General features: G+C 40.6%; 2 protein-coding genes across 3 annotated transcripts; one reads left to right on the forward strand and one right to left on the reverse strand.

Moving 5' to 3' along the window:
• Positions 1-77332: 77332 nt before the first annotated feature.
• LOC126475106 (caspase-2) lies at positions 77333-147584 on the reverse strand. The gene is made up of 9 exons (XM_050102685.1): positions 147477-147584; positions 136774-136927; positions 126869-127080; positions 119867-120047; positions 97819-97992; positions 92937-93169; positions 92627-92757; positions 92424-92533; positions 77333-78121 (listed from the first exon to the last, which is right to left on the reverse strand). The coding sequence occupies exons 2-9, from the start codon at positions 136903-136905 to the stop codon at positions 77972-77974; spliced, it is 1323 nt and encodes a 440-aa protein (XP_049958642.1). The 5' UTR covers positions 136906-136927; positions 147477-147584; the 3' UTR covers positions 77333-77971.
• Positions 147585-148066: 482 nt separating this feature from the next.
• LOC126475104 (ATP-dependent RNA helicase DDX42) lies at positions 148067-226787 on the forward strand. 2 transcript variants are annotated; one of them, XM_050102683.1, is made up of 12 exons: positions 148067-148178; positions 148440-148661; positions 150283-150534; positions 162073-162316; positions 172438-173094; positions 176502-176642; positions 192088-192238; positions 203400-203492; positions 217393-217526; positions 219043-219156; positions 224919-225026; positions 226134-226787. In XM_050102683.1, the coding sequence occupies exons 2-12, from the start codon at positions 148456-148458 to the stop codon at positions 226299-226301; spliced, it is 2268 nt and encodes a 755-aa protein (XP_049958640.1). In that variant the 5' UTR covers positions 148067-148178; positions 148440-148455; the 3' UTR covers positions 226302-226787. The 2 variants fall into 2 exon arrangements, with proteins under 2 accessions (XP_049958640.1, XP_049958639.1); XM_050102682.1 differs by having other exon boundaries at positions 148126-148342.
• The last annotated feature ends 541 nt before the right edge of the window (positions 226788-227328 follow it).

Consider the following 227328-nt stretch of genomic DNA (forward strand, 5'->3'; position numbering starts at 1 on the left):
TATCCCCGATGTTATTCAATCTGTATATTGAGCAAGCAGTAAAGGAAACAAAAGAAAAATTCGGAGTAGGTATTAAAATCCATGGGGAAGAAATAAAACCTTGAGGTTCGCCGATGACATTGTAATTCTGTCAGAGACAGCAAAGGACTTGGAAGAGCAGTTGAACGGAATGGATTGTGTCTTGAATGGAGGATATAAGACGAACATCAACAAAAGCAAAACGAGGATAATAGAATGTAGTCGTATTAAGTCGGGAGATGCTGAGGGTATTAGATTAGGAAATGAGACACTTAAAGTAGTAAAGGAGTTCTGCTATTTGGTGAGCAAAATTACTGATGATGGTCGAAGTAGAGAGGATATAAAATGTAGACTGGCAATGGCAAGGAAAGCGTTTCTGAAGAAGAGAAATTTGTTAACATCGAGTATAGATTTAAGTGTCAGGAAGTCGTTTCTGAAAGTATTTGTATGGAGTGTAGCCATGTATGGAAGTGAAACATGGACGATAAATAGTTTGGACAAGAAGAGAATAGAAGCTTTCGAAATGTGGTGCTATACGAGAATGCTGAAGATTAGATGGGTAGATCACATAACTAATGAGGAGGTATTGAATAGGATTTGGGAGAAGAGAAGTTTGTGGCACGACTTGACTAGAAGAAGGGTTCAATTGGTAGGACATGTTCTGAGGCATCAAGGAATCACCAATTTAGTACTGGAGGGCAGCGTGGAGGGTAAAAATCGTAGAGGGAGACCAAGAGATGAATACACCAAGCAGATTCAGAAGGATGTAGGTTGCAGTAGGTACTGGGAAATGAAGAAGCTTGCACAGGATAGAGTAGCATGGAGAGCTGCATCAAACCAGTCTCAGGACTGAAGACCACAACAACAACAACATTATGACATTTGCAATTGGTAATGGTTGTTGCAAGTGAAAAATAGCAAGTTCCACTATGGTTTGTATCCATATTAAAATGTAGGTAACTATATCAGAATGCAAGTTATCTTGACAAATTTTGGACATGGAAGTCTTCTCAGGTTATCAGCTGAGTCAAATCGTCATTCTGTGACAGTGTTTTGACAAGTTTCCCCACTCATCATCTTCAGGTGAAGTGTTGGGTTCATGTCCAGTTTGTATCTTTATACATGCTACACTGCAGGCCCCTCTGCCTCATCTGCAATGGCGGGCCATTTACACACCTCAAGGAAGGATGTCGCAGATGTTCGTTGTGGGACTCCTGCCGTATTTCAGTGTCCTGGCGTCTTATCCTGGTGCTGCCTGGCTATTCCATCCACTGCCTTTGCCACTTTCACATCGGAGCACTCTTGATATATTCCTGCTAACACTACATCCCATGCAGAACTCGGTTGGAAACTGCTATCCCAGTTGACAAGATCATGAACCTGTATCTCCACTGCCTCTTTGATGATCCAGTCCTAGAACCCGTTTGTCTGCCACTACACCTCTGCCTGTTCAAAATCAAACATATTACCTTCATTGAGGCTGTGCTGTGCCACCACAGATTTGTCCATTTGGCCGAGGTGAGTGCTTCTCCCATGTTCTGAGTGGTGCATCTGGCCGAATATATTGCCTGTCGTGTTCGCAAATGATGCTGTAGACTCCAGGTGCCCATAGTCTTAGTTTGTCTTTCATTGAGCCAAACATGTTTTTGAATTTAGCTAATTAGCGGAAAGTGATTTTAATGTTGTTCAATATCCTGGCAATCTTGGCCATGGGCAGCACAGCATATGGAAGGAATACCAGACACTTTGGCTTCTTTCAGATCGTCGTCATTCTTCTTCTTCCTTGGCTTATCTGGATCTCCGAGTAGCCTTTCTTGCAAAGTATTTCTCTCACATGCTCGAAACCCGTGGGTAGACTTGCATTGCGCTGGATGGTGGCAGCTGTTGGTACAGGTCTGCGTCACAGAACAATGCCTTGCCTCAGCTTATAGCATGAGAAGACTTGATCATCAGTGTAGGTAAATGGTTAGGTAAATATAGTCTCAGGCCAGAGGAAGAAATAGAGCAGAGCCTGTGAACACTTAACCTTATTTTAGGCAGCAGTGTAAATATATGTGTGTGTGTGTGTGTGTGTGTGTGTGTGTGTGTGTGTGTGTGTGTGTGTGTGTGTTTTAATTACCTCCAAAGTCGAATTTCTACAGGAGTCAGAGACCACTTCATCACCAAAATTCTTTATTAATTCTTATTATTCTTTATTAATCAGTCAGGATACATTACTTGTTCAGGGCAGCACCATCATCAGGCCTGTGGGAAGACAACAGCAACAAGACAAGTAAAATAACATGAAAAACAGACCAGACTATATCAGTGAGATGTATCGTGATACATCACATGTACAAGACTAATATGATGTGGGAAGCATATTACGAAAAAAACCGTGGAAGTGACACTTGGCATCAGAGCAAACTACAAATCTAAACATGAAATCATTGTGTAGAAAGTAACCTCCAACAGACATGACAACTGAAATCTCCATTTTAAACAAACTGCTATGTCGGTGCCCAAGAATATATACCATGTAAAAGCAAAAGACTAAAAATCAACTTCAGAATGCAGTGCCGCATTGTGCCAGAACAGGAAATGTGGAAGGGTGAGGAATGAAGAATTTGGTCAAAGTCTATGCATCTATCAATATATGTAAGCGTATTGGTTGGGACAGAAAAATATCGTTCTATTTTAGGCCCAAGTTCGGTGTTATTTTTTGTCAAAATCGATGTTACTTGTGCCATAGTCAGCATTATTGTTAGCTGGGTACAATGCTACTTTTTCACACTAAGCACCATTCTGTTGCTAAATTCTCAGTTATTTTATTTTGTCTACTGTGGTGTTATTTTTCTTTAATTTCAGTGCTTTTTTTTGCCAATTTAGTCAATTTCTTTTTTTTTTTTTTTTTTTTTTTTTCAAAATTCAGTTTTTTTTGTGAAATTTTGTATATTTTTTGCCAAATTTGGCACTATTTTTTGCCAACTTCAGTGTTACTTCTTGCCAGATTCATTGTGTTTATTGCCTATTGCCAAATTCAATTGTTTTTACCAATTTCACTGTTCAGGGATCATGCCTTTTGTTACTGACGCCCCCTGTACATTTTCTGCAAGAATCTCAGATTCCCTCCCCCCCTCTTATTCAGGTGTGGTCCGTCGGCAGCAGCCTGATCAATCAATCAGCTGTCAATCAGACAAGGATTGACCATTGTATTAGGATGTTTTTATAGACCACCAGCACCCGCAACAAATGTCGTAGAATGTTTAAGGGAAAGTCATGAGTACATAGGAAATAAATATCCAAATTATCCATTAGTTGTAGGTGGAGGCTTTAATCTGGCATCCATTGACTGGGAAAATTACACCTTTATCACAGGGGGCAGAAGCAAAGACTCATGTGAAGTTATTCTAGGAGCACTCTCAACATACAGCCTTGAGCAGTTGGTTAGAAAACCAACTCGAGATGGGAACATATTAGATATCTAGGTGACAAACAGACCTGATCTTTTTGAGGAAGTTAATCTAGCAGAAGGTATTAGCGACCATAATGTCGCTGTGGCTTCTATGTCAGTGGAAGTTGCAGCATAGAGTTTTCTTGTTTGGGAAAGCAAATAAAAGTGTCATTAATGAATATCTTCATAGTTAGCTCCAAGCATTCACCACGGGACACAAAGATATTGAGCATCTTTGGTCAGAATTTAAAGGTATTGCCCACCACGTGCTAAAAAGTTGGTGCCTAGCAAAAATATAGCGGAGTGAAAAGATCCACCTTGGTACAACAAACATATTAGGAAGTTACTGAGAAAGCAGAGAATTTTACACAGTCGTTGTCGACATTGTTACCCTGTCCCTCCGACAAACAGAAATTATGCAAAATGAATGCAACTGCCAAAAGGTGAATGAGAGATTCTTTTAATGAATTTGAAAGCAATATTTTATCTGCAGATTCTAAAAATAACCCCGAAAAATTTTAGTCGTACATATACTCTATGAACGCAACAAATAATTCAATACCTTCTCTTGCTGACAGTACAGGTAAAGTAACGGATGATGATAAACAGAAGGCCGAAATTCTAAACCTAGCTTTCAAAAGCTCGTTTATGGTAGAGGACTGCAGCACCATTCCCCCTTTCAATTATCGAACAAACGCAAGGATGGCTGACATAGTGGCTATTGTATCTGGGATTGTAAAACAGTTAAGATCCTTAGATGCCAGGAAGACATCTGGCCCAGATGGTATCCCCGTAAGATTATATGTTGACTATACTACAAATATAGCACCATTCTTATCCATCATCTATCAGAGATCACTGGAACAGCGGAATGTTCCACGGGACTGGAAGAAGGCACAGGTCATAGCAATCTATAAAAAGGGGTAGAAAATCGGATGCACATAATTACCGGCCAATTTCATTGACGTCGATTTGTTGTAGAATAATGGAACATATTTTGTGTTCAGACATAATGACCTTTGTAGACTCTGAGAAGCTCATCTGCAGAAACCAGCACGGTTTCAGGAAACAGCGGTCATGCGAGACACAGCTGGCCTTCTTTGTGCATGATATACAACAGGTTCTAGATACCGGCTCCCAGGTTGATGCCATATTTCTCAGCTTGCGAAATGCATTCAACTCAGTTCCGCACTATTGCTTGCTACAAAAAGTGTGCGCTTAGGGTCTATCCGATGACATATGCGGTTGGATAGAAAGTTTTCTAACAGACAGATCTCGTCCTGAATGGGGGGACTTCAACAGAAACAAGTGTAACTTCAGGTGTGCCCCAGGACAGTGTAATAGGTCCGCTGCTTTTTATGATTTACATAAATGATCTGGTTGACAGTATTGACAGCGGCATTAGACTGTTTGCTGATGATGCAGTACCGGTAGTCTACAGGAAAGTAGTATCACATGAAAGTTGTGAACAAATCGATGAGGATTTGCAGTAAATAAATACATGGTGTAATGACTGGCAGTTATCTCTCAATATTAGTAAGTGTAACCTACTGCATATAACAAGGCAAAAATCTCCATTAATGTATTGAGTACAAAATAAATTCCCAGTCTTTGTAAGTGGCAACATCCGTTAAGTATCAGGGTGTGACTGAAATGATCTCAAATAGAATGATCAGATTACACAAGTAAGAAGTAGGGCGAACTCTAGATTGTGGTTTATTGGTGGAATCCTGAAGTGATGCAGCCCTTCAACAAAGGAAATTGCTTACAATACGTTAGTTCATCCAGTGTTAGAGTAGTGTTCGTCTGTATGGGACCCTCACCAGTTGGGTCTAATTCAAGAGATTGAGAAGGTCCAAAGAAGAGTGGCAAGATTCATGACTGTTACATTTAGCCATCACGAGAATGTTACAAATCTCATTGAAAGTTTGAAGTGGGACACACTTGCAGATAGACAACGCACTAAGAGAAGGGGCTCCTCACTAAATTCCGAAATCTGATCTTCACCGAGGATGTAGAGCATATATTATTACCACCAACTTTCAAATTGCACAATGATCACCATTCAAAGATAGGGAAATTAGAGCTCGTACTGAGGCGTTCAGACAGTCGTTTTTCCCTCGCGCGATCCGCGAGTGGAACAGAGGGAGGGGGGATATGACTTTGGCGGGAATTGTGCCCTCCGCTGCACACCGCTTGGTGGCTAGTGGAGTATATATGTAGATGTAGATCAAGGTCAATTCAGTCTTCACCCGGCTAACAGAAGGGCTGGTCATGGTGCTATAGGACCCCCACAAAACTCATACGTACGTGCATAGTTGCTACTCCTCTTTCATCTAGGTCACTCAAGTACTGTAATATCTGCTGTAGTCAGGCTGTTCCCCGCTTCACCTACTGTGACAAACTGATCATCTTTGTCAAAATTCTTACACAAATCCCCTTTGCCTTCAATCATGTGGCTTCACAGTACTTGTGACATGGTACCCCATTCCTAATTTGTCCTATACCATGTGGCCTACACCCCTTCCAAGGCTATTACCTAGCAGCAAGACTCTTTTCTTCCAACTTTCTTTTGGTACCAATCTACACTTAATTTCTTTGGTAGAAATCTGTGCACTCTACGGTTACCTAGGCCTGGGTGAGGCGTTTCCACTTGTACTTCAGGCAATAAGTCAAATTTATTACATACTGTAAAGTCAAATGCAGGTGAAGAGCTGTTCCTCTTTCACCCATTGCTTGTTACCCTCACCCAGTTCCCGTGATCTTTTCCCCACTTTAACCTGTCTAGTTCAAATTTTGCATAATCTAATTCACCTGAAGGGCATAAATCTTTGCCTCCTGTTCAAAGATTCTCTTGTCTTTTTTGCAGAGCCTACAGTTCTGTGGGAGTGCCTTGTTAATTCCCCATTCCATTCCCCACTACAGTTGTCTCAGTGAAATTCCAACCCACAGTCTACACAGACCGCTCTCTGTCTGACTACCCTATGGTGACATCTGTGCTTATCACACATGCAAAACAGGTTACATGTTCAAAAATAGAATTAAATTACTTGATTTTCTTTATTTATGAGCGAAAAAAATTTGGCTTACAGGCTAGTGATTCTAGCATACAATGTAAAAAGTTAATTATTTTCACTTATAAAAGAACTCGGCAGTCATTTGACTGCAGTATCTGTTAATTAACAAATTCACAGTAGAATGTACCTTTTAACCACTACTTATCATGAATATTACTTGAGATTAGACGGTGTTTATTATCAGCAGAATGCAGCCTACTATGTGTGATGCAATTTTATGTGATCGCTTAAATACAAAACCTCATACAACAAAAGCTTTAGTTTTTTCAGATGAAAGATTCTTAGAGGAAGAAAGTTACGTACAAAATATGCTTCACACAATCACTTTACCCTATGATAATTGGCTGTTTGTTACTAACAACACAAACACAGCTACAGAAGGGCACCAGTGCTGCCAACATTCTCCTTCAAGATTGTCTCCCCTTGTTCTTAGAATATGTGTCTCTTCCAGCTTGGGTTATGAATGTCTTTCCTCAGCCTATCCCACTCTGCTCTCTGAGAAATGAACTATTGTTACTTACAAAAGCTAGTCTAGTGTGTGCACTTTTGTGTGTGTCTTTTGGCAGTATTGAAATTTTGCCATCTGAAAGTAAGTCCTTGCCAGCAATTCTATTTCCTAATTTATATGACAGTGTAATAACTACAAATAGCATAAACTGAACCAGATCAGTAATTTAGAAAACCACTGATAAGTAAAAATAGTGTAAAAAAAGGGGGAAAATAGGACAGGACCAAAAATATTCCCACATGTGGATCTGAGGTTAGAATAGGCCCGAGGTATTCCTGCCTGTTGTAAGAGGCGACTAAAAGGAGTCTCGCATGTTTTGGCGTTTTTGTGATGGTTCCCTGTAGGGTTTGATCCCCATTTTTCAAAATTTTCCTGAAGAGCGAGCCAGTTGGGGAAGGGCGCCTTACATGGTGCATAGTGTCGCATCCTTCGTTGGCGTGGATCTGCTCTTCCGCTCATTCTCCAGCTGTTGGGCGAGGTCACCCTCGTGGGTGTGTTTTCCTCCATGCTCTGTGTAGTATCGCTTTCTCCACTATCGACCATAATGGACTTCCTTAGCTTGTTTGCACCTGATATCCAGCATGGTAGCCAGTCCGTTGTGGTGGGGTCGCCATGTAGCCTGTTTGTTGTAGCCCCCTGACCACACAGGGATTGCTCTGCTGATGCCTGCGCTGTTAGCTGCTCACATATGCCAGGGAGCAGATGTTCGTCACCCTGGGGCATCGGGACTCCCGACAATGACCATCCTGCCAGGTGGCCTTTGCTGCAGCTGGGTGGCTCCCGTGGGAAGGGCCCCTGTTCGGAGTGGGTGGCATCAGGGCAGATGACAGGCCATTTAACGTTGTACATCATTTCTTGCTGCTGGTCAAACACTTGCAGTCTCTAAGCGGTAACTTCAATGCTAAGAAATATGACCCCAAATTGTCCCCCCCCCCTCCCAATCCCCCCTCCTGCCCCCCCCCCCCCCCCCCCTTGTCAATGAACCTCAATTTTTTGTGGAGCATTTAGAGGACAAGTTTGGGGACGTGGAGGGCTTGTCCAAAATGTGGTCAGGGTCGGTCTTGATCAAAACAGCATCCTCTGCCCCGTCATGGGCACTACTCGCGTGTGACAAGCTGGGGGATGTCTCTGTTTCCATCATGCCCCATAAGAGCTTAAATATATTCCAGGGTATCATGTTTCACAGCACCTCCTTTTGCAGTCTGATGATGATGAGCTGCGTGCCAATTTAGAGCGACGAGGTGTCCATTTCGCCCGGCACGTCCACTTGGGTCCGAGGGATAATCAGGTTGCCACCGGTGCCTTCATCTTGGCCTTCGAGGGTGACACATTGCCCGAGAAGGTCGAGGTGATAGTCTACTGCTGTGATGTAAAGCCATACATCCCTTCCCTGATGCGGTGCTTTAAGTGCCGGAAGTTCAGCTATATGTCTTCCCACTGTACTTCCAGCATCACCTGTCGGGATTGTGAATGTCCTTTACATCCCAATACTCGCTGTACCACGCCCTCCCTCCATGTCAACTGTGGAGAGCATCATTCACCTTGCTCGCCAGACTGCAGGATTTTACAGGAAGAGAGGAAAATAATGGAATACAAGACCCTGGACTGACTGACCTACACTGAGGCTAAGAGAAAATATGAGAGGCTACATCCTGCGTCCTGTATGATGTCAGCCTATGCCGCCGCTACAACAACGGTTCTACCATCTTCCGTTCCGCCTCGTACAGTTGTCTCTCAGAGCCGTCAGACTCCACCTGCCCCCTTGATGGTAGGGTGCACTTCCCTTCCTGTTGCTCCGGCACGACCTACTTCAGGAGCAACACCCTCCCCCAACCATCAGGGACTTCAGTCCCCACTTCTGAGCCAGAGAAGCATAAATCTTCTTTGGCTCCTCTCACCACGAAGGGATCCCTTGGGTCACACCCTTCTCAGGTTCCTACCAGTGGCAAAGCTGACACCTGCCAGTGGCTGAAGCAACCACAAGTAGCTGGTCATAGGGCTTCACGGTCCTCCTCAGTCCCTGAGACTGAATCAGTGAAGCCCTCCCAGCCGGACAAACCTAAGGACCAGCAAGAGAAACCTAAAACGAAAAAGTCCCCCAAGAACCAAGCCACTTGGTGGCACCCACACCACCACCACCACCTACAAGCTCTGTGTCTGAGGATGAGGTGGAGATTCTGACGTCCACTGAGGACCTAGATCTCACTGGGCCCTCAGATACAATGGATGTTGATAGCATAGGTACTCATCTGGTGGCAGCAGGTGACCCTGAGGCGTAGACTGCCTCATTGAGTGTTTCATGCCTTCCCAGTCTCACAATCATGTAATCCTCCAGTGGAATTGTGGCAGTTTTTTCCAACACCTGGCTGAGCTACGACAACTGTTAAGCTTTACACCTGCTCGCTGCATTGCCCTCCAGGAAACCAGGTTCCCGTTAATGCGGACCCCTGCCCTGTGTGGCTATAAGGGATATTACAGGAGCCATAGCGACTATAATAGTGTGTCACATGGAGTTTGCATCTATGTCCTGAACTCAGTATGTAGTGAACCTGTGCCTCTTCAAACCCCTGTTGAAGCTGTGGCTGTCAGGATAAGGACAACACAGAAGATAACTGTCTGAGATGCATATCTTCCTCCAGATGGTGCAGTACCCCTGAACATATTGGCTGCACTGATTGATCAACTCCCTAAATCTTTCCTACGTTTGGGAGATTTTGATGCGCATAACCCCTTGAGGGGTGGTGCCATGCTTACTGGCCGAGGTAGGGAGGTCGAAAATTTACTGTCCCAACTCGACCTCTGCCTCTTTAATGCAGGTGCCCTGACACATTTTAGTGTGGCACATGGCACATATTCAGCCATTGATATCTTGGTTTGCAGCACTGGCATCTCCCATCTATCCACTGGAGAGCACATGATGACCTAAGTGGTAGTGACCACTTCTCCATCTTCCTGTCACTCCCCCGGCATCATGTCTACAGATGCGTACCCAGATAGCCTATAAACAAGGCAGACTGGGAAGCCTTCACCTCTGCTGTCACTGCTGAATCTCCCCCACATGGTGCCATTGATGTTGTCGTTGAGCAGGTCACTGCAACAATCGTCTGTGCAGCGGAAAACGCGATCCCTTGTTCTTTAGGGTGCCCCCGGCGAAAGACGGTCTCTTGGTGGTCACCAGAAGTGACTGAGGCAATTATAGAGCGTCAGCAAGCACTACGGAGCACCTAATAGCCTTTAAGTGTTGCTTGCTCACATTTACCATCTTATAAAACGACTGAAACAGGAGTGTTGGCAGAGGTACGTGTCTACCATTGGGTGCCATACGTCACCTTCCCAAGTCTGGATGAAAATCGAACATCTTTTTGGGTGCCAGACAGCAACAGGTGTCCCTGGCATTAACTTCAATGTCGTGTTATCTACTGACGCAACTGCGATTGATGAGCGCTTTGCTGAGCACTATTCTCGAGCCTCTGTGACGGAGAACTACCCCCCAGCCTTGCACACCCTCAAACGGCGGATGGAAAGGAAAATCCTCTCGTTCACTACACGCCGCATTGAACCCCATAACGCCCCATTTACAGAGTGGGAGCTTCTCAGCGCCCTTGCACTTTGCACCGACACAGCTCCTGGCCTGGATCGGATCCACAGTCAGATGATGAAACATCTCTCGTCTGACTACAAGCATACAACACGACTTGGCGACATAATGTCCTTGCCACATTGTATGAGTGGGGTCTCCGGGGTCTGCTCCCAATTTTTATCCAAATCTTCCTGTTGCTCCGTACTTCCGTGTCCAAGTCAGTGCCTCTCATGGTTCCCCCCATATTCAGGAGAATGGCACTCCACAAGGCTCCATATTGAGTGTATCTCTATTTTTAGTGGCTATTAACGGTCTAGGAACAGCTGTAGGGCCATCAGCCTCACCTTCTCTGTATGCGGATGACTTCTCCATTTCATACTGTTCCTCCAGTACTGGTGTTGCTGAGAGGTGCCTACAGGGAGCCTTTCACAAGGCACAGTCATGGGTTCGATCCCAAGGCTTCTGGTTTTCAGCTGCGAAGTCGTGTGTCTTGCATTTCTGTCGCCGTCATACCATTAATCCAGAACCAGAACTTGACCTTAATGACGATCCACTCACTCTAGTGCAGACATATCAATTCTTAGGACTGGTTTTCTGTGTGCGATTGACTTGGCTACCTCACCTTTGTCAGCTTAAGTAGAAGTGCTGGCAGCACCTCAATTCCCTCCGCTGCCTGGGCAACACCAACTGGGATGCAGACCGCTTTACGCTGCTGCAGCTCTACAGAGCCCTTGTTCAATCCCGCCATGACTATGAGGGTGTGGTTTATGGTTTGGCGGCACCCCCGGCATTGTGTTTACTCGACCCAGTGCACCATTGTGGTGTTCGCCTAGCGATGGGAGCTTTTAGAACGAGTCCGGTGACCAGTGTCCTGGTGGAGGCCTGAGTCCCTCCATTGAAAGTTAGGCGTGCACAACTGCTCGCCATTTATGTTGCACATGTTCGTAGTTCTCCTGTGCATCCAAATTACTGTTTCTTTTCTCCAACCACCGCAGTTCATCTCCCGCATCGTCAGCCTAGGTCAGGGCTTAAGATTGCAGTTCGCGTCCGGTCCCTTCTGTCTGAACTGGAGTCTTTCCCATTACCACCTCTCCTCGAGGTCCATTCATGTTCACCTCCATGGAGTACACCTAGGCACCAGATTCTTCTGGGCCTTTAGCATGGCCCTAAGGGTTCCATTAACCCTGTGGCTCTCAGCTATCGCTTCCTCTCAATTCTTGACATGTACTGGGGCCATGAAGTGGTTTACACCTATGACTCATGGTCACCTAGGCTTTTCGTATGTTCATGGAGGACATATTGAAAATCACTCCTTGCCAGATGGCTGCAGTATTTTCACTGCAGAGCTGGGAGCCATATCTCGTGCTCTTGAGCTCATCTGCTCATGCCCTGGTGAGTCATTTCTCCTGTGTACCGACTCCTTGAGCAGCCTACAAGCTATCAACCAGTGCTTCCCTCGCCATCCTTTGGTAGCATCCACTCAGGAGTCCATTTATGCCCTGGAATGGTCCCGTCATTCAGTGGCGTTTGCATGGATCCCAGGACACGCCTGAATCCCAGGCAACGAACTTGCCGACAAGCTGGCCAAACAGGCTACGCAGAAACAGCATCTCCGAAAGTGCCCTGTGTTTCGTCTTACGCTGCAGGGTTGTTCGGCTTTGGGAGATGGAATGGCATAACAGTACGCACAACAAACTGTATGTCATTAAGGCAACTATGAATGTATAGAAGTCTTCCATGTGGTTCTCTTGCAGGGAATCAGTTGTCATCTGCCAGCTCCACATTGGCTATACAGGGCTAACGCATGGTTACCTCCTCCGTCGCGAGGGCCCACCTTAGTGTCGCTGTGGCTGACAAATGATGGTTGTCCACCTTTTGCTGGACTGCCCACTTTTAGCCACTCTGCAGTGAACTTTTAACTTTCCCAGCACCCTATCTTCGGTATTGGGCAATAATGCCTCAACAGCAACTTCAGTTTTATGTTTTATTTATGAGGGTGGGTTTTATCATTTGATCTGAGTTTTAGCACATGGGTCATTCCACGTCAAAGGGACCAATATTAAAAAGTGTCCCTACTCGACCACCTCCAAATCTAATGAAATTAGGTGTGAAGGTTCTACATGGTCTTTGATGGTTATATACCAAATTTCAGTTCAGTATCTTCAGTGGTTGTATTCTTAGGGGCTTTTAAAGAGAGGCTACTCACCTCCGCATCATGTACGAAGGCACAAATGTGCCAACTTTGCTACGCTTTTTTAAAAGTTCTAGCAAACATTTGGTCATTTGCTTTAATATACGTAGACAACTTCTTATGCTGAATCACACCATGGCAAAAATTAGGGATTTAGCCATACCTAAATATGGATACAAGCCTCTAAAGTGGCTAAAAATTTGTCGCACTATTCTGAGAGCCAGGGTTTGACCGACCCCTACTACTTTTTGTGCAAGCCAATCATGCCAAAACTTCAGATGGCTACTCCTACCTATGATGTCTATAAATCAATCAAATTTAATTAGCACTGTATGCCCACATGAAAAGATATGCGTCTGCAAAGTTGGCCAAAATTTTCTACTTGCAAATTTTAGGGTTTTTTTTGGGGGGGGGGGGGGAGCCAATATCTCAACTGTGTCTTCTTCAATCCTTGTTTTCTTTCCACAGCTGGATAGAGCAATAGAGTATCTTTTAAGCTTTCAGAGCTATATTGTTTAATTTCTGGATCTTTCATATTGATGACTAAGAATACCTATCAAAAGTAGGGAAAATGGATTACTTATAAATAGAAAAATTAATACAATTTGAAGTGTAAATCAAAAAAATGTGTGATTGAAGTGTCTTTTAATACAATAAGATTTTCCTGTGTTTTAGGGAAAGTAACTACATGAATAAGAAGTGTTTTTACATTATTTTACACTGAAGAATGTAAATATAATAAAACCTAAGAAAGTGCCATGAAGATTATAAAATCTAGAAGATAATAATGGAATGCTATGTTACTGTAGAAGGTTTTAACTCTACAATGCATTGTCACTTGGCTGCCATTGGTATTTTAAAGCACCAGTAGTTTTTTTAAGGCTCTATCCTCATAGCAGTGATATACATTGCTGAATCACCACTTTCAGTTGCTGCTTTCATTATTGGCAATTTTCACAGTGTCAATCTTTTGTGTGGTGTAATCTTTGATGTTGACACTGTACAATCTTAGTGTTGAGTACTGAGTGTTTGAATCAGTGATTATTGTTGTAGCTGAAGGTAAGCACTAAAACAATATGGTTTGATAGCCTAATTTCTACATTTTATATAAAAGCAACACTGAATATTGTCTGAAGACATCACCATTTTATCATTGCAAAAGGGAACTACAGTTAGTTAAGGAAATGTCACCAATTGACAAGGAGCTGCTTCAGTGCAAGTCCGGGCTTGATTTTACTGAAGATGCCCAAATTTGTACCAGAATGCCTTGTTGACGACAAAATTTCAATTCCACAGAATTTCTGCAACCCATTTGGCAAAGAAAAAATAACCAAGAAGGCCTGACACCAGTAAACACTGCAATGGCTGATAGGTTGCAGTTACTGACTAATAAAGTTTTTAAACCTGGTCTGAAAATTTGTACCAAATGTTGACACGAAATGCCCAAAAAGAATCATCCCGCAAGGATAAGCAAGAATCACCATCCACTGAAGCCATGGGTGTTGTTGATGCTTGCTTTACTGCTAACACTGCATTATCATCGCTTGGAGAATCACTACTAAAGCTTCAGGATCAGCAAAAGGGATTCAATGGATACATAATGTGCAAGTGCCCAAGGCAAAATTACTAAGGTAATTGCTATAGCTACTGGTGTGAGCCAAGTAGTTATTGCTCAGATACAAATGGAAGGGTGCCATAAATGTAAAGGTATGGACATCTTAATTGAACAACTTAAGATTAAGCTTCAGATTTCAAGCAGTAGCTGGAAAGTTCAAATTTTGACCCTGGCCCCAAATAGCTGCACTGCTGAAAAAATGGCTATAGAATTTGCTGCTTCAACCAAGATGGTGAAGAAGGCTAGGAAACTAAAGATGGGATATTGGCAACACCTGCAAATCGAAAAGAGGAAAAAGCTCATTGATGAAATAAAGCAAAATGTCCTCGCTTTCTTTGAAGATGATGATGTTTTCTCATTTATGCCCAGACAAAAAGGATTGTGTTGCAGTCAGAATAAATGGGGAAAGATTCACAAGGAGAAATGCGTGCTCCTTTGTAGCCTTAAAGAAATGTTCATTGCTTATTGTAAGCAATATGGAAATGAACTAAGCTTCTCAAAATTTTGTGAGCTCAGGCCAAAATGGTGTAGTAGAGCTGATGCTTCTGGATCACATTCAGTATGAGTATGTGCAATTAGTCAAAATCTCAAATTAATGTTGGCTTCAGCAACATCCATTCATGATGATTACAAAGATTTGATGAAAAAAAGTGGTTGCAGCTTGGAATCAAAAAATTCCATGCTCCAACATTGTGAGGAACGTCCATGAGAAATGTGATTAGACGATTTTCTTGAAGACTCTTTTAAAGACTATAACCCTGAAGAAACAATGGAATACAAGCAATGGGTCCATGCTGTCAGAGACACATTGGAGACTTGCCGGAGAACTGTTGAAGATTTCATGGAGGCATTGATTTTGAAAATTACAAGTTTAAAAAGCCATCACTTTGTGTCAGAACACCAAAGTTTATAACTTAAGCAGCTAAAGAGAAATCTTGCAGAAAATGAATTAGTTATATTGATAGATTTTGCTGAGAATTATTCATTTGTTGTTCAGGATACTGTGCAAGGATTCCATTGGGATAAATTGAAAAAATCCACCCAGATCAAGAAAAAAGGTTTACTATGCGACATACAGTATGTGGAACAAGAGAAAATCAATTAATTGTAATCAGCTCAGAGTAAGCAGAATTTCCAATGATGCTACAGCATTCACAGTTAACGCCTTCAAAGCAGATGAAGAAATTCCAGCAGTCTCACTTCCAAGTTTACAACCAGGACAGTATGTTACCTGTATGGATGGCAATTTTTGGTGGGTTGGAAACGTGAAGTTTCACATGCAGTCATGTTCGTTCCTTCCACTGTCCGACTGCTAAAGATACCTTCTAGATTCCTGAGCAACATATCTTCATGACTTTAGAAGCCCCATCAACATCATCACCAGGAAGAAAACACAGTTATCTGCAATCTGTTATTGACAAAATTGTAGAAGCGCTTAACGAAAAATGGAACTGACTCTTTAGTATTTTTGATCTGCAAATTTGCTGTGTTTTGTACTACACTTGTCTTTATGTCATGTGTTAAATTAATGTTTGAAATTGACTTATACACTCAAATAAAAATAATTAATTATGGGACTTAATGAGCAAAAATTTGACTTTTCAATCTTCTCGAAGATTGAAACGTATTCTTACTCGTAAAACTGAGAGATACACAAATTAAACAAGCTTATTTGAAAGCTTAAAGCATGCTTTTTCCAGCTGTGGCAAGAAAAAGAGGATTGAAAAAGACACAGTTGAGATATTGCTCCCCCCCCCCCCCCCCCCCCCAACCCAAAAATACCCTAAAATTTGCAAGTAGAAAATTTTGGCCAACTTTGCAGATGCATATCTTTTCATATGGGCATCCAATGCTAATTAAATTTGATTGATATATAGACATCATAGGAAGAAGTAGCCATCTGAAGTTTTGGCGTGATTGGCTTACACAAAAAGTAGTAGTGGTCAGTCAAATCCTGGCTCTCAGAATAATGTGACGAATTTTTAGCACTTTAGAGGTTTGTATTCATATTTAGGTATGGCTAAATCCCTAATTTTTGCCATGGTGTGATTCAGCATAAAAAGTTGTCTATGTATATTAAAGCAAATGACCAAATGTTTGCTACAACCTTTAAAAAAGCCTAGCAAAGTTGGCACATTTGTGGCTTCGTACATGAAGCGGAGGTGAGTAACCTCTCTTCAAAAGCCTCTAAGAATTCAACCACTGAAGATACTGCACTGAAATTTGGTATATAACCATCACAGACCATGTAGAAACTTCACACCAAATTTCATTAGATTTGGAGATGGTCGAGTGGGGAGCCCTGGTGCCCTTGATGTGGAATGACCCACATGTCCTTTGTCCCTCTGTGTCTTCCACCCTAGGGCTTTTAGTGTGGAGGTTTTAATGTGTTGCAGTTTGGCTGGCTTCTCCTTTTTATTCTCATGGTCAGCCAGCCATGGTAATCTGCTCTCTTGTTTTGATCTCTTCTACATGTTTCTCACGTCTCTCTGTGGTTTTCTTGTCTGATTTTTTCCATTTTTAGTGTTTGTTGCCCTTCTGTCATTCATGTGGTTTGTATGTCTCGATTATTTTACTCGCACCCTTGTAGAATTATTTTACTCAGAACGAGGGACCGATGACCTAGCTGTTTGGTCCCTCCCCCCTCTTTTAAACCAACCAAAAATATTTTTTAATTTTATTTATAATGATATAAAGAGACAGGAGCATTGTATGCTCATTAAAAAAGTCATTGCTTATAACAATGAGAAAGTACAAATTGGAATGTCAAGTGCCTGAATAAAGCAGGAAAATCAGTAAAACAAATGGAATGTGTATATATGTAATAGGTGCTCAGATCATGCAGTGAAAGGCTGAACTTCAAAGTCATAGTATGCATCTTGAACTGTGCTACAAAACACAACTAAAAAAGGAGGGGATGTAGTCTTACACCAATGCTAAAAAGACCCACAATAAAATGCATTAACATGCTAAAAACAAATGTATTGTTGCCAAATGCAAATTTTTTTTTTCTTATGGCAAAAAATCGAGAAGGCTGTCATTAAAGGGTGGGAAGAGAAAATAATAATAATAATAATAAATAAACACAGAATACCCCAGAAGACATGACAATGTAGCAAAAATAATACATCAACAGCTTGCCTTACAACATAAACTTATAAAACAACATGTTCCCACATACAAGTATGCACCACAAAATGTACTGGAGAACGATGAATACAAATTATACTGGAACAGAACCATTATAACAGATAAAACAACACCACATAACAAACCTGACATCATACTCACCAATAAAAAGAAGAAATTAACACAACTAATCGAAATATCCATACCCAATACAACAAATATACAAAAGAAAACAGGAGAAAAAATTGAAAAATACATCCATCTAGCTGAGGAAGTCAAGGACATGTGGCATCAGGATAAAGTTGACATTATACCAATTATACTATCAACTACAGGAGTCATACCACACAATATCCACCAGTACATCAATGCAATACAGCTACATCCAAACTTATATATACAACTACAGAAATCTGTAATTATTGACACTTGTTCAATTACCCAGACAAGAAAGAAATAATAATAATAATAATTATTATTATTATTATTATTTCTGCTAAAATCACTTTCACATTTATAATGAGATCGATTCTTTATTGTGATGCAAATAAATTTAAATTTTCTCAAGGACATCTATTGGTAGAATGTAGTAGATGATTATTGTCTCTAAGGTAGTGAACAAACAGACACAAATTACTAGTATACAGGTGTTGACTAGAATGTATTAATGTTGCAACCTATCTGCCCAATGTAGTAATCTTTGTAAAACCCACATATTAACTAGGAGAGACCAGCTTTATTATGTTACATTTATTTACTTCCCTACCTGGATTGACATAGACAGACTGTTATAACGTCAAGTTGAACAAATATATTTCTAGGACGACACAATACATGTAAGTCACAGATCAAGTAAACAAAGTAAGACGTGTGTACACTGTAACAGTCAAATCAGCACTGAGTCCAAGTCTAGCGGCCGCTGGCTGGCTGGCCGCTTAGGTGGCGTGGCTGCTGCATGGCTGGCAGACAGCGCCACATGTAGAGGATGGGCGTAACTGCGCGGCGGCACTTTGAAAGATCGGCGAGTCGCAACACTTTTCCCCCCTTTTGAAATTTTTGCACTGGTCTTGATGGAGGTGGCCTGTAGATTGCTAACGTCCATAGGTGTTGTTTGCCTGGCCGTAAAGTCTCGAGGAGGAGGCTTCCCGTATGGACGTATGGGTCGAGATGACAGGAGACATGGGGGTTGAATCTGCTGGGGCCCCGTGCCTCAATCTGCCCATTGCGGCAAGTCCGGTTGTTGTAACAGGAGACATGGGCGATGTGTCGGTGTCCGTAGGAGAAGGAGGCGAGTAGAGTTGCTCCGACAGATGATGGTCATCTGGTTCCTGCATGGGCATGTCTCCTGGTGGCGTCAGTTCTTGTGCTGGCATCGAGATGATGGTGAGAGGACTGCGTTGTGAGTAATGAGAGATTCCAAGATCCCAAGCATCAGGTAGAGCCGAAGGTGGTGTAGCGGCATTCGGAACAGGCGTTGCCGGCACATGAGGCCGAAGCTGGTCCGAATGACGCATTGCAACACCCGTGTCCATCTGGATTTCATACAGACGTCGGCCATGGTGTCGTAAGATGCAGCCAGGACTCCATTTTGGCTGCCTGCCATATCCCCATACCCATACAAGGTCGCCAGCGGTGAACCGGCCAAGCGAAGGCACCTGCGGCCATGAGGTGGAAGGCTGCAGAAGATGAAGTAGCGTGCAGGGCTGTCGGCCATGTAAGAGCTCAGACAGGCTGTGGTCGCCCATGGGGGTGAAACGGTAAGAAGCCAGAAATTGGAGAATCGCATCATCATCAGCAGCAGAAGAAGTCAGGAGTTTCCTCATCTGAGCCTTAAATGGGCGGACCAGTCATTCAGCCTCACTGTTTGACTGTGGATGGAACGAAGGGGCCGTGACATGCATGACGCCATGACGGGCACAAAAATCCGCAAAATCGGAAGAGGCAAATTGCGGACCATTATCAGTAACAAGGGTAGAGGGAAGGCCTTCCGAAGAGAAAATGCGAGCTAGAGCATTGGTGGTTGCCGCGGTGGTAGGTGATGTGCAACGGACAATGAAAGGAAAGTTAGAGTAGGCGTCAATAACGAGAAGCCAATAAGTACCTAAAAAAGGTCCCACGAAGTCAGCATGAATACGCTCCCAGGCTTCTCAGGCGAAGGCCACAGTGACAAAGATGACTTCGGGGCGGCGGCCTGTGACGCACAAGGGCCGCAGGCAGCGACCATGTGTGCGATTTCAGAGTCAATGCTGGGCCAGTACACATGACGGCGCGCCAGAGATTTTGTGCGAGAGACACCCCTGTGCCCTTGGTGAAGGAGGTGCAAAACCGAAGCACACAAAGACGCAGGTACCACAACACGCGACGAAGCATTGTCGGTGGAAAGGAGGATACCACCATCCCTAGCCGTGAGGCGGTAACGCAAAGCATAGTAGTTCCGCACTGGATCAGAAGTCTTAGTGGACGGACAATCTGGCCAACCCTTCTGAATACTGCGGAAAAACCCGGGCGAGGGTAGGGTCAGAACCCGTAGCAGCCGCCAGCCGGTCCCCGGTGATGGGGAACCCGTCCACAACCCGCTGCTCGGCAACATCCAGGTGGAAACACAAACGTTCGTCCCTATCAAATGCCGGATCAGGACTCATGGGAAGGCGAGACAGTGCATTAGCATTCGCATGTTGAGCCGTCAGCCGAAAATGAATCTCATAATTGAAATGAGACAAATAAGGAGCCCAACACTGGAGGCGGTGTGCAGCCTTTTTGGGAAGCGACGTTGATGGATGAAACAAGGAAACAAGTGGTTTGTGGTCCGTAACAAGATGAAATTTGGATCCATAGAGAAAAACACCAAACTTTTGAAGATCATAAATAATGGCCAAAGCTTCTGTTTCAATTTGAGAATATTTTCGTTGGGCATCCATGAGTGTTTTGGAGGCATAAGCAGTGGGTTGTTCAGAACTGTCAGAAAAATGGTGCGCAAGGGCAGCACCGACCCCATATCGAGAGGCGTCCGTGGCAAGAACAAGATGTTGGCCATGTTGATAAGTAGCCAAGCACGGGGCCTGTTTCAGCATAGTCTTCAATTTCTGGAAAGCCGCATCGCATGACGCGGACCAGTGAAAGGGCACGTTTTTATGCAACAGGCGATGCAACGGCTGAGCCACCGAAGCTGCAGACGGTAAAAACCTGTGATAGTATGCTATTTTCCCCAAGAAGGCCTGCAGTTCGTTAACAGATGTAGGGCGAGGAAGGGCATCAATCACAGCGACAGTTTGCTGAAGCGGTCGAATACCATCCCGAGAGAGTTAAAACCCCAAGTACGTGATAGATGCCTGAAAAAATTTTGATTTCTGGAGATTACACTTAAGACCGACCGTCTGTAAGACATGAAAAAGTGTGCGGAGATTTTGAAGATGTTCGTCAGTGGTGGAGCCAGTGACAACAATGTCGTCCATGTAATTTATACATCCAGGGACAGTGAGCAATAATTGTTCCAAGAATCGCTGAAAGAGAGCAGGGGCCCTGGCAACCCCGAATGGCAATCTTTGGTACTGATAGAGGCCAAAAGGCATGTTAAGGACCAGAAACTGCCGGGAAGCAGCGTCGAGAGGAAGTTAATGATAAGCTTCTGACAGGTTAAGTGTAGAAAAATACTGGCCTCCAGCAAGTTTAGTGAACAATTCTTCAGGTCGAGGCATAGGGTAAGTGTCGATGAGGCACTGAGCATTTACAGTGGCTTTGAAATCGCCACAGAGATGAATATCACCATTGGGCTTAGCAACGACAATGACAGGAGAGGACCACTCACTGGAAGTGACAGGAAGTAAGACCCCTGAAGCAGTGAGACGATCCAGCTCCTGTTTGACCTGATCACGAAGGGCCACAGGAATGGGCCGAGCCCGAAAAACTTAGGCCAAGCAGTGGGTTTGAGCACGGTATGAGCTTCAAAGTCGTTTGTACGGCCTAACCCAGGAGAAAAAAGGGATGAAAATGTCATCCACAAGGAATCCAATTGAACATAAGGAATAGCATCAGAAACGATATTGACAGAGCCATCTATGGAGAACCCAAAAACGCAAAAGGCATCGAAATCAAAAAGATCCTCCGTGTTACTATGGTTGACCACAAATATGGGAACAGTGCAAACGACAGATTTGTAAGATACCTCAGCATTAAATTGTTCCAAGGGAGAAATCTTCTGTTTATTGTATGTCCGTAATTGCCTAGTGACAGGTGATAGGATTGGAGAACCCAACTGAAGATACGTCTGAGAACTGATGATAGTGGTAGCAGAACCAGTATCCACCTGCATGCGAACATCCCGACCAAGGATCCCTGAAAGGGAAGAAGTACCATTGACAGACAACACAGAAGCAGCATTAGTGTCACGTTCATGAACGTCAGGTATGCGGTCGGATTTGCAAATGGATGACACATGACCCTTCTTTTTGCATTTGTAACACACGACCCAACATTGGGGACAATCCTCCCGTGAATGTTTCGTAAAACACTGTGGACATGAAGGAAGTTGCCGTGGGTTTTGCTACAGGGTCTTAGAGGTTTGTTTACGATTAGGCCGAGGCTGCGCTTGGGAGTGCACTGCGGCCACGTCGGCCGGCTGGGACACGCCGCACGCTTCGTCAACAGCGCACAGAGGTTGTACTTCCCCGATGTCACCCCATCCCTCTATTTGTGCTCCAGCGGCGCGAGAAATTTCAAAAGACTGAGTGATGGATAGGACTTCATCTAGAGTCGGATTTGCCAACTCAAGGGAACGTTGCCTAACTTCTTTGTCGGGCGCCAACCAGATAATAGCATCCCATACCATGGAATCGGCATAGGATTCTTTGTGAACATCAGTAACAAATTGACACTTTCGACTGAGGCCGTGAAGTTCAGCAGCCCAAGCACGATAGGATTGATCGGTTGTTTTTGACAATGATAAAAGGCAACACGAGAGACTACCACATGCGTATGCTTTTGAGAATATGCGGACAGAAGTGAGCACATCACAGCAAAGGACAAAGACGCAGGATCTTTCAAAGGAGCCAATTGCAACAATAACCGATACCATGATAGGAACAGAGACTTACATGTTTGGTTGTCCGCGACATGAAATGCCAAGAAGTGCTGTCGAAGACGTTTTTCATAATCAGACCATTCTTCCGCCGTCTCGTCGTAAGGAGGAAAATGAGGTAGAGGCAACGACAAGAGACGCCCCGCATTGGATGCCGCGACGAAATCACGAATCGCAGATGTGAGAAGCGTTTGCTGTTCGATGAGACCGTGCAATAGTTGCTCTAAAGTAGCCATGGAAACCTGTGGGTCAACGATGAAAAAGAAAAATTCACTACCTCTTCGCCAATTGTTATAACGTCAAGTTGAACAAATACATTTCTAGGATGACACAATACATGTAAGTCACAGATCAAGTAAACAAAGTAAGACATGTGTACACTGTAACAGTCAAATCAGCACTGAGTCCAAGTCTAGTGACCGCTGGCTGGCTGGCCGCTTAGGTGGTGCGGCTGCTGCATGGCTGGCAGACAGCGCCGCATGTAGAGGACGCGCGTAACTGCGCGGCGGCACTTTGAAAGATCGGCGAGTCACAACACAGATCTGGCTTTTTCTTTGTACAAAACTTGAACATTTGCCTTCTTAAATGTCTTTAGAAGATTATCATGGAATGTACCATAATAAGTAAGAGATACCTTTTTTTGAACCATGTGCTGCCCATTCATGGTTTCTGCTGCACAAATAGAATGGAACAGTTTCCATGTATATCTGGCTCTAGAGGCATTGACTTGACCAACCTGAATAATGATATCAATTTCACACTGGTCATGCCTTAGATTTAATTTTGATAACATGTCTAATATAGCACAAAAATGGTATCTTGTGTGCATCATATTATAATAGGAGATACAACTGCAATGTTAAAAAAACAGTGGCAAGGCTCCCTTATTTTGGTTTTAATATTCTGCTATTCCAAAACAAACTTTGTTTATGAAAATAACCTTCAAACTGAAGTTGTACATTATTTTTACTTTAATTATCATTACAGGTTAACAATCCAATAGAAACTAAAATAGTGTTTTCTTATAATCTCAAACACACACACACACACACACACACACACACACACACCGCAGTTTCTGGTTGCTGAGTCCATACTGCGAGCAGCTTCGCATGATGGGAACAGCAGTCAGGTGGTGGAGGTAAGGAGGAGGCTGTGGCGGGGTGGGGAGGACAGTAAAGTGCTGCTTGTGGGAGCATACAGGGATGAGATGGAGAGAGAGTAGGGGTTAGTGGAGAAGGAGACTGTGCATGAATTAGTGGAGCAGAGGGCTGTGTAGTGCTGCAATGGGAACAGGGAAGGAGCTACATGGGTAAGGACAATGACTAACAGATGTTGAAAACAGGAGGGTTATGGGAAGTAGGATATATTGCAGGGAGAGTTCCCACTTGCACAATTCACAAAAGCTGGCGTTGGTGGGAAGGATCACAATGGCACAGGTACTGAAGCAGTCATCGAAATAAAGAACATGATGTTGGGGACGTGCTCAGCAACTTGATGGTTAAGCTGTTCCTTGACCACAGTTTGTCAGTGGACATTCATGTGGACAGACAGCTTGTTGGCTGTCATGCCTACATCGAATGCAGAACAATGGTTGCAGCTTAGCTTGTAGATCACTTGACTGGTTTCACAGGTAGCCCTACATTTGATGCGATAGGTGACATTCATGACTGTACTGGAGTAGGTGGTTGTGGGAGGGTGTGTGGGACAGGTCTTGCATCTAGGTCTATTAAAGGGATATGAGACATGGGGCAAGGGGGTTGGGAGCAGGGGTTGTTATGTATGGACAAAGATATTGTGTAAATTGGGTGGGCAGCAGAATACCTCTGTGTGAGGGGTGGGAAATATAGTGAGTAGGACATTCCTCATTTGAGGGCACAATGCGAGGTAGTCCAAACCCAGGTGGAGAATGTGATTCTATTGCTCCAGTCGTGGGTTGTACTGAGTCACGAAGGGAATGCATCCTTGTGGTCTGATGTTGGGACTTTGAGAGGTGGTGGGCGAGTGGAGACAGAAGGCACGAGAGATCAGTTTTTGTAAAAGTTTGGGGAGGGGGGGGGGGGGGGGGGGAATTACAGTCTGTGAATGCCTCAGTGAGACGCCTGGTATATTTCAAGATGGACCAAACGTGGCTAGGCTGTATGGAAGGTACATCTTGGTATGGAATGGGTGGCAGATTTCTAAGTTCAGGTATTGTTGGTGGTTGGTAGGTATGATATGGACAGAGGCACTGATCTAGTGATCTTTGAACTTGAGGTCAATTCGAAGAAGGTGGAATGTTTGGTTACTTAAGACCAAAATGAAGTGAATGGAGGAGAAGGTATTGAGGTTCTGGAGGAACGTGAATAGGCAGTCCTCACCTTCTATCCAGATCACAAAGGTGTCATCAATGGATCTCAACCAGATGAGGGATTTGGGATTCTGGGTGTGTAGGAAGGATTCCTCTAGATGGCCATTGAAGAGGATGGCACAGGATGGTGCCATGTGGGTGCCCACAGCAGTACCCCAGATATTTTCGTAGGTGATGCCTTCAGTGGAGAAGTAATTGTGAATGAGGATATAGTTGGTTATGGCGACCAGGAAGGAATTTGTAGGTGTGTAATCAATTGGACTGTGGGGAAGGTAGTGTTCAATAGCAGTGTAAAGAAAGGTGGCATCGATAGAGTCAAATAGGACACCATGTGGTAAAGGAACAGGAACTGTGGAGACTTGGTGGTGGAAATGGTTGGTTTCTTTTATATACATTATATGATCAAAAGTATCCAGACACCCACAAAAACATATGTTTTCCATATTAGGTGCATTGTGCTGCCACCTACAGCCAGGTACTCCATATCAGCGACCTCAGTAGTCATTAGAAATCATGAGAGAGCAGAATGGGTGCTCCGTTGAACTGACAGACTTCGAACGTGGTCAGGTGATTGGGTGTCACTTGTGTCGTACGTCTGTCTGCGAGATTTCCACACTCCTAAACATCCCTAGGTCCACTATTTATGATATGATAGTAAAGTGGAAACGTGAAGGGACACATACAGCACAAAAGCATACAAGTCGACCTTGTCTATTGACAGACAGAGACTGCAGACAGTTGAAGAGGGTCATATTGTGTAATAGGCAGACATCTATCAAAAGGTTCAAATGGCTCTGAGCACTATGGGACTCAACTGCTGTGGTCATAAGTCCCCTAGAACTTAGAACTACTTAAACCTAACTAACCTAAGGACATCACACACATCCATGCCCGAGGCAGGATTCGAACCTACGACCGTAGCGGTCGTGCGGTTCCAGACTGTAGCCCCTTTAACCGCTCGGCCACTCCGGCCGGCACAGACATCTATCCAGTCCTTCACACAGGAATTTCAAACTGCATCAGGATCCACTGCAAGTACTATGACAATTAAGCAGGAGGGGAGAAAACTTGGATTTCATGGTCGAGCGGCTGCTCATAAGCCACACATCACGCTGGTAAATGCCAAACGACCGCTTGCTTGTTGTAAGGAGCATAAACATTGGACGACTGAACAGTGGAAAACCGTTGTGTGGAGTGATGAATCACTGTACACAATGTGGTGATCTGATGGCAGGGTGTGGGTGTGGCGAATGCCCGGTGAACATCATCTGCCAGCGTGTGTAGTGCAAACAGTAAAATTTGGAGACAGTGGTGTTATGGTGTGGTCATGTTTTTCATGGAAGGGGCTTGCACCCCTTGTTGTTTTGCATGGCACTATCACAGCACAGGCCTACATTGATGTTTTAAGCACCTTGTTGCTTCCCACTGGTGAAGAGCAACTTGGGGATGGTGATTGCATCTTTCAACTCAATCGAGCACCTGTTCATAATGCATGGCCTGTGGCAGAGCGGTTACATGACAATAATATTCCTGTAGTGAACTGGCTTGCACATAGTCCTGACCTGAATCCTATAGAACACCTTTGGGATGTTTTGGAACGTCAACTTCATGCCAGGCCTCATCGACCGACATCAATACCTCTCCTCAGTGTAGCACTATGTGAAGAATGGCCTGACATTCCCCAAGGAACCTTCCAGCAAGTGATTGAACGTATGCCTGCGAGAGTGTAAACTGTCCTCAAGGCTAAGGGTGGACCAACACCATACTGAATTCCAGCATAACCAATGGAGGGTGCCACGAACTTGTAAGTCATTTTCAGCCAGGTGTCCGGATACTTTTGATCACATAGTGTAGAAGGGTAGGTTGTGAGTAACAGGCTGAAGGTATGGGTCTACAAGAGCAGAGATTGTCTCAGTGGGGCACAGTAACCAGCCACAATGGGGCATTATGGGTGGTTGGGTTTATGGACTGTAGGAAGTATATGAAAGACAGGAGTGTGGGGAGTGGTAGGGGTGAGGAGAGAGATGGACCCCAGGGAGAGGTTCTGGGGTAGGGCAAAGGATTAGAGGAGAGATTAGAGATCTGCTGGATTTCTAGAATGGGGTCACTGTGGCAGCCTTTGTCAGCAGGTAGGATTATAAGATCAGGACCAGTTTTTAGGTGATTGATTGTGGTTCTTTCTGTGGATGTAAGGTTGGGTTGCAAGTTGAGGGATTTGGGGAATGATGGTGAGGCAAGGTTCGAGGTTAAGAAAATTGGGAAAATTAACAGGGGCTGTTTTGAGGGTAGTGGGGGTAGATCATGATTGGATGGACAAGTGAACAGAGTCAGGTGGAGTTCAGCATTGGTCTTTGGTTGAGTCTGATTGGTAGGGTTGGTGGTGAAAACGTGTTTCCACAGTAGGACAAGGAGAAGGATATATGTCTTTAACAAGTCCCGCATGATTAAATTTGGGAGTGGGGAATAAGGTGAGGCCTTTGGAAAGGACTTATACTTCTGAGGCTTTTGGAGGAAAGTTTCATGACTGTGTTTTGGGTCCATATAGATTTTGTATGGTGGTGGGAGGGAGTTTTTGAGGGAGGGTAAATGTAAGTCTGTGAGGGAGGGTTTGTCAGCTATGAGGGGACGTGGGGGAGGTTTGGAGGTTGTTGTAGAGGTGGTGGGTAGTGGTAGTCGAAGGCAGGAGTAGGAAGTGAACAGGGCGGACAGTTTTTTGAAGTGGCATTGTGCATGTTGCTTTGTGGAGAGCAAGAGCTTCAATGTGTGTTATGGGATCCACAAATTTGCGGCTGCATAGCAGTAATTTTATGGATGGAGAGGAGGTATTGCAAGGATGTTTGTTCCTTATTGATATGGTTTTGTAGGGCTGTGTTGGTGAGGGTTAAGGATTGGCAGAATCTGAATAGATGGAGGTGACTGTGGAAGGAGGGGTGGCTGCCAGAGATGGGTAATTTGATGGTAATACTAATTGAGCAGATTCCACTAGCCAAGCAACAATGTAGGAACAGTATGTGGGACTGGGTTCTGCCTAGGGATAGGGAAACTTTTCTGTATTGATACAGATGAAGGGACCAAGGATCCGTGGTGAAGGATAAAAACTCACATAAATATGTAAATAACGTAGAAACACATCCGAAAAGATGCGCAAAAATACACCCACACATGGAACAAATCACAAAAAGGATAAAACAGTTGAAGCATGAGGAAAGATGATGAAATCAGAGGGAATAGGCCGATAGTGAAAGACGAAAACCAACTGAAACAGGTGTGAAAACAAAATGAGATCAAAGATAAAATAAATAAAAAGATAATGTGGGTTGCAGGACTGTGGGTGGAAGAAGGGGGATGGTGAATGTGACTAGATTAGGTGAAGTTAGTAGGTATGTACTGGAAGAGAGAGGAGAAGGAGTGGGGGAGGTTCTGATAGGATGAGATACATGTTCGTGTTGTACAGTAAGGTACGGGAAATAACACACGAATGTGCGAGGCTGACATGGAAAGAGTGAACAATTGAAGGTCTAGGATTAATGATATCATCGGTGGGAGTAATGTGGGAAGTGGGATGCTGCACCAACAATCAGTGCAGTATTATAGCCGTCTGTTGTGCGCAGCCAACGCAGTTCATACAATGTGGCTTGTAAGTAGAACATGCAGTGCAGTTCGTAAGGCAACAAGTGAAACACAGAAAAGAAGAGTCTGTGTGTCAGCACACTAACTAAATAAACCCACGACAAAAGTTCACACTTTCTTAATGAAAATATGGCAACATGCCGACCATTTGCTTGACTAGTTTTTATATTGATTTTTGGATACCTTTCTTTAATTCCTCCCGCAAAACAACAGATGTGCATTTGACCAGTTGGTCGTAAGCAGACAGTATTAGTGGACATACATTCATAGTGTGTCAGTGTTGCCCTGTCACAAATCACAGAGGAGCAGCATCTCTAAATAAAGTGTTCAAGACATGCTCTACAATGTTCTGAAGTACAGAAAAGTGTGCGCAAGGTTTGCCTCGCACTCCTTGGCTGCAGAATGAAAACAATTACATGTGGACATCTGCCACAACTTGAATTGAAATGCAAAATGCGGACAATTCTCTTCTGGAAAAAATTGTCGTGAGTGCTGAGACTAGGTGCTATCAATTCAAACCTCCCACAAAGCAATAAAGTGCAGAAGTTCACATGAAGGTTCAATGCTTTGATGACACAACTGATGTCAAAGCCATTGTGACACACAAGTTGAATAATGTCCGCAAGAAGGACTTTTCTGACAGTTTCACATGCCTATATGAACATTCTGTGCATTGTACTCAAGTGGAGGGAGATGTGTAAAAGATCTGAAGCATTAAAACCACCATCTGAACTATTTTATAATTTTTTTTTATTAATTTTTGTATTGACAGTGTATGATTTCAGTTTGTGTTTGAAACTGATTTTATTTTCTGTTAAATTCTTTGCAAAGTGATTGAAGATTTTTATGGCTGAATACCTCACTCCTTTTTGTGCCACACTGAGGCTGATTGATGGACAGTGTGAACTTGTATTAACTTTATGAAGGTTGCCCTTTTTTTAACTCTGGTTGATTATTGAGAACAAACTTCATAAGACAGTGCACAGGCTTCTGTGCAACGATCGATTTCTTCCTCAATTAATATTTGCCCCAGAATATGATGTCATAAGACATTAATGATTGAAAATAGAAGATATTAGTCAGTGTTTTGATATTTTCATTTCCATTGTGTGGTTCTATCTGTAATACAAACTTTATGGAGATTAGACATTTAAGATCTGTAATCAAGCATCAGTTGAATGAGAGTTTGGAAAGTAACTTCTTTCATTGATGTATTACACTTTCTTATATTCTTTCAGTGAACTTCAGTTTTGTATCTGGATTACCTTAAATTATATTTATGTTAACATTTCACTTCAAATTGCTCCAGATGGATATCCTGAAGTGACGAATAGTTGTGACTGATTCCAGTGAGTAACTGATGTGGCATAATCAAATGATGTGAGGTTATTTTACATTTTTATGTACGTTTGTTTGTACTGAGGGTCAGGTGTCAGGCTTCTGGTATTTCTCTGTGTACAACTATACTGTCAGCAAAACGTCTCTGAAAGCTACTGACATTTACTGTTAATCAGTAACAGTCTTTTAAAAAAACACTCAACATCATGCTTACCATCAACTATATGTTTATTACAGTTTCCATGATTGCAACTTTGAGCATGGGTCACTTTCAACAAAGCAGTTGTCAGCATTAATAAAATGGATAAAAAGGATGTGAGCCTTTTGACTTATGTTAGCATTTGTTGCTTACACCTCCTTTCCATCCATTTCATTAATGTTGACAACTGCCATATTTTCAGCACCTCTAAATGACACAAGATTGAAAATGCAATCATGGAAATTGTGCAATATATGGTTGGTGGTGAATATGATGTCATTTAAAAACTACAGTCACACTGTAATCCTAAAACAAACAATTCTGTTTCATAAGAAGTCCCTATTCCAATCACATACATACATAGCTTGTTATTCTGTAACCATGTACATTGTTTTGTAGGTCATATTGTGTCCAAGGCTTTGCCAAAGTATGAAGTGACCAGGTTCTTGAGGTGCAATTAAGCCTGTTGACAAGTGTGGGAGGGAGACTTTGATGTGACTGAAGTCCCAGAGGTAGACTCAACAGGATAGGAAAATTTATAAGAAAATTTCCTTCTTAAAAGCATATATGGGAGGTCTTCAATAAGTAATGCAACACATTTTTTTCCTCAGCCAATTTTTCTTGAAAAAATGCTGAATTTCAGATAGGTGGCAGCATTATATGTATCCTTCAAAATGGCGCCTGTAATGGAGATACATACCAAGGGGAGAGCTGTCATTGAGTTTCTTTTGGCAGAAAATCACAGCTTTGCACATATTCATAGGTGCTTGGCAGAATGTCTATGGATACCTGGCAATGAACAAAAGCATGATGAGTTGTTGGGTGAGGCATCTATCATTGTCACAACAAGATCGTTCAGACCTGTCTGATCTCCTGCATGCCGGCTGGCTGCAAACAGCTGTGGCTTTTGCAGTGTTGGAACGTGTGGACACACTCTTTTGAGGTGATCAGTCAAACACCTCACCACTTAATAGAACACCATAAAGAGCAATGACGGACCATTTGTGCAGAATTGTTTGTGCGTTACAAGGCTGATCTTGACAATTTTTTGTTGAACATCATCAGGGCGATGAAACATCAGTTCTTGTAAGGAGGGTTGCTACTCACCATATAGCAGAGATGCTGATAGGCACAACCAAAAGACTCTCACAATTAAAGCTTTCGGCCATTAAGGCCTTCGAGCAGCAGCACCAGTGCATGATGGGATTTTCCATTGTTTGATTCTTGTAAGGATCCTATTGATTTTTTATTACTCTTGCATATCTAGATTTCAACTATAAATAGACATCTTCACTGTATTTGAGTGAGTTACAATCCTACAAATCCTGGATTATAGATCACTCAAATCCATTGAAGATGGCTATTTATAGCTGAAGTGTAGATATGTGAGAATAATAAAAAAACCAATGGTATCTGATTTTTGTATTCCTATCCTTCCTTATAATAGTATACAGTCATTATGCACAATGGTTCTGCATGGAGTCAAGGCTGGTGAAACATAACTTCACACTGGAAACAAAACGGCAATCCATGGAGCCATACCCTCAGCTGGTAAAGTCATGGCAATAGTTTAGTGGGACTCTGAAGACAGATATTCTGTTTGATGTCATCCCTCATGGTGCAACGATCAACTGAAGCACACTGTGCTGCCCTCAGGAAATTGAAGAATTGGCTTCAGCCTGTTTTGTCACCACAAAATGCAAACAAACTTTTCCATTTCCATGACAATGCAGGGCCTCCCACAAGTCTGTGCACCCAAGAGGAGCTCACAAATCTTCATTGGACTGTTGTTCCTCATCCACCCTACAGCCTAGATCTCACAACTTCCAACTTTTGTCTGTTTGGCCCAATGAAGGATGCACTCTATGAAAAGCAGTATGTGGGTGATGGAGAGATTACTGATGCACGAAGATGTTGGCTCTGACATCAACCACTAGACTGGTATCGAGCAGGCATACAGGCTCTTCGAGTAAGGTGCCATAAGGTTATCGCATTGAACACAGAATATGTTGAAAAATGGATTTTTATAGCCAAAAGAATGGGGAATAATACTATGTACTGGAATTCTGAATAAAACCAACCTGCTTTCAGAAAAAAGGTAATGCATTACTTATTGAATGCCCCTCGTAAATTACTAAGACATTATTTGAGATAGAATACTCACTGTCCTACACTGAGTTGCCTTGAGTGTGAAAAGCAGAGTCTAAAAGTAATAGTGTATCACTGTTTCATGGACTTGGAGTAAAATCATAAGTAAACCCTCCAAACAGAAAGAGCAACAAAAAGAGCCAAGCCCCATGGAGATGCTGTGATCAAAACAGTCACTGCCTGCCAGAATTCTATCTAAAGACTAAATTACAGGCCCTATCATTGATGTTGATATGCAGCAGGATTTTGGAACATATATAGTGTTTCAACATTATGAATTACTTCGAAGAAAATGGGCTATTGACACACAGTCAGCACGGATTTAGAAAACATCATTCTTGTAAAGCACAACTGGCTCTTTATTCGCATGAAGTGTTGAGTGCTATCGACAAGGGATTTCAAATTGATTCTGTATTTTTGTGTTCTGGAAGGCTTTTGACTGTGTACCACACAAGCGGCTTGTAATGAAACTGCTTGCCTATGGAATATTGTCTCAGTTATGTGACTGGATTCGTGATTTCTGTCACAGAGATCACAGTTCATAGTAATTGATGGAAAGTCATAGAGTAAAACAAAAGGGATTTTTGGCATTCCCCAAGGCAGTGTTATAGGCCCTTTGCTTTTCCTTATCTATATAAATGATTTGGGAGACAATCTGAGCAGCTGTCAGGTTGTTTGCAGATGATGCTGTCGTTTATCGGCAATTAAGTCATCAGAAGATCAAAACAAATTGCAAAACGATTTAGAAAAGATATATGTATGGTGAAAAAATTGGCAATTGACCCTAAATAATGAAAAGTTTGAGGTCATCCACATGAGTGCTAAAAGGAATCCATTAAACTTCACTTACTCGATATATCAGTCAAATCTAAAGGCTACAAATTCAATTAAATACCTAGGAATTACAATTACGAACAACTTAAATTGGAAGGAACACACAGAAAATGTTGTGGTGACGGCCAACCAAAGACTGCGTTTTATTGGCAGGACATTTAGGAAATGTAACAGATCTACTGAGGAGACTACCTACACTATGCTTGTCCGTCCTCTTTTAGAGTACTGCTGTGCAGTGTGGGATTCTTACCAGGTAGGATTGATGGAGTACATTGAAAAAGTTCAACAAAGGGCAGCACGTTTTGTATTATGGCGAAATAGGGGAGAGAGTGTCAAGGACATGATACAGGATTTGGGATGGACATCATTGAGGCAACGTCATTTTTCGCTGTGGAGGAATCTTCTCATGAAATTCCAATTAACAGCTTACTCCTCCAATTGTGAAAATACTTTGTTCACGCTGACCTACATAGAAAGAAATGATCACCATGATAAAATAAGAGAAATTAGAGCTTGTACGGAAAGATATAGGTGTTCGTTCTTTCCGTGCGCTATATGAGATTGGAATAATAGAGAGTTATGAAGGTGGTAGTAAAGTAAAGTAAAGCTGCTTTACTTTACTGCAGCTTTACATGCAGCTTTACTGTGTGATTAAATGATTATGGCGTCCTCTTGGGTAAAATATTCCGGAGGTAAAATAGTCCCCCATTTGGATCTCCGGGTGGGGACTACTCAAGAGGACGTCGTTATCAGGAGAAAGAAAACTGGCGTTCTACGGATCGGAGCGTGGAATGTCAGATCCCTTAATCGGGCAGGTAGGTTAGAAAATTTAAGAAGGGAAATGGATAGGTTAAAGTTAGATATAGTGGGAATTAGTGAAGTTCGGTGGCAGGAGGAACAAGACTTTTGGTCAGGTGATTACAGGGTTATAAATACAAAATCAAATAGGGGTAATGCAGGAGTAGGTTTAATAATGAATAAAAAAATAGGAGTGCGGGTTAGCTACTACAAACAGCATAGTGAACGCATTATTGTGGCCAAGACAGACACAAAGCCCATGCCTACTACAGTAGTACAAGTTTATATGCCAACTAGCTCTACAGATGATGAAGAAATAGATGAAATCTATGACGAGATAAAAGAAATTATTCAGGTAGTGAAGGGAGACGAAAATTTAACAGTCATGGGTGACTGGAATTCGTCAGTAGGAAAAGGGAGAGAAGGAAACATAGTAGGTGAATATGGATTGGGGGGAAGAAATGAAAGAGGAAGCCGCCTTGTAGAATTTTGCACAGAGCATAACTTAATCATAGCTAACACTTGGTTCAAGAATCATAAAAGAAGGTTGTATACCTGGAAGAATCCTGGAGATACTAAAAGGTATCAGATAGATTATATAATGGTAAGACAGAGATTTAGGAACCAGGTTTTAAATTGTAAGACATTTCCAGGGGCAGATGTGGATTCTGCCACAATCTATTGGTTATGAACTGTAGATTGGAACTGAAGAAACTGCAAAAAGGTGGGAATCTAAGGAGATGGGACCTGGATAAACTGAAAGAACCAGAGGTTGTAGAGATTTTCAGGGAGAGCATAAGGGAACAATTGACAGGAATGGGGGAAAGAAATACAGTAGAAGAAGAATGGGTAGCTCTGAGAGATGAAGTAGTGAAGGCAGCAGACGATCAAGTAGGTAAAAAGGCGAGGGCTAATAGAAATCCTTGGGTAACAGAAGAAATATTGAATTTAATTGATGAAAGGAGAAAATATAAAAATGCAGTAAATGAAGCAGGCAAAAAGGAATACAAACGTCTCAAAAATGAGATCGACAGGAAGTGCAAAATGGCTAAGCAGGGATGGCTAGAGGACAAATGTAAGGATGTAGAGGCTTGTCTCACTAGGGGTAAGATAGATACTGCCTACAGGAAAATTAAAGAGAACTTTGGAGAAAAGAGAGCCACTTGTACGAACATCAAGAGCTCAGATGGCAACCCAGTTCTAAGCAAAGAAGGGAAGCCAGAAAGGTGGAAGGAGTATATAGAGGGTTTATACAAGGGCGATGTACTTGAGGACAATATTATGGAAATGGAAGAGGATGTAGATGAAGACGAAATGGGAGATAAGATACTGCGTGAAGAGTCTGACAGAGCACTGAAAGACCTGAGTCGAAACAAGGCCCCGGGAGTAGACAACATTCCATTAGAACTACTGATGGCCTTGGGAGAGCCAGTCATGACAAAACTCTACCATCTGGTGAGCAAGATGTATGAGACAGGCGAAATACCCTCAGACTTCAAGAAGAATATAATAATTCCAATCCCAAAGAAAGCAGGTGTTGACAGATGTGAAAATTACCGAACTATCAGTTTAATAAGTCACAGCTGCAAAATACTAACGCGAATTCTTTACAGACGAATGGAAAAACTGGTAGAAGCGGACCTCGGGGAAGATCAGTTTGGATTCCGTAGAAATGTTGGAACACGTGAGGCAATACTAACCTTACGACTTATCTTAGAACAAAGATTAAGAAAAGGCAAACCTACGTTTCTAGCATTTGTAGACTTAGAGAAAGCTTTTGACAATGTTAACTGGAATACTCTATTTCAAATTCTGAAGGTGGCAGGTATAAAATACGGGGAGCGAAAGGCTCTTTACAATTTGTACAGAACTCAGATGGCAGTTATAAGAGTCGAGGGGCATGAAAGGGAAGCAGTGGTTGGGAAAGGAGTGAGACAGGGTTGTAGCCTCTCCCCGATGTTATTCAATCTGTATATTGAGCAAGCAGTAAAGGAAACAAAAGAAAAATTCGGAGTAGGTATTAAAATCCATGGGGAAGAAATAAAACCTTGAGGTTCGCCGATGACATTGTAATTCTGTCAGAGACAGCAAAGGACTTGGAAGAGCAGTTGAACGGAATGGATTGTGTCTTGAAAGGAGGATATAAGACGAACATCAACAAAAGCAAAACGAGGATAATAGAATGTAGTCGTATTAAGTCGGGAGATGCTGAGGGTATTAGATTAGGAAATGAGACACTTAAAGTAGTAAAGGAGTTCTGCTATTTGGTGAGCAAAATAACTGATAATGGTCGAAGTAGAGAGGATATAAAATGTAGACTGGCAATGGCAAGGAAAGCGTTTCTGAAGAAGAGAAATTTGTTAACATCGAGTATAGATTTAAGTGTCAGGAAGTCGTTTCTGAAAGTATCTGTATGGAGTGTAGCCATGTATGGAAGTGAAACATGGACGATAACTAGTTTGGACAAGAAGAGAATAGAAGCTTTTGAAATGTGGTGCTACAGAAGAATGCTGAAGATAAGGTGGGTAGATCACGTAACTAATGAGGAGGTATTGAATAGGATTGGGGAGAAGAGAAGTTTGTGGCACAACTTGACTAGAAGAAGGGATCGGTTGGTCGGACATGTTTTGAGGCATCAAGGGATCACAAATTTAACATTGGCGGGCAGCATGGAGGGTAAAAATCGTAGAGGAAGACCAAGAGATGAATACACTAAGCAGATTCAGAAGGATGTAGGTTGCAGTAGGTACTGGGAGATGAAGAAGCTTGCACAGGATAGAGTAGCATGGAGAGCTGCATCAAACCAGTCTCAGGACTGAAGACCACAACAACAACATGAAGGTGGTTCGATGAACCTTCTGCCAGGCACTTAAATGTGATTTGCAGAGTATCCATGTAAATGTACTTGTAGATGTAGATGAGTACCGCTCTCTCCAGTTTTGTTGCCATACCTTTCCTTGTGGAGGGAGAAAGATTCCTTTGATTGGTGCTTCCATTATTTGCTTAAAATAGTAAAAATGAACATACAAGAAATCATAGAAATGTTATTGTGCCATGCTAAAAAGTACTTTCCAATATTCTTTAAGTCCACTGTTGTATTCAGTGAGTAGAAATATAAATTCTATGGGTTCCCCATCCCTAGAACTAGATACATGCAACTAAATGTGAGAAAACGATGGTTCTCTCACATTATTACCACAACATCTTAACATTTGTTTTGTAAATTGTCTATAGTGATACTAAATGCTGATCTTACTGAAAATTCAATCTTTTGAACTGAAATAGCAGTTGGGTAGATATGAATGGAATCCATGGAATAAATGCTGTTTTTTCCTGTATCTTTTCCTGATATTACCTTTGCATGAATTATATTATTTGGTATCTGTTCAAGATCATTTCTTGTTTTGAATTTTTAAATGAATACCATCACCTTCTTAATTTCTTACTGTTTAAGTGGCTCTTTCAAAGAACCAACTTGAAGCAACTTTGAACAATGTTTTGAAACTCTTTTTATCTATTAATTCATTTGGGCCATTGACAGTGTTACATAAACCATTTGTAAGTTCAATTTAACAGTTACACAATCAACTGCATGAGTGACTTGACTAATTTGTAAGAGTTTTGAAACAAAATATTTTGCTTCTTGGAAATTTGGACTATCATGTTTCTTCTTAATTGTACTTCCCTCACTCAAGACCAGAGAAATGATTTCTTCAAACATGCATTTGCTGGAGTTGATTTTGGAATAACTGGAAGTGTGCCGAGAGTATCCAGAATGTGTACATAATGCAACTCCCGTTAGCTCCAGACTACCTTAGAAATTTAGAAAATACTCGAATCTTCTGGAAGATTCTACAACATTCTAGAAAGAACATTCTGGCCAGTCTCAACCACATTGGTACTTTATTCCAAGCTGCTTCACCATCTCCCTGTAAGAAGTCCACTGGTGTGGTATCCTCTTTTGACACACATGCTTAACCCCTACAGTTCCAAACCAAACCTTCCTTATGGATGGGTGATGGAGGACTGCCATTCCATATAACCCACATGGGACTGCAGGATTGTGTGGCTGAGCTATAGCGGTGTGCACAGATAAACAATGCTTACATTTATTAGCTTGTCATGAGTAAAGGCTTCTTTAGATACCCATACCTTCATAACTGACCTCTGCAGTTCCAAAACCAATCCTTCTTCAAGAGTGAGGAATGAAGGACACTTTTATTATGTATTAGCCATCCTGTCTGACTTCGAACAGATAGTGTTAACCATCTATGGCCAGATGACTTGTGTGTGGCTTAGAGTAATTTGTTTGCGGGTCACTGTGTAGTGTTACGAATAAATTTCAGAGCACAATGTTAAGTAACTGAACATTATTATTTTCATATAACTTACACGATGCAAGCAGCCCATGGTAGGATAGTTGTCTGGAGGTACATATGTTTGTATGTCATCTCATGGCAGTGATGAGAGCACATCGTGATTTAAGTTATATGTTTACAATGAATTTTGGGTGTATGTGTCTGTGATTGATTCAATATTTATTGAAGACTGGCTAAGGTGGCACAAATAAAAGAAAAAATAAGAAGAAACACCCATGATGTACAGGTTTAACTCATGTTAGATTACTCCTCTCGTGAAGAATAATAGACACTGAGATGCATTTTTGAGACTCATTGCCATGATTCTTTGTCATGAAGTCTTTACAGCAGACTTCTACCCTCTGTCATGAAAAGAATAGTATACATATCTAGGTTCAATTTGAGGAGATCATCTGCTGTGCTGCTAAAAGAATGTACTGTTTGTAAACGAAGCAAAATTGCTGAAGCAGTTTACTTGTAGCTTAAAAAATAAAACGCCACATATTTTGGATTCACATGCTTTTTCACTAGACAATTGTTCTCGAAGGAGTGGAGGAAAACTATTGATTAAAACATTTGATTTGTTCTAGTTGTAAGTGAGGTGGTTATCTTTTCATCACTGGTCATATTTAGTACAATACTTCTGCCCACTGTTTGAAGAATTTGCAGTGAATTATGAGTGTGATTGTGGATCTGAGTAAACAGACATTGGTGCCTGAAATTGTCATCATATTTTGAAATGCATATCTTCTCGTCCTTGAGAGGTGACTTCTAGGGTGAGGGGTGAAGTGAAAAGATGTGAGCCAGCCATGATTTGATCCCATAAGCAATTATCAGTGACACATTCTACCACTAGATCACAACACCAGATGCTAATTAGCACATGTTTCCTGTGTTCTCAAGATACTGCTGCTCTCTTGATTTATGGCAGCTATTTGCTAGGTGGCAATGGCATAGTTTTCACAACTTAACTTAAATACTCTCTCTCTCTCTGTCTGAAGAGCCAAAGAAATTGGTACATTTGCCTAATATTGTGTAGGGCCCTGCAAGCATGCAGAACTGCCGCAACACAACGTGGCATGGACTCGACTACTGACTGAAGTAGTGCTGGATGGAAATGACACCATGAATCCTGCAGGGCTGTCCATAAATCTGTAAGAGTTTGAGGGGCTGCAGATCTCTTCTGAACAGAATGTGCAAGGCATCCCAGATATGCTAAATAATGTTCATGTCTCCATTGTCTGGGGAGTTTGGTGGCCAGTGGAAGTGTTTAAACTCACAAGTGTGTTCCTGGAGCCCCTCAGTAGCAATTCTAGACGTTTGGGGTGTCACATAGTCCTGCTGGAATTGCCCAAGTCTGTCAGAATGCACAATGGTCATGAATGGATGCAGGTGATCAGACAGGATGCTTACGTACATGTCACCTGCCAGACTCATATCTAGACTTATCAGGTGTCCCATATCACTACAACTGCACATGCCTCATGCCATTACACAGCCTCCAACAGCTTTACCAGCCCCTGGTGACATGCTGGGTGCATGGATTCATGAGGTTGTTTTCATACTCCTACACGTCCATCTGCTCGATAAAATTTGATACAGGACTCATCTGATCTGGCAACATGTTTCCAGTTGTCAACAGTCCAGTGTTGGTGTTGATGGGCCCAGGCAAGGCATAAAGCTTTGTATTGTGCAGTCATCAAGGGTACACAAGTGGGCCTACGGCTCCAAAAGCCCATATCAATGGTGTTTCGTTGAATGGTTTGCACACTGACACTTGCTGATGGCCCAGCATTAAAAGCTGCAGCAATTTGCCAAACGGTTGCAGTTCTGTCCCATTGAATGGTTCTCTTCAGTCATTGTTGGTCCCATTCTTGCAGGATATTTTTCCAGCCACAGTGATGTTGGAGATTTGATGTTTTACTGGATTCCTGATGTTCACGGTACTCCAAGTCATCATAGTTGAACACATCAAATGTACCAAATATTTACAACAAATTGACACATATGATATTGGTTTTTGCCCTCTTCATCTGTTCTCTAGCCCTTCCTAAAATGTTACTGTAACCTGAGCCAGTCAAGACACACTTTATTGATCCAAAAATGAAATCAAATACAGTGTTTCAAGAAGTATCAGCTGATTTCACAACACTATGTCTTCTACAGGAGAAAAGATAGAAACCTGAGATGAATCTTAATTTATTGAAACTAAAAGCTCACCTAAGTGCCAGTCATGTCAACATTTGTCACAGCTAGCTCACCCGTTCACTCATTACCTAGCGTCTATCAAATCAAGATGGTGGTAACACCTCTGCATTTACACAATGAGTGGCTATAATTAAACTGATGGTGTTCTGACTGCTGCAGTGTGGGCTGTATACATCGTAGGTGTATTCATTAATCAGTGTGCTCGAGGAGTATGCTGAAAAAAATAATAGTTCTTTTCTGTCCTGAAGTGAAAATATGGGCAGTAAGCAGTCATAATGTGAAATGTTTCCTGTTTTGATGTCAGTATGCTGTTTGTAACTTGGCGACACATGTTGATTTCTTTTGTGAAGCGACTGATGGTGCAAAGATTTAAGAAGGTTGAACTTCTCCATATGACAGGCAATGGCTATTGAGAAGAAAGACTGTGCACTACTGGTGAATTTGTTTTATCTCAATGGGAGCAATAACAGTGCTGCACTGCAGAAATATTGGAACAGAAACAGTTATGGATAGGCTTCACGGCCTAAAAAATATCATCAAGAAATTTGAAGAAACAGGTGAATTTTGTGGTACAGCGTGGAGAGGGAGGCGGCCCATTCCCGTGGCAGTTGTTGGTGAAATTGCTGTATCTATAACCGACCACTCAGTACATACCTCAAATTCTGCAGCCAGTGCTCGAGCTGTGTCATGGGAATTGCCTCTCTCCAGGCCAACAGTTGAAAAGATTTTTGCAGTACATTTTGCAGTGGTATCCAAAATGTGCATCAAATGAAGTTCCAAGATAGGCTACAACACCGTGACTTTGCCCTTCATTTGTTAGCAGGCATACGTGTAAATAGGTAACATACAGGAATATTATTTGGATGGGTGAGGCACATTTTATTCTGCATGGAGCCAGGAATGCACAAAACTGTCCCATATGGGATTCTACTCCTCCACGTGTCTTGCAGGAACATCCACTGCACTCAGCTTATGTGACTGGTGTGGTGTGGTTTCACAAGTTCCTTCATTCTTGACCCATTTTCCTTTGATGGCCTGTTAAGTGTAAAGTGGCATCTGCACGTTATAAGGACCTCCTTGTGCAACATGTGATTCCAGCTTTGCAAGAACACAACTGTGTCTACATCACTATTTTTATGCAAGATGGGGCAACACCACATGTCACTTGCCAGGTGAAAAATTTGCTTTGAGAAACTGAATCATCTCTTGGCAATTTCAAGATGTATAGCCTTCCAAATCCCTCAATCTAAATCATGCAACTTCTGGCTGTGGGGAAATCTGAAAGATCATGTCTATCAGGGATGTATTCAGACTCTTCCTGATCTGAAGGATACCATACGATGACATATTACACAGATTACACCACATATGCTGTGAGCAACTGTTGACAATTCCATGTTACCATATTGAACACATGTTGTTACTTGTGCCTGTATCCTAATAAACTTGCCAGAATCACTCCTATCATGCACTAGATCGTTCCTCCCCTTCCTGCCTGGGCAGAGTACATGTGGGCCGGGAAAAACCATTTCTTGCCCCTGAAATGTATGCTGCCCTGCAAAGCAGGTTGAGATGGCAAGCTGATACGGTTCCCACACAACAAGCCTGTCTTGCAGGGTAGCCTATATGCAGGGCCTGGAAAAGACACATTTTTGCCCATATCTTTGCTCCTATTGGAGCTATGAGATTATAAACCCCACAGTGCTGATACAAGGCCTACTGTTTCTGTGTCAAATTTGGCTGAAATTGGCGGCCAGTGGTCAGCGTCTGTTCCTCTAGTTGAGGCAGCTGCACAAAATCTCCTCGAACTCAAAAATCGAGTCGTATACCTATGGTCTCAACAGAGATCACCACAAAAACTAAAATTCAACTTGAACACATGATTGAAAAGACGACCACAGAGTCACTACCCCAGGCACCAGTCGATAGACTGGATTCACCTGAACATCGGATTCTGGGGGGTCAGGGACACCATGCGGAGAAGAATCGGAGCTTCTCAAAAACTCGTCACATTCTCAAAACGAAACATAAAAATTTTATTGGTACAATTAATGTGAACACCCTCATTAAAACAGGCAAATTAAAGCAACTCACCAACGCAATGGGAAAATTTAACCTGAAAATCACTGCACTGCAAGAGACAAGATTCACAGATGAAGGACACTTTAACACAGAGAATTACAGGATCTACAAGGGCAAACCTGCCATAAAAGTAAGAGACAAACTACCACTTTTCGGAACAGGATTCGCCATACACACTTCCGTACTCGACTCAGTTATTGACTTCACGTCTCCCAATGAAAGAGTCTCCCTGTTATCAGTAAAATCAGCTAATAAAGCATACACTCTGATCAATGTGCACGCCCCCACAAATCACCACAATAAAATCTATCCTGAAACAGTGGACAATTTCTGGGAAACACTAGAAGAAACAACAAATAATGTACCTAAGCACCATGTGAAAATCTTAGTAGGCGATTTTAATGCACAATTAGGGAAGGAAAAAAAATTCAGAGATACCACTGGACCCCACACCAAACACAAACGTACCAACAAGAATGGTGAAAAACTAATCGACTTCTGCAGAAACTTTGGACTTAAAATAATGAGTACCCAGTTTCAAAAACCTGCACATAAATTAACCACATGGAGATCACCCAGTCTTAGACAGGGTGAATACCAAATAGACCATGTCACAATTTCCAAAGAAAACATAAAAGAAATTCAAAACATCAGAACCCGCAAAGGTGTCTTTGAATCAGATCATCATCTTCTCCAAATAAAAACAAAATTCCAACCCAACAGAATGCTAAAAAGGTCACCCAAAAGTACCAAACCAGATCCGGAATATCTGCAACTGAACAAAGAAAAAATCATCATGCAAATTAATCAGGAAAAATCAACAGACTGGAAGAAACTAACAGAGAAAATTCAGGAAGCCCTCAAATTAGGACAACCCCCTCGCAACAGGAAACATCGCTGGTGGAATGCAACCTGTGATGAGGCAGTTGACAACCGAATAACTGCATGGAAAAAATTTAGCAGTCACAAAACTGAAGAAAACTGGGAGAACTTTCTTAAAACCCAAAAGCAGACCTCAAAAATAATTAGAAAAGAAAAACGGGGATATGACAACAACAGACTCTCTGAAATCCAGCAGGATTTCATCAAAAATAATACAAGAAATTTTTATAAGACTTTCAGAGAAAACTTACAGGGATACCAAGCGCCTAGCTTGTGCTTCAAGAAACCCGAAGGCTCTTTGGAAACCAACATGAAAAATAACTGCAAAATCTTAGCCCAATATTTCAGTTCCCTCCTCAACTGCGAACCACCCCAAGAAAAACTTGTCTTCTCTTCTCCAGTATTCACACACCCAGACTCACATGCCCCGGATCTTGAAGAAATTGTGGAGATAGTCAAGCAGTTGAAAAATAACAAAGCACCAGGAGAAGATGGGATCATTGCTGAGTTCTGGAAACTATACGATCCTATACTTATGCAGAAATTACACCGTATAATATCAGACATATGGATAACGGAGCAGATACCAGAGGACTGGAAATGCGCTCTAATTCACCCGCTACACAAAAAGGGCGACAAGACAGACATGAACAATTACAGAGGAATTTCCCTGCTCCCAGTCGCTTACAAAATCCTTTCCAAAGCGCTTTTAAACAGGATAGAATCCCAAGCAGATACACTAATTGGTGAATACCAGGCCGGATTCAGAAAAGGACGGTCATGTGCGGAACAGATCTGGTGCTTAAAGACAATATTACAAATGAGGAAATGCAGAAACACAGTAGTTACATTCATTGACTTCAGGAAAGCATATGATTCAGTGGACCGTGGAACCCTGTTTAAAATCATGGAAGAATTTGGGATCGACCGAAAGACACGAAAAATCACAGAACAGACACTTACACGAACAACAGCCAAAGTGAAATTCATGGGCGAAGTATCAGAACCCTTCGAAATCAAATCTGGAGTCCGACAGGGGGACGGACTATCCCCAATCCTTTTCAATATTGTTCTAGAAAAGATAATCAGGGAATGGGAACCTCACGTAAAGGGTATCCAAATTGGTATCAAGAAAGAGAACCGAATTAAAGTCAAGTGCCTTGCTTTCGCTGACGATATTGCAATTATCACCAATAACAGAACAGAAGCGATTCACGCAGTGGAAAAACTACATGAAATTTCACAAAAAACCAGACTACAGATATCTTATGAAAAAACCCAATATATGGAAAGGCAGCCAGAAAATAAATCCCCTTTAATAACAAAATATGGTAAAATTGCACAAGTCTGCCATTTTAAATACCTCGGTGAAACTATACAGTCCTCAGGATTAAACCGAATTGCCAATGAACAAAGAATCACCAAGCTCCAGAAAGCCTACAAGCTAACATGGACGCATTACAACAAGAAGTGCATTTCGACAGACGCAAAATTAAGGCACTATACAACAGTGATTCTTCCAGAAGCAATCTATGCAGCTGAAACAATGGTGATTGATGGTCATTCTAAAATTAAGGAAATAGAAAAGCAGGAAAGAAAAATTCTCAGGAAGATTTACGGTCCAATCAACAAAAATGGCATTTGGATGAAGAGACCACAAAACGAACTCTATAGAAAGATCAACATAGTAACAGATAAAATAAGAAAGCGCCGAGCCAAATTTTATACACACATCTACAGGATGGAAGACTCCAGAACAGCAAAGAAATTATTCAATATTATAACAAGGAGTAAATGTGGCACGGAATGGCTGAAAGAAGTCCAGAGGGATCTACAGCAGATCAACATAAAAAATCTCGAAGATCGCACCGAGTGCCGGCATAAAATCACAAGTGTGAAGTTTGGGGAAAGAACATCGCGTCAGCCTGGTAAAAAATGGACAGAGGAATGGAAGAAGGAGCATTCTGAGAGGATGAGGAGGTTTTGGGAAGCAAAGAAGAAAAACATCCGAAGATGAAATTATGAATTCAAGTTCAATCGCTCTCCTCAAGGGGAACAATCATTATAATAATAATAATAATAATAATAATAATAATAATAATAATATATATATGATGTGACTTACCAAATGAAAGTGCTGGCAGGTCGACAGACACACAAACAAACACAAACATACACACAAAATTCTAGCTTTCGCAACCAACGGTTGCTTCATCAGGAAAGAGGGAAGGAGAAGGAAAGATGAAAGGATGTGGGTTTTAAGGGAGAGGGTAAGGAGTCATTCCAATCCCGGGAGCGGAAAGACTTACCTTGGGGGAAAAAAGGACAGGTATACACTCGCACACACACATATCCATCCGCACATACACAGACACATATTTTTCCAACGTGGAATGTTTCCATATATATATATATATATATATATATATCGGTTTCTTATTTAATTGGCATTTGGAATGACATCTTGGGACAATGATGCAAACTACGAGCTAGTCAGCTAGAGAAGAGGTGGTATCTGGTGGGAATAACATTAAAGTAACAGCTGCCACAAATCTGAAGAGCAACAATGCTTTACCAGAATCTATACATATTGTAAATCAAAATACCCTGCTACATTTTTGTGTCTGTACATGAAGGCTAATCTCAAGAACAACTGTAGGAATTTTGATATGATTTTCACTACTAGTTAGACAGATTCACTACATATTATTAACAACCCATCTGGTCATAGAAATTTAGTGCAACTCATGCGAAGTCAGGGCAGAATGCTAGTTTAAGAAATACAATAAAGTGGATATATGAGCGAGCAGTAAAACATCATAGTTAATCTTTAAAGATTAGCAGCATTCAACTCATGTTAAATCAATGTTCACATAACACAGCAATGTGTTTTGTGAGTAAAGGCTCTTAACATGTCAGTGTTCAAATAACCTTACAAAAAGTATGTGTAGCAGTCATCATGATATACATACAATACATTGAAGAAAATATCATCATTTTACTTTGTAAGTCATCTTTGTCACTCTCCATCACTATCCCAAGTCACACATAAATTCCCATCTTCCTAAACATAATTGTTTACTTGATACCACAGCACCTGATAAGCAGTAACTGTAAGCTGCTGCACTTGCAGAAACAATGTGTGTACAGTACACTTAATGCAGCTACAATGTTTCCCTACTATTTAATTTATATAAATTTATGTAAATTTCAAAGCAACTGGTCAAAAACTTTTGGAGCTTTCCAACTAGGAATATCTGCATTTTCCATATAAGTACAAACATAGGTGTTCATTTCTTCAAAATCTCTAATCTCTGAAATCTATTCGGGTATGACTTTGAAATTTTGACATAACATTGCATTCAAATACTCCAGTGTTTTCATATACCTACTGGAATGCCATTTGATATATGTGTAGTAAAAGGGAAAACTTTATAAAAATGTGAGTGTTGGTTTTTTCAAAAACGTTAATCTCTACAGGTTCTTGAATGATTGCTTTGAAATTTTGACAAAATGTTGAATTCTGATACAGGAATGTTTTCAGGTATGTAATTCTTTACTACATGTAGGCTGAAGTTCAGGGACGGGAGGGGGAGGGGGGGGGGGGGGGAGGTGGACAGATGGGTGGGAGGAAATGGACAGAGAGAGGGGGCAAGAGGAGATGGAGAGAGAGGGGAGGGGGTTGAAGATGAACAGAGATAGGGGCGGAGGAGGAAATGGACAGGGAGAGGGGGAAGGAGGGGGAGATGGACAGAGGCAGGGGAGAGCAGGAGATTACAATGTACACCCAATTCTCACACACACCATTATGAAAAGGAAAGTTGCTATCCACTATATAGTGGAGATGCTGAGTCGCAGATAGGCACAACGAAAGACTGACACAGATAAAGCTTTTGGCTACTAACGCCTTCATAAATAGACGACTCGTGCACCCCCCCCCCCCCCCCCCCTCACACACAAACACACAGTGATTCAGCAAAGATAAGGTGTATTTGCAGGAGAGGACTGGACATGATATATGCCTCAGACATAACTGAGCCTTTTCCTTCCATGCTTGTGTTTTGCAAAGGTACATGGCTACCTCTACACTCTTCTAGGATAATCATCCTACACACAGTCACCAAGGTTTTGCATTAGTTATGGAAGTATGAATGTTTCTCCCTAATTACACCAAAAGTAAGATCAATAAATATTAGTTTTTGTGTGAGTGTTGTGAAACATACCTGCAAATTTAACCAAATAGGTTTCCACTTCGAGGTTTCTATCATTTTGCCTTACCTCAAAGAGAGGATGAGGTTACAAAGATTAAGAAGAAAGTGCATTTATCTTGGTACTGTTATGCAAAAATAATGTTGTTGCTTGAGAGTTAACAATATATGCAGATTTTCCACGCTGGAGATGCATTGTGCCCAGTCCTTGAATAAATGTGGTCTGATGAAGCCTATTAGTAATTTGCAGTAAAGTAATTAGGTAATGATCTCTTTTTATGATGAATGGCTCTACTAAATATTAACTAGTGTGCTGCTGACAGCTTTCTCTTGCAATTAAATGTCAGAATTATGAAGGAGAAGCTGATACTTTGATGCAGTGGCGTAACTAAATTTTTGGGGCCAGCCTACAAATAAATTTTGCGAGCCTTGTTTAAAACTGGCACTAAATCTTCTAAGAACAAACATGAAAACGTTAGACATTCCCACACCATAATTCAGGTTAAAAGTGAAATTAACTTACATGTTGATGTGCTCATTGGACGAACAACACATTCAGTTTTGTGAAGTGAGGCTACATCCTAAAGTAAAAACTTCTTTGCAGTTCTTCTATGCTTAGCACCTAAAAACTTTTCAGCAATGTCATCCAAGTTAAGAGGACAACATGTTTCATTATCAGTGCATAGGACTGCTAAACACTTACTGTGGACTTTGACAATTGAGTTTCTAAGAAACGTTTGGATTAATTTCAGTTTACAAAATGATCTGCTGAAGTAACTGGCAGAGTCAAGTACAGCTTAAGAGTTGTCCATACATCAGGGAGACTACCTGCAAGAAGAGTATTTTCAACAACGACAAATTATTCAAGATCTTTAATTGACATTTCCTAACTGTTTTGACGTAATCAGCTTGAGGCTAATAAGGCCACATGAAATATTTGTGGCAAAAACCTGATATGTATTTTCTAACCAGCTTTCCTGCTCATTTTCTGACTTAAAAAGGTGAACAGGGTGCAAGAAAAAGAAATACTCATTAAAATTCTGTAGGCTGAAATGTGTTTTATACATCTCATAATGTACAGAATTTCAGAACATATATCTGATGTACAGGTGATATGTCAAGGTTACAATTCGCTTATTTGAAATTTTGTCACACTTACAATAATACTTTGTGAAGAATTTATTTATTTAAAATTTGTCAAACTTATGATATTTACATCCACTATAACTATCATAAATTTTTATTCCATTTTAGGGATCCAGCTTAAAATATCACTTCATCCTTCGTGAAATCTTCCATAGAATAGTAGCATCTTTCAATTAGAAAATCATGTAACTTGTTTTTTAAAATATTTATCTTCATGTTCATTATGTCACACCCTTTTGCTATGTTGTGAATTTCCATGGCTACGTACTGAGGAGTCTGAGTGCACAATTTTGAGCAATGTTACGTAAGCATAAAGTTTTCATTGTCTCTTGTTGTATGAGCGTTCCAAATTTATTATTTTTTTTTTTTAATAGATCAGCTCTGCTGGGTAGGAAAAGAACCACCTCAAAGATATATAAAGAGGGAGCAGTAAATATTTTTAGTTCTTTAAATAATGGTCGACATGATGCCCACAGCTGAGCAGCGCACATGTTAAAAGCTGGTACAATGTTATATTAATTCAGTCATTAAACAATCAGCAGAAGAATTGTAAATTGTAACTTGAAAAGATTTTAGTGTATCCATAATTCCATCATCTCCAGAAATGTATCAAAAATTTTCTTCACTTTAAGAGAACATTTTGAGGTCAATTTAGATCAATGCTCCAAACTTTTGCTAGTATTTTTGCTTCTTCTGCTACAACTTCAAAATTGTTTCTTAAGGTGACTAGATTATTTCTTGCAGTTTGAAGAAGCTGAGAAGTATTCTCTATATCAGCATAAGGGTACTGAAGTAGTTTGGAAACTAGATTAATGTTTTCCAAAATCTTACTTTGAAATATAAGAGACAGGACAAAATCAAAAGTTTCCATTTTTTTAAATAAAATTAGAAGCTTATTACCTCTTTGCTTTCTTTTTACTCTTTAAAATGATACTGGACAGACACTGAAAAATTTCTTTGAATTCCAGTTTGATTGACAACAATGAATCAAATCTGGAAGGCCCTCTAGCTGGGCACAGTTTCTTTGGAGCTGTGGTAATGCATCTGTCAGTTGCAACAGTTTCATTTATTTGTTGCCATAGAACCACAGAAGCACTAAAGCCAAAATAAAAGCTTTGTATTTTTTTGAAACTGTTGTAGTTCCACTGTATTCATGGCAAAATCATTTAGTAACAAATTCAAACTGTGTGTTCAACAATGCGTGGCACAATTGCCAAAGACTGTAGATTGAGGAGTTCTCTATCTTTGGAGGTAGTGAGCTTTGGATATTGTTCTGGACTGTGTTTTCTCTCAATGTACTTTTATTTTTTGGTTACTTTGCATGAATAAAGAATGTCTGATCATAACCATCGGTTATTTCAATCCAGAGACTCATCAACATTGTTAAAAAACCCACAAATGTATAAACTTCAGCATTTGGAACCTGCACTTCAATTTGTGACAAGCCTGAATATCTGACACTCTTGGAAGGAACAGGGTAACATGTCACAAGTATTGTGAAGCCGAGTGCTAGCCTAGCCAGATGACAGAGGACATAGGAAATCTGTGCAAAGGTTTTGGCAAAAAGGATCAGGTTATTATAGTTGGTGGAGCAGGGAACAGCCTAGCTAACAACATTAATTACAGCATTAGGGTTGACCTGGATGAAATAGGAGTAGTAACTACACACACAAATATGAGTTTCGTAGAGGTGCTGCAGCAGCATGACCAGCCATGCGTAAACACTGCTGTGAGCCGTGTGACCTCTGAGTTGAGTTGGTTGCTGCTGACTGAAACGAAATCTCATATGAGTGGAGTGCCAGTTGCTACAACTGGGAAATAGGAATGTGCTAGACATGGCCTACACCTGAATAAGAGAGGGAAATTCAGGTTGGCTGAACCTCTTGCAGACAATATACAGGAAAAAAGGGGGGGGGGGGGGTCACCCTCACACATAGCAAGATTCCTGCAGTTACTGGTGTGCCAGAGGGGCACCTTTGTTTTGGTTAAAATCAGGATTCAGGCACCCTGTTTTGAAAGAAGTGTAAATGACAGAAGAGCCTTACAAAATGCTTAATAATGCACAGAAAAGTAAGGTTAGCTCATTTCATCAAAATATTAGAGGACTGAGTAGCAAGGTAGAAGAGCTTCTTGTCTGTTTGGAAAATTTACAGAGCTCTGAAAAGATAGACATCCTCTGCCTGTATGAGCACCACATTACCACACAGAAATGAGTTTCATATAAAAAATTACACTATTGCAGCTTACTCAGGCAAAAATAACACGGGAAAAGGTGGAATTGTTACATACATTAAGACAGAATGTAAGTTAAAAACCACTAAGGAGAGATTTTGTAATGATCAGCACACAGAAGAGTGTACTTGTGTATTAACATTGAAAAATGGTTTGCTTTTTATTGTAACTGTGTATAGATCCTCACTGGCAAATTTTGAACTATTTACGAGAAATCTGGATTCGTTACTGTGTAGTGTCTCAAGAATTTCGATGCAAATTCTAGAGACCTTTAGCTTTCCACCATCTCGAACACCCGACATTCTACGTATGAGAGTGAGAGATGGGAGAGTGTCTACCTCGTGCCAGTTTCTATGAGTGCAGGGTGGATGTGTATCAAGAGAATGCTACAATGTGGATGGTTGATCAATGTGGGAAAGTGGTTGCTGCACTCGCCACAGAAGCTACATGCCCAGCACAAGGAGCAAGCTGCCAGAACTGTGCTATCTGTCAGACAGCAGTGAGCAGTTAATAGTCTGCGATGACTAAGGTTAAAGCAGGCTCAGACATTTTAATTGGATGTCTCTATAGGCCCCCTGGCTCAGCAGCTGTTGTGGCTGAGCACCTGAAGGATAATTTGGAAAATATTTCGAGTAGATTTCCCCACCATGTTATAGTTCTGGGTGGAGATTTTAATTTGCCGGATATAGACAGGGAGACTCAAACGTTCATAACGGGTGGCAGGGACAAAGAATCCAGTGAATTTTTTTAAAGTGCTTTATCTGAAAACTACCTTGAGCAGTTAAACAGAAACCCGATTCGTGGCAATAACATATTAGACCTCCTGGTGACAAACAGACCCAAACTATTTGAAACAGTTAACGCAGAACAGGGAATCAGCGATCATAAAACGGTTACTGCATTGATGATTTCAGCCATAAATAGAAATATTAAAAAAGGTAGGAAGATTTTTCTTTTTTAGCAAAAGTGACAAAAAGCAGATTACAGAGTACCTGACGACTCAACACAAAAGTTTTGTCTCAAGTACAGATAGTGTTGAGGATCAGTGGACAAAGCCCAAAACCATCGTACAATATGTGTTAGATGAGTATGTGCCAAGCAAGATTGTAAGAGGTGGAAAAGAGCCACCGTGGTACAACAACCGAGTTAGAAAACTGCTGCGGAAGCAAAGGGAACTTCACACCAAACATAAACATAGCCAAAGCCTTGCAGACAAACAAAAATTACGCGAAGCGAAATGTAGTTTGAGGAGGGCTATGCGAGAGGCATTCAATGAATTTGAAAGTAAAGTTCTATGTACTGACTTGGCAGAAAATCCTAAGAAATTTTGGTCTTATGTCAAAGCGGTAGGTAGATCAAAACAAAATGTCCAGACACTCTGTGACCAAAATGGTACTGAAACAGAGGATGACAGACTAAAGGCTGAAATACTAAATGTCTTTTTCCAAAGCTGTTTCAAAGAGGAAGACTGTACTGTAGTTCCTTCTCTAGATTGTTGCACAGATGACAAAATGGTAGATATAGAAATAGATGACAGAGGATTAGAGAAACAATTAAAATCGCTCAAAAGAGGAAAGGCCGCTGGACCTGATGGGATACCAGTTCGATTTTACACAGAGTACGAGAAGGAAATTGCCCCCCTTCTTGCAGCGGTGTACCGTAGGTCTCTAGAAGAGCGTAGCATTCCAAAGGATTGGAAAAGGGCACAGGTCATCCCCATTTTCAAGAAGGGACGTCGAACAGATGTGCAGAACTATAGACCTATATCTCTAACGTCGATCAGTTGTAGAATTTTGGAACACATATTATGTTAAAGTATAATGACTTTTCTGGAGACTAGGAATCTACTCTGCAGGAATCAGCATGGGTTTCGAAAAAGACGGTTGTGTGAAACCCAGCTCGCGCTATTCGTCCATGAGACTCAGAGGGCCATATACACGGTTTCACAGGTAGATGCCGTGTTTCTTGACTTCCGCAAGGCGTTCGATACAGTTCCCAACAGTCGTTTAATGAACAAAGTAAGAGCCTATGGACTATCAGACCAATTGTGTGATTGGACTGAAGAGTTCCTAGATAACAGAACACAGCATGTCATTCTCAATGGAGAGAAGTCTTCCGAAGTAAGAGTGATTTCAGGTATGCCGCAGGGGAGTGTCGTAGCACCATTGCTATTCATAATATACATAAATGACCTTGTGGATGACATCGGAAGTTCACTGAGGCTTTTTGTGGATGACGCTGTGATATATCGAGAGGTTGTAACATTGGGAAATTGTACTGAAATGCAGGAGGATCTGCAGCGAATTGACGCATGGTGCAGAGAATGGCAATTGAATCTCAATGTAGACAAGTGTAATGTGCTGCGAATACAAAGAAAGATAGATCCCTTATCATTTAGCTACAATATAGCAGGTCAGCAACTGGAAGCAGTTAATTCCATAAATTATCTGGGAGTACGCATTAGGAGTGATTTAAAATGGAATGATCATATAAAGTTGATCGTTGGTAAAGCAGATGCCAGACTGAGATTCATTGGAAGAATCCTAAGGAAATGCAATCCGAAAACAAAAGAAGTAGGTTGCAGTACACTTGTTCACCCACTCCTTGAATACTGCTCAGCAGTGTGGGATCCATACCAGATAGGGTTGATAGAAGAGGTAGAGAAGATCCAACGGAGAGCAGCGCGCTTTGTTACAGGATCATTTAGTAATCGCGAAAGTGTTACGGAGATGATAGATAAACTCCATTGGAAGACTCTGCAGGAGAGACGCTCAATAGCTCGGTATGGGCTTTTGTTGAAGTTTCGAGAACATACCTTCACTGAAGAGTCAAGCAGTATATTGCTTCCTCGTACGTATATCTCGCGAAGAGACCATGAGGATAAAATCAGAGAGATTAGAGCCCACACAGAAGCATACCAAAAATCCTTCTTTCCACGAACAATACGAGACTGGAATAGAAGGGAGAACCGATAGAGGTACTCAAGGTACCCTCTGCCACACTCCGTCAGGTGGCTTGCGGAGTATGGATGTAGATGTAGACTGCAGTGTAGATTTTAGAATGGATTCTGATAGGAAAAACGATCTGGAAACCTTATTTGGATTGTACAATTTGATCTCAGTAATTAACATTCCAACTCGGATGGATAAAGACAGTAGGACCCTAACTGATAATGTTTACTTTGATGAAGCCCAAAGCAAGAAAATAACTGTTTATCCAGACAAATGCTCTCTCTGATCACAATACGCAGTTATTTAGGATAAATAAGATAATGCCTTACAGTATGGATAATCCTCAGTGGAAATCAGAATAATTAATGACTCCAGGACAATTTTTTTTAAGAATAGTTTACATGACATGACATGGGATGTAACTTATAATGAACCAAATGCTAACATAAAATTTAATCTGTCCCATGATAAATTCATATCATTATTTGAAAGTAACTTTCCACATAATATTATCAGGAAGGACACTAAACTGCCATGTAAGAAACCATGGATCATTAGAGGGGATTGAGGTATCTTGTGAAAGGAAAGGTAAATGCATCTTTTGGCAAGAACAAGTAGGGATACTGCACACTACAAAAACTACTCAGAATTACTAAGAAAGGTTATTAAAAAATCAAGGAACCTGCACATAAGGTCATAAATCAGTACTTTTCCAACACCAGACTTAAGGCTATACGGAATGTAGTGAAATGAGACAGAACAGTCAGCCACAGAATGGGGCAACAGCATTACTGAACTGAATCGAAGGGCTATAGATGATGAGTCACAGGTAGCAAAGGCATTTAATAATCATTTCTTAAATATAGTAGTAAGCATAAGGACAAACAGTTCAAGAGCAAAATCACAGCAGTATGTTGAAAGTGTAACTTTCAACAAATTCAGTCATGTGAATATATCACCAAATTCTCCTTCTGAAATTAAGGAAATTATCCATTCTCTCAAAAATAAAAGCTCATCTGGTTTTGATGGTGTTTCCAATAGAGTACTAAAAATTTGTTCCGATGTAATAAGCCCAGTCTTATCTGAAACATGTAATGCATCACTAACTCAAGGCATTTTCCAGAGATACTGAAATATGCCATAGTTAAAACCCTCTTTAAGAAAGGTGATATGAGAGATGTCAATAACTACTGGCTTGTTTCACTGCTGACATCATTTTCCAAAATTTTTGAGAAGGTGATATGCTCTAATACAGTATCTCACATTAGAAATAATAGTACCCTTTGCAAATCACAATTTCATTTCAGGAGGGTTTCTATACTGAGAATGCCATTTACACCTTTACTCAGCAGATTGTACAAGAATTAAAAAATAAAATTGTGCCAGTTGGTGTTTTCTGTGACCATTCTAAGGAATTTGACTGCGTGAATCACAGTATTCTCCTAGGTAAATTGACATTTCATGGGATTGATGGTGTATCCAACCAATGGATAATGTCATATCTAACAAAAAGGAAAAATGACATTCATTACACCACATTAAGGTTGTCTTTAGCGCAAAAAGGAGTGCACAATGCTGCAACAAAAATTTGTTATCACTTACCCAATGATAAAAAACATCTGACAGACAGCAAAATAAAATTTGATAAAAAATTGAAAAAGTTTCTCCTTGATAACTCCTTCTATTCCGTAGAAGAATATCTATTACTTAATGTGTAAAAGGTGGTGTGTAGGAATTACTAACTCACATCTGTATATCTCTTCTTTTTTTCTTTTTGGGAAAAGAACCTTAAAGATGATCAGAATATAACTGTATGTGCAAACTAATTTGCGATTTGAATGTAAAATGACTTGTTCCACATCATTATGATCAATTGCGCAAAATGATCCATGGAACATGTAGCTAACTAACTAACTAACTGCACCTGTCCTGTTGTATGTTCATCTTCTCTAAATATGTTGTTATTCTTTTTCAAAACCAACAGCTTCATAGACTCTTATCTTGTGAAATCCTAAAAATGATTCCTTTTTTTCAAACTTCTTCCAATCTGGTTTGCTTAAACCTAGTGCAAATATCTTACAACAACACCAAGTTGGTCCTTTCTGAAAAACTGGAGGTTGAGCATACATTATGTGAAAAGAATGGCTGTTGTTTAATTGCACCGATGATCTGCTCTAAGACATAATCATTTAGTAGTTGTACCATTTCATTTTGAAGCCTCAAACATTTAGTTTCTTTTTAATTTGAAAGATGTGTCTTCAGAAGGGGATTGTAAGTAGAGAGGAAGCCTTTTATATTTAAGAAACTGGAACTCTGTTTATTTCAGATTCACAATGGCTGCAGGAAGCAATTTGAGAGAGTTAATGTCCATGTCACATCCAGCAGTCTAAAAATTATATCTTTCATTTGATAATGCTCTCCATCAAAAAGTGTATTAATGGTTTTACCATGTTTCCATGTGCTGTAAGTGATATGTGTATTGAAATGTATTGCATACATTATTTTCTTGCTTGGACTTTGCAAATCATTAAATTTGTCCATCATGCCATGTATTTTCTCCAGATCCGAACAACCAGCAAGCTGCCCATATAATTTTAAGCAGGGACGTAGCATAGTGAACACTGGTCGATTTTCTGACCTGTTTTAGTGTAATTATTCTAAAAATTGCAGCTAAATTATCTTTTGGTCTTATTATCACTATGGAAAGGACTCTGAAGCTTGCATGGCCTGCTGTATTTTCTGGGTCTTCATTCAGTTTACCTTGGAACAATCCTCTTATCATTTTCAGTGCGATGACTTTTTTGAATGATTTCATGAAGCCTTCAGCTGCCATTTTCTTCATTTCCTGTACAATTCCAGCCTTAGCAACAACTGCTCAAAAGTAATGTGCTCCTAAATTAGCGCGAACACCTCGAACTAATTTATGAGCATAACATGATATCATAGGAGTAACGACGTATGTGACATAATCTGTTACCAAATAAAGAAAATGGCAGCTGAAGGCTTCAAGAAATCATTCAAAAAATTTTCTATCGGTTCTAAAAGGCACATTTTGCTGATTATCCTGAAGCTGAGGAGGACAATCTGTTGGTGGTGAATTGGCATCTATTGCTGGTGATCTGTTTTCAAATTTTGCAGCACAGAATTGACATTCCCTTTCACAGCTCATACCATTCCCTCTATGAACTTGTAGTACATATCTATGAGGGTAATCCAAAAAGTAAGGTCTCCTATTTTTTTATAAGTACATAGACCTGTTTATTTCTGCAATGTTTATATCAGTTTACAGCTTGAACATTTAACTATTTTTTTGTCATAATCACCATTGCTGTCGATGCATTTTAATAAATGCTGTGGCAGTTTTTGTATGCCCATGTCGTACCAGCTCGCCGCCATGCTGTTCAGAAAGTTATGAACCTCTTCTTTCACCTCGTCATCAGAGCTGAATCGCTTTCCGGCCAAATGTTCTCTTAACCTAGGGAACTGGATGCCAAGTCAGGACAATAGGGTAGGTGGGTGATTATGTTCCACTGAAACTGTTGCAGGAGAGCAACAGTTTTCCGAGCGATGTGTGGGCGAGTGTTGTCTTGGAGAATGTGTACGCCCTTGCTCAACATTCCTCTTCTCCGGTTCTGAATTGCCTGTTTGAGTTTTTTCAGAGTCTCACCGTACCTGTTCGTGTAAATTGTGGTCCCAGCGATTCAGCTCCGACGACGAGGTGAAAGAAGAGGTTCATAACTTTCTGAACAACATGGCAGTGAGCTGGTATTACACGAGCATACAAAAACTGCCACAGCGCCTACAAAAATGCATCAACAGAACTGGTGATTATGTCGAAAAATACCTAAATGTTCAAGCTGTAAACTGATGTAAACCACTGTAGAAATACAAGTCTATGTACTTATAAAAAATAGGAGACCTTACTTTTGGGATTACCCTAATATTCTCAGCAAGTAACTATTCATTGGAAGACTGTATTTATCTTCAAACTTCCTGGCATATTAAAACTGTATGCTGGACCGCGAACTTGGGTCCTTTGCCTTTCGTGGACAAGTGCTCTACCAACTGAGCTACCCAAGCACGACTCATGCCCTGTCCTCACAGCTTTACTTCCACCAGTACCTTCTCTCCTACTTTCCAAACTTCACAGAAGCTCTCCTGCGAACCTTGCAGAACTAGCACTCCTGGAAGAAAGGATATTGTGGAGACATTGCTTAGCCACAGCCTGGGAGATGTTTCCAGAATGAGAATTTCACTCTGCAGTGGAGTGTGCACTGATATGTATTTATCTTCATTGTCTTTTTAACTTCTTCATCTCAGCATGCTTTTGATTTTTTCTTTTGGCCTATTTCTAGACATGTGGTTTTAACTTAATATAAATATTTAAATATTTATGGGCAGTCATTACAAGAAAAATCAGCAGTACGTTTTACATTACTGCACACACAGCTTAGGTGGAGAGGAAATAAACTGCATTACACATATAACTGATGTACACAATAATGTAACGTGTGAGTCACTTTCTATCAGCAGTCTACTTAAAAAAAAAAAAAAAATCAATTGGATAGATGAAAAATATACTCACCGAGCAGCAGCAGAATACACACATACAATACCGTTATAACTGAAGCTTTCAGAGTCAGTGACTCCTTTAGGTAGACGAGTTGAAGGGGAAGGAAGAGGGTGAAGAAAAAGGACTGCAGAGGTCTAGGAAAAGGGGTAGAATTTGGGAAAGGCACCCAGAACTGCGGGGCAAGGGAGACTTACTGCACAGGATGGGAAGGATACCAAGGGGCACCAAATGCTTCAATTACAACTTTTATGTGTGTGTTGTGCCACTGTTTGGTGAGTAGAGTTTTTTATCTATCCGATTAAAAAAAATTAAGGGATTGTTAGTAGGAGAGCCTATTGTTCCAACACTAGCTGAAAGAAAAACACACTGGGGGAGGTAGAGTATTCCTGAGTGCTAGCAAGTGTACTGGCCAGTGCTTGTGTAGAAAAGCAGTACTGGTCGATTCTGTGCGCCACATGTATTGAGGCTATAGCATTCCTGCTAACATTGAACAAGAAAAAGTACAAAATGCTCATTGGCACACTTCTGTTTACTTCTCCTTAAAGAGTTTATATGGCTAAACAGAACATAAGAAAACTTTTTAAAATAAATAATTAAATTCAGTTTGGGGCTCCAAAATACGGGACTGCCTTAGTACAGTCATCCCCCCAACCATGACTGTGGGGCTGTTATTTACACCATTGCATTCATTGTGTTTTGTCAATGGAACGCCGAATATCTCAACATATAATAATACTGTTTTCTCCAAAAGTTCTGTTCACAGTAACAATGGCAAAATCTAAGGTGTGCATCCATGCAAATAGAGTTTTATGGTTCATATAATCTAAGGCCTTGGCAAGGTCACAGTACAATGAGGACTTTTTTTTATGTTTACAGCAGAAGACTCAACCAATCTTCGAAGAAGAAACTGTTAACATAGGGTTGACAACTACATTAATTTAAAAGCAAGATTAACTCTTTAGGTAGGAATTTTTAATAGTTATTCCTCCAAGATAAAATGAAAGACAATAAGTGGAAAAAGTAGGCATAAATTGTAACTTGCTGAAACATACAGAGAGCCACTCCAAATATTTGATGCAGAGAGAGATTAGGTGTAGGAATTGAGGTTAAATACGCACATTAATGCAAATAGAATAAATGTAGATGTAGAGACTTCATATCCATAAATATACTCTGATTTCGCTACTTGATGTTGTCTCACATAAATGACCAACCAGAGCCACAAAAGGGGTTTTCAAAAGCTGTGATTTTTACTGACAATATGATCATTTTGAACTAGGCCCCAAAGTCATTCACATCATATACAGCAAAGAAGATAATGGGACAAGTTTATAACTGGTTCAAAGCGAACAGCTTAACTCTTAGTCACATGAAAATTGATGTTAATACATCACTGGAGAGTCCTGGAGGGAATACAGATGATGGAAGGAGTAAAGGTGACCACTCACCATAATTTGAGGCACTGGGCAAACAAGACTGGAATCTTAGCTAAGCTTTTGGACAGTATTCTCCTTCAGAGTCATCTTGCCCCAGCACTCCATTACGACTGATAATACCCATGTGTATGTGTTTCTGATAGTTAGCTTTAAGGAGGACATTGTCCAAAGCTCAGCAATGATTTCAATATTCTAGAATGAATTTTCAGTCTGCAGTGGAGTGGGTGTTGACTTGGAACTTCCTAGCAGATTAAAACGGTGTGTCAGATGAGGGCTCAACCCTGGAACCTTGGCTTTTTACAGGCTAGTGCTCTAGCACATTGTTAACTGTGAGGGTGGGTGTGAGTTGTGCTTGGATAGCTCAGTCGGTGGAGCACATGCTTATGAAGAGTAAAAAAAATGGTTCAAATGGCTCTGAGCACTATGGGACTCAACTGCTGTGGTCATAAGTCCCCTAGAACTTAGAACTACTTAAACCTAACTAACCTAAGGACAGCACACAACACCCAGCCATCACGAGGCAGAGAAAATCCCTGACCCCGCCGGGAATCGAACCCGGGAACCCGGGCGTGGGAAGCGAGAACGCTACCGCACGACCACGAGATGCGGGCGAAGAGTAAAGGTCACAGGTTTGAGTCCTAGACTGGTACACAGTTTTAACCTGCAAGGAAGTTTTGACGTCTGTCTTGTTTATGAGTCTTTTGACTGCTCAGTGCCTCAAATATACTGTTAGTGGCTACCTTTACCCCTTCCATTATTAGTAAAAACCAATATCTCCATTTTTAACCCACAAGAGAGAGTCACATTTTAGGGAGGAGAAAATACAGTCTGTCAGGCACAACACACACAAAATCATATAGGCATTGGGGCAGATTGTTGTGCATTGCTCAAAAGAAGAGTTAGTTTGTATTATTATTATTTAATGAATGAACAGGATGTGCAGTTAGTTAATGTGTTTAAAAATGGGTAATGCACATTGAGTTAAACTTGCAACTTAACAGCAGAAGTATGGTATTGTACAGCCTGTGCTTTTTCTTTCAGAAGTATAATTCAGTGTTCCTTTGGACATGAATGCTCGTAGATACATGGTTGACAACATATGGAAGTTTGGGTCTGGCTGTGAAGTGTGCTCAGATAGCCTAACTGTAAGGCAACTGCTCAATCCAGACAAGAGTCCCAGTCCAGCACGTATTTTCACTACTGTCATTCTGTTATACAGCTGATGGTTGTTAATATTCACAACTGTGAATACGTTTCATGTAACAGCAGAAGGTGCTGGCAACTCTGGACATGAGCACTACTGGAAGGTTTTTGAGAGGAGTCTGTGGCTTGATTTGCTATTGACTGTAAGGTATATGCTTCAAATGTATTGGTGGATAGCCAAAGAGGGGAGATTGATTTTTGCTGTTAGGACAAAACAGTTAGACTGGATACAGTGCAGAACTGATAGACACGTTCAGACTAAGAATTGATGCGAAGTTGGCCAAGCAAGGTATAGTAGATGCATTTGTTTGTGCAATAGCTGAGTTCCAAGTTTTTCTAATAGCGGATGGGTGTTTTTATTTCAAAGTAAGAAAGATAATATTTTGTTACTTCCAGCAATACAAATGAAGTTACTTAAGTTACAGAGGCAGTGAAATACCAAAATACCAAGTAGCTGAAGAAGACTTGGATTTGAGTAAATAGTTCTAAGAATTTTCTCATGTGTCACTACTAACCAGTAATATACATAAATACTTATATACCATATATACTCAAATAATCCGCGCACCCCAACTTTGAGGAAGAGAAAAAATATATATATATATATATATATATTTTTGCTATAATTTGTTTTATTTACAAAAAAAAATTGTTCCAACGTTATGATGTGTTCAGAAGTATGTATAATAACTATTGGTTTGAAGCAACGCTGCTGTACAGGTTGATACATCGTTAAAACGCAACTGATTCAGCGGCGTGCAGCTGGCCGGCTGTCCCATTAGATGGGCGGGCAGCCGGGGAACATTATCACCGCCAGCTGGGACTCTACGCGTACCTACAATAGCAAAAAAAAAAAAATTATCTTGTTTTAGAATTTGTTAATACGGTATGTGGAATAAAATATTTTAGTCAATACCCATACGTTTCCTCTCTTACCACTCTATTCATCACTTTCATTGCCATCACTAGCGGGAGAATCATTGTCGTCTTCACCATCTTCCCATAGAGTGTCGTCCCTTCGTTCCATCCAGTGAATTTGTGATTCCACATTTTTTGAAGGATTTTTCCACCAGTGGTTGCGGAATGGAGTCCCATGCACTTTTCACCCATTCACAAATCTGGGACAAATCCGGCCGTTTGATTTTTCCATTAGGTGTGAACATATGGTTTTCATCAACCATCCATTGCATATATCGCTGTTTAAGTGCAGCTTTGAATGGCTGATTTATACACACATCTAGTGGTTGTAGGATGGATGTTGGGCCTCCAGGGATAATGACGAAGTCAGTTTCCCCTTTTTGTAATTTGTCTCGCACTTCCTTAGTTGTATGTCCGCGGAAGCTGTCCAGGACCAACATGTTGCGTAAATTCAGTAACGCACCAGGACGACGTTGCCAAACACGTGTCACCCAGTCAACTATAAGTTCATTGTCCATCCACCCTTTCGGATTCACTCTCACTAATACTGGTATGCCTTTTACTGATATTTTCGAAATAGTTTTCCTTTTAAATATCACGTAAGGTGGTAGCTTTTGTCCATCGCCTGTTACACACAACATCAATGTACTTCTTTGTTTCTCACTGCCGTCAGTTCGTATCATGATGCTGGATTCTCCTTTCCTGTTCACTGTGTTGTCGAGTGGCATCTCGGTTTACGGCACATATTTATCACGTAACGCTGAAAATTCACTATTTTTTCCTCGTAATCGCCTGGAAGTCGCTGAGCGATAGTAGTTTTCCTCCAGAATCCTAAACCATTTCGGTTGAAAAATCTTGATAGCCAGCCCCGGCTAGCTTTGAAACTGGTAATGCCTAGTTCTTTGGCTAAAGACAGTGCTTTAAGTTGGCACATTTCACTCGTCACCGTGCATCCGTATTGTCGTTTCTCATCTACATAATCGCAGAGCCTTTTCTCGAGATCCGGATGCTTCGGTTTTTGGCCGCGAAATGCCTGGCGATTACTATTAGTTTCTTGAAGCTGCATTTTATTTTTTCGCCACTCGTGTTCTTTCTTCCTGCTGCACGGTTTCCAATATTCTCGGCTTCTTCAATAATTTTCACTTTTTCTTTAGCAGTGTATGAGCGATAACGAGACCTTTTAGCCATAATTAACAAGTTTTAAGGTGTTAATACTTCACTCCTAACGTGCTAATGATGCATCACAGACTGAGGCCGCAACAATGCAATAGTACAGGGCTATTACAAATGATTGAAGCGATTTCATAAACTCACTGTAGCTCCATTCATTGACATATGGTCACGACACACTACAGATACGTAGAAAAACTCATAAAGTTTTGTTCGGCTGAAGCCGCACTTCAGGTTTGTGCCGCCAGAGCGCTCGAGAGCGCAGTGAAACAAAATGGCGACAGGAGCCGAGAAAGCGTATGTCGTGCTTGAAATGCACTCACATCAGTTAGTCATAACAGTGCAACGACACTTCAGGACGAAGTTCAACAAAGATGCACCAACTGCTAACTCCATTCGGCGATGGTATGTGCAGTTTAAAGCTTCTGGATGCCTCTGTAAGGGGAAATCAACGGGTCGGCCTGCAGTGAGCGAAGAAAGGGTTGAACACGTGCGGGCAAGTTTCACGCGTAGCCCGCGGAAGTCGACGAATAAAGCAAGCAGGAAGCTAAACGTACCACAGCCGACGGTTTGGAAAATCTTACGCAAAAGGCTAAAGCAGAAGCCTTATCGTTTACAATTGCTACAAGCCCTGACACCCGATGACAAAGTCAAACGCTTTGAATTTTCGTCGTGGTTGCAACAGCTCATGGAAGAGGATGCGTTCAGTGCGAAACTTGTTTTCAGTGATGAAGCAACATTTTTTCTTAATGGTGAAGTGAACAGACACAATGTGCGAATCTGGGCGGTAGAGAATCCTCACGCATTCGTGCAGCAAATTCGCAATTCACCAAAAGTTAACGTGTTTTGTGCAGTCTCACTTGATTATCGGCTTGATGTCTGCCGAATCACTAAAGGGGCACATATCGAAGATTTGTGAATGCCTAAAAAACTTTTTGAGTTTTTGTATGTGTGTGCAAAGCATTGTGAAAATATCTCAAATAATAAAGTTATTGTAGAGCTGTGAAATCGCTTCAATCATTTGTAATAACCCTGTATAATGGGATGTATTGTTGGAGGCGGAGCAGTACCAACAATGTTTTGAGTATATACGGTATACTGTGTATGTATGTCCTAATGTTATGTTAATCCTATTCGAGAGAAAGCAACAGGAGAGTTAGTAAATAATAATTCCCAAAGAATTATTAAATGGTTCTCTGAAAATGGATTGTCCCAAAAATCTTGAAAAAAAAAAAAACACACACTATATTCAGTTCTGTACAACAAACAGAGCCATGCCAACAATTGACTAAGCACATGAGGAGGAATGTGTAAGTAGGATAGAATATTCCAAATTTTTGGGTGTACAGATCAATGAAAACTTAAACTGGAAGAAGTTCAGCTATTTTTTTCTCTTTGTATAATTGCTCATCTTGGAAACAAATGTATCAACCTCCTGGCATATTTCCACTCAATAATGTACGGAATAATTTTCTGTGGTAACCCATCACTTAGAAAGAAAGTAGAATAATATGTGGTGTTCACCTACAGATGCCATGTAGGCACCTCTTCAAGGTGCTAGGCATTTTAACTGCACCATCACAGTATGTATTTTTACTACTGAAATTCATCATGAATAATCCATCAAATTTCATAACAGTGATTTACATACCTACAACACTACAGGGAAAAATGGCCTTTATTGCCCATTGTTAAATCTGTCAGTGGCTCTGGGAGTAGTTTAGAATGCAGTAATAAAATTTTTCGATCATTTGCCCAATAACATGAAATTGAATCTAATTTAAAATCATTTCTCCTGGACAACTTTTTGTATTCCACCGAAAAACTTCTACATAAAACTGGTGTCAATTAAAAAACACTTTTTTTAAGCGTAGTTGCACAAATGGGAATAAATGATAATTTGTACGTTAATGTTAACACAAATCACATGTACATATCCTGTACATTGACTCATTCCACAGTGTTTTGATAAAAAAATTGTTCAAATGGTCTTACGAGCATGTAACTAACTAACTAAAGTTAACTGGTGTCTGTCTAAATAATTACAAACAAAAATGGAATGAACAAAATGATAAGGTGATTGATTAATATTTTTCGTATTTGGTTTTTAGATGTTGAAAAGTATCTGTAACTATGTTGCCTTGCCAATGAAAATATGGATGTATTTTGTTTATTTTCATTCTATATTACCTCATGGGATGAATTTCTGCTGAACATTTTATGCACCTAGGGATGTTATTGCACTCACAAGCCAGGACTATTAGTCATTATTGCCACTCAGATGCAACATAGATGGTTTGATTGCCGTTTTTGTTTATTGCTGGGGAGGCCCTACTAGTCAGTTCCATTTAACTGTGTTGGAGCAGTCTTCACAGAGCTTTGTCTCCTTGAGTATGGATCGGTGCTCAAACTTCCTGGCAGATTAAAACTGTGTGCCGGACCGAGACTCGAACTTGGTACCTTTGCCTTTCGTAGGCAATTGCTCTATTGACTAAGCCATGTAAGCACATCCTCACAGATTCACTTCTGCCAGTAACACATCTCCTATCTTTCAAACTACATAGAAGCTCACCTACGAAACTTGCAGGCCATGGCTAAGCCGTGTCTCTACAGTCCTTTCTTCCAGGAGTGCTAGTTGGATCTCTACAGCCTCTTTTAGAATACAGTCCCAGAATGTGTTGGACTGTTGCAACAACTTGGTGCTGTCGCAATTTGTGACATGTCCACATAAAATGCAATGTTCTGCCACAGCAGACTGGGTCAGCTGTTTGTTGTCTGTGTGTCGTTTGTGCTCAATGCATCTCTTCCTGCACTGTCTGGATAGTTGGGCCTACTACTTACATCTCCTCTTTACTGGCATGGAATGCAATAGACTCCTGATCTCCGGAGTCCTAGGTCATCCTTGACCGATACCAGCAAGCCCATCGTCCTGGCTGGCAAGCAGAACATGCACTCGACATTACTTTTCTGGAGCATTCTTCTGATTTTTACTGATGTGTTTCCAACATATGGAATGACCACCATCACTACAGGATCCTCTTCATCCTCAGCAGGCTGTGATGTCAGTTTTCATGGTCTTAAGGCATTTTGTATATAGCGGTTGCTGTAACCCTTCACACACACCCTGCAGGTGCTGCAATTTGGCAATTAGACTGTCTTGGTCCAAGATTTTTCATTCTCTGTGCACTCATTGTGAAGGGGCATGAGAGCTGGAGACAGGCAAGTACGATTCTGTATGCATAAGGTTTACAGTAATGCTGAGTGCTAGTGTGTCATCTGGTCTTTGCTGGACAGGCACATCCAGGAACGGAAGATAGTTGTCTTCATCATGAATCTGTTGTTTTGGTGCAGCAAATTCCAGTGTTGCTGGAAGTCTTGAAGGCCATATTATGAACATATCATTTACATATTGAAATAAGCATGAGGACTCGTAAACTATCAACTTCAGAGCTCCTTCTTCAGATGCCTCCTTGAATATACTAGTTACGACTGGTGATAGGCAGCCCATCATTACTCCATCTGGAATACAGGTGAAAAACACTGAGCATAAATGCCACACAGACAAAGAACAGCTGACAAAGTTCACTGTGCATCTCCCCCAGATGTGTCGTAATTTAAAATAGCACCAACTTGTTGCAACAGTCCAAACCCTTCTGGGACTGTATTCTAAAAGAGACTGTAGAAATCTGATTATATGGAGAGCTAATGAATAAAGACTGGTTTTCCATTGAGCAATGCCTGGGACCCAGCCTCAAGCATGACCAAAGTACGGTGGAAATCTATGCGGTAATCACCTCCGTCATGGCATGCGAAGAGGACGCAAACATATTGTCGCCATACCAATAGAGACTGGCATCCAGTGTTGGCAGAAGTGCAGCTGAGGACATTGGAATGGGCTCCAGTGACACGCTTCCTTCACCATCACAACAGGTCCACACCCAGATACTCCTAGGTACAGACTGCCAGAGGGAGGGGTGTGAATTATGTAAAGGCTGCATCCAGCGAGTGATCACGAACTCCTAAAGATGGGAAGGAGTCTGACTGCTTAAATATCATGCTTTCTGGATTATGCCACCAAGATGAATATCCGAGAAATATTCAGAATCTTCCTATGCTGGGAAAATCTAAAATTACTGATCCTATTAGAGCACATATAATGGATTTTCAGTCTACAGTGCGTATTTTTGCACCTTATACCATTTTATGAGCTCTGCCTGTTGCCATCATTGTCAGGATCAAAATGTATTCAACAATGTAAAGTGTCATTTCACCAGTAGTACCTCTCTATGCAAGCAATAAATGCCATTGTGTTTATTTTGATTATGATGATAGCATAGCTGAAATGTGTGAAGTTGTTTAAGGGGGACTGAAGACATTTGTGATCAAGACTGAGCAGCAACTACAAATAAGATAAAAGCGTCACTTCCTCCACCACACAAACATAAGTGACATGCAACCATCCTGACAATAGTGTGCGATCATTGACAGTGTCCTAATGGTTGGCTATACTGTATCTGTACTAAATCAACAGACAAACCTCTGTTCTGCTAAGCTCTAAGAACAATGCACAATTAAAGCAACAAGAAAAAAGAATAGAGAAATATAATGAAGACAGGGACAGTTTTCTAACAATTTCTCTTTTCCCCTCCCTACCTGCCACACCAATCCTACATTCTGGCGACATATGTGCACAACCTAGTGAGAGATTTCCCTAGTGATGTCCTTCGGTTAGTTAGGTTTAAGTAGTTCTAAGTCTAGGGGACCACAGATGTTAAGTCCCATAGTGCTCAGAGCCATTTGAACCATTTGATGATATATGAAAACATTAAAACTCAAAGGTGGAAGATAGGATAGGAAACACAATAGATTACTGAAAGAACCAATAAGTGCAGAAAGTTCAGTGCATTCAATAGTCGGCAGACGAGGGGAAAAGGAAAAATAAAAAATGGTTCAAATGGCTCTGAGCACTATGGGACTTAACTTCTAAGGTCATCAGTCCCCTAGAACTTAGAACTACTTAAACCTAACTAACCTAAGGACATCACACACACCCATGCCCGAGGCAGGATTCGAACCTGCGACCGTAGCGGTCGCGCGGTTCCAGACTGTAGTGCCTACAACCGATTGGCCACCCCAGCCGGCCAGGAAAAATACATAAGTTGTAAAATAAAAAAGTAAAAGGGAATGAAGAAATGGAATAGTTATTGAAACAGAATGCTGAGACCATTGGAATTAACATAAATTTAAGCCGGGCACGTGGTGACAACCAAGCACATTTTAAAACCAGTTCCCACCTGCAGAGTTCTGAGAAACTGTTGTGAGGAGGGAGAATCCAAATGGCAAGTGCGGCGGTGAAGCAGCTACTGAGATCACGACTGTCATGTTGTTGTGTGTGCACTGCAACAAGATTTTGTGTGTTGTCAGTATACACCCTTGTCTATGCCCATTTATTCCAACTAATAACATGATGGTAGTCATATCAACGTATAACAATGGTCAATGTTGACATAAGAGCTGATAAACAACATATGTCTTTTTACAGGTGGCTCTCCCTTAGACAGTATATGTTGTGCCAGTTACAAGGCTTGTGTAGGTGATGGTAGGGGGTGAGCAATGGGAAAGTCTTACAATGGGGTCGGTCACATGTGTAGGGACCATACTGTGACAAAATGGGTGCAGAAGGAGCATAGGTTCTGACCAGAATATTGCAAAGATGGGGTAGGGGGGAGTAATGAAAAGCTATTCTAGGTTGGGTGGACAAAATATAATACAGAATGGGCCTTATTTCAGGGCATGATTTTAAGAAATCATAGTCCTGTCAAAGTAGCTGATTAATACATTCAAGTATGATGGTGTGTGTGTGCTGTGTGCAGATGCAGGAGGAGCTGGCTACAGTCTGCAAACAACTGAAGATGGTGTTGACCACAATCAGCTAGCTGTCTGTGGTTGTTATCTCAGGGCGTGACTGCGGCAAACAACCTGGTACATCACACAGGACGCCTCAGGTGTTACTCGTATCGTCCATGGGCTCTGCTACCAGGGCACTTCACAGTATACCCAATGCGAGAGATCCACCCAACTGTATGGTGAGTGGCAGGCTGTAATGCATTTGTGTCACTAGAGGCAGATAGTCAGTGTGGGGACTGGCTGTATGGCCTCGCCCATTCACCACAGGGAATGGACAAGTGACTGCTCCTGCAGCAGGGTCCAAGCAGGCACAGGGGAGGAGGGGTTTATTACTTATTGGGAGCTCCAATGTTACAAGCATTATGAATCCCCTTAGTGAAGAAGCATCCAGGTCTGGAAAGCATTCCAATGTGCAGCACTCAGTACATCTGCCGTGGGGCCTCACCTGAGACGTGGAGGAGGGCCTGCCAGTGGCTGTCAAGGGTGCAGGGTGCAGTCATCTGCAGGTTGTGGGTCACATCAGCACCAATGGCTGGCAGAAGTGATGACAGCTGCTGGCCTCAGTTGTGGTGTGCAAGCAAAACTCACCATATGCAGTGTTGTATCCAGAACTGATGAAGTGGAGGGTCTCAATTTGAGGCTCCGTCGATACTGTGATGGTCTTGGTAGCAGATTTCTGGACCTATGTTAAGGAGTGGAAAATTGTAGGATTCCCCTTGATAGGTCAGTGGTGCACTACACAAAGGAAGCTGCTATTTGGGTAGCAGAATACTTGAGGAGTGCATAAGTGGAATTTCTAGGCTAGGTGACACTCAGAGGTCCTCAAACGAATGCTTGCCAGTCAGCATGAAGAGAATGAAATCAGATCACACATAAAGTAAAGGCACTTCGGCTGTCAAAATTTTATAGCAAATTGCTGAACATCTGTAACAAAATTCCTGACTTACTGACCTCCAGGAAAGTTGTTGCATTCCCTGACCCGAGAGCTAGATGGACCTGATGTAGCAAGCTCCAAATGGCTCTGAGCACTACAGGACTCAACATCTGAGGTAATCAGTCCCCTAGAACTTAGAACTGATTAAACCTACCCAACCTAAGGACATCACACACATCCACGCCCGAGGCAGGATTCGAACCTGCGACCGTAGCTGTCGCGCGGTTCCAGACTGAAGCGCCTAGAACAGCTTGGCCACACCGGCTGGCTAGCAATCTCCAAAATATTTAATTAGGCATGGAACACATAGCAGAAATACAGGTTGGCGCCATAGAAGGGGGAGTATTCATTGCAGCTGACAAAAAATATTGTCTCTATTGTGTTTGAAATTGAGCCTAACTGCAAATTTATCTGATTAAAAGTAATCTGCCTAAATGAACTCAGGTTAATCATTGGATGTTTTTGTCAGATACCAGATTCCACACTAACAACTGTAGAATCATTCAAAGAAAGTCTACATTCAATAACTTGGAAATATTCCAGTCACGCAACATTAGTTGGAGTCAACTTTAATACAGTTAGCATGGACTGGGACTTCTATGGATTCACTGCATGCAAAATAATTCTGAACACATTTTCTGAAAACTACCATGAGCATCTTGTTTGATAACTAATATGAAATGGAAATATTTTAGACCTTGTAACTACAGACAGACTAAACCTTATTGGCAGTGTCGGTATAGAGACAGGGATTAGTGATCATGATGTCATCATATGATTGACGGTTACTGAAAGTCAACAAATTCCATCAAGAAGGCTAGGGGAGTATTTGTGCAGGAAAGAGCAGATGAGTAGTTGTTAGTGTCTTACTTAGATAGTGAATGGACATTGTTAAGTTCCAATAGAGGAACTACAGGTAAAGTTTAAGTGGAAAGTAAATCACTCTCTGGAGAAGTATGTACCAAGTAAAAGGATTGAGGACAGAAAAGACCTATCACGGTTTTATAACAAAATTTGGAAAATTCTGAGACAGCAGAGATTGTCGCACTCTCAGGTCAAAAGAGAATGTTGAAATGCCAACAGGCAAAAGTTAGTAGAAATTTGTGCATCAATAAAAAGATCAATGCACTAGGCATACAACAACTACCACCATTCCTTAGTGAAGGTTCTTGCTGAGAGTCTGAGAAAATTCTGTTCCCACATAAAATCACTAGGCAAGCTGAAGGCTCCTATCCACTCATCGACCAGTCTGGTGTGGCAACAGAAGACAGCAAAACGAAAACTAAAGTGTTAAATGTTGCATTTAAAAAATCATTCTCACATCAGGATTTTACAAATGTATCATCATTTGACTATCACATACTCCTGTATGGAGGTCATAGTAATATGCATCCTTGTTGCCCTGGCAAAGAGAAACAACAGAGAGAATTGAAAACAAATAAGTTGTCAGGTCCAGACAGAATCCCAGATCGGTTTTACAGAGAGCATCCTACAGCATTAGCCTCTTACTTAGCTTGCATTTTTCATGAATCCCTCACCCAATGTGAAGTCTGAAGCACCTGGAAAAAACTGCAGGTACTTCAGTGTATAAGAAGGGTAAATGAATTCACCTGCAAAATTACAGACCCACATCCTTAACATTGGTATGCTGCAGAATTCTGGAACATTTTCTGAGTTTGAATATAATAAGTTTTCTTGAGACAGAAAAACATCTGTCCATGAATCAGCATAGATTTAGAAAACATCACCCATGTGAAATTCAATTTGCCCTTTCCTTGCATGATATCCTGTGAAACATGGATGAAGGGCAACAGGCAGGTTCCATATTCCTAGATTTCTGGAAAGCATTTGACATAGTGCACCACTGCAGACTGTTAATGAAGGTCTGAGCATACAGATTATGTTCCCCAATATGTGAGTGGCTCAAAGACTTCTTAAGTAAATGAACCCAATATGTTGTTTTCAATGGTGAGTGTTCATCAGATCTCAATCTGAGTTGCTGCCATGTGGATTTAGACGAAAGTTAATCCACTTACATTTGCAAGGCCCCTGATCCTGTCGAGCTACTAAGGAAAGCACAGCACGATCTGTACAGTGCAACCTCAGCTGCACTGTTCCTTCCAAGTGCATGGATCAGGACTTGTATAGCTTCTTGCTAGACATTCTAGCACCGAATGATGCAGTATTGAGTGTTATATGGGCGGCCTCTTTATTTGAAATTATGGTCCTGTGTTTTTAGGGTCCTCATTGTACGAAAAATCTGTTTACGTACTGCATCTGTGTGTTGTATTATACACCTTGTTTCCTCGTTTTAAATTTACCGCCTTCATTTATATTTTACTTTGTCAAAATTGTAGGATAAGTTAAGCATAGGTGTTGCCCCTAGTAATTCCATCTCATCAATGTTTTATGTGCATTACATTTATAAAATTTTAGTGGGTATTTATATCCAGTTTACGATCCCTCACTTTTAATCACTGCTGCATCGCATCGCCACCTCTTGAGGTGATTCTGTATTAGGCTTCAGTACTGGCAAACAATGCTGTGGTGCTTTATGCTTACTGCCTGAGCCCCCATCTTACTGTTACTCGCTCCTGTGAACGGGAACGTGTTATGCAGATCTTGGTGCCTCTCACGTCCATCTAGAAAAGGTAATGATTTTATATTTCTAGTTTTTACTGAGTTTAACGAAGGCTATGTTGGCCTGATACATTCGACGATGCCCTTTGGCTACACTGACTAAAGGATTCTTAAGAAATACCAAATTAAGGTATTTGCTCTTTCAATAGGTGATCTGTTTATATTTTCAATAGGTGATCTGTTTATACAGTCTGCACATAGTGATCGCGATTCTTAAATAGATGTATTTGTTCTGTGTTTTTTTATTTAGATAACCTGAAGATGCCTAAATAAGGCGAAATGCGTCATTGAAAAATAAAAAAAAAAAAAAAAAAATTGCAACCAAGACTGTTTTTAACCAATACTGTTAAGCACAGGTTTGCTGTTATGCCACATGTGGACTGGAAGAATTACTACTTTAAGCGTCTCATTTCCTAATTTAATTCCGGCAGCATCAACTGATTTAATTCGATTACATTCCATTATCCTCGTTTTGCTTTTGTTGATGTTCATCTTATGTCCTCCTTTCAAGACACTGTCTATTCCATTCAACTGCTCTTCCAGGTCCTTTGCTGTCTCTGACAGAATTACAATGCAATTACTCAGCAAATTAAACACTCATCATTATGCAGTCTCTCTCTGTCTCTCTAATGTGAGTACACTCTTTGTGGCACTATGTGAAATTGAGAATATTTGTGGGTATTTTGGAATGAATGAAAAATCATTAGACTTGAAACTCCCTGGCAGATTAAAACTGCGTGTCAGACCAAGACTCGAACTCAGGACCTTTGCCTTTTCCTGGAAAGTTCTCTACCGACTGAGCTACCCAAGCAGGACTCATGACCCATCCTCATAGCTTTACTTTCACCATTACTTCACCTCCTAGCTTCCAGTCTTCCCAGAAGTTCTCCTGCAGTGCTTGCAGGACTAGCTCTTCTGGAAAATAGGATATTGCGGAGACATGGTTTAGTCACAGCCTGGGAGATGTTTTCAGAATGAAAATTTCATTCTACAGGTTATTATGGAGACATGGCTTAGCCACAGCCTGGGGGATGTTTCCAGAATGAAATTTTCACTGTGCCATGTCTCAGCAATACCTTTTTCTTTTAGGACTGCTAGTTATGCAAGTTTTGCAGAACTTCTGTGAAGACTCCAAGGTAGGAAATTAGGTGGAAGGAAAGCTGTGAGGATGAGCACTTGCAAAGGTCCCGAGTTCGAGTCTTTGTGTGACACACAGTTTTAATCTGCCAGGAAGTTCCATATTAATGCAGTCTCTGCTGCAGAGTGAAAATTTCATTCTGGAATTATTAACTTGTCAGCATAATTCATGAGGGTATGCCTGACATAATGTAAAATGCATGTGGACTATTTGATGTACTAATTTGTGAGTGTCCTGCTGCTCCTCTACTTATAATAAAATTTCAATAATTATTGCTAAACCACATGACAGATTATAATTGGTATATCATCAGTTTAAGAATATAAGTAAAAAAACTGCAGCTGTCATCAACATGAAGGGAAGTTTGAACACAACAGTGTTTTACTAGCCCTAGTCCTATTGCAGGCGATATACTGTTCTTTCTCCGCTCTTTGACCTGACTTATCCAGACACTTGGGGGTGCTGCAGTTTAATGGGGACTCCAAATCATGGCACAGCTCAGCATTTTCACATTAAGAAACATTGCCAGATTGAAACAGGTGATAAATGACATATTTAAAAATCTTGGTAGTGACCAGAGATGGATCTCAAGACCCTTGAATCCTTTGTCTGGCACTTTAGCACTGAGCTAACGAGACACTTTTAAACAGTACAGCACTGTAATATTCAGATTCTGTTGGGGGCGGAAGGAGGTATGGCCGAGAACACGTACTGTCTGAACCAAAAGACTTGCAGTTTCCTACAAATAAGTGATCCCTGAAAATTAAATTAAAAATCTTCCTGTATAGTAAAATAATATTTGCATTGTGGAACATAAATTGCTTTTTGTTCAAAATAAGATTACTTTAGAGTCCATACGTAATTATTTTTCTTTTCTTTAATGTGTTTGTAGTAACACGGTTCACGTTTTCCGTCGCACTTCAGAGTAGACTGGGAACTGTCTCATAGGCATGCCCGATGTGAACTGACTGGGCACGGCCCGTGCTGCCTGAGTTGTTGTTGTTGTTGTTCCACAGGCAGAGGTAGCGGCCGAATTCTTGCGTGCCCTCTGGTGGTCGGGACTCTATTTGCGGCAACTACCGTCCGTGACGCGCCGTGCCGATGTGCGCCTCCCGCGATCTTTCTGGTGGCTACTGCAGTGTTAATACACTTCCATAAGTGTGAAGTATGTGGTGGAAGAAGTAAACAGGTGCCAAACAGAATTACTGAAAAACCAGTTGCTTTTTCTTAAGAGTATCTTCTTGCTAAGAATGTACAATATTCATCTGCAGTCATTTTGAGATTAAAGCACACATAATGTTCTTTTTAAATAATGTATGGAGATTATCAGAAGCAAATGGTTGGTTGTTAGTATAGGTTATAAATTAACTACTTCCTTGATGCTCTTCACGGATATGCAACCGGATTTCGTCATCTTGATGACACGATATTTTGACAGTCGAAGTGGTCACCATCTTCATGTGAGATTGCAGGAGACTGCAGGTGCATAAACACACTGGAAATGAGATAACATCATCTATGACAGTTCCTTTATACCCTGGGAGCAGGCCAATGTGCATGCACAAGCAACGGAAGGGCTGCCCTCTGCGAAGCACAGAATTGCAGTGCCACTGACGGCAGAAACTAACAGAAGCGATGAATTGCAATTTGAGATACAGCTGGGCAAAGCCAGACCATTGTTTTTTTAATATCTGATAAAATACGATTCCACATCTTGCTTAAAGAAAAACCTTTATCTCTATTAATAGTATCATTGGATAATCATATTTCGATGAATTCCTTAAGATGGAGCAGTAATTTGCATCTATTTAAATGACATATTATGTCCTTCATTGAAAAAGTGTCCAGCGATAACAGATTTTTCAGGCTGGAGAAATAAAATGAAATGATATGAGCGTATGGCGTCATTGGCTGGGAGGCCTTGTTCGGGAAAGTTTGGCCACCAAATGCAAGTCCTATTTCAGTTGACGCCACACTGGGCGACTTGTGCACTGGTGATGAAGATGAAATGATGATGAGGAGAACACAACACCCAGTCCATGAGTGGAGAAAATCTCCAACCCGGCTGGGAATCGAACCTGGGCCCACTGCACAGGAGGCAAGCACATTACCACCCAGCTAAGCAGGCGGACAAGGCTGGAGAAAATGAGTGTGATAATTTTCTACACATCAATCATGATCTGCATGAATAGTCTGCCAATATAAGCCTTTGTGCAATGACAGGGAATTTTATATACCCCAGGCTTTCTCGGTCCAAAATCATCTTTAACAGATCCAAGAAGGGCTCTAGTTTTGGCCAAAGGCAAAGGACACTTTTAGTTTAATAGTTTCTGAGGATTCTTGAAATTTTCAAAGAAATACTCCCCACAAAAGATAAAACAGCAGCCGAATTACAGTGTCCATTATTAGTTCACATGGTGGTCCAAATTGGAAAGCACGAACAATTTGCCAAATTGCATGCGGCTTCCGATGACACAATGGCTGCAGTCAAAGCTGCCATGGAGGTGGCAATAGCGGCTCTAAGGGTGGAGGTTGAAGACATCTGTTGACAGTTGCACCCTGGCGAGCACAGAGAGAAGGCAGCGTTGGAGAAGATTGCCAAGTCGCTTCGTAACAAACCTATTCTCACCTCTATAATCCCTATCCCTTCACCTCTCCTAATGATCCTGAGCCTCCCCTCCCCCACAAGCCACTTGATTTCACAAGGTAAAAAGTAATCACGCATGACATCGTCTCAAAGAAGGAACTTGGGCGCATCATGCCCAAACTGTATTCACCCCCAAGGACTGGATATGTGTCATCAAAACTTTGGTCCATTGTTAAAGGAGGATTATTATTCGGGGAGAAGAAAGCCCACCTCAGAAGAACCATATGTCCTGCAACAGACAAACGAGGAGAAGTAGTCTTCTAATAACTGCTAGCAGCCCATATTTTATTTGTTTCATTTAACCATCAGCACAGTCTGTCAAAGAGAGGTCACCATCAACATCAACCAGTCAGGAACAGGAGGACTGACAACTATCTGCCCAGACTTCTTACATCTTGGATCAAGGGCAAGGTTCGTCAGTCAGCGTCAGAGGTTACATCGGTTCCAGTGTGTACTTGCACCTGGAACCTCAACTGTAGGTGGCAGCCAGTTGCATCATCGAAATGTGTTGACAAGACAATGAAATCCGGTTGCATACCTGTGAAGAACATCAAAATTTATTATGCTGGCAAAATCTGCATAATCACAATGACTTCCTTGGTGCTTGAAGCTTCTCTGTTATAAGCGATTCAAATCATGAAAAAAATTGGTCAAACAAAACAAAACTTTTATGACTATGCTCTGATACACTCATTTCAGGAAACACACCTAACTCTGCCTGTAACAATACACCTGTTCCTGCAATGAAGGGAATGGGTGAAAAAAGAGATACTTCCATTACCGTATCACTGAAAATTACTTTTAATATGAATTTAAATAAACAAAGTACATAAAAAATTCTACAAAATGTTCTAATAACACATTCTTGTATTCATTGAAAACAAAATATATGTAATAAATTGCAGAAAAACGTAATATTATTTTGTCACAGTAATGGAAAAAAAATTATATAAGTTAAATAATGGCATGAACACAAGCTAGCACAGCATACATAAAATGTTTTGATGATCAGAACAGGTTTGTTTCCATGTGGCACTCAACACTGCCTGTGTGTTGCGACTGATTGATGTCCTCACACCATTATTCAAATCACTGTCTCTATCACTGGTGAGTGAAACCAGTGGAACGATAATCCATTCTACACTCCCTCCACTTTTCCTCATTCCTGGATGTTACTTTGACATCCAATAAATAAAATAAAATAATACAATGAAATGCATGAATAATGGAATGTGAATTTTTCCTTTGTGCTTAGATATTTGCCTCTGTATTTCATTTTCTTAAGAAAGAACCTCACGTTAATATAAAACCAGTAACCTAGTGCCAATTCCATGTAGCAATTTTGTGTCAGATTTTCTCCTTGCATGGGAAGCACACCAACCCAACACTCAACAACGAACAGCACTGAATCAGAGGTTAATTCTGTAGATCAATTCCACCATGGCTGTTGTCGTCGTCATATAAACCAGGGTTGAAGTAGAGTTTCTTGCAGAACCCTCTGTTCTCGTAGGAAGTTGTTTGTACTGAACTTTGGTCAGACATTAAAGCTGATATTCTCTGATCAACCTGCGGGAAGAGTAAGCATTATAAGATTTTCTAAAACAGCTAAGTAAAATTTCCCTGGTCTAGGTTTAAGAGAGTATATTGAGGGAAAAATCACGATTATTACAGACTTTATAATTGTTATGGACCCAGTCAGAGGTGCCAGAGAAGGCAGTCGTGTGTGAGGTATGGTTCCTTGTGTGAATAAATGTGTGTGCATTCTGTATTCTGAAGGAGGCTTTGGCTAAAAGAGGCGTAACACTCTTTTCATTGTGCTGGTCTGCAACTCAATGTGATATCTTTACAGTGAGTAGCAGTCTATCCTTTTCCTTACATAGTTTATGTAATTTGCTTATCTGTATCATCCTCATCCAGTTTTGAACAACCTTATTTGTGCCCCCCCCCCCCCCCACACACACACATATTCACGTGCCTTTGCCCCTACATAGTGCCAATGCTGCATTTTCTTTCATGAACTAAGCTGTGGTGGAGATCGTGTTGTCTTGTTGGGTGGAATGGGTAGAGGAAGAGGGATGTGGGAGGCATGAGAAAGGTTGGGAGCAGATGGCTAGCAGCTCACTTGGACTTGACAGCCAGTTTGACAGCTAAGAGTATGGGGGGGACGGGGGGTAGCAGATGCATGGTCTAGGCACGTGATGAAGCCATGTCATATACCAATTCTGTTGCAAACACTGCACAGTTTTTTATGTCGAAGTTTCTACAAACTAGTTGTACCCCAGGATGAATGATGACCACTAAACTGTTGCCAAGACTAAAGTTGACCAACTGTGGTGCAACATGCAGCTGAGCATAACTTGCTCAATTTAAATGGCTGGTTTACAACCTGGGCCATCTGGTCGTTCCCTCCACCACTAGCTTCTCTGAACTATGCAGATGGTAGTTATCCCTGCAACACATCTGAAGTATTCCCCATTCAGAATTCAGAATACTCCCACAAGATCACAACTTTGTTTATTTGAACAAGTAAGCTTCAAACACAAACAGTCTGCTGTTTCTGATGCAGTACAACAAAAAAAAAACATTCTACAGAAATTCTTCTGAATAATGGGAAAGAGAAGTTCATTACAAACAATTGTTCTCCAACAAAATTAAAATAGATTCTTGAGAGCATAGATTATATTCTCTTGAGCAATGAAAGTCTTTCTTCAAAACAAAGTACATATTCAAAGTTCTATCTCACGAGCAGCACGACATGTCCACAGTGCAGAACACAAAGGCTTGGAGCACAGGTTGTGGGAGCACTGCCATCCAGCTAATGAAGACGACGTCCAATCTGAAGTGATGCCCAAACAGCTACGGTACATCAGTCTTTGGCTGGTAAAGGCGGTACTGGTTCTAGACGGCTCTGCACGGGCAGAAATTCTCGTGTGGCGGAAGGTTACAATTTGCCTACTGTCTATTGAACTTGTGGCGGGTTGGTTACCGGGAGACCCTCTGGCTGGTTACCAGAAGGCCCTCTGGGGGCTGAGCTACATACTGCAGAAATCAGCCTGAATGCAGGGCTCGGCTATTTCTCTCCCACTCTGCCCACACAACCCCCACCACAACCTAGTACACCTGCAAAAATACACAACTGGAGCTGTTTTTCCAGTTTGTGTGTGTGTGTGTGTGTGTGTGTGTGTGTGTGTGTGTGTGTGTGTGTGTGTGTGTACTCTAGCTTGAGAAAGAATTACTCCAAAAGCTAGCAAGTTTCCTTTCTTTTTGTGTGTGGCTATCAGTGACTGAACACTTCTGCTTTTCAGTGAGTAGTCTCCTTTAATCCAAAGGTACACATTTTAGAAAGACTGCATGAAATTTCTCCTGCTCTATCACAAATATGAATCCTTGTGCATTAACCACTTTGAAAAAAATTACTTCATAAGGAAAACTTCAATGAAAACTGCTATTCAGGTGTCCAAGAAGAAACCCACTTGCTGATTAGTTTTATGGTCTTGCGGAGAAAAGGAGGTCTTTGTATTTCAAGATTCTCTCTAAGGTACTAATTCTAGAACACACCTCAAAATGGCAAACAGGACCAGATTTCTTGTTTGGTTGCATAGATACTAAGAAGAAATATGTGACTATAGGACATTGAGTCTGCAGAATTGTCCCAAGCAAAAGAGAGGACTAATCAAGTTACTGGCAGATTGGGCTTAAAAAGTCTGTGAACCACAGTATTAGGGAACCGGAAAGTAATATCATTTCTGTGCATATCAATGTTTGTTTGTCATTTATCAGTCATCGTGTACTTCAAAGTTGTGCCAAAGACTTTTAAGGTTAGAGAGACTACTTAAATTGTAAATAATTAATTTTTTTTTATTTATGGTGAAATTTCCAGCCAAATACCAGAAGAGGTTTGTATCCGGCATCATATATGTTTTGAGTTTCACAAGGGTAGTAATACAACAGTTGCTACCAAAAACACTTGTGATGTTTATCCAAGTACATTAGAGATTCGTAGATGCCAAAGATGGTTATCTAAGTTCAAATTTGGTGATACGGTCTTTCTGACTCATATCAGTCAGCAAGACCTACAAACTTAGATAGGGACATGTTAAGGGCAAAAACAGAAGTAAATTGGTGTCAGACAATAAAGTAATGTCAAACACTCTTAACCAAGCTTGGCCAACTATCCAAGAACATTTGCAGCAGATTTGTAACAAAGAAGCATTTTTTGATTGCTTGATCACTGGAGGTGACAAATGGGTCATCTATGTTAATTGAAAATGCAAAAGGCAGTGGTGCTCTCTTAATTACTCACCACTAAGTATTGTGCGCTACTTGCAAGTCATCTTGTTGAGCTGTGAGCTTATCTAACCTGCCTTTTACTTTCTGTTGTTCCGAAAGTAGCTGCGAAAATTAATTAGACAATTTGGTGTCTATCTGGTTGTTGAGTTTTGTGTCAATGCATCCGAAATTTTTGTCTATTTGATTATTTATTTAATATTAATTTGGATAAAAATGGATGGTTATTCATTTGTGTGAGCATTGTCCACATGCATTGTGGCAGTAAGCTCACGCTCTCTTGGTATAATTTAGTACCATATTGTTTATTATAGGTGATGTTAAATTTCTGTTGGAGCTTGTAAGACTTCCCGATACAGGATTTAAAGAAAAATCAAGCCCTATAGCCATTTCACTTTACAAATGATTCTGCAAAATTAAGATACCATCTTGTGGCGGGATCACTACATCATCCGTTAACCTGACAGGACATTCCATTACTGGATGTTCTGTCATAGTTTCCTGTGCTGAATTCAGCTCCACATTTAGGTGTGAGATATTGCCCTCTCCCATCACAGGAATTTCTGAGCTCGATTGCACATTTTCATCTACATCAGTGTTCACATCTCTATCAACTTCTGTCATTTATGTTTATGATTCTTATTTTATTAATTGGACAAGGAAATGAAATAAATTCCAGTTAATACATTCATTCACAATTATTATTACTAATCTACTTTTGTTTGGAATTACTAAAAAAGTTCTACCTACCACAATGCTACAAGCAAAGCGTTCTTATCAGCAGTAATAAAGCTGGTATTATCGAACAATCTGCCAATGAATCTCCAGCTACTACTCAAAAACTAATTGCATGCAACAGAAAAATTGATTTTAAAACTGTTGCAATATTACCTGGAAGATAAGTCGTTTGAGTTGACAAAGTGTAGTAATGATTTATATCACACAGCATACCTTTCTCAGCATAATAATTTTCACACTTTTTCTGTTTTTATTTTTCATTATTATTATTATTATTACTTTTTTTTGCTACAGAAGAATGCTGAAGATTAGATGGGTAGATCACATAACTAATGAGGAGGTATTGAATAGAATTGGGGAGAAGAGGAGCTTGTGGCACAACTTGACTAGAAGAAGGAATCAGTTGGTAGGACATGTTCTAAGGGATCACCAATTTAGTTTCGGAGGGCAGCATGGAGGGTAAAATTCGTAGAGGGAGACCAAGAGATGAATACACTAAGCAGACCCAGAAGGATGTAGGCTGCAGTAGGTACTGGGAGATGATGAGGCTTGCACAGGATAGAGTAGCATGGAGAGCTGCATCAAACCAGCCTCAGGACTGAAGACCACAACAACATTTTATGTTTTCAAACTTCTCCTGTTTCTCGTGGTCTTTGTACTGGATTAATTTATGTATTCAACACATGGGAAAGAAAATATTGTATTGCTAAGTCACAATATTTACTGGTAATATTTTCGATTACTATTCTTTAAGTCGGGTAGCTGTCATGGGATAATTTAGAGTTGAAAGTTATTCTTTGATTTATTGATACTTTTTCTGGAAAGAATTGTGTGGACTGTAATTGTTACTGAGTCCACAAATGGTACCACACCACAAAACATGGCTGTGAACATATCTAATATGCATGATGTAATTAGAGAAGGCACACAGAAAATTCTATATTTTTCAATACATACAGTCTGATTCAGCAAACCACCTAATTTTGAGGCTTTGTTTTCTGTAATCCTAGTATTTCATGCACATTCACTATGTTTACTATATGCACAGACTAAGTAGACACTTGGCGTGATGGCTGATGGGAGGGATCGTTAAGGGATTTCCAATTTACAGTCCTCACACCAAGTGTCAACCTAGATTGTTTTTAAATATATTTTAAATATATTTTTCCCACGTGGAATGTTTCCCTCTATTATATAGATTGTATGTAGAATAGATATGTCATATCTTATAAAAGATGAAAACTGCATTTCGGAAACTGTTTTTCGCTGGATGTTTACATGTTAAGGCCTGAAGCTGATTTTCTAGTCCAGTTAAGTATGGAATAGAGAAAACAGCTATTCCAGTTTCTGATTTAGTCAACATAATCACTATTTCTCTTTAATTAAATATTAGAAGTAGACAGCTTCATGCTTGGTCTAATATTTCCACTCCTCCTTCACTGTGCAAGAAATGACTCCATCCATATTAGCAGAAAATTTTAAAAACAGAACATAGCTTGACACGCCAAACATGTTTGAAAAACCGTTGTGCGCTTACGTGGTAAATCGACTGTGGAAGTGGGAAACTTGCAGCTACAACCAGATTTCTGGAAATGAACTTTGAGTGTCAACATAACCAACCAGAAACGGTGCTGGGAAATCAGCTTACGATATTCAGTTTTGCGAGCTCCAGAGGAAGACTTCAAAGTAAGTATATGGTATTGAAGTTAAAAAATGAAGACATCTCTAAAATGTACTCTGAGAAGATTGCTGAGAATCTTGCATTATACACCCCTAGTGTAAGTGATAACCTGGATCAGGAATGGAACGCTTGTAGGGATGCAGTCATTAAAGCAGCAGAAGAAGTGCTAGGGAAAGAAGGAAAACAACCAAGGAATTCCTAGTTTGATGAAGAATGTAAGAGAATAAGTCAGGAGAAAAATCTGGCATACAGGATAATGCTTGAGAAATCATATACTTGTTTAGCGGTAAGAAATTATCAAGATAATAGGAAAGACGAGAAGAAACTGCATTGGAGAAAGAAAAGGGAATGGGAAAGAAAGCAGATTGAAGAACTGGAGACAATTGGAAAAACAAATGATGTTAGAAAATTTTATCAGAAAATTAATAGTGAAAGACCTGTGTAAAAGTAAAAACGGGACATCACTAACCGATGACCAAGAGGTAGTGGAGAGTTGGGTAGAGTATTTCAGTGAACTGTTGGATGCTTCAGAGTCCCCTACTGAAGATATCCCAGTCCCTCCAGAAGATGATGCCATAGTACCTCCCCCTTCCCAAAGAGAAGTGAACAGAGCCATTGCCCGATCGAAGAACAATAAAGCACCAGGGACTGACAATATAACATCTGAGCCATTGAAAGCTGGAGGAGTTGAGCTAAATTGTAGGATCTACAAGATTTTTTGTGTCGTCTGGGAAAAGGAAGCGTTACCAGAAGAATGGAATGTAGGGATAGGGTGTCTGGTGCATAAGAAAGGAGATCTATTTGAATGCAGCAACTACAAAGGCATAACACTTTTAAACATTATATATAAAGAACAATCAAATATCCTGTTTAGTAGACTTTCACCTATAGCAGAAGATATTATTGGAAGTTATCAATGTGGGTTCAGACCAGGAAAGCCAACTGTAAACCAGGTATTTACTCTCCGACAAATAATAGAAAATACCAATGAATTCAATGTTAGTGTGCACCATCATTTCATTGACTTTAAATCTGCATATGACACAATAAACCGGGCCTAACTTTATGAGGCAATGCGGGAATTTCGAGTGCCTGGAAAATTGGTGCATTAAATAGAAGTCACCCTTAAGTATCCCCAGTGTACCATGAGAGTGCAGTCAAGGCTATCACCTCAGTTTCTCACTTGAACTGGACTAAGGCAAAGAGATGGGCTTTCCTGCCTACTTTTCAACCCGGTTATCGAAAAAGTGGTACACGAATCAGGTAGCCAGACAAGAGGAACTATCTACTATAAGTCTGTACAATTGCTGAGATATGCAGATGACTTGGAATTAATGAGCAGAACACTTAAAGAGATCTACAAAGCGCATTTTAGGCTCTAAAACTGAGTGCAGAGAAGATGGACCTGAGAATTAATGAAGGAAAGACAAAGTATATGTGTAATGGCACTAATCAACCCTTGCAGCCCACAATAACCCTTGATGGAATGACATTTGAGTGAGTGGAATGTTTCACCTATCTGGGCTCAAAGATAGAAGCAAATGGCACCACCTTCACTGAAATCATGGCTCGCATAAGTGCTTCTAACCAATGCTACTTTGGAATGTTGCGACATTTTAAATCCAAGCTTATATCAAGAGGGACTTAGTGCTGGCTTTACAAAACACTGATATGCCCATTACTTACTTATGGCTTAGAAACCTGGACAATTATGAAACAGTGTGAAAACAAACTGAGATCACATGAAAGAAGTATATTGAGGAGGATTTTTGGACCTGTATATGAAAATGGGATCTGGAGAAGGTGAAGAAATGACAAACTTTATGACTGCTACAAGGAGGATGATGTGGTAAAGTTCATAAAGCTGTGCAGACTGAGATAGGCTGGACACGTAATGCAACTCGATGAGACAGATCCCGCAAGGAAAGCCTGCTGCAGTGAACCTGGAGGAAGAAGAGCAAGAGGATGTCCTAGGTTGAGATGGAGTGCTGAGGTAAGAGAGGACACTGCCAGTCGGTTGCCATAACTGGAGGTCCACAGCAAAGTCCAGAGAGGAATGACAGAAAATTATTAAGGAGGCCAAGTCCCATCCCGGAATGTAGTGCCAATGGAAGAAGAAGAAGAAGAAGAAGAAGAAGAAGAAGGAGAAGATGTAAACATAGTGATACAGATATCCGTATGACCTCTTGTTGTTTTTCCTTTTCTTTCTCACCACGTGTGAACTCATATCCGAAGTAACAGGTCCAATTATCAAATAAGTAGTCCACAATTCTTCTTGAATCTCAGTACACTATATTTTAAAATAAGGCTTACAACATAAAATCACAACAATAACACTATTATTTCTCCCTCATTAAGCCTAGATAAAAGCAGAGTAATCAAAGATGAGGTGAACTTTTGTCATATTAAAAAAATAAAGGTCTCACATTGAATATATTGCACCAAAGAGTGCCTCTTTTCCATTTTGAAGAGTAAATCATGCATAATCGTATCTGTGAGATCATAAGAAGATAAAAATATTACGACCTGTTTACTATAAAGAATAACGATTAATAAATTTTTTCCACAAGAAAAAGAAATATCTCTGCTTATTAACTACTTCCTTATTACACCACAATGGCTAAGCCAGGTTTACATCCCAAAAAGCCACTTTTATGTATTTGGTGGAGTATTTACAAGGTAATTTAGTTTGAACTTCTGAAATGTGGACAAAATGTGAATGCAGACTTCTACTGTGAACAACTGGATCAGGTAAATTAATTTTAAGTGAAAAGTGCCCAGCAAGTGTCAACACAAAGGGCATTATTCTGCAACACCCTAATGCAAGACCGCACTGTGCAAGATGAACCCTGGAAAAAATTAATGAGTTGGATTGGAGGATATTACCTCACCAAACTTGGGTCTGGCTGTGAGTCATGCTAGGATAGCCTACGGTAAGGTGATCGTTCATGGTAAGTGAGAAATCCAGGTTTGAGTCCCGCCCCAGAACAAATTTTCATTGTCGTCATTCCATTATACAGCTGATGGTTGCTCAATAGTTGTAACGGTGAACAAATTTCATGTATTTCATAAAGGTTGTAGCTGCTGCAGGGTCTGTCCCTTCAGACATATATGTATGTCCAAAGGAACATTGCATCATACTTCTGAACAACACAGGCACTTTATCCACTGAGACAGGGCAAGCGACTTTCAATAAAAATGCCTCCCCTATACAGGAATATACATAATCAGGGTGCTACTTGAATTTGGAAAACACAAATTCCCTGTGAATTCCAGGTGTGAGAAGGGAGATGGTGTCAAGAAGCTCCTGATAAATTAATGGTGAGTGCACCAAGGGGGGAGGGGAGGGGGGGAGGACACAGAGCGGCAGCAGCAGCATACCACAATGATGACGTCTGTTTCTTCTCAGTTGAGCTATATACCACACATTAGCAGTAGTTTAACTGCAGTATTTAAACATCGATAATTTAAAGGGAATAATAGTCATACAATTAACACACTTTGAAGCATTAAGTATTATAAAATTTGGCATTTATAAAACTCAATAAAATTAAGTTTAAAAAATGTTAAAAATGCAGAATTCCCTGAGATTGCCCTGATTTTTGCAGGTAAAATGTAATTCCTGAGAATTCCAGCTTTTGCAGAAGAATCTCCACCCTGATGGTGGATGTACGAGTGCAGGTTGTAGACGTATGGTTGATAACATATGGAAGTTGGGGTCGGGCTTTGAGTCAAGCTAAGTTAGCCTAACGGTACGGCGACTGCTCGTGATAAGTGGGAAATCTGACTTAGAGTCCCGTATGACGAAGCAAGCTGGGATATTTTTACTTCCCCTCTTGTTCTGCCATATGCCTCCTTAAAATTCATTTTTTCATGTTTAACAATTTACCATTAACACACATTAATATAATCTGCATTTTCATAAAAGAGAAAGACTGGCCCTCAGGTTTAAAGAATATAACACCAGATCTAATTCTGTGCTTACTTTTATGTATGTAATTGATTTTATAATTTATTTCAAGTGTTCCTAGTTGGTATCTTTTATTGTAGGGTGAAATCAGTAATTGTTTCGCAACTTACTCTCTATTGTTGACTTATAAACAAATATAAATTCTATAATAATTATGAATGAATGGAAGGCGAACTAGTAGTATTCTTAAAGTATTTATTCGGCTCTATTCATAAACATGTTAGCAAAACCAGGCCTTAATTAATTCCAGAATAATTAACAGTTTTGTCAAAAGTATTGTTTACATAACTATATTTGATAATTTCATCATTTACACAAATAATTCTGCTTAACCCTTGTAGTAGAAGAAACTGTTAAAAAGAACCAGTAAGTTAAGTTTTAATTGTAATTTCTGTAAATTTAACTTCAAACAATTTGTAGTTTAAGTACCTATTATTGTGATGATATATAAGGGTCCGACAGTCAGATCATGGCTGAGTTTCAGACGAGGAACCTATGTTGGTTAGAATGACAACAATGTATCAACTTAACAGTGAAATAAGTGTAACACAACTAGGCCCTGTGTTAAAGCAATGAGAGTGTCTGCTCCAGTCCTACCTGATTATTCCAAAAGAGCTGTGAATTATGTGGTTATGTTTTTACTGCTCATTGATTTTCAACAGGAAACTCTTGTAGCAGTATGTGGATGTTCACCTGCTAACTATTAATGAGGCTTATGGGAAGTTAGAACAGTAGTGCACTGGTCATATGTAATTGTGTATTATTGGGGGGGGGGGGGGGGGGGGTGAAAAGTGAAAGTAAAAGACTGTGAAACGCAACTGTGCATCTGTTAGCTACATCATTTACGGTAGACAGTACTGCATGTCTACCCCCTATTTTTTCAGCCAGTACATCGACACCAAGGACAACAAACGAAGAATAAAAGTAGGTGAGCCGCTACACCCAGTCCAGCATGTCATTCCATTATACAGCTGATGGTTGTCCACATTCAAAACTGTGAACACATTTCACGGCAAAAGGTTGTTCATAATGAGGGTGATTATGTCACTGATTAAAAATAAAAACTTGTTAATAATTTATCTGTTTAAATCCACTGTAAAAAATATTACTTTCCATCCACCTAATATCTGCTAAAGAAACTGCTACTTTAACAAAGAGATAGTGGGTTTCCCATCTGAGCATCTGGTTTTCGAACAGCTACTTCTCTTTTCTACAAAAGCCTTAAATTTTCCTGCAGGTAGTGTCTATTTTTGGCCTAGTGAAATATGCTTCTAAATCCTTACATGTGCCCTCTACCCATTCTTGCTTAGCAATTTTGCGCTTCCTGTCAACATCATTTCTTAGATGTTTGTATTCCCTTTCGCCTGCTCCATTTTTATATTGTATTCCCTTTTGCCTGCTCCATTTTTATATTTTCTCCTTTCATCAGTTAAATTCCGTACCTCCATTGTTATCCCAGGATTTCTAGCAGGCCTTGTCTTTTTACCTATTTGAACCTCTGCTGCCTTCACTATTTCATCTCTTAACACCACCCATTCATCTTCTACTATATTCCTTTCACCTGTTACAGTCAACTGCAGCCTAATGCTCCCTCTGAAACTCTCAACACCTCTAGTTCTTTCAACTTATCCAGGTCCATCTCATTAATTTCCTATCTTTTTGGAATTTCTTCATTTTTAATTTAAACTTCATAACCAATTAATGGTGGTCAGACTTCACATCTGCCTTACAAATGACTTGTAATATAAAATCTGGTTCTGAAATCTGTTTTACCCTTTTCTAATTAGCCTGAAACCTTCTGCTGTCTCCAGGTCTCTTCCACACACAACCTTCTTCCATGATTCGTAAACCAAATGATAGCGATGATTAAATTATGCTCTGTGCAAAATTCTATCAGGTGGCTTCCTATTTCATTCCTTCCCCAGTCTATATTCACCTACTATTTTTCCTGCTCTTCCTTTTCCTACTATTGAGTTCCAGCCCTCCATCACAAATAAATTTATGTCTTCCTTAACTATCTGAATAATTTCTTTTATCTCATCGTATGTTTTTTCAATCTATTCTTCATCTGTGAAGCTAGCTCGCTTATAAATTTGTATTAATACAGTATGTGTGGGCTTCACACCTCTCTTGTCTACAATAATGTATTCACTACGCTGTTCATAGTAGCTTTCCTGTGTTCCTATTTTGTTACCCATTATTGAAGCTACTCCTGCATCTGATTTTGTATTTATAACGCTGAATTTACCTGACCGGAAGTACTATTCCTCCTGCCACTGAACTTCTGTTCCTCCTGCCACTGAACTTCACTAATTCTCAATGTATGTGTCTTCAACCTTTCAATTCCCCTTTTTAAATTTTGTAACATACATGCCCGACTAAACAATCTAACATTCCACACTTGATCCCGTAGAATGCCAGTTTTATTTGACCTGATGACAACATCCTCCTGAGTAGCCCCACCTGAAAATGCGAATGGGGGCATATTTTACCTCTGGAACATTTTACCCAAGAAGATGCCATCATCACTTAACCATACAGTAGAACTGCATACCCTTGGGAAAAATTATGGCTGTACTTTCCCCTTGCTTTCAGCCATTTGTAGTATCAGTGCAGCAAGGCCGTTTTGGTTGATGTTACAAGTCCAGATCAGTCAATCATCCAGACTGTTGCTCCTGCAGCTACTGAAACAGGTGCCAGCACCTCTTCAGGAACCACATGTTTGTTTGGCCTCTCAACATACAACCCTCTGTTGTGGTTCCAGCTATGGTACAGCTATCTGTATTGCTGAGGCATGCAAGCTTCCCCACCAAAAGAGAAGCAGTTGTATAAATGTCTCAAATGCAAAACCAGTACTAAGCAAAGAAGGGCAAGCTGCAAGATGGAAAGAGTCTATAGTGGGTCTAGGGAAGACAGATGAACTTGAAGGCAGTATTATAGAAATGGAGGAGGATGTAGATGAAGATGAGGTGGGAGATATGATACAGCAAGAAGAATTTGACAGAGCACAGTTTCGATTTCAGAGAAATGTATGAACACGCAAGGCAATACTGACACTATGACTTATCTTAGAAGACAGGTTAAGGAAAGGCAAACCTACATTCATAGCATAATCAAACAACAGAAAATCAAGGATGGAATGTAACGTAGACTTAGAGAAAGCTTTTGACATTGTTGACTGCAATACTCTTTGAAACTTAGAAGATAGCAGGAGCAAACTAGAGGGTACAAAAGGCTATTTACAACTTTTATGGAAACTAGACAGCAGTTATAAGAGTTGAGGAAGCAGTGTTTGGGAAGGGAGACAGGGTAAGAGCCTATATTTGATGTTATTCAATTCGTGCATTGAGTAAGCAGTAAGGAAAACCAAAGAAATTTGGAGCGGGAATTAAAGTTTAGGAAGAAGAAATAAAAACTTTGAGGTTTGCTGATGACGTAATTCTGTCAGATACAGCAAAGGACTTGGAAGAGCAGTTGAACAGAATGGACAGTGTCTTGGAAGGAGGATATAAGATGAACATCAATAAAAGCACTGCAAGGATAATGGAATGTAGTCATATTAAATCAGATGATACTGAGTGAATTAGATTAAGAAGTGAGACACTTAAATTAGTAGATAGGTTTTATTTTAGGGGCAGCACAATAGCTGATGATGGCCAAAGTAGAGAGGATATAAAATGTAGATTGGCAAAGGCAATAAAAGTGTTTCTGAAGAAGAGAAATTTGTTAACAACAAATAGAGACTTAAGTCTTTTCTGAAGGCATTTGTCTGGAGTGTGGAAGTGGAACATGGATGATAATTTAGACAAGAAGAGAAAACAAGCATTTGAAATGTGGTGTTACAAATAATGCTGAAGATTAGATGGGTAAATCCTGTAACTAATGAGGAGGTATCGAATAGACTTGGGGAGACAAGAAATTTGTGGAACAACTTCATAAAAGAAGGGATCAGCTGATAGGACACATTCTGAGATATCAAGGGATCACCAGTTTAAAATTGGAGGGAAGCATTGAGGGTAAAAATTGTACAGGGAGACCAGGAGATGGAACAAGTACTAATCTAATCTAATCTACAGTAAGCAGATCCATATAGATGTAGGTCGCAGTAGTTATTGGGACAGAGAGCTGCATCAAACCAGTCTGTGGACCGAAGAGAACAAGAACAACAACAGCAGCAGCAGCAGCAACAACAACAACAAAGAGATAAGCAGATCCCTGAATCCTACATGATTGGGAGCTACTGACAAAAGCAACTGCAGATTTACAATATTTAGGAAAAGACCAACTGCTGCTCACCATAAAGATCACAAAGTTAGTATCAGAGAGGCATGATGAAAAGACTGCTGCTTACAAGATTTTTGCCAAAGCCTTCTTCAGGAAAGAAAAACACGCATGACTGCTATCTTAGCCCATTCCAGTCATAATTCCTGCTGGAGTGGCCGGACATGGCAGTCATGTGTGTGTGGCATTTGCTTGCTTATGATGTGTGTGTGTGTGTGTGTGTGTGTGTGTGTGTGTGTGTGTGTGTGTGTGCGCACATGCACTTGTGTGTGTGGGCTTGTGCATGCACGGTTTGCACACCAACAATAAATTCTTGAGCCTTCGATGGCTGTGACACTATCACCGTCATCAGGAGTTATAACCAATGGTTGTTTAATTGATAAATGTTCACTGATAGCGATGAAACAACAATTGTGATACATGTCACCGACTGGTTATACAACTTTTATATGTGCTATTGATATATCTATATGTCAACCATCTGTATGGTATCAGATGTCTGTTCCATATTTTTTGACATTTTGTCATCATAATCTTGTCATCTGAATCTTGTAATCAAATGGTATCATACTGTTTTTGCTGACTGGAAGATAGTCTTATGGAACAAATTAGTTTAATAATTATTATAATAATATGATGACTAAATCTTTACATGTCAGCACAATGTGTTTGCAAATGACATTCTTTAATGCATGTAGCCACACAAGTGGAATGCTTGAAACGTAATACAGGTAGACAATTCCTTAGGCCGGAAAAAAACTGAATGTGACATTCTTTAAATTTCTGAAAGCTATGAAGCACTGTTTACACAGTTTATGTTTTTCAAGACTTATATCTCTCATCAGATTTAGCACTCTGTACTGAAACACATTTAGGAAATTCAGCAAATTCACTGGTGTTCATGTACTTACAATCTTCAGCATATCTTCGATGTCTGTATTCCAGGCATGTTCCATGAACACCTGACATATCGTCTGTATATACCATGTTCCAAGATACTTATCTCGATGGGATACATAACCTGTAAATTGAATTTCAGAAATTTTGATAATGATCAGCAATCTTTACCACACAGAGTATACACATACAAAAATTTTATGTAATTAGCACACACCAGGGATAGTACAGAAAGCAATGAGCATATCTGAGACTTTCCGTATTGTATTCTGCAATCTTCCATCTGTGTATGTGCGGATTTCCTTAGGTAGAGGTGGAGATGGCACTCCTATATCAGTGCAATTTCCTCTGCCAAAAATAATTTGCACTATAGTCTGACAATTAATGAAGATTAATACATGAAAAATTATATTAAAAAACAATGATGAGATTAAATTAGAGTCACAAAACAAATTATTAACTCTTTTGGGGAAAAAGGCTGAATGTTCTGTCACACAAGGTGTAAAAATATAAGTAACAAAACTTACCGACAGGTCTGGAAAAAGAATATTTTTGGTTTTCCTTGCAAGTTTGGGCAGCCAGCATTGTCAAATTTGCTAATCACCCATTCGACATCCCGCAGGCCCCCATCATAGCAGATGATACTGGTAGAGTTTGCGAGAGGACCTGCACGACCGTGACTCATTACAGCAACGACACAAGAATCCACCGATTTATGGCCTTCCAGCTTCGTAAATTCTTCTATTTTTCTTTCCATTTCCTAAAAATGAAAAGAAGGAATTTTGTGATTTATCAAGAGATGAGGGATTAGTTAACAAGCAAATTATATAGGTTTCAATTAGAACACTATACACTGATGAACTTTGAATTAAATATAGCTTTTCTGTTGGAGAGATGGTGCGCCTGTGGTCCTGGTGAGTATAATGGGTTAAAATGGTACACAGTAGTCATAATAAAAATAATGTAATAATATGTTGAATTACAGACACATATCATTGACATAGATCAGCTGTAGGATTTTGGAACATACACTGTGCTCAAATATTATGGAATACTCGAAGAAAACAATCTGTTGACACAGTCAGCACACATTTAGAAAATATCGTTCTTGTAAAACACAGCTGGCCCTTTATTTACACGAAATAATGAATGCTACCACCAGAGGATTTCAAGTTGATTCTATATTTCTAATTTCCAGAAGGTTTTTGACACTGTACCTCACAAACAGCTTCCAATCAATTTTCTTATCTATGGAGCATCATAACACAGTTCACAGTAACTGGTGAAAGCCATCAAGTGGAAAAGAAGTGATATCAGGCTTTCCCCACAGAAGTTCTGTAGCCCTCTGCTGTTCCTGATCTATACAAATGACTTGGGAGACAATTTGAGTCTGCAGGTGATACCGTCATTTACTGTCTATTAGAAGATCAACACAAACCACAAAGTGACAGTATTATGAAAATGATAGATTGCTATGTATTACATAGGGGAGATGCTGAGTTGCAGACAGGCACAATGGAAAGACAGCTAACCATTTAAGCTTTCAGACAAAATAGTCCTCGTTCGCAAGGAAACACATGCACATGCACACGAACACAAATCATATGCAGAAGAATGGAAAAAAACTTTGCAGAAGCTGACCGCAGGGAAGATTAGTTTGGATTCCAGAAAAATAAACAAACAAGCAAAGCAATTCTGACCTTATGGCATATAAAATAGGTTGAAAATGGTAAAATTACATTTACTAGTGGAAAAATGCTCATGTTGGAACATAAAAAGGTGAATGGTGAATATATTTCTCTTTAACAGAGTGACAGAAGAATGAGGAACCAGCTGCTTCGATGCTCATTCTGCCTTCCTCACCAAAAGTTTTGGCACGCGACCGTATACACACTCTTTTAACACAGAACATTCTGAGTCATTTTATTCAGTACCTTTTTTGTAGTTAGGCCTTCACACTCTGCATCTCCCTCTCACTGCCACTATCTGTATATGTCTCTCTCCCACCGTTTCCTTTTTCTTCCAATGATTTATAGTGCGTCCCACTGCCACTGTCTCTCTATATATAAGTGTTAAAGTTTGCCATCTGGAAGGGTGTGGCCCCCCAAGCCTATTTATCATCTTCACTCATCCGTAATTTTCATTATGACTGTTGCCTCTCTCTTTTGCTCCCACTGCTTCTCTATCCATTTCTCTCTCTCCGTTTCTCCCACTGCCACTGATTGACTGTCAATATCACCTCTCTCTTTAGGTTCCATCACTCACTCACTCACTCACTCTCTCTCTCTCTCTCTCTCTCTCTCTCTCTCTCTCTCTCTCCTACTGGCACCCCCCACCCCCCACCACTGGTCTTTCTCTGCTACAGTCTTCCAGTACAAAAAAAGCATGTATATGTTCGGGATTGAGGTGCCTGGTACTTCACATTTCAGTCAGTGTCCTTTAATCAAGAGGAACATATTTGCCTTTCTTGTGCTCTGACAGGAGCATTTTCCACTGGTTCCCTTCTTTTCCCTGTTATACCAGGGTGTGCTGCTTGTTAAGAAATGAAGTCTATAGGTCAGTAAAGTTTTGAAACTTTATTTACATACTTTGACACATTTATATACTTCAACTCATGTAAAAAACAAATAAGTACACAGAACATAAGGTTAACACAAAATTGTTTGCTTTACATTTATTCTGGATACTTTGCTAATCAATCACAGTTCATCGAAAATGCCCGACTTATGATTTGTACCTTACAAGAGTAAGATGTTACTAGAAATATTTTACTGAATCTCCAGTTTTACATAACTTTCTGCAGTTCTTTAAGTTCTTCTCAGGCATGATAAAACCATTTTTAACCCAATTTTCATCACTGCAGTACCATTTTGGCATATTTACATAAATTTGAGTGCCCATCACGGAGGCAGTATGACAAAGTCTTATTGTTGAAAAAATGCTGACTAAAAATATAGTTTGAAATTAGAATTATATATTAACAACTTCAGCTGCTGACGGGCATTGATATATATCAACGGGGACAGGTGAAAATGTGTGCCCGATCAGGACTCGAACCCGGGATCTCCTCCTAGTCCCGGTTGGGGCACACATTTTCACCTGTCCCCGGTAATATACCGGTATATCAATGCCCATCAGCAGCTGAAGGTATTAATATATAATTCTAATTTCATTCTAGACGGCTACAGGTCACTAATGGTGTCTGTTCTCTCGGGTGTGTCCGAAAGAACAGACACCATATCCATGTAAGTATATAAAAATATAGTTTCGTGGCCCCAGAACACTTTTGATGACCCTAAATGCCTCACCATGTGTTCACTACATCAGTTAAAACTATTTTTACATCGCAGACCAGCTATTATGTGTATAAGTAACTTCTGGATTTCAGTAAAGCATAATGATATTGAAAATTTTTTTGAAGTTCCCAGGAATATCATCTTAAGAACATAAAGCAAAAATTTTGACACACTGACATGTATAGAAGATGTAGAAGTGAGCATTCCCACGACTGGTATTTTTTGTGCCAAAAATCATGGTTTTTTTGGGATTTTCTCATGAACTGTCCATGAACAAATGGTGCTTTTATAAGCTGCCTCAATATGCCAATTCTTTTGACAGGTATACAAATGGTCACTAGGCATAGGGATATTCAAAACACTTGTCCCTTATCTCTGTGAGCAATAAACCCGAGATGTGACTCCCTGAAAAATAGCATTTTCGCACATGAATTTTTGGAACATACTGGTATCACGCACTGTGTGTGGACCAACAGCATCTGTAGACTTGACAATGTTGACTGGAATACACTCTTTGAAATTCTGAAGCAAGCAGGGGTAAAATGCAGGATGCAATAGATTATACACAGCTTGTAAAGAAGTCAGTTATGAGAGCCAAAGGGTATGAAAGGGAAGCAGTAACTGAGAAGCAAGTGAGTCATAGTGTAGCCTCTCCCCAGTGTTATTCAATCTGTACATTGCAGTGTTATTCAATCTGTACATTGAACAAGTAGTAAAGGAAGCCAAAGAGGAATTTGGAGAAGAAACTAAAATTGAGGGAGAACAAATAAAAACTTTTAAGGTTTTCTGATGGCACTGTGTTTCTGTCAGAGGCAGTAAAGTACTTGGAAGAGCAGTTGAACAAAAGTGGGGAATTGAATGGGGAATATAAGATGATCATAAGCAAATTGCACAGGATAGACTAGCGTGCAGAGTTACATCTGATGATGGGTTGAACCTGGAATGTGTCAATAAATCACTTGTGGACAGGAAAGTGAATATAATTGTTGACTTTGCTGGCAGTCTGTTGACATCTTCAGGTGTCGAGTATTCTGGTGGAAATCTGGCAGAATACCTGACACCTTATGTCAAGCAAAGTGAATACATATTTAGCGACATAGTCAGCACTGGATAAAGATTTGAGTTCCATGAAACCAGTCTTAGGACTTAAGACCACAACAGCAACAGCAACAGCAACAGCAACAGCAACAGCGACAGTACAGCAACAGCAGCAGCAGCATGATGACAAATCACATATCATTGTGAGATAGTGCCTGGATGAATAAATCAAATCAGATTAAAGATTGTGTATGAGTTTCAGTTACATTCAGCACATTATTCAAACTGTTCTTTTCTGAGCAGTGAATATTTTTTCAATACTGGCATGTCACTGCAGAATACTATGCCATAGCACATTATTGAATGTAAATAGCACAAGTATGCTAGAAGTATGGTACAAGTAGGTAATGGAAGATGAGAATGACAGAAAATAAGCAGCAGCAGCAGCAACAACAACAACAACAACAACAACATTCTCCTTCTTCTTCTTCTTCTTCTTCTTCTTCTTCTTATTATTATTATTAATCAGGTTACCTTCCACTAGGAACGTGGTGCACTCAATGACTGTGATACAACTTTCAAATTATGGAGCACAGCAATCAGTTGTCCCTTTCTTGCAGGTTTTATTCGGCAAATCTAGATTTTGGCTAATGCCTAGCCATTATCGATGCACCATTTCATAGTATCAATGCATGTTCTAGTGCATCAGTCCCCTGTTGTTTGGGCTTCTGTCAGCTTTTTTAAAAACTCTTGAACGAACTGTGACAGAAGCCCAAACAACAGGGAACTGATGTACTAGAACACGAATTGACACTGATGAAATGGTGCACTGATAATGGCTAGGCACTACCAGAAATCTGGATTTGCCTTATAAAACCTGCAAGAAAAGGATGACTGATTGCTCTGCTGTATCATCTGAAAGATCATTACTATTATTATTATTATTATTATTATTATTTGCAGTAGTAGTAGTAGTAGGAGGAGGAGGAGGAGTAGGAGGAGGAGGAGGAGGAGCTCCAGTAGCAATAATAGTAATACGATGATGTTGACAAAGTCTTTCAACAATAGAACTAACCTTGTAACACAGGTCATTGTAGATTGTTACATCATACCCTAAACCTTCCAGAAGGTCTTTCAAGTTCCTCTCATCAATTTCAGCTCCACGTCTTTCTGGTTCAATATTTTCTAGGAACTGTATATTATTTATAATGAGAGCATAACCCTTCGGACGTGAGAGCATTGTATAAACCTGTAATTAAGAATAATACAACATAAAATTACATGTGAAAAGCAGGCAGATTGAAAACTACAGTAAATACTGTAGTGCATGAATTGTGTAAACAACAAAATAATTAGAGTAAATTATTCAAATTAAAAACAATCTTGGTTGTAACTCAATCTTTTATTAATGACATGTTTCATTTTCATGGGGCATGTTCAGATTATCTTAATACCTTTTTCTTTTAATTTTGCTTTTACAATATTGTAAAAATGATAAAAAGGCTTTGTGCTAGATTGAAGCATGTGTCGAATCAGATGAACTTGCAGACACCCAATTTGATGAGTGCTTCAGTCGAGCACAGAGTCGTTTTATGGTTTTTAAAATGTTTTCAAAGAAACATCATAAGATAATGTGAAGGCAAAACACATCATTAATAAAAGATTAAGTTACAAACAAGACTGTCTTCAAATGTTCTGTATATGGTTGCTGAACTAGACAGCCTGAAAGAAAGGAAGAAATTTTAAAAGTATAGTAGTTCAGCAGACAGAACAGCAAAACTGTAATCATATTTCTACAATACACAATATTTTGGATTGATGGAAGCTCGTTTTCAGGTTTGAGTATTACACAGTTCAATGGAATTCTTTTATCACCAAGTGCCATGTATTCTGTTACATTTTGTTATACAAAAAGTAATGGCACATTGCAAGATGCATTTAAAAAGAAACATTGAATCATGCAAATTTTGTATTCGCATCATCATCATCATCATCATCATCCCTAAACATGTCACAATTAAAAAATACTACTGCAAACCAATCCAGAGGAAGATAAATTTGAGTTCTGGAGAAATGCAGGAACTTGAGAGGCAATGCTGACCTTGACCCTATGACTAATCTTAGAAGACAGAGTGAAGAAAGTCGAATATACATTTATATTATTTGTAGTTTAGAAAAATCTTTCAACATTGTTGACAGGAATACAGTCTTTGGAAGCTAAAGGCTCTCTGCTCCTAGTGCAGAAACAAAACAGAAGTTGTGAGAGTCAAAGGACATGGAATGGAGGCAGTAACAGAGATGGGATGAGCAAGGGCTGTAGCCTATCTGCCATGACATTCAGTCTGTGTAATGAACAAACAATTATGGAAGATAAAGAGAAACCTGAAAAGGAATTATAGTTCAGGAGGGAGAAATTAAAATTTTAAGGTTTGCTGATGACAAGGACTAGGAAGGTCAGTTGAAGAGAATGGTTAGTCTCCTGAAAATACAGAGGTTGTGCAAAAATATGGGAACACAACAAATGCAACACATTACCATGCCTAATATGGTGTAGGAAAACTGTTGGCATTCAAAACAGTTTCCTTTCACCTGACAAGTAGAGGTCCCCTCATTTAGATCGAGTTTCTGAAACCATCGATATGGTGATGTAAGTTATAATCCCAGTTATCACACCTTGCAACCATTCATCCTGGTAAGCCCTTGTTTGTGAGTAATGGAAAAAAATAGAATATTATGTGACACTCAATAACTTTAAAAGAAAAGAATTTTGTACCCTGGCTGCATGGTGTAATGGGTAGGGTACGGTGTTCATGAGCTGAAGTTGTGAATTCAAATCTTGTCAGGGGGTTTAAATTTTTTAATTTTTAATTTTTTATCAAAATGACTTTGAACACTATTTTTATTTAATGAACTGGTTTAAATGTAATTTTTGATGTCTATTTCTTTGTCACACAATTTTAATCATCATTTGAAGTTTTTCATTTGTACTTTCTTTTATATCATTCTTTTTCCACTTGGAATGCTCGTGAATCTGAATTTATTCATATTTGTCTATTATAATATTAAAATACCTGAAAATGTTAATCTGCCAGTTAAAAAACAAAAGAGGAAATTATCTATTTATAATGACTGTGCAATGGCATAAAAAATGTATTTTCGTTGGGAGATGTGCAATTTTTTCGATGGTAATTGTTGTATGAACGTTTAAAATGTAGCCTAAATTCCTGCTGCACTGTGGGCAAATGAACACAGATGAAGATTTGAACGAAATAAGGGATTATAAGTAAAACAAAATTCAAGCAAAATGAAGAACAGAAATAATTAATGCAATAACATGGATGAAAAATAAGGCGATAAAACAAAACAACTTGAATCGAAATTAATATGTAAAATTAATTAAAATCAAATGAACAAAGATTTCTACCAGAAAAATAATGATAAGAAGAAAAAAAAGAGAGCAAATAAAGAAGTTGATATGGAGATTAAAATGGTGTGGCAAAGGAATAGAAATAAAAAATTACATTTAAACCAATTACTTGAATAAAAATAATGATCAAAGTAATTTCAATAAAAACTGAAAAATAAAAGAAATTTAAAGTACCTGACGAGATTCAATCCCATGACCTTCTGCACATGAAAGCCTCATCCTATCGATTACACCACACTACACCACACAAACAGTCAATGCGACACAACTTTTTCAATGCTACCAAGCATCACGCAAAATTCCTTTTTTTTTTATTTTTTTTCCAATAACTCGCAAAGGGGGGCCCACCAGAGTAAATGGTTAAAAGATGTTATAGCTGGGATCTTGACCTACATTGCTGTATAGATGGTCTCAAAAAGTTGATCCCATCACTGGGACCCCCTCCTTATGAGGCGCTATTTCATATGTTATGTGATGTTGGTACACTCATGGATAAATTTCCAGTCACCATTAATAATTCTGATCTCATATATATATGAGATTAACAATGTAGGAAAAGACAGTTACTATCTGCCATAAAGAAGACACATCAAGTTGCATGCAGACACAATTAAAAGACAATCACATATAGCTTTTGGCCACAGCCTTTGTCAGTAGAATGCACTCTCACTCTCTCTCTCTCTCTCTCTCTCTCTCTCTCTCTCTCTCTCTCACACACACACACACACACACACACACACACACACACACACACACACACAAATGTAACATCCTCAATATCATTACAATGGTAGATTCTAATTTTGATAAGCTATCAATTACCTCTAAGTGTTCTCTGTGAGATGCAATTATATGTTGTTTGAATTTGGTATTCACTGTTTATATTTCAGAAATAGGAGCTCAATTTTAATATGCTGGCTATCTATTCTAGTAGTTAGTTCATCCACCTGGGTTTTTATAATAATGTTAGTAGTGTCTAACCAAGCACTTGGCTCCTTTTCGAAATCTGCATTTGCTTTCTTTATATCAGTACTCAATTGTGCATTAAACGTTTTAAATCACTCTGGTACATTCGACTCCATATCTCTCGTAACCGTTGTCATACAATAACAGCAAAATACGTTCATAATTAAACCTGATCTATTACTTTAACAGCGTTGAACACAGCGCTGTACAACACATACAAACTTCAGTTATCAAATCGTTCGCAGTTTACACCACACTAGTACAATCAATGACAACGACATTTCAATGGTGACTGAATACAGTTTGTCAGGCTGAGATACCACTGGAAAGCTGTAGGACTGATGCTGTTTGGCTGGAAGCTGGGGTACAGCTGAAGCCAATACTGTCAGTTGACAAGCTGCAGATGTAATCTGCAACAATTGCTGTTAAGTCACCATTGGACTCAGTCCACAACTAAATTCCCCTGGTGTCGCAGACAAAAATCTTCTGACTCATGGACTACCACAATTCTGTCATAATTGTAACTGAAGGATTTCAATAACTGCTCACTGACTACTCTAATCATCTCAAAATTCTGATGTGGTAGTGATATCAATTGCTTTTGCACTTCATCATAATTTTAGATGTTGACATTTGTCGATAAAGCAGAAATGCTATGGTTCTGCACTCAGTCTAACAGGACATGATACACTCATGGATAAATTTCCAGTTTCTGGTAATTAATAATTCTGACCTTATTTGTTTGAACTGGAAAATCAGAATAACTGTGCATGTCGTCATGAATGTAATCTTCGCCACATCCTCCTGCAACTTCTTCTGAGCTGAAAGTTGAAAAGGATTCTTATAAATCTCAACTTTCCAATAAATGACGTAGAGGCCTTCTTCATTAATATGAATATACTGACCTATTTGACACAATAGTTGAACTCCTCATACAATACTTTATGACAACAGAGCTGTATCATTACATGTGCTAAACAAAATTTTGGCCAGTAGTAATTGAGATTCATTCTCTCTCGAATGACATCTAACGAACGACATCGAAGACCCTCCATATGTTGATGACATCATTGTGATTGTCACTGATGTCTTTCTTCTGTGGGGCATGCTGTACCTCTGACACAGGAGTCGACAACATGGAATAAACTGTCCAAACTGCAGGTACCTCAAAGTGAAGTAACATTTCTATCACCCACTTAGCTTGCAGATGGGCTGTGTCCATTTAACTGCAGATTACAAGCTCAGGGGAAAAAAATCCACACAGCATTCTGTACTAACTTGTTACTTAAATATAACTTTTGTGGTGACAATCATCATTCATGAGCTTGATAAATGGTGTACAACTCAACACTTCACTTCACCAAAGTGGTATGTTACACTACACATATCAGACTGGATAAATACAGGTCCTGTATGGTTTCCGCAAGAATCTTATACCACTCTTCCAGCAAAATAATGGCAAATTCAGATAATGATGATTGAGGTGGATAGCTATCTCACACACTTCTCTCAATAGTAGATCACAAAGGCTCAACAATATTGAGATCTGATGACAGCGGTGGTCAGGAAGACGCAACAATTTATCCTCTTGCTCACAAAACCGGTACTGGATGATGCGAGCTGTGTGAACATTACCCTGTTGTCTTGGAACACAGCATCATCACTGGGGACAAACACTGTACCATGGGATGAACCTCATCAACAACAATAGTAATGTAATTCTTGGCAGTAATGTGACACTGCAGAGTAACCAAGCATGCCCATGGAGCACCACAATACGGCTGCTCAAATCATCAATAAACCTTCACCAGTTTAGCCTTCGGACATAAACTTGGCCAGAAATTGGAAACAGTGTGAAACAAGACCAGTCCAAGCAAATGACATTCTTCCACAGCTCCACAGTCCAGGTCTTATGGCTTCAGCATCACCTTCCCTGTTACGGGCATTCACATTACTTACGAGTGATTTTGGATTCCAGTCTGCCCTTCAATTCCCTGCTCCTGGAGCTCCTTTCATGTTGTTTTGGTGCTGAAGGGGTTCATGTGTGTGACAGTCAGATATGCAGCGACTTCTGCAACTGTTGTCCTTTTATTTTTCAACACAATACTCTTCAATGTCCGACTGTAACGATCGGTCAACACACACACTTTCATCCACATTATGACTTAGTGGGTGACGTTTTACTGCTTTCCCTGTATGCGGTGCCTCTTGAAACACCAGACACTTTGGCTGCCTCAGTTATGGATGCACCCATCGTACTAGCAACAAGTTTTCCCACATATGAATTCATGTATCTTAAACTACAGAGGACATTGTTCTGACCATGACTCACACTTGCAACATTTTGAGGACATTACCACAGGTGCTGTTCATTGTCAAATATAATAGCACAACCTGCAAGCATGGCCAGCATGTGCACTTATGTACAAGCATGCATTTCTCATGGTGTTTCCATATTTTTGTCCAAGCCCTGCAGGTTATAAGACAAAGATCAAGAAAAATAAACCCAGTCACATAATGCTATGAGAATTAGATTATAAAATGACGCACTATTATTAGCAGACAAGTTTTGCTGTTTGGGCAGGAAAGTAACAGATGATGCCAGAAGTAAAGAGGATATAACACATAGGCTAGCGAAAGCAAGAAAAGCTTTTTGAAAAAGACAAATACATTTAACATGCAATATAAATTTAATTGTCAAGCACCCCCCCCCCCCCCCTCCCTCCAAATAGTCAAAATATTGCACAATATTTCCTGATGCGCAATAATGATCAATGTGTAGGGGTGATATCGAGAGGTTCTGCAACAATATTGAGAACGTCAAAAACATCTGAAATATATTGCATTGCTGGGAAATATTGTACCGTCTGCAGGTCTTATTGACAGTATCCTTGACAGTCTCTCACATACTACAGACTGTGAATATCAGTGTGTTCACTGTTTGTTGCTGTCATGATGTTGTAAATGAGTTCCAAACAAGACCAAGCAGCACTTTGACTAGAGTGCATCAAAATGTACGAATCATTGCTGGTATTGTGGGACGTAAGGGAAGATGAGTACAAAAACACAGAGTTGGAGACTGAATCATAAGACTTGTTGTTCAGAAAATATGGGGAAAGGCCACAAATGCTGAAGTTTTCACTAGTAATAAATGCAAAATTATTAATAAAATTATATACAGCCATTTATGTGTGTGTATACATTACCTAGCCGAATATAATCATTTGGTGCAAGCATTATTGCATGACACATTTCCGTAACTATTTCTCAGATACTTTAGACTGAAACTGCCTCCTGTAAACTGTCCACCCCCTTAGCTGAGTGGTCAGCACATCTGACTGCTGAGCAGGAGGCCCAGATATGATTCCCGGTCGTGTCGGAGATTTTCTCCACTCAGGGACTGGTTGTTGTGTTGTTGCCATCATTATCGACACACAAGTTGCCCAATGTGGTGTCAACTGAAAGGATTTACAACTTGGTAGCTGAACTTCCCTAGATAGGGACTCCCAACCACCAATATCATACAATCACTTCATTTTTCCCAGTAAGTTTGAAGTCTTTGAAAGACCCTCCAGTGGGAAGATATCATAGCATAATAGACAGATAAACACTGAACTGGTAGAATTATATCTCTCATCATAGCATTTTGTTTTTTAATCATGGAGAGGATATGGGACACTGCAGAAATGTATGTTCAAATAACTTACGGGTTTGCTGCCAGGTGACGTCGTCCAACACCGCCGATATTTCGACAGGAGCAACCCCTGCCATTCTCAAGGCAGGGTGTGCTCCTGTCGAAATATCGGTGGTGTTCGACAACGTCACCCAGCAGCAAACCCATAAATTATTTGAACATTCAATTTGCCGGGAAAAATTAAGGTCTCACATTGCAGAAATGTATCTTGGGTGCGTGGGGGAGCTAGACTCTAAAATTGCCATTTTTGATGTAAATGAGTTCTCAGATGCATCATTCCACAAGAACTACATTTTATTGATGACACAAAACAAACATTACATCCCAGGGGACTCATGGTTATCCACTGAATATTTGTAACAGGTACATTACTTTGTTATTAAAAAAACAAAAAGATGATTACACAGCAATAGCTGAAGCCACAGCATTGTCTCATTGCGATCAGCCATGTAGTGCTACATTTGGCTAAACGACAAATTTAGTAGAATCATGGGAAATCACTTCCAGAAGTGTGTAAGAATTTTGTAATTATTTAATACACCATACTCCAGGGGGTGGGAGGGAGGGTGGCAAGTGCCATTCTATGGGAATGCCTATGTATGTTGATAACCTTTTCCAGTAATTTATTAAATGTTGGAACATCAATACATAAGAAGTTACGATAAATCTGTTTTTCCGTTCAACCTCAACCTCAATTCTCCCAGTTTTTGTGAATCGTCTTTGATGCTCCTGGACTCAATTTTTCATCCACTTTTTTCTGTTTCTAACAGAGTAGAGCAATCAAATGGTTCAAATGGCTCTGAGCACTATGGGACTTAACATATATGGTCATTAGTCCCCTAGAACTTAGAACTACTTAAACCTAACTAACCTAAGGACAGCACACAACACCCAGCCATCACGAGGCAGAGAAAATCCCTGACCCCGCCGGGAATCGAACCCGGGAACCCGGGGCGTGGGAAGCGAGAACACTACCGCACGACCACGAGATGCGGGCGTAGAGCAATCACCACAGCACCAGCACCTTTATTCTCAACATAATCTGCATTTCCATAAAAGAGAAAGGTTGGCCCTCTTTATTGAGAAATATAGCACCACATCTAATTTTGTGCTTAGTTTTGTGTATATAATCAACTTACTAATTTATTTTGACTATTCCTAGTTAATATCTTTTGTTATAGGGTGAAATAAGTAATTGTTTCGTGACTTAGATTCTATTGTTGACTTATAAACAAATATAAATTCTGTACTAATTATAAACATTTGGAAGAAGAACTACTAGGTTCTTAAAGTATTTATTTGGCTCTATTCTAAAACATATTAGCAAAGCCAGCCCTTGATTAATTCCACAATAATTACCTGGTTTGTCAAAAATATTGTTTGTATAACTATCAGTTAATTTCATTATTTATACAAATAATTTGGCCTAGCCTTTGTGGAAGAAGAAACTATTAAAAAGAAAGAATTTTTATATGTATTTCATTAATTGAATTAGTTATGCTTTAATTATAATTTGTGTAAATTAAACATCGAACAATGTATAGTTTCGGTATCTATTGTTGTGAGGATATATAAAGGCCTGATTTTTGGTCCCAAGACAATCAGTCCACAGCCGATTTTCAGATGGGAAGTCTGTATCGGTTAGTGTAACAATAACGCATTAACTTAACAGTGGGATTAGCGCAACACAAATAATCTGTGTGTTAAAATAATGACAGTGTCTGTTCAATAGTGTCACATGTACCGTATTATTCTGGAAGAACTGTGTGGTTAGGTTTTTACTGTTCATAGATGTTCAATGGTAAACTACTGTAGCAGTATGCTGATACCTGCCTGCAAGCTATTAATGAGGCTTATAAAATATTATCAATAGTGACCTCGCCATATATCTGTGTAATATTGGAGGGTTGTTAACAGTGGGAGTAAAGAACTGTGAAACGTAACTGTGTAACTGTCGGCTACATCATTTACAGTAGTCAGTGTTGATCTTCCACCCCCCATTTTTTCAGCCAGTGTAACAATGCAGTACGTCGACACTGAGCATTATCAATGACGAAATAAAGCAGGCGAACATTACAAGTGTAGGTTGAACATCAATAATATTGCACAATATTACTGATGTCTAGGGATCACTTTAGAAAGTCTTTTCAGAAAGAATTAATGGGGTGGAGTGCAGTCTTACACAGAAGTGAAATGTGGATGATAAACCGAAGAGACAACAACAGAATAAAAGCTTTTGAAAAGGGGTGCTACAGAAGAATGCTGAAGATTAGACAGGTAGATTAAGTAACTAATGAGGAGATACTGAATAGAACTGGGGAGACAAGAAAAGTTATGACAAAAGTTGACTAATATAAGGAATTTGTTTGTTAGGACAAATCCTGAGGCACAAAGAATAGTTAATTTGGTAACGGAAAAAAGCATGTGTGGGGTGGGGGGTGCTACCATAACAGAGGTTGTGGCGGTTTGACTTCTTTTTTCCTTTGTTTGTTGTCTTCGGTGTCAACAAACTGCATTGCTTGCTACACTGGCTGAAAAATGGGTTGTGGAAGTACAACAGTAGCCGACAGGTGCACATTTGCATTTCACAGTACTTTACTTTCACTGTTCACAACCCCCCAATAATACACAGTTATAAGGCCAGTGCACTATTGTTTAACTTTTGATAAACGTCATTAATAGGTTGCAGGTGAGCATCCACATACTGCTGCAATAGTTTCCTGTTGAATATCTACGAGCAATAATAGCCTAACCACATAGTTCACATTTCTTGAAGAATATAAAGGTACACATGGAACAGACACTGTCATTGTTTTAACAAATGGCCTAATTGTGTTACACTTATTTCACAGTTAAGTTGATGCATTGTTGTTGATCTAACCAACACAGGTTTCTTGTCTGAAACTCAACTGTGGACTAACTGTCTCTGCACCAAAAATCGGGCCCTTATATATTCTCACAATAATAGATACTGAAACTACACATTATTTGAAGTCTAAGTTACAGAAATTACAATTAAAACTTAACTCATTAAATTAACTGAATACATCAAAATATTGGTTCTTTTTAAGATTTTCTTCTACTGCAAGAGTTAGGCTGAATTATTTGTTTAAATCATTATATTAACATATATAGTTATGCAAACAATACTTTTGACAAAACTATTAATTACTATGGAATTAATTATGGGCTGGCTTTGCTAACATTTTTTCAAATAGAGCCAAATAGATCTTTTAAGAATACAATTAGTTGTTCCTCAAAATGTTTATAATTAGAACACAATTTATATCTGTTTATACATCAACAATAGAATTTAAGTTACAAAACAATCACTGATTTCACCCTATAATGAAAGTATTAACTAGGAACAGTCAAAATAAATTAGAAATTCAATTGCATACATAAAACTAAGCACAAAATTAGATCTTGTGTTATATTCTTTAAAACTGAGGGCCAATCTTTCTCTTTCATGAAAATGCAGATTACAGTCACGTATATTAGTGGTTATTAGATAAAAGTGAAAAAACGAATTTAAGGAGGCAGATGGCAAAACAAGAGGGTGCGACGTTGCAAGCTGGGATATTTTTATGTCCCCTCTTGTTTTGCCATCTGCCTCCTTGAAATTCATTGTTTCATTTTTTAATTAATTACCACTAACATATGTGAGTATAATCTGCATTTTAATAAAAGAAAAAGGTTGGCCCTCAGTTTTAAAGAATATAACACCAAATCTAATTTTGTGCTCAGTTTTATGTATGTAATTCGTTTTCTAATTTATTTTGATTATTCCTAGTTAGTATCTTTCATTATAGTGTGCAATCAGTAATTGTTTCATAACTTAAATTCTACTGTTGACATATAAACAAATATAAATTCTGTAATAGTTGTAAACATTTTGAAAAGGAAATGCTAGAATTCTTAAAGTATCTATTTGGCTCTAATCGGAAACATGTTTGCAAAACCAGCCCTTAATTAATTCCAAAGTAATTAACAGTTTTGTCAAAAGTATTGTTTGCATACTTATATTTGTTAATTTCATGATTTAAACAAATAATTCGGCCTGACTCTTGCAGTAGAAGAAACTGTTAAAAACAACCAATGTTTTGATGTATTCAGTTAATTTAATGAGTTAAGTTATGATTGTAATTTCTGTAAATTTAACTTTGAACAACGTATAAGTTCAGTACCAATTATTGTGAGATTATATAAGGACCTGGTTTTTGGCCCCAAGACAGTCAGTCCACAACCGAGTTTCAGACTAGAAACCTATGTTGGTTAGAACAACAACAATGCTCCAACTTAACTGTGAAATAAGTGTTACACAATTAGGCCATGTGTTAAAACAATGATGGTGCCTACTCTGTATGTATCTTTCTATTCTTCAAGAACTGCGAACTTTGTGTTTAGGTTTTTACTGCTTGTAGATGTTCAACAGGAAACTATTGTTGCAGTATGTGGGTGTTCACCTGCAACCTATTAATGAGGCTTATCAAAAGTTAAACAATAGTGCACTGGCCATGTATAACTGTGTATTATTGGGGGTTGTAAACAGTGAAAGTAAACTACTGTGAAATGCAACTATGCACCTGTCGGCTACATTATTTAAAGTAGTCAGTGTTATACTTCCGCACTCCAATTTTCAGCCAGTATCACAATGCAGTACGTCAATACCAAGGACAACAAACAAAGAAATAAAAAGCACAGAATGCCATCACAAGGGGAAGTAAAAATATCCCAGCTTGCTTCGTCACAAGGTCATAAGCAGCCATATCATAACCTTAGAACACTAATAAATAAAAGAAGTTAAAAGTGACTTCATGTTAAGCCCATTCGATGGAAGAAAAGAAAGCTAGGAACAAGGACCTCCCCTCAGAAAAAAATCCACAAAATACACCGTAGAGACGGTGGAGTTTCTGAGCCAGAGATTAATGTCATTTTCCATATTGCTAAAATGGATAAAAAGTAAAACACGAACAACTGCCTGTGTGTTTCACTAAAATGAGCAAAAACTGAGATGGCAAACGTACACTGGAACATAAGCAGTTAAAAAAGGGCATTCGGTCAGGAAATGGCAAGCTGTCAAAGGTTGATGACAATGAGCAGAAAGTGGGGAAGGATCACCACATAACAAATGGCAATGGCTGAAAAACATGACAAAGGGGCTGCGAGGAGGTTGGTCAAGCCACTGGGAGAGGTTTAATTCTCCGGAGCTTGTTCCAGTGAAGAGAAGACCAATGGTGACACGAAAGTGACACCACCTGCTAACAGATGGCAACATGCAGGTCATCCAAAGGGATGGCAGAGCCTAGCATGTCAAGGTAGGAGGACAGTGTACAGCACACAGAGTTTCTGAATGGCACTGAGAGAGTTGGAGCAGATGACACAGTTTAAAAAGTCTGTGTTGCTGGATGCACTAGCTGGCCTGACAGAGGGTGAAGAGCTATGCTGTAAAAATATAGCAGTGTTCTGGAAGTCAGTACTGAAAATGGTCGGTGCCAATGACAAAGGCACACCTGTCACCATGGTCAGTCTCAGAGCCATCAGTATACATGAGGGCACTGTTGTTAAGTTGTGTGCGAAAGTCAAGAAGTTTCAGTGATAGATCGAATCAAGGATAGTGTCCTTAGGAAGTGAATGAAGTCCAAGATAAACACAGGCTACCACACAAAGCCAAGGCAGTGAAGGGTTCACATCTATTGGGAATATGGCAGGTAACATGAAGTTAAGCTGCCAGAGCATTAGCCGAAAGCAAACTCCTCGGAGGTAACAGAAAAGACGGGCATGCCTCATACTGGTGGTCACAGGAGTCATTGAAAAAAGAGGACACAGGATAGGTGATCAGGCACAGCAGACAAATGGCATGCATATTCACTGTGGAGGGCATCATGCCGGTATGACAGTGGTAGTTCAGCAGCTTCTGCACAGAGACTCTCAACTGGGCTAGTGTAAAAGGTACCAGTGGCCAAACATATTCTATGATGAGGGATTGAGTTAAGATGGCATAAGATGAACAGATGTGCAGAGGAATAAATGAAACACCCATAGTCCAATTTTGAACAATCTAGGGATTGGTACAAATGGATGAGGGTGATCCAATCCGCTCCCCAGGAAGTACTGCTTAGGACACTGAGGAACCGAGTATAGCGTGTGGCCAGGTAAGACATGTGGGAGGACTCAGAAAGTTTCCTATCAAGTATGAGCACCAAGAAATTCATAGTTTCAGCGAACAGAAGAGTGACAGGCTCCAGGTGTAAAGATGATGGAAGTAACCCACTGTGCCACCAGAAATTCATACAAACAGTTTTGTCAATGGAAAAGTGAAAGCCATTGTCAATGCTCCATGAGACATGACAATCAATACATCACTGAAGAAGCTGTTCAACAAGACAAGTCCAAGAAGGACTGCAATAGATTGTGAAGTCATTGACGAAAAGGGAGCCAGAGATGCCTGATGGGAAACAGTCCATAATAGGATTAATGGCGATAACAGAGAGGGTGACGCTCAGGATGGAGCCTTGAGGCAGCCCATTCTCCTGGATAAGGGTGTCTGATACCTTGAAAACTCAGTCTTTTAAAAATTCATGAAGGAAATGGGGCAGCGAACTCGGAAGCCCCAGATGTAGAGAGTATGGAAGATACTAGTCCTCTATCAGATGATGTAGGCTTTCTCCAAATCAAAAACCATGGCCATAATCTAGTGTTTCCACAGAAAACTGTTCATGACATGGGTTGACAATGTGATGAGATGGTCAACTACACACCAGCCCACTCAAAATCCACATTGTGTAGTCATTAGTGGATTGTGAGACTCGAGCCACCATATGAGCTGGCCATGAATCATATGTTCCCTCAAGTTGCAAACACAGCTTGTGAGAGAAATGGGGCGGTAGCTAGAAGAAAGGCATTTGTCCTTACTGGGCATAGGTATGGGTATGACAGTGGCTTCTTGCCAGTAACTAGGAAATGTGCCATCTATCTAAATGTGATTGTACGTACAAAGGAGGAAGTTCTTGCCTGCATGAGAACGGTGCTGCATCATCTGAATGTGAACACCGTCCAGCCTTGGGGTGGAAGATCGAGATGAAGCGAGAGTGTGGTCTAGGTCTCTCCTAGTAAAAGTGGCAATGTAACAGCCATGATTCTGAGAGGAAAAAGGTGTCACATGAGCCATCTCCACTCATTTCCAAGGGAGAAAGGCAGGGTGACAGTAGGTGCAGGTCGAAATCTCCACAAAATGGCTGCACTGGGTGTTGGAGGTAACAACAGCGTCCAAAATGACATCATTGTCATGGTCAGGCCGGAAATTGGGGAGTGGACCTTGGTCCCAGAGATCTGAAGGACGTTGCCCTACAAGACGGAAGAGGGAGTGAAACTGTTAAATGAAATCTGGCTAGATTTTTTGCTATCTCCAAGAATGCGACAACAATGAACACACATCTGTTTGTAACAAATATAGTTTGCCACTGTAGGATGCCAGTTAAAAATACTGAGAGCAAATCTCCATGCAAGAATTGCACCGTGACACACCTCAGTCCAGCAGGGGACTGTGACAGGGGACTGTGACAAGGCGTGGCAAAGATGAAGTGTGGGTTGTGGAATGTTCTGCAGTGGTAAGGATAATGTTCGTAAGGCACTATATCTAGTCATCACGAATGGGGAAAAGTTGTTTGTTGAAGGTCACCAGGGAGGAGTAAAGCCTTCAGTCAGCCTTAGAAAGCTTTCAGTTGGGTTTACATGAAGGTGGGGTAGGAGTCAGCAAAGGGATAGCACACGGGAAATGGTCACTCAAGAGTGTGTCAGAGAGGATGGACCACTCGAGACAACAAGCAAGCTGGGCAGTGCAGAAGGAGAGGTCCAAATGTGAATAGGTGGGTGTGGAGTCTGAAAGGAATTTGGGTGCTCCAATGCTAAGACACATGGGGTTGAGTTGATTGAGAAGGTCAGCCATGTGGGAACCCGTCGGACAAGATTTTGAAGAGCGTCAAAGAGGATTGCCAAGCAGCAAAACGGGGTGAGGCAGCTGACCAACAAGCTGGAGTAAGTAAACCATGGTTACAGCAAATGATGGAGGGATATAGACGTTACAAAGAGAAAAGGTGAAATGAGGAGGAAAATATGACTGCAACAGCTCGCAGCCAGGTGTTCAGTGATATGTTTGGCTGTGCTGTGAACGTCATCTTGAATGAGCAGCATGACTCCCCCATTGCCATTGAATGCCATCCTCAGGGGAGGTGGTAGGGGAGAGGTGAGGGAGGGGGAAGGGTGATGGGGGCAGGGAAAGGTCAAAGCGGACCAGAAGGAAACCGATAGGTCAAAGCAGTTGTGAGGATGCAATTTTATTTCTTAGAGGCAGAAAATGACAGGACACTGCAATTTCAAGAGCAGCTGTAATTCCTCCATGTTGGACCTAATGCCATGAATGTTCCATTGGAGAAGAATCATAACGAAGAATGGGAAGGAGGGATCAAACAACGGATAGTCACCTCAGCAGCTGCTGAATGCCAGCCTTTGAAGACTTACTGCTACAGTGTGCATAGGCTGAAGGATCCCGTTCCATGAAATCTACAGAGGCATCAGCATTCTCCCTGGATCAGCCTGTGGATTTCAGGGCAGAAAAATGGTAGGTGTTGTGCATCGTCAAAATGAAGGTCAGCCAGTGAAGTTATCATGATGTGACACCGTTGAAGACAATCTCTGTGTCTTGGGAGGAGAAGACCATTTGTCTTTGATCAGTTTCTTAGGATGTTTACAGTCGGTAGATGAAGACTTACACATTTGTTGGCAGGATGGACGTAAAAAGTCATCACGGGAATATTCCTTTTGTTCCTTCTGGTCAGCAGGTTGTGTAACAGTTGATTTCACCACCGGGGGTGATGATTTGGTGGCTTGTTGTGCAGATGTAGGAGAAGAAGACAGGGGTGATACCATGATACTGTGCGATTTCACAACTGCAGTACTGTATTGGAGATCACAAGTCGGCACGGCATTGCAAGAACAGTACTATAATGCTGGATGCTAAAATGTGGGGCTTTTGACTAGCCAGCAAATTTTGAGTGACAAGATAGGGTACTTTTTCCTTCTCCAGATCTGCTGGACAGCCAGCTCCTCTAGATACATGGGAAAATTCACAGGATGAGGTGGCATGGTCACCATTACAGCTGATAGAGTGGGGAGAAGATGACGGCTAATCTCCCTTGTGAGCAAGCAACTCATACGGCCATGTTTTGACAGGATATGCGAGTGTGGTTATAATGTTGAACTGGTATCAATGCATTGGGTTTGGGTTGTACAGTCGGACCGTGGATGATTTCACAGTCTGCCTTAAACTTCAATATAAGCACTACTCAATCAAATGTAAGAAAAAGAATGCATGTAGGTACTAAGTTTGCATCAACTTCTTACCCGACAGATTGCAGTGACACCCTGATCAGAGAGATAAGTTTGGATTTCTCCCTTGGTCAGACCATCAAGCAGCCGAATGTGTAACACCACGCGAAGAACTCAGCATGTGATGGGCCTCGACATAAACAGGATAGCAGTGAGAGCATGATTTCACAGGGCCTGCAATAGCATCAGCACCTTTCTGAGTAATAAAGGAACTAAACATAGCAAAGGACTGACCTCCTTCAGTTTGTGATACCATGGTGCAGCTTGGATAGTGTTTGAATCTTTAGCCTCATTCTGTTTACGTTTAGTAGACGTAGACTGGTGATTGGCTCATTGCAAAAAAATCCCCCAGGATTGCCAGCAACTCTGACGGCATGCTCCTTCCAACTTGGGCCCCCCCTCGAAGGGGGGACTCACCTCCTTAGGTGATCGTTCACACTTGATGTCACATCTCCCAAACTCTTGAGAGAGGGACCAACTGGAATTGGAAATGTAACGGCTCAGACAATCAGTCCTCCCTGAGCAGTGCGAATCCTATCTGTCAACTCAGGTCTGGGAATTATGTGTTACACAGACACCTGCATGGACCGGCCTTCAGGAGCACATGGAGGAAAAAGAAAGAAAGAGAAACTTCAAGCACCAAAGCAGAGGAAGGTGAGGAGATGGAGAATGAAGAAAGAAAGAAAGAAAAAAACAGATGAGGGACTGTTCTGATGCTGGACCATCAAAACTTTGGAATGCATTCCCAAAACTATCCAAGGCAGGGGAAAAAGAATGGCAGGAGGATAGACATGCAGCATGGAAAGGGAAGAGGTGCTACAAAGGCTGGGGCCCCGTGGCAGACAAGCATAAACACATTGAAGGGTGGTGAGCCCCCTGGGGGAAGCTATCTGTTGACGTCGCTAGACAGGTTGTGCTGGCAGGAGTGCTTCCAGTAGAAAGGGTAACTAGCATGCTGAACTTTCGAACATCTCCATGAAATTCACCCATATTTCAAAATTTTCACAGGGGACTGCCAATAAAAGTATAGTAGTTAAATTCAGGTGTTGCTCTGGAACACAGATTTTGTCACTCTGCAGTGGAGTGTGAGCCGTTTTCTAACTTCTTGCCAAATTAAAACTGGTGTTACACCAGGACTTGAATGCAGAACTTGCCTGTCAAAAATATTTGTACATCAACCACCTTTGTAAACTTGGAACTCAGTGCTGTGGTTAACATCTGAGTCATTATATCCAATTGAAAACAGGAAGCAGGTTACACATCAGAGTGCTGGTAGCCTCTCTGCCATCGCATTTCCTCTAACTCTTCTTGCCCTGGTTATTTATTTTAATTCAGGGAGGCACTGAATATGGGGGTAAGCAAGTGCCCACTGCATGTAGCATCCTTTTCACAGACAGCCACACACTCACTTTCTCGTCAGAAACCTCGATATGCTGGTACACAAAGATAATGGAAGTTCCACAATGCTGCAGCTCAAATGCTGGAGCATCCTGTTCATTAATGTGAATGTTATTTTCCTTCAGTATTGTTGGGATGATGAGAGCTCACTGTATGTGTAATGAGTCAGTTATGATTTAGACCTCGTTCAGCTGAAATCAACCTGGTAATCTGGAGAACTCACACAGAGGCCTCTGCAGTTAACACTGATGTCTTCTTAGAAAGTGAACATGACCATTCTGATTGGTGATCAGAACAACAGAAGGCACCATGCACATGTTGTTTAACTCTTATTTTCGGCTGATTAGTGAATACTGTACTTTCATTGTATCTGGTCACAACATTAGCAAAGTTGTCTTCAATCCATACTTAATGTTTGACTTTTCACTTCCAAGAAGGATTGGATTTTACTAAAACTGATTAGCTGAGAAAGACAAATTCTGAAGTGCTAGTTATTCCATTGAAATTGGTGGTAAGGAAGGATTTCTACTATGTACAGATTACTATTTTTGTCCCAAGAGAGAAAGAATAATTTGTCCAAAGCAGTTCCTGCAGCTCATTTATTTTATGAGCAATGGGAGACTCAAAGAGGCTGCATTCTCCACAACATTATTTTTTGAGGACTGCTTTGATGCAGCTCTTCATGCCACCCTATCCTGTGCAAGCCTCATCATCACCAAATAACTACTGCAACCAACACCCTTTTGCACCTACTTACTATATTCATCTCTTGGTCTCCTTGTACAACTTTCAGGTCCCGTACTTTGCTCCAATACTAAATTGGTGATCCTTTGATGTGTCAGAATGTGTCCTATCAACTGATCTGTCCTTTTAGTCAAGTTAGGTCACAAATTTCTTTTCTCCTCAATTTCTACTCAGTACCTCCTTATTGGTTTCACGATATACCCATCGAATCTTCAGCATTCTTCTATAGCACCACATTTCAAAAGTTTCTATTCTCTTCTTGTCTGAACTGCTTATCATACACATTTCACTTCCATACATAACTACACTTCAGACAACTACCTTCACAAAAGACTTCCTAACACTTAAATCTATTGATTGGCGACTCCATAGTGTCCTGTGCACTACGGCCAGATAATGGGTATACTTGGAAGGAGAGACAGCATTGGTCGTATATTTTTATTTATTATCGCAAAATCGATTTTCGGTCACTTAGTGACCATCTTCAGTGCTGTAATATATAACTTAAATTAGTAAGCACTGGTGTCAATAAGCTTACGGCGATCACATAGACCGAAAATCGATTTTGCGATAATAAATAAAAATATAAGACCAATGCTGTCTCTCCTTCCAAGTATACTTAAATCTATATTTGATGTTAACAAATTTCTCACCTTCACAAATGCTTTTCTTACCATTGCCAGTCCATATTTTATATCCTCTCTACTCTGGCCATCACCAGTTATTTTGTTGCCCAGATAGCAAAATTCATCTACAACTTTTAGTGCCTCATTTCCTAAACTAATTCCCTCGGCATCACCTGCTTTAATCTGACTACATTCCATCACCCTTGTTTTGCTTTTGTCGATCCTCCTGTCAAGGCGACGTCCATTCCATTCAACTAAATTTCCAAGGCCTTTGCTGGCTGTGAAAAATTACAATGTCATCGGCAAACCTCAAAGTTTTTCTTTCCTCTTCCTGAGCTATAATTTCTTCCCCAAATTTTTCTTTGGTTTCCTTTACTGCTTGCTTAATGTAAAAGTAGAATAACACCGGGAATAGGTGACAACCCTATCTCATTCTCTTCTCAACTGTTCCTTCTCTTTCACACCCCTCAACTCTTATAACTGCCATCCCATTTCTGTACAAGTCGTAAATAGCAAATTGTTCCCCATATTTTGTCATTGCTACCTTCAGAATTTCAAAGTGTATATTTCAGCCAGTATTGTCAAAAGCTTCCTCTAAGTATACCTATAAATGAAGGTTGGTTTGTCCTTACCCTATCTTCTAAGAGTGGTTGTAGGGTCAGTGTTGCCTCATGCTTTCCTACATAATGTTATCTGCCAGGAACTGATAATGAATACAAAGTGGTATCCACAATGACACTGAACAAACGTTGGAAGCATAGCCTAGCACGGCTGTACTGTATATTAAAGAGGAAATTGTGGCAGCCAGTAGACTGACGACAACAAAATGCATTACTACACTGTTGGCCATCCAAAATGCAACACCCTGAAGGAAGCATCCACATCAGGTGAAATTTGCAGTTGCATCTGTGGTGACGAGAAATGCATGTGATTAGTATTTCAGTGCAGGAACCTATCAAGGGTGCCAGTAGCGACACCTGCAAGTGCTATATAAAGGGGGAACAGACCGCGACGTGGCTGTACTGGAATTGTTCTTTCATATGGTTGTTTTGTGCAAGTAGCTTCAGTATGCCTCATAGAAGATAGTGAGCATCTTTTTAGTATGTTTTGGAGTTCGACTAAGAAAGAATAGTCCCCTACAGGGATTGCGGATTATCCTTCAGAGAAATTACATCAGATGGAACCAAGCAACTGTGATGTGGGTCTGTAATTTCTGGATTAAGGAGGGAACAACAGACCTATAGGACTGATCGCACCAACCTTGTTGCACCACTACATGTGACGACAGGCCTACTGTGTGCATGACAGTGATGGATTGCTCTGCTACATCATGAACAATATCACAACAAATTCGATCTATTACCAACAACCACTGTCTGTGTGTACCACTTGGACTGTCACAAGGCGTCCATTGCTGCATTTACCACCAAGTCAATACCACAGCCGTTTGCAGTGGCAATGGTTCGATGAACAACAAATGTGGCCAACGGAATGGGACGATACTGTTTTTACTGACAAATACTGATTCTGCCAGCACCTCCAGCATGGTCAGAGTAGAGTCTGGAACACCATGAGGCTGTTGAACTGTTGCCTTATGCATCATCATACTGGTCCTCCACCTGATATTACTATTTGGGATGGTATTGGATTCCACTCTCACACCCCTGTAGTAGGCATTGCCTGTAAAATAACCAGCCAGTATTACATCTCTGAAGTGTTGGAGCCTGTTGTCCTCTCCTCTCATACCTTCAGAGCTTGCCAACAGGAATAGGATACTGCATGACCGCACATGGAATGCAATGTTCAAGACTTCATCGTCCATTGGATTGCATTGCTGTCTTGGCCTCCCTGTTCTCCTGCCTACCGAAAACATCTAGTCGATTATTACAGAACGATTGGCCCTGATTACACCACCCACTGCTACACCAGATCAACTTTGGCAATATGTGGAAGCAGCATGGACTGCTACACACCAACAACACATCCAGAACCTTTTTGATTCAATGCTGAGGCAAGTAGCAGCGGTTATACCAAGCAATGGCGGCATCACTCATCTTCCTCACTTCACATGAGGCTGTATTTTCAATCATAAGGTTTGTACATGTTATCTCCCAAATCAATCTGGGTGTGGTATCTCCGATCTTTCCTAGTGCTGAATTTTGGATGGCCATCAGTTTAGTTTCTCCATGTTCGGAGACTGCTCTTGTTCCACAATTGCATATTTAGTTAATGAAAAGCCACTCCAGTTGGCTGTGTGTACTTCATTGAAGTCGAGGAACAGTCTTGGCCTTCACTTCCAGACCATTTTAAAGTGGATCTGAAACCACCATTGTTAATGCATAATGTTGATATATAAATACTTTACATAATAGGACAACAAAAACTAAGTTTGAACATGTACACTACATGTATAGAAAAGATATATATCTTGCATTATGTTCTTGTGAAACAATGTCAAATGATTGATAAAGTAAAAGCTGAGTGGACTGGTGAAGCACACAACTGGAAATTTCAAACACATCAGAATATAACTGCAACATGCCATTATTTTTAATGCATCGAACTGTAGTGTTTATAATCATGTCCTTGTACTAACTAAAAAAATAATTAATTTATGTCTGAATTCCCATTCTTTTCCATTAAATTTGAATTCTGGTATAACTCAGTGGGCTGAATTGCTCTCCAGTATCATCTTAAATCCTTAATGTTTGTCATGTTCAACTCCAGAGCCTCAAAGTGGCCATTTCTTTGTCATATTATTCCAATTATTAAATTAAAAGAAAATTGCTGTTGCAAATTATCACATTTTATACATAATATTTGAGTAGTTCCAAGTTTGGTGTAAATGCTATTGATGATTGAACAGAAGAAAGTCACTTACCGGTATGTGGTTATGATTGGTTCGGTTTATTACTGTTGTAGCTTGCTTAACATTTACTTTTAGTGGTGTTGTGCTCATGTTTAAGAAAGATTGTGGATGCTCCAGTGCTAACTCTCTTATTTTATTTTTGATTTCTTTCTCTGTTTCCACCAAATAATTTGGAATAATATGTGGAATGGTTCTGAAACATAATTGAGAATTTTCAAAGATTACCATGAGGATATTAAAATGCAGAAACATAACTACTTTCGCATCTCTGCCAGAAAAGGGACTCACTTTTGAACAAGAAGATGTGCAGAAAATGTTACTTTAGCTTCAGCTATGTGACAATTAAGAGAGCATGTCAGAGAACAATAATGTCTGTGAATATCAAACTGCTTGCACACCTTGCCTTATTGTGTCATTGATTACTCGAGTCATTGCTTCACTTTCCATGTGGCACAGAACTTGTATCCAAACTCACTGTAGTCTATAATATTAAAGCTGGATATTATAATACACACTCAATCACATTCTCTGCCTTATGCAGTATCTTAAAAGAATGTGGTTCAGATAAGAACGCACATTTCACTGGTACTGTGGAGGTTTGCCACTCAGGCATCCCACGAAGTGTACAAATGGTGGATAAGATGAACATGTGTAGCATATTCAGAGAGAACTGACTACTTGGAGAAAGAACAAGGGGGGTAAATTAGATGCCTATGGCAGTATGCTTAAACTCTTAATGAAGAATCTTTCTCACAAAAAGATATGAATTATTTCTATACCTGTAGATACAATTATGTAGCTTCACTGTTGTATTCAGTGTAAGTTAAACTTCATAGTCTCACTTCACTTTCCCTAGAAAGCGCTCATCTCATTTCATCATTTCCAAACCCACTCACAGTACTGCAATCTTAGAGTGACCTCTGCTTATTGTATAAATAACTTTTGCGATGAACACTTCAAAGCCAAATTCTTCATTCACCTAACTTAAGTATTCCAATTTTCCAGTGGAAAGTTCCACACCAAAGCTCAAGGAAGAGGACTGGTTTGAATGATCTCAGATCTAATTTTGTTTGCATTTCATGTATTCCTATGAGCTCTACACTTATTACGAATGCACGAAATTGCTGGTCACTTTGGTAGGACTGAACCGCATGTTTCCACCCTTACTGACCTTTAAAAATGTTATCAATATTTTCCAGTATCACTTTAAAGTTGTATTGCAGTTGAATTTTGCTTACTTTCAGTTCACAAATTGTGTTACAGAAATATTCTTATAACAGAAAGCCTTCAGGCATGTAGAATGAGTCAAGTTACACATTATCAGGAAGAAGCAGACATTCCTACTTCTGTGAAGTATAGCAACAACAAATTATGGTGCTGATCTGTTCACAGGTTTGGATAAAGTAAGAAATAAAACTCAGTAGGCCTAGAAAGACAAATGAAGACAAAGACATCAGGGCACAGTACTAGCTCGGATAGGACAAAGACAGGAGAAAGAAATTGGTCATTGGTTTTGAACACAAACCAAAAACATAAATCAGGATGTCAAAGCTAAAATTTGAAGCCTTCTCCTCCTGAATGTGAATGCAATATCTTAACCACTGTGCATCTCTGCTCAGTGGAACACAACATGATGGTAACTGAAGAAATAATGACCTACTGCTCACTCCCTCTGCGTAGATTGATATCAGGCTTCTATAAGACGTGGAATGGTTTCCTTGACAACTTGTATCAGTCTGTGTGAATGCCTGCCGAAACAAGTTGTTGCTGTTCATCCTGCGGTAGCTTGAAAAGAACTGTGTGGTACGAAGTTCTAGAAAGTGTGAGATGAGAGTTGTTGGTTAATTTTTGTACACTTGGAAGTTGAAATCAGAATAAATTTACAGGCAAATAAAGGAAGTTTATGCTCATGCATTAGTGAATAAAAAAGATTTGAGAACACCATGTGAAATATTCAACAATGAATTTACATTTGTGGTACAAATCGACTTGAATGTTATTTTACAGATTATATGATGAATCAAGTGAGGAAATAAATTTTACAAAACAGGTACCTAACACTAGATGAGTTGCTCATTTCTTTCTGAAATATTTCTTATTTTTTGTTTGAATTAACTAAGTTCAAACATCTGGGCTAAAGCAAAATTCATGCCCACGGGTACTCAGTAACTGACTGAGTGACAAAGAAACCAAGAAAATGTCTACAATAGTGTGAGATGATACACAATGTTGCAGGTAGTCGATTACATGTTCTCAGCTGGCAGGCACACATGTGAAAGTGTTACAATGTGCTTGGTGCACAGTATCCTCCCTCGTGTAATCAGATGTGGTCTATTGGATCCTTGACAACAAATATGCTCGACCACATATTCCCATGCAATCAAACACAGGGCCACTGTCACATCTCAATGCTCCACAAATCTGGTTATTGGGCAATTCAATTAGCTGGCCAAATGGACCCAAAATGAGACTCCTCAAAACTACGTTAGGTGCCAACAAAGCTGTCTCACGTGAGTATGTGGCCACAGCTGCATCACAGAAACTGCACCTTCACACTCACTTTTCATCTGTTATGTTTCACACCATCCCCCTCCACCCAATTTAGTAATTTCCTTTCCACCGAAACTGCTCCCCCACCCTTCACTCCCTTTGTGAAAGCCACCTTTTCATTTCTCATTTTCCTATTGACACCTGAAACACGGCATTGTCGAACCTTCCCAACTGGTTTGATACGACTTCTACAGTAAGTAAATACTATTTTTTTTCCATTTAGGAATTTAATTTCAGAATAAAATTACCAGGTACATGCTAAAACCAAATGCCAGACTTAATTTTCCAAATTCTTTTATTCTGTGAGTATTTTATGTTTTTCTGATTCCTATGGAACTGTTAACTTTTATGTCAAAAAAGTGCTTGATATTTAAAATTTCATAGTATCCCAAGTAGAAAAAATTGCTGATCCCATGAAGACAAAATGTAATAATGGTCACTGCTTAAACTTCACTCCAAAAATCTAAGACCAATTTAATTAATATTTGAAAATCATCATGAGCTGCTGAGATGTATTAGGAAATGTGTGTTAACTATACTATGTTATTAACTAACATTATGTTAACATAATCAAACAATGGAAACTCTAGGCTGGAATACCAACAATATATGTAGAAGATGGGCTGCTACTTACCATAAAGATGACAAGCTGCAGACAGGCACAACGAAAAAACACTAACACATTAACTTTGGCTCAAGCCTTCACCAGAAAAGGAAATACACACACATTCATTTACACAAGCAGGCACACGTGATGCACACATCACTGCCATTTCAGAGCAACAATCTTGAGGGAGCAGGGAATGGATAACAGGTAATGGTAGAGGGACAGTAGAGTGCTGTCCGTTAAAGCACAGAGTCAAGAGGCTGGGGAGCAGGGGTGGTGAGGAGGTGTTAGGGGAATGGGGAACAACAAAGGAGATGAGTGGGGAAGGGGACAGATGGGTGGGACCATTGGCAGAGGGTGGCACACAAAATGGGTGGGAGATTAAAATAGGGGGGAGGTGACTGGACAGAGGTGGTGGAAACCGTTGGGTGGAGGGTGTGGGCACAGCAGGTTACTGTAGGTTGAGGCTTGGACAATTTCGGGAGCAGAGAATATATTGTGAGGATAACTCCCATCTGTGCAGTTAAGAAAGACTGGTGGTGGATGGGAGGATCCAGATGTCTTTGGTAGTGAAGCAGCCATTGAAATGAAGCACATTATATTCAGCTGCATGTTGTGCCACAGGGTGGTCTACTTTCCTCTTGGCCACAGTTTGGTGGTGGCTATACATCCTGGTGGACAGCTGGATGATAATCATACAAACATAAAATGCTGTGGAATGATTGCAGCAGAGCTGTTATATGTGACATGGCTGCTTTCACAGTTGGTTCAGTCTCTGATGGGGTAGGATAAACCTGTGACAGGACTGGGATAGGATGTGCTGGGTGGTCAGAGTGGGCAGGTCTTACACCTGGGTATTCCACAGCGATACTATCCTTGTGGTAAGGGGTTGGGTTTGAGAGTGGCACAGGGATGCACTGGATGTTGTGGAGATTGGACAGGCAACAGAATGCCACTTTAGGAGGGTGGGAAGAACCTTGGGTAGGATGTCCCTCATTTCAGGGCATGATGAAAGGTTATCAAAGCTCTGGTGAAGGGTGTGGTTCAGCTGTTCCAGTCTGGAATGGTACTGGGTGATGAAGGGGGCAATCCTCTGTAGCTGATTCTTGTGGATGGTGGAAGGATTGGTTGTATGAGGTGAAATGGCACAGTAGATTTGTTTGTGATCTAGGTCTTGGAGATCGAGTCTGTCTGTGAAGGCGTTGGTGAGAACTTCAGCGTACTGGGCATGCGAGTTCTTGTCACTGCAGATATGCCGTCCCCAGGTGGCCAGGCTCTATGGGAAGGACTTTTTGGTGTGTAAGGGATGACAGCCATCAAAATGCAGGTACTGTTGGTCGCTAATGGGTTTAATGTGGACAGAAGTCTGGCTTGAGCCATCAGAGAGGAAGAGGTCAATGTCCAGGAAGGTGGCACATCAAGTTGAGAAGGACAAGGTGAAATGCACTCGACACAAGGTGTTGAGGTTGTAAAGGAATGAAGATAGGGTCTCTTACCTGAGTCCAAATCAAGAAATTATCATCAATGAACATGAACCAGACTAAGGGTTTTCTGTTTTGGGAAGCTAGAAAGGTACCTTCTAGATGGCCCAGGAACAGGTTGGCATAGGAGGGTGCCAAGCAGGTGTACATAGCTGTGCCACGAATTTGTTTGTATATCTTCCCTTCAAAGGAGTAGTAGTTGTGAGTTAGGATAAAGTTAGTAAGGTGTATGAGGAATGAGGCAATGGGATTGGAGTCTGAAGGACATTGGGAAAGATAGTGCTCAAGAGCAGTAAGACCGCGGGCGTGGGGGAAATTGGTGTGTAGGGTGGTGGTGTCAACAGTGACACGCACAGGATCCAGGAATAGAGGGGTTGGGTTGGCAGAGAGTTGGTGAAGGAAGTTGTTGGTATCTCTGATGTAAGAGGCTAGATTACAGGCAATAGGTTGGAGGTGTTGGTCAATGAGGGCTGAAAGTCTTTCTTTTGGTCCGTCTACGAAGGCACATCCAGAATTGCTGGGTTTGTGGATTTTGGGGAGCATGTAGAAGGTGGGTCTGTAGTGTGTCATAGCAGTGAGGAGCGAAATGGATTCAGGGGAGAGGTTCTGTTAAGGGCCTAAGGCTTTAAGCAGGGATTGGGGGTTATGTTGGAATTCTCCACCCAACAGTTTCCAACCTCTCTATCGCCTCCTCCCTATTGTTATCTCCCATCCTCTGTCAACATGCTGGCCCATCTTTCCCTTTCCACACCCCTATCCTTTGCTGCACACCGTTTCTCCCCCCTCCCCACCCCCTGCTCCAAGGCCTCCCGGCGTTTTTTTTCACTCAAAAACAAGTTCAGAGATGTTCAATATGGCCCCCTCCAGACACACGAGCAATATCAACCCGATACTCCAACTCGTTCCACACTCTCTGTAGCATATCAGGCGTAACAGTTTGGATAGCTGCTGTTATTTCTCGTTTCAAATCATCAATGGTGGCTGGGAGAGGTGGCCGAAACACCATATCCTTAACATACCCCCATAAGAAAAAATCGCAGGGGGTAAGATCAGGGCTTCTTGGAGGCCAGTGATGAAGTGCTCTGTCACGGGCTGCCTGGCGGCCGATCCATCGCCTCGGGTAGTTGACGTTCAGGCAGTTACGGACAGATAAGTGCCAATGTGGTGGCGCTCCATCCTGCTGAAATATGAATTGTTGTGCTTCTTGTTCGAGCAGAGGGAACAGCCAATTCTCTAACATCTCCAGATACTGTAGTGCAGTTACAGTAGCACCTTCGAAGAAAAAGGGACCAAAAACTTTATTGGCTGAAATGGTACAGAAAACGTTCACCTTAGGCGAGTCACGTTCATACTGAGTTGTTTCCCGAGGATTCTCAGTGCCCCATATACAGACATTGTGACAGTTGACTTTCCCGTTAGTGTGGAAAGTTGCTTCATCACTAAACACAATCTTTGAAACAAAAGATTCATCTGTTTCCATTTGAGCAAGGATAAAATCACAGAAATCGATTCTTTTAATCTTATCAGCTGCAGACAGTGCTTGAACCAATTTCAGACGATAAGGTTTCATAACTAACCTTTTTCGTAGGACTCTCCATACAGTTGATTGTGGAATTTGCAGCTCTCTGCTAGCTCTGCGAGTCGATTTTCCTGGGCTGCGAACAAATGCTTGCTGGATGCGTGCTACATTTTCATCACTCGTTCTCGGCCGTCCAGAACTTTTCCCTTTGCACAAACACCCATTCTCTGTAAACTGTATATACCAACGTTTAATACACCACCTATCAGGAGGTTTAACACCATACTTCGTTCAAAATGCACGCTGAACGACTGTCGTTGATTCACTTCTGCCGTACTCAATAACACAAAAAGCTTTCTGTTGAGCGGTCGCCATCTTAGCATCAACTGACGCTGACGCCTAGTCAACAGCGCCTCAAGCGAACAAATGTACAACTAAATGAAACTTTATAGCTCCCTTAATTCGCCGACAGATAGTGCTTAGCTCTGCCTTTTGTCATTGCAGAGTTTTAAATTCCTAAAGTTGTGGTATTCTTTTTGAATCACCCTGTATTATCAATAACTGATTATTTCAATTATTATTTTTGTTATGAAAGAATGTTTGTTCACTTGCGTTTACTCCAGTGTAAACCAAGGTTAATATTTCAATCATTTTCTTTGTTAGCCAATATTTTGTAATAATTCAAACAAGTTTATTTTGATAATTATTTTGTGGGATAATTCTACCATACTAAAATGGATTTAATCCATTACTGACTTTCAAAATGCCACTGTAGCACAACACTATAAAGATCAATTTTATCTACAATGCAGTTTAGACATGATGCTGAAAGTGAATTTTTTCATATGGTAACTCACCCATGCTTAGGTGGAATAACTTGTTCCACAGGATTTTTACTATTTTGAGCAGGTAAGTGATGACAGTCATCTATGTCTGGCTTGAGCACTCTGGCAAGGTCTTGATGGCCTGTTTCTACTAGCACATTACATAATTTATTAAATGCTGTTGGTCCTCTTCGTGTGACATCTAGATACATGTCTCTCTTCAGAACACTGGGTTCTTTGTTCAACTGGAAAAAAGAGAAAATATCACTGTGCTGATTGTTATTTTCAGAACATATAGCACACAGTCTGAAATAAAACTGAAAGATGTGGTGCATAATCAGGAGGAGTCACATCAGGTGACAATAATGTCCACAGTCATAGAAGATCAAACAGCAACTCTGTAGTTTGTTTAAGAACAGGTCAGGTAAACTGGTTAATTCCATCTTACTAGGCATTACCACTTTACAAGCTAATATAAGAGATAAAATAATAACAGATACCTTCACAGATATGTTATTTCTTGATGACTTTCTGACTAATAAAACCCAGTGCATTGTACTGGACAGGAGGTGTTCACCAGAAACAATTCTGATACGAACAAACAGGATTATAATAAGTTGATAACGCTCACAGAAAAGTGTAATGAGGCACTCAGAGGACATGGATAGGAATCTTTGGAAAGAAGGTGGTGGTGATCTTGTGAAAGCTTGTTGTGTAAATTTTAGTTAATGCTATTAGAGAAAAACCATGCAAAAATACTGCTGACACTATCGTATTTCTCATGGAGAGATTATGAACAGACAGACAGACATGAAGACCGCAGTTTTCCTTAATTCAAAATGTAAATGTAAATAGACATAAAATCATTAGTATTCATATGGAGTACCCTCTGCCACAAACTGTACAGTGGCTTGTGAAGTCAATGCGTATGTTACAAATTACTTCATCACACTTTAGTTTTATGATTGGCTTATTGCAAAGAGCATTGAATTGTTTAATGAGGGTGTGTAGATCCAACAGCAGTTCCACAATGGTCCGTCCTTGGACAATCCCTCTTCTCTGTGCCACCCACATGTCCATAATATGATAATTCAGTTTGTTATTCTGGATGTGTGTGGATAAGGTGATGAAAAAAATGCAAAATATGACCATATGGTCTCTATGGTCAATCTATACTAAATTCAAGTCAACCACTTGCACTTTGGTAATATGGCTGAAATAGGTGATTGGGCTGATTACATTATACTGCTAGGAACACTCTTCACTTCAAAAGTGGTTATGTGCTAAACTATCTAATGTTATATTCTTATTGTGCAAATTGATTTCTTTATACACTACAGAAATCATGAAACAGTTACCAGATACCTTAAAGTAGCTGAAAAAAATTTTCTTTTGCCTTAATTTTATGAAAAAGTGCACAGAGTGTTTAGAAACGATATTATTTCTTAGAACTGTCTGTCTTTCTGGTTGATGACAATGGGGGAAGACAAGATACGTTGCCGGTACATTGCCAATGGTGATGAGCTGTAAAGGCAAATTAGGTTTCTTACACATTCAGGTAAACAATAAAAATCAAATTTGGGCATGAGGCAATATGGTTCAAATCATGCTATGTGTCTGTAACACAACTTCCATGTATTCCTCCCCTATCTTCTCAATCATTTCTCTCTCAACTACCCATTCACTGTTTTTGTATATTCTTCTTGGATTTCATACCATTCCCACTGTTTTCACATTTTCTCTCCAACATTTTTCTGTAACAATGTTTGTAACTCACCATAAAAATTATTTAAAAACAAAATTTGTTATATATGGAATAACAGAATACGAAAAAAAATCTATTTACGTAGAGAAATTGCATCCTTGTCTACAATTACATCATTATTCTTTAAAATAATAGGCCTTTTGCTGTCTGCTTCTATCTCTTGTATGACTGATCAACTGACCTATTTCCTCTGGGTACATAATTTAGCATTTCTCATAGGGGACTGAAATGTTCCATAATTTAACATGCTGAAACCAATTTTGTATACATTATTTTAGAGGTAATATGTTATTGACCCCCCCCCCCCCCCCCCCCCCACGAACCATGGACCTTGCCGTTGGTGGGGAGGCTTGCATGCCTCGGCGATACAGATGGCCGTACCGTAGGTGCAACCACAACGGAGGGGTATCTGTTGAGAGGCCAGACAAATGTGTGGTTCCTGAAGAGGGGCAGCAGCCTTTTCAGTAGTTGCAGGGGCAACAGTCTGAATGATTAACTGATCTGGCCTTGTAACACTAACCAAAATGGCCTTGCTGTGCTGGTACTGCAAACGGCTGAAAGCAAAGGGAAACTACAGCCGTAATTTTTCCCGAGGGCATGCAGCTTTACTGTATGCCATGGAGAGCTGCATCAAACCAGTCTCAGGACTGAAGACCACAACAACAACAACATGTTATTGACATTATCTTAAGCTCTTTGGCTAAGGTTTAATTGCATTTAAGGCCTAAAACAATATATCTACCGGTTTTACTCAAAAATTTCTTCTTAGTCACTGTTCAGCACTTTTTCTGCGATTTTTTAAATACAAGGCTATTACAAATGATTGAAGCGATTTCATAAATTCACTGTAGCTCCGTTCATTGACATATGGTCACGACACACTACAGATACGTAGAAAAACTCATAAAGTTTTGTTCGGATGAAGCCGCACTTCAGGTTTCTGCCGCCAGAGCGCTCGAGAGCGCAGTGAGACAAAATGGCGACAGGAGCCGAGAAAGCGTATGTCGTGCTTGAAATGCACTCACATCAGTCAGTCATAACAGTGCAACGACACTTCAGGACGAAGTTCAACAAAGATACACCAACTGCTAACTCCATCCGGCGATGGTATGCGCAGTTTAAATCTTCTGGATGCCTCACGGTTTAAAGCTTATGGCCCCTTTTTCTTCTGCGAAAAAAACATTACAGGACACGTGTATCTGGACATGCTGGAAAATTGGCGCATGCCACAACTGGAGACCGACAGCGCCGACTTCATCTTTCAACAGGATGGTGCTCCACCGCACTTCCATCATGATGTTCGGCATTTCTTAAACAGGAGACTGGGAAACCGATGGATCGGTCGTGGTGGAGATCATGATCAGCAATTCATGTCATGGCCTCCACGCTCTCCCGACTTAACCCCATGCGATTTCTTTTTGTGGGGTTATGTGAAAGATTCAGTGTTTAAACCTCCTCTACCAAGAAACGTGCCAGAACTGCGAGTTCGCATCAACGATGCTTTCGAACTCATTGATGGGGACATGCTGCGCCGAGTATGGGAGGAACTTGATTATCGGCTTGATGTCTGCCGAATCACTAAAGGGGCACATATCGAACATTTGTGAATGCCTAAAAAAACCTTTTTGAGTTTTTGTATGTGTGTGCAAAGCATTGTGAAAATATCTCAAATAATAAAGTCATCGTAGAGCTGTGAAATCGCTTCAATCATTTGTAATAACCCTGTATTGTTTTTAGCCTATGACAAAAATCAACTGCATAGTTTCAGAACGTAATTTCATAATCTTGTGAATCAATCTTTAATTTTGTCAGCCAGCAAGCCAAGAAAAGAAACTGGAAACCCACGTTGACTAACCTATGAGAACACTTTCCCAAAAAGTGCAATATAGTGAGTATGCACTGGTAATCACAGCAGCCACCATTTGAAGCACATATGAGCTACAAGTGACTCAGTGTCAGTTGTTCATAGGCAGGGTCACTGCACAAACTTCAAAAAATAAATAAATAAAAATCTCAGAATTGCAGGTATGAGGAGGAAGACGATCTCATAAGAAGCTCCTGACAACTTAACAGGCAGGTAGTTTAACTGTGGTTCTTAAATGTAATAATTTATATATAATATTCATGTAATCAACACACTTTGATATGTTAAGTGTTTTAAAATTCATGATTTATAATGCTCGTTGTTGTTGTGGTCTTCAGACCAGAGACTGGTTTGATGCAGCTCTCCATGCTACTCTATCCTGTGCAAGCTGCTTCATCTCCCAGTGCCTACTGCAACCTTCATCCTTCTGAATCTGCTTAGTGTATTCATCTCTTGGTCTCCCTCTATGATTTTTACCCTCCACACTACTAAATTGGTGATCCCTTGATGCTTCAGAATATGCCCTACCAACCGATCCCTTCTTCTAGTCAAGTTGTGCCACAAATTTCTCTTCTCTCCAATTCTATTCAATACCTCCTCATTAGTTATGTGATCTACCCATCTAATCTTCAGCATTCTTCTGTAGCACCACATTTTGAAAGTTTCTATTCTCTTCTTGTCTAAACTATTTATTGCCCACATTTCACTTCCATACATGGCTACACTCTATACAAATACTTTCAGAAACAACTTCCTGACACTTAAATCTATAATTGATGTTAAAAAATTTCTCTTCTTCAGAAATGCTTTCCTTGCCATTGCCAGTCTACATTTTATATCCTCTCTACTTCGACCATCATCAGTTATTTTGCCCCCCAAATAGCAAAACTCATTTCCTAATCTAATTCCCACAGCATCACCTGATTTAATTTGCCTACATTCCATTATTCTCATTTTGCTTTTGTTGGTGTTCATCTTATAACCTCCTTTGAAGACACTGTCCATTCTGTTCAGCTGCTCTTCCAGGTTCATTGCTGTCTCTGACAGAATTATAATTTCATCAGCGAACCTCAAAGTTTTTATTTCTTCTCCATGGATTTTAATTCCTACTCTGAATTTTTCTTTCGTTTCCTTTACTGCTTGCTCAATATACAGATTGAGTAACATCGGGGATAGGCTACAACCCTGTCCCACTCCCTTCCCAACCACTGCTTCCCTTTCATGCAGCTCGACTCTTATAACTGCCATCTGGTTTCTGTACCAATTGTAAATAGCCTTTCACTCCCTGTATTTTACCCCTGCCCCCTTCAGAATTTGAAGATTAAATTACAATGCTAGGTTAAAAACACAGAATTCCCTGAGATTTTATGAAATTCCCTGAGATTCCCCTGATTTTTCCTAGTAAAATGTAATTTCCTGAGAACTCCAGATTTTCCAGAAAACCACCTCTCTGATATGTCTCCACAGGTATCTGGAGTCATGCTTCCTACAGTATTGCAATTGAAGGATGTGCACTAGAGTATCACAAATTGGACTTGGCCGTAAGGTCTTCACTTGAATTCTAAATAATAATAATTCTATAAAGTTGAGTGGGATGTGGTGGTGGGGGGATTATGTGGGCTGAACTATAGGGTTATTGCTCTCATTCTCTCCCAATCTCAATAATGACATCCACTCACATAGTGGCACAATCACATAAAACTGTAAAATACTGTAAGTTTCAACTAGTGTTCTAACACTTCTTTCCTTCTCATCCCATCTGGTAAGTCTCCCTTGGACTGGTGCTCTGGATGACTTTCCTTAACTCTCCCCATTTCCTAAACCTCACCAGTCTTTTTTCTTCATCCCTCTTCCATCCCCTTCAACCTTTCTGCCAGAAGAAGGAGCCACTGACACGGAAGGCATGCACATTTCTTTAACCTTTATGTGTGTTTTCTCCTGCCACCATTTGGTGAGTAGATTGTTACGTTATATTTTTACATTAGATTTTCAAGAATTGACTATTTTTGTTGAAATAATTAATTTTTTGTTTGTTTGCAGCTGCATATATGCAGTCCTGGTACACAATGACAATCCCACACCACAATATCATTGCAGATCACTAAAGGAACTGAAACAAAATGTTGCATCCCACTGACAAAGTGGAATGCCATGAAGCAATTTGATTTTGGCTGCAGCAGAAATGTTGCATGTGCCAGGCTAATCCATACAGATAAGGAAGTCATCTGGACTGACCTGTCACAGCACCATTTTTTTTCAAACGACAATTAAAACTTTATGACTATCACTCAAAGGGAGTACTTTTCTCTGAATGTTCACAGAGAGTGGACGTAAAGTGGAGAATGGTCACTGTAACATGCATACAATGTTTTAACTTCGATAAATAAAAAATAATTTATTGTGAAAAATTCATTCGAAAAAAGTTATTTTTTGCAATAGTAATAATTAGTGGGGGGGGGGGGGATAGCAGAGTAGGGTTGGGGGTATAGACTGTGCTGCCTGTGGGAGCATGCAGGGCCGTGGTGGGACAGCATGGGGCTAGCAGGTGCAGTGTTGCGAGGCTGCACTTGAGGGGTGGTCCATGCATGCTCCCACAAGGAGCACAGCATCTTCCCCCAAGCCCACCCTGCTATCCCTCCCCTTCCCATCCCATGTCACCTCCCCACCACCAACCACCCCAGTAAACTCCTGCTCAACTCAGATGCAGTCAGACTCCGTGCCTAGAGACAGTGACCATGCACGGGTGTGCATGCATCCGTCCGTGTGTGTGTGTGAGAGAGAGAGAGAGAGAGAGAGAGAGAGAGAGAGAGAGAGAGAGAGAGAGAGAGAGAGAGAGAGCTAAGTTGTGCTTGTGCGAAAGTGTGTTTTCTGTTTGGGAAGGAGGACTTTGTCTGAAAGCTTCATTTTTTAACAGTCTCTTCCATTGTGCCTGCCTGTGACTTAATATCATCCTCTATATGGTGATAGGTGATATTTCATATTGTTACTCCATGCAGGACTTTCCACTGTTTGGTGATCAGTTGATTACATTTCATATTGGGTGAGATGGAATGGAATTTACACAAGGAAGATCATTCTGGATTACCATAAAAATAAAGTAACTTTTGCCATTATTCAGAAATTAACTGTACCTCATTTTACCCAGTCAATTTCTTTTACATGGTATGCTACATATCTGTTATATTTTCTGATTTTACATTAATTTTGGTTACTGAGCCATTATCTACAAAACTGGGAAGTCACAATCTGCAGGCGAATTAGCCTCTGTCTTCTTGCCCGAATATAAAACACAGTTGACTACAAAGTGGTCCATTATGATCGGTATCTCACGAGCACCACACACTGGATGGTCTTCTCCAAAAAGAAAGGAAGGAGGAAGATTGGGTTTAATATCCCTTTGACGTTGAGGTCACCAGAGATGGAGCACAAGCTTGGATTGTGTCCAGGACAGAGAAGGAAATCATCTGCACCCCTTCAATGGAATCATCGTGGCATTTGCCTGGAACAACTTAGCAAAATCATGGAAAACCTAAATCTGGATAGCTGGATTCAAGTTTAAACTGCCATTCTCCTAATTGCGAGTCTAGTGTGCTAACCACTGTACCACCTCACTCGGTAGAGGGTCTTCTCAGGGGAGCCACAAGCCATACATTATAAGACTGTGTCCTGTACAAAAATTAATGAAAAGAACTTCACCTTGTATGTGTGGGCAGGACGAGGCATGCCACTCTGCTGAGTGGATGATTTTACTAGCTGCAGTCACCTCCAGCCATTTTTTTTCCCTCTATGCATGACTCTACATCCCAAAGATAAGGTGTTATCAGGTAGAGGGACAACACTATGTGCCTCCCCGGTTGTAAAGTCTGGTAATTCATTTCCCAGAAAGACCATGTTCCCTGGTTCCAGTGATGTGACACCACCTACCCCAGGCTGTGTTAGTGGAGGAGGAGTCCTCGGTATTCTGGGCCTATTTACCTACTGGGTATGTGATCATAGAGACTGATGGGCACTCTAGGAGACAGAGCAGATGACAAATTATGTCGATCGAATGTCTCCAGCATCCTCAGGATTGTGTGCAGTTCTGCATCATACACAATGAATTCTCCAAGTAAACTGCATGTTCTGGGAGTACCACAGAGCAGCCAACAGAGTCATCCTCTTCAGAGCCTGTGAATACTGCTGTCTAACTGCAGCATGAAGTAAGAAATATGACTCAGTGTATAAAACTGTCTGTTACCAATATGCAGGAATCTAGTTTCAATTATATAGGGTAAATTTGAATCACTTATGTTGATGTTCATTATTTAACCTGGTGTAGATACGACCCATTTGAACTGTTATGGTAGGCACCCATCTGGCAGCTGCACTTTATTTGGAATGGTGAGATGTTCAGGTAGTAGGGCACTCAGTCTCTGCATACTGTTGTATTTGAGATTCCCTTGTGGCAACAATGGCACTTGAAACCAAAATTTTCTGTGATAGTCATTCCGAATGGTGCCATAATCTGACTTGTGATTTACACTGAGGTGATAAAAGTCATGGCATACTTCCTAATATTGTGTCGGACCTCCTTTCAACCAGCGTAGAGCAGCAACTTGGGAGGAGTAGATTCGTTTAAAATCCTGTCGACTACAAGGCCATTAGAGATGGAACAGAAGCTTGGATTAGAGAAATGGCCAGACACAGGTTTCAACTGTCATCCTCCCAAATGCTACTCCAGTATGCTAACCACTGTGCTACCCTGCTCGCTGCAGCAACTCGATGTGGCATCAGCTCAACAAGTCGTCGTAATTCTCCTGCATAAATATTGAGCCATGCTGCCTAACTAGCTTTCCATAATGCGAAAGTTTTGCTAGTGCAGGATGTTGTGAATGGACTGACCTCGCAATTATGTCCCGTACATGTTCAGTGTGAATCATGTAGGGTGATCTGAGTAGCCAAATCATTCACTCAAACTTCTAGCATGTTCTTCAAACCATTCTCGAACAATTATGGCCCAGCGACATGACATCACTGCTTGGGAACATGATGTTGATGAATGGCTGCAAATGGCCTCCAAGTAGCTGACCATAGCCATTTCCAGTCAATGGTCGGTTAAGTTGGACCGGACAATCCAGTCCATTCCATGCAAATGCACCCACACCATTAAGGAGGCACTACCTGCTAGCACATAACCTCACTGACAGCCTGGGTCCATGGCTTCATGCGGTGTGCGTCACACTCATAACCTGCCATCAGCTCTTACCAACTAAAATCGGGACTCATCTGACCAGACCATGGTTCCCCAGCTGTCTAGGGTCCACCTGATACGGTCACAAGTCCACGAAAGGCACTGCAGGCGATGTTGTGCTGCTAGCAATGTGTTATATCAGAATAACACAATAACATCCAAAACACTTAATTGGATTTATTCACAACAGCACTTCGCAATCCATAGCAATTACACAAGTCCAGGACACTCGAATACACATCCGATATAGTTGAGACAGTATCCTAAGTTCCACAGGGTTCCTAGTACGTGAGATCACTAGTCACAAGTATGAGTGAAGGCAGGCATATGATTGGCTGTATGGTGCTGCTGCAATGGGCTATATACCATTCCAGTAGTCTGGGAATATGGTATATGGTGGCACCAAGGGGCCGAGTGGAGACTTGGTTCCATCTCACGACACCGGACCTCTAGTGGTCATTTCGAAAAGGACTATGCGGCTGGTCGGCAAATCTACATGCCCAATCCATGTGTGTTATCTTTGCAGCTGCGTGGCTGGCTGCACTTTGCATTTGTTGACGTCCGCTGCTGTCGGCAGGTGGTTGACTGACAGTGGATACCACACAAAGGCACTCACGTTGGTCATCTGCTGCTGTAGCCCCTTGACACCAAATTTCGCCCTACTGTCCTATCGGGTACATTCATTGTATGACTCACATTATTTTCTGCAGTTATTTTACTCAGTGTTGCTTGTCTGTCAGTACTGACAACTCTATGCAAACACTGCTGCTCTTGGTCATTAAGTGAAGGTCACCAGCCATGGTGTAGTACACGGTGGGACATAATGTCTAAAATGTGGTATTCGCAGCATATTCTGGACACTGTAGATTTCGAAATACCAAATTTCTTAACAAAATTTTTTTTTAGTGCTTCAATCTAACCAGTAGAGTCACAGAGCTGGAGTTCAAACTTTCCTGTTAAGCTGAGTTAAAAAGCAGTGCACTAATGACAAATTTAGATACTATCATCACATTTTTCATTGGAATAATACAAATACTGTGTATTTAAAAGCTGAATAAATACAATAAAATAAAATATACCCGATATTTTTCTGCCATCCTTGGACTAAAAACTCCATTTTCAACTAATTTTGAAAGAACATTATTTAGTTCTGTACTTTCCACTAGCTGCACAAGGTTCTTGATAATTGTTTGTCTGTCTCTTTCCTCCATATGGAATTAAGCACCAATAAAACTGCAACAAAAACAGATATTAAACATGTCTTATGGTCCTTACAAGTAGGAATAATACCTACCAGTATGTTTTAATGATCAGCAACTTAATTACCCCCCCCCCCCCTTTTACATGTGAAATTCGCCAGTGTGATGCATTTCTTCCATTAGTAATCCTACAACAATCTTAGCACATAAAACCAAACGTAGATGTTAATAGTAAGCAGTTCAAACATTCTGCAAATAATGACACAACTTCCAGAAATGTTGGATGCTCTTTTCTCCCCCCAGACAACACCAATCACCTAGGTTCTTTTGTCATGCTTGGCTCATTCACCATTTGATGGAGAACATCTGTCATGCTTATACTGTTGCAACAAAACTCACTCTTTCATTTCTGTCATTCAACTGCAAATCTCTAACTGGCATTGACATGGTTACTAAAGAAGTTAATTCTGTGCAGAATACCCACAAGGAATAGTACTCTTTTAGATGATTCTCCAAACAGAAGAGATGAATGCAGCTGTGTGACCCTTGCTGTACATGTTGGATATTAATGACTGGGCAGGTAATCTAAATAATAACCTCCAACTTTTTGCAGATGATGCAATCTATAATGAGGTACTGCCAGGAAAAATCTGCGGAAATATTCAGTAAGATCTTCATAGATTTTGAAATGGTGCAAAGATGGTAATCTGCTTTAAATGTTCAGAAATGTAAATGACTGCTAAACACGTAAACTGTGAGCAAAAATGCCTTCTTCCAAAGTAGAAAAAACACACCTTCACACAAGCACAACTAACACATGCATGCACAACTCTCTCTCTCTCTCTCTCTCTCTCTCTCTCACACACACACACACACACACACATGCACACACAAGACCACTGTAGTCTTTTTGTTGTGCATGTTGGTGACACATCATCTCCACAGTACAGTGAGTTGCAGTCTATCATTTTCATATTGAAGTGCAAAACTTTGCAATTTAAAAAATCATAGTACCCCATAACTACAAATCAATTAAATACAACTGGAACCAGTCAATTCACATGAATACCAACATGTATCAGTTTGTAGAGACTTGAAATGGAATGGTCACACACACTCAGTCATAGGTAAATTAGATGATAGACTTTGATCTGTTGGCAGGATACTGGAAAAATACACTGAGCATCTACATCTACTCTCTGTGAACCACCTGAAGTGCATGGCAAAGAGTATGTTCCACTGTACCAGTTATTAGGGCTTATCCTTGTTCCATTCATGTATGGAGCGTGGGAAAAGTGATTGTTTTATACCCCAGTGCATGCTATAATTAATCTAATCTTATTCTCAAGATCCCTATGGAAATTATATGTAGTGGGTTGTAGTATATTCCTAGGCTCATCAATTATAGCTGGTTTTTGAAAATTCGTCAGCAGACTGCTAAACATGTACACTTTGATAACTATCTTCAGCAGTCTTCCAGTTCAGTACCTTCAAAATCTCAGTGACACTCTCCTGTGGGACAAACAAACCTGTGACTATTCATGCTGTCCTTTTCTGTATGTGTTCAGTATCCACTGCTTTCCTATTTTGTATAGGTCCTGTACACTGGAACAATATTCCAGGATGGGTCACATGAGTGATTTCTAAGCAATCTCCTTTGTAAACTGATTGCATTTCCCTAGTATTCTAGCAATAAACTGAAGTCTGTTACTTGCTTTATCCATTATTGGGCCTATATGATTGTTCCACTTCAAGTTCCAACTAAGTGTTACACCAAGTATTTGTACGAGGATTCCAACTGCGACTCACTGATGTTATATTCACAGGACACTATGTTTTTTTTATTTTTTTGTAAAGTGCACAGTTCTACATTCTCAAACATTTAAAGCAAGCTGCCAATCAAACTTCCTAGTGGATTTAAACTGTGTGCCAGACTGAGACTCGAACTCGGGACACTTGCCTTTCTTGGGCTTTCTGGAAGCTACCAGTCACTGCACCACTTTGAAATCTTATCAAGGTACGACTGAATACGGAGCGTACTTTATTGCAGAAAGCCTGACGTTATTATTAACATTGTCTACAAGATCATTAAGATACAACACTAGCAGCAAGGGCCCAACACACTTCCCTGGGCTACACCTGAAGTTACTTCTACATCTGTCGATGACTCTCCATCCAAGATAACATGCTGTGTACTCCCTAGCAAGAACTCTTCAATCCAGTGACATATTTCATCTGATATACCATATTATCATACCTTTGATAGTAAGCATAAGTGTGGTACTGTGTCAAATGCTATTTGGAAATTGAGAGATACTGCATCTACCTGACTGCCTCAAACCAGTGTTGTACTGTTTGACATAGTGTATACCTCATTATGTTTGAACTCAGAATAATGTTTTAAGATTCTACAGCAAACGGATGTCACAGATAATGGACAGTAGTTTTGTGGATCAGGTCTGCTACCCTTTTTGTACACAAGTGTGACCTTTGCTTTCTTCCAACTATTGAGCAATTTCTGTTTGAGGGATCTACAATAGATTAAAGTTAACAGGAGGCTAACTCAGTCACAAATTGTGTATATAATCTGATAGGAATGTCAGTGGGCCCAGTGGCTTTATTCAGTTTCAATGATTTCAGCTGTTTCTCAACACTATTAACACTAATAGCTATTTCACTTATATTTTCAATGGTATTAGAATTAAATTGGGGCAATACACTTGGATTTTTCTTTGTAAAGGAACATTTGAAAATGGAGTTAAGCATTTTTGCTTTTGCTTTGCTATTCTCAGTTTCTGTTGCAGTCTTGTCCATGAGTGACTGAACACTAACTTTGGTGTCACTAACAAGCTTTCACATATGATCAGAATTTCTGTGGGTTTTGTGAAAGATCATTTGACAATATTCTGCCATGGTAATCACTGGAGGCTTCACACATTGGTCTTTTGACTGCGAAAAACACGTTTCATGCAGCATCTGTTTAATAGAGCTGCCTTATTCAAATTATACATGAGCTTTGTGCTTATTTGTTTGCATAACATTACTTTTGAATTAACAAGTAAGGATATCAGAACAACAAAGATTTCATATTCTCAAATAAAAGGTGTCACCAATTTACAACCAGGTTACATTTGATTAGATTAAATTCAGTTTTCGTTCCATAGACCCAAAAATGAGATGATTTCACGGGTGTGCTTTCCAGCATAACATACAAATCATAGAACATTTGAATATAATACTCACTTCCCTGATCATTTTTCAGGAGATTGTCAAGATATGTGAACACATTACAGTAAACTGGAACTGCTAATATTTACAGAATTGATACACTGTCAGAATAGTACTTTCAATAAATTTATCATATGTAAAATACCTAATTTTGACTGTTGTGACCAAGTGCTGCCAAAACTGAAATCTAACAGACACTTTTACTTAAGTTGGTCTAACAGTCCCTGTTAACATATTCATTTTCAGAGTAAAGGAGTTGCCTACCAAAGAGTCTTTCAAGCACTGTTTAAACCGTGCTTTACATGAAATCAAGTTTTTAATGGTGGCTGGCAATTTACTGAAAAAATGTGTTCCTAAATATTGAACCCTTTTCCGGACCACGGTAACAGATTTTATGTCTTTACGTAGATCATTCGTATTCGTAGTATTGATACTATGTATTGAGCTATGTGTTGGGAATAGAGACATGTTATTTGCAAGCAATTTCATCAAGGAATAAATATACTGAGAAGCAGTGGTTAGAATACTCAGTTCCTTGAACAGGTTTCTACATGACGTTCTTTAACTGACACTACATATAAGTCTTATTGCACGCTTTTGCACACTAAAAACTTTAGTTTGGTTTGATGAGTTATACAAAAATATGATCTCATAAGACATAACAGAATGAAAGTAAGCAATATATGCAAGTTTTTTTTGTATTTATATCTCCTACATCTGAAAATGTAAGTATTTAGAAACATATTTCACGAGGGGAAAGACAGCTACTGCCTACAGGAAAATTAAAGAGGCCTTTGGGGAAAATAGAAGCAGATGTATGAGCATCAAGAGCTCAGATCGTAGACCAGTTCTAAGAAAAGAAGGGAAAGCTGAAAGATGGAAGGAGTATATAGAGGGTCTATACCTGAGAAATGAACTTGAAAGCAATATTGTAGAAAGGGAAGTGGACACAGATAAAGGTGAGATGGGAGATACGATACTGCGAGAAGAATTTAACAAAGCTCTGAATGATCTAAGTCGAAACAAGTCCCCGGGAGTAGACAATATTCCGTCAGAACTACTGATAGCCTTGGAAGAGCCAGCCATGACAAAAATCTTCCAACTGGTGTGCAAAATGTTCAAGACAGGCAAAACACTCTCAGACTTCAAGAAGAATGTAGTAATTCCAATTCCAAAGAAAGCAGTTGCTGACAGGCATGGACATTACCGAACAATTAGTTTAATAAGTCATGTTTACAGAATACTAACACAAATTCTTTACATAAGATCAGAAAAACTGGTAGTAGCATGCCTCAAGGAAGAGCAATTTGGATTCCAAATGAATGTGGAAAGACACAAGGCAATACTGACCCTACGACTTATCTTACAAGATAGGTTAAGGAAAGGCAAACCTATGTTTATAGCATATGTGGACTTACAGAAAGCTATTGACAATACTGATTGGCTTACTCTTTTTGAAATTCTGGTGGCAGCAGGGGTAAAATACAGGGACTGAAGCACTATTTACAACTCATGCAGAAACCAGGCAGCAGTTGCATGATTAGATGTGTTGATTATGTAACTAGTGAGAGTGTACTGAATTGAATTGGGTAGACAAAGAACTTGTGGCACAGCTTGACCAAAAGATGGGATACATACTGAGACATCAAGGTATCACCAATTTAGTATTGGAGGGAAGTGTGGGTGGTAAAAATCATAGAGAGAGACCAAGAAATGAGTGCTGTAAGTAGATTCAGAAAGATGTAGGTTGTAGCGGTTATTCGAAGATGAAGAGACTCGCATAAGATAATAGTTGCATGGAGAGCTGCATCAAACCAGTCTTTGGACTGAAGTCTGCCCCCATTAGCTGAGTGGTCAGTGCGGTGGAATGCCACACCAAGGGGCCTGGGTTCGATTCCCAGTTGGGGCAGAAGATTTTCTCCACTCAGGGACTGGGTGTTGTGTTGTCCTCATCTTCATTTCATCCCCATCTCTGACGCGCAAGTAGCCCAATGTGGCACTGAATGCAATAAGTACTTGCCCTCAGCAACTGAACTTCCCCGAATGGGGGACTCTGGCCCACAATGCCGTACGCTCATCTCCATCATATGACATCATACACATTGCAAATACAGGCTTGTTTAGGGGCTTCAGCAATTGTTGTATGCCCTTACCAACTGAATTTATCATCAAGTTATAATTCCAGAAATTTAACATTGTCACTCTCTTCCATCTGCCTGTCTTCATATGTTAGACGCATGCTGGAAGGAAATCTCTTACACACTCTGTACTGCATATAGTGGGTCTTTTCAAAGTTTAATGACTGTGAATTAGTATTAAAACATTTATCAATGTCATAGAAAATTTGATTAGCATCCATTTCTGAATCTGTATTCAACTTGCTATTTATTGCAAAGTTTACATTATCTGCAAACAAAGAACTTAGCATTAGGTAATATAACAGATGAGAGGTCTTTAATGAACACAAGATAAAGCAACAGACTGAAAATGGAACCTTGAGGACCCCCCCCCCCCTCTCCACACACACACACACACACACACACACACACACACACACACACACACACACACACACACAAAATTAATTCCCAATCAGATGACATATGATTCCTCAGTCCACTGGTATTTCACAATGACACCTTTTGTCTTCTGTTAGTTACATAAAACTACAACCATTTTGTAGCACTGCCATTAACAACATAATATTCTAATTTGCTTACAAGAATGCTGATTCACACAGTGAAAGGCCTTTGATATGTCGCAAAAAATGCCTGTAGCCTCCAATTTGTTGTCTAATTAATTAAATATATTTTCACTGTATGTGTAAACAGCTTTCTCTATATCTGAACCCTTACTGTTGACTTAAACAGTATATTATTTGCAGTCAGATGCTTAAGTAGACACTTGAAAACAATTTTTTCAAATATTTTTGAAAAAGCTGGCAAGAATGAATCTGGTCGACAGTTTGGTGATTTCTGTTTATCTAGCTTCTTGTAAAGAGACTAACTTCAGCATATTTTAGCCAGTCTGGAAATGTTCTGCTGATAAGAAATTGATTACACAAATAACTTAAGATAGAACCCAACTCACGTGAATACTCTTTGATTACCTTCATTGATGTGTTATCATAAACACCAGAATACTTTGCTTTTAAGATTTTATGATTGATGGTACTTCTTTGGGAAAAGTGAGTCATTTCCACTTTGGCGAAGTTATTTGTAGAGACTGGTCTTATATTCCATTTCACTAGTTTACTGAACCTGATAACCCCAAGCTGTCAGTAACAAAAACAAAGTACTGGTTAAGAGGTTTGCAATACTACATCCACTCCTTACCATTGTCTCATTCATTTTTTGAGCTATCTGTTCCTCTTCCTTTCTGGCCCCACCTGTCTCTGTCTTCACTATGTTGCATATAGTTTTTAATTCATTGTCTGTAATTGGCTTTTTCCCAGATTTCTGGATTCCTTGCTTCAATATTTTGCAGTATTCTTTGTAATGCATTACAGTGCCAACACCAGAGCAGCTTCTAGATAGTAGATGGTGTATCCTTTTTTTGACGAAATCCATGCAATGTAAATTGTCTCTGGGTGAATAAACTACTACTACTACTACTACACATGACTTTTCCCTCGATTTGTCTACAAAGATATGACCAATAGCAGTCTCAGAACATTTACATACGCTGTTGTGAAGTTCACAATAGGAGTTAAATTGAATGACAGTGTTACTGATTGCAATAATTGTTCACTGAGAGAGCTTTTCAATAAATTCACATTAAAATCACCAGCAACCACCTCCCCCCCCCCCCCCCCTCCCCTCTGCGGAATGGGATGACAGAGTTTTCAGAATATTTACAAAGAGGTTAAAGTTTCCTGTAGATGCTCTGTATATACTTACTATTATAATGGAATTCTTATAAAATACTACTACTGTTGCTCAAGCTTCTAAGTGGTGCTATGAGTAAAATTTATAAATATCACTATTCTTGAATTTAAAACAGTTTCTGACACATGCGGCAACTCCTCCTTTCTCCACACTTCTCTATAGAAGTAAGAGGCGAACTGACATATGCTCCTTGGACTACGGTACTGGACAGCATCATGAGTATGCACAATCATGGGGATCATGGAGATATTGGAAAATCAGTTTTGGGAGGGGGGGGGGTGTCAAGCATCAGCATCAAACGAGTAATCTGTAAATATACTACAATTCCCTATGTACTGCTTTCATAGGGACCATAAAGAGAAGATTAATATAATTAAAGCACGCACATAAGCATTCAAGCAATCATTCTTTCCACCTTCCAGAAGCAATTGGAATGGGAAGAGGCACTAAGTGGCACAAATGGGAAGTGCAATCTGCCATGTGCTTCACAGTGACATGAAGAATACAGGTGCAGAGGGTAACTGAACCTATGGATACCGGAAGTCATCTTCACCACATAAAGTAATGGTGTTGTGGCACGACATCATCATCTCATACACAAGCAGTAAGGGGACAGAACACTGACAATACTTTGTTTTGCATCTATAAAATTTTTGTGAAAGGTGGGTTGTGGTGACTCAATGGTTAGTGTAGCATGAGGTACACGTAGGCTGAAAGGTGACAATCTGGTTGTAACAGACGAGACCAAATGAATGTGAATACGAAATCTTTGTTTTGGTGACACACTTACTTGTCAATTCAAATGTAATGTTATGCAAACAAGTAAACATAAAGCACATGTATAAATAAAATAAGGCAGAACTAATTAATACTAAGACAAAAATCATAATGAGTAATTTAAGAAGTAGGGACTTTATGAAGCTAATTATGGAACAAGCAAATACCAGAGTGCACCATGAGCATAGTGAGGTGGTACTGGCAAAGCATATGTAAGGGTACTGATACGTAAGTTAATATTTCAAGGGTTTTGTGAAACACCTGTTCCTTTAACAGTTAGTATAACTAAGTAATCAGTGTGTTTTTTTTTTTTTTTTTTTTTTTTTTTTTTTTTTTTTTTTTTTTTTTTTCTGATGAAGGCTGTGGCTGAGAGTTTTGTGTAAGTGTCTTTTAATTGTGCCTGTTTGTAACTTATAATGTCTTCTTTACAGTAAGCAGCAATCTATCTTTTCCTACAGTGTTGATATGCCTACCTGGAGCTTCTATTGTTTAATCATTCAAAACTGGCATTCAGCTAAGTTTAAGCAGAATTATTATTGTTAGTTAAGTTATTGAGATGATTCTATGTTTGTTGGGGTTGGATTTTTACGTTTGAGCTGCTCATGGGGCTTTGTGTGGTGGCAAACGACGTCCTTTTGGTGCGTTTTAGCCATCACAAGTAGTCTTTCAGAGTCTGCAGCACTTTGCGTTGCACCATGGAGCTCCTCCCTGGTGAAGTTCCATGGATTTTGTCAACACAGATCTAAGAATGCAGTATGAAGAAAAAGGAGTCTGATGGCAGAAATTTGTCAGACACAGCGTTCTTGTGAAATGGCTAAGCTGTCATCTGAGCTTGAGTTGCAGTCTGGCCAATAAACCAGATTTTGTCTAGAATACATAGCCTATTCCTCATAGTAAAAGTAGTCTTATGGGAAGAAAATCTGGAAAAAGTGGAGGTTCTGTTTGGGACAAGGTAAAAGAAATCATACTTCCAAGATGGTGGAAAACCTCGCACATGATTATTTATTTTGTTACTTATCTGACTTTTGGCCATTCAGCACAACAGCGCAGGACTTGGAAGATGCATTACTGAAATAATCTATACATACATGTAACATATACAAACTGGGATAGGATTAGGTAGTTAAGTGAGTTAGTTAGTTTCATTTTCAGTGAAACACATTGCACGATAAATCATGATGTGGAACGAGTCATTTTACAATCACATCAAAAATTAATTTGTAAATATGGCTAAATGCTGTACATTTATGTTTTTTAAGTTAGTTTATTTTTTTAATACACAGATGATAGTTAGTAATTCCTATCCACCACCTTTTACACATAACAATAACAGAAATTTTTCTATGGAATAGAAGGAATTGTCAAGGAGAACTGGCCCACTGACCAAGTAGTTCACGATACACACAGCCTAACCATTATATACCTTAGTATTGCTTATTTGCCTGACACACTGAATCAAGATAAAGAGAGCCAAGTGATTTGAAATGGGTTTGCAGCAAGTTACGAAAATGTACAATGAAATCAAATAGCAGAATTAAAAGATGGTGATTGATATTGCTGGCAGAGTTACTTTTACAATTCCAACATATCATTTTTGCAAAGAATTCTAAGAATACTGAGGTTACTGCTACCAGTCACTAAGTAAACTAATGTAAATACATCAGGAGATAAAGAGGAATATTTGATACGAGTCCAAAAAAGATGGCTCCAGGCACTATGGGACTTAACATCTGAGGTCATCAGTCCCCTAGACTTAGAATTACTTAGACCTACCTAACCTAAGGACATCAGGCACATCCATGCCTGAGGCAGCATTCGAACCTGTGACCTTAGCAGCAGCGTGGTTCCAGACTGAAGCGCCTAGAACCACTCGGCCACAGCAGGCAGCTGATACAAGTCATCAGCTTTCACTAGTGACATGGAAAACGTGTCAAACACCATAATCAACATGATTACTGTAACACAATATCAGTGGCGATATTCTGAAAGGGCCAAAGCTACAGATTAGTCTGTCACCAAAACCACTTTTTTTTTTTTACTTTCACATTCATTGGCTTCGCAAGCTAACGATGAATATATGCATTAAAAAGTGTCATCACAGCAACCATTGATATTACATTTGTGGTCATGTCAACGACTCGTATCGAATACTCCTCTTGACAGTTATCTGCTACACAATGGTTAATCAGTTGGGGTGTACAAAGACGAGTACAGTCAGATGGCTTTCATCTGTGAATGGAGAATTCGACTGGACCCAAATATCATCTGCTACACACCATTTTGTAGCTTTCTGTGTACAAATGTTTTAGGTGACATTAGTGTACATAAAAAAATGGTAGACTTCTCCTTGTACATTAATAGCACACATTTTTTTATCACTCCACAGCATAAAATTTTGTAAGTCCAGTAGGAAATCCCTGCTGTTGAAATTCATCACCCTATCAACTTTAGAGGATAAAAATACCTACGATAACTGGAGCTAACAGTAGTTAGCTGGCCTATCTCAAATAATATTACGGTGGAATACTTCTAGCAACAAGGTTATTTATTAAATTTTCCAATAAGGCCGGAGGAACTTACAATGCGAGAATGAAATTTTGGCTACAAAAGTTAAAATCGTGAAAGACGACAACTTAGTATTAACAGAAAATAGCAGTCTATAATCTGCAGGAAATGGTAATGATGACGTACCAAAATAAATAAAAAAATAAAAAAAACAGCTGTTCTTAGTTGTTAACACATAACAGTTTGTTCCTTTAGCGCGGTTCGTTGACATCCGACGTGCTGCAACAAGTTCACGTCAATGATAAAAAGTAAGAAAGATATCTCATGAACCGAACTGTCAATTGCAACTGATGGAAAGACCAACATCCTATTAAATTTTTGTCCTATAACTTACATTGTATGAAATATAATTGGATTGTAGTTTATGTAGCTGAATATTATATTAAATAACTGGCATATAACTAATTTTGTGGGGAAAACAATTGCTTTGTAGCTTATGCAGAGAAACAGACCAAAGCTATTTTAGTCAACTTTAATTTATTTATCACACTCTCTAGAGTCTCTACATAAGCTCAAAGCTGGACTTCCAAAGTTAAATACTAATGATCACGCATAGTCTACAGAAATAGTGTTTGTAATTTATGCTTTTGTAGATACTTTTGAAAAAAAGTGAACCTGTTAATTTTGAAGTTATGTTATGAAAACCATTCAACATTCGTTGTTTTGATCATGTGAATTTATTTCGAAATGATTTGTCATGTATCGGCTCTCGCTGTTGAGTCAGAGCAGAAAGATCCTTGTGGTGATCGTCAAGAATATCTTTGCGCATGTGACTTCTTTGAACCTGTGTGTAGAATTATGTACACAGAATGAAAGTTGTTATTTAATGTGAGTAAGTGTGTTGTGTTATTGTTTATTATGTGCTGCGCAGACGGATAACTCATTGTGATTTCAATGAGCACTGCTTATTTAAGCGTCATGAAACAAGTGTTCCAGTGATGATAACTTGGTGTTATTTCTTGTTTGGATAATTTCTTATAATATATTGCTGGGTAATTGTACAATTTTAAATCTGCTGTAACAAGTAATGAATTAATTCAAACGCGTAACCTAGCTTTTGCGTTTAACGGATACGTTTTATTTTTGTAGCCTACAGTCTGTTAGTATGAGCTTCAACAAGGGTGGTGATGGAAGGCCGAGAGGGTTTGGATTTTCGGGCTTCCAGCTGAAGCGGGATAAGAGCAATCAGTTGCCACCTCCACCGTCAAGCGCCATCAGTAAACATGGGTATTCTACAATGTCAGCAATCAGCCAAAACGCTCTTGCAGCAAGTTACGGTTTACCAAGAAAAAGATCAAAAACTGAAGAAGAGTGAGTATTCTGATTCCATAACAGTAACGCAATCATCGGAACGCGATAAACAGGAATGACTGGAGAAAATCCAACAACGAATACTTAAATTTACGTTTTTCCAAAAACTGTAATGCAGTGGATATTTTGTAGAGTTTAATTTGGCGACAATTGCTTCACATGTTACTGTTGTCATTATACATTATACCACACTCACATGTAGACTCGTGTAGAAAGAACAAAATAAGACAAACATTTCAAAATGCCGGTGTTGCTGTTGTAAATAAGCTATAAAAAAAAGATGTCTAAAAAGTTTTAACTGCAGCCACTAACACACTATCTAGTTGACTGCCCGTTGCTTAATATTTGTTAGGTCTGTATAGGGTTACTGGGTATGTTTTCCATCATTATCGTTTGAAATACCTTAGTTATATTCAGATTTTAATTTTGGAATGTCACTAAACTGTCTAGAGAACAACACAAGCCTTCAGTATAGTTTTTACGGTGTAATGCCATATGTTACATAGACAGCATCTACATGTTTTTGTTTATTTGTTTACGTTGGCTTTTGTTTGTGTGTTTTGTTCACAATATATTTAATTTCTGTGAGTGCTGCCTAACATTGTGTTGCATATGTATGATTATATAGGTCTAGTGGAGGTGGAGAGTATTTTGAAGGTCATTATACTGTTTGATCAGTAACATAACTGTAGTCCTAGGATATGTTGGATGATTTCAGTTTAGTTGTATCTGTACACTTTCCTGTAAAGTATGTAAATGAAGGAAGTATATGCAGTACTTATTGTATGTGTTTCTGGAAATACGGAAGCGTCTGATCCCACCCGTCTGCTTTGACCCATGACGTCACAAATATGGCGGAAACAAAAACAAACACACACACTTTCCACAAGAAGCCTAATGACACTAACGGAACAAGCGCGGGAAATGGAGTGTTTTGGGTGGGGGGCAAACTAAATATAAACAAATTTAGATGCCTTGCGTAGCTACAACGTGTAAGTGAAGACAGCCGTGCATGAATACCCACCCACCTCCCCAGGGGTCGTAACCCCTGCAACCCATAGAAGACAAAGATGCTTCAGTAGCTGATTAGTGTTTTTTGCCTTTTAAAAAAAGAAATCTCACGGGATAGAACGAACAGATCAGAAAGATAAATATAATAAACTAAAACAGAAATTCGAGGAAACAGATAATTAAAATAAGTAATAAGTGTTTTTAAATTAAAAAAAAAAAATCTCACGAGATAGAACGAACAGACCAGAAAAGTAAATAAAATAAGATAAAACAGAACTGGAGACAGCCACACTCAAACCAAACTCCGTGCCGTCTTGACATCACACACAACACCCTTACGTCACGGGTCAAAGCCGACGCGTGGGATCGGACGCTTCTGTCGACCTGTGTTTCTTATATGCTGACTGATTCTGTCTTCTCTCCACTTTATTGCAGAATTAATTACAACATTTTGCCAAGTTTAATTATTGTTTTTTTTTTATTAAACCTTAGCTCCCATTGTCTTTAGATTAATGTTTGAATTCTCTTTTTTTGGTAACAGAGGCAGTGACTTTCATTTTTTTTTTTTTTTTTTTTTTTTTTTTTTTTTTTTTTTTTTTTTTGATTGAAGGTATTTTGATGAAGATGATGAACATACTACACCAACATCAACACTGGAGTACATTCCTGCCCCTGGCAGCCCATCTTATCAAGAACCAAAGAATGACAGCTCGGATTCAGATGAAGATCCATTGGATGCATACATGGCAGGCATCGAACAACAAGTACACAGGGAAACAACAAAAATTATGGAGAAAGATGACAAGAAGAAAGGTATTAGAGATGATATTGAGGAAGAAGACGTAGAGGAGTCTTACTACAGGTAAGAACAACTAATTCTTCATTAGAATTTGGAATTTTAGGTAACTGTTATGTCCTCAGATATGGATATTAGGATGAAATTTGCTAGTCATTCATTAGTTGCTGCTACGGACAAGGGTATGACTGCTACAATTAATTTCTCCAGATATCTGGCCTAATGGCGGAATGAGTGAATGTCAGCAGTGGGGTTATCTGTGAAATTTTCTTTGTGATGTGGATATCGAAATTTATGTTCCAAGTTTTTATTTCGCCCCCCCCCCCCCCCCCCCCCCCAGGTGGTGCTTGAAGTTCATATTTAGTAGGTTAGTTTATAGTGATGGATATTGTGGAAGGTGTTGTAGTTATTTTGTCTGTTTAGTTTTTAATAGTAGTGGGTTCTGTGGCTTTGTTTTAGCTATATATGTAACTCCAATTTCTGGTACCATATCTAGTAGTTGTGTGGGTTAATGGTATCATGGAAATTTCCTGTACCTGTTTTTTCAGTTTTTCGTTATTGTTGGTATGTTGAATGCTGAGGTTTTCATTTGGTCAATTTTTGTATTAGTATTTGTTTTGGTATGTCTTCGTTATTGGGGTTGTCACATATTTAGTTTGTTCCTTTCAGAAACCCCCATAATTCCCACACTTGTCCCATTAATTTCATGTTATTTCTGCAATTAAATAAATATTTTTCATGTTATTTGTGTATGTTGGTGTATGTAATGAAGACATGGTCCCCATATTGTATTAGCTTTAAGTAGGGGTATTGGTAAATGCGACACTGTCCGATTCCACCCGTCTGCTTTGATGCATGACATTATCAGTATAGCGGAAACGACCATTCTCGACGTCTCGAGTATGGAGTCTATGGTGTTACTACATAAACAGGACAACAAACATGAAAATACATATAAATACGATAGAAACACCTCCCACCAAAAATATAATCCAAATAACGGGACAAGTGTGGGAAATTGGGGGATTTTGGGTGGGGACAAACTAAATATAAACATATAAAACCATACAAAACGACGTCATAAAAAAACAGCGAAAATCAGCGCAAAATTCCCGCATTCTGCTACACCCACAAAATCCACAGGAATCGGTTACTCACACTCAACCATGTAGCTCAGCCACAGTTGTTGATACCACAAAATAAAAACTATCAACTACAAAAACTAGAATCAAACCGCCACTATCGATACCACAAAACCAACACCTGAAACAACAAAAATTGGAATCTGACTCTTCCCTTGACTTATAAAAGTCAGCTACAACAGATGATACCAAAACACATACAACTGCAATGACACATTGGAATCGGATACTTCCCTCGACCTGCATAGGTCAACTACAACTGATGACACAAAAACACATATAGCTATGACGACACATCGGAATTGAACTTTTTCCTTGACCCATCTAGGTCAACAACAGCTCACGATACCAAAATGCATCTATGATGACAAAACTGGAATTGGATACTTCCATTAAGCTGTATAGATCATCCACAGCTGACAATGCCAAAGAAACCTACCCCTGTGATAAATAAAAGCAAACCCAGAACACATGAAAAAACCCACAAAACATCACAACTCGTGAATAATAGACCCAAAAAAAGACTACTTACCATGAACAAAATCTGGCACACTAGGTTAGCCATCCCAATCAAACTCGCGCGCGCGCGCGCCACACCCTAACCACCCACAACCTATCAACCCCAACCCCCAGAAACAAAAATCCGCCAACAAATAAAAACCACACAGTAAACGAAACTTGATCACACATTACAACACAAAAACAACTGCAACAAAATAGATCCTTTGCAACATAATCATAAAACAACAACACCCCCCCCCCCCCCCCCCCCCACCAAAAGCACCTAAATCCACAAATATATCCCCCGACCCCCTAGCAATGTACAAAACCCCCTCAGCTAACCACCCTTGGCCTGTACATCTTATTAACTGCCCTCAAAAAAATGCAATACTGCCCAGGGAAGCTCTTCTGCTAGCAGTACTCATCTAAATGAGATTGCAGGTTAGGAAAGTGCCTCTTCCCCCTCCCTATGACTGATCCATTGAATTGGTACATGCCCCAGTTTCATAACTTTTTAACTCTGAACTATGATTTACAACTAAATGATAATAGACCCTCTTCCCCCACTCCCTATACAACAAAAAGAGCATCTGACACTACAGTACTCCCTTCCTCTATATACTCTTCAATTAACCCCATCAATTACCTCTTCAGATGTCCCTCCAAAACCCTGAAAACACAATCCGCAACCCCCCCCCCCCCCCCACACACACACACAAAATGGCCCACCCACATCTAGGGGTTAGAGTAGGCCCGAGGTATCCTTGCCTGTGGTAAGAGGCAACTAAAAGGAGTCTCACATTTTTCGGCTTTTGTGATTTGTCCCCTGTAGGGTTTAACTGCAATTTTTCAAAATTTTCCCAAAGAGCAAGCCAATTGGGGAATGGCGCCTTACTTGGTGCATCGTGTCCATCGTGCATTGAGATCTTCAGCCCACTTCCTCATCGTTGCATTGCAATCCCGCTCATTCTCCATCTCTTGGGCGAGGACACTTTCCTGGGTGTCTCTTCCACCATGCACTATGCAGTGTCACTTTCTGTGCCGACGATGACCATGGACTTCTTTGCACCTCATATCCAGCACGGTAACCAGTCTGTCATGGTGGGGCCGCCATGTACCCTGTTGATTGTAGCCCCCGGACAACACAGGGATCATCGCTCTGCTGATGCCAGTGCCGTTAACTCCCCACATATGCCAAGGAGTAGATGCCCTTCACCCTGAGGCATTGGGACTCCCGGCAATGGCCATCCTGCTAGGTGGCATTTGCTGCGGCTGGGTGGCACTTGTGGGGAGGGCCCCTGGTCTGAGTGGGTGGAATCAGGGCGGATGACTTGTCATGAAGTGTAGTACATCATCTCTTGCTGGTGTGCTGGTGGTGCACTGCCAGCAGTCTCTAAGCGGGGAAAATCTAACTTCAAAGCTAAGAACCACGATCCCAAATTGTTCCCCTCCCTGGCCACACCATGGGAGGAATGCCAGGCTAAGAATAGCAGTGAAGCTTATTCGCCCTGATACCTAGTATATACGAGAGTTGATGGGGAATCTTTCATGTCCATGAAGTCTCAGTTTATTGTTGAGCATTTGGAGGACAAGTTTGGGGCAGTGGAGGGCTTGATCAAAATGTGCTCTGGATCAGTTTTGATAAAAACAGCATCCTTTGCCCATTCACAGGCATTACTCGCATGTGGCAAATTGGGGGATGTTTCTGTTACCATCGCGCCCCATAACAGCTTGAATATGGTCCAGGGTATTATATTCCACAGGGACCTTCTTTTGTGGTCTGACGACAAGCTGTGTGTCAGTTTAGAGCGGTGAGGTATTCATTTCGTCCGGCGCGTCCATTGGAGTCCAAGGGATAACCAGGTTGCTTTCATCTTGGCCTTCGAGGGTTACACATTGTACGAGAAGGTCAAGGAGGTGGTCTACTGCTGTGACGTAAAGCCATATATCCCTCCCCCATTGTGGTGCTTTAAGTGCTGGAAGTTCGGCCATATGTCTTCCCGCTGTACTTCCAGCCCCACATGTCGACATTGTGGATGTTCATCGCATCCCAATACTCCATGTGCCCCGCCTCCCACCTGTGTCAGCTGTGGAGAGTATCATTCACGTTGCTCGCCAGACTGCAGGATTTTTCAGGTAAAGAGGAAAATCGTGGAATATAATACCCTGGACCGACTGACCTACACTGAAGCTAAGAGGAAATTCGAGTGCCTACATCCTGTGGCTATGACCTCCTCATATGCTGCCTCTACGAGAACAGTTGTCGCCCCATCAGTTCCTCAAATTCTTGTCATCTCTCAGAACCGGGAGACTACACCTGCCCCCTTGATGGTGGGGGGCACTTTCCTTCCTGTTGCTCCCGCACCACCTACTTTGGGAAAAACCCTCCCCCCCTCCGCCATCAGGGATTTCAGTCCCCACTTCTGAGCCAGAGAAGTGTAAGTCTTTCATAGAGCTTCACACTCATCCTCAGTCCCGGAGACTGATTCAGTGAAGTCATCCCAGCCAGGGAAACTCAAGGAACAGTGTGAGAAATCGAAAAAGATTACCCCCAAGGAACTGGTGGTGGCTCCCACACCACTGCTACCTAGAAGCTCTGCGTCTGAGGATGCGGTGCAGATTCTGGCGTCCGCTGAGGACCTGGATCTCACCGGACCCTCAGACATAATGGATATAGGCTACTCAGGCAAAAAGTCGGTGGCAGCAGGTAACCCTGAGGCGTAAACTGCCTCATTGAATATTCCATGCCTTCCCAGTCTCACGATGATGTCATCCTCCAGTGGAATTGCGGCAGTTTTTTCCATCGCCTGGCTGAGCTACCTCAACTGTTAAGCTTCACACCTGCTTTCTGCATTCCCCTCAAGGTAACTTGGTTTCCAGCAATGCGGACCCCCCGCCTTCCGTGGCTATAAGGAATATTACAGGAACCGTAGTGACATTATCGAGTGTCAGGTGAAGTTTGCGTGTATGTCCTAAACTGTCTTTAGTGAAACTTTGCCCCTTCGAACCCCTCTTGAAGCTGTGGTTGTCAGAATACGGACAATGCAGGACATAACTGTCTGCAATGTATATCTTCCTCGAGATGATGCAGTACCCCTGAATGTATTAGCTGCCCTGATGATCAACTCCCTAAACACCCATAACATTGTCAAAACTTTACTGTCTCGGTTTGACCTCTGCCTCTTAAATACTGAGGCTGCCACACGTTTCAGTGTGACTCGAGGTAGTTACTCGGCATTTGATTTAACAATTTGCAGCTGAGGACTTCTCCCATCTATCCATTGGAGAACGCATGACGACCTGTATGGTAGTGCCTACTTCCCCATCTTCCAGTCACTGCCCTAGTGTCAGGCCCAAGGATGCCTGCCCAGATGGGCTTTAAAGAAGGCGGACTGGGAAACTTTCACTTCTGATGTCATCGTTGACTCTCCCCCACATGCTAAAATTGATGTGATGGTTGAACGGGTGACTACCACAGTCGTTTCTGCAGCAGAAAACGCGATCCCTCGCTCTTTAGGGTTCCCCCAGCAAAAGACAGTCCTTTGGTGGTCGCCTGAAGTCACCAAGACAATTTCTTAGCGCCTGCGAGCTCTACAGCGACATTAGCGGCACCCTTCCCTAGAATATCTGATAGCCTTTAAGGGGCTCCATGCCCATCTATACCAGCTTATAAAATGATGGAAACAGGTGTGTTGGGAGAGATATGTGTTGACCATTGGGTGCCATACGTCACCTTCCCAAATCTGGACGAAGATCAGATGTCTTTTGGGTACCAGACTCCAACAGGTGTCCCTGACGTTACTACCAATGGGATGCTATGTACCGATGCAAGCACAATTGCCGAACACTTTGCTGAGCACTATGCTTGACCCTCTGTGTCGGGGAAGTACCTCCCTGCCTTTCGCACCCTCAAACGGTGGATGGAAAGGAAAGTCCTCTTGTTTACTACACATCTCAGTGAACCCTATAATGCCCCATTTATGGAGTGGGAGCTCCTCAGTGCACTTGCACATTGCCCCGGCACAGCTCCTGGGCTGGATTGGATCCACAGTCAGATGATTATACTTCTCTCGTCTGACTACAAGTGCCATCTCCTCGTCATCTCCAACCGGATCAGGTGCGTGGTGTCTTTCCATCGCAATGGGGGGAGAGCACCATTGTTACGGTGATCAAACCCAATAAAAACCCACTTGATGTGGATAGCTATTGGCTCATCAGCCTCACTAATATTCTTCATAGCTGCAGGAACGTATGGTGTGTCGGCGGTTGGTTTGGGTCCTGGAGTTACGTGGCCTACTGGCTACATGTCAGGGCAGCTTCCGCCAGGGGCACTATACCACTGATAATCTTCTGTCCCTCGAGTCTGCCATCTCAACCGCCTTTTCCAGATGCCAACACCTTGTTGCCGTCTTTTTAGATCTATGCAAAGCGTATGACACCACCTGGCAACATCATATCCTTGCCACATTATACAGGTGGGGTCTCCGAGGCCCACTTCAGATTTTTATCCAGAATTTCCTGTTGCTCTGTACTTTCCATTTCCAAGTTGGTGTCTCCCGTAGTGTCCGTCTGTCCACCCCCACCCCCACCCCCCTCCCCCAATCCACCCCCACCCACACCCAACAATATCCAGGGGAATGGGGTCCCGCAGGGCTCTGTATTGAGTGTATCGCTATTTTTAGTAGTGTCCATTAGTTGTCTAGCAGTAGCTGTAGGGCTGTCCGTCTCACCCTCTCTGTATGCAGACGACTTCTGCATTTTGTACTGCTCCACCAGCACTGGTGTTGCTAAGTGGCACCTACATTGAGCCATCCACAAGGCCGACAGCTTCCAGTTCTCGGCCACTAAGTCGTGTGTCATGCACTTCTGTCGGTATCGTATTGTTCATCCAGAACCAAAACTTTACCTTCATGATGATCAACTCACTGTAGTGGAGACACACAGATTCTTAGGACTGGTTTTCAATGCTCGATTGACTTGGCTACCTCACCTTCGTCAGCTTAAGTGGAGGTGCTGGCAGCACCTCAATGCCCTCCTCTGCCTGAGCAGCACCAACAGGGGTGCAGTTCGCTCTATGCTGCTGCAGCTCTACAAAGCCCTTGTTCAATCCCGCTTTGACTACGGGAGTCTGGTTTATGGTTTGGTGGCATCCTCAGTGTTGTGTGTACTGAACCCAGTGCACCACTGTGGTGTTCGCCTAGCTACGGGATTTTAGAACGAGTCCAGTGACCAGTGTCCTGGTGGAGACCGGAGTCCCTCCATTGCAGATCCGATGTGGACAACTGCTTGCCAGTTATGTTGCACACATTTGTAGTCCTCCTGAGCATCTGAATTACCGTCTCCTTTTTCCACCCATGGCAGTTCATCTCCCTCATCAGTGACCCAGGTCAGGGCTAATGATTGCGGTTCACGTGCGATGATCCCTTCTGTCTGAACTGGAGTCGTTCCCTTTACCACCTCCCATCCAGGTCTGTCCGCATATACCTCCGTGGTGTATGCCTAGGCCGCAGATTCATCTGGACCTTTCGCGTGGCGCTAAGGACTCAGTTACTCCTGCTGCTCTCTGCTGTCACTTCGTCTCGATTCTTGATGTGTTCTGGGGCCCTGAAGTGGTTTACGCCTACGGCTTGATGGCTGATGGTCATGTTGGCTTCGCCTACGTCCACAGAGGCCATTTTGAACAGGCTGCAGTGTATTCACTGCAGATCTGGTGGCCACCTCTCATGCACTTCAGTACATCTGTTCGTGCCCCGGGGAATCGTTTCTTCTGTGTACTGACTCTTTCAGCAGCCTGCAAGCTATCGACCAGTGCTACCCTTGCCATCCTTTTGTAGTGTCCATCCAGGAGTCGATCTATGCCCTGGACTGGTCCCATCGTTCAGTGGTGTTTGTATGGATCTCAGGACATGTCGGAATCCCAGGCAACGAACTAGCCGACAGGCTGGCCAAACAGGCTATGTGGAAACCGCTTCTGGAGATGGGCATCTTGGGAACTGACAGCGTTCTGACTTACACTGTAGGGTTCTTCGTCCTTGGGAGACGGAATGGCATAACAGTACACACAACAAACTATGTGCCATTGAGGAGACTACAAATGTGTGGAAGTCTTCCATGCAGGCCTCTCACAGGGAATCAGTTGTCCTCTGCCAGCTCTGCATTGGCCACACTTGGGCGACCCATGGTTACCTCCTGCACCGTGAAGACCTGCCTGAGTTTCAGTGCAGCGCATGGTAGATAGTGGCCCATATTCTGGTGCACTGTCCTACTTTGACTGCCCAGCGACGAAATCTTGGGTTACCGGACTCGTTGCTGTTATTTTTATCTGACAACACCTCATCAGCTGATTTAATTTTACTTTTTATTTGTGAGGGTGGGTTTTATCATTTGATCTAAGTTTTAGCGAATGTCCTTTGTCCCTGTGTGTCCTCCACCCTAGTGCTTCTAGAGTGGAGGTTTTAATGTGTTGCAGAGTGGCTGGTTTCTGCTTTTTATTCTCATGGTCAGCCAGCCATGGTAATCTGCTTTGTTGTTTTAATGTCTTCATCCCGATTCTTGCGTTTCTATGGTTTTCTTGTCCCCTTTTGTCCATGTACATGTTTTTGCCCTTCATTGTTCTTGTGATTTTTCCTTTCATTCCGTTTTGAGTTGTCTGTCCCGTTTGTTTTATTGTGACACTTTTGGCATTGTTTTAATCGGAAAAATGGACTGAAGACCTCGTAGTTTGTTCCCTTTTCACCTCTTTTAATCCAACCAACCAACCAACCAACCATAAACCAACCGAAGACTTACCCCTCCCATACTTTCTCTTCCCAAACTGCGATTGATCTATCTAGACCACCACCCCCAGCCCACCCAACTTACCCCTATACTTCACATATTCTGAACACACTTCCCTACAAAATGACAACAATCTAAAACCATCCTCTCACTCACTCCAGTCTCATACGCACAAAAACTGGTAGAGGAACTATAACAAAAATAATAAGTCATCAAAACAATCTTTCTCATGGCCAACCTAGACTTCTCTAACCAGGTACCGCGTCTGATGGAGTGCCAAAGGTTATCCCTTCGGCACCACCATATATAACAGTCCCTGGTCTGAACATATTGGTCTTTAAATATGTCTGCTTGTGTCTGTATGTGTGGATGGATATGTGCGTGTGTGCGAGTGTATACCTGTCCTTTTTTCCCCCCTAAGGTAAGTCTTTCCGCTCCCGGGATTGGAATGACTCCTTACCCTCTCCCTTAAAACCCACTTCCTTTCGTCTTCCCCTCTCCTTCCCTCTTTCCTGATGAGGCAACAGTTTGTTGCGAAAGCTTGAATTTTGTGTGTATGTTTGTGTTTGTTTGTGTGTCTATCGACCTGCCAGCGCTTTTGTTCGGTAAGTCACCTCATCTTTGTTTTTATATATATATAAAAACAAAGATGATGTGACTTACCATACGAAAGCACTGGCAGGTCGATAGAAACACAAACAAACACATAAACACATACATACACACAAAATTCTAGCTTTCGCAAGCAATGGTTGCTTCGTCAGGAAAGAGGGAAGGAGAGGGAAAGACGAAAGCATGTGGGTTTTAAGGGCGCCTTACTGCATGACAAACAGCAAACCAATAACACCAATTAGTTCTTCAATCACAGGCAATCCGAAATACTGTGCACTGCGACCAACAACTTTCAGATGAGCCCAATACACCACATAACACTCGGACCATATGCACACTCACCTCCAGAGGACACTGCCAACCACAACAAGATAACATCTACAAACACAACCAACTCATAAACTAAACTCCACATCGTAATGATGTCACGCACCACAACACCCTTACGTCGTGGGTCAAAGCAGACGGGTGAGATCGGATGCCTCTGTTGACCCTTAGTGGAAGAGAACGTGTGGTACCGCAATCTTCAGTATTCCCAAATGAAGGTGTAAGAGTATGCTCATTCCTGCTCATGCACAGTAATTATATTACATTAGCAGCTGGCCTAATAATTCAGAACCTATGTGTTATGAAAATAAGTGCTTTATGGAATATTGGTTATAGAAAGAAATTTAACGCTGTACCCGCAGTTAGGTTGGAAAGCAAAAATACGTTGAATTTGCCTCACAAATTAGGCGAAGTGCATGACAGTGTATTCTGATTCAAAATAAATTTGGTTAGTACTTTGACAGGTAAGTCTTGGACTAAAAGTCCAACAATCTGGGGTTCAGTCCGATTCCACCTGGGGTTGACCCACGACATCATCAATATGGGGAAAACAGCTTGTTCCAGCGAATACAACATAGTGACAGTGATGTCATATATGCACATGCCAACAAAAGTGAGCAAAAATAAAAATGACAATACTATCTCACTCAAAAAATAAAATGAAATTAACAGGACGACTGCGGGAAATTGGGAGTTTAGGGCAGGGACAAGATAAGTATAAAACAGTAAAGAAATACTGCATCATCGTAAAACAAATAATATAAAAAAAAAATTTAAATTACAGCATTTTGCTACACCAACAAAACCACAGGAATTGGACATTGTTCTTGACCTACGTAGCTCGGCCACAGCTATCGATACCAAAAAACAAGCACCTACAACTCTGAAAAGTGGGACCAAAACCCCAACACTCAAAAACCCAAATACCCCATGTTTACTACGTGAAATAAAACGTAGCCCACCTACCAAAAATAAAAAGCCATATAAAATTAGACTTGTCTCTGCACAACTAACACCGAACTAATCAGACCTAACAAAAATGCCAAATACATAAAAAAAAAAAACCTTATTAACTCGCTGAAAACACATCCACAATCCGTGTCACTGCATCAGCTACCTAAACTCAAAACAACATTAGCATGATGAGAATCCAAACTCAAATTAACCCAATACCACATGTTAAACTCATCACGTCCGCATCCACCACCAGAGTGCACCATCAAATACAACAACATGACACCTGCAAACACAGTGCACCATAGTGACGTTACACACAACACCACCATTATGTCACGGGTCAAAGAAGATGGATGGAATCGGGCACTTCTGTTGACTTGTCCAAGGATTTTTGCCTGATAGTTATCATTTCTTTCTCCTCTGGCAACAATTTGTTTTGCCATCTGTAGATTGGAATCAGAATGGTAGGCAAGGATGAATACCTTGTTGATGCTGTGCTAAACTTATTTTCCAAAATAAGTATCTTACATCATTTGCTTGGCTTGCACGTTCTCCTGACTTGAACCCACTTGGGTAGTGCCTGTGGGATGACATGAATTACTTGGTTTACAAGACCCCTGTGGCAACCGAGGAAGACGTATGGGCTGGGGTTGCAGCTGCAGCAGGTACTAGAGGACCAGGTACTGGTGATCGTATGTACCAGAACATGATATGGAGGTAGTGTATCTGTGCTGATGTCAGTGGTTGTCACAGTGAGCCCTGCTTGTTAGTGGACCTAGATAACGAGCAGCAGGAGTCAGAGTGCAACATGTGTTGCTGTGTTTTGCATGCAGCAGGAAAATGGTACATTTCTGGATATGAGTTCCTATGCTAATTTTAACTATCTTGGTCCCTACTAGAAGTCCTCAAAGTCTGTAAAGGGAATTTGATACATCCTATATACATTGGTTTAGATGTAGGTGCTGGGAAAATAGTCGACTTAGAACCTGTTGAAATTTGGTATGTGGAAGATAGTTTTATCATACAAGACATTGTGTGGTATCAAATAATTTTAAAGTGTGTGTGTGTGTGTGTGTGTGTGTGTGTGTGTGTGTGTGTGTTTTTGTGTTTTTGTGTGTGTGTGCACGCACGCATGTCTGACTATTGTTGACGAAGGCCTTAGTGGTCGAAAGCTGTAATTGTGAGAGTCTGTCTTTTGTGCCTACCTGTGACTCAGCATCTCCGCTGTGGCAACTTTCCTTCTCGTAATATTATTTTAAGGTGTTACTATTATTTGTGTCTGTTGCAGATACATGGAAGAGAATCCTTTAGCTGGTGTGCAAAATGAAGAGTCTGACCTAGAAATAGAGTATGATGAAGATGGAAATCCAATTGCACCAAAGAAAAACAAAGAAATTGACCCCTTACCTCCAATAGACCATTCAACAATCAAGTATGATGACTTTGAGAAAAATTTCTATAACGTACATGAAGAAATAGAAAGGCTCACAACAGACCAAGTGGAGGATCTGAGACAAAAACTTGGAATCAAGGTAGTGTTTGTGTAACAGGCATTTAGTACTTTATATTGTTGAATAACAACTGTCTAAACATATTTGCTAAGGCTTTCAAGCCAGGCCTGGACAATATATGAACTGCTTACTGGACTCAAAGGCCAAGGCCTGACATGTATGCATCTCGTCACTTATGTTTCACCCAGAACTGTAATGGGTGCATCACCAGAAATCTTTGTATTTTCTGTCACACATGCCTTCCTTTTGTATCCTACTCACAGAGACCGATTATTCATTAGTTTCTTGAAGTTCCTCCCCATACCTCTAATTCTACCTGGATTAACTTGCTTTATAATTTATGTAAAGTTGTAATTCATGTGTTTTTTTATGTTTCAGTACTCCTGGTTGTTTTCAAGTCTGTGCTTTATACCACATGACTCTTAATATACCACTATCAACATTGGCTTCTTTGTTTTCTTAACAGTGTGTTGGCAAGTCATTTCAAATATGTGTTCTGTAGGTGCATGCTGTATCGGTAGAGGAGAGCTTCAACTTTCTACAGAATTTATTTTCTCAGGGCATTCTGACATTATTCCAACACTGTCCAGTGAGAGGGTATTCATGCTCGGGTAGCTTTTGCTGTAGATATACTGATGACAAAGCTGTGGGATGCATAAGTTTTACTGTTGCAGACTACTTTGGACAAAAATTTGGAACAGCAGCCCTACAGTTGGCAACATTAAAGCTGTAAATATAGTGGAAGTATGTCAAAGGTACATTCACTTCATGAAACATGGCAAAGAAAGTTTAGAACAATTTTTTTAACATGTGACAGTACTATGAAAAGGATAAATTGCTATTTGTCATATGGGGAGGTGTTGAGTTGCAGACAGACACATAAATAAAAAAAAAAACCTGCTAAAGTTGGCAACATACACAAATTCAAGCAAGCACAGTTCGCATATAACCACTATCTTTGGCCTCCGAGGTGGACTGCAAGCAACTGTACATGATGGGAGAAGCAATTTGGATGGTGGGGGTAAAGAGGAGGCTGGGGTGGAGAAGGGGAAGGATAGCAGTGTTGGGTTGGGGGATAGTAAAGTACTGCACGAGGGAGCATATAGGGATGTGGTGGGGACAGGATAGGACAGCTTGGTGCATTCGGGAGGTTAGGCAAAGAGTGGGGATGAGGGAGGAAGTAGAGGAGAAGAAAAAAGACTGTGGATGTGCTGGTGGAATAGAAGGCTGTGTAGTGCTGGAGTGGGAGTGGGGCAGGCGATGGGAGGGTGAAGAACAGGGACTAAGAAAGATGGATGCCAGGGGGGTTACGGGAACATAGAATATATTGCAAGGATAGTTCCCGCCAGTACAGTTCAGAAAAGCTGGTGTCAGTAGGAAGGATCCAGAGATGGTATCGGTGGTGAAGAGTTCGTTGAAGTGAGGAACATTGTGTTGAGCAGCATGCTTAGCTAGTGGGTCATCCAGCTGCCACTCTTTGTTGGTGACCATTCAGGCAGACAGACGGCTTGCTGGTTGTTGTGCCCATGTAGACGCAGCACAGTGGTTGCAGCTTAGCTTGTAGATCATATGACTGCTTTCACAAATAGCCTCGCCTTAGGTGATGGCAAAGGTTATGCTTGTGACCGGACTGTAGCAGGTGGTGGTGGTGCTGGCGGTGGCGGGTGGTGGTGGCGGGGGGGGGGGGGGGGGTGTAGATTTATGGGTAAGGTCTTGTATCTAGGTCTGTTGCTGGGATGTGGACCCTGAGGCAAGCGGTTGGCAGCAGAGGTGGAGTAGGGATCGATGGGGATATTGTGGAGTTTCGGTGGGTGGCGGAATACCACTGTGGAAGATGTGGGAAGTATAGTCGATAGACTATTCCTCATTTCGGGCCACAACGAGAGGTAGTCGGAACCCTGGCAGAAAATGTAATTCAGTTGCTCCAGTCCTGGGTAGCTCTGAGTGATGAAGGGAATGCTGCTTTGTGTCAGGATAATGGGACTTTGAGACATTGTGGCTGACTGGGTAGGTAAGGCACAGGATATCTGTTTTTGTACGAGGTTGGGAGGACAATTCAGTCTTTGAAGGCCTCAATGAGGCACTTTGTATAGTTGGAAGGGGACTGTTCATCACTATAGATGTGACAGACACAGGTGGTTAGATTGTATGGAAGGGATTTCTTTGCATGGGATGGGTGGCAGCTGTCAATTTCGGGGTATTGCTGGTGTTTGGTTGGTTTGTTATGGTCGAAGGTACTGATGTACCCATCTTTCAGGTAGAAGTCAAAATCAAGGAAGTAAGTTGGCTTGATGGGCTGGATAAGACTAGGTGAAGCGATTGGAGGGAAAAGTTTTGAGATTATGGCAGAATGTGGATAGGGTGTCCTCACCCTCAATCTAGACCATGAAGATGTCATCAGTGAATCTAAACATGGTGAGAGGTTTGGGATTCTGGTTGGTTAGGAAGGATTCCTCTAGATTGCCCACGAATAGATTGGCATTGGATGGTGCCATGCAGGTGCCCATTGTCATACCATACATTTGTTCCTAAATAATGCCTTCAAATGAGAAATAATTGTGTGTGACGATATAATTGGTCATGGCGACTAGAAAGGAGGCTGTTGGTTTGGAATATTCTGGCATTGGGAAAGATATGTTCAATAATGGTAAGGCCATAGGCATTAGGGATGTTATGTGAAGGGAGGTGGTGCCAATAGTGATGAACAGGGCACTGTGTAGTAAAGGAACAGGGTCTATGGAGAGTCAGTGGAGAAAATGATTGGTGTTTTTTATGTAGGGGAGTTGTTGTTTTTGTTGTTGTTGTGGTGGTAGTCTTCGATCCAAAGACTGATTTGATGCAGCTCTCAATGCTACTCTATCCTGTGCAGACCTCTTCATCTCCGAGTAACTACTGCAACCTATATCCCTCTGAATCCGCTTACTGTATTCATCCCTTAGTCTCCCTCTATGATTTTTACCCCCCGCACGCTTCCCTCCAGTACTAAATTGGTGATACCTTGATTTCTCAGAAAGTGTCCTACCAACCATTCCATTCTTTTAGTCAGGTTGTACCACAAATTTCTCTTCTCCCCAATTCTATTCAGTATCTCATCATTAGTTATGTGATTTACGCATCTAATCTTCCACATTCTTCTGTAGCACCACATTTCAAAAGCTTCTATTCTCTTCTTTTCTAAACCTTTTATTGTCCATGTTTCACCTCCGTACATGGCTATGCTACACACAAATACTTTAAGAAAGGACTTCTTGACACTTAAATCTATACTCCATGTTAATGATTTTCTCTTCATCAGAAACACTTTTCTTGCCATAGCCAGTCTATAGTTTGTATCCTTCCTGCTTTGGCCATCATCCATTATTTTGCTTCCCAAATAGCAAAACTTCTTTACTACTTTAAGTGTCTCATTTCCTAATCTAATTCCCTCAGCATCACCCGATTTAATTTGACTACATTCCATTGTCCTTATTTTGCTTTTGTTGATGTTCATCTTATATCTTCCTTTCAAGACACTGTCCATTGCGTTCAACTGCTCTTCGGGGTCCTTTGTTGTCTGACAGAATTACAATGTAATCAAAAAACCTCAAAGTTTTTATTCCTCCTCCATGGAGTTTAATTCCTACCCCAATATTATTATTATTATTACTATTATTATTATTATTATTTTCTGCTTGCTCATTATACAGATTGAATAACATCGGGGATAGGCTACAATCCTGTCTCACTCCCTTCTCAACCACATCTTCTCTTTCATGCCCCTCAACTCTTATAACTGCCGTCTGGTTTCGGTACAAATTGTAAATAGCCTTTTTCTCCCTGTATCTTATCCCTGCCACCTTTCGAATTTGATACAGTGTTACAATCGACATTGTCAAAAGCTTTCTCTAAGTCTACAAATGCTACAGATGTAGTTTTGCCTTTCCTTAATGTATCTTCTAAGATAAGTTGTAGGGTAAGTATTGCCTTGCATGTTCCTTTATTTCTCCAGAATCAAAATTGATCTTCCCAGAGGTTGGCTTCTACCAGTTTATCTAATCTTCTGTAAAGTATTCATGTTAGTATTTTGCATCCATGACTGATAATTCAGTAATTTTCACACCTGTCAGGACCTGCTTTCTTTGGAACCGGGATTATTGTATTATTCTTGAAGTCTGAGGGTATTTTGCCTGTCTCATACATCTTGCGCACCAGATGAAAGAGTTTTGTCATGGTTGGCTCTCCCAAGGCTATCAGTAGCTCTAATGGAATGTTGTCTATTCCTGGGATCTTTTTTCAACTTAAGTCTTTCAGTGCTTTGTCAGATTCTTCATGCAGCATTATATCTCCCTTCTCATCTTCCTCTATGTCCTCGTTCATTTCCATAATATTGCCCTCAGTCAAGTACATCCTCCTTGTGTAGACCCTCTATATACTCCTTCCATTTTTCTCTTTCCCTTTTTGCTTAGGACTGGTTTTCCATCTGAGCTCTTGATATTCATACAAGTGGTTCTCTTTCCTCCAAAGGTATCTTTAATTTTCCTGTAGGCAGTATGTATGTTATCCCTAGTAATACATGCTTCTACATCCTTACATTTCTCCTCTAGCCATTTGCACTTAGCCATTTTGCACTTCCTGTCAATCTCAATTTTTAGATGTTTCGCCTGCTTCATTTATTGTGCCTTTATATTTTCTCCTTTCAGTGATTAAATTCAGTATCTCTTGTATTACCCAGGGATTTCTACTTGCCCTCGTCTTTTTACCTACTTGGTCCTCTGCTGCCTTCACTATTTCATCTCTCAAAGCTAACCATTCATTTTCTACTGTATTTCTTTCCTCTGTTCTTGTCAATCATTCCCTAATGCTCCCTCTGAAACCCTCTACAACCTCTGGTTCTCTCAGTTTATCCAGGTCCTATCTCCATAATTCTTCCCTTTTTGCAGTTTCTTCAGTTTTAATTTGCAGTTCATAATCAATAGATTGTGGTCAGAGTCCACATCTGCCCCTGCAAATGTCTTGTAGTTTAAAACCTGGTTCCTAAATCCCTGTCTGACCATTATGTAATCAATCTGAAACTTTCCGGTGTCTCCAGGTCTCTTCTGCGTATACAATTTTCTCTCATGATTCTTAAACCAAGTGTTAGCTATGATTAAGTTACGCTCTGTGCAGAATTCTACCAGGCGGCTTCCTCTTTCATTCCTTTCCCCCAGTCCATATTCACTACTTCTTTTCCTTCTCTTCCTTTTCCTACGATCGAATTCCAATCTCCTATGACTTTTAAATTTTCAGCGCTCTTAACTATCCAAATAATTTCTTTTATCTCATCATACCAAGTGTTAGCTATGATTAAGTTACGCTCTGTGCAGAATTCTACCAGGCGGCTTCCTCTTTCATTCCTTTCCCCCAGTCCATATTCACTACTTCTTTTCCTTCTCTTCCTTTTCCTATGATCGAATTCCAATCTCCTATGACTTTTAAATTTTCAGCGCTCTTAACTATCCAAATAATTTCTTTTATCTCATCATACATTTCCTCCTCATCTCCAGAGCTAGTCAGTATATAGATTTGTGCTACTGTTGTGTGTGTGGGCTTTGTGTCTATCTTGGTTGCAATAATGCGTTCACTGTGCTGTTCGTAGTAACGTATCCACATACCTATTTTTTTTACTCATTATGAAACCTACTCTTGCATTACCCCTATTTGATTTGGTTTTTATAACCCTTTATTCATCTGACCAGAAGTCCTATTCCTCTTGTTACCGAACTTCACTGTTTTGCACTATATCTGATTGTAACATATCCATTTCCCTTTTTAAATTTTCTAACCTACCTGCGCGATTTGGGGATCTGACACACACACACACACACACTGATGCGCGAATACCCGTTGTGTTTCTCCTGATAACGTCCTCCTGAGTATCCCCCCACCTGGAGATCTGACTGAGGGACTATTTTACCTCCAGAATATTTTACACAAGAGGATGCCATCATCATTTAACTATAGAGTAGAGCTGCATGCCCTGGGGCAAAATTATGGCTATAGTTTTCCCTTGCTTTTGGCAGTTCACAGTACCAGCAACAAGCACAGCAGGGCCATTTTGGTTGATGTTACAAGGCCAGATCAGTCAATCATCCAGACTGTTGCCCCTGCAACTACTGAAAAGGCTGCTGCCCCTCCTCAGGAACCACATGTTTGTCTGGTCTCTCACCAGATACCCCTTTGTTGTGGTTGCATCTAGGGTACAGCTATCTGTGTTGCTGAGGCATGCAAGCCTCTCCACCGATGACAAGGTCATGGCTTATGGGGGTAGGTTGCGGGTAATAGACTGAAGGTGTTGGTCTACGAAAGCAGAGACTCTCTCAGTGGGCATAGCAACTGGCCACAATGGGGTGTCCAGGAGGTTGGGTTTATGAACTTTAGGAAGTATGTATTAGGAGTGTTGGGAGTGGTAGGCGTAAGGAGAGAGATAAACTGAGGGGAGTAAAAATTTGAGGAGCTATTGGAAATTCTGTTGGATTTCTGTAAAGGGGTTCTGTGGCAAGGTTTCTAGGTGGAAGAATCTCACAGCTGGCAGAGTTCTTCCGCCAGGTTATTCCTGCAGTTTTAGATGACAGTGGTGGAGTCTTTGTTGGCAGGTAGGATTATAAAGTTGGGATCAGTTTTTAGGTGGTGTGTTGCTGTTTTTTCTCGGTGAGTATAATGTTATCTTCCATGTTGAAGGATTTGAGGAATGATGGTAAGGCAAAGTTTGAGGTTAAGAAATTGTGGAATGTTAACAGGGGGGTGGTGTGGGGACAATGAGGGTGGATGGAGGAGTGAACTGAGTCAGGCGGGTTTCAAAATTGGTTTTGAGTTGAGTCTGGTTGGTAGAATTGGTGATGGAAAAAATGTTTCCACTGTAGGGACCAGCAGAAGGACAGAAAGTCTTTGACAAATCCAGATGATTGAGCTTGGAAGTAGGGCGAAAGGAAAGGCCTTTGAAGAGGACAGATACATCTATGGGACTAAGGCTTTTGGAGGGAATGTTCATGACTATGTTTGAGGTCTCTTTAGGTTCTGGATTCTGTATTGCATGGGAGAGAGTTTCTGAGAACGTGGTAAATGTAATAGGTCTGTGTGGCAGGGTTTGTCAGCTATGTGGGGATGTGATGGAAGTTTGGAGGCGGTTGTACAAGTGATGGATACTGGTAGTCCAAAATGGGAGTAAGTGGTGAATAGGATGTAGGGTCTTTTGAGGTGGCATTGTGCATGGTGCTCTTCTTTCAGGTGGGCAAGAATTTGTGACTGCAGAGCAGGAGAACTTTACAAATGGATACGAGATAATTGCAAGGTGGTTTGGGCCTAATTTAAAAGGGTTTGCAGGACTAAGCTGATGAGGGCTAAGGACTGGCAGAAACTGTACAGATGGAGGTCATTGTGGAAGAATGGGCTGCAGCCGGAGATGGGTAATTTGATGTTAAGGCCATTTCGGGGATTTCATGAACCAGCCAACAATGCAGGAACAGTATGTGGGACTGGTTTCTGGCTAGGGATAAGGAAGCTTTTCTGTATTGGTACAGATGGGAGGAGCAAGGATCCTTGATGGAGGTTAAAAATACATATATTAAATAAAAATACTTGCAGGGGGGGGGGGGGGGGGGGAGCGCAAAATACAGGTGAGGTACGGGGAAACAAGGTGAAACTTGAGGGAGTAGGGTCAATAGTGAAAGGCGAAAATGAACTGAAATCGATGTGAAAACACGATGAGGTCAAAGAGAAAAGTGACTAAAAATATAATAATGTGGGATGCAGGTGAATATGCAAGTGAAAATGATTAAGAGCAACATTTAGCCCACCAAAAAGAAAGTAGCTATCAGCTTACATTCTTCTATACGTCAGTTATAAGAAGTGCCAAATACTGCAGCATACAGTTTTTAGATAACCAATTATTTACATAAGAATTAAAATTATCGCCCATAGCAAGAAATTGGTAGAATTAAAACAGTGAGTGAGGGATGAGTATATGTGATCCTCACCTTGCGGAATATGGCCAGAAGTACATGCGTAATGTTCTGTAAATTGATGGATATGTCTTCTGTATCACTGGAAGAAAAATATTGATAAAGAGCCACTAAGAGCAATGGTTTTTCATGTCATAAAAATAACTACTCTGCTTTGCAGAAGATGAATGAAAATGTACAGAATTCCCTGCTGCATAAGGTAACTACAAAGAGAATTATCAATGCACAGTTCTGTGAATAGTCCAGTGACAGGAAAGCTAAGGTAGACTGGGGTGTACTGAAAGTAGATGAATCACACACTGTTGAAAATATCCACATTGTCTAATTTAAAGGAATTTCTATGCTCTGCACTACCATGTCTGCATTGCAAAGCAATGAGATTTACAATCACAGAGAGGCTGAGGATGTGGGAGGAAAGCCCCCAACCCCATCCTCCCAACATTCCATGGTTTACCGAAGCACCCCTCACTGCAGCTGAGGCTACTAATTACCTGTTCTGACCACAGTAGGCTGTGACTAGGCCATTTATCTGCAACATATATTCTTTCTTCCTGGATTAGACTAGTCTAAAACTTTATGTAGGAGAAGTCCTGTCGGTTTTGGAAAGTTGGTGAGTGGTACTGATAGATTTGAAGCTGTGAAGATGGGCCATTAGGTGTGCACAAACAGCTTAGGCCGCAAGAGCACTCGTAACTAATGACTAGATTGCAGATTCATTTACTAGTCTCACATACAGTTTTAATCTGCCAGGATGTTCCACACCTTTTGCACAGTTACCATTATGTAAAAATGAGACAAATTTGGGCATTTACTTATGGTTTTCACCAATATTTCTTCCGTGTTGTGCACCACCTACAAATAGAATAAGCAAAAGGGGGTGGGGCATGATTAGGGTTCACTATGTACTCTCCGTTACAATCCATTTGAGGACATGCACACACATAAAAAAATTCAAAGATGACTTTTGTTTTTCTTCATATACAGTCTTGCACTTGCTGTGGTGGGTGGCATAGCATGCACTTGTTTATGTTAACTGTGAGGTGATTTATGTGGAGCTGCATATCTAGCTACAAACAAATAAATCTGTAAAGTAAGTCTGTATCATGGCACTTCCCTACACTGATTTTCATTGTCTTGTCCTTTTTTTGTGGAGGTTTTCTGTTGCTAGAAGTTTGACCATGCTTGAAAGAGGATTCTTTATTCATGTGAATGAAACATACATACAATGGCCTTGTGTTATCCTTACAATTTGTCATTTATTGATCTGTTTTTTACTACATGCTTGCACTTAATATTTTTGGTTCCACAGCTTGTAACACATGGGTGCAAACTTTGACTCTTACAACTTTCAGGTTGCAACCCATATTTGTAGTACTCTACTTGCAGTTTTGCACAAATGTGCATGTATTCCCAATAATCACTTACCACTGGGCAGGAGTTTATTAGCTGTACAGATAAATATTCTCTTTTTGTAGTACAGCTGTGAAAACTCCAGTTAAACATGTTCCCATAAATGCCCAGAATATGTAATGCTGAGGTACCCATAACTTCTGTTTTCAGCCATGCAGTGTGAATCACAGTTAAGTTCATGCACACTTCATTTTAAAATTGATTGGAGAGGGGCCAATTTACAAGGTGTAATTTAACGACTGTGCAAAGGAAATGATAAATATTGAACTGTACTTTTGCTATTAACATTTTACTGTTTATCTTAGAGCAATGTAGATACCATCCTGTTCCAAGTAGTCCTTTTCTCTGGCAACTTACCATTTTTATTGTTTCTTTAGTTGTTACAATGCTTCCTCAGATGCATTATTTGGGGTAGCTCAAACTTCTTACATCGAGGTGTCCGAGGGTTATCATTAGATATTAATTTTTTTTATCTCTTTTGAAACTGATATTATTTTAGCATTATACAAATAGCTGAAATACCAAGAACCAAAACAAAACTTTTAACATTGCTGGGTTTCAGAATCACAATTGAATCAAAATGTTATCGAGTTTCTGATGTGTTAATCTAGATTTATTTTCACACAGTTGTTTAAAGCATTATTTTGAACAATGTGTCACACTCAAGAAAAGTTCTTTGTTGCTGTATCCATATTTATTGTAAATAGTTTCTTTACCAATCCCTGTGTGTTTCACAATGTATTTTTTTGTTTTAAGGTAACGGGTCCAGATCCACCTCATCCAGTGACTAGCTTCGCACACTTCGGATTTGATGAAGCTCTGATGAAATCAGTTCGAAAGTCTGAATATACTCAGCCGACACCCATTCAGGCCCAGGCAGTTCCTGCCGCATTGGCAGGGAGGGACATAATAGGGATTGCCAAAACAGGGTCTGGAAAAACTGCTGCCTTTGTCTGGCCCATGCTGGTACATGTTGCCGACCAGCGTGAGCTGTCACCAGGTGAAGGCCCCGTGGGACTTATTTTGGCACCCACAAGAGAACTTTCACAACAAATATATGCCGAAGCCAAACGTTTTGGGAAGGTGTATGGCTTGCGTGTCGTTTGCTGTTATGGTGGAGGCTCTAAGTGGGAACAGTCAAAAGCCCTAGAGGAAGGAGCTGAAATTGTGGTTGCAACACCAGGTCGTATGATCGACATGGTCAAGATGAAAGCCACAAATCTCCAAAGAGTCACGTTTCTTGTGCTCGACGAGGCTGATCGCATGTTTGATATGGGATTTGAGCCACAGGTGCGGTCAATCTGTAACCACGTGCGACCCGATAGACAGACACTGCTTTTCAGTGCTACTTTCAAGAAGAAAGTTGAGAGATTGGCAAGGGATGTTCTCACTGATCCAATACGGATTGTGCAGGTGCGTATATATAGTTCATAATATACTTTCTAATAGTGTGAGCTATGTTTGCAGGTCTTTGTACAAGGGCGAGTCACTAAATAATGTGTGCTGTCACTTTTTAGAAACACACTGACATAAAATTTAAAATGGTATGCAGTTTTCTGACATTTCAGACTTATCTGTTGTCTTATCCCCTTATAATTATTCTCTGTTGGTGAACAGTTTTTACTGCCAGATCTAAAATTCTGAAGTAGTCTGTATGTTTTTAGCTACCTTTGAAATTAATGTAACTACTAAAACATTTAGTAGAGTTGAGCTGCTACATCTTACAATACAAAACACCATTTCTGTAGAGGAATGTTTACTTAAAAGTTATTTTAGCTAATACATTCTAATTTGTTAACACACACACACACACACACACACACACACACACACACACACACTTGAATAAATGTTTGACTGTGATAGCAGAGAACACAAGCCATGTTGTGTATGTTCACATATTATTTATCATTACAAGAGCAAACGTGTATCAGAAGCATGGCATTGCTGAATGGAATTCTCTTATTTTGACAGACAAACGTGGTTCTGGAAAGGTTTTAGTATTTTTCTTTGCCTAGTTTGATTCAAAACTGATTAAGACCTCATTTTAATGTTTGTGTTTTTGATAATCTTATTTTTGTGGAGAAGCTTCACCTTAAATCTTCTGAGAAATCAGTTAGGCTTAAGTTAATGTATTTCAGTGCAGTAGTCCTGTCTGAAATGGCACATCAAATACCAGTGTTTTCAATTAATTGCATACTTAAATGGTTGAAGTTATGCTAATTATGACACATCTGATTTCAAATCTTGAAACTAGTTATCCATTACCCTCCTTAAACATTCATTTCGACCAAAAACAATAAAAATATTTTGAGATGATAAAGGCTTAGATTTTTTGAGCCCCATCTGCCCAACCTCTGCCTGTAAGTGCGGCTGTTGGTTTCACATCGTAACTTCGAAGCCTGGGCTCCTCCATTCTGCTTGCTCTTAAAATTAATTTTCGGGTTATACTTGAAACAAACCAAATACTTGTAGAAAATGCGGAGTTAATATATACCCATTAACATCACTCATAATTATTTACCTTTGTTCATGTAATCTGCTACAAAAAACTATTATTTATTGGCATACAAGGACTATTCTAACTTTCTCAGCTCAACACAGAAATGTCGTAAATGTGCTAAAAATACTTTTAGCTTTGTGGAGTGGTTCTCTTGAGATAGTGCATTATGAAGCTTCAGGGATTTACTCATAGGGTCTTGTTTAAGTTACATGACCTCACTGATATTGCAAAGATATTCACGAGATGTATCTACCAGATTATACACAATGCTTTTTCGTTTGACAATGCTATCAGCTCGATCGATGCTACATCTGTTAACCATTCACCAAAAGAAACACATGCACATAGACACTGCTTAGTATTTTTTGGACTTGTCTAATCAGAATGCCCGTGAGCTTTCCTACTGTTCCGTAATAGTAGATGGCCTCCTCATCACAAACTAGAGAAAGAGGAGCAGTTAAAACACTGATTGACAATAGACAAAAGTGCGTTACAGAAGGTGAACGAGATTCATTTTGCAGTAAAAGTGATGACTATTTTCATGATTTGATGTTGACAAACTACCTCTTCAAGGGCAGAGCACCATCAAAAAGTGTTGCACTTTACTACTGAACAAACTCAAGCTGAAAAAATATCTTAATTTCTATATCCTGTAAAGAAGAAAATTCTCTTCCATCTTAGTAAAATGGCCTCTGACCATTGATGCAAAACTACATTACCTTCACTTCACTCTTCCACATATTTTTTATTAACTTGGTGTATTTGCTTCTGTTGTGGCACACAAGACAAATGAACACCAGTTTTTATAATCTGTTTAATAGTAGGCTACAACACATGAGGGCACAATTTACAATAATATGAAACTGCCTGGTGGTGATACAAGGTCATTAGTGTAACAACGTCCAAATCGTGAGTGCTGCACTATAAGTAATGCTTGACAGCAGGGCACAGACTGAAACTGAGAGGCTCACGTTGTCCTAGATATAGACAAGTGTAGGCATTACTGATGCTGGTGGCACTAGTTTTAGTCTGCGCATGCAGACTGAGTTGTAGAGTCACACTGGAGCCTGATGAAGGAGCCTCCAGTGTCTGTCTATCCCCGCATCTGCAGTGGGTGAGCCTTAGTTCAGTGCATTTAGTAATATCTGTGGTGTTCTGGCACAGCCATTTGCGCATGTGGCTGGCTCAGCGTATGAATCTGGAGCGGGGCTGCCAGCAAAAGGTAGTGGTAACAGTAAGTTTATCACATCCGTCTCCTGCTGGGGTGGCAGGGGTGAGGGTGACAACCCTTCTACACCTGGCCGCACACCATGCAGAGAGAGAGGTGTGTGACCACCATCTCTTCTACAGCCTCCCGCCCTCCCCCTCCGGTGACTCGCACCTCCAGGAGCCCTCGGTCTGCGGGAACTCAGATGTGAGGCTGAAAGTGGCCCTGTCGTCAGTGATTGCGGTGGGTGGAAACTTTGGTGAGGCAGTGGACACTGGAAGTGACACAATGGCGACATCTGGGCTCAGTGTGGTGGCCACTCCACAGAGGTTCGTTCGGCAATTAGAACAGCAAATGAAGAAGTATGTTCAAGACACACGACATTTTGTGTTCATACTGGGCGACACTGTTTGGTGACAAGAGCCCTCTGGAGCTCTTACATGGACTTCAACCTTGTTCTCTCCTGCATTTACTGCTGCCCATATCCGGACCCACAGTTCCTCCCTCCTCTCTGAAGTTCTGGCCTGGCAGGCATGTGTGGGCCCGAGGGTCTTCATTCAGGTCTTCATTCAGATAAGTTAGACACAGCTTCAAAATGACCCGTTATCTATGTGACGATCATGAGTTTGGTGAACTCTGTTACCCATGTGTCTTGCAGACTTACATTGACTTCACAGCCCTTCAATTTTGTTCTTTGGCCTTCAGACACAACTTTTGTCAGGTAAATCATTGAAGTTCATGGGAGGACTATCCCCTTAAATCAACAAAAAATATATGTTACTTCAAATGAAAAGGAAAAAGAATTACAAATCCTCATGGAATGTGAGCTATGAAGGGCATGAAATTTGAAAATCCTGTGTAAAATCTAGTGTTTTCCTGTCAGCCAATCATAATTTCAGCAGTGTGTGTTGTTGTTGTTGTTGTGTTTTTTGTTGTCCATTTCATAATAATGTTATATGAAGCTTTTGTGTGGAATAATAATAGCTAAGTTTAATCAGAAATGAAACATGGAGGAAGTAATAATATGTAATTTTTTTGGGGTTAGTGAAAAAATCTTCAAATGAACTGTATTGGCAGTGATTGCATTTAATTTTCTTTTGTCACATGCAGGGAGATGTCGGTGAAGCAAACGCAGATGTTACCCAGGTAGTGAAAGTATTGCCCCCTGGAGCTGCGAAGTGGAACTGGCTTTTGAGGTCACTTGTTGAATTTCTGTCATCAGGAAGTGTCCTTATATTTGTCACAAAGAAGGTAAGAGAGTGTTCTTATCATCATCCTATGTTTGTCGTATTATAGGGTATCCATAAAAGACTGTCACAGTTATAAATTTTAACAGCATAGTAGAGTGTTGGTTCAGGGTCACAATTAAAGAGTAACTCAGTTTTAGCTAAGCACATGTGTGAGTACTGCTTTGTTGTTGTTTTCCCACTTGCGACACCATGTACACAAAGTTGTGATTCCTAAGCGTCAAGCATTTTGTATTCTGCAGATTTCTGAGAGTAATCTGTAACGTCAGTTCATCATGCATTTTGTTTAAAGTTTTTGTGATCCCCTATGGGCCAAAGACATCTGCCGATGGTATAATCAGTTTGAAATGATTGGATGTGTGTGTGAACAGAAAAGCACATTATTTTGATTGAAGAAGCTGTTGACAGTGTCAGAGGATCTCGCCTTCATAGTCCTATGAAGTCTGTTCGGAGAGCAGTTCTTGAACTTCAGATGCCAAAGATTACAGTATGGACAGTTTTAAGGAAACATTTACACATGTGTCCGTACCGGTTACAGTTGGTGTGTGCTTTAAAGCCAGTTGACTATGGTGTATGTTATAAATTTCTAGGTGAAGTGTCACAGTGGAAAGATGACGCTCTAGATCATGTGGTGTTCAGTGACAAGGCAACTTTTCATCTAAGTGGGAAGGGTCTCCCCATTTGCATCTTTTTGTATAAGAGTGGTTGAATGACAAAGTTGCTGACCTTTGGATTGATTGTAACCTTCAGTACAACAGAACTCATTTCTGCTAGCCTTCACATTCATCTGACCTCACTTCATACAATTTTTTACTTTGCGGCTTCATAAAAGATTATGTCTACATTCTGCCACTACCTATGGATTTCCCAAAGTTGAGACACAGAATTGCAGGGGCTATTGCTTTCATTACTCTGGGCTTCTTAACCAGAGTGTGGGAAGGACTGGATTTTAGGTTGGGTGTGTGTTGTTTAACTTAAGGTGCACATATTGAACATTTGTAAGAAAAATGACATTAATTTGCCTTCAATTTAACATATGATTTGTTGTCAATAGTGAAATTAAGCTGTTATAATATACCATTGAATCTAGGACATTCTTTTATGGACTCCCCTTATTTTACATTTGTAAAAGTGTGAAAATACTTTGTGCAGTCTACCTACAATAATCTACAATACATTATACCTGGGAACAAACTGAAGAAGAATGAGGATGTGTATCTCTGAAACCAGTGTGCATGGCTAGAAAGGGGAACTTATAAAATTTTGTTTAAAGCAGAACCTATAAATTTGTTTGTAGGTAACTCTAGTGTAACACATGTGCATTATTATGATTATGAGGTATGTAGCTGTTCACTTCATTCTAGTTGAGGTAAGCAGAGTGAAAATACTTTTTACCCAAGAGAGGCTGCAGTGCATATTGCTGCTGGCTGCAATGAAATCAGTCTTGTGCATTCAGCATTGTTTTCAGACTACTTGTGGTAGAGCACTCTTTCATTGTTTAACACATAGTGTTCCATAAGCCCTGCCATAATGGGGAGCCTTCAGTGACATTGAAAAAGTCAAATTACTGATTAACTGCCTGAAGTGGTTGCTACAGGCTACTTCAGTAAAATGCAGTTACAACTAATGCTAATACACTCACACTGTTTATTTCTAGATTATTTTATTATTGTATTAAGAACAATCTGGGAAGGATAGATTGCTACTCACCACATAGAGGAGGTGCTGAGTCACAGACAGGCACAATGAACATGCCTGCTATGCATTTAAGCTTTTGGAGAAAAGCTTAAATATGTAGCAGTCTTTTTCATTGTGCCTGTCTGCAACTCAATGCCTCCACTATATGGTCAATAGCAGTCTACTTTCATATTGTTGTTATTCTGTCATTATATTAGGCTAGAATAACAATAATATGAAAAGGATAGGTTTCTACTCACCACATAGAGGAGGCATTGAGTTGCAGGTAGAACAATGCAAAGACTTCTAAAATTTTAGCTTTTGGATGAAAGAGTCCTTCTTCAGAAGGAGGAAAACACACGCACTCATACAAGCATGACTCACAGGTGCTTAACTACTGTCTGTGAATGCTCAGGCCCGGGCTGCGGGAGATGTGTGGTGTAGCCACATGGTTTGAGGCGCCTTGTCATCCCCATTGGAGGTTTGAGTCCTCCCTTGGGCATGGATGTGTGTGTTGTCCATAGCGTAAGTTAGTTTAAGTTAGATTAAGTAGTGTGTAGGCTTAGGGACCGATGACCTTAGCAGTTTGGTTCCATAAGACCTTACCACAAATTTCCAATTTTCCGGACTGCAGGCTGCACCTGCATCTGTCATGAGCAGCAATCCAGGGTAGTTGTTGGGAATAACGGTGTGGGCTGCCTGCCAAGTTAATTTAGGAAAACCTTGCTGTTTTTTAGTTTGAAAATTTCTTGTTGCTGTGAAATCAAACTGTCATGAAACTACACATTTGACATTATTATGACATCTAATATTGCTGAGGCATTGTGAAAAGACAATATACCACTTTTTGTCGCTGCTTGCTATCAAAAGTAACCTACATTGTTACCAGCAATTTTGACAAACAAGAGGGCTTAAATCATTATTGAAAAATATTCGCATCTTCAGTCACCGAGAAAGACACCAATCCTATACAGACATAGTTTTAATGAGCCGAAAGAAGTCAGCAGAATGATAACATAACGAAGGCTGTTGTTTATGAAGTTTTATAGCTGTTACTCTGCCTGATGATCACCCATGTTGTGGAAGCATTTTGCTGAGCTTTGGTTGCAATGTTCTGAGACTATTTTCCATATGATAGCCTCTTTGCACAAGGACACTTTTCAGGCTGTTGTTGTGGTCTTCAGTTCGAACACTGATTTGATGCAGTTTTTTATGCTGCCCTATCCTGTGCAAGTCTCTTCATCTTCAAATAACTACTGCATCCTACATCCATTTGAACCTGCTTGCTGCATTTACCTTTTGGTCTCCCTCTACAGTTCTCACTGCCCCACTCCCCCTACGATGACCCCTTTAGGTCTCAGAATGTATCTGAGTCTAATTTTCATACGACAGTCTCTTCACAGAAGGCCACATTCCATGCTGTTATGGTCGTCAGTCTGGACACAGATTTGTTGCACTTCTTTATGAACACTAATTTGTTGCAGCTCTTTATGCTCTTTTACCATGTGCAAACCTCTTTATCTATGAATAACTACTGTGCTGTACTTTCTGTGTTCTTTCTTTTGTTCAAAAAAGAGCTCCATGTTTTGTATTATCGCGAAATAGGGGAAAGAGTGTAACTGACATGATACAGGATTTCGGGTGGAAATCATTAAAACAAATATGTTTTTCATTGCAGTGGAATCTTTCCATGAAATTTCAATCAACAAATTTCTCCTCTGAATGCAAAAATGTTTTCTCGTGCTGACCTACATAAGGGGAGAAATGATCATCATAATAAAATATGGGAAATCAGAGCTCGCACAGCAAGATTCAGGTGTTCCTTTTTTTCTGCACGCTGTTTGAGATTGTAATAATAGAGAATTATTGTGAATGTGGTTTGATGAACCCTTTGCCAGGCATTTAAGTGTGATTTGCAGAGTATCCATGTAGAAGTTGATGTAGATGTCTCCTACAATTTTCACCTCCCGCACTGCCCTCCAGTTCTAAATTAATGATGTCTCTGAATGTGTCTTACCAACTGATCCCTTCTTTTAGTCAAGCTGTGCCACAAATTTCTTTTCTTCATAGTTCTGTTCAGTTCATCCTTATTAGTTACATGATGTACCCACTGATATTCAGCATTCTTCTGTAGCTCTATATTTCAAAACCTTTTATTCTCTTCTTGTCTGAATGATTTATTGCCTACATTTCACTTCCATATAAGGCTACTCTCTAGCAACTGCTGCACAAAGTGGCCACTTGTTTTTAGGTATCATGTGACGGATTGTGCAGCCCCTCCTGCCATAGGTTAAGTCCTGGGTGTGTGTGTATAGTTTAAGTAGTGTGCCAGTCTAGGGACCGATGGCCTAAGCAATTTGGTCCCTTAGGAATTCACACACACATCCAACAAGCACCTTCAGAAAAACTTTCTGACACTTAAATCTACTTTTGATGTTAACAAATTTGCTTACTTCAGAACCGCTTTTCTTACCATTGCCAGTATACATTTTATATCGTCTCTACTTTGGCTATCATCAGTTATTTTGCTGCCTGTTCATTCCTTAATCTAATTCCCTTAGCAGCACCTGATTTAATTCGACTACATTCTGTTACCCTTGTTTTGTTTTTGTTAATTTTTATCTTATATCCTCCTTTTAAGACAATGTAAATTCCATTCAACTGCTTTTTCAAGTTCTTTACTGTTTCTGGCAGAATTACATCATCATCGGCAAACCTCATAGTTTTTATTTCTTCTCTCTGGACTTCGATTCCTATTCCAAATTTTTTGTAACTGCTTGTGCAATATACAGATTGAATAACACCAGGGATAGACTACAACTCTCTCTCATTCCCTTCTCAACCACAGCTTCCCTTTCAAACCCTCAATTCTTATAACTGCCATCCAATTTCCATGCAAGTTGTAAATTATCTTTCACTTCCTGTATTTTCACCCCTGCTACCTTCAAAATTTCAGAGTTTGTTCCAGTCAACATTGTCCAAAGATTTTGTTAAGACTGCAAATAGTATAAATGTAAGTTTGCCTTTCTTAACCTTTTAACTGCTGTGGACAAGTTAACTCATCATGCCCTGCCAGTCTGCAGGTGCTGAGGACATGGTTAACCATGGCCCTTGTGTTTTTCTGAAGTACTGTTGACATGTTTATGCATCCCATCGCACTGATCTCTCACTGGTGTGGACGAGTTCCTTCCATATCTTGGTAAATAAAAAACGTTTTTGCGTATTAATCATACGGCATACATGTATCTTCTCAGGCTATCATTTGGAAAACCTCATTTTGATATCTTGAACCATTTACGAAATCTGACAATTGTTACAACCGCATGATTCCCGATGCACAGGCACAGAAGTGGGCATGTCTCACCCATCTATCCACCGGATATAAAGACCAATAACTCAGAAACTAAAAGAGGTGTCGTTCTGCTCTCAATTTTAAATCAAATTTTGATATCTTACGTACATTTCATGCATGGTGATGTATGAGCTACAGTCAACCGTAGCGAGGTTTATGCAATGCATTTTTACCTCTACAAAATTTTTGTGCAATATTTTACTTTATTTTATGCAGCACAGTAACTGTGATGTATAAAGAAAAGAAATTCAATCCTTTATTGGCCAGTGACATCTGTTCGTAACGTGTGCAAAAATCAAATTTTTCCACAGAATAGTTTTCTTAAAATTGGATGATAAGTATTTCATAGCAGCCGGCTCAGAATGTGAAAGTCAGCTGGATGTTGTTGTTGTTGTTGTTGTTGTTGTGGTCTTCAGTCCTGGTACTGGTTTGATGCAGCTCTCCATGCTACTCTATCCTGTGCTAGCTTCTTCATTTCCCAGTACCTACTGCAGCCTACATCCTTCTGAATCTGCTTAATGTATTCATCTCTTGGTCTCCCTCTACGATTTTTACCCTCCACACTGCCTTCCAATGCTAAATTTGTGATCCCCTGATGCCTCAGAACATGTCCTACCAACCGGTCCCTTCTTCTTGTCAAGTTGTGCCACAAACTCCTCTTCTCCCCAATTCTATTCAATACCTCCTCATTAGTTATGTGATCTACCCATCTAATCTTCAGCATTCTTCTGTAGCACCACATTTCGAAAGCTTCTATTCTCTTCTTGTCTAAACTATTTATCGTCCATGTTTCACTTCCATACATGGCTACACTCCATACAAATACATTCAGAAACGACTTCCTGACACTTAAATCAATACTCGATGTCAACAAATTTCTCTTCTTCAGAAACGCTTTCCTTGCCATTGTCAGTCTACATTTTATATCCTCTCTACTTCAGCCATCATCAGTTATTTTGCTCCCCAAATAGCAAAACTCCTTTACTTCTTTAAGTGTCTCATTTCCTAATCTAATTCCCTCAGCATCACCCGACTTAATTCGATTACATTCCATTATCCTCGTTTTGATTTTGTTGATGTTCGTCTTATATCCTCCTTTCAAGACACTGTCCATTCCGTTCAACTGCTTTTCCAAGTCCTTTGCCGTCTCTGACAGAATTACAATGTCATCGGCAAACTTCAAAGTTTTTATTTCTTCTCCATGGATTGTAATACCTATTCCAAATTTTTCTTTTGTTTCCTTTACTGCTTGCTCAATATACAGATTGAATAACATTGGGGAGAGCCTACAACCCTGTCTCACTCCCTTCCCAACCACTGCTTCCCTTTCGTGCCCCTCGACTCTTATAACTGCCATCTGGTTTCTGTACAAATTGTAAATACACTTTCGCTCCCTGTATCTTATGCCTGCCACCTTTAGAATTTGAAAGAGAATATTCCAGTCAACATTGTCAAAAGCTTTCTCTAAGTCTACAAATGCTAGAAATGTAGGTTTGCCTTTCCTTAATCTTTCTTCTAAGATAAGTCGTAAGGTCAGTATTGCCTCACGTGTTCCAACATTTCTATGGAATCCAAACTGATCTTCCTCGAGGATGGACTCTACCAGTTTTGCCATTCATCTGTAAAGAATTCGCGTTAGTATTTTGCAGCTGCGACTTATTAAACTGATAGTTTGGTAATATTCACATCTGTCAACACCTGCTTTCTTTTGGATTGGAATTTCTACGTTCTTCTTGAAGTCTGAGGGTATTTTGCCTGTCTCATACATCTTGCTCACCAGTTGGTAGAGTTTTGTCAGGACTGGCTCTCCCAAGGCCGTCAGTAGTTCTAATGGTATGTTGCCTACTCCTGGGGCCTTGTTTCGACTCATATCTTTCAGTGCTCTGTCAAACTCTTCACGCAGTATCGTATCTCCCATTTCATCTTCATTTACCTCCTCTTCCATTTCCATAATATTGTCCTCAAGTACATCGCCCTTGTATAGACCCTCTATATACTCCTTCCACCTTTCTGCTTTCCCTTCTTTGCTTAGAACTGGGTTTCCATCTGAGCTCTTGATATTCATACAAGTGGCTCTCTTTTCTCCAAAGGTCTCTTTAATTTTCCTGTAGGCAGTATCTATCTTGCCCCTAGTGAGATAAGCCTCTACATCCTTACATCTGTCTGCTAGCCACCCCTGCTGAGCCATTTTGCACTTCCTGTTGATCTCATTTTTGAGACGTTTGTATTCCGTTTTGCCTGCTTCTTTTACTGCATTTTCATACTTTCTCCTTCCATCAATTAAATTCAATATTTCTTCTGTGACCCAAGGATTTCTAACAGCCCTAGTCTTCTTACCTACTTGATTCTCTGCTGCCTTCACTACTTCATCCCACAAAGCTACCCATTCTTCTTCTACTGTATTTCTTTCACCCATTCCTGTCAATCGTTCCCTTATGCTCTCCCTGAAACTCTGTACAACCTCTGGTTTAGTCAGTTTTTCCAGGTCCCATCTCCTTAAATTCCCACCTTTTTGCAGTTTCTTCAGGTTTAATCTACAGTTCATAACCAATAGATTGTGATGAGAGTCCACATCTGCCCCTGGAAATGTCTTACAATTTAAAACCTGGTTCCTAAATCTCTGTCTTACCATTATATAATCTATCTGATATCTTCTAGTATCTCCAGGATTCTTCCATGTGTACAACCTTCTTTCATGATTCTTGAACCAAGTGTTAGCTATGATTAAGTTATGCTCTGTGCAAAACTCTACCGGCCGGCTTCTTCTTTCATTTCTTTCCCCCAATCCATATTCGCGTACTATGTTTCCTTCTCTCCCTTTTCCTACTCTCGAATTCCAGTCACCCATGACTATTAAATTTTCATCGCCTTTCACTACCTGAATAATTTCTTTTATCTCATCATACATTTCATCAATTTCTTCATCATCTGCAGAGCTAGTTGGCATATAGACTTGTACTACTGTAGTTCACATGGGCTTTGTGTCTATCTTGGCCACAATAATGCGTTTACTATGCTGCTTGTGGTAGCTTACCCACACTCGTATTTTTTTATTCATTATTAAACCTACTCCTGCATTACCCCTATTTGATTTTGTATTTATAACCCTGTATTCACCTGACCAAAAGTCTTGTTCCTCCTGCCACCGAACTTCACTAATTCTCACTATATCTAACTTTAACCTATCCATTTCCCTTTTTGAATTTTCTAACCTACCTGCCTGATTAAGGGATCTGACATTCCACGCTCCGATCCGTAGAACGCCAGTTTTCTTTCTCCTGATAACGACATCCTCTTGAGTAGTCCCTGCCCGGAGATTCGAATGGGGGGACTATTTTACCTCCGGAATATTTTACCCAAGAGGACGCCATTATCATTTAACCATACAGTAAAGCTGCATGCCCTCGAGAAAAATGACAGCTGTAGTTTCCCCTTGCTTTCAGCCGTTTGCAGTACCAGCACAGCAAGGCCGTTTTGGTTAGTGTTACAAGGCCATATCAGTCAATCATCCAGACTGTTCCCCCTGCAACTACTGAAAAGGCTGCTGCCCCTCTTCAGGAACCACAAGTTTGTCTGGCCTCTCAACAGATACCCCTCCGTTGTGGTTGCACCTGCGGTACGGCTATCTGTATCGCTGAGGCACGCAAGCCTCCCCACCAACGGCAAGGTCCATGGTTCATGGGGGGTCAGCTGGATATAAAAATTAATAACCCAAGAACAAAATGAGATATTGTTTTTTTCTCAATTTTAAATAAAATTTCGATGTCTTATTTACATTTCTTAAGCAGCTAAGTATGAGATAAAATGAACCATATGCAAAGTTTATGTAATGCATTTTTGCCTCTACAACTCCTTAAAATTTCGTGCAATGTTTTAGTTAGTTTGATACAGCACAGTAACTATGACAAGTAATGAAAATAAATTCAATCCTTTATCGGGTAAAGATATCAGACGTTACAATGTCCAAAAATCAAATTTTTTCACTGGATAGTTTTCTTAAGATCGAATTGTAAGCATTTCATAATGGCCAGAATGCTGTCTCTGAGCACAGGTAACAGCATTTGGCGAGCAGTACAGCGACAACAAAGCCACTCCTAGCATGGAATGCAGAGAGCATAGCATGTCTGTAGGAGCAAAAGGGTTGACGTGCCTTTGAAGAGAAGTCATAGTGCCAGTATTTTTCACATGTTCGTACATTTCTGCAGGATCCAAACTGATCCTCCCCGAGGTCAGCTATTACCAGCTTTTCCATTCTTCTGTAAAGGATTTATGCTATTATTTCGCAACCATGATTTATTTAACTGATAGTCTGGTAATATGCACACCTATCAGCACCTGCTTTCTTTGGAATTGTAATTATTACATTCTTCTTCAAGTCTGAGGATATTTTGTTTGTCTCATACATGTTGCACATCAGGTGAAGTAGTTTTGTTACAGCTTGCTCACCCAAAGATATCAGAAGTTCTCGCGAAGTGTCGCCTACTCCGGGGAACTTTTTTCAACTTAGGTCTTTCAGTGCTCTGTCAAATTTTTCTCACAGTATCATATCTCCCATCTCATCTTCATCTCATTCTATAATATTGTCTTTAAGTTCCTTTCCCTTGTACAGCCCCTCTAGACACTCCTCCTACTTTTGAGTTTTCTCTTCTTTGTTTAGCACTGATTTTCCATCTGAGCTCTTGATATTCATTCAGCTACTTCTCTTTTCTACAAAGACCTCTTTAATTTTCTTGTAGATGGTATCTGTCTTTCCCTTAATTATAACAGGGCCTTACACTTGTCCTCTAGCCATTCCTGCTTAGCCATTTTGCACTTTCAGTCAATCTAATTTTTGAGGTGGCTGTATTCCCTTTTGCCTGCTTCATTTGCTGCAAATTTATATTTTCCGCTTTCATCAATTAAATTCAATATCTCCGTTGATCTCCAATGGTTTCTACTAGGCCTTGTCTTTTTACTGATTTGATCCTCTGCTGTCTTCACTATATCATATCTCAAAGTTTTGTGTTGGTCTTGTACTGTATTTCTTTCTCTGTTTCAGTCAGTTGTTGCGTAAAACTTTCTCTGAAACTCTCAACAACCTCTGTTCCTTTCACTTCAACCATGTTGCATCTCCTTGATTTCGTGGCTTTTTGCAACTTTTTCAGTTTAGTCTACAGCCATAATCAACAAATTATGGCCGGAGTCCACATCTGCCCCTGGAAATTTAAATTCTGGTTTCAAAATCTCTTTTCTACCGTTATGGAATCAATGTGAAACATTCTGGTGTCTCTGGGTCTCTCCCATGTGTACAACATTGTTTTATGATTCTTAATCTGAAGGTTAACAATGATTAAATTATACTGATATTCATACTTGGGCTCCGGATGGAACATAACGTCATACACAATATTTTGGTGGCCCACCTGGCTGCCATCTTCGTGTGCTTAAGCTGTTCACTAACTCGCTGGAACTGAAATCAAAGTGCAGCGGCAGCTCCTTTATACACTGCCTGTAGATTCCACCCCACATGCGCCAACATGATTACCCTCTAGCACAAAGTACGACAGTGAACTGGTGGTGAAAACACACGGAAATGATAAATTGATATCAACCCTTGTTGACACCTATTGTTGATCAAAACGAAGATCATTGTTTTTTAATGTCAAACAAAACAGAGTTCCAACTCTTACTTAAAGGATACCCCTTATCTCTCTTCATGCATCCAGTTGTCACCCATTGCACCAATGCAAAGGGGTTCTATGTACATTGGTAAAAAGAGCTAATGCCTTCTCAGATGCAAATAATTTGACACAGGAAATGGATCATCTAAATGCAGCGTTGAAGCAGAATGGCTTCACCTACAATCATATCCGTCATGCTGTACAGATTGGATCTTCGCGGGAACCAACAGAAGATACAAGCAAATCTGTGGCATTCCTTTCTTTTGTGGGAAGAATATCTTCAAAAATAGGAAGAATTTCAAAGAATTTCATATTAAAAATGTATTCTGTCCACCAGCTAAGACTAGAGTGCTGCTGGGCTCAGTGAAGGACGATATGGGTTTGAGGAACCCTGGTGTCCACAAAATTTCCTGCCATTGTGGGAAAGCCTGTATTGGACAAATGGTTCATACGATCCATGATCGGTGTGTGGAGTGCCATCACCACATGTTTTTATTTCAGCCAGAAAAATCTACAGTTGCAAAACATTGTCTTACTGAAGGACATAAAATGTTGTACGATGAGACACAAGGGGTTGCCCCTGTGTCGTGTTTTTGGGGCTGTGTAGATAAATAAGCTATTGAAATCCAGCTATCTGACAACATTATAAACAGAGGTAAGGACTATCCTTTAAGTGAGAGTTAAAACTCTGTTTTGTTTGACATTAAAAAACAATGGTCTTTGCTTTGGTCATTGAAAGGTGTCAACAATGTCTCGATTTATCGTTTCCATGAGTTTTCAGTACTGGTGCACTGTCGTGCTTTTTGCTACAGGGCAGTTATGTTCGCACATGCACAATGGACAGAGGCAGTGTATAAAAGAGCCATCACTGCGGTTTGATTTCAGTTCCAATGAGTTAGTGCGACGGCTTACTCACCTGAAGATGGCGGCCAGGCGGACGGCCGAAGTATTCTGTCTAGATGATGAAATGTTCTGGCAGGAGACCCGATATGAATATCGTTAGTTACTGTGCCAGGAAAGTTTATAGAGCAATTAAATTATTGTGTGCAAAATTCTAGTAGGCAGCCTCTTTCATTCCTTTCACCCTTGTTGATATCCTTTTATTATTTTTATTTCTCTTCCTTTACCAACCCTTCATTTCCAGTCTGTCATCACAATTAAATTTTCCTCTGCCTTAACTATCAGGATAATTTTTTTTATCTCATCATACATTCATTTAATCTCTTCATTGTCTGTGGAGTTAGTTGGCATATAAACTTATACTGCTGCAGTGTGTGTTGGTTTCAGGTCTTTCTTGGCTACAATAATGTGTTCACTATGCTGTTCATAGCAATTTACCCACATTCCTCTTTTCTTAGTCATCGTGCTATCTACTCCTGGATTGTCACATTTTGATTTTGTATTTATAGCCCTGTACACATCTGACCAGAGGTCTTTCCCTAATGACACAAAACGTCACTAACTCCCACTATATCTGTCTTCAACCTATCCATTTTCTGTTTTATATTTTCTAACTTCTTTGATTAATTAAGGGACCTAACGTCTCACACTCCGACACACAGAATGCCAGTTTTGTTCTTTCTGTTGATGGCATCCTCCTCAATATTCCCTTGTTCAGAGATCTGAATGGGGGTCGATTTTACCTCTGGAATATGTTACGCAAGAGTATGCCATCATCATTTAACTTCACAGTACAGCTGTATGCTTTCAAGAAAAACGGTGGCTGTAGTTTCCCTTTGCTTTCAGCTGTTCAAGGTATCAGGAGAGCAAGTCAGTGTTGGCTGGTGTTACAAGGCCAGTTCGGTCAATCATACAGACTTGCTCCTGCAGCTGCTAAAAAGGCTGATGAACCACAAACTTGTCTGACCTCTCAACAGAAACTCCCCTGTTGTGATTGTACCTACAGTACAGGTATATGTACCATTGGGCCACCAAAGCCACATCACCACGGCAAGATCATTGGTTCACAGGGGAAGCCAAATTTTGTATCAGTGATAAAATGGGAAAACACAGTTGCTAAGCTTGGGGGGGATGATGACGTACATACCATGACAGTTTTAAGGTGACCACCTGTGAATATCTGTTGTCACATTGTTATGAATGGCATGTTTGACCATTCTTCTTTGCCTATTACTTATTTGACAGTCTAAAATAGGCTAGGTAATATTGTGTTTATACGTTTCCCTCAGGGAATCAGTTTTTAACTGGGCAGTCACCCTCCATACTAGATCATCATTATGCGCTCTTATTTTGGAGTGTGCCATGTGCCAGAAGATTTGAGATCATTGATGAAGTATGTGGTGAAAGTGGTGCTCATATACAGGCCTGCTAAATTATGTAGGCCCCTCTCCATCTGTTTACAGCCCAATATAATGAAGACAATGGCTTCAAGATTATATATAAAAGATTTTCAGAAAGTAGCTTTCCGCCAACAAGGCCTTCATTGAAAATGGAAATCACACACACGACCACACAGTCTCTGGCAGCTGAAGCCAGACTGTGAGCAACAGCACATGATGGGAGAGGCAACTAGGTGGTGGGGTAGGGACAATTCTGGGACGGGGAGGGGAAGGACACCAGGTTAGGGATAGAGGATGGTACAGTGCTGCATGTGGGAGCATGCAGGGACGAGGTGGAGAGATGGTAGAGCAGCTAGGTGCAGTAGGGAGGGTAGATGGAGGGTGGTGGGGAAGGGGGTTTAGTGGAAAAGGAGAAAAGTAAAAAGAATGAGCATGCTCTGGTGGAGTAGAGGGCTGTGTAGTGCTGGAATGGGAACAGGGAAGGGACTAGATGGGTACGGATGTACTTTTTTGCATTTTTATCCACTGCAATGGATTCTTGCTCCTTCCATCTGGGTCCATACAGAAAAGTTTCCTTGTCCCTAGCCAGAACCCAGTCCCACATACTTGTCCTGCATTGTTGCTTGGCTCATGGACATCTCCGTGATCTGAATTGAGTGTGATGGACACCCTATCCATATTCCGACAGAACCTCAACACCTTCTCCCCCATTCACTTCACCTGGTCCTACCGAACACTTCAAGCCATCTTACATGATATTAACTTCCAACTCAAAGATGGCTACACCAGTACCTCTATCCATACCAGTCCTACCAACCACCAGCAATACCTCCACTTTGGCAGCTGCCACCCGTTCCAGACAAGAAGTCCCTTCCTTACAGCCTAGCCACTCTTGCCTGTCGTGTTTGTAGTGGCAAGCGGTCCCTCTGGAAATATACTGAGGTTCTCACCGAGGCCTTCACAAACAGTAATTACTCTCCCAACCTTGTACAAAAACAGGTCTCCTGTGTCTTATCTTTCCAGTCATCCAACACCTCTCAAATCGCATCGTCCAGCCACAGAGGCGCATTCCCTTTGTGATTCAGTGCCTCACAGAACTGGAGCAACTGAATTACATTCTCTGCCAGGGTTTTTAGTGGCTGTCGTTGTGCCCTTAAATGAGAAATATCCTACCCACTATCCTTCCCATCCCCACTTGATCCCTACTCCCAACCCCTTGCATGTACCCCTGCTCCCAACCCTTTGCATCTAGGTCTATTGGAGAGATATGAGCCATGAGGCAAGACCTGTCTCATACATACCACCTACACCAGTCTGGTCACAAAATCACTTATCCCATCAAAGGCAGAGCTACATGTGAAACCAATCACATTATCGGCAAGCTAAGCTGGAACTACTGTGTTGCATTCTATGTGAGCATGACAATCAACAAGCTGTCTGTCCACTTGAATGCTCTGGGTTGCAGTGACTGTGCTATCTGGAGCTGTGCCACCAGCACCAGCTTTTCTGAATTATGCATGTCGGAACTCTCCCAGTAATATATCCTACACTCCTGCAATCCTCCTGGCCTCAGCCATCATTGGTCATTGTCCTTACACATCTACTCCCATCCTTGCTCACATTCCAGCACTACACTGCCTTCTATTCCACCAATGCAGCCTTAGGTCCCCCCCCCCCCCCTCCCCCACTCCTGCCCCCCGTCCTGCTGCCTCCCGACCTCATGCTCCATCTAACCTCTCGACTGCAACTAGCTGCCCCAACCTATCTCCACCTCGTCCCTGTATGCTCCCTCAAGCACCACTTTACCGTCCTCCACCCCTACCCTGCTATCCCTCCCCACCCCAGCCTCCTCCTTGCCCTACCACCTGGTTGCCCCTCTCATCATGCATTGCTGCTTGCAGTCTGGCTTCAGCTTTCAGAGAATGTGCTCTTGGACACGAGTTGCAATTGTGTGTGTGTGTGTGTGTGTGTGTGTGTGTGTGTATGTATGTGTATGTGTGTGTCTTTTTCATAATATTGTCACAATCCATCTTGGATTTTACATTGTTTTACATCAGTTCTTTCTCAGGCATGATATGTTAATCAAGAGTTTCTTTAAATGAAATTTATAACCTTAAATTTCAAAAATTAGCTATAACCATTAAATAACATGTTATACACCTGCTCCTGTGAGACATATTCTTTATGAAACAAAAATTGCTGTCATATTTAGCCTGAATAAAACAGAGACAGATTGACAGTTGGTAGAGGGGAGGGTAGGCACTAGTGTCCCATCTATTAATTACACATGTTTTCTCTCTGTTTGTTTGATACTTAATTTTAGTCTTTTATTTCCTTTGCAGATATTTAAATTGTGATATCAGTTTTGATTGTAATTGATAGTTGTGTTTGTGTCTTTAGATTTTAGCCCTCTATAAAATTATTGTGTGGCAACATAAAGTAACCCCATTAATATTACAGGCAAATGCTGAAGAATTATCTAATAATTTAAAACTGAAGGAGTACGATGTTTTGTTGCTGCATGGTGACATGGATCAAGCAGAGAGGAATAAAGTTATAACTCAGTTTAAGAAAAAGGAAGTCAACGTTTTGGTGGCAACTGATGTTGCAGGTACTGCAGATTGAATACATTTAACTGTGTTAATTTGAATAAAGTCTCTTACAGGCTCCAGCTTGGTGACATACAATATATATCAAGGGACATATAAACAGCTGCATAAGTTGTTGCTTATTCTTGTCATTTAGCTTTAGCATTATTGTTCTCACTGACAAAATTATCTTAATAACTGGTCTAAAGCTGTTGACTAGCTTCATACAAGTACAAGTTGTACAGCTACAAACAATTACAGCTGAAAGGATAATTCACTCGAGAAAACGATAATTTTACGGGGAGACAGAATGAGCACTCACTTTCCAGGTGTATAGCATGTGAATACAGAAAAAAGTAGAAAAAATTTACACTGTACTATCTTCGACCTGCTCTCTCTGACACCTCTCCATTCATCTTTCTTGACCCTTGTAGTTACAACAGGTGAGTCTGTCGCATCCTGAGGTTTGGGTGACTTCCCTGTTCTTTCTGAGCTTCCACAACCTATCCCCATTTCCTACCCGAACAAGTATCTGAGAGGTAGGATTTCGTTATATGTCTATTAGATCTCCTGAATGTGAGCAGCACTTCTGGGCTATTAAGGTGTACAGTGCTCTCGACTGCAGTTTACTACGTGCCCATGGTTTCTTGTTGTTCTTGATGTTCCCGACTGGCAGAGGATTCTTCAAACCACGTTCGGACTATTTCTCTGCTGTTCCACTCCCCACCAGTGTACGGGAAAAATGAACAATTTAGTCTTTCTGTATCAGCTCTCATTTCTCTTATTTCATTGTGATTATCATTTCTGCTTGTGAAGGTTAGTAATGATAAAATACTTTCACATTCAGAGGAGAAAGTTGGTGATTGAAACTTCGTGAAAAGATCTGACTGCTGTGCAAAAAATCTTTTGTTTAATGATTACCACACCAACTTGCTTATTGTATCTGTGACACTTTCTCCCCAATTTCACAATAATGCAAAATGGGCTGCTTTTATGTGGATTTTTTTTTTATGTTGTCCCTCAGTCATATCGGTAAGGATCTCACACCGCACAGCAGTGCTCAACAAATGGATGGGCAAATGTAGGGCAGACAGTCTCTTTAGTAGACCTGTTGCATTTCCTAAGAGTTCTGTCAATAAAACACAGTATCTGGTTTGTCTTCTCCATAACTTTATCAGTGTTGTTTAAGTTGTTCATAATTGTAATCCTAGGTATTTAGTTGAATCGATAGCCTTTAAATTCAACAGGTTTCTCTTTTTACTCATGTATATGACCCCACACTTCTCCTTATTCAGAGATAATTGCCACTTTTCACACGATACAGGTGTTGTGTCTAAGTGATTTTGCAAATAGTTTTGATCTTCTGATAATGGCTTTACTGTTACAGCCTCATTTCCTGCGAACACCCCCCCCCCCCCCCCCCCCACACACACAAGCAAACACACCACACACACACACACACACACACACACACACACACACACACACATACATGACCGCCATCACCAGCAGCTCGTACTGAAATGTAACTGTCACGTAGAACGGAAGCAGCAATCTGGAGAGGGCAGGAAAGGGAAAAGAATAGCAGGGTATGGGTGGGGCGAGAGATGAGTGCTGTCTGGTGAAGCACGCAAGGGCTAGACTGCCAACAGGCACAGTGTTGGGAAGCTGTGCCTGTGGGGAGGGGGTGGAGGGGGCAGGGACACAGGAGAGGAACAGGAAAGGGGAAAGATGGGCATGTTCATTGGCAGAGGGCTGCACACAAAGAGGTTGAGGAAACAAGAATAGGGAGGATATGATAGGACAAAGGGGGCAGAAACTGTTGAGTGCAGGGTGTGGGGATGGTAGGTTACTTTAGGCTGAGGCCAGGAGAATTTTGGGAGTGGAAATTTGTTGTAAGGATAATTACTGTCTGCACACTTCAGAAAAGCTAGTGGTGAAGGGGAGGATCAAGATGGCCTGGGTTGTGAACAGGCCGTTGAAATCAAGCATGTGCAATTCAGCTGCATTTTATGCAACAGGGTGGTATACTTTGCTCTCAGCCACAATTTGGCTGTGGCCATTCATAGTCTCAGTTTGGTTGTGGCCACTCATCCTTGTGGGCAGTTGGTTGGCAGTTATACCAGCATAAATAGCAGTTCAGTGATTGCAGTGGAGCTGCTATATGACATGGCTGCTCTCAAGGTAGCCCAGCTTCTGATGGGGTATGATAAGCTTTAACAGGACTAGAATAGGCAGTGCTGGGTGGGTGGATTGGCAGGTCTTGCACCCGAGTCTTCCACAGGAATATGATCCGTCTGGTGACGGGTTGGTCTTGGGAGTTGCATAGGGATGGATTAGGATGTCATGGAGGTAGAGTGAGTGAGAGAAAATCCACTTTAGGAGGGATGGGAAGGATCTCGGGTAGAATGTCCCTCATTTCAGGCCATGATGTTAGGTAATCAAAGCTCTGACGAAGTATGTGTTTCAGTTGTTCCAGTCCACGATAGTATTGGGTGACGAAGGGTGTACTCCTCTGTAGCTTTTTCTTGGGATGGTGGGTAGTTATGGTGTATGTGGGCGAAATGGTAAGGCAGATCTAATTGGGGATTAGGTCTGAAGGATAGCGCGTGTCTCCGAAGGCCTTGGTGAGATCCTCAGCTTACTGGACAAGGGAGATCTTGTCACTGCAGATATGCCATTCCCTGGTGGCTAGACTGTGTGGGAGGATTTTTTTGTGTGGAAGGGATGACAGGTATCAAAATACAGGTACTGTCTGTTGTTGGTGGGTTTAATGCGGACAAAGGTGCGGATAGAGCTATCAGACAGGTGGAGGTCAAGGTCCCGGAAGGTGGCATGCCGGGGTGAGGAGGACTGGGTGAAATGGATGGGAGAGATGTTGAGGTTGTGAAGGAATGAGATTAGTATGTAAAAAACAGAAATCTTGTAGTCTGTTGAAGAAATGGGTAACCTTTTATATGGGGTGGTAAGTTAGTGGTTATAGGGTGAAGGTGTTGGTCGTCTAAGGTAGAGGTGGTGTGGTAACAATGGGGTGTTCTGGGTGTATGAACATTAGGAATCATGTAGATGGTAGAAGAGCAGAGAGTTACGAGGGTGAGGACAGAGATAGACTCATAGGAGAGGTTCTGGAATGGATCTAGAGTTTGAGGAGAGGCTGGCATTCTTGCTAGATTTCTAGAATGAGATCCATATGGCAGGGCATAGATGGACATATCCGACAACTGGTGGAGTCTGTCTGCAAGGTAATTCATGTGGCTCATGACCACAGTGCATTTGTTGGCAGGTAGAGTATAAGGACAAGATCAGTTTTTAGGTGGCAGGTTGCAATTCTTTCTGCAGATGTGAGGCTGGTTTCATGTTGAGGAATTTGGGGGATGATGATGAGGCAAGGTTTTGGGTAGGAAATTCTGGAAACTTAACATGGGATGATTTGGGACAGTAGGGTGGATCACAGTTAGATAGAGGAGTAAACTGAGTAAGGTGGAGTTCAGCATTGGTGTAGCACTACACACACCTTGTATCTGCCAGCATGCCTGCGTAGTCCTTTCCCCTTGTCTACTTTCCATCCCTTCCTTCCTCTCCTCTCCTCTCTCTCTCCTGGCTTTCAAACTGCACTTAGCAGCCCACTATTCTGCCCCCACTTTGTCCCTGTATGTTCCCACAGGCGGCAGTAATATCCTCCCCTCCCCTACTCACACACCCTTACCCCATGTGGTGTGACATGTCGAATCTGCAGAATAACATGTTCTACTTCTAACAACTAAAGCCAACCAAAAGATGTTTGTGGTAACAGGAAACATTGTTCAGGTAGTCGTTAAGTGTGGAACATCCCACTGTGTGTGCTCTGGTTTGCCATATGAGGTTTGTTCTAAAAATTCCGAAACTTTGTCCGTAAAATTTTACTACTCTTACCTTTTACTAATTGTATATGGTCTCCTTTGAAATGCTGTCCTCCACAGTTGATACACCACTCCCAGCACTTTCCACTTCTGGAAGCAGTCTGGGTACACCTCTTGCTGGATCGCGTGAAGTTCCGTCTGCAAATTTTCTTTTATCTTGTCCATCATTGCAAATATTCATCCTTTCAATGGGGTTTTCAACTTTGGAAATTAAAAAATTAAAAAAGGCTGCAGGGGCCAGGTCTTGAGAGTACAGAGGATGAGGCTGCACAGTGATTTCAGTTTTTGTGCAATAATCATGCACCAACAGGGATGAATGTGCAGGTGCGTTATTGTGATTCGAGAACAATGAAATATTTCACCACATTTCAGACCATTTTCTTCTCACATTTTCTCGCAGGCGTCACAACGCATTCCAATAGTACCATTGATTAACAGTTTGTCCCTTGGCACGAATTCATGATGAACTAATCCTTCAAAGTCAGAGAAAACTATTGGCATGGCTTTGACATTTGAACTGACCTTACGAGCTTTTTTTTATCTTGGAGAACCTTTCCTGTCACATCGTGAAGACTGAATCTTGGTCTGAACATCATAACCGTAGATCCATGTCTCATGATCACTCATGATTCTCTTAAGAAACATCTCCTTCACATGTGCGCAATTCAAAAGTTCTTCACAGATTGCAAGGCGAAGGTTTTTCTGGTCTTGACTCATGAGCCGTGGAACGAACTTGACTGCAATACGATGCATTCCAGGATACTGTCATGACATGGGCCAACTGAAATGTTACAGTTTTCTATAATCTCTCTGACATTCAGTCTTCAGTTAGCACACACAATTTTGTTAACATTCCTGACATGAATGTCATTGGTATATGATGAAGGGCATTTTGAACTAAGGTCAGCTTTAACTTCTGTTAAGCCACTTTTAAACCATGTGAACCATTTGTAACACCGAGTACTGCTTAAGCACTAATCACTGTAGGGTTCCTGCATCATTTGGTGTCTTGAGTTTCATGCAAAATTTAAAGCAGATGTGTTGCTCCTCTAACTCTGACATCTCAAAATTCACAGATTGTGTGACACAACGTTGTACTCCATACAGCACTGAACAATAAGTAACAGACATACAACAATGAAAATTCCAGCAGTTACACATGACAGGCATGTGGAGGGATGCGAACCGCATTTTGCTCCAGCACACCATTGGCGCGAAATAACGAATATTCCAGAATTTTTTGAACAGACCTCTTGTTGTTGTTGTTGTTGTTGTTGTTGTCGTCGTCGTCGTCATGGTCATGGTCTTCAGTTTTGAGACTGGTTTGATGCAGCTCTCCATGGTACTCTATCCTGTGCAAGCTTCTTCATTTCCCAATACCTACTGCAGCCTACATCCTTCTGAATCTGCTTAGTGTATTCATCTCTTTGTCTCCCTCTATGATTTTTACCCTCCACACTGCCCTCCAGTACTAAATTGGTGATCCCTTGATGCCTCAGAACATGTCCCACCAACCAATCCCTTCTTCTAGTCAAGTTGTGCCACAAACTCCTCTTCTCCCCAATTCTATTCAGTACCTCCTCATTAGTTATGTGATCTACCCATCTAATCTTCAGCATTCTTCTGTAGCACCACATTTCGAAAGCTTCTATTCTGTTCTTGTCTAAACTATTTATCGTCCATGTTTCACTTCCATACATGGCTACACTCCATACAAATACTTTCAGAAACGACTTCCTGACACTTAAATCAATACTCGATGTTAACAAATTTCTCTTCTTCAGAAACGCTTTCCTTGCCATTGCCAGTCTACATTTTATATCCTCTCTACTTCGACCATCATCAGTTATTTTCTCCCCAAATAGAAAACTCCTTTACTACTTTAAGTGTCTCATTTCCTAATCTAATTCCCTCAGCATCACCCGACTTAATTCCACTACATTCCATTATCCTCATTTTGCCTTTGTTGATGTTCATCTTATACCCTCCTTTCAAGACACTGTCCATTCCGTTCAACTGCTCTTCCAAGTCCTTTGCCGTCTCTGACAGAATTACAATGTCATGGGCGAACCTCAAAGTTTTTATTTCTTCTCCATGGATTTTAATACCTACTCCGAACTTTTCTTTTGTTTCCTTTACTGCTTGCTCAATATGCAGATTGAATAGCATCGGGGAGAGCCTACAACCCTGTCTCACTCCCTTCCCAACCACTGCTTCCCTTTCGTGCCCCTCGACTCTTATAACTGCCATCTGGTTTCTGTACAAATTGTAAATAGCTTTCGTTCCCTGTATTTTACCCCTGCCACTTTCAGAATCTGAAAGAGAGTATTCCAGTCAACAGACCTCGTATGTGGTGTAAAAGACTTCAGCTCAAAAAGTCGACAAGGTGTGCAGCTCCAGAACAGTTGAGGGAGATATGAGAATTGTCATTTTGTATAGTAATACATATTGTGATCTATTTTGGGTTATGGGTTAAGAGAGATCTGTCCACACACAGTTCTAAATGGGCTGTACACTGAAAAGATTGCATTTGTAATATCAGAAGGGTTTTCACATAGGAGACTGAGTCATTTTAGTAGCTTGGATAGATGGAAGCTCTCTTTCAGCATCCACCCATGCAAAAGGTGAAGAAGTCAGTTGTCAAGAGGACATGTCTCGGCCTAATACCTCCGCAAAGCAAGTCCACTTTAGTGAATAATATCAAGAATGGCAACCACAAGATATTTATAAGGTAAAAGTTGGGATGCACATAAGCAGGCTGACAGATTGTGTGTGGAGTGGAACACATTATAATAAAACCCCCATTTGTTTCACTCCACCCATACACCTCTTCTGTATCCCCATTACCCTTCTGTACCTCCACTATCCACCCCAAAAAAGATTAGATCTCACCACAGATGCATCAGCAGCCTTTAGTACTTATGAAAGATCGTGGCCCTCAACACCTCCTCTGAGTGATGACTAGCAGTGTTCCTTTTTATGTTGCTGGTACTACATAAAGTTGATACATAAATCTGATAGATGTGAAGTCTTTCACCAGTCAGTCTTGCATTGAAACAGATGACAAACAGAAAGACAAAATATTAAATTATTGCACATCAGTGCATGTTCATACTATTGACTTGGTGCATAAGACATAGCGTTTTGCCATCAGTTTAATAAACACAACAGATACAAATAACTTAGATTTTAGTCATCAAAAATATATTTTCCTTTACTGTTCACAACAGTCTGCCAACACTGGGGTAATTTTTCAATACCACAGCTGTAGAAATCACCTGGTTTTGAGATGAAGAACTTGTCAAGCCACCTTTGGAGCACATTTTCATCTGGAAAGGAAGTTCCTTGAAAGTTATTCAGTAGAGAGCAGGAAAGGTGAAATTCTGAGGGTACAAGTTAGGCAAATAACAACTTCCCATTCTAACTTCTGTAAAGTGTGTGTGTTGTGTGTTCCCCCCCTCCCCACTCTAGCAGAATACGAATGGGTGTTATCGTGGAGTAGCATCACTTCAGACAGTCTTCCTGGTCGTTGTTCTTGGATAGCGTCTGCAAGATGTCTCAGTTGCGAACAGTAAATGTCGGCCGTGGTGGTTACACATCAGGGAACCAATTAGTAGTACACAACACTGTTGCTATTCCACCAGATGCATAAAATTATCTTTTGTGGATGCGTGCAGGTCTTAGTACGGGGAGTTGCTGCTTTGTTTGGGCTCACAATTCCTTTCTTCTCCTTATTTTAGCATAAAGATATTATTTACTGTCACCAGTAATTATACAGGATAGGAATGGTCAGTGTTGTTCATGAGGCAAATGGTGACGAGCAAGCAGAGATGGATGCTCTGATTTTTGTGACTTTGTTTTAGAGCATGCGGTATCTACCCAATTTTGAACCTCACTGCATGCAAATGTCGCACGATAGTGAAATGATCACAGTTCATCTCATTTGTCATTTCTTGAGTACACTGACGCGGATCAATGCATAACAGTCTTTATCAAATCTCGGAGGTCTTCCTGAATGTGGAGAGTCACTAATGCCAAAACAATTCTCCTCAAAATGAGGAAACGATTTTCCTGCTGTTCTCTGTCCAGTGGCATTATCCTCAGATATGGTGCATTTGTTCTGGCTGCATCCATTGCTGTCACCCCTCTATTGGACTGAAGAATATGTTGGGAATGTTCCAATTTCTCCACTGGGCACTCTATTTTCTAGCATCCACACCTCCACTTGCTGTCTCCAAATGACAATATATAAACTCAAATAGCAACAGTGAGCTACAAATAAAAAATGACACTTGGTAAATAAACCCATAGCAACCAGAATACCAACATGCAAAACAAAAACACTTGGAACTTAAGCACCCACCTGATATGATATCATTGTTTGACCACAGTTGATACAAATATGTTGTTGTATCCTGCCTACTCATCAGAAAAACGGGATGCCTAGGAAACCTGCGTCCCCGAATCACTAGACAACAATTCGAGCAAATTGTGTTAATGAAGTTTATTACAAAAGGAAATGATTACAATATTTAACTTTGTGTTAAACAGAAGTGTCACAAGCAATGAGCGACAGACAAAATAAGAAATCTCATCATTATAGACAATGATATACAGTAGGAACAAAATGATCAGTCTTGTTGCTATTCTTGAACTCGCTGCTGTAGAACTGACAGTCTTCAACTGGGCTGCGGCCAGTGGGGGCCAGTGCTTATGTTTTCTTCGTGTAGAGTGCGCTGCCATCGCAGTGTCATCCTAGAGAAGGGTTGGTCTGCATGCAATTAGCTGACGTCCTCTTCACAGCCCTCTCTGCTCTAATGTTCCCGACCGGTGTGCCAGTGCTTGACTTCACACCGGAACACATGTGATGCTTAAATAAGGGCCCTTCGCTTTGAAATCACTCAGAACCACCACAGAGGCATAATTCAACAGAATGTCTGTTATACTTTTAAGTTGGATATGACAGAATTATACCCCTTTCTAGCTCTCACTGGCATCATCTCTTGTGGTGAACAGTATCATCCAGCTGCAGTGAAGTGCAGGTCATTGTCTTTTATAAGAAGAGTAAAAATGATAATTACGGTCATTGTCCTTAAAATGCATTTCTTTGCAGATTCCTAGACCTGAGCTTGAACAAAACATTAGTTTTCAAGTGGAGTGGGGACTTTTCCCAAAGAATTGGCACAAGTTCAGGTAACCCCACTTCCGTGTACAGTATTCTAAAAATGGTGGACTGAATTAAACTGATAGATTCAATGTCCCTCGAGTGTCATCTTAAAGATTTGATTCACATGAGGAATTTTTTGCTAATAGTGCTCAGTATGTTATTTTGGGTGGGAAATTCTTGAGGAAAACTAACATTGGATGTGGCCTGGGAAAGTATAATGGAACAAATGACATTCCCAATATATATCACCAATTTTCAGATAGCATCAGTAGTGCATAGTTCTCTGAATGGCAGCTTTTATCAGCTTTTTCTGGATAATTACAACATAGGGTACACAAAAAGAGAGAGAAATCAGTAGTGTCGTATTAAAGTGTTAGGTGCAAACTAGAACCTGTCATACTATTTAAGTACCTAGGGTTAACTCTACAAAGTGATATAAAATAAAATGGACTTGTGAAATAAAGAATAGGGAGGACAAATCCAAGACTCGAATTGGTTGGGAGGATTCTGGGAAAGGAATCTTGTATAGGAGTCTAGTGTGACCTATTCTAGAATAGTGTTCCAGTGTGTGGGGTATATGTCAAGTGAACCAAGCAGAAGATATTGACGGAATTCAGAGACTTGCTGAAGTTCAGAAAAGGACACTATAGCCCGTACAGAGTAAAATAAGGGTGATCAGGAAACAGAAAAACAGCATCAGAGTATTGTAAATATCTAAAAGTAATGCATAACATTTTTCATGTCTTTAAAAATTTATCATAATTTGTTATTGTATTACTATCAGCCAAAAACTTTTTATGTGAAACTTCATAACACCTTTCTAATTTTATCTTCATTTTGTCTATACCATCACCATCTTTTATTGTTTATAAACTTAAACTGAAAGAATGAAATTACAATGAAATCACTATGCTTAGTTGCATACAGGCGTTGATATACATCAACGGGGACAGTCAAAAATGTGTGCCCAACTGGGACTCAAACCCGGGATCTCCTGCTTAAACTGAAAGCATAAAGATAACAATGAATCGTGTTTCCAGAAAGAAATTTTCACTCTGCAGCAGAGTGTACATAGATATGAAACTTCTTGGTAGATTAAAACTGTGCCAGGCTGATACTTGAACTCGGGACCTTTGCCTTTCACGAGCAAGTGCTCTACCGACCTGCCCTCACAGCTTTACTTCCACCAGTACCTCATTTCCTACGTTCCAGACTTCATAGAAGTTTTCCTGTGACCCTAGCAAGACTAGTACTCCTGGAAGAATGCGGAGACATGGCTTAGCCACAGTCTAGGTAATGTTTCCAGAATTAAATTTTCCTCGGCATTGGAGTGTACACTGATACAAAATTTCCAGGCAGATTAAAACTGTGTGCTGTAATGAGACTCACACTTGGGACCTTTGCCTTTAGCAGGCAAGTGCAGTACCAACTGAGCTACCCAAGCATGAGCATGACCCATCCTCACAGCTTTACTTCCACCAGTACTTCATCTCCTACCTTTCAAGCTTCACAGAAGCTCTTCTGCGAAACTTGCAAGACTAGCACTCCTTGCACACTCTGCCGCAGAATGAAAATTGCATTGTGGAAACATCCTCCAGGTTATGGCTTAGCCATGTCTCTGCAGTATCCTTTCTTTTAGATGTGCTAATCTTGTAAGATTTGCAGGAGGACCTCTGTCAAATTTGGAAGGTAGCAGGTGACTTACCGGTGGAAGTAAAGCTGTGAGGATGGGTTGTGACTCGTGCTTGGGTAACTCAGTCCATAGAGTACTTGCCTTGCCTTGCCTTGTCTCAGTCCAGCACACAGATTTAATCTGCCATGAAGTTACGAATCTTGTTGTTCTAAGGAGTAATTTTGCCTCATGTGTTAAGTAGTATTACTTTATGTTATAGCTCGTATGTATTAATTTTCTGGAATTCCTTCACACAGTCAGGTATTGTCTAAAGAAACCAGTTGTGTCTGATTCCGTCACCACATTGGAAAGCACAATAAAAAGTGTTTCCACTTTATGAGCACTCATTGTTTAGATACTTTTTACTTCTTGCTAATTGTTAAAATTATGTTGGTTTTCTGTTGTTAACTATGTTACTTGGTTAACTATGTTACTCGTTTTTCCAGCTCGTGGTTTGGACATTCCGCACATACGGACTGTTGTTAATTATGATGTTGCTCGTGACATTGATACTCACACACATCGTATTGGAAGAACAGGTAACCCAACTCTATAATCTGCTATCCAGGTATACAAAGTGTGTTCAAAAGTAACAGGAATTTTGTAATTTTGCTTGTTGTATCTGTCCAATTTGTGAGATTGTTTTGTTGATAGCTATATCAGATACTTAGTCTGTTGTCAGCTGTTAAAAAGGTATCCTTTGTTGTTAGTATAAGTATTTATTTATTTTTTGTAAAAATGGATTACAACTTTGTATTAAATTTTGCTACAAGAAAGGAATAGAATGCTGCAAAGTTTTATGAATGTTAGTGAAACTGTTATAAGTAAAACCAGGGTTTACCAGTGGTTTAAGCATTTTGAAGAAGGCCATGTAAGTGTTGAAAAAGAAAAACATCCCAGTTGATCCATTACATCACCAGTAAATGAAATTGTCGAAAAAAATGAAAGAAATAATTATGAATGATCGCTGAATAACAATCGGAGAAGTTGGCTTATCAGTTGGTTCATAGAACGAACTTTTTTCAGGTGTTTTGGGTATGAAATGTGTGAGAGAAAAATTTATTTCCAAATTTTCGAATTTTGTTCAAAAACAGCAACAGGTTAATGTTGCTCAGGAGTTGCTAATTGAAGTCAGCAGCTGTGCAGCACTACTGAAATGTATCATACCATGTAATGAAAAATGGGTTTACAGGTGCATCAAAACTAAGGCTCAGTCGCATCAGTAGAAGCATTCTGAATCATTAAGACTGAAAAAGCTTAATAAGTGCAGTCAAATGTGAAGATTATGCTGAATGTGTTCTCCAGTTTTAATGGTATAGTTCACAGTGAGTTATTAGTACAAGACCGAATGATCAGTAAGAAGTAGTACTCACAAATTCAATGCTGTTTATGAAGCAATACAAAAACAAACACCTGGGTTTGCAGCAAAACAATTCATGGTATTTGCACACACACACACACACACACACACACACACACACACACATTTTGTCACATATTCATGAATGGCCCAAAACAATACTGTAATGATGTCCCAGCCTCCATATTCACCAAACATGGCCCAGTGTGACATTTTCTCTTCCCAAAAATAAAAAAGAACCTCAAAGGATTATCATTTTACAAGGATAGACAAGATGAAAAATGCATCGCTGAGAGAGCCGAAAGTTATTACAAGGACTGAGTTCCAGAAGTGTTTCAGGGAGAGGCAAGTGTGCTGGCATAAGTGAATAACACTAAATGGGGACTGTTTTGAAGGGAATTACATTGATGTAGATGAACAAATAAAATTCTTTCAGAAAATTAAAAATTCCCATTAAATTTTGAAGACAGTTTGTATCTTACGTACAAAATTTTTTAATATCTTTGCGTGCCGAAATCTCTTATGTTGAGTAAAGTTTGGATCATTTGCACAAACTGCATTATACCTATGCATCTTTCATCCTCAGAATCACTTGTCACTTTTCATAGATTTTCAGATATAGGGGGCGTAAATGTATTGCACATTATGCAAAAGATTTTATTCTCTTTGTTGGGAAGATTTAACTGAATAACAAGCCAACAAATATTTCACTATGTTTATTTTGTTTTTGAATAAAATCATTGTTTTAACTTTAAAGTAGTAATTGTTTGTGGCAGAGTTCGAAGAATGAAAACCTGATATTATCTTATTGGCATTTTGGGACAAATACTTTCCGTAGAGGTAATTTGTTGTCAATGAGCTGAACTTGATGACTATCGTATTGCAAATTGAAGAAGTGTCATTGCACAATAGGTACTCTAATATGAGTGGTGTAAGGTTATGTATGGACCAATTTTCCCATACTCCCCCCCCCCCCCCCCCCCCCACACACACACACACATACACACCTCCCCCTCCCCTCCTTTCCACATTCAGGAAACATTGACAGGATCAACAGGTGACATTTTTTAAGCTTCATTTCAGGTGGTTTTGTTTTTGCTTTAACTCTGGGAAATACAGAGTAGGTAACATTTGTTACAGGTTAGTCTTTGGTATCCCATCAGGGTGGAAATATCTTGCTCTTCTGCTTCTATTTCTGTTCGCTATATTGATTCATTATTAACTGAACATGTACACAGTACAAGACTACATCTAAAACCTTCGTACTAGGTTACACTTGCCCTATTGCGAAAACAGTAGAGAACTGTCCAGGCCATCAATAGCAAGTGGAATACAATGCAAAATGCTGTCCAACAGAAAAGTCTGCACTTAAACAAAACATAGGTGAGTGATAACTGTAGATGGCAGACAGCAAAACACTAACAGCAATGACAGCACTGTTTTCAGTTTGCTGGTGTTGGCCAGATAGCGGTTGACTTTTTGATAATTGGAAACAATGGGTAGTGTGGTTTGGGAGGTGGCATGGCACTTAAGAGTGAAGTATTGATACTTACACTGCTTCTGATCTCGCTGGGTTCAACAATTACGATATTACGAAAAGGAAAGATTGCTACTCACCATGTAACGGAGATGTTGAATTGCAGATAGACACAACGAAAAGACTACTAAACATGTAAGCTGCCAGAAAGCCTCCTTCAGGAATAGACAACACGCACGCACACATTGATGCAAACGTAACTCCCTCACACATGACCACTGTCTCCAGTTGCTGAGGCGAGACTGCTATCATGCGCAGTTGCTTGCAGATTGGTCTCTGTAGACAAAGGCAGTGGTTTTGTGTATGTGAGCTGCATTTGCATGAATGTGTGTGTGTGTGTGTGTGTGTGTGTGTGTGTGTGTGTGTGTGTATGTTGTCTTTCTCATTAGAAGGCCTTCTGGCCGAAAGCTTGTATGTTTAGTAGTCTTTTTGTTGTGCCTATCTGCAGCTCAGCATCTCCGCTACGTGGTGAGTAACAGTCTACCCTTTTCATAATACTATCATTATTCTATCTTGGATTTTTCCATTGTTAGATTTAACAATTTGAAGACTTCCCTCATCACACTTGATAATTGGCTGTGAGCTGACAAAATTCTGGGTTGCTTTCAACTGGCATTGCAAAATACATAATATGAGACGGGTGTTGTTCTTACTCCAGTTACAGGGAAATGTGAGTGCATTACAGGAATATGATATGCTTGTAATATATACAACTCAAGTTGGTTACATGATAAACACAAAAATGGACAACTGATAATTGCAGAGGAAAAATATTCTGTGCACTCTTACTCTTCAGTGGTACAATTATTGTTTTGTTTGCACCCGCAAAAAGCAGTAAGTGAATGTTTAAAACGAGGGACCTGAAAGTGATGATATTTTTCTGTGGTTCAAGTAAAAGTACTTTTGGTGTAGCAATTATAGAAGCACTGTAGGGCACACAGGCCAATGTTGCAGTTTGTGCACCACTGCCTACTCTCCTTCGTGAAGCCCTTACCTCTCTTTTTCTTTCCTGTCTGAACAAATGTAACAATAGTGAACTGATTTGATTTTCTTTTCAGCAAGTGGAACTTTCTATGGAAAATGACATTCAAATGGCTTGTCAGTCTGCTCGGCTGCAATAGATTGGTGCTGAAAAGTAGCTTCTCCCTTTCCAAGCAAATTTATTTTCTTTTGTTCTCTAATTGTATTACCAATGTACCAATTCCTTTTTGTTTAACTGTCTTGGAAATGCAGTCATCAAATAAATGAGTAAAATAACTAAATTTCTCGCTGGTGTGTGTGATGTGAGACTACAATCACTACTTCCGGGAACATTGGCAATTGTGAACTTCTTGTAAAGGGATGTTAATATTATGAAAATCATACATTGCTTCTCACTATATAGCAGAGATGTTGAGCCCCAAATAGGCACAACAAAAAAGACTGATAACAAGTGAGCTTTCAACCAAAAGATCTTCTTCTGTATTAGACAACATACATACACACATTCATACAAATGCAACCCACACACATGACTAATGTCTGTGCCTGTGCCTATAGCATATTTCAACTTATCTGGAAACATACCCAGTGATAGTGATGTATTGCATATACTACAGAATACTTTTTCTTTATGTGAAATTTTTTTAATGATTTTCTTCAGATATTATGAATGCTGTGAGAACTAAGACCATAGACACATGCATGATTGCCTCTTGATCTGCCTGGATGGTGACCAGTTTCACTGCACAGTGTTGGTTGGCTTTGGGTATGAAAACCAATATTTTAACAATTTAGACAATAGACTACCCATATCCTATTATATACAGACTTCTCACATGACTTGTATCTTGAGCATTGCACAGCAGTCATGTGTAAAACGTGATCATAATGATTTAAGTTGAGAGAGAGCTTCCACGTTGCTAGGACTTACCCAAATACACTCCTGGAAATGGAAAAAAGAACACATTGACACCGGTGTGTCAGACCCACCATACTTGCTCCGGACACTGCGAGAGGGCTGTACAAGCAATGATCACACGCACGGCACAGCCGACACACCAGGAACCGCAGTGTTGGCCGTCAATGGCGCTAGCTGCGCAGCATTTGTGCACCGCCGCCGTCAGTGTCAGCCAGTTTGCCGTGGCATACAGAGCTCCATCGCAGTCTTTAACACTGGTAGCATGCCCCGACAGCGTGGACGTGAACCGTATGTGCAGTTGACGGACTTTGAGCGAGGGCGTATAGTGGGCATGCGGGAGGCCGGGTGGACGTACCGCCGAATTGCTCAACACGTGGGGCATGAGGTCTCCACAGTACATCGATGTTGTCGCCAGTGGTCGGCGGAAGGTGCACGTGCCCGTCGACCTGGGACCGGACCGCAGCGACGCACGGATGCACGCCAAGACCGTAGGATCCTACGCAGTGCCGTAGGGGACCGCACCGCCACTTCCCAGCAAATTAGGGACACTGTTGCTCCTGGGGTATCGGCGAGGACCATTCGCAACCGTCTCCATGAAGCTGGGCTACGGTCCCGCACACCGTTAGGCCGTCTTCCGCTCACGCCCCAACATCGTGCAGCCCGCCTCCAGTGGTGTCGCGACAGGCGTGAATGGAGGGACGAATGGAGACGTGTCGTCTTCAGCGATGAGAGTCGCTTCTGCCTTGGTGCCAATGATGGTCGTATGCGTGTTTGGCGCCGTGCAGGTGAGCGCCACAATCAGGACTGCATACGACCGAGGCACACAGGGCCAACACCCGGCATCATGGTGTGGGGAGCGATCTCCTACACTGGCCGTACACCACTGGTGATCGTCGAGGGGACACTGAATAGTGCACGGTACATCCAAACCGTCATCGAACCCATCGTTCTACCATTCCTAGACCGGCAAGGGAACTTGCTGTTCCAACAGGACAATGCGCGTCCGCATGTATCCCGTGCCACCCAACGTGCTCTAGAAGGTGTAAGTCAACTACCCTGGCCAGCAAGATCTCCGGATCTGTCCCCCTTTGAGCATGTTTGGGACTGGATGAAGCGTCGTCTCACGCGGTCTGCACGTCCAGCACGAACGCTGGTCCAACTGAGGCGCCAGGTGGAAATGGCATGGCAAGCCGTTCCACTGGACTACATCCAGCATCTCTACGATCGTCTCCATGGGAGAATAGCAGCCTGCATTGCTGCGAAAGGTGGATATACACTGTACTAGTGCCGACATTGTGCATGCTCTGTTGCCTGTGTCTATGTGCCTGTGGTTCTGTCAGTGTGATCATGTGATGTATCTGACCCCAGGAATGTGTCAATAAAGTTTCCCCTTCCTGGGACAATGAATTCACGGTGTTCTTATTTCAATTTCCAGGAGTGTAGCTTAATCTGGGAAAGACACAGTGTCACCTGAAGCTGCTGTTGTGCAAGATTTCACAACAAGGCTGATCCCTCCTCTTGGCCTGTGATGTTAGGTCTTTATTCAAAGTTACTCGTTAACTATTGTCAATATGCCACTCGTGGAGACACCTTCATCTCTTCCTTCTCTCACTCTGAAAACCTGCAACAGCTGATATTTACTGTAATATCTTGAAATTGTTTATTTGGCTATTCTTGGGATTTGTTGCCCCATACGCAAGGCATATAGATTTTTTCCACGTCTATGAATTCTTTTGAGGTAACATAATGAAAACGGTGTATGATTAGCATCTCAAGCATGTTTGGAATTATGTGAAGAGCCAAGACTGGCAGATTTTGTGTATATTTTAGGATGACATGTTAAAGGAGAAAAAATATCACATTATTCATGTCCTGTTTAATAATGCAGTATTATGAACTGAAGCCTCTGTGTAAAAACATATGTTGCTGTTGTAACTTTTTTATTGGGTGTGATGAACACAAAGAGTAATTTTACAGTTACTTCCTTTGGCAGAACTGTCATCAGGCTCTGAGGTAGCAGTCAAGATAAGCTGACTTAAAATTCTTGCATAATTGTATCTGCATAAATTTCTCAAAGTTCTTCTAAATTACACCAGACATTGGTTTTCTCCTCTGCTATTTGCGAATAAGTTAAAGTTGTTGTTTTATTTGTGAATTGTATTGGTATATTTGAGTCTGCAGCCGAGTTAAAGTTTTTGAAGTAGTATAAAAAGGTAAACACTTTGTTGTTTGTTAGTGTGAGATGTCTGCAAGCAAAAATAAAGCAAAAACTCATAGCTCATGTTATTAACTCACATTAATGTTAGACAAAGTCTGGTCAAGAAGTATTCTATAAGACACATCTTATTTTTTAACCAACATTTTTGTAAAAAATAACATTTTTATCATCTTTAATAGTAGATTGCAAAGCCATACAAAAAAATTCTTAATTGATAAAACCAAACTGACCTGTAATATCCCTAAAAATTATCATCTGAACTTTCTTCTTCTTCTTCTTCTTCTTCTTCTTCTTCCTCTTCATTGTTGTCCTCTTCACATATAAATGGTCTTCACTGCCACTGAGAGCATTATTTATGCCACAATTCCTGAAAGATTTAACTATAATGGCTTCTCTCACTCTAGACCATGACCGTTTTATTCATTGACACACTTGCTTGATTTTATGTAAGAAAATAAAACACGTAAAGCCATGCTTATGATGTCATTTATGGGATGGCTACCAATTTTGGTGCTCCAGGCTGATGTTAAAGGGGTTAAAACCATCCGTATACATGATGCATCAGTGGCCAACATAACTGGTTTATGCCGACTACCTGTAACTGTGATGTTATCTCACCAACTAGCAACTATTAACACTGTAGATGGCTGTAAGTGTTTCATTTTCTTACATAAGTCAATGACCGAAATGCGCCAGACCTCTGGGTAAAAAAAAAAAAAAAAAAAAAAAAAAAAAAAAAAAAAAAAAAAAAATTGTTTGACTGTAGGTCATTTTAAAGCTCCCTTGATATTGGGTTTTGTCCATCATCCATTTGTTCCTTTCCTCTTTCATATAAACTTTAAGTGGTTTATTTATTGAGACATCAAGAGGTTGCAGTTGTGAAGTAATTCCTCCTGAGATAACAGCAAGCTCTGTATTTCCCTGTCTCAATTGCTGTTTCACAGATTTTTTCAAATGACTGTTAAACTGATCTAACATAATAAGAGAATTATTCTTCAATAAAACACCTTTCCTTCTCTCCCATACTCTGTTACTCTATAATTTAATACCACTCTTGTCCATCCAACCCATGTCATGTACGTGAACAACAACATTTGGTGTTATTTCAAAAGGTTTCGGCACTGTTTTGCGCTTGAAAATAATCATTGGATTAAGTTTCGTACCATCAGAACAACATGAAATTATCGATATCTTCTTTTCCATTACAAAAATAGCTACTGACAAAAATGTTGAACTGTTATTGATAACACAAATCACTTTCAATGCAGGTTCACTGTCACTGTAGACTGCAAGGACGCATTTTAGGCTAGACAGGGTTCTGTATTTGCTGTATTTGTGATGGCAGGGTGGGAGGGAGACAGTATTAGCAAGCGTGTCGATCCCAACTCAGGTCCGTCGCATTGCTGTGCTGCTGGTACCAGTTGAATTCGATGTCGCTAGCTAGAGTGAGGTTTCCTGTAGCATCAAATGTAAGGCCATTTTTAAGACTGGCGGGAATTTTAAATCAAGCACTGGACATTTTACATTAATTTTGAGTATATTGTATTTTTTATTTTATTTTATTTATTGATTTATTTAACCTGGCAAGATTAGGGCCCTCAGGCCCTCTCTTACATCTAACCAGGCATTCTACTTATTTTACATTCACATGTTTTAGTAGGCATGTTAAACTACATCTAGTACAAAAAGTGAAATAAACAATTAGAAAAGTACACCTGGAAAAATACATACATATAGAGTTTATATTTGTAGATCATAAGTACTGTTATAATTAGACATTATTGAAGAGAGAGATTTTAGATAGGAGTGCTAGCAGCAGGGAGTATGAGGGAGACTCATGGTGAAGGGAGGAGAAGAATAGAGAGACATGATGAAACATAATTAAGGAAATATAAAGGAAAAGAAGATTGCGTGGCTAATAGAGATAGATGAAGAGGAAGGCATCTCAGGAGCGAAATAGGAGACGCTAGCTTTGCTATTTGACAGATGAGAGGATTGGCCTTGTACATTAATTTTGTGAAGAACGTTATAAGGATGGTAGTAGGAAATGCTTCAACTTCTTCTTAAAAGCAGCAGGAGATTGAATTTTGCGCAAGGTAAGGGGCAGTTTGTTCCAGAGGCAGACAGCGGCAACTGAGAAGGAGTTTGCAAAAGTTTTTGTTTTGTGAGTGGGCACACTTAGGATACCAAATAAGAGTGACCTCGTGTTTCGATTATGATGGCATGACAGGTTTTTAATCTCTGAAGCAAGGTACTGGGGTGCTTGCACGACGGGGAGTCGGTGAAGTAGACATAGAGTGTGGTAGTCACGCAATTTGTCCGGCCCAGCCACCCTAGCTCGGAGTATGAAGCACTAACATGATCATATCGGCGAATGTTGCAGGTGTAACGCACACAGGCATTCATGGTTAGTTCTAGCCGTCGTTTGTTTTCACTACTCATGCCTTGTTGAATCACATCACAATAGTGGAGGTTCGGTAGAACGAGTGCTTGCACGAGCTGCCGTTTCAAGCCCTGTGGAAATACGTTCCGAAACTTTTTGAGAGAATAGAGACAAGCAGACGTCTTTCGGCACACTGCGACTGTATTCTCCGCCCTGTTGAGATGCTCATCCAAAGTTACACCCTAGTTCTTAACTGTTTTCTGATATGGTATTGGAGTACCGTTGAGCAGAATAGGAGGTAGCCGTTCGCAGAAATCTGAACTTATTAATTTCTGATGGGCTATTAAGATTACTTGCGTCTTTTTTGCATTTAGTTTAAGCCTCAGGTTTTTCGCCCATGTCACTACTGAAGACAGATCATCATTCATCTGAGCGATTGCAGTGTTTACATCTTCAGGTCTGACGCTTAGGTAGAGCTAGAGGTCGTCGGCATAGAAATGATATTTACAGGAGGACAGAACTGACGAAATATCGTTGACATATAAAGAAAACAAAAGTGGTCCTAAGACTGATCCTTGTGACACTCCCGAGGAAACATGTTTCCAAGAAGATTTTTCATTTTTGCAGACAACACATTGCTGTCTGTCTTTTAAGTAGCTTTCAAACCATCTCATTGCACTATCAGAGAAATTAAGCTGTTGCATTTTTCTGAGCAATATGCCAAAGTTAACAGTGTCAAAAGCTTTGCTGAAGTCCAGTAGCGTCCATATTGTTGCCTTTCGATTGTCGATGGCATATTTCAGGTCATCAGTTACTTTAATTAGAGCAGTGTTTGTGCTGTGATGTTTACGGAAACTGGATTGAAATTTGTCATATAGGCTGAATTCATGCAAGTGTTAAGTGATTTGGTCATGAACAATATATTCAAGTGCTTTGGAAACAGCAGGCAGTATGCTAATTGGTCGGTAATCACTAGGCAGTTGCGGGTTTTCGATCTTAGGGATGGGTCGAATTATGCTTCTTTTCCATGCAGTGGGGTATATTCCGTTCACGAGGGAAAAATTAAATATGTCAGTTAAGACAGGTACTAAGATATCGGCAACATTCTTAATCATGGTTATACCGATATTGTCGTTGTCTATTGCATCAGAAGAGATTCTCATTATTGCTTTTCTTGCCGTATTTGTTGTTACATGTTTTAAATGGAAGGTATCATTGTTAGTTATCCTGTTTGGGGATTCTTGTGGACGGTAATTATCAGCCGTGCGGCTATTCAGAGGTGCAGAGAAGAATTCATTTAATTCGTTAGCTGATACATGAAAAGTAGTTTCCGATTTTGCCTTTCCGACCCCCAAGCTACGGAGATTCTTCCATAGAGTCGTGGGCGTCAGATCGCTGCATACAAGGGAGCGAGCGTGCCCGATTTTAGCATTGCGAATGCATTGTTTCACTCTGTTCCATAGCTTTCTATATTCTTCGAAAAGCTCGGGTTTCGGATCTGCCTTGAAACGCCTGTGGGCAGCATCCCTATTAGTCATCATTTGACGTAATTCAGCTGTCAGCCATGGAGCAGGAGATTTTCTTACACGGATTGTGCGCACAGGTGCATGTTTGTCATAGAAGGCAGTGAGTTTATCACCAAGTTCATTAATTTTGCCGTTGATTGTAGGTTCTCTGATTATTTGATGCCATGAGATTTCTGAGCAATCGGCTGTTAGAGCGTCAAGGTCAATGCGTTTCATGTTCCTACAAGTTATGTAATTGATCCTTGGGGGCTGCACAGAGTAGGCCAGGAATATTACATCATGTGCTGAGATGCCAGGGGCCGATGTTTGACCAACATCTCTTACTTTGTCAGTCTGTTTTGTTGTGATTACGTCTATAAGAGTATGGGTGTGCGCCGTAAGGTGTGTAGGTTGTAATGGAAGAATGTTCGTGCTATTGCAACTAAACAGTCTTCTTAGGTTTATTGCGGAGGGAGTGTCTCTTAGCAGGTCTATGTTCAAGTCACCCATTACGATGATATGTTCGTATTGACACTGAAGTGAATGTAATTCCGACTGGAAGGATCTCATTGAGCTTATTTTTGGCGGCTTGTACACGACAGCAGTCAAGAATTTCTGACTTTGTATATTTATTTCAATGAACATGAATTCAGCCTCTTTTTCTTCAGCAGGATTTGACGTACTGACGTATGGTATCCCGGCTGAGACACAAAGTTGAAATATGCTCTCTATTTTTATTTACTTAAATTTGACATATTTCGTGACAGTACCTTTTCCGTAAAATGTTTACAAGGCGATATTTGTGTTGGCTTCAGTTGTCTAGTGGAAGTATGATTCCACAATGCATCTTTGTCGGCTGCAGAAATGACCTGGTTCAATGTGTTTGCCTCATTTTTGGTGCTTCAAATACCATTTCTTCGAATGTAGTTTCTTCTTATAGTTTATATAAAAAAATAGTAACATAATTCAAAATTATTTATGACGGCGACCTTCACATGGTTATACCGTCAACACACACTAAGAGATCACTGCCAACTGAGTACAGTCAAAGGCGACTCCAGCGTCAAAGACATTTTACACAACACACAAGCTTCCACTTGTAATCAGTCTCTTTGCTATTCTTCGACACATTTGCTAATAGTAATCAATATGCTTTCACTCTCAAAAATATAAGTAAATTAACATATAATAAGGCAAATTATAATAAAAAAATTCTGACAAAAGAAAACATTTACAATGTGGTATCGACAAATCCGGTAGAAAATAACACATCTCCCAGATCCATTACAGTACATAAGACTTTCGCTATGAGATCTGTTCGTATATACGTGCCGACCCCGCCACCTCGCTTTTTTGATCTGTCTGCCCTAAGAAATGTGTACCCTGGGAGATGAATAGATGCAGAGGATATGTGTGGTTTTAACCATGTTTCGGATAAGAGGATTACGTGGCAGTTTAGTTGGTTGAAGAGGAGGCTAAGTTCTTCATAATGTGCAGGTAAAGACTGGATGTTGCAGTGAGCTGCTAAAAGCTCTGACGCGTTCCGCTGAGCAGCCTGGAGTAGGGTGGCAGACTGGTTTGTCCCTTTGTTAGGCACTACCTGCCACGAGGGGCACTGGCCGGTGCTTCCGCCAAGTGACATAACACAGGGGTGTCCGGGATTTTGCGCGCCCTGTTTGTGACTCTGCGAGTGCTGAAAGAAAGGCGACTGCAAGAGATTTCCTGAGGTTGCGGGAGTATAGAAAATGGATTAGTGGTATTCGGTGCAAGGAGAATATGACCAAAATAGTGACGGCTGTGTGTCACTGTGTATCCTATGTCGTAAGAGGAGAAATGTAATTAGCATATTTGAAACCGCTTAGGGTGGAAATAAGAGAAAGGGGAGTGATTTAAGAGGCTGATGCTGCCAGTAGAGAGAAGTAAGCTTAATAATTAATAGATTATCGCAGGAAGCTAGAATTAAATTGAAATTTGCTAAAGTGATACTGGTAGTGATTATCGTAGGAAGCTACAATTAGATTGAAATTTGCAAAAGTGATACTGATAGTGATTTTTGTTATGAACAATTTAAACCGAAGAGATGGGTGATTAATGAACTAAAGGAGAGAGTAATATTTGCAGTAGAACTATTTACAGAATGGAAGAGAATAAACTGAGAAAATGAAAAAGTATGAGCAGTAACTAAAATTAAGTAATGGTTAGAGCATAAAAAAAAAAAAGGTTAATACAGTTACAAAAACAATTAGTTGAAGGTACAAATATGGGCATAATTAAAAAAGTTAATACAGTTACAACACTATATCTGAGTATAGGGCTGTTACAATTTGCAAATGGTGTTAAGTTTGCACTTTTGGCTCGAGTAGCTTCGCTTAATACCATTCAGTTCTGTCATGTTTGTGACTGTCTTCTTTCCAGCTGCTGTCTTAATGATTACTCTGCCATCCTGAGTCCACACATTCTGAAGACCGAAATGGGATATGGCACTGTTTAAAATCTTTAGACGTTCGTGTGTCAGATCTTCCCTTATTGTAAGCCCTGTCCTTGCTAACTTCTTCTTCTGGGTAATGATCTCTGCCCTTTTTCGGTATGAGACAAATTTAATTATTATTGGACGAGGTTTGGTAGCACTTGGTAGTTTTCGTCCCACCCGATGGCTCCTGTCAATGTCTGCCTTGGTCACTTCAACGCCTAATTGTTCATGCGCAACCTGTATAAGCAGGTTGTCTGTGTCTTCTTCCTTATTTTGTGCTACTCCAAACAGTCCTAGACTATTTCGCCTTTGGTACTGTTCTAGCTCGTCTGTTGCGGCAGATAGTTTCACTTCCAACTCTCGTGCCTTTTTCTCGTATCCAGACACAGACTTTTTTAGTGCTGTAATTTCGGCAGTATTGGCCTCAACAGTTTCACGCATTTTGGCCAGTACTGCTGCCGTTACAATATCTGATATAGTGCCTGCTATCAGATCGAGATTGTTTTTATCGCGAAGCACAGCGTTTACCTCAGAGCAGACCAGCTCCGCTATACCGGGAGCCGCGGCTGCACCTTCCGCCAAGAGCAGGTCCGCCGCACCTGCTGCTTCCCCGCTGCTGGACGCACTGCTGTTGACTCTTTTGTTTACCATTTTCTCGAAGATATTGGCGGAGCACAGAAAGAAAATAGCACTACTGCACAGAACACTGTTGTTTACACGATTTCCACTGGTACTAGACAACACCACCTGCGAGAAAACCTTCAAATTCAACTAAATTTCGCGAGCCGAACTTAACACAGTTACCTGAATTTTGGTGGCAATTTTTCAAAGAAAAAAAGTGCATCTTATAGTCTGTAAAATATGATAATATGTAGTTCATTGACCATGGAACCATTCGTCATGTAAAGTCAGTAATTTAGGATTTTTGTAATGAGGTGAGAGCAACATAAGCTACAAGTAAACTATTAACCTCCCTTGAAATACATACTGTCTCGTATGTTTAGCTGTACTTTTTACAGTCCATTTATGCTTTGTGTTTAATGCAAAGAATAATTGTGGCCTACAGGTCGTGCTGGAGAGAAAGGTACAGCGTACACACTTGTGACAGAAAAGGACAAGGAGTTTGCAGGTCATCTGGTACGCAATCTCGAAGGTGCCAATCAAGATGTCCCTCAGTCGCTCCTAGATCTTGCTTTGCAGGTATGTTAGTTTTATCTTTGATTGTGGTGGTTCTGAAATCACTATTTGAAAAGCTACAGGTTTAATTAATTATTCACATTTAACAGTGGTTATTCTAATCACTGTCGTTCTAGACAAGGCTGTTCTGGTCACAACCGGGCAGTAGTGTACAAACTGTACACTTGTGGGCAGCAGTGAACCTTCTGCACATGGCCAAAGGTGGGCAAATGGATCGCATATAAATAGTCAACACAGTGCAAACAACAAAACTGGGTAGTGATGAGACAGTGACCAAGTGAATGCATTGTAGCAGGATGCTTTTAACACAAAACATCCAATCCAAGTGAAAAATACTAATATTTTATTACATTTGTGAAACAAGATATTTCTTTGTGGTTACAAGAGACAACCAGTTTGTAACCTAGTACTGTAATTTAATTTTATTGAGCTTTATAAACCACAAATTAAATTTTTAAATACTTAATATTTCAAACTTTGTTGATTATCTGGTTATTATTCCACGTGAATTATCAATGTTCAAAAACTGTGGTTAAACTACTGCATATCAGCTGGTATGTCTCGGCAATGAGGAAAGGAAAGTTCTTAACTGTGATACGAGATGACCACCTCAGCCTACCCACTAATTTCTCAGTAGCTTCCTTTGACATCATCATCCTGGAATTTTCATGGAATACTTCTTTCATCTTTTTTTCAAGTTTATACAGCCACATTGTCTCATTGCGCCCACTCGGTGTAGCACAGTTGGATTAATGAGTCAGCATTTGTTGACCACTCTTGCTAAATGCGGTCATATGAGACTTTTCTGTTTGAACAATACATTCAGGTTAATTATTCGTGCTTTGTTCTTATGTTACACAGCACAGTTCAGTGCAGAAAGATAGAGTTGATCACTGTTGCTGGTCAGCCATGCTTGGTAATATATTCAATCTAGATATTTCTACTTTGTTTCCTTGATTTCAAAATTTCAGTGTGAAGCGGTTAAGGTTGTATTGTGATGTACGGTGTGTTGCTAAAACTGAGTGTAGTTAAACAGGTTTGAAAAAAGAAATAACTTTGGCAATAAATCATGCAGTCTGTGATCCACCAGTAACTGTTATCATATCAACTGGACCTTTCAGTGTCCATTTATAATAATTAGTAGCAAAGAAGACATTAATGAGATATTTGGAGTGAAAAGGAATAATGCAGCAATTATTAACATGATGGACCAGCCAGTCACGTCATACTATGCTATTTATCCTACCACTGAAAGGGGACCTATAGTTTAACTCGGAATCTGATCTACATGTCTTACCAACTTTTCCTGCTGCTACTACTATTATTAGTATTATTAAAAATGACTATGCTTCATGATGTGTTAATATCTTTTACTTTTGGCAGTAACTGTCTGAGCCTACAATTAAATATCATACCCAATTTATGTGTGTTTATGTTTCTAAGATATATTAATTCATTGTTACTTATTTTTAAGGCAAAATTGTTTTTATTTTTCTCACATTATACTGTCATGTTTCAGAGTGCCTGGTTTCGCAAGTCACGCTTCAAAAGTGGTAAGGGTAAGCCAGCAAATGTTGGTGGGCGAGGGCTTGGCTACCGAGAAAAACCAGGAATTGGTTCACATGAAACACAGGTATTGTGGCAGTTCTTCAGTGTTAATGTTTGCACGTCTCTGCATTTCCTTTGACCCTCTAGTGGCTTGAATTGACTCTTCTACTGCTAAGATTGTAAGGGATGGGTGACAACTCCAAATAAAAAAGTACATTCAGGGTTAGTATAAAGAAATGCATAACTTGGTTTCAAAAATTGCAAAGCATACCCTCACCCTCACAAAAGAAAAATTTGGAGTAGGTATTAAAATCCAGGGAGAAGAAATAAAAACTTTGAGGTTCGCCGATGACATTGTAATTCTGTCAGAGACAGCAAAGGACTTGGAAGAGCAGTTGAACGGAATGGACAGTGTCTTGGAAGGAGGGTATAAGATGAACATCAACAAAAGCAAAATGAGGATAATGGAATGTAGTCAAATTAAATTGGGTGATGCTGAGGGAATTAGATTAGGATACGAGACACTTAAAGTAGTAAAGGAGTTTTGCTATTTGGGGAGCAAAATAACTGATGATGGTCAAAGTAGAGAGGATATAAAATGTAGACTGGCAATGGCAAGGAAAACGTTTCTGAAGAAGAGAAATTTGTTTACATCCAGTATAGATTTAAGTGTCAGGAAGTCATTTCTGAAAGTATTTGTATGGAGTGTAGCCATGTATGGAAGTGAAACGTGGACAATAAATAGTTTGGACAAGAAGAGAATAGAAGCTTTCGAAATGTGGTGCTACAGAAGAATGTTGGAAATTAGGTAGGTATATCACGTAACTAATGAGGAGGTATTGAATAGGATTGGGGAGAAGAGAAGTTTGTGACACTACTTGACTAGAAGAAGGGATCGGTTGGTAGGACATGTCCTGAGGCATCAAGGAATCACAAATTTAGCATTGGAGGGCAGTGTGGAGGGTAAAAATCGTAGAGGGAGACCAAGAGATGAATACACTAAGCAGATTCAGAAGGATGTAGGTTGCAGTAGGTACTGGGAGATGAAGGAGCTTGCACAGGATAGATTAGCATGGAGAGCTGCATCAAACCAGTCTCAGGACTGAAGACCACACCAACAACCCTCACCCTCACATTGTAAGGCCCTCAAGTAGTGGAAAATACAGCATGGACGGTAACAACACTATGAAAAGGATAGTTGCTACTCACCATATAGTGAAAATGCTGAATCGCCGATCACACATGACCACAGTGTCTGGCCGCTGAAGCCAGACTCCGAGCATCAGTGCATGATAGGAGGGGCAACTGGTTGATGGGATTAAGGAGGAAGCTGAAGTGGGGAGAGGGAGGGATAGCAAGGTAGAGGGAGGGACAGCAAGGTAGGGGTGGTGGACGATAAAACGCTGCTTGTGGGAGCAAATAGGGACGAGGCTGATAGAGGGTAGGGCAGCTAAGTGCAGTCGGGAAGTTAGACGCAGGATAGGAGGGGTGGGGGAGTGGGAAAGGAAAGAAGTAGAAAGACTGGATGTGTTGGCGAAATAGTGGGCTGTGCAGTGCTGGGATGGGAATAGTGAAGGGGCTAGATGGTTAAGGACAATGGTTAATGAAGATTGAAACCAGAAGGTTAAGGGAATGCTGGATACATTGCAGGGAGAGTAGCCCTCTGCGCAATTCAGAAAAGCTGGTGTTGGTGGGGAGGATACAGATTGTACGGTCTCTGCAGCAGACATTGAAATGAAGAACATTGTGTTGGGTGACGTGCTTAGCAGTGGGGTGATGTAGCTGTTTCTTGGCCACAGTTTGTCAGTGGCCATTTGTGTGCTCAGACAGCTTGGTCGTTGTCGTGTGCAAGTAGAAAGCAGCACACTGGTTGCAGCTTAACGCTTAACTCGCAGATCACATGATTGGTTTCTCAGGGCGCACGAATACCCCCCCCCCCCCCCCCCCCCCCCTCCCTCTGCCTTTTGATGAGATAAGTGATATTTGTGACTGGACTGGAGTAGGTGGTGGTGGGAGGATATGTGGGACAGGTCTGGCATCTAGGTCTATTACAGGGATATGAGCCATGAGGCAAAGAGTTGGGATCAGGCAGGAGGAGGATATTGGGCACAGCGAGAGGTAGTCAAAACCCTGGCAGAGAATGTGACTCAGTTGCCCCATTCCTGGGTGGTACTGAGTCTCGAGGGGTCATAGGGGGATCTATAGTCGGACAGTGGGACTTTGAGAGGTGATTGGTGACTGGAAAGATAAGGCATGAGATATCTGTTTCTGCACAAGATTGGCAGGGTAATTACAGTCTGTGAAGCCCTCAGTGAAACTGTCGCAACTGTAGTGATGAGCAGTCCCTCTTGAGATATACCAAGGGTATCACTGAGGCCTTCACAGACCGTAATTATCCTCCCAACCTTGTATGGAAGCAGATGTCCTGTGCCTTAATTTTCCAGTCCCCCACCACCTCCCCGAGTCCCACTGTCTGGCCACAGAGGAGCATTCCCCTCCTGACTCAGTACCAACTAGGACTGCAGCTACTGAATTCTCTGCTGAGGTTCCGACTACCTCTCGTTGTGCCCTGAAATTAGAAATGTCCTACCCACTAACACTCCCACCCTTTCCAGAGTGGTATTCCGTTGTCCACCAAACCTACTCCACCCATCCCTACACAACCCCTGCTCCCAACCCCATGCCATAGATGCAAGACCTGTCCCATAAATCCTTCCACCACTACCTTCTTCAGTACAGTCACAAATGTCACCTATGCCATCAGAGGTAGGGCTACCCATGAAAGAAGTCATGTGATCTACAAATTAAGCTGCAACCTCTGTGCTGCATTCTACATGGGGATAACAACCAATAAGCTGTCTGTCCACATGAATGGCCACTGTCAAATTGTGGCCAAGTAAAAGTTGGACCACCCTGTTGCTGTGCATGCTGCCAAACACAATGTTCTTCATTTCAATGACTGTTTCACGAACTGTGCCATCTGGATACTTCCCACGAACACCAGCTTTTTTAGTCATTGTCCTTACACACCTACCCGCTTTCCTGTTCCCATTCCAGCACTACACAGCCCTCTATTTCACCGACACACCAAGTCTGTTTACTTTTCTCATTTCCCACTACCTCCCCTCCCTCTTCCCCGCCTTCAGTTCTGACAACCTTGATTTTGCCATGATGTTACTGCATTTTCTCATCCACAAAATGCCTATTGGGCATATGCCTAACCTCCTGGCTGCACTTTGCTGCCCTACCCTCTCTCCACCTTGTCCCTGCTCACTCTCCCAAGCAGCACTTTACTGTCCCCCACCCCTACCCTGCTGTCCCTCTCCTTCCCTGTCCTAGCCCCCTCCTCACCCTCTCCACGTGGTTGCCTAAAGCTCACTTTCCGACAGTCTTTTTGTTGCGCCTATCTGCGACACAGTATCTCCTCTATATGGTGAGTAACAACTATACTTTTTATAATATTTTTATAAACCGAAGTAGTAGTAGAAAAGCCAGTCAACTACATTTAAACTCAAATTGTACACACAACATCTAAATAACAGAGGGAGTAAAGCTCTCACTGTACAGCTGAGGCATTGCATAATCATCAGCCATATGCATCATATCCTTGTGGAAGACCCAGTGTACAATACGTATCCTGTGCACCCACTCACAACATTTTACTCTAGTCCAGTGACAGGTATATCCTACCATGTTATTAGAGGCAGGACCAGCTCTGGATAAAGTCATGTCATACTCCAACTCTGCTGTAACTTCTGCACTGTCTTTCATGTGGGCATAACAACCAACAAATGTGGCCAAGAGCACAGTTTATCACACAGTGGCAGAAACTGAAGCTGGCAAATAGCTGCATTAAAAACGTGTACCATGTGGATACCCCCACACCCAATGACCCGATTCTGTGAAATTCTGTAGATGGGAATTGTTCTTACAACACATCGTTTGATCCTGCAACCGCTGGGCCCTGTCTTCACTAACTCCTGTTCCATATTGCTGTCACCCTTGCCCCCATAACCCCCCCCTCCCCCCAACACATACTCTCTCCTCTCAATGGTTTCTTCCGTCCTCTTTCTATCGCCCCCTTCTGACTAGGAACTAGGTCCTATACACTGTGGGCCACATACAACTCCCCACACCTACACCATGGTGAGCTCACCAGTGCCTCATTCCACTTTCTCCTCTCAACCATTTCCTGAACACACCTGAGTATACTACAGTAGAACCTTACTAATCAGACCTCGGATGATCCGACTCTCCACCTACTCTGGCTATCCCATTTCTGGTGTTTGTGTACATACAGGGCCCACTGCTATAGTCAGATCTGGACTTGTCCATGGCTCTTTGTGTGTGATATGGATTTGTAGGCTGTTGACTGTTGCTAGATGCGATAGTTCGATCAGTTTTAGAATGAAATTACTTGTTTCTAACACAATCAGTAAGTGTTATTGCACACACATCTGTTTTATAAATTATTGACAGTGTTCCTCTTACGTATTAAAGTGTGTAAAACTAAATTATGGCACCAACTGAATGTAAACATGTGATGCTGTCCATGCAACCAGACATTGGCCCAGTGATGTGATTGAGTGGATCAGTACAGCTGACATTGACTGCACAACAGAAACAGAATTAACTGACGACCAGCTCACTGATACTGTAACTCGAACAACCGATGAGAATGAGAAAGAAGACGCTGACAACAAAGACAATGAATCTGCAGTCAGGTATTGCATACAGGTGCTAAAAATGCATTTGATATAGCTATTGAATACATCGAACAAAGCTCTACATCTACCCCAATAGGCATTTTGTGGATGAGAAAATGCAGTAACATCATGGCAAAATGAAGGTTGTCACCTGCTAACAAAAATAATGTTGCAGACTTTTTTTTATCCTGCTTAAGATCAGAACATTTATTAACATGTGATTTCTCATGCTTCTAACAGTTAAGTGCAATTCAGCTGTGTAACAATGCAGTACTGTTTGATGGTATGTTCAGATGTTAAATTTTTAACAGTATCTTACCATATAATAATTGACATATTTTATAGTACAGGCAATATTGTACATCACAATTTCGTGTAAGATTTTTAGTGTGTGGACATCATTGTTTTGTTATTGTTTTGACAGTGGAAGTCCAATTAATGCAGTTTCTACTTAAGATTGTATTTTCCATACCTAGCCCTTGATTCATTTGAGGAAGTAGGACGGCAGTACTGCTCCAGCCAATGACCATATGCCCTTTTAACACTGCCTGGATTGGCCATGGGCTGCAGCAGTTCTGCCACCCTTTTCTGTAAATGAAGCAGTGGCTGGATTTTACAGATATGGCCTTGTGTTGAAACTTCAGAAATTGGACTTAACCTGTTTACTCCCTCAGATATGGAGTTTAATGTTGAAGAACTCCAATATGTCACAACAAATAGTTTATTACTAATTCAAGCAGTCTCATTTGTTTATAGTGAGGCAGTGCATAACAAATACAACATTATGTATATTTTAATGGCTGTGAGGGCAACTTCCTTCCCATCCGTTCTACCTTCCTTCCTGGTCATCAGCCTTAGCCCCTTATAGCCTTCACCTCCACTGTGTGTGTGTGTGTGTGTGTGTGTGTGTGTGTACACACACCACTCAATCTCCGTTTTTTTAAAAAAAGTGGAGACATGGAATTTGTACCTTGTGTAACTCAAAATGAAGGGTAAATAATTGAATAATAACTTCATATATAATTCTAACATAATGTAAAAATGTAACTAAATTGTATGGGAAGTATTATTTTATCTAATATAATGATTTTTATTCTTGTAAACTACAATTTTCTTTTTTTCTTTTTATCATTCCTTTCAGAGTCCTAATACTGGAATTGGTGATTTGATTCCAAAACCAAAGTCTGGACCTGGTACAGACAGATTGTCTGCAATGAAGGCAGCATTCAGAAGCCAGTATCAAAGCCAGGTGAGTTTTGTTTTTGAGACATGAGTCTGATTTATACTGCTCAAATCATCATGAGCCACTGAAGAAAGGCACAAAGTAGTTGTGACAGCTTGTAGATAGAATTTTGTGCATCATTTGGTTAATCCAGAAATATGATGGGTAGGTATCATTTTATTAATGGGTAGCATTCACATTCTCTTTGTGACCAAATTTCATCAAACACCCATTGCTGCTTGTTCCAAAGACGCTAGTCGTGTAACTAAGTGTGTAGGACCACCTCTTCTAACAGTTACACCAAATTCTGATATAGTGAAAACACAATTGCTAAATTTGTGGGGAATTTGGTGTAGTGTGCCTATATGTTCTAAAGTTTTCTGTTTAGTTGTCACTGGAATTTCATCCTTTCACTAATTTTCATAGTTTATGAGAAATGTTTTCATAAATAATAAACTCACTGTACAATAACGTTTATCTTGTACTTGCATTTATTTATTTAATAGTGAACACATCAGTGGATGACTGTCCAAAACCTAAAACACTGAAGCAGTTACATACAAAAACATTAATTTGCTGGTACATAGTTCTAGGGGAGAATTCTTCCCAGAGACATTACAAAGTCTTTTACAAGCCTTAACAAGTTACAGTTCATTGGTTGGCAAGCGCTATTCATAGTAAAAAAAATGGTATTTATTGATTACATACAGAGTATTACTTGTTGCTGCTAATGATAGTGTGTAACAACTTCAACTTTTGATAGTACAATGGTCATGTTATATAAGTCTAAGTTGCAGCATTTTTATTCGAGTACTTTAAAAATTGTTTAAATAGACCACTTTAAACAGTGTAGGCTAATGTAATTTTAGTTAAAGTGAAGCAACACTGTCTTGGGCTTCAAAGCTTCTTTGAAAACTTGGTCTTCTTTTTCTAAATTTCTAAAGTAGAAAATTTTTGCTGTGTATTTTTAAGATAATTTTGTCTATCTTGGTTAGGATTATCCACTGCCACATGTAACCTGACACTGAGAAACTGCAAATTTCTATTGAGTGTTTTTATGATGATTTACAAGTGCTAAAGTTAAAGATGTGTAAAGCACTAAAGAATTTGCCTTGTGTTACTGTGTATTTTTAGTTCTTGGCATCTTCGGATCACACCTGGGAGCAGACAATTGAGCAGAAACCTTCATTTCTGAGTCCACAAATGGAGGCGCAGATTGAGAACTGCCCTCCTCCTCCACCACCACAGCAATCCACAGGCAGCAGCCGGAGAGTGAAGAAAAGCCGCTGGGACAACTCGTAGTCAAAGGGGATACCTCAGGGTGCTTCATAGTTATCTTTTTTTATATACTCTTTTCTGTACTGATTTTTAGTGTTATTGAGGACTAAAAACAGTTTCGTTTGAGAACATACCTGTGGTACAGTGCAACGTATCGTACACATCTTGTTCAAAGGCACCATTGTACAGAACTTCACTGTGTGTCCCGTGAATGACTCGCTTTAGTATTTTTGTAAATGTTTGTGTGTAACTGTAATTATACGATAGAAATAATTATTTTTAGTACATTGTGTGCTTGACTCAAATACATAGGTATACCATTGAAAAAGAATAATTAGAAATAGTACTGACATTATAGTGTTTTATTTGCATTTGGAACTGCGACGGTGAAGTTGCAGGACTCTGTCTTTTTTTTTCCATAAGATTAAAAGTTGAAATGTATGAAATGGAGCAGTTCATTACTTTTTCTTCTTTTATCAGTTAAGAACAAATAAACGCCACTTCTGTTTATGTCTGAGGTTTATATTATTGAGGAGAAGTTCCCTGACAACATTACGTCCTTCAGAATTCTAAATATCATTAATATTTTTCTTCGTATATGTAGGGAGCAGTTTATATGATTTTTTAACGTCATATTTCAGCAGTGGGGCACATGGAGAATTTAATGATATTCTGTGCTGTTTTTACAGAATTCTTTCCTATATTATAAATGTGAGGTTAGCATTAACCAATGCAAAATACAGGCTGGAATAATGACTTTTACTCCCAACCTCAGTGGCCAGAGATAGGGTTCATGAGTCATGAGTGTGTGAGTTGTGGTTGTGTGAATGTGTGTTTGTTTTCTACTTTAGAGGAAGACCTTTTGGCTGAAAGCTCAAATGTTGTTGTGGTCTTCAGTCCTGAGACTGGTTTGATGCAGCTCTCCATGCTACTCTCATTTAATCATACAGTAAAGCTGCATGTCCTCGGGAAAAATTACAGCTGTAGTTTCCCCTTGCTTTCAGCCGTTCGCAGTACCAGCACAGCAAGGCCGTTTTGGTTAATGTTACAA

The sequence above is a fragment of the Schistocerca serialis genome, chromosome 4 (genome assembly GCF_023864345.2).
Source record: "Schistocerca serialis cubense isolate TAMUIC-IGC-003099 chromosome 4, iqSchSeri2.2, whole genome shotgun sequence".
In the NCBI taxonomy this organism is placed as follows: domain Eukaryota; kingdom Metazoa; phylum Arthropoda; class Insecta; order Orthoptera; family Acrididae; genus Schistocerca; species Schistocerca serialis.

Excerpts from the sequence above, each read along its gene's own strand:
- LOC126475106 (XM_050102685.1), bottom strand. The coding sequence starts at position 136,905 with ATGGAGGAAAGAGACAGACAAACAATTATCAAGAACCTTGTGCAGCTA. Across the intron at positions 92,534-92,626 it reads TGCTTTCTGTACTATCCCTG|GTTATGTATCCCATCGAGAT; the intron begins GTGTGTGCTAAT and ends TTCAATTTACAG. Across the intron at positions 78,122-92,423 it reads TCGAAGATATGCTGAAGATT|GTTGATCAGAGAATATCAGC; the intron begins GTAAGTACATGA and ends CTCTTCCCGCAG.
- LOC126475104 (XM_050102683.1), top strand. The coding sequence starts at position 148,456 with ATGAGCTTCAACAAGGGTGGTGATGGAAGGCCGAGAGGGTTTGGATTT. Across the intron at positions 173,095-176,501 it reads ATCCAATACGGATTGTGCAG|GGAGATGTCGGTGAAGCAAA; the intron begins GTGCGTATATAT and ends TGTCACATGCAG. Across the intron at positions 192,239-203,399 it reads GGTGGCAACTGATGTTGCAG|CTCGTGGTTTGGACATTCCG; the intron begins GTACTGCAGATT and ends TCGTTTTTCCAG.